Consider the following 223,283-nt stretch of genomic DNA (forward strand, 5'->3'; position numbering starts at 1 on the left):
CTGGTGTTGCACTCTTTATATCCCTTAGAGTATGACTCTATAAGATTGTATTTCACACACGCGTGTTGTACTCTTTATATCCCTTAGAGTACGACTCTATAAGATTGTATTTCACACACGCGTTCTGCACTCTTTATATCCCTTAGAGTATGACTCTATAAGATTGTATTTCACACACGCGTGTTGTACACTTTATATCCCCTAGAGTATGACTCTATATGATTGTATTTCACACACGCGTGTTGCACTCTTTATATCCCTTAGAGTATGACTCTATAAGATTGTATTTCACAAACGCGTGTCGTACTCTTTATATCCCCTTGAGTACGACTCTATAAGATTGTATTTCACACACGCGTTCTGCACTCTTTATATCCCTTAGAGTATGACTCTATAAGATTGTATTTCACACACGCGTTCTGCAGTCTTTATATCCCTTAGAGTATGACTCTATAAGATTGTATTTCACACACGCGTGTTGTACTCTTTATATCGCTTAGAGTACGACTCTATAAGATTGTATTTCACACACGCCTTCTGCACTCTTTATATCCCTTAGAGTACGACTCTATAAGATTGTATTTCACACACGTGTGTTGTACTCTTTATATCCCTTAGAGTATGACTCTATAAGATTGTATCACGCGTGTTGTACTCTTTATATCCCTTAGAGTATGACTCTATAAGATTGTATTTCACACACGCGTTCTGCACTCTTTATATCCCTTAGAGTACGACTCTATAAGATTGTATTTCACACACGCGTGTTGCACTCTTTATATCCCTTAGAGTATGACTCTATAAGATTTTATTTCACACACGCGTGTTGTACTCTTTATATCCCTTAGAGTATGACTCTATAAGATTGTATTTCACACACGCGTGGTGTACTCTTTATATCCCTTAGAGTATGACTCTATAAGATTGTATTTCACACACGCTTATTGGCACAACAACTGGAGCATAATTGCCTTTTTCGAGGGACAGAACTCTGATGAGCAACAACTTTATTAGGGTTACCAGACATCTGCATGCCCATAGGAGGACAAAAAAAAAAGACAAGTAAACTGGACATATTTATCTGCTTGAAAAAATCGTTGGCTGTATTGCAGCTTTATTACATCTCATATTTATCAGAAGAAAAGATTCTTCCCAGTAGTTCATCACTCGCGCTGCGTGGAAATCCATGCAGGATATTTTCTTCAATGTACCTACACAAACTGACAGAAGCCTTTCAGCGCCTCCGTACAAGATAAATAGAACAATTGTTTAACACCATAGCTTCAGCATGTACTGTTAATGTCTCCAAACATTTCCTCCCCCGCAAAGAACAATCTACAATTTTCCAACTAAGAACAGGACACACACTTCTATTCAATTACCATCTAAACAAAATGAACTCCACACAACTCTCCCACCCTGCGCCCACCCTTATGAAACCGTAAACCATATCCTCTTTGAATGCCCCTTCCTAATCCACCTTAGGCAGACCCTACTTCCACTACAGCCCAACATAACCAACACCCAGTACGGCAGTGCTGAACAACTGAAGAAAACAGCACACTATTTTTCCTTAGCACAGTCTGCAAAAGAGCTCACAGCTCAGCAGCAATAAAGCTGGCTAGAAGAAGAAGAAGAATGTCTCCAAACTTCAAACATTTTCTCCTCTATTTCCCAGGAACACAGCACAACACACTTGGGGGGATTAAACATAAGCATGACAAAAAGGGAATTGGTTGAAGCTGTGTATTATTATTGCATTTAGTTGATTTATCATGCCACTCATTATTTTTTGTATAGAGGTTATGCAAATCAACACAGTGAACACGCATCTTACGGCGAAGCTTTACATCTTTGGATCTTTCTTTGTATATTAAGGGAGTGTTTCTATTCAAACCTGATAATATTAAGTTTTATAACATCGATTAACAGATTGTATGCCATTCTAGTAAACAGGAGTAAAAAAAGCCAGACATTTTGACACTTTAGGCTAATGCCAGCCGGACGGAGGACGCGACCCCAAAAAAGGAGGACATGGCCTCCTTTGCCGGACATCTGGTAACCCTAAACTTTATGTACGGTTAGTTTATTGCAAGTACCGTCACGGTTTTAAGGGTATCTATAAAGGTGAAGGTTGTACCTACAATTTTGTTTGTTCTTATTTTGTAATTTGTGCGAAAATACGCAGTGTGCGGGCCTATATGGTTATATATCATATATATATATATCATGGGCGTAGCCAGGATTTTTTTTCGGGGGGGGGGTTTGAGGGGGATTTTTTTTTCTCCCCCCCCCCCCGATACCTTCACTCTTTCGGAAGACGTTTATTGTGCACTAGAATAGGTTCTTCCTGTAGTTAGTGGAAAAATTGTAGATTCCCTGCCATTGTTAGCAAGGGGGTCTGGAGCTCCCCCATCGCGGGGCGGAGCCCCGCCGCAAAGCACTATTTCTGGTATTGAAAGCCAACAAAATGCATATTCTGAGGTATCTAAAGTGCATTTTCCTGCTATTAAAAAGTTTATTTTCAAAAACCTAATGTGCTATTCTTACTGACTTAGACCCTCCCGCGCATTCGGCGCATTTGCTGGCAAGCTGTTTCCATAAAAATCTGTCACTGGTAATGTCTGAAGCCACTTCCCACCTGCTCTGAGGACCTCCATGAATGTGTGGCGCTAAGTTGTACTAAGATGTCATCGCAACTCTTCTTATGCGTACTTTATTTTAACGTAGAACATGCCCAGCAAACCTCATGCGACGCTCTGTCACAATCTTACTAAGGGGTCGACTCCAAGTCCGGCATAGGATTTCCTTGATTTAGACCCGATCTCTATAACTGACTCCTAAAATCTGTCTTAGTCATGTTTGTTGAGACACATTTAGTGTTTTTCAATTTCGGCAGATGACTATTGACTTCACTTTATTAATGGAGCTCCGCCACTGGTAGAAATGTGTAACATATCTTGAATACGCTCTTGGAATTAAGTGACTGTAGTTTGCTTTAGATTTTATATCGAAAAGGGAAGGTTTATCGTCAAAATCATCTGTTGGGGATTTTAAACTAAAAAATCTCTGGAGTTGTTATTTTTTTAATTCAAAACCCCATTTAGCTACTGTAATAGAACTTAATAACTGTAGTTTGCTTTAGAATAATATTGAAGATAGAGGTTTTCCACCTCAAAACACTCTAAAGGGGAATTATAAACTCAAAACCATCTGGAGGGGTTTTAAAGTTTTAAAAAAGCCATCTGTATAAGAGGGGTTTAAACTCAAAAACCCCAGTAGGATTGGCTACGCTCAAATAATTTAATTTTGGTGTGTACTTTGCTTTTTTTTATATTGAAGAGGTATTTTTTTTTTAGCATCAAACCCTGTGAAGGGGGGTTTAAACTCAAAACCCCTTTTAGCAACGCTTATAGCATCTTGAGTGCGTAATTTGCTTTTTTTCTTACACTGAAGATGTATTTTTTAGCTTTAAACCCCGCTGGAAAACCAGTTTTAGCAACGCTCATAGCATTTTGAGTGTACAATTTGCTTTGTTTTTATAATTAAAGAGGTATTTTTTACCTTCCATCCCCGCTGAAGGGGGGTTTAAACTTAAACTCAAAACTGAGTCAAAACCCATTTATCTACGCTCATAACATTTTGAGTGCGTAATTAGCTTCTTTATATATTGAAGGGGTATTTTTTAGCTTCAAGCCCTACCGAAGAGAGACGGGGGTAAACTCAAAACTCCTTTGGCTACTCTCATAGAATTTTGAGTGTATAATTTGCTCTTTTTGATATTGAAGAGGGGGTTTATTGTAAATTTTGGAAGGGGTTTTAAAATCAAAATCTTCCTTAACTGTGCTCTTGGAATTTTGGGATTGTCGTTTGCATTTTTTTTTTGTTTTGTTTTTTTGAAGATTGGGATTCGACTGTAAAAAACCCTGGTAGGGGGTTTTAAATTCAAACCCCCCCAGGTAGAAGGTTTTAAACTCGAACCCCCCTGGTAGAGGGTTTTAAACTCGACCCCCTCTGTTAGAGGGTTTTAAACTCAAAACCCCCTGTAGGGGGTTTTAAACTAAAAACCGCTTTGGTTGTACTGGCACAAGTGATGGTTTAGTATTAAAATCTCACCTAAAATAAACAAAATCAAAGCAAAAAATCAGTCAGTAAATTCCGATCCCCCCCTCGGGGGGGGGGGTTCATTTCGGGGGGGGGGGGGGGGGTTGAACCCCCAACCCCCCCCCCCCGGCTACGCCCATGATATATATATCAGCACTTGCAATACTCAAAACAATATGGAAAGACAAAGGCAAAGCCCTCGACACTAAAATCAGATTGATGCGCTTCCTGGTCATGGCCACATTGCAATGCAAGTCTTGGACTCTGACTGCAGAGAAGGGGCGGACTGTGTGTCAAAATCGGCCCTGGTATTTGATGCGGCCTTCAACTTGCATGCATGCGATATGCATAAAACTGAACTCGTGTATGCAAAAGTGAGCTTCAATAACGTATTGTATTTCTACCTGTAATAGACTTAGGGGCTATAGAAATCTCAGTTTAAAAAAATGTACTTGTGCAATCACAATCTTATATCTTAGTCTATATTACATTATTTTGATATAACTAAAAGAGTAAAGCGTAACACTTGATGGCTGCATAGCCTATTCGTGTGTTATGCACTCCACATGCAGTGTCTTCTCGATGGTCCCGGGTTCGAACTCTGCCTGCCGCTCAATCCATTCCTCCCCACCATCCTATGGTCTATTTTGAAGTAGCAACCAAAACATGTAAAAGCAAACCAAAAATGTGAAAAGGAAGTAGCGTGAAACGTAGGCTACTTGCAACAAAGAAATGTCTCTACAATCAAGTGATAATTATATAGCCTATTCGTAGCCTATTCTTTACAGGCAGAACACCTTATTTATTTATTAACTACATCACAGCATCAAGAACTACTTCCTAATTTCCTACTTCCTAATTTTTAGGTTCATGGTCCCATTTTAGATTCACAAGAGTATGTTTAGCCCCAATGCCCGCCCACTTGCCCATTTAGGCACCGGCCCACCGGGCATTTGCCCGAATGCCCATATAGCCTGTCCGCCCCTGCTCCATAGCTAGATAGGAGGATCCTAGCAATATGGAACAATACCAGGAAAAAGAAGAAGATTCGAGGCAGACAGAAAACGTTTGGAAGACAAAATAAAAAAAATTGAAGTGCCTAGGCTGCCATTGAAAAAGAGGTTCTATCCAAGAATAAAGACAGAGAGGAATAGAGAAAGACGGTCTTTTTATGTGTTGTGCCCCGACTGTCAAACAGTTGAAAGTGAAGGATAGTTTCTATACATTTTTAATAGTTGATTGCGTATGTCTCTATGTTAAGAAGCAACAAAGTGTTTATTATATGATGGGCTCAGAATTGTGTAAATGCGATCGTGTTTGCAATATTAGCACAGACTTTTATTTTAAAATTTGATTGATTGTATATATCTCTATTATAAGGCAACCCTGTTGTAAGAATATTGTAAACAAAGGTCTCACTTTTTTAGATTGCTTGATGAACATTATAAACAGTAGATATATACCAGACAATCAAAATTATAAAGTTAAATGGCCAATCACCTATATCACATAACATAGCCATAGTTACACAGCATCAACACAACCTCTGACCCGGAAGAACTGTTTGTAAGGCATTCCACAATCACAAACACAGAAAGTTTACAAAATAAATGATTTTACTGCGTGCTTTTTATTAGATATATTACAGATCTAGATCTAGATTCTAACTCCTTTTTGCTCAAAAATGGTATGTCTAAACTATGTATTACATTTTACATATTAAATGTAGATCGTTTTTAAGGCTTATAAAAAAAAAACCCGTAGGCGTAGCCGTACATTTAGAGATGATAGAAATCATACTAACTAATTATCTAATAGATCTACTAATTTAACTAATCACTAATCAATTTAAGGCTTAAGGTCTCTAGTTCTATACGACTACTATTGACTATATTAGTCTATACAGTCTAAATTGAATTCTAAATCCAGCAGACTAACTCAACTGGATTGAATCAGCGGCCAGTGGCTGATGAGCACTCTTGTAAAGTCCAAACCTCCAGCAGGACGACGGGGAATGGGAGCGGGCAGGATTTGAACCCTCGACGGTAATTCTGCAGGAGTTCAAGGGGCAGCCATCTTTGTTACTATTTTGTTATTGTTTATGTTCCAAAGAAATCCCAAGATAGTGTCTTAAAAATACCAAGAATTAACATTACTTCTGTGTTTTCAAAGTAATGCTATTTTTTAAATTTTGACTTGGTGTCAATACAATACGTTTCTTATTGTTCTGTCTTCTTTTTAATTGTTAAATATTGTCTATATATCTATTCTGAATTATTCTGATATAGAGAATCTAAATTTAACTAGGCCTACAATATATATCAGCACAGTTATTACCAAAAATTAATTGACTATTGACCTTTATTGCCTTTAAGAACCTTGTCATATTAATATAGTAATTAGTCTAGTTCTATCTGTTAGATTATGAGTCTAATTAATAGACTTATTAGGACTAGATGATACCGGTATCAGCATATTTTTTAGCTTCAAAAATAAAAACAAACAAAAACCCAAATCTGAGAGAAAACCCAACATACAAGATTACAATCTAAACAATAACAAAGATGGCTGCCCCTTGAAATTCTGCAGAATTACCCCCTCGACCATTGATAAATCCGAACGACAGTCCAGCGAGCAAACCGCACGACCAGGCAGCCATCCTCTTGTCTCTATGTGTGACTCTCAAATCTCACTCTCGGTAGTCTCTGTAGACTGAGTGGGACTGTGAGTCAGTAGATCTAGATTCTAGATCTATAAATTATTCATTCTTCACTACTACTAGATCTGCTATACAGCAATGCAGTGACAAAAACACCCTTCTGGTCTTCTGCAGATTGAAATAGATCTAACTTGATTAAAGTTGATTACATGTCAGGCTCTATCCACCCTTAAGTGAAGGCAAGGGATCCAATACCAACTTTTTTTTTGAAAATGAGATGGGGACAAACATTACTGCCTTTTTTAGCCCTTTCAAATTTATCTTAGCCACTCTACAGACTCCTGATATTTCCTTCTCTTCTACTAGTATTAGTTCTACACCAACAGACTTAAATTCATTTCTTTTCAGCCTTGATAGCCAACAACAACATAGGACAGAAAAGTTAACTAAAAGCTTATTTTATGTTGATTCTTTGTCTTTTTTTTTTCTTACAAAAAAGCTTTAATATCAACTCACTCTGTTTGTATGGCCAAAAGCTGGTACACATATTTCTCCCACAGTCTCGGATTAAGCTGAACTTTTTGCACCAATTATTTCTTTTACTTGACAAGACAAGAATCAGTCTAAAAAAAACAAAACAATTAGTTTATTAACTAATGGTAATTGTTTATTTTGTTTGGTATCTTGAACAGAGGAAAGAAATTGTACTTGACAGATGTGTGGTATAAAGTTAAATTTGTCCCCTTGAGGACTCTTGAACCTTTAGTGAACAATTTTTTTTATACATTTTAAAAAAAACAACATCATGTAAACATTCACCAAGATACCCTTTTCCTACCTTTTCCCAACTGGTCCAGACAAGTTATAGTTTAATAATGCATCGAGAAAGCTAAAAGCTAAACAAAAACAATTGGTAAAACTATTTCTAATGACATAGATTTATTATGTCCTAGTCAGTTGTAAGTATAATTGCATGACTGACACAAACTTTTACATTTTTATGTTTTTCTTGTTTGTTTGTTTGTTTGTAATGATGAAGGTCTTGTTGCCCATGTTTGTTTGTAATAATGGAGGTCTTGTTGCCCAAACGTCCTGTGTTTTTACTTTGGTCCAGCAGAGTTTCCTAAATGTGCCTAGTTTGTATTTTTCTATACCATTATTCACTTCTGTAGCAGTAAATCCTTTTACTTTTCAGTCTTTAGATTTGATTTAGAGTCTAATACTGTAAATCTAATAACCATTATTAGAAACAGTTTTAGATTTAGTAATATTAGATCTATTTTTTTTCTTTAATATTAATATTATGGTATATTACAATTATATTTAATCCATATTTTGTGTACTAATTGATTGTGATTGTGTTGTTGTAGTCTTAATCTTAAAAAAAAAATATTTGACTCTGCATGGTTGTTGATTCAGGTGGCCCAACTCATTCTCAAAAGTCACTTGTAAAGATACAGTTTATATGACATAGTCCTAGCACAAAAAGTTCCCAATAAAAGATAGCACATTTTTTAAGTCAACATTTTTTATGTTATGTTTCTTTTGTTTGCAGATGTTATCAAGAACCAAACCTGCCTTAGGGCCAGGTTCTGTGGCAACTGGGAAGGAAACAAAGAAAAAGAAGAAAATGCCAACAGTGGAGGAATTTCTGGATATGAGAGATTATACAGGAGCCATAACTCTTTTAGAAGTAAATGCATTTAATAAATGTGCTCAATTTGTTCATAGACTTTAATGTTTTGTATTGTACAATGAGTAAAAATGAACTAATGAAAATATTTATCTAACATAACAGACAACTTGTTTTCTATTAGTCTGTTTGTAATTGTAACACCTACTAGGATATCTCAATTGAAAGACCTACTAGAATATCTCAATAGTTGTCATCTTGCAACAAATAGCAAGGTCTGAACTTCTCAGTGAATTCTACTTCATAATGGTTACAACTATCTGGTCAACAGAAGCAAAACTTATAACACACCACAAAATTTTATCTTCAATCAGCTTTCATTCGTCTGTTTAATCTTAATCTTAACAATCATCTAATCATGTATCTCATATCTAAATAGGAAAAATGTAGTTTAATTATCAGCATTTATCTTTGATGAGCAGTTTTCCAAAGCAAAAAATGACTTTCTTTAATAAATTTCAGAGAAAAGTGCATGGAAAGTTCAGAGCTTTTCGGTTAATTTCTCCTTTTAGCAAATCCTTTAGAAAAAGTAAGGCTAGTTGGTCCATTTAAATTTTTATTTTATATTTGTATGTAAATACACTTTATATGAACAATGGAAAAACACAATATATTTTGGTGTTGATAACATCATGTTTTAGTGAAGAAAATGTTTGCTAATAGCAGTATATACATTTTAATATTTAATAACTATTGGTTTTGTTGAAGGTATATTATGGGACTTAGTTTTAAATTTAACCTCATGAAACCCTTGTAACTCATAAAACAAAATTCTTAATTGAGATATTTTGTTTTTCAATGAATGAAATAGGACTTAAATAGATTTTAAATTATGATGAAAATGTAAAACATTCCTATTTTAGTATTACTAAGAATTTGTGTTGCTCTCAGTTTAGCAGAAATGCAGGTAAAGGCAATGAAGAAACAGATCTGTGGATAGCTTACTGTGCATTTCACTTGGGTGATTACAAGCGTGCCATGGAGGTAACAGTTGTAATGCTTTAAACACAATTAGTATCTTTATATTAAATATCTTGCTTATGTTTTTAAAACCTTTCTTTATTTATAAATGAAGCGCTAATGTTTTTTGTTTTTTAATACTTTTTTTTTACCAGGAGTATGAAAGATTAACAAAACGAGAAGGTGCAAATCCAGATGTTTGGTTGTATTTAGCTTGCTGTCAGTTCTTCCTTGGCATGTACCCAGAAGCTGATGAAAGCTGCACAAAATGTAACTTCAAGTTTTTTTTATAACTAATCTTTTTAGAATTTGAGTAAAAAATTAAAAACATTTTCAATGAATAATGATCATATTGTATCTATCTTTTTGCAATGTAAAGATGATTTGGAATAAAAATTAAATCATTTTCCAGATGAATTACTCTTACAAGAGATATTGGTAATATAGGCTTACATTTAAAATATGTTAAGTTCATTTTTGCAAAATCAGTTATTTTACTACAAAGCAAGTTTGTTTTTTAATTATGCTTGTGATATAATACATAAAATATGTGCTGATTTCATGAAATACATACAATTATAATATGCTGAACATGATCAAAGTTAAGATTTCTTAAACTGAGAAAAAAATAGTGTTGTAATATTCTGATTATTTTTGATAAATGTTATCTAAGCTAGATTTATTTTTTAATAGATACTGAGTGCGCCTATTTTTATAAATGTTTCTCAAAAGTAATTTACAAGTCATAGCTATTTTAAAAGAGTGTCTCATATTTGTCAAATATTTAAGAATTTTTCAAAGAAAATCTTAGTAAATATTTTGCTGATAAGTCTCACTATTCAAAAACATGTAACCAAATGAAGTTTGTGATTCTCCTAAATTTTGTTCTGTACAAATCCTCATTCAGGTTCCAAAAGTAGACTTCAGAATAGAGTTCAGTTTCATCTGTCCCACAAATTTGGTGATGAACGTCGTCTAATGAGTTTTCATCAAAATCTGCAAGACATCATAGAAGATCAGTTATCTCTAGCATCTATTCATTACTTGCGGAGTCATTACCAGGAAGCCATTGATATTTATAAAAGAATTTTACTAGATAACAGGTAGACCAATGTCTCAAAAGAAATATTGTATATATTTAATGATCATCACATTTAATAATAATAAAAAGGCTTTTCTTCAAGTCCGAATATTAGTGAAATGTCAAAAGTCTATCTATTCCTATTTCTAAATCATTGCAATACAAAATCTGCATTGTTTTATATCACTCCACATAAGTTTAAGAGGCATAAAGTCTTGCTTATGAATCTTACATCACATTTCAAAACATCTATTAAATTCTGCACTTTGAATCTTACAATTGTGCTTACTTATATAACAATTCCTGAAGAAGTGTTTAATGAACCTTTTTCCAGAGATTATCTTGCTCTCAATGTTTATGTTGCATTGTGCTACTACAAACTGGACTATTATGATGTGTCACAGGTAAAAGATTTAGACATTACATCTTAGTAAGAAATATAGACATCACCAATTAGTAACAGATATAGACTTTAGTAAGAGATATGACATTACATTTTTGTAAGAACATTGCTTTATCATTTATCATTGCATTGATTGTTAGCCAGATATCATTACAGGATTATTAGCCAGATAGTCAAAAGTATACTTTAGTGCCTACATTTTTAAAATTTAATTTGTGTGTTTTGACCTTAACTAAGTGACACTGACCAGAAGTCTATCTATCCCCTTTTTATTTGTTTAGCCCTTCATATTGAGTTGATACATATGTGACCAAGTTAAGTCCTTACTAGTGGGGGTGTAAGGTGTTTAGAGTTGTGTGATGCTTTTGATTATTTGTTGAGAATTATTCAAAGCAATATAACCAATGGTTACTTGTAACACCTACATAGAATAATAAGTAAAAGTTAAGTTCCCCTTTCAGACCTTGTGGTCTATAGGGCAGATAATGTAAAGGTTGTGTTTCTGTGGCCTACGGTTTACGAGGGTGTCATGTGGCCAGCACAATGACCAACCCCCTTTACTTTTCCCCAACTAAAGTCTAGTACTGATTAGAGCTGGGTAGACTCATAGGCGCGTAAAGATCCCAACATTTAAAATCACAGTTTTCACCAGGATTAAAACCAGATTCCCTCGGTTTGGAAGCCAAGTTCTTTACCACTCAGCCACCACACCTCTGTTGTATTATATATGTGATTTAAAAAAAGGAAAAAAAATCTTTTAATAAAAATAAAATTCTTTAAATCTTTTCTCTCTCTGCAAAGGAAGTACTTGCTGTTTATTTACAACAATATCAAGACAGTGCTGTAGCTCTCAATTTGAAAGCTTGCAACCACTTCAGGTTATATAATGGGAAAGCTGCTGAGGTAACAGCAATTCTAAACATTTAAAATTGTCTTTATATTGTAGGTTCAGACCTTTTTTTTTAAACATGTAATCCTAAATAAACTTTAATACAAAGGTAATTACAAACAAAGCTTATATCCAATCCCTCAGTCTGTCTAGCTGGGTTTGGAATCCTGTCCATGTTATTTCTCTCACTTCCCATTCTTGTTCAAGCTGAAACTTTGCACAATTATTTATGACAACACAGGAATCAATAAAAAAAACAAGCTCTAAGCTAAGGGGAGATAAGCCTTGTGTAGAGAATAAGGCAGTTCACTAAAATTTGTAAACTAACAATAGACTAAAAAACCTTCTACTTTTATAACTACTTGGATAGCTCAGTTGCTAACAAGTTGGGCTTCCATTTGGAAATTGGAGTTTGAATTCAAACTCGAGTAACTTTAAAAAAAAATTGTTTCTGAAAAGGCAGCACAGAAACCTTCTCCCACATACTTCTCCCGACATTCTCCTCCCACAAGTGTACAACAAAAGTGATTGGACCATAGTGCTCTGAGTATGCTATAAGCATAAAAGTTGTGTTAAACAAAAAAAATTAATACAAATATTTCCATTGCACTGAGTTATTGTTGTTAGTCTAGATCAACTAAAAATTAATTATCTGACTAATTCAAAATAATTTATATAATTTCACTCAATATAAGCTTTGAAAAGCATTTTTTTTTTTATTTTACTAGTTTTAAAAATTCTAATATTTCAATAACCTGGTTGAAAATGAATTTAATAATTACAAAGTATATTTTTTACCCTTTCTACTCTGTACTTTACAATATAATATCATCTTTCACTATTCAAGAATTCATGCTAATGTATTTTCATTTATTAGATGTGTGTGATATAATTTATACAATCTAAGCTCTTCAAGGCTCTCAAAAACTATTTGTTAAAGCTTCAGGTGGCAAACAGATCTTGATGGCTCATTCATTATAAAGAAATGAATTATGTTCTGTACGTGTTACTGCATTACAAATGTACAGACTAATTTCTTGTATTTACTTTACTTTAGGCTGAACTGAAAGCACTTCAGGAGATGGCATCACCCTCATTTCAATTTGCACAGGATTTAATCAAACACAATCAAGTAATTATATTTGATTCATTCTGTGTTGTAAAGATATGTTGGAAATTTTATTTATTAATAACTGTGTTTGATTTAATTTGAAAAGCTACAAAGATAAGAGGCTAATGATTGTTTGATTTGTGCAAAGGTTGTTTTCAGAAGTGGTGAAGGGTCGCTCCAAGTGTTACCTCCCTTGATTGATGTCATCCCTGAAGCAAGACTTAATTTAGTCATTTATTATCTGAAACAAGGTCAGACTTCATTCACTAAATTTGGATATCTATTTACCCCCAAGCTTTTCAAATAATTATGAAAATAGTTTATTTCTTGTAGTTCTCTTAAATATGATTCTTCTCTCAGCTCTTGTTGAGGAACTAACTACTCTTGTGATGTTCATGCAGTTTAGTCAACAACTATAAACCATTACTAATGAAATTTAATTTTGATCTGAACATAAAAATTTATGTCTGTAACATTGACTTTATGTCTGTAACATTGACTTTATGTTTGTAACATCAACTTCATGTTTATGTCTTTACAGATGATGTGCCTGATGCTTATAATCTGATCAAAGATTTGGAACCTACCACTCCACAAGAATACATTCTGAAAGGTGTTGTCAATGCTGCACTAGGACAAGAGCAAGGATCTGTTCGTTTTTTTTTTTGGTCTCTTTTTTAAATTTAAGTTACTAAATATAAACTCGTCACATTGCAATTTGCATAACAAATTATTGAAGATAATAAATAGCATAATTAGTAAAATAAAATTGCTAGCACTAATATATCACCTAATTCAAATTAATTATTTGTTGTCTAGAGAGAACACATGAAGATTGCTCAGCAGTATTTCCAGTTAGTTGGAGGATCTGCCAGTGAATGTGGTGAGTATGACCTTGAGAAAAAAACATAGTTACAATACAAAACTAAGGTAATTAGTTTCGAGCATTAGGCTCTTTATTTAACTTTAAAAAAAAACTACAAACTCTTTTTATACCCATCCAACAAGTAGTTTACCCAAATGTAGTTGCATTATAAATTAGAATGTTTTGCATCACAACATATTAATGTTTAATCAAATTTGTTAATATGTTAGTTAACAGACTGGCCAGTTAATAAAAACTATTCAAACTTTACTGTTCACAGACACAATACCTGGACGTCAGTGTATGGCTTCATGTTTTTTCCTGTTGAAACAGTTTGAAGATGTTTTAATCTACCTTAATTCGATTAAGGTATTAGCATTTTTTTTTAAGACAAAAAATTATTTATTTAACAGAAGCTTTTTTTTTTGTTTTAATTCAACGACATTTAGACTGCTTGTTATTTTATTGACAGAGTTACTTCTACAATGATGACACATTCAATTTCAATTATGCTCAAGCCAAAGCTGCTGTTGGGAATTTCAAAGAAGCTGAAGAAGTGAGTAACTTGATTGTTTTCTTATTTAGCTTTACAAAATAAAAAAATTGGTCTAATTAGTAAAAAATAATAATTAATAATAAAAAGAAATCATCTTGTGTTGGAAGATTAAGGATAAATACTTTATTTTATGTGGCTACAAATAGATAACTGTGACAAGACAATAGAAACAATGCTTTATTTCCATATTAAGGAATAATGCTAAATACTGTTGATTGAAGATATCCATAAAAAGAATGCATAAAGCAATTATTTACAAAGGTGATAGGATCATCATCAGGTGAAAATCTCTAGTTTTATGTGTGTGACATTTGAGTTTAGGAAGGTTTAGTAAAGAGGCTATATAGGCTTGCTATTTGGATTGGTTGAAGGTGCTTGGAAAGCTGGCAGCATGGCAGGGAGATGTGCTTAGATCGAAAAGAAGATTATGTCAACAAATACAAATGAATTGAAAGAAAAGTACATGTTTGATTGTCAGGTATACCACCTGTGTATATATTTTCCTTTTCTATAATGTCATTATCTTATAAATTACAGATGTTACTTGATAAGAGAAGATAATTACATCCTAGACATTTCATGAGTCAACTTGTCATGCATGTTAAACTCTGTTAAGTCACTGGTTTTCCTGACTGATTCAGGCAACACATTCCATGCATTATTTCAAAATTGCCTGTTGCTCTCTCCACTCTGATGCTCATTTGCAAATTAAAATATTTTTAAATGAAAATTACTAATAGCCTCCATGTTGTTCTATTTTTACACATTTATGACCTATTTGTATTATGTGTTGTAAGCCTAAATGAAAGTAGTCAGAATCAAATTTAACAGTTCAGTGTTGTTTAAGTTTGTGGTTAATGCTTATACTTAGTTTAGCTTAATAAATTGTTAGTCTCATTAAATCTACATTAAAACATCTTTGCTATTGTGATGTTTATATTTCATCAGTATTTTCCATCCCTGATAAAATCTAATTTGAATACAAGTTTAGAATAAACTTTCACAGCAGTTAACATTTTGTTTTTCACAAACACTGGTGATGAGAAATAGGGTTCAATGTATTCTTTACTAGGAATTGGTCTTGTTCTTCTTTTCACTTTAACATGTGATATAGTCAATCTTCTCCACCAAGCACCATAATAGTAGATTCCTTTTCACTTTGCAGTTTAGAAGTCTGTTTGCATAGATTTAATGAATATTTTTTCTGTAACAGATTTTTTTACTGATTCAAAATGAGAAAACAAAAAATGACTACACATATTTAAGTTGGCTGGCACGGACATGTAAGTTCATACTTTTAATATGTGCATTTTCTGAGTGTTAAATTTTGTGCTAAGTATTTTTAAATGCCCTTTTTTTTTTAAATTTAAGAAATGCTAAAATTTCAGTTAATGTTTAAATATGTGTTTACATGCTTATGATTATATATCTATTTTGTATATGTATTTATAAAATGTTACCTATGATCCCAGTAGGTTTAACAATGGACTATATTTTCTTTAGACATTATGAACAGAAAAGCTCGCAATGCATGGGAACTGTATCTGAAGATGGAAACGTCTGGTGAATCTTTCAGTCTGCTTCAGCTCATTGCTAATGATTGTTACAAGGTTTGCTTTCTATTTGGTCATTCTTTAACTTCATCCTTTGAGATCTTAGTTCAGAAAAACATCTCATCAAACTTCATGTGTTTCAACTCTGTGCACAGATGGGACAGTTTTATTATGCAGCTAAAGCTTTTGATGTTCTGGAACGTTTGGATCCAAACCCTGAATACTGGGAGGGTAAGAGAGGGGCTTGTGTTGGTGTCTTCCAATTGATTATTGCTGGAAGTGAGCAAAGGTAAGACATTCTTTACATACTAGTTACACAACTCTCTATTTTACAATTGAAATCCAGTTGATAACACTTCCATTCAGCTCATCTAGAATAATAATTTAGAAAACAGAAAGCCTGCAAAAATTGAGTCAAGTCATAACTTTTTTTCTTTAAAAGGATGAGAGCAATTTAGTTTATGAATTACAAGAAGGTTTTGTTCCCATATCTTTCTTGTAGTCTATTATTTACATCTTAATACAAAAAATGTTTCTAATAAATATTTTGGATGGTACATTTTTTATTGACATGATTTTAAAGAAGATAATCACAAAAGAAAAGTTTAAACAAGGTTAGCAATTAGTTTAGCATGGTTAAAATAAAAAGTTAAACTTGATTGGTTTGAGTTTGATGGAACAAATTAACTAGTAAGAATCCCCAACTGTTTGCAGGGAAAAGCTTCTTGAAGTAATACAAATATTGTTAAATAGCCGCTATGCCCAGGTGGAAGAAATGATCTGTGCTTTCAGAAAGTGGGGCTGTGAGAACACAGTAATGCTGTGAAGTCAGTGACAAGATTGTTGCATTCTTTGTTCACTTTCCAAACCAATTGGTTCTTTATAAAGCTGCAAAATTTATTGGAAATTTTTGTTTGTTTTCTTTTTTTACAAAAATATTTCATTTGTAAATTTCTGATTTTCATTTCTAGTTCAGTTTTTATTCAGGGCAGAGCTAGAATTATAAGGCTTGAAATGTATGGATCTAGTGTTGAAAGGGAATGTAAACAGTGTCTGTTTCACAATTGGTTAATTAGCAACAAGTGCAAAAAGGGCAGTTGACTAATAGAAATAGTATTAGTGGGTGCATATCTTTTTAAAAAGAAAAATAGTCATATTTCCTTTTATCAAGAATGAGTTAATCAAAATTATATATATATATATATATGATATGAAAGATGTGCTTTATTTGTTCAATTCTAAGCACTTGTATGGCATATATACAAATTGAAATAGTAGTTTCACTATTACTTTAAGGTATACTGTATTCAGTATTCCTTTCAAAACACTTCCTTTAGTATGCCATGCATGTAGATATGAAATTAAAGGAACTATAATAACTGACAATCAATAAACTGTCTTCTGTGCTGTTAGGTATTTTATTTTTTACATCTATTTTTTTCTGCCAACATATTTAAAAATCATAATTCATAAGTGGATGTTGCCTAAGAACAGACATAAAAATATGTAGGTCATTTCATGGAATATAAATTTGCAGCCAATTAAAAAAAATCAATTAGGGGGGGGGGGGGGGGCGGGGTGTTAAAAAAATTGAAACTTGGCTATCTGGAATAATCATGTGAACAATTTGTAAAAATTAACTTTCAGAAAAGATTACCAATAACAACAATTATGTTTACATTTCAGAGAAACTTTGAGAGATGTCATCAATATGTTGAGAAACACCAGCAATCCACAAGTAGAATATATCATTAGGACAATGAAGAAATGGGCCAAGGAGAATATGGTGCCTGTTCCTTAAAAATTCTGTTGCATGTTGAATACTGTTTATATTTATAGATCTGAACAGACCATTCATTGATTTATCATCTGTATTCTTTGTGAATATCTGAACATTATCATTTCATGTCAATGACATTTAATGTGAAAATCTTAATCCTTATCAATTCTATTTTAGCTTGTATATGTTTATTGATAGTTATCTTGCTTTTCACTAGATAAAAATAATTTAGTCACACTTATCTTCTTTACTCAAAAAGAAATCATTATTGATGGTACATTGCACTGCTAGGAAAAAAATTATCAGTTTCAAACAAAAACATTTGTGTCTGTGGCTAAGTTCTGAATCATTGACCTAATCTTTTTGTTCTGTTATATCAATAGAAAGACTTGCATTCACTTCAAATGACACTTTCATTTATTTGGCCACAAGTCATGTTTAGTTGTTTCAATGTACATAACTCTTACAAATGATACTTCAGACTAGAAGTATGTTGATTGCAATGATTCTATTCTATTCTTTAAATAAATAAAGTATAAATTCTATGACATGATTGTGTTTTCTTTATAATGAAACTGCCACTGCAACATTTTTATAAAAATTGTTCAAAAGTTAAAAACAAAAGAAAACAAACTTTTCTTGACTTAAAATTTATTTTGCTTTAAAATCTCTCATTAACTTACAGCTGTACAATATTAACACCATAGAATAAATTACAATAATATATCCAAGGAATACTTATATACAGCATAAGACATCTTCAAAAAGAAAACATTTGACATTGACATGTTGTGCTCATTTTAAAATGGTGAGTTCATTCCCAGCTTAGTATCAAAATCAAGACGTGCTCGTCTCTGTCGTCGTACAGCAAGCCTGAAATGAAATAATAAACATTGTGAGGATTTGAGAGACTTCTGTTGACATTTTTGTAGCTTTTAAAGATGTGCATAACTTTATCTTGAGAAAAGGGAAAGAGTTGCAAGAAACTTTCAAGAAACCATTCTGTAACTTACCAATGTTGATAACACCATATTTAATAAACTCATTGATATTTTTTTTCTGGAATCACATCTTATTTTATATTAAAATTACCTAACAGTTTATTATAGTTCCTATAATAGAAAATCGAAACATTATAAATGAAAAAGAAGTTCCACATATTAGCTAACCGTACTTTGTAAATAGCTATATACTTCCTTTATAAATCTAATATTCACTACATGTAATCAAGTATAGTCTGGGTTCATGAGAATGAAATGAGTGTTGGGAAATATGTTTATAAAGTTATATTAATCAAGCTATAATAGACATGTTTGACCCTAGAAACATTGACATAAGATCTAATTCACATTAGTTTAGGTGTTTTGAAAAAATTTAACATAAAAGGATAAGTTATCTTTCAAATCGTATTTGCTAAATAAACTTACATTAACAGATACACTAATATTGAAAGAATACAAAGTTATTAGCATTCAAGTTTTAAATAGTTTTGTGAATGTAAAGACATTTACTTAATTTCCCTCTTTTTGGCCAGCTCATTGATGGCCACGATGAAGAGAGGCCAAATACATCCTAAAACCCAGACAGCTGGCACAACATCAGAGAGTGGCAGCGAGGAACCAAACATTGTGTGTCTGACATAGACGTCAGCTAGACAGAACAGCACTTGGGAAAACAGTCTGAAACATTTATAATGTTCAATGAGATGCTGCTTCACATTAGAGCAAATGAGTTGGGGATTGGATTAGAAAGTGGCAAACTAATAGGACTTGATGTAGGGCTTTATTTAAAGGCTGAAATATTTAAATGAAGACTCAGAAAAGATGTGCTTGATTTTCTCAAGTTTTATACTCTACTCTAGGAAATATGTTTTGTTTATTATTTGCTTTTCATACATAATAAGAATAACATTTAGAGTGGATATTAAATATAATGAAAAAGGCAGTTCAAAAACAACAAAATATCTATAGGCCTCTATAAATATATATTTTCACCAGAATTATTTTCTTTTTCAATATGCCACAATTTTCTTTTGAATCGATGTATCAAAACCTTGTAGTCCTGTGAAGAGTAACTTCGTTTCATTTAGCATGACTAAAACCCAGTCTTAATATTTCATATGTGAAACAAAATAGTCTTTCAATCTATAGAGTTTAGCTCCATATTTCCAGGCCACACCAGGCTTAGTGTTGTAATGTGTCATGTATACAAACAGAAATACAAATATACAGGTACTACAACACTCACATAATTCCAGCTGTGATGGACCAGATGACATTTTTAAAAGGTAACCTCTGCCACAGATGATCCTGCCAGTGGACCAAGCTCATAGAAATAACAACTGGGGAATGACACAATAAACGCAATGACAATGTTGCATAAAAAAACAACAACACAAAATGTAAGTAGATGTAAGGATGACACAAATATTTAGGAAACAGATATTTGTGTCTAAATAAATTATGTACATTTGATTTGATATAAAAAGAAACATGTTTCATAAACATATTTTAATTTTTAAAAAAGATAATTAAAAAAAATATTTGCATGACCAGCAATGTTCAAGGCATCATCACAGACATCCTACTGTAAGGGGAGAAACTAGAAAGTGGCAAAAACCTCAAGGACTTAAAAACTCTCATTGCAGATAAAGAAATCAACTGCAAACTAGCAATGAACTACAGTTGTTTGTTATTTTTATAGTCAAATCAATCAAAATTAACAACTTCATATTTCTAAGACTCTTTAGAATTAATATAGAAGATATAGAAGAAGATGGGTAAAAACCTCCATTATATTTATAAAGCTACATAAAGGAAGTGTCCTACTGCTGTTACCTAGGAATATCACAAAGTAAAGGTGAAAGATATTCTGGGCCAACACAATACCCCCTTGAAATTTTTCACTCCAAGATCCGTAAACAGATGTCCCATTATTAACAAGATATGTACTGGAATGAAAGTTATGAGTGAAGATTAATTAGTGGTAGAAACATTATAGCAACTTAATCATGCATATAAATTTTGACAACTAAATCTCTAAAACTATTCTATTAAGTCTTCAATTATAAAGAGAAAAAAATAAAACAAACTTTATCATACAGATCATAACACTTTTCATTGGCTAATCAGCTTTGTGATAACCAGGGTTTTAAAATTTAGCCATCATTTAATAAACCAGCTGATTAAAAAAAACAAAAAAAGAACTTCTCCCTAGTGAATAGATCTAATGTCTTAAGAGATGTCTGAAATGAAGATCTTACCTTTGATCATACAATGAACATTGAGTATGGAGGGAATTTTTACAGAAGGAGAAGAGAACCAAACCAAAACTAACAACTGCTACAATAATTGATGGAAGGAATCGTATACAGAACTGAACTATAAATTCAAGCACCATCTGGAAAAAAATAAATTTAAAATCCTACAGTCAGATAGTGTTAAATTAATTGTATGTGTTATATATAGTATTAAATTAATTGTATGTGTTATATTACTTTATTAACGTCATGATAATTGTATAAATTGATTCAAATTTAAATGAATAAATATAGTTGACTGTCAATACAAACAATACTATGATGCCAAACAAACACAATTAAAATTAGACTTATAAAAGGTAAATGAAACATGTACAAATATACTATGATAACATTGTGGTAATGATTAAATCACCTGTTTATTTATATGATCTATATTTTTTTGTGTGGCTGAAGTCATAGTTCTGGCCTCATTGGGATTGCCCAGAAGTGAAAGACTCAAGGAAGGAATGACAAAAAGCACCACCCAGAGTATCTGTTGGACAGCCATAATGGGAGGTAAGAGGGCCAGACTGCCCACAAGCTGAGCAAGTGACACAGCTAACATACAAGACAGCATCAGGTAGAAACAATTTCTCAAGGCGAATACATAGTGTCTGGACTGAAAGAGTTTATGGAAAATTAATTTTCTTCAGAGAGTGATTTTAAAATTATTTTTAAACATATATAAGAAACATATAATTTTTTAAATTATAATATTAAATAATGTCTCTAATTAATAAACTAATATTGCTGTACACTAGAAGTATAGGGCCAGTCAAGATACAAGACTAAAGTCATGAGTGTAATCAAATTTCTATTTAATTTTATACCAATTTGTAATACAAGCTTAAATAAGATATTAACTACAATATTTCTGCTCACACATTTAATTAGATTGATTAAACTGTCAAGCTGCAACGAAATAAACTAAAAAACATTCTAATTTTACTACTTCACGACAGTAAGTAAATGTAGCTATTTTTAAATTGTACCTCCATAATGAGCTGTATTAGTTTAATATTATCTTCTCTGTGAAAGAACAGATGACAGGGGAGGGACAGGAGCCTTGAAGCTAGTTCAACTGGAGAGTACCCACCATCGTTCCATGGGTTAGAGGTTACAGGCTGTCTGGCACAAAGTTGTGGAAATAGTGGTTCTATAGCGATACTGTAAATAAATTAGGAAAAATATTTTGTGTGTATAACGAGTGCAATACTAAACATAACTTAATCTTTTGGTAATGATCCTGATTAAAAAAAAATGTTAGTGTGACTCACCTACAATCTGCTTGTCTAAATACTGCAGTGTTGACTATATTGAGAGAGCTTCCTAAGACCAAGGCCACTTCCCCATTTTCTTGCATGATTTGAATCATCTCACAAGTAGCTGAAAGAATAAAAATAAGTAAAAGCAAGTAAAAATTATATGTGTCAGGTGCGAATAGCCCAAATTTTTTGTAAAAGAAATTACAAAAGTTATTTCTCTACAAAAGAAGTTTGAAAGTTATATAATATAAAACCACAGGCATATAAATACTAGAATACAAATAGGTATTTGATTTCTATTTACGATTTATTTAGGTAGGAGGTGTTTTACTATTACACACACCAAGTACCAGATTTGTTTCTTCTGTAATGCTATTTGTTAACAGTGTATAGATATAAATTATATCTCTATTTTAGTATATTTAGATCTATATATAAAAATCTAATACAATAGATATAGCCAGTATAAATGTGTTGGTAATATTACATATCTAGAGCTACAAAAATAATCTAACATACAAATCCATAACATTAAAGAAGATTACCCATCACAAATGGAAGTTCTCAATCAGACACAGCAGAAATAAATACCTATTACTGTTAATATTAATAGCAGGAGATGTAGAATCAAATCCAGGGCCTAGATCTAAAGAAAGATGCAACATCTGCAAAAAAGTATGCACCATGAAACAGAAAGCCATTCAATGTGACACCTGCGATGAATGGTACCATGCATCGTGTCTCCATATGAATACACCTGTATATTATGCCTTAAGCAACAAAGACGCATCATGGCACTGTGTACCGTGTGGGTTACCTCAGTTTACATCAGGACTGTTTGATTCCTTTGATGCGGACAGTTCTAACCCATACAACATCCTAAAAACCATCCCAAACCAAACTCACCAACCACTAGCCAGATCCACGCCTGTTAAACCCAAATCTACTAAAATTAATACAACAGCCTCACTAAACAAACCTACTAAAGAAGCAATACCAAAATACCTAAAAACCTTAGTAATAAATTTTCAAAGCATTAGGAACAAAACAGCAGACTTAGAAATTTTATTAGAATGTGAGAAACCAGACATAATTGCAGGAACAGAAACTTGGCTACACCCAGAAATTTATAATGCAGAAATTTTCAATAGTAATTATGAAATTTTTAGAAAAGATAGGGCTGATAATCATGGAGGAGTTCTTTTAGCAATAAAAAAAACACTCTTATAGCAGAAGAAATTACCTTACCTAACTCAAAAAATATAGAATCAACATTTTGTAAAATTAATACCACCTCAACATCCCTAATAATAGGCAGTATTTACAGACCACCAAATTCTAGTTTAGAATACATGCAGGAACTATGTAATCAGTTTACTACACTTAAAGAGACAAATAAAAATGCAGTTTTTTGGATTATGGGTGATTTCAACCTACCTGATATAAATTGGAAAACACTAACCATAGATAAACACCAAAACCTTAAGAACATAAATGAGCTTTTCATAGAAACTTTACACAACCTAAGTTTAGATCAAATCATTAAAAAGCCAACTAGATTAAACAACACATTAGATCTCTTCTTAACCAACAGACCTGGATTAGTAGTTGATTATGATATTATCCCTGGTCTATCAGACCATGAGATCATAAAAATACACAGTCAGATAAAAGCAGTAGCCAATACAAAACCCAAAAGAAAAATCTTACTCAGGCATCGCTTAACCAGGGCAGAGTACCAAAGGACTGGAAAGAAGCTAATATCACCCCCCTATTTAAAAAAGGAGAAAAATCTGACCCAGGAAACTACAGACCAGTATCACTTACCAGCATCACATGTAAAATCCTAGAATACATAATATGTAGCAACATCATAAACCACTTAGACAAACATAATGTCCTCACCCCATACCAACATGGCTTTAGGAAATATAGATCATGTGAAACACAACTAATAGGACTAATTGATGACTTTTCAAAAGGTTTAGATAATAGTGAACAAATAGATGCTATCTTACTAGATTTTTCCAAGGCTTTTGACAAAGTTCACCACCATAGTTTGCTTAAAAAATTAAAATATTTTGGCATTAATGGTCCATTGCATCAGTGGATTAAAGATTTTCTGATAGGGAGAGAACAAACTGTAATAATAAATGGCTCTAAATCAACACCGATAACAGTAAACTCAGGTGTACCTCAAGGAACTTGTCTTAGGTCCACTAAAATTCTTAATTTACATAAATGATTTACCAAATTGCATTACCTCAGGAACTCAAGTCAGATTATTTGCAGACAATTGCATTATATATAGAACAATAAAAACAACACAAGGCACAGATATTTTACAAAGAGAATTAGATGAATCACCTAGAAAAATGTCAGTTGTTAAGAGTAACAAAAAAACTAAAACAAATTAATTCCAATTATCTTATTCATGGCAAACCAGTAACACAGACTAAAAACGCAAAATACCTAGGTGTTATAATAAATGAAAAACTGTCATGGAATCCACATATTGATGAAACTAAAAAAAAAATCAAACAAAGCATTAGGATTTATTAAAAGAAATTTCTATAAAACAAATAAGAACATAAAACTAAAATGTTATTTAACCTTGGTTAGGGCAATAATGGAATATGCATCCTCTGTTTGGGACCACTCAACTCAAGATAACATTAAGAAACTAGAACAGACACAAAATAGAGCAGTGAGATTCATAACAAACGAATATTCACACTTAACTAGAGTAACACCTTTAGTAAAATCACTAAATTTAGAAAGCCTTCAGGACAGAAGACTCAAAAGTAAAGTAGCAACTATACATAAAACACTGAACTATAATCTTCAAATACAAAAACAAAATTTAATAAAATACTCTGAAAGACACAAAGATAAAGGCACATTCCTAGTCCCATATGATAGGACAAATTTGTACAAATATTCCTTCTTCCCTAGTGCTATTAGAGCATGGAATGGGTTGCCTGAGCTAGCCAGGAAAAACAAGTGACTTGGCAGAATTTAAGTCATTGGTTAATATGCATGACTAAATGCATAACGCGTAGGATGTAATCATCTTCTTTTTTGAAGTAACGTCTGTATTATATAAGATAAGATACATATTATAGATGAGAGTAGTAGATTTATGTTAATAAATTAAGTGGAATAGATCTATTGTTCTAGAATTTTAGAATATTTTTTTCCACATCTTGTACAGCACTGCAGACAAACTTACAAAAGGTTTTGCATACACCGTAGTCATGTCACATGTGATTAGTGAAACATTATCTTATCTTATATATTACATTCAAATAAATAGTAAACACATCATTAATCTTCCGAATTTGGCTGCACAATGGATGTGGTTTCAGAATGAAAAAAAAGACTTTGGAAAACTAGGAAAGAAGTTTGAATAGAAACTAATAGTAAGAAACTAAAATAGGAAGGATCTCACTGCCACAAAGTTGTATGATAAGACAATCAGTTCAGCCATGATTGCTGTGTGTAGGAAAATTCTTTCCTTGGACACTTTCTTTATTGACACACTTTCAGCATTAATGCATTTCCTAACTTAAACCTGTTGGCCCATAATTATTATTCTAGCTTTTATATAGCGCTACTTTGTAGCATGCTCAGAGCGCTATAGTCCAATCTCTTTTGTGGACCAGTGAGGTGGAGAGGGGGTATCTGGGAAAAGGTTTTTCCGTGCTGCCTTTAGGTGCTCAGTAAACAAAACTCTGCTAGAGTCAGGTGTCGAACCTCGAGCCCCTTTCATAGGTAGCCAAGACATGCCAAGTTCAAGCGTACTTAACCTCTCGACCACGCTTCCCACTACATGATGGCCATAATGCATATCTACATAGGCCATGTTTCTCTTACCTTCTGGCACACAATCAGTGAAGAGATTCACCAACAAAGGAACATTGTCAACATTCTTGAGATGTGGCCGTATGTTCTCTATACCTCTTGGGAGGTGAGCCTACAGTAAATTCAAAGTTGTTAATTGAAACAAATAATATATTTAACTAGAACATAGAACATTTACAATGAAGTAATATTAGTAACAAATAGAAACGCCAATCTTTTGTTGTAATGAATGAAGAAATGTAGAAATAACAGATTGAAATACAATAGAACAGATTGTAAGCTGCATAGAGAAAGTCTTCCACAAACCATTGTTTAAAGTGATAGATCCATTCCACTAACATGTGAAGTGACAAATTGTAACATTACATTAAAAACTTTATGTATCAATTATTTAATTGATGTCCATAAATAAATACATTACTTGAAAGAAAATATTTTAATATTTTTACAGCATTAAATTTCAATAACAATAATAATACTATGAGTATATTGGTCAATGCACTTTTAAATTAAATATCCTAGTCTAATACTCTGTCAATTATATTAAGTTTAAAGAGGTTATAAATGCATAACAAATGAAGTTGTCATGTTTAATTTAATTAAAAGGGAGACAAAACTTGATTAGAATATAGATCTCATCATTGATTAGGCATGAGGGGAGACAAACTTAGGACATAGGGCTATAAAGTGTTAGCTAATGGTGTTAAAAAAACACTTTGTTAAAAGTATTAAGATGTCCTATTTCAACTATAGCATAAAAGGGAACAAACTTAGGAACATGCAGTTTTTCAATGGCATTAAGGTATATGATAGAGTTGTTTCAGTGTTACACAATGGATATGTTAGTAGATGAACTACAGAAGCCTGCATGCTAGTATTAAAGAAGCAATAGAGTTACATGTTAGACCTAGCCATGTATTTATATATAAGCATTTGAATAAATTAAAGGCTTTGTCAGACAGGAAAAACTCAAAGTTGTAATGTTTAAGATTGGGAAATGTAATGATGTTGTGGAATTCTATTGCATAATAAATAACGCACTTAAGCAATACTTAAAAATGTTTATTTTTTTAAATCTATAAATGTGAGGGATAAACAACTCTTTAGAAAACCTTTTGTTTAAACAGTTACCATAAAACAATCAATTCAATTGTGCAGCTATCTTAGTAGAGTTATGTTTTGCTACACCATTCATTATACAGAACTGAATGTATTACATTAAAAGAAAATAATTTAAGTTTATGTTTTCATTAACTCTTTCTCTCCTAACTGACGATACCATCGTTGATTTGACCTCATTAAATTAAATTAATGTTTAATTTTATAAACTTTACTTTGTGTTCTAAAAAAAGAGCATGCAGTCCCCTTTAATTCTAGACCAACTAAAACATTTCTGATAACAAATGAAAATGTTGTTGAAGCTTAATCATAACAGGGTAGTGAAATAGTAATTAGCAAAATGAAGAATTCCGTCAAAACGTGGAAAAATAATTACAGAGAGAAAGAGTTTATCTAATCTACACTACAGTATCTATTTTACCATTCCACTCATGTACATTATACACATCTCTTGAATAACACAGTTTTGGGGAATTTTTAAAACTACTCTATCAGTAGCTGGAATGTCACAAATTTATTCTCTATTTTTAAAGACTTAATTTCTCAGTAATGGTGGATAGTGAAGAAGCTACTTCGGAATATATTAATGGTAAGGGGAAATTGTTATGGAAATATCTTCTCATAGATATACTGGGTCAATAAAAGGTAGAAATCTCCTGTTGGAGACAAATAAATAAAACTAGTTTTTAACTTTATCACTTATCTAAATAGAAAATTAGAATGATTGATGAGCTAGTATTCTTTATATTTTCTAAATGAGAATAAAACAACTGTCTTAGGACTGAAGCTTAAGATCACACTCTAAACTCAAGTTGTGAATGATAAAACGAATCCATCTTGGATATAGCCAGATGTTAGTCTTTGATCTTCTGCTGAAGAGTTCATGAAAATATCAAGTGTAAGGGAACCAAGGAAATGGTAAGAAATGAAAAACTTGAAATGATCTTTGGCATTCAGGAGGGGGGGGGGGGGGGGGGGGGGGGCAAGTCAATTCTTGATTCAGTTTCTAAATACAACATTCTAATTGGATTGAAATGTTAGATAGTTCCAACAAATGCTAGAATCCCTTCTGTCCTTACTCAAAAGATTTCTAGAATTTGTTTACAGAACATCGAAAACTTAAAAAAGCTTTTAAGGAAAATAACACTAACTGGTAAATTGAAAACAAAATGAAAGCCATGCAAAACAATTGTTTCCCTGAATCCATAACAATGCGTGAAATACCTCTCCTTTAAACTCAGCCCTCCAGTGGCAACTTGGAGCTGCTTCATTCAGTGCTGCAAAATGTTTGGGCTAGGTCACAAAGTAAACAAGATGGAGGCTTAAAACAGTTGTATGGAATAAAGAATAGGAAGAGATTGCATCAGAGATGTTCACTCTTTTACAAAGCCAAACTTAAGTTATCATCTGAAATAAAATTGACTAAGTGTAGGATGTTGTGGCACATCCAATTACTGTTTCAATTGTTTGCAACAATAAACTTTCTGAAACATTCAAAGACAATTGAAGCACAAATTCAACACTTCAAGTCCATTTGTTTTTTGTACTAATGAAAATAAGAAATAAAAGAAAGCAACAACAGCAATTGTCTACAATTAAAAATGTCACTAGCCTGTTAATGCTAAACATTAGAGCAACTAAAATTTCAATTTAAAAAAAAAAAGGTAACATATTGCTAAATAACCAAATTCCATGACTGCTTAACTGCACTTCCTCAAAAGCTTGCCATTAACAACCAAAAAGGTTAGAATATTTGTAATCTGGCATAACTGATTAGGCCCCTAGATTGCTTTTTTTTCTTCTAATTTTGATCCTTTCTATTACAACCCTCACTTGAATAAAATGGAGTTATTGAGTTCAAGTGGTCACCTTTGCAACAACATACACTTATGTGTAGGAAGTATAAATAATCTAGAATGGTTTTCTTTTAGTTTCCGCATGCAATATTAAAAACAATACTAAATATGGGGAAGCTAGATAAACAGAAAAACATAAAGAATAAGAGATGGATCATGCACCTCTGTGAGATGAAAACAAAACACTGCCATTGAATTTAGAGGTTGGAAAAAAAGCACATACAACATGAAGTACATAAAGAGAATGCAATACACAATAACTTCAAATAAGCAGCTCTGCAGGGCGTTACAAATCATTTCCATCATTTTCATATTATAACCATCAAGATTGTGAATGGAATTAGTTGAAGATGTTAATCATGTATTATTGTGTATTGTGTACAGAATGCATATAGTTTAATGTATACAATATAAGTTGATCCAAAGTTTTATTTCAGAAAAAAAGACTACATAAAGAGTGAAGATGTGGTGCTGGTGGTTACCCTATTGTCCAGTGCTCCTGTCAGACTGTCCTCAGTAAACTCTGTAACATAACTGGATGTGTAGCGACTGTCTGACTGAACATCAAAATCTTCATCCTCATCATCATCCTCCAAATCTGACTCTGCCCATGTCCTCTGGCCTTTGCGTGAAACCAGGGGGTGCTTTTCACCATCATCACTATCACTCTCATAATGCTTGTCAGACCTGTTCTGATTGAGACAATCAGGGAGTGTTGATTCTGCATTGTTGTATATAGACATTCCCACATCAGTTAATAATATGCTGTCTTCTTTCACAGAGTCATCTAACACGATGGGGAGAGTGTCTTTGGCAAACTTCACCTGTATTGAATAGAAAATATTCTGAAATCAAACTGCATAAGAAAGCTTACTTTACAACAAATGGTGCAAAATTGTTTCATCAGTATGACATGTTATATCTGATTCTATGCAGTGTGGTATACATCTTGGACTGTTGTTATCATCTTGATGGTCCTTAATTTGAGCATGGCCAGCCATCCTATCACCATGCTAGGTTTTGGGCCTAGTAAGTAATATTTCTAATATCTGAAAGAGCACCTTAAATTTTCAAGTCAAACTACTAACTTATTAGTAAAGGAAAGGACTGCTTGATAAGTAAAATATGAATATATATATATAAGACCTTGCTGACCTCAGACGCAGATGTCAAAAGAGAACTTAAGCTGACAATGGCTTTGACTGCATATCAAATGTGGCAAAATATGAAGGTCGCAATTCAGTACTGCACACATCTTCAATTTTCAAAATCAAAGACAATACTTTATTATTATACCACTAAAGTCTATACTGTGTATGTTTACATAAGAAAACTTGTGTATTTACCTGAACTTCCTGAGTATTGACAAAGCTGGGTGCACTCCAAGTACGAGAAACACTGTTATAGTTAGTGAGTATAGAAGCTGCCTCTTTGGCTCTAACTAAACTAGTAGAGTTACTTCCCAGTGTCTGCCCCACTTTGTCTCCATCTCCACCCCCTGAAGGCTGGCTATTGCCCAGGCAAGACAAATTTCTGCTAGAAGAATTCTGAGAGGCTAGTGACTCAGTAGCCATTAGGGATACATGACAGTTCCATCCTGCTTCTAAGCCCATTTTTTCAGCAAAAACCTGTGGACAAAAATGTATTGGTACATTACTGATTGATTGATATATTGTTCAGTATCCTAATTTTTAAGAAATGTTTGCAGGAATGATTTCTTGAGAGTATTTGTTTTGACTTGTACAGTTAAATCCACAAACAGCAAGAATATCACAAAGTTTGAAAATGAATGACTGAGCCATATTTTCATATATTTAATTCACAATGGAAGATCATTCCAAGTCCTGTCCTCATTGCATTATGAAGGTTCAATGCCAACTTTCTTCTGTGTTACTTAATATTTTCTATCATGTTACTTACTATCTAGACCTTACTCTGAAATTATGTTACATTTTATGTTGTCTTTATTTGGTGCACTAAACTACTCCTAATGTCTTACATAGTACTCACTCGACTTCGAACTTCATTTTCCTTAGAGAAATGCACAAATCTAATGCAAGCAGACTCCAATTTATCTATTAATTGAACAAAGTCCTGAAACATGAAATATTGTTTTAAGAAACAAGAGCTCCAGTTGCTGTTTTTTTCCACATTTAGGGCTAACAATGTACAAACTTAAAGAGCACATAATTAACTTTCTCAGCTAAATGATTTTCTCTGAAAAACCTTTACCTGCCTAGCTTGATACTGTAAAGAGACCATGCCAATGAATGTTTGATGAGACTGAATCATCTGACCAATGCCAAGTTCTTCCATTGAGGAGCTGGGGCTAATATCCAGAAGGGAGTCTACACTATGTGACCTCTGGTGTCCAGTGACCTCATCCTCCCCATCCATGAAAACTCTGAGACATTGACAGATAAATAGAAGCATACAATACAGTGCTGCTCCTATTGCAGAGAAAAGTATGTATATGTAGGTCTGAGTGCTGTTTTGCATATAGAATGTCTTATGCAGTGATTCCCAAACTTTTTCCTTAACAGAACACTTTCTGAGTTAGGGGACACTTTGCTTAGTTTTTTAGAGGTTAATTCACATGGCAGCCTAATAGTTAATTATTGGAAAACCTATTCAGGGCTTCCGGAACACTAGGGTTCTGAGGCACACAGTTTGGGAAACACTGGCCTAATGTATGGTTCTTCTAAGGCTTTTGTGAGCAAGGAAAACAGTTGCTAATAAGAGTCAAGTGAAGAATAAAACATTCTTTGATCTCAACAGAGACAAAAATATAAATGTCAGATTAGGAAGGCAAAGTGAAATATTCTTTGCTGAGTTATTTTCCACAGGGAGAAAGGCTGGAAAATGTACTACAAACTAAACGCTGACAAAAACAAAATATCAATGATGTCAATATAATTCTCAATGTTTTAGTGGACTAAATTGATAAGGTCAAGGCTACATAGCCAAGGTTTTATATTCAAATCCTGATGGATTCTGGATTTCTTTTCTTAAAGAATTAAAAGTATTGCTATAGATTACAATAGACATTGAGTAGATCTTATAAGACTTCACTATGAAAACTCTCATTCAGAATGGCTCACAATCTGCCTGACAGTCAGGGCCTTACATTTTAAACACTTGTCAAGCATTGAACTGTTACAGCTAATTGAAACATACTAGATCTAGTACACACACAAGAGAATGGACCATTGTACTCCCTTATTTTATCACAAGCAGCAATGTGACAAGACCCAACACAGTTTTTATAGCACTACTGTTACTAACACTACTCTCTCCCATCAATTGAAGAGACACTGTTTTTTATACTAGAATTCCAAGTCGAACTTATTTAGCTCATAACTCTAACAAGTGTTATCAGATCAAAACAAGCCTTTCAATAAAACTGTGTAACCTCTAGAACCAAGGCTAGGTTATTAGAACTAGTAAATTAATTGCCGATCAGTCAAAACCACCAAGTTTTAAAGTGGATACCTACCCAGCATCTTCACCGTGAGCTACTTTGGTTGTGCTTGGACTCTCCATAAGCTCAGTGTACACATCACTTGACCAGTGGTCAATTGACTTAGGCAAAGGTTTATATGCAAAAGCTGTACAGTAAGCAATCATAGAGTTGCGATGATAGAAATCCAAAACTTTTTTCCTGGAAAGAAAAAGTGCATAGCAGGGTAATACAACTCTAAGTAACAAAAGAAAATGTCAATAAATAGATGTTTAAATAGTAAAGGCTGTTTTTACAACATGATTTATAAAGAACATAAATAAATAAATAAATATAGAGAACTTTAGAAAAGTAACATAAATGCTTTAAGGGTTTAAAGTTTTAAGCTTATAGTTTAAAAGAAATCTTTCCTTTTTTTTCAATGGTAAATGACATTTACTGGGATATTATTCAATTTTCACTTCAAAGAATAGTACCAAATATCTGAAGTGTTAAATCTGGCAATGGTGGCAGACTTCAGGACAGATCATATTGGTTGTGTCATTTATGTAAGTCATGCTGGAGTGGGGTTAGAAGAGCATGTTTAGTTTAGCTGTTTTGTTCCTTATGTTCTAAAATATGTTGTATATTTTATATGTATATATTTTACATGTGATCTTGGCTTGTAAAATGTTTTACATGTTTTGGATGTTCCTTTAGAGTTGAAGATAATCTACATCCTAGCTCAAACCTCCCGCAGGATGACAGGGGAAGGCAGCGGGCATGGTATGAACTTGGGACCATTGAGACAACCAAACCACAGTCCAGCATGCATACTACAAGAAAAGACGGCCATATTGTCAAAAATGTATTGGGTCTTTTACCGGTCTATTTCTGTTAATGTTTGCAGATCAGTTCCATTCCAGGCATCAGTACAGCAGTCTAAAACTAAATCTCCTGTACCCTGGGTCATCAGCTGGCACATACCTAGATAAAAATGTTTCAACACTTATGTAGTCTGATAAAACACACAAACCATAAACTATAGGTCACTTTGTATGACATGGAAGTGAAAGATAAATATGGGGTTTCCTTATGAGGTCTTTTCAGTTCCAGAATCCATGGTTTCTACGAGGAGTTGCATTATCAAGACTGCAAGAAGAACAACTAGTTTCAAGGTGTCATTCATCTTTTCTGTTCACACAGAAAGAAGACACTTTCTTTAATCTGATTAGAATTGTCAAAGATGTCAGGAGGCATAGCCCATTATTGCATGAAAGGAATTTCAGACTTGTTTCAATGCTCAATACTGAGCACATTATGACAGTCAATGTTTAACTGTCTATGACAGTCAATGTCTAACTGTCTATGACATACAATTAGTCTAACAGATTATATATGACATACAAATAGTCTAACAGTCTATGACACATAATCAGTGTAACAGATTATGACATTTGTTTGCAAAATTTTTTGCATGTTTCAGATGTTCCTTCAGAGTTGAAGATAGTTTACTTCCTAGTCCAAACCTCCAGCAGAATGTCAGGGGATGGGAGTGGGGAGGGTATGAACCCGAACAACAGACCAGCCTGCATACAGCACGACCAGGCTGCCATCCATACAAGTCTAACAGTCTATGATATGCAATCAGTCTCAAGATTATGTGTGTCATACAATTAATATTATACTTGCATACTTGTAGGCTTACAAGTGACTGACTTACCTGTGAGCTTGTCTTTAACAACCACTGACACTTGATTAGGCATGGGAATTTTATGTTGGATAAAAGAACGAGCTCTATTTTGTTTTTCTCTTTCAGCTTCTTCATGAGGCTGTCAACAGTGGGACATTAGATCAGTGTAAACATTATCACCATTATTTCTTTTTAACTCATTAAAGAAAACCTTAACAATAAATCTCATTATTCTATAGCTTTTCTAATTCTGTCCGTAGTATAAAGACAATGCTTATGTTTTAACAGATGTGGTGGGTGTACCAATTATCCTATACTTAGGACAACCAGATGTTAAAAAAATTTGTTTAAAATGACGATTGTGCAACAAAAACACTCCTCAGAAGCAATCAAAGATTTACTGCTATAGTGGATAATACTTGACAACAAACTGGCATTCAAAATAGACAACAGAAAACACAACTGGGTTTTTCTAGCTACATAAGACTATGTTATATTCTTTAATCTTCACATGCAATAAACTATTTAATATCAAAGAAAAAAGTAGGACAGTACACAGCATTAAAGATTTTAAACATGTAATTCTAAAATAAAAATCTCTAAATGTTTCCATTTTTTTAAAATGCTTACCACTTGACGGTAAACACCTAAGGTTGCCTCATGTGTAAAAATATTTACAGCGTCATACATAAAGCCGATTTCCCGAGGCAGGAGGCAAAGACATCTGCCATGGAAATAAAAAGAGAGTTATTTACCTTTCATAAGTCTGCATAAAGTCTTACATTCACATACATCACCATATTATTTAGTTGTATTTTTTTGAAAGTATGAAACAACTAGCCACCTTCTGTTAACAACAGCCACTGTGTCTTTCTTTTCTCTGGCTGCACAAGAAACATGATCAGTGAATTGAGTATACCATTCTGTTGTTTTGGGACTGCACGTGTTCAGTAAAATACTCAAACCCTTAAAATGAAAATTGTATGTAAAAAGGTTTTTAGTATATTATATAAATGAAATTCCTCAGGGAAGTATAAAAATTTTATCATAAATACTTTTTTTTCAATCCCTTTCCATCGAAATAAAACCTTTTAATTGAATGCAATATAAAATTGAAATTATCAATATAAATTAAAATGAGTACTTAAATTTGATTTTAAAACTAAAATTTCTATAAACTTAAACTATACCGGTATGCTTAAAAAATAATATATAAAATCACCAGAGGTTTCAAAGCTGGGAGATGGTCCTTCCAATTGGGGTCATCAAAAGAAACACCAAAAGCATCCTAGTGAAACATTTAAATGCGTTGAGTTGAACTAAATTTATTTTGACATTTACAATGGATGTGCACACCATAATTTTATAAGTAACTAAAAAGGCATTAAGACATAACATCACAATCATTAGTGTTGAGAGGAGGAGTGGCTCGGAGGATATTCCAGCTACCGTCGCCTCAGCGTGGCGCCTCCGTGGATACGTCCGCCAGGGGATGCGGATAGGCTAAGAATGGTAGCGCACATAGCTCTCAGTGAGCTACCACTAGTACGGTCGAGAGACTGTACACTGCACGTGGTAGGGATGTAACAAAGGCTTGCTAACCCGTCCAACCCCCCACTGATTCGTTCCCCAACGGGGGCCATACGCGCTGTGATGGACCCTCGCACGGGTTCGGTGGGACATTATAGGCATACGAAAGGCCCCCATGCGGCTCGGCCTCCGGCCTCGCATAAGAGGGGGATACTCGTGTGGGGCTCAAGGGGGTCGTGTCCAGCGACATACCGGATGAGAGTACATGATCGTTTCGGATAAGCGGGATTTCGGACAGAGGGATTGGTGAAGAGCCGATGCCTCATCCTGGCCATGGATAAAAGCCTTTCCTTGGTCAAGAGGTCCATAAAAGGGAACCGGAGGTTCTCGGACCTTCAGGACATCTGTCTCAGGAGGAGTGGCTCGACCAATGGGCATCAGGAAGCACAGGCAGAGCTATGTACAAAGAATTGACCATGTCAAACCACCTGGACAGTATCAATTTCCTCCTCTTCCAAGAGCAATCTACAATCTTCCACCTAAAAACAGGACACATCCCTAAAAATTATTATCCTAACAAAATAATGTCCACTCTTCCCACAACAGACACTGCACCCACCCTAACAAAACTGTGAATCATTTCCTCTTTGAATGTCCCATTTTAATCCACTTTAGGCAGACTATCACTACAGCCCATTATAACCAACACTCTGAATTGCAGTACAGACTAGAAAAGAGCCTATAGCTGGCTAGAAGAAGAAAAAAACAGGAGGAAAGAGAAATAAAAAAGTTACCCTTAATTTGGCTGTATCATGTGTCATATCTAGAACTTCAATATTAGATGAAGGATCACTATCTGTAAACATTCAATTTTCAACATTTACAATTTCGTCTACATTAGAACCATTAAGCATTCATATACTGAGCATAAAGCATAACCTAGATCAATCAACCGTTACATTAAGATACTGCTAAAAGGATATGTTCAAATCAACAGTTCCCATCACCTGAGTTGAGCTTGTGTCGACCTTTACGTTTCTTTGTCTTTTTGTCAATCTTTCCAGTTTTGTCTTCATCCTCATCTTCCAGGGGTTTTTGTTTTGTGGCTGAAGAGAAAAAGAAAACTTTCTCTGCTGACGGATTTGGCCAGGAAAGGATTCCCTTCTTGTCCACACAGCACAGAGCCTGTGAATGGCATTTTGTTGATCAAATATTTAATATAATAACAGCATTTGCTCTTTGGTTAACTAATGTAGACACCTAATGAAATATAATCATAACTTACATTTGAAATAAACAATAACACAATGTTAATGGAAAACTGCAATCAAGTTTGTGGATAATTCAGAAATGTTTTAGAACATGAGGATTGGATTATTTTTTTTAGAATTGTAACACTTTTTATTAATTATATTTACATATACAAAAGATTACTAGAACTTTAAATAAAAACTTGTTTTATAGTTAATATTATTTTAAAGACTTGCTTTATATCAGTTTAAAAAAATGTACAAAGTGCAATATTTACATAAATCTTAATGTACCTACTACAGTTATATTCTGAAGGAGACTATTTTCTGTACCAAACATAAAAGCAACCATTAGATACACTCACCGTGACATTGCCCAAAGCATGAAGCATTTCAAAATTTGGACATATATTGGGTTTATTTCCCCAGAACATCTTCCAAGATCTTTTGAAAATTTCAAGTCGGTTAATATTAATGTCAGCATTCTTGACTGTAATGTTGCTGCAGCTACCTAAACTTTCTGAAGAATCTTTGAAGTCCTGGTCATCAAAAAAAAAAAAACAGAGATATATTGAAATAAATCTTAGTTACACCATTTAAAACTCTACTCATCAAACACATCAATGTATCTTAAAGATCTAACATACTATCATAAACAGAGGCACCTTTATTTCCTGGTATTTTCTTTGAAGGCTTATAAGACAATGTAAAGGCTGTTAACCAGAGAGATTATTGCATTTGGCATAAAACAAACAAACTGATAAAATGCTGTGTTGTGTTAGACAGCATAATTTTTTGCAAATAGTTTATAATTTTTATATAAGTAAACAAATAATAAAATCAAACAGTTTTTCATCTTTTTAACAGCAATTTAACTTAGTATATTACAGTAATACAGCCTACCTTAAGTGAACGATAAATGTCATGTACAGCAAAGATGTGAGATTGACCAATTGTATTGACAACAGTCCAAAAAAAGGGTAATAAAATTGGCAAAAGTGGAAAGCTTCCATGTATCTATACAAAAGACATAGCAGAAAAATAAGAATGACATATAATGCTTATTAGATGTTGCATTTGTTTAGTTGACTTAAGTCAATAGACTAACTAATAACATGACTGAAGAGTGTAACTCTATGGACTCTACCTGTAGTATCAATAACATCTCTGTCCAATGGCCACCATGTCTGTCAATGTAAATATGTCTGAATATGTTGATCACTAAAAAAAGTATCTGACAAGAAAAAGCAATGATGTATGTTAACCCAAAAACAGATCTGGTTGTTTCATGAAGAGCACAACCATAATAATAAAGATAAATTAGAATAGAATGACCAAAAAAAAACAATTTCTAGAATTATTAAAAGATTGAGAGGTACATTTCAAATGACATTCTTTGCTATAATGTTCACACAGTATTTCTTATTGAGTGCTTGTTTTATAAGATTTAAAGTATTATATATTGTATGAATGTATATTTATACATTAATTGATGAATAATATTCTTATGTATATTGTTATAAACCTGGTGGAGGCACACATGGGGGTAGTGGTGTGTGTATGTGTAGTCAGCCGACGCTAATCGCCCCAGGCCAGCGCTAGACGAGCGGTCAACCGTGACTAGTTATGACGGTCGGCCAAGACGAGTGTCAACACGATGGTTCTGGAAGGATCAACATCGTGAACAGAGCTCAGGAGAGTCACGAGGGTTGTAGTCATCTGACCACCCAGAATGGTCCAGTGATGTTCTGCATGGTTCTAGAAGGCCAGCAGGGAGTACGGAGCATTACGACGGTTCAGTGCGGAGTACTATGAAGTACAGTTGAGACGAACGGCGTCTTGATCTTGGTCTGTGATCAACCACCCAGAATGGTCCAGTGACGTTCTGCACAGTTCTAGAAGGCCAGCAGGGACCCTATATAAAGAGTGGAGGTGACACAGTCAAGACGGTTAAGAGCCCGGTTCACTGTAGTCCGGTCGACTACAGCACAGTTCAGTGTGGTTCAGCACGGAGCATTACGACGGTTCAGTATGGAGTACTATGAATTACAGTTGAGACGAACGGCGTCTTGATCTTGGTCTGTAATCGAGTCCGACACAACAAGCCTAGTGTGTGAAGTCAGTCTTGAACTGTTGGAATGAGACGGAGAGGCCAGTGCAAGAGTTGACACGTCGGTACGGTGTTGGAGAAATAATTGTACAGCCGGTGTTACGTGTTGCCAATTGTTCAGTATTGACTGTTATTTATTGGACATTAAACTGATACGTTACTTTGGAGCCCTGAGTTGTCAAGTTCTTTAAGTTGGTGGTGTATTGTGCAGTTTGCAGAGAGCCTGGATAGTGAGATTCGTAACAATATAATAAATTTTGATAAATTTTTTATTTTCTTATTTGAATTTATAAAATATACCTATTAAAGCTGGGCGGACTCAGAGGTGCTCTAAAGATCCCGAAATTAAAAAATCCCCGGTTTGAAAACCAAGCACTTTACTACTTAGCCACCACACCTACTAATAGGTATTCTGAAAGAAACTGAGTCAACTCACCAAAGTCAGAGGCAAAATTCTTCTCTCTAACCAGACAGTGCAAATAGTATAGCGCTCATTTTCTAAAAAACTTAACTGTTTGCTGAAATTTTCTTGTAACATACATCTGCAGATAGAAAGAATTTTTTATTATGGAATAAAACAATGAAAAACTTAAATCTTTAACATTAAAAATATGAGAGAGAGCGAGACGACACACAAACACACATACAGATGAATAACTAAATACAGATAAATAGATATAATAAGAAGCTGATCTATAAAAATATCTTTAGTCTATGTTTGTGGACTCTTACAAATGTAAATCAGACAGTGAATGTTTGATGATGATATTTTTTAAATATGGCCCTTCAAACCACAACCTACAATCCTTGAAAAATTATATGAATAAAAAAAACTTTTTTTTTTATACTTCATTGGCCTCCTTCAGTCGTAGAATGACTATAGTTCATCTCAGAGCACACTTCCTCATGTGGCTGCGGAGCCCTATTTTGGAGTCCACAGATAGCGCAGGTTAAGGTGGCTTTTACTTCGGTGGTAGAGAAGCTGGCCGTTTTTCGCATTCTACGTTTTTCTTCCTGAGCTGAGACCCATGTACTTTCACTGTCCATAGCTTTCTTGGTCACTGTCTCTCTCCATCTGTTGCGGTCTAGAGCTATGTCTTCCCAATCGTCAGTATTGATGTTCACTGATTTGAGGCCATGTTTTATTACATCTATGTAACGGAGGTGGGGGCGACCAGTTTTTCTTGTGCCAGTCGCGAGTTGACCATAGAGGATGACTTTTGGGATGCGCTTGTCCTCCATCCGGCGAACATGTCCAAGCCAGCGCAAGCGGCATTGTCTGAAAGCTGTAAAGATGCTGGGAATATGTGATCGTGCAAGGATCTCAGTATTGCACACTTTTTCTTTCCATGTGACATTCAAGATCCTACGGAGACATCTCATATGGAATGAGTTCACTGCTGTATGGCAGTGAATCATGGACCACCTACGCAAAGCAGATGAGAAAACTGAACTCATTCTATTTATTATACTAAGATACTTTTAATGCTGACAACATATTTTTGTTAATTGCCAGCCTCAGCAACAGATAAATCTTAGCAAATTACTACATAAAATCTCACCAAAGAAAAGATTGATTAATTCTTCCCAAGTAATAGATCAATAATGCCATAAGAGATAAAGAAAAAAAAAAGCTTGTCTAGGAAAATGCTTATAAGTTATATAAAATACAAGGTTTGAGTGTAATAAAATTCTTTACAAAGAAAAGCTACAGATAATAATAATATACAGAAATAATGACCAGAATAACAAAAACCTGAAGTTGTTCGTGATTGGTGTTTCCTTTAACACAAATTTCTTAGTGCTGAGAGGTTTTCGGGGTTGTGGTCCTTCTCCTTTCTCTGGCTGCGGATCAGTAAAATAGATTTCTCCCTCTTGTAAAACTATGTCATCCTAAAGAGCAAACATGAAAAAGAAGCTACTAAGTTTGTGTGTGTGTAAGTGAATATAGTGGGTCTCTTCAATGAGCATAAATTTCAAGTCTTTCACTGTTGATAAATTTACCTCTAAAGATTGACAGTGCCCTGGAGCTGGATGTCCTGGTCTCATGACAATCACGTCACCAGAGACAAGCAGGGGATTGGGTAGATTGACAAGTTTGTTATCACGACAGCACCATTGTAAGGATATGCACGGGGACATCGGAGTGTGGAGATGTGGGTAACAGTCATCATCAAAGTTGTGTTGGATGATTGCCTCTTAAAAACAATGGCGACAAGAAAAATTTCATTCAGTTTACTTTAGACCACTACTAAATAACTTATTGATTACAACACATGCTGTATGTTACTTACCTTGTAGAACTGATAAAAATTTCCTTTTTAGCCCAATCTCATTTGCATCTTGTCGTTTGATTCTGAGTCCAATGAGTAACATGTTGAACATGAATGACAGTATTAGAAACAGAGCCTCTACAACAAGCCAAGTTCTACTTCCTGATGAAAACCTAAAACAAAAGATGTTAATATTGAGTATCAATGGACAACACTGTATAGCTCATTTTAACATTATATGTCAAGGAAACTAAGTGACAAGCCAACTAGATTTGTTACTACACTAAAGTTTTTAAACAGAAAACCCATCATAAAGTTATCCACCAGGTGAGATCATAGAGTGAGTGTGTTATCCAAAGCTATTTCTTTTTAACAACTCAGTCCTGACATTATATATTATATAGTTCCTCCATCTTGATAAAAGATGAGCACAATATCATATCCTACGAGTTGTTGAGTGTCTCTTTATAGCTCTTGTGTTGACCCTTGTGAACACTTTCCAGCGCACAGTTTTTTAAAAAAAGGGATTTGGTGAATCAATTTTCACAAATACAGACTACATGTCCATCGCAAGATGGTTTTGACATTATACAAAACATTAATATTTTTGTGTATCTTTGTTACTATGGATATAAAAAAAATTAAGATGGTTGAAAACCTAATGAGAAAGTTTAAAAAAAATAAATTTACATGTTTTCATCCTGAAAATATTACAAGTATCGTTATGGATTTTTTTTTACCACTGCAACGATTTCCATAATAATTGGATACGTTTTTATTGACTGAATATATTTACTGACCTATCCCATTGCCACAAAAGGTTGTATATGAGAAAACTAGATATAGATAAGTAACAAGTTTATTAGGAGTTTTCCTCTAAGCCCTAAATAGTGAATAATCAAGATGTTGTTAAAATACTATTGTAATTAATTATTTTTCATCTGATAAATTAACCCTTACCAGAGTTAAAAGTAATAAATGGCTACTAATATAGGCCATTTAAATGAACCTGATGGTTAATTTTTTTAATTTTTTTTATTCTTTTAAGGGGAAAAGGGGTGGTGGAACAGATGTGTTTCCATCGGATATTCAGATGTTACAATATCTTAATATAAAAGAGAAACTAACTAGCTAAAATTTAATAATTACTTGTCAACATCTTCCATAGAAGCAGCCACAAGACAAGCCACAGCCATAGACAGAATAACCATGGCTGAGACTGGTGTGTACAATGATGACCGGCTCACAAGCAGCGACATAAACCTCTGCCATCTCCGGCTTGCTAATATTTTCTCTTGCTCTAACAAAAGTTCATCAATTTCATCCTTTAGCTTTTGAAGAGCGAAAACTGTACTTAAGCCAGTCATTATTTCTTTTCACTCTTCTATGTTCTGCAGAAGGAAAGAAGACATGGAACAAATTAGCACACATTTGCACACAGAATTCAAATGGTCAAACTAGCTATGGAATATTTCACTGTTGCTTAAAAGTTACTAAGGAAACACTGAAAAATGTATGCATCAATAAAAGTTTTTAAATGCACAGCAAAAGACATTGGATAATGTTTATATTAGATAATGAATTAGATGTTTAACAATTTAAAAAGTTAAATTGTATAATTTTTTTATAAGTTTCTAATGTTCATTTTGTAAACTTTCATATAACAAGAGCTCATCATGTCTCATCCAGAACAGGAACAATAGCACATGAATGAAGGCAGATGAGTATAGGTATGTTATTAATTTTTAAAATTTATTAAATGAAAATTCTGAATATGTTTATTTTGCTAAAGATTTTCATAGTTATCGTTCTTTGTTAGGAAATAGACGCTCTTCGTTTAATACATTCTAGCTCAAGCTTCCTGCAAGAAGACAAGGATGAAACACATAAGTAAGATGAAACACATAAGTAAGATGAAACACATAAGTAAGATGAAACACATAAGTAAGATGAAACACATAAGTAAGATGAAACACATAAGTAAGATGAAACACATAAGTAAGATGAAACACATAAGTAAGATGAAACACATAAGTAAGATGAAACACATAAGTAAGATGAAACACATAAGTAAGATGAAACACATAAGTAAGATGAAACACATAAGTAAGATGAAACACATAAGTATTAAAAATAACTCATGAACTTGGTGACAACAGTCAAAAGTGCATAATTAATGGCTGAATAACCATCCATTTCTTTATCATTAAAACAAAATATACATATACAGGGGTGCAAAAAAACATTGCTGTGCAGTTAAGAATGTTTTAGTTAGTTTGTTTTTTTTTTAGAGTGATTGTTCTTTGTTTTGATAGTAAATTTTATGCAGAAACAACAGTTGTTTTTTTTTTTTAAAAGACAACATTGTGTTAGTGGTTCCTCTTTTAGAGTTTAATTTGCTGGACCCGAAATAATATAAATTACACTATTTCTTAGTGCATTTGTTAATCTTTTATGACATTTGATATGACAAAATGTGTGTAGTTTTGTGACTTTTAAATATTTATGGATTAAATGTATAATTAAAGGGTTAAAATTTCAGTACATTGTTTCTTTATGAATTTTTATATATTTTCTTTTTCCTTACTCAGTTTAAACTTATTAAAAACAACATTTTCTCAGTAATTTCTTTATATTATTAGCCAATTCATATTTCTTTAAAACAAAGTAAAATTAGTTAGATTATAAAATGAAATGTTCAAGCCAAAACAATTTACACTGAAATACTTGAAACCTGTACTTATACATAGGATTAAAATGAAAGTACATCATAATTTTTTTTTCAGTCATTGGACAGCAACTTTTCAGACACCTGGTATATTATATAAAGTTAAAAGGTAAAAAAATGTTTAAAGAAATATATATAAATATATATAATAATAATATTACCTTAGAAAACTATGTGTTATAACATTGGGCATACTAGATCTAGAAACAACGTCAGATATAGATCTATTAAATGTTGTCATCATAAATGTCTGAACATGAAAAAGAAAGAATAATTAATTTGTTTCAAAGCTCATTTATTAATGAAATGGTAACAAGCAAAAACAAAAAATTAAAAACGAAGTTTATCTTTCCCTTTATAAATCTAAGCTAGTGTTTCCAAACTTATGGCATACATGCACCCTTTTTATAATTTTTGTAACGCTGAGTACCCTCCCCCAGGCATGGATGTGTTAATGTTAAATGTTATCCATTTATTACTATAGACTAACTAAGACTAAGACTGCTTTATTGATCCTTATGGAAATTTGTTGTGATTACAAGGGCTCTTTTCTCATATAAAGACAACACAACAGAAAAATACACATAAATACAACAGACAACATAAAGAGTTCATTCAGCGACTACACACAGGTATCTTGATGCATTTCATGTTCCCTGATCAATGAGTGGCGGTGATAGAGTCTGACCGAGTGAGGTACGAACGAGTTTTTGTACCGCTCCGTTCTTGTTTTGATTGACAGCAGTCGCCCACTTCGCGACAACCTGACGTAGTTCTGATGGAGAGGGTGGCCGTTGTCTTCCATGATTTTTTCGATTTTTCGTAGGCACTATTGTTCAAAAAGTTCCTTTAAATGTGGTAATGTTGTGAGTGTAATTTTTTATGCTTTTTTAATGATGTTTTCTAGACGTCGCAACAGTTTAGATGAGGCATTGCCTTGCCAACAAGTTAGTATGTTAGCAGATTTTGTATTGTCACGCCGTAAAAAGTCTCAAGGATCTTCTTGTTTAGTTTAAAGCTATTGAGTTTGTATAGAAAAAAGAGTCGCTGGGCTGTTTTCTTTGTCAGAGTTCCAAGGTGGTCTTCCCATGAAAGCTTGTTGTTGATGATAACGCCTAGATATTTATATGCGTTTACTTGTTCTATAGATGTAGTGTTTATTTGCAGTTCACGTATAGTTTGTTTTTTCTTTCTAAAATCTATTATAAGTTCTTTAGTTTTTGTGACATTCAGTTCTAGAAAGTTGTTGGTGCACCAGTTTGTAAACTCTACTATCTACTCTACTATATGTTTAAGCTAGGAAAATAGTTCAATAATCAAAGTTCAAATAATGGATATAGAAATTTTCCATGAGATGGCTAATGAACATCGGTGTATGAAAAAAACAACTGGTCATGACTACTTCCTATTTCTAACATATTTGCAAAAAAATTGAACATTCAAAGGAATGTTTTTAATGTGGTTAACTATTTTCATGCAGAACTTTCTCTAGATCAGTGGGATTCGACATGTTGCCAAAGCCTCGATATGTACACAACAATGTGTGGATAAGACATTTAAGGCAACATTTTGAATTCTTGCAACAAATTTTAAAATTCTGACCATAATTTTTGCTGAATCTGTTCCTTTTCCAACATATATTTTCCAATCAATGTTATCCTCTTTAATATTGTTTTATAATAGGGCCTGGTAAAATAAAAAATTGTCATGAATTTTAATTTTTAAATCTAAGAAACGCCATAGGTTTGTAAAATTCACAATGTCAACATTGACTTGTCCTCACTGTAATTTAGATACCTCCTCCTCCCAAAAAGTGCTCTACAATACTAGAGTTAAAATATGTGGTTTTCGGAACCTTTTGAAACCACACATTGGGAAATGAAATGTACATATCTCTAAGTCTCAATATAACATTAAGATGTGTAATGAATGACCTTCCACTCCACAAGACAGAGAGTTTTAAAATAACTCTCTATTGCCATTTAATTTGACAATTTTTATGATGTAGTATTCAATAACTGGACTCATTTTATGCAAAGCACTAGAGTACCACATTCCATCTTTTTTGACATTGAAAAATATCTAAATTCATTTCCTAATCTAGACTAGATGTATAATTTATTTTTAAGATGTAAAATAATAACACAATTTATAACATTGTACAAATATAAAATAAAATAATATAAAAGAATGTTAATTAAAAGTCATTAATAATTTACTTCAATTTATTAACTGAAAATAATAAATGGGTATTGAATGAATCAACTATCAAACTCTAACTCTAAGCTCTAGATATCTATAGCCTACTCTGACTCTAGCTCACTAGATCTAGACTAGATGATTATATGATATATGATATTATGATACTAAAAGTCTATATAATATATATTAATAAATAGATCTAGATTATATATAGAAAAATAGATCTATTTTTCTAGATAGATCTACTTATTCAAGTCCAAGTTATTGTCTTATATTATTAGTGACGGTGTACTATCATCTATATCATAATATATAATATATGTAGTCGACTTAGAACAACTAGTATATCTATAGACTATAGACATAGAGTAGACTATACTCTATAATTATATAGTAGTTATACTAAGTTATAGTCTATACTCTATTCTATACTAATAATACTATTACTATACTGTAACTATACTTAATACTACTAGCTAGATCTAGTTAAATCTAGAATCTAGTAATCTAGTCTAGAATACTGAATTTACTGAATAGTCTCTCTAAACTAAAGATAATAAAAGTCGGGTAATTTCCAAACGAAAGTCGATTCTACATCTGATCTATTTAGACTATTAAATAATATTAATAATAACAAGACTATTATAATTATTAGTAGATCTATTATCTCTAGACTGATCTAAGTTATTCTTAATCTAAGACTAATAATAGAGTGACTATCTATATAGATTATAGAGTCTAGATCTACTTGAGTTAACTGGACTTGATCTAAGACTCAGACTGACGTCCTCAACCCAAGTCAACATAAGATCATGATAACATAACTTGTTTAGACTCTTCCGCAAATTTTGCAGTTCTTATTTTTAGGAAATTCCGACTAGACTAGATATAAAGTATAAGAGTCACTATTACGGACAGGGCCCCCGCGAGGGTTGTGGCCGCTTGCGTGCGAAATTTAAAAAAATGCCGCCCCCCCCCTTTTTTTTTTTCTACAAAAAGAAATGTATTACGACGTACGAAGCTGGACACTGTACCAAAAGCGGCAGTTAATTTAAATCCATTTTTATAGATCATTCCTTTTTTTCCCTTTCATATTCGCACCGTTGTGTTATCCCCCATACACTTAGGAGTTTTATTTCCAATTTAACTTTGCATTTATTCTATTACTAGTACGAGGTTACAAGTCCTTCTCCAGTTGTAGGCCCTATCAGTAATTGGGCGAAACGGTTAAACTTTTTTTTAACGTTCAGTAAACTTTGATAATGATTATCACGATTGTATTTTGGAGAGATGTGAATTGTGTTCACAATCATCTGACATTCGCGGATTTGTAAAATGTTTGACATGTTTCGGATGTTCCTTCAGAGTTGAAGATAATTACTTCCTAGTCCAAACCTCCCGCAGGACGACGGGGGATGGGAGCGGGCAGGGTTTGAACCCGGGACCATCGATAAATCTGAACGACAGTCCAGCGCGCAAACACAAATTTATCCAACTAGGGCAAAATGTAGCAACTCAACGGTGAATATTTTCTTGAATTGATCCTAAGCACAAGTCTTTTAGACAGTGATTCGAAATAAAACACATTAATTTTAAGGCAGTGTTTCATAAACATTTACGGGGGATCAAAACTCCACTAGAGTGAGGGCTTAAGATTTAGGCCTACGGGGGATAGAATTTTCATTCGAGCCCCCCCCTTAAATTAGAACCTATAGAGACCTAGAGGAGCGATGCAATACGATTCTTTTTTTTTTCTTTTTTTGTGTGTGTTTATTATTATTATTATTTATTTTTTTTTTTGAAAGATGTACGTTGCCCACATAGGTTCTTTCTGGAGATAGAATTGAACATTCGGCGGTTTTCCACTCAAGTCGGCAAGGGGTCTGATTTTGGCCCTGGCCCAAGCGCTGAGCGTATTCTGGTGTTTTCAGCTTTAGAAATTCTTTCTCCTAGCGTCTACAGCGCCTTTTTCTCGTAACAAGAAGAAAGAATATAAAAAAGGCCAACAATAATGAGTTTTCTTTATTCATTCTAGGAAAAAAAAACTAATACGAGGCAGCCCTGGTCAATATTATTCGAATGACATTCTAGGTATATATAGCGAACGGACATCTGTAATGGGCGTGATCTTTTTTAAGATCATCTTCGTGCTAAGTAAGACGTTTCACACAAAAATCGTCACTATTGTGAAGTGCAATAGTCGGAAGAAATTCGACTAATCTCAGATAAGAAAATTCAGAAGAATCACACTAGCGGAGACGTTTTGAAATGTTTAAAAGATGAAACGACGTCTCTTACTTAAGATATTATAATTTGTAAACATTGATAATATCCAGCTACATATTAATAACCATGGGCGTAGCCAGGGGGGGGGGTTGGGGTTCACCCCCCCCCAAATGAACTTGGGGGGGGATCGAAATTTAGTGACTGATTTTTTGCTTTGATTTTGTTTATTTTAGGTGAGATTTTAATACTAAACCATCACTTGCCCCAGCACAACCAATGGGGTTTTGAGTTTAAAACCCCCTACCAGGGGGTTTTGATTTTAAAACCCCCTACCAGGGGGGCTCGAGTTTAAAAACCCCTACCAGGGGTTTTGAGTTTAAAACCCCCTACTTGGGGTTTTGAGTTTTAAACCCCCTACTTGGGGTTTTTGCAGTTAACTCCCCCTCTTCTATAAAACAAAACAAAACAAAATGCAAACAAAAATCCCCTAATTCCAAGAGCACAGTTAATGGAGATTTTGATTTTAAACCCCCCTCCAAAATTTACGATATACCCCCTCTTCAATATAAAAAAACAAGCTATATATAATTACTCACTCAAAATGTTATGAGCGTAGCTAAATGGGTTTTGACTTAGTTTTGAGTTTAAACCTCACTTCAGCGGGGTTTGAATGTACAAAATATCTCTTTAATAATAAAATAAAAACAAAGCAAATTATAAACTCAAAATGTTATGAGTGTAGTCAAAGGGGTTTTGAGTTTAAACTCCCCTCCAGTGGAGTTTGAAGCTAAAAAGTACCTCTTCAATATAAATAAAAGCAAATTACTCACTCTAAAATCTATGAGCGTAGCCAAAGGGGTTTTGAGTTTAAACCCCCCGCCAGGGGGTTTGAGGCTAAAAATACATCTTCAGTGTAAGAAAAAAAGCAAATTACGCACTCAAAATGCTATGAGCGTTGAAAAAAGGGGTTTTGAGTTTAAACCCCCATTCAGAGGGGTTTGATGCTAAAAAATACCTTTTCAATATAAAAAAAAAAGCTAAAATTATTTGAGCGCAGCCAATCCAATCGGGGATTTTGAGTTTAAACCCCTCTTCTACAGTTGGCGTTTTTTTAAAGTTTAAAACCCCTGCAGATGGTTTTGAGTTTAAGATCCCCCTACAGAGCATTTTGAGGTCGAAAACCCCCAACAGATGATTTTGACGATAAAACTTCTCTTTTCGATATAAAATCTGAAGCAAAACTACAGTCACTTAATTCCAAGAGCGTATTCAAGAGAGGTTACACATTTTTACCAGTGGCAGGGCTCCCTTAATAAACTGCAGTGAATAGTCATTTGTCGAAATTGAAAAACACTAAATGTGGCTCAACAAAGATGGCTAAATCAAAGATCGGGTCTAAATCAAGGAAATCCTATGCCGAACTGGGAGTCGACCCTTTAGTAAAATTGTGAGAGAGCGACGCATGAGGTTTGCGGGACATGTTCTCCGACAAAATGAATTACGCATAAGAAGAGTTGCAATGATATCCTAGTACAACTTGACGCCACTCATTCATTGAGGTCCTCATGGCAGGTGGGAAGAGGCTACAGACATTACCAGTGACAGATTTTTATGGAAACAGCTTGACGGCTAATGCGCCAAACGGCGTGGGAGGGTCTAAGTCAGTAAGAATAGAACATTAGGTTTTTGAAATAAAACTTTTTAATAGCAGGAAAATGCTCTGTAGATAGCCTACCTCAGAATATGCATTTTGTTGGATTTCAATATCAGAAATAGTGTTTGGCTTGGCGGCGGGGCTTCGCCCCGCGCTGGGGGAGCTCCTAGCACTCCCCCAGACCCCCTTGCTAGTATTGGCGGGGAATCTACAATTTTTTCACTAACTCATGGAAGAACTTATTTTAGGGCACAATAAACGTCTTCCGAAAGAATGAAGGGTCAGAATGCAATAAAGATTATGTAAACACATAAATATATATAAAAAAAAATTCGCGGGGGGGGGAGAAAAAAAATCCACCCCAAACCCCCCCCCCCCCGAAAAAAAATCCTGGCTACGCCCATGTTAATAACTATAATGAAAATAAAACATTTGTTACGCCGCCCCCTCCCCTTGTTGAGGGTCGGTCGTTGGCTTGTTGCTCCAAACAGCTAGCAGCCTACAACGTAATGTAGATCTACATCTATAATGACCCAAGAATATTCTACGCTTAACTAACAGCCATTTAACGTAAAAGTGAAAATACTTTTAACAATGAGTTTTTAATTACTAGATATAGGCTACTCACAATGCGGGGTATTTACTATACAACAATATTTATATGTAGTAAGCAGATACTAAGAAGAAAAAAATGTTTTTACTGATCTGCTTCTGTAAGCGTCATTCAAAACAAATATTACAGACAACCCAAGAAAATTCAAGGTCAGAAATATGTAGGCCCCTATGGAAAAACCCTTGGGAATCCCTCGCGCGCCGCTCCATTTTTTCTTATTTTTAAGTTTCCAAAATAGTCTCTTATGTACGAATTTGTTGTTTTTTTTTAAATAGTTTTCAAAGGATAATGGAATAATCAGAATTTATATAAAATATTAAAATATTTGAGTAATTTTTTTATGAAACTAAAAATAAAAAAAAATAAAGGTTTTAACCTTGGAATAATGATTTGACCCCCCCCCCTACATTCGGCCGCCTGCGTGCAATGCACACATTGCACAATAGGTAGCGGCGGCCCTGGTTACGGAATAAATCGTCGATCACCGCCACTCAGCCGACTTCCCCCCCCCCCCTCTCGAATTTTAGTAAAGAAATCACACTATTTGTATACGAATTTATTACTTATGTTAATAATATATAATAATTATTTATATTTCAACCTATTTTTAGATTGTTTCGCCCCCCCCCACTCTAGTATGTTGACCGATTTGGTGGGGTGGGGAGGGGGCGATGGCATCATTCCCGCCCCACCATAAACTTTTGAGTGGAGGGCGGTCCAATTTATTTGTAGAAATCAAGGCTTGTTAACAGAATCAATTAAATATCTATATGATTAAAACTTGTTATTGATATTTTAGCCGATCTTTATATTATATCTTTTCCCTGTTCGCTGATGGGGGGGGGGGGAGCGAATGCATCTATTGCCCTTCCCACCTAAACCCTTTAAGTGTGTGTAGGGGGGGGGATCCAATTTTTATGGAGAAATCATATTTTATGAACAATCTATATAATATAAGGTAGGCCTACTTATTGATATTTAAACCCATTTGTATATTTTGTCGCACCACACTCTTATCTCAAATTTTATCATTAGTAAATATAAAATGAAAAAGGGTTGCACCTCCTATTTTAAACGAAAACATAACGTTTTAAAACAGAATAGACAAATATGGCGAGTCAAGAGCTCCTTCAAGGAAAGCGATATCGACATTGACAGTTGGGAAGCACTAGCTCTCGATCGCTCCTTATGGCGAGAAGCTGTGAGTCTCAGAGTTTCAAGATATGAAGCAAGAAGAGTGGCCAGGGTGAAAGAGCGCCGAACCAACCAAAAGCTGAGAGAAGAAGCAGGCCTATCTGCAACTGACATAGCCCTTCCAAGCGGCCGGCTTTTTAAAGCGAGGATTGGACTTTACAGTCATCTTCGAGTCCATACGAAATGAGTAATGTGCTCATCTTTGATCACGAAGGAGGAGCTATATTAACTATAATTATGTGCAAATGAAACAAATCGTCACAACTTGCTATAGAATATTGAATTGCAAGCCTATAATAAAGCGCACATGGTCGGACATGAACCACAGATGAGCCTATTCTAGTTTATTACAATAACAGCTTATCTTTATTAACTTTATTTCAGTGGAAGCACAACAAGTTGCTTCTTAGCAGGAGTTTATTGATTTGAAGGTGTAAAAAAACAAGCTAAAATGTGGCTACTCAGAATTCAGAAGGGTGCACGTACATGGTCAGCCACCAATTCCTGATAATCCTAGGCTAGTCTACAAAAACTGTACTTCAGTCACCAGTGGAAGTACTACTTGTTCATAGTTGCTACTTAGATTTTAATCGATCTAATTGTGCAAAGAAAAAATGGTTAGAATTTAGCTTCTCAGAATCAAGGGTGTGCACGTGCACCCTCTTGCAACCCCCTGCCATGCGGGCACCTATGACATTTAGGGTTATTGAGGATGGTTAGATATATTGCAGTAAAAATGTTGATTTTGGTGTATAGAATAAAGGAAGCTATATATTTCAAAAGGTAAGCCTATATGAAAAATCTTCCTCTTTGGGTCACATTCTATATCCCCAACACATGTTTCCTAATCACTTTCTCTTCTTTATTACATGTTACTGTACTTTATTGCTTGCCTTAAAGAATGGTAACTGGATCTCAAAAACAAGAAAAACAAAAACAAAAAATACTTAAAAAACAAAGCTTATATTAAGCGTACTTGTATTAATTAGTTTGTATATGTCATGTAATAAAAATAAAAATAGATCTAGACTAACAATAACAAGATTACAAAGAGGTGGCCCCCGTCGGAGTCGAATCCCTGTCGGATCCGCATATTCGCAAGGAATATTCAAGACGATATTTAATTTTGATTGTCGATAATGTTTCAAAGATTCATTTGCCTTTATAATTATTTTTTTTCTGTTTAACATGTTTCGGATGTTTGGATTTAAAAATAATTAACTTCTCGCTGGACAACGGAGGATGGCGGCGAGCAGGGTATAACCCTGCCTGGTCGTGCAGTTTTCGCGCTGGACTGTCGTTCGGATTTATCGATAATCCCTGGTTCAAACCCTGCCCGCTCCCCCCCCCCTCGTCCTGTGGTTTGGACTAGGAAGTAAATATCTTCAACTCTGAAGGAACATCCGAAACATTAAAACAAACAAACAACCCGGGACCGTGGAGATAATCAGTTCAGCACGCTAAACGCTCGACTGAATTGTTCTTAACTTAATAACAAACTGGTTACAAACTTATAGCCTATTATTGATAAAGAGATTTATTATACATTACGGAATGTCATCTATACCGGATATGTACAATATGTCAGACAAGCGATTTTAGATAATCTTTCAGCAGTGATATATCGTGCTTGTAGGCCTACTTCGATGTCTCAGCACGGCTATCAACAGATTCGAGCTATTGGCATTTTCATTTAAACGGAACTAGAATAAGGATGTAGAGCTACATAAACTAATATTATTAAACTTCTGATTTAGATCTATAATATAAATTTGGAGTAATTTAGATAAGATTTATGAAAAAAAATCCTAGATAATCTATCAATAGACTGAATGCAACATTAAATTTAAAAATAGTAGATTAGTTTCAGTAGACCTGTATTAGGCCTATAGCAATGCTATATTGATCTAGACGTTTGGAAATCAAAATCTACACTTTAAGTCTAGAAATTGAAATTCTATATCTTGATCTAGTCTATATCAGTCTAAACTAGATCTAGACTCAACAACGATTTTAATTAGAATATAAATCCAGATATAGTTAAAAAAAATCTAGATATACTGTAACAAAAAATCTAGATCTAGTTTAAAAAATTAAGATTAGATCTAAATCTAGCTATCATGTCTTTTTAAAAATACGAGTCACATAACGAGGTATACTATACCGAATAGTTTTAAAATGAGCATTTTATTTGATGAATACATTCCATATGATGTCAAAGGAAAAAAATCCACTACATCATTAAATAGAGTAAGAATGTTTTTCAAAAAAAATCCAGAACAACCGATATTCGTAAATGAGAAGAAGATTATTTGTTTTATTTAATAGAATAGGGATTTCAAACAGTTATTTGTGTTAGTAGATTTTTCATATAAAATTCGGAACAATTTTGGCGACGATTTGTAAGAAATTCAAGTAATGTAGGTTGTTTTCTTTTTCATAACCAAATCCGGAACATTCTTTACAGATAAAAAATCCTGTTATGTTTCAGCAAGAAAATTCAATGTTAAGTAAGTCTAAAAAGTGTTTTTCAATAATGGTTTCTAGTAAATTACTTTCTTATTTTAAAATTCTGAACAACATATTGTCAATATTTTTGAAAAAAAAAAGTCATTTGACATAAATTGGTTTTAAGTTGAAAATATAGGCTTGTTGAAAAATAGCGTTTATTGTTTTTTTTTAATATAAACGTGACGGACAGACCGACCAACAAACAAAACGCAAAAAAATAAGCGGCTTTTATCCTGATGGGGGGCACTAAACAATAAATAAATAAATAAATAAGATCTGATTATTTTAAAAAAGTTAAGATTAGCACCATATCATGCCGTGGCGTTACGCTACTGCACGAAAGTCGCTGCATAAAAAGTCCATTTTCAAAAATGTACGTGATATTTACACACAAAGTGCATTCTTAGCCTTTATAAACAAACATAAAAAAATTATTTTAATTTTAGCAGCTAGTTGTATAGATAAACGCCTTTAACTAATATTTATTGTAATAACTTAAGTGAGGCAACTCAACGAGGTACATCGATATTTATTGACAAGACATCACAGGTACACAAACAACATCTATCTTAGGCACAATCTCTCCATATTGGCTCTCTCCTTGGGCGGCAATCGTTAGTCTCTTCATGTCAACATCCTGTTCTAGTTTGGTTACTAGAAGTGCGCATCTCTGCACTAGCCTGGATGGTGGTGCGCATGGAAAAGTCATAACATTGCCCCCGTCTTAGCACTTTTCGTCCCGAAAAGAAACACTGCAGTGGAGCTTTGACAGTTCAGGTGGAGGTCGATCGGTGGGAACCACAGACGTTAGGGTGTCTGTTGCCCACAAAGCCATCTACACAGTTTCTCATGGTCGTCGCTTCCTCTTCTTCCAGTTGGCAAGTCTACGCTTGAGGCGATATCGTGGTCGCTGCTTCGACCTCATGACGATAGTCGCTGATGCCAGCCAGCTGACACATGGAGAGTTAGTGGAGGTCAGGGTTGCCAGCCACGTAACACAAATGGATGTTGTGGTTATCACCGTAGATTCTAGGTTTGTTGTTCTAAGACGCTGAGTCAGCGGACCTTTTCCATGGACGTGTCGTGACACAGTTGTAGGCCCACAGCTAGCCATGGTTTCAAGCACATAGTCTTTCTCAGCTTCATCTGTAAGGTATGCCCATGAAGCATCCTTGTAATGTTCATCCACCTCTACATGAGGTTTTGCTAGGATTAATTCACCACCGTTCAAGTCACTTTCACTGATGTGGGCAGAAGTACACATTTCTGTCAAGTTCAGGTCTTGTAGCTGGGGTTCTTGGCATGGGCATTGTCCCCGCAGGACGCCGCATATACAGTTCTTGTCAATCGCCTGAATGCAGTTGCCAAGTATGGAGTTCTCTCTTATGCCACTGCCAAAGTCAAATTCGTTGTGTCTGCCTCGGCCATTGTTGGGGACCGTATTCGCTATTTCACCCGACGACATCCAAGGCAAGAAATCAGAAACGGTCTTCAGGCTTTCATGGTTTGAGTTCTTATCAAAGGTACTGACAGATAAATAGAGGTCTTTAAGGTCCACAGCAGCCATCTTGGACGCAGACCCAACGTTGTCTTGATCTGTCCGGCTCGTTGCAGGTATACCAGGAACAAAAGTTTCAGGCTCATAACAGACTTCTCTAGTTTCTTCATTTGTTTCTTTTCTTTCAATTCTGCATATCCCATTGAGATCGTCGCAGCAATCGTTGTCACGTTTCTCGCCCTGAAAGTCATCCTCGCCAGACTTGCCCACAAAACAGTCACAGACAGCGCTCTAATCCCCAACGCCTCCATCACCACTGTTTGTGCAGCCACAGTCCTGACCAGGCAACTGCTCCTTCCCTAACGAGTTAATTCCTCCTTTTGCTTGCGACACAATTTTATCACTTTGGTTTATTTGGCCTTCTACTTGCAATACACTTTCATCAACTTTGTTCAACATTATGTTCCTGCTCCTGTTCAGTTGTTCATCAAAATGCATCCAAAAAGTCATGGATCTTGCCAATGAACTCAACAATTCCAAGTTCAATTTCAAATGTGTAGGTCTCCGGATCTTCTTCTTCGTTGATCAGTGCTTGCCTCAGACGAGCCGTGAGAGTTTCCCTGCTACCGAGGGATTTTAAACCTCGGTCCCGAAGCTCTTGTCTTATCTCTTTAATTGAGAGCTGATGTAATAGCTTCAAATATGTCATTGTAATCAAAGCCTACCTCCTCTCGTTGACTTGCCTAAAATCCCACTCCTGACACCAATTGTAATAACTTAAGTGAGGCAACTCAACGAGGTACATCGATATTTATTGACAAGACATCACAGGTACACAAACAACATCTATCTTAGGCACAATCTCTCCATATTGGCTCTCTCCTTGGGGGCAATCGTTAGTCTCTTCATGTCAACATCCTGTTCTAGTTTGGTTACTAGAAGTGCGCATCTCTGCACTAGCCTGGATGGTGGTGCGCATGGAAAAGTCATAACATTATATTTGTTGTAAACATTTCTTGTACATTTTATAAATAAATTTGAGTTAGTGATACCGAAAATACTCTGACCTGTGTATGTCTTTGTTACATATTTTAACATTGCCTCCATTACATTTACGTAATTGTTTTAGAATTGGTGTATTTTTATGAAAAAATTGCTTAATTAATTTTATAAATTAAACGGTTTGCTTTTAGAAAACCAAAAGTAGCCGTTACACCTAAACTTTTCAAGCCACATCGCATGGTGAAATAATATTTTTGATATCTCTTCTAATTTTCGAGATCTGAGTGTGACAGACGGACAGACGGACATTTTGCATAAACCTAATAGCGGCTTTTCTCCTTACGGGGGCTGCTAAAAAAAAGCATTTATAAAACTAAAAGAAAATGGAGGGAACGACCTGAAATCCAACTCATGGCTCAAGCCTTCTCATGCCAACACGGTAACCACTCTGCTAGTGGAGAACCTATGAATAGGATGATTGTACAGTTATCTATTGTTTCTATAGTCTCGTTCTATTTTTATGTTGTGTTCACTAAGACTCAGACGACGACGTATAAAGGGGACTAATTCAGCTTATACCACCACTTCTTTCAAGTACAAATTCTTTCCCTTGTTTGAAATACCAAACAAAAAAACTAAATACCAATGTAATTTTTAAATAAAGATTCTTGTGTTGTCAGATAAAAGAAATAATTGTGACAAATTTCAGCTTGTTCCGAGATTGGGTGTGAAAGAAATTACTTTTACAAACTTTTGACCAGATAGACAGTGTGAGTTGATATAAGCTTTGTAATCAAACTAAAGCAAAGATAAAGCAAAGATAAATGTAATTTTATAACGTACATTTCCAATAGTACTTTAGTAGATTAGCATTGAAAACTTGGGTCTAGACTCTAGACCACAATACCTGCAAACATCTATAGTCCTGTCCATTCTGGTCACTCATTGTAAACATGTGACCATTCGGTGCTGTGTGGTTGCAAAGCAAATGGATTTTCTGAATATTGGTATTGAACTGAACATTGATGTTCTGAATATTGGTATTGAACTGGACATTGATGTTCTGAATATTGGTATTGAACTGGACATTGATGTTCAATTTTCTCTATTAAAAAGAAATACATCTATTATCATTAGTCTTGGATTAGCCTGTCCATAGTTGCTCTATTATGAAGGATGATTTATAGCCAGCATGAGTGGAAACTCTTGTGTTGCAATCATCGTAAAAACACTTGTGCGTTGAAAGTTAAGGGACGTAATCAATTGAAAAAAAAAAAGGTCAAACTCAATGAAAAAGTATGGCCACCTAAGGAGAATAGTAACTAACAAAAAAAAAAAAAAACAGCCACTTTCTCAGTATGCAGCACAAATATAAAAGCTAGAAAAAGACATCTCTAATTTAGCAAACCCACTTTAGGTTTAATAAGTCTTAGTTCCTAGGATTCACACCCAGCATCAGGCTGCTACATTCACTAGTGACCAAAGAAAATGAGAGTGCTGAGACAGTAAGACTTTTACTGTCTTTAATTGAGGAGGAAGATGCGATCCGTGTTCAATTCATTAGGCAGACTTTCATCTCAATGAAACATACGAAAATAAAAACAAACTTTAAAAAAAATAAAGCTTACACTGACTGAAATTGCATCAATTATTTTGGATCAACCATGTAATTAATTTTGAATAGATCTAGTTATTAAGATATATCACAGACATTAAATAAATGTCTGCGATTGGAAGTATTGTTTCGTATTAATTGTTTTGTTTCGCGCACCTTTTACGCGCATATTGTTTCCGTGCTGCTATTTTTTAAAAGCTGTCTAGTCTGAAATTGAACTCGAGGCCTCGAAGGACGACATTATAACCATGAACTATTCATGTACTAATAAAAACAGAAGGTTTTATAGTCTAAAAAAGTCTCTAGTTTAATATTTTTAGTGAAAACCTAATTCCCTACACAAGTAGTACATATTCTATACACCAAAAATTGAAGACTAATTGACTAACTAATCGGTAATTTTTTTTTGATTGATTCCTGTGTTGTCATCGATCTAAATAATTGCTCCAAGTTTTCACTTGATCAGAGGAGGTGATCTAAGAATTAAAAGGTAACTTTGTACGACATTTCACGTGAATCCGTACGGCAGTTGCTAAACATACATTACATACATAAATGAATGAAACATGAATCAGCAAGCGGTATTTTAGTAATAGACTAATCTATTTCTTTCTACATTAATCTATTTAGTTTAAAAATACCTCTATTCAATTCAAAACTTCGTCGTACTTCCGAAACCTGGGTAGGTGGACATGGATCTCAAAAAACAGCTCTAACGATTGCTCCATTGTTTTTTAATCTAACATTCATTAGTTATTAAGAGAAAAACAATCACTCTATAAGCTGTATAAAGGAGTCATTGTTTTTTTTTAAAGTATTTTAAATGTTTTTCTTATTACATTAATAATTTCTACATTAAATAATTATTTTTGTGTCTACTTTTCGTATTAACATATTTCTACATTTGTAACCTATTTCCTTACAGCTCTATACCACTGCACGTAAATGTACGTGTTGACATGTTTCTATTCTCTCGAATTACTTGTAGACTTGTACCACAAAAGGAACATTAATATGTGTACAACACCGTTCACGAACTATGTATGTAACCTTTGATTTACTTGAATGTATCTGATATGGGGAAAAAAAGGGAGAAATAAACATTTGTATAATAAATAAAATTTTGAAAGCTAAAAAAGAGTATTTCTTCCAATTTTGTATTGTTTCGAAGAATTCCATCGATGTTGAATAACTAGAAATAAATAACGTTTGGGTGTATCCGGTGAACATAGAATCGGAAGTGTTGATAAGAACTGTATCTCAAAAGGTAAACAATAATTGTGTGCGTTTATCTACATTGTAAAGTTCCATGACTATTTAGTCGCCAACAGCCATCTTTCACTATCTCCTCCTTCTTAGGCTATTTAGTTCACCATCTCTCCTGAATTCATCTCTTCATTTTGTTACGTTATTCTTTAGGTTACCTTGTACTACCCCAACATTTCTCCAATTCCCTTTCTCGTCTACAGCAGTAGTCTCATCATAGAATGTTAACCGGATCGTAAAAATTCAAATGTAAACGAAGAGTAGATTACTGTGTTTCAAACTGTATCATGCAAATCCTTAATAAAAATGTTCTTACTAGTAGCAAGTGACTGTGATCAGATTACATTTAATTGCTAAGTCCACTCTTCATAGCAACTGCACTTACTACAACAACAAAGGGAGAGCACATGTTAAGGAAGGTAATTACCAAACAAATCGATCTAACTTGCTGACAGGTGAAAAGATCAGCTAGAGATGTGATAAGATTTATTTCAGAAATAAATAAAACTTTTCTCTTACTTAAGTACATGGGCTAAAGATTATCTTCTCAACAAGAGAGGATCCAGATCATATGAATAGGGGCAAAACCTAACCTCAGTAAACCATACATAGCCGTGTACCAGTAGAGTGTTATCAAAAAGAGAGGGAAAATCGAGGCAAATAGGATATGAAAAAAATAGGAAGAACGAAGGTAATAGAGAAGAAAGGAAAAATAGAGAAATTAAAAATGATTAAGACTTAGAAAAGATGCTGACAAAGAAAGGAAGTGAGAGACAGAAGTGCTGACAAAGAAAGGAAGTGAGAGACAGAAGTGCTGACAAAGAAATTAAGTGAGAGACAGAAGTGTTGACAAAGAAAGGAAGTGAGAGACAGAAGTGCTGACAAAGAAAGGAAGTGAGAGACAGAAGTGCTGACAAAGAAATTAAGTGAGAGACAGAAGTGCTGACAAAGAAAGGAAGTGAGAGACAGAAGTGCTGACAAAGAAAGGAAGTGAGAGACAGAAGTGTTGACAAAGAAAGGAAGTGAGAGACAGAAGTGTTGACAAAGAAATTAAGTGAGAGACAAAAGTGCTGACAAAGAAATTAAGTGAGAGACAGAAGTGCTGACAAAGAAATTAAGTGAGAGACAGAAGTGTTGACAAAGAAATTAAGTGAGAGACAGAAGGTCTGACAAAGAAACGAAGTGAGAGACAGAAGTGCTGACAAAGAAAGGAAGTGAGAGACAGAAGTGCTGACAAAGAAAGGAAGTGAGAGACAGAAGTGCTGACAAAGAAAGGAAGTGAGAGACAGAAGTGCTGACAAAGAAAGGAAGTGAGAGACAGAAGGGCTGACAAAGAAAGGAAGTGAGAGACAGAAGTGCTGACAAAGAAAGGAAGTGAGAGACAGAAGTGCTGAAAAAGAAAGGAAGTGAGAGACAGAAGTGCTGACAGAGAAAGGAAGTGAGAGACAGAAGTGCTGACAAAGAAAGGAAGTGAGAGACAGAAGTGCTGACAAAGAAAGGAAGTGAGAGACAGAAGTGCTGACAAAGAATGGAATTGAGAGACAGAGGTGCTGACAAAGAAAGGAAGTGAGAGACAGTGAGCAAGAGAGAGACACAGTTGGATGGACAAAGACAGAAAGAGTAAATGAAGAAATTGGCTTATTGATGAAAACTTGAAACCTTGCCTAAAATTAAAATCAAAATTTAAAAAAATCTGACTTAACCTTACTTCAGTTAACCAAGTATGGTCTTTTTTCCCCTACATTAGTGAAAAATTTGTAATTTTTAGGTTTTTCAATAATAACTGCGTGCGGTCTTTACAAAAGTGCGCTACTCAGTTTAATAAAATGTGAAGTTAGTTAAACTTAGACTTTAAAGCTTTAAATCCTAAATATTTCTATACAAAAGTATCTGTTATCGCTAAAGCCGTGAACCCTAGATGTAAACATTTTTCTTAGCTCATCTGCAAATTACCTGATTTGTTTCGTTAATGTGCGCATTTATGAATTGTTCGCATATTGTACCTACTTTATATGCACAATAACGGATTCCGTACCGTAGTAAGTTTAAGGTTAGGGTTTAGGTTTAGGGATAAAATTAAGAGATAGGGGCTAAAGTTAATGTTGAGGTTATTTTTGTAACTTCGACATAAATCCTGTTTCTTTTCTCTTTAATAAGTGCTTAGTTAGTAGTTAATGTTCAATTTATCTAGGTAATTTGCATTTTAACTAGGTGATGTAGAAATGAAACCAATTTCCGCACATTAACTGTTTACCCTAGTTAATCTGCACAATATCTAGATAATCTGTAGAATGACAGATTCCTGACTTTTTGAAGTAACGTCTGAATTTTATAAGATAAGATATAGTAATCTATAATCATGCAAAGCTTAAGTTTAGAAAAATGGCTTTTTAAATAATCTTCAACTTTGTTTTATTTATATTTGGCTCTTTTCGGGGTCGTGTTAATTCTGTGTGTCCTAGATCGTCTTGGTCAAGACAAGCATAGACCATTTGTAATTTAATTTTGTAATTTACAAGTATATACCATTTTAAAATTGAAAAGATTTATTTTAAAGCATTTTGTTTTAATACGCGAGGAAGTGATAACTCAAAACGGCCACACTATAATTTTAAATGTTATCAGGCTGTTATGATGGTGAGTAATTGTTTCAGCACAAAGCATGCCTTTTACATTTCACAAGAAATAGAACGAACTGATCTTCTATCAATGACCAAAGGTTTTTTAATTCCCCCCCCCCCTTCCACGGACACACACTGACTCCTGACCCCTCAAGGCCGGTAATCTAAGAATCATTTTACACATTAGGTTTTTGTTTTTATTGGGATTTAAATCATTGTCTATGCTGGTGTCTTCGTTGGTGATTTTATTGATTGTCTTTGTTATTGATTTAAGTCAGTGTCTTTAAATAACGGTAATTTGAATCATAGACTTTGTTTGTGATTTAACTATTTAACTCAGTATCTTTGTTTGTTATTCGAATCATTGACTTTTTGTGTCTTTGTTAGTAATTTGAATCATTGACATTGAAACCTAATAGTTCTCACTAATTTCTCGTCTTCATCGTTTGATATTCAAAATATTCTCCCCCTCTTTCCAGATTAATACACCTAATAGTAAAATATTCCTCTCTTTCAAGAAAAGCGAAACGCAGTCGTCCCACTGTCAAACGCATTGGCACAATTGAGCCCCGTCACTCGCTTTCGTATTACTGTTATGCTTTGTTTACTCAATTCATTCTTTCTTAGACATTGTAGCTGGAAGATTCTGTTTGCTAGTAGCTTTGTGAGCCTTTATCTCCATTACTTATATTCTCTTTAGAAAGTTGATCGTTATTGGTTTGCATTATAGATTATGTGGCGATTATAGAGATAGCATATTTGTCTTATTTTAGGGACTCAGGTTGTGGAACCTCTGTTGAAGTCAAGTTTGATCTGAGTGTAGACAGTTAAACCCGTGTGTAGAGTAGCTCGTAAGTCTTTGTATGGGCCCTAATTGGCCTGTGGCATTGTGAGCAAGTATTGTATCTCAGTTTTTGTGACCAAGGTGCGCCTTTATGTCATGCTAGTACCTTTATCAATAAAAAAAGTTATTATGTGTCGAAAACTATTATGAATCATATCATCTCATTAAACGTTTTAGAATTTAGAATAGTAATTTTGAAATAAATTTGAAGAGAAGGTTTTATCGTGTGTGTAGCTCTAGTATCTATAACAGACATACATAAGAGAGACAAACCCAATTAATAACAAACAAATATTATATAAAGCTGAACACCATAACATTGCTTTTTGTGACATTTTAGCATTCTTTCGCTAGATTGTTAGTATAAGTCCTCGATACATTGATGACAATTTTAATTCCTTGGTACCGTAGAGTCCCTGATTCTGCAAATAGCTTTGCTTGCAATGCTGGCTGGTCTTGTCTTTTGTCATGCTCACAAGAAAACAAGATTTTGTATAGAATGTTCTTAGATCCACGCTGAGAACTTTCTCGAAAAATCTCCTGAGTGGAAGTATGTGGGTTTGAGACTTTTGCCAACTAGTGTAGAAATCCTCTACTATGTGGTGAATGTAGTCTGGCCGTGGCAGAGTTTCATTCTTGGACTTAGACTGCATAGATTCCTCTAAGCAACGATATAGTTTTAAAAAGTCTGAGTTAATATAATAATGGTAATTTTGACTATGTTATATCCTAGTTACAATAAAGTACAAATAAATTTAAACCACATTATCATCCACATTGGTTTATGTATCGAAAGATCAAAGGAGATCATCTAAAAAATGACTGTTTTACATTATTTTAAATGTCCATGAATTTATTAAAATCATTGAGTGAATTTTGATCATAAGAAAATAAAACTAAGATAGAATTTAATGTAAATATAAGCAAAGTTGGCAAATCAACCATTCATTACCGTAACAAATACAGACTTAGTCTTGATTTTACTATAACCACAGAAAACAATTGATTTTGAACGTTTTGGATAAAAAAAAACTTGCAATCGGTTACGACATCCAATAGTGGAATGTGAATCTAAGGAAGCATATACTCTATCTTCTCATATCTTCATCTCTACAAGTCAATGAGTTTTGATTCTTGAACTCTTCATGAGTACATATAGAGCTAGGTTTAACATAGAAAATCAGCCCTTAGTGCTAACAGATATATAAAGCAGGCCTTTGAGGTTGTGACCTTAAAGACATACATCTACAGAAAGAAAGAGAGAGAGAGAGAGAGAGATCCTAGATTAAACCACCATGCATGCTACAGTTAATGTGGGTTGGAAGGGTGCCTGTTTATTATTTTCCAAGTCTAAGTATTTGTTTATACTCTGAGAAGGCTATGAAATAATAACCAGAGCGTTATTTTTCACTTGCTGCCTACTTATGTGGTATGCGCATCGGGCTGTCGTCACGTGATCCTGGGATGCAGCCATCGCCCATATTCCTTACCACCAACCATCAGTCCTCAGCAGAAAGTGTTCGATGCCATGGTAATAACATCTCGTATTAATGACCATGTCTATCCACTAACCCTTTCAATTGTACCATCCAATGTTTCGTCCTATCCTCAAAGTAGCTGCCGAGGGACGTGAGATCTTATTCCAAGAGTTTGATCTTTAAGTAAAACACTCAAGCGAAAACCAAAAAACAACAACATGGACATACTTAAAGTACCCAACCAACTCACCAGTGGGCAGCTGAGAGTAATAGTAGATATCGACATACTTAACGTATCCAACCAACTCACCAGTGGGCAGTTGAGAGTAATAGTAGATATGGACATACTTAACGTATCCAACCAACTCACCAGTGGGCAGTTGAGAGTAATAGTAGATATGGACATACTTAACGTATCCAACCAACTCACCAGTGGGCAGTTGAGAGTAATAGTAAATATGGACATACTAAACGTATCCAACCAACTCACCAGTGGGCAGTTGAGAGTAATAGTAGATATGGACATACTTAACGTATCCAACCAACTCACCAGTGGGCAGCTGAGAGTAATAGTAGATATGGACATACTTAAAGTATCCAACCAACTCACCAGTGGGCAGTTGAGAGTAATAGTAGATATGGACATACTTAACGTATCCAACCACTCACCAGTGGGCAGTTGAGAGTAATAGTAGATATGGACATACTTAACGTATCCAACCAACTCACCAGTGGGCAGTTGAGAGTAATAGTAAATATGGACATACTTAAAGTATCCAACGAACTCACCAGTGGGCAGTTGAGAGTAATAGTAGATATGGACATACTTAACGTATCCAACCAACTCACCAGTGGGCAGTTGAGAGTAATAGTAAATATGGACATACTTAACGTATCCAACCAACTCACCAGTGGGCAGTTGAGAGTAATAGTAGATATGGACATACTTAACGTATCCAACCAACTCACCAGTGGGCAGTTAAGAGTAATAGTAAATATGGACATACTTAACGTATCCAACCAACTCACCAGTGGGCAGTTGAGAGTAATAGTAGATATGGACATACTTAACGTATCCAACCAACTCACCAGTGGGCAGTTGAGAGTAATAGTAAATATGGACATACTAAACGTATCCAACCAACTCACCAGTGGGCAGTTGAGAGTAATAGTAGATATGGACATACTAAACGTATTCAACCAACTCACCAGTGGGCAGTTGAGAGTAATAGTAGATATGGACATACTTAACGTATCCAACCAACTCACCAGTGGGCAGTTAAGAGTAATAGTAAATATGGACATACTTAACGTATCCAACCAACTCACCAGTGGGCAGTTGAGAGTAATAGTAGATATGGACATACTTAACGTATCCAACCAACTCACCAGTGGGCAGTTGAGAGTAATAGTAAATATGGACATACTAAACGTATCCAACCAACTCACCAGTGGGCAGTTGAGAGTAATAGTAGATATGGACATACTAAACGTATTCAACCAACTCACCAGTGGGCAGTTGAGAGTAATAGTAGATATGGACATACTTAACGTATCCAACCAACTCACCAGTGGGCAGTTGAGAGTAATAGTAGATATGGACATACTTAACGTATCCAACCAACTCACCAGTGGGCAGTTGAGAGTAATAGTAGATATGGACATACTTAACGTATCCAACTAACTCACCAGTGGGCAGTTGAGAGTAATAGTAGATAACAGGGTGCAAGAAGTTGGATAAAGAGGCGTAAATGGCTCCCCCAACTGCTCGGTCTAATCTAAACACATCATTGTTTGGTCCAGAGAAGTTATGTCCGTATTCCAACACTATGACAATGTAAGCTGACCCGTTGTGACCGGTACGTTGAGGCAGTTCGTGTAAGAGATGTATGGGGAACTCTTCAATCACTCTAATGCTTTCTTTATCTCTGAAAGAAACGAAAAGGAGGCTACTTTAGTGTTCTTGGAACACAAATGTGTTCTGATACTGAAAGAAAGAAATGAGCGATTAAAAAAGAACTAGTCGACAAAAGAAAATACAACATCTGATGTTCACATTTCTTGCTGTTCTTAATATTATGTGCAATGTTGTCTGAAACCTAAAATACTAAGAACGTGGAAACTTAAGGCCACTATCGGTGTCCCTGGATCCATAGCTACCATATATACGGGAAGCTATACAAAATTAACTAACGGTGTCCCTGGATCAATAGCTACTATATATACGGGAAGTTATACAAAATTATTGCGAATTTTTTTACACTAACTCACTGTCGGATTGTGACGTTTTGGAGCAGAGGACGTTCTGGCTTAAGGTGTTGTTACGATAATTTAAAAACACGTAGCTTTTATAATAAATTTATTTCACGACATTATTATATGTATAAACACTTTCTGTTTTGACACATTTTTTGAATGTATTTATAACTTATTCAGTAAACTTCGTTGGAAACTAAACATTTCAATAAGTGCTCGCAACATGAGACATTGCTAGAGAGGCCTAGTGTTTAGAGACAATATTGACAAGAAAAAAATAAATTATCCTTGTGAACATGATATCCTACTAAACAAAAGGCACTTAATGTCAAAAGTAAACTTACTCAGACACAATGAGGACGTCTCCAAGCACCTACATTCAATAGAAAGTAAATTTATTAAAATTGTTATTAAAATACTATTTAATGATCTCGGGGCATCTTGTTTATTAGCAAAATAAATTAGTAAAAGAATAAAAAAAAATGTTTTCAATTGAAGCACTGCTTCTTAAAATAAAATTGATTTGTATTATAAAACAAGGTTACAAAGTTTATGTGGAGATACAACTCAAAATAGGATCCGAAGTGGTCCGCTCAGACAGATAAAATGGCAGGTTTCAATATTTTCAGAAAGAGTATCAGAAAAGATGAACTACAAACAACTGCAACCCTAACTCCATCGATACAAAAAGAAGAGAAGTGTTTGTGTCGAAAGTGTTGCGCTACTGTTGTAGTGTTAGTTCGACAAACGACTTGATACCACGGGATAGTATTAATGTTATTATTATTATATTTTTAATATTCATATGTATTCAATGAACTGATAGTTATGAAGATATAGTTTAATATGAATCTTGCCTGACTGATGTTATTGAATGATTATGTAATTTATTTAATTGTTTTATAAAGGGACACAATCTCAAAGCCTCAACAACGAAACTTTTCCATTTCGTTACGTGTTACAGTGAGGTTACTAGGTACGTACAACATGTACCATTGTTTATTAATTGTTGTTTTACATTACATTCTACTTACATGCAGACTAAAAAAAGATTCTTTCTTTTTTAAAACAAAAGTAAACATTTTGTTTAAAATGTAAGTGGCTAGTATGACAGAAAATACTTAATTTAGTAATACAAATGTTCTTGAAACATTTTTTGACCAAAGAAAATACAGAAAACAGTTTGCATAAATGGGGTTAAAAGTATGCTTAAAGGGTAACATCACTTACTAAATAGTCTCCCGTGTTTTTACTATTAATAGTAAAAAGCTATAAAAATGGTGTACTTTTAAAATGAAAAAAAACTACTTGCATAGTTGATTGAAGCTTTCAGAGAAGAAAAAAAGTAACCGTAGCATCAGAACTTTGAAAGATCTAAAATATGATATCTGATTTTCCATATCTTTTCTAGTTTTTGAGATCTAAACGTGACGGACGGACGGATAGACTACACAAAAACTAATAGCGGCTATTCCCATTTCGGGGGCCGCTAAAAATAGACGGATTTTGTGCATTAACGCAGTGACTGAGAAAACAGTATAAATTTATAAATATAATTATACATATTTATTAGTAGACTATAGGACAGTAATAGAAGTACGCAATAAATCAAACATTATTTTACTATATTACAATTATTAAAAATACTTTTTAAGGCAAGAAAAAAAGAGGTTATATTGCAGTGAAATAATACAAAAGTAACCAGCGGGCCTAAATTGTATTATCATGCCAATTACTAAACCATAAATTTGTTTATTAAGATGAAGAAACAATGGCATCATGCACTACTATCCCATATCGTTAAAAAATATATAGAAAAAAATATACCCCAAAGAAATTGGTCGTGATGAAACGTACTGTTTTACCCTTACCTCATTGTTGATTTTTTAAAAAGATTTTTAGAAAGGGATTCTAGAAATTGTGTACATATTGTGTACATATTCTCTTTCGATCTATAATAGGAAATTTGCGATTTTCATTCATAGTTTCAAAATATTTCGTTCACAAGTTTTCAGCAAAAAAACAAAAACAAAAGTAAAATGATATTGAAATAGAAGAAGCTATATCTTTAGAACATTCTCTGAATATTAGCTTGTAATCTAGTTTGTAGTTTGTACTGCTTTCTTTTGAGGAACGATAACATTTTGTAATTAGAAATAGGTTGTGTCTAGTCTCTCTCTCTCTGCTTCCGTCTGTCTTTCTCTCCAATGGAGGCGCGGTAGCTGTGAGGCAAATCACTTGGCTTCCGAACCGGGGTTCCGGGTTCGAATCCTGGTGATGACTGGGATTTTTAATTTCGGGACCTTTAGGGCACCTCTGACTCCACCCAGCTCAAATGGTTACCTGGCACTAGTTGGGGAAAAGTAAAGGCGGTTGGTCATGGTGCTGGCCACATGACACCCCCGTTAGCCGTGAGACACAGAAACAGGGGAACTTAACTCTGCTTACTATGTATGCCACTAATTGATTGAAGTGACGTCAGGCGTGCCCAGACGTACCTGAAACATTTGATACGTTCCAGAAACTTCGTTCATTCGTTTGATAACATAGTTCATCAGCTGGGGTAAGTGGAGATCGATGTACGGCCAAGGGACTCCTTCATAGCGCCATTCCATCAGTCTGTGTAGCGCTCGAGCTGCATGCAAATCAAGACAGAAGAATATTTTTTAATGATTTCATTAATTCATTGGTACCCTTAACTTGTGTACTATTGAGATAAATGGAAACGTGATTGTTTTGTTTCCAATTCTCACAGTCTACTCGTGTTTCTAATTCTCACAGTCTACTCGTGTTTCCAATTCTCACAGTCTACTCGTGTTTCTAATTCTCACAGTCTACTCGTGTTTCTAATTCTCACAGTCTACTCGTGTTTCTAATTCTCACAGTCTACTCGTGTTTCTAATTCTCACAGTCTACTCGTGTTTCTAATTCTCACAGTCTACTCGTGTTTCTAATTCTCACAGTCTACTCGTGTTTCTAATTCTCACAGTCTACTCGTGTTTCTAATTCTCACAGTCTACTCGTGTTTCCAATTCTCACAGTCTACTCGTGTTTCCAATTCTCACAGTCTACTCGTGTTTCTAATTCTCACAGTCTACTCGTGTTTCTAATTCTCACAGTCTACTCGTGTTTCTAATTCTCACAGTCTACTCGTGTTTCTAATTCTCACAGTCTACTCGTGTTTCTAATTCTCACAGTCTACTCGTGTTTCTAATTCTCACAGTCTACTCGTATTTCTAATTCTCACAGTCTACTCGTGTTTCTAATTCTCACAGTCTACTCGTGTTTCTAATTCTCACAGTCTACTCGTGTTTCTAATTCTCACAGTCTACTCGTGTTTCTAATTCTCACAGTCTACTCGTGTTTCTAATTCTCACAGTCTACTCGTGTTTCTAATTCTCACAGTCTACTCGTGTTTCTAATTCTCACAGTCTACTCGTGTTTCTAATTCTCACAGTCTACTCGTGTTTCTAATTCTCACAGTCTACTCGTGTTTCTAATTCTCACAGTCTACTCGTCTTTCTAATTCTCACAGTCTACTCGTCTTTCTAATTCTCACAGTCTACTCGTGTTTCTAATTCTCACAGTCTACTCGTGTTTCTAATTCTCACAGTCTACTCGTGTTTCTAATTCTCACAGTCTACTCGTGTTTCTAATTCTCACAGTCTACTCGTATTTCTAATTCTCACAGTCTACTCGTGTTTCTAATTCTCACAGTCTACTCGTATTTCTAATTCTCACAGTCTACTCGTATTTCTAATTCTCACCGTCTATTCGTCTTTCTAATTCTCACAGTCTACTTGTGTTTCTAATTCTCACAGTCTACTCGTGTTTCTAATTCTCACAGTCTACTCGTGTTTCTAATTCTCACAGTCTACTCGTGTTTCTAATTCTCACAGTCTACTCGTATTTCTAATTCTCACAGTCTACTCGTGTTTCTAATTCTCACAGTCTACTCGTGTTTCTAATTCTCACAGTCTACTCGTGTTTCTAATTCTCACAGTCTACTCGTGTTTCTAATTCTCACAGTCTACTCGTGTTTCTAATTCTCACAGTCTACTCGTATTTCTAATTCTCACAGTCTACTCGTGTTTCTAATTCTCACAGTCTACTCGTATTTCTAATTCTCACAGTCTACTCGTGTTTCTAATTCTCACAGTCTACTCGTGTTTCTAATTCTCACAGTCTACTCGTGTTTCTAATTCTCACAGTCTACTCGTATTTCTAATTCTCACAGTCTACTCGTATTTCTAATTCTCACAGTCTACTCGTGTTTCTAATTCTCACAGTCTACTCGTGTTTCTAATTCTCACAGTCTACTCGTATTTCTAATTCTCACAGTCTACTCGTGTTTCTAATTCTCACAGTCTACTCGTATTTCTAATTCTCACAGTCTACTCGTGTTTCTAATTCTCACAGTCTACTCGTGTTTCTAATTCTCACAGTCTACTCGTGTTTCTAATTCTCACAGTCTACTCGTATTTCTAATTCTCACAGTCTACTCGTGTTTCCAATAGATATCATGCAGTTATTAACCTATGTTATAGTCGATTTAAGTTTTAGTTTGTCGTTCTACTGGTAACTAAACACGCTTGAGTTAGCTCGATACACAAGAAAGCAAGCTATACTACTTTTGTCATTAGCCCTTTCTGGGCTTTTGTAAGTTCACGAAACTTTGGGGCTGCAAGTTTGTTGGAGACATCTTCAGTTTAATCTGGGATTTGCGGTTCAAGTTCCAATCTCCGATAGAGACAAATAATTTCAATATTGATTTCACAAGAGGTGCATGGAAGCAGCCTTCCATTTTATTTTATCTAGACTCAGCTTCCGTGTAAGAACGAAAGTCCACCACAGTGATGAGCTTGGGAACCTATTGACGGTCTTTTGAGATACAGAAAAATGATATCTCCCGGCGTGTACATCGCATACTCTTTCTACTAGCCAAACGAGTGCAGCTCAGATCAAGTCAAAGTTGAGGAGGAAAGGTAAAAGGTTGATACTGGACTATGAGGGAAATTCCAGGCTCTTGTAGCGCTCTTGCATCTTGATTAAGTCACGAGAACATCAAAACTTTTGGTATGGTGCTGGTAAAAAAATAAGTTTGATGTTTAACTAGTTCACTATGTTTATAACCAATTAATGGAAATTCATTAAAAAATCCTACACTCTTACCTGTTCATCTAAATATGTACTCTTATAGGTATATCTAAATGTATACTCTTACCCCGTATATCTAAATCTATACTCTACTCTTACCAGTATATACTCTACTCTTACCCGTATATCTACATCTATACACTCTTATCCATTTATTTAAACTCTAAATCTATACTCTTACCTGTATATCCAAATCTTTACCTGTATATCTAAATCCATGAATGAATCCTCCGGATGATTTCCTGAAATCCAGGGAATGACTAGCTGTACCTGCATAGAACAATCCCGTGTAATCCACTGACTCATAGTTGTGCGTGATTGCTGGATATTTTTTCAACTTTCCAGCGCCTAGGGTTAAAGACTTGTTACTGTCAAGACAAACTATTGTTATTAGAAATGGATTTTATAAGGTTTCTATGTTTTAAGTCATTATATACATAGAGATCTGATAGTTTTGATAAACTAATGATACTATTTTATTTCTTTTCCAGAACGATAGGTGACTCAAGAAGCAATCTTAGATGCAAAAAGAACCCTAAAAACAGGGAGACAAAAGGGAAGGGCCGGTCCAGTCTTTCAAGTAACACTTCGGGCTCTCTAGTGAGCTATAAATCTTTCCCAAGCCTGGCGCTCACAAGTAGTTAGTGCCAACGATGTAAGCATTAGTAATACTCCAGAGATAACTATATGTATTCTATTTCAATTCAGATGTCATAGTAACTAGTCGAAGTCACCAAGAGGCTGAAAACGTTCACTTCTTTTACTTGTGTATCTGTGTTGTGATATTTTAGTCTGGCGATTGTCTTAAGCCTCTTCCTTTTCAGGTAAATCGAGATCGGAGATTATCTCATAGCGATATTAGGGTAAAGCAAATTTTAGAAATGACTTATATGTATACACATCCAAAATGCATACATTATTTTAAGAGGAAATCGAAATTTTGGACCTAAAAATCGATTTTTAGATTTAAACTTATTTAGATAGCTTATCCATTTATTTATTTAATAAGTACTTTCATTTTTCGAAAATAATGCTCTTAAAATATATTTTAAATTGACATTAATAAAATTGAAAAATTGCTTTCTCCTCTTCTGTGTCCTTATTGTAATACTAATGGTCTAACTTTGCAATCAGAAGACATCAGTCATTTTGACCTAGTGTCAAAACTAAATCTTTACTGTGATAAATGTGGCACTGTGGTAAATGATGTTTTTACATCTGAACGCTCATTAAATGATAAAACATTTGCCATCAACATATCTGCAGTTGTTGCCGCCTCGTGATGTGGACTAGGACGATTAACTTTCAACACTTTCTGTGAACATCTAGACCTACCAGGTTATCACCAACAAGTTTCTACAAAAGAACAAAGTCCATTTGTAAGGATGCTGAAGAAGTTCGCCAAGCTTTGCACAGTAAAACTCATCTTGTTAGAAAGAAGCATGCAAATAATAATTATTCTAAGTGAGAATGACATACTGGACATGATACTGGACATTACCGTTTCATTTGATGGCACTTGGATGACCAGAGGACACAAATCAATGTGTGTCATAGATTATGTCATTGATTTTGAAGTACTACCAAACTTTTGCCAGACTTGTAGCACAACTGGTACCAGACTGAAATCACAGTCTCCTACACTGTACAAAGAATGGTTTGAATCCCATAAACCTGATTGTGATATCAACTAGACAGGTGAGGTAATTTTTTCTTGTTTTAAAACTTTTTAGATTTTAAAAAATCTAGAATCATTTTTCTACTGACAATTTTTTTTTAAATTATTTAAAAACAGCATACAGTTGTCTTTTTATATTTCAGGATCCTCTGGAATGATGGAAACGCATACAGCCGAGATCTTGTGGAGGAGATCCATTGAGAAGCTCAAATTGCGATACACCACAATGTTATCAGATAGAGAGTCTAAAATTAAATTTTTAACAAAGTATTTGACATAAAACCCTGTGGAGATGTACCTATAACTAAAGAAGAGTGTGTCATGTTGGAAAAAGGGTTGGGCAATACATTCCGTAATTTGGTAACAGATTGCAGCAGGAATAGGACAAAAGGATGCACTGATCGAAAGAAGTTATTGCAACTATTACAAGCGCAAGGATGCAATGTTAAAATCAGACTTATAAAGCACTTTTAGTTTTTGTGATAGAAACATTACAGAGACAGACAATAAGACAACAGAAACCAAGTCACGTCTTTTTCCAACTGGGGTGGCTAGACTTATGTTTATAAAATAAAAAGGTCAAGACATAGCCTATATACAAATCAACGAAATCATCATAAGCACTGTTAGGCTTATTTACATTTACCAACATGGAATGCGATTAAGAAAAAGATTTTTTTTAATGTTTTAAAGTATTTTAGCTTGGAATGAGCACAAACTAGACAAAGAGCACTCACTAAAATGGTGACGTGTCAAAAATGAATCCCAAAGCTCGTATTACTACGTCGTATGGTTCTAGAATGGTTCTTTCAAATGGTGCAGTGATAAGTTCATCGTCTACTTCGGGCAGGTAAATCTTGCCTCCCTTCTGGATGAGTTTCATCTCAGTATCAACGTGCATTTCAAAAAGACCGTCCAGAGATTTTAACTGGTACGTGTCTAAAACAGCATTGTTGACAGCCCTACAACAAACAGTCGGTCAATGGAGCGATAGAAGCAGATATTAAATAACAAAGTCTAAAAATTGAATTAATTCAAATTCAAATCAAAATGTTTAGGAAAAACTTTGCTAACCAAGAAGAGAACAAATGCATTGTTGGTTTCTTTTTGGTAAACAGAGATGCTATAGGAAATACAATTGGCTGATATAGAGACGATGTTTTACCAAGCTCTGTCTTGGTGGACTCTGGTGCACGTAATAACTTCCTATCCAAATCTCGGATCTAGTTGAATCTTTGCACAATTATTCAGTGTCGATGACAACACATTTATCAATCGAAATAGCGACGACTTCTTATTTTATAAATTAGTCGTAATTAATTAATCTTGTATTATATATGAACAGTAAGGCGACAGTAAGGCCTACTAAGCTAAAGGTAATAGGTCGTTAGCTAAAAATTTAAAACTAATGCGACGTGGTTAACACGTTCGCCTTCTATCATGGAGGCTCGAGTACTCGAGTTCAAATTCAGCTCAAGCAACTTTTGTTTTTAAATGTTGCTTTTGAAAACCTTCTTCCAGATACCTGGTCCAAACAAGTGATTGGACTTATTAGACGCTATGAGCAATCTAAAAGCATGAAAATTGTGCTAAACGGCTAAACTAAAACAATTGATCAAAATATTTCCAACCGCACAAATTTATTGTTGTTAGTCTAGATCTATAAAAACTATTGACATGAATGATTTAAATGATTGATACAACTTCACTCAAGATAAGCTTCTTTTAATAGGTATTGTTATATTTCATTTATTATTCGTTCATGATTTTTTTTCTGAATCGAATTGTACAAAATTGACAGTAAGAGAACAATTTGTGATAATCCGTTTTAAGAATCTAAATGCAACACGATTCCCAATACTCCAGATGTGTACTTCAAAAAGAAGCTCCGAAATGCTCAATTGGTAAAATATAAGCCTTGTCTTGTCTCTCTCTCTCTCTCTCTCTCTTTCTTTCTTTCTTTCTCATTATATCTCAATGCAAAATACTTGCAAACAAGTTATTACTTCACATGGAAAATCTATGAAAGTCTAAAGTGCTGATGTGGACTGTGCAATTCGGGCCAGTATTTCGGGTTTGGTTCCTTAATCTGATGGGACAGCTCCAAGGTATTTAAATCTAGTGACACTTGTCAGTATAATAAATGGATTCTAAATGATGTTTGCTGAAAAATAAAGATTTTTTGTTCTATTGCATGTCCTTGTCTCGTAGCTGACAAAAGGCCGCGAGTTAGATAATCATACATACAATGTTTATAACTAGCTCATAGTCACTTGTAATATCGTTTGGATGTCGGTTATTAAAATCAAAAGATTCAAACTCTTACCTTAGATCGCCTACATAGTGAGTTGCCCAAGCCAAACGAATTCGAGAGCGTCCTAAAAGGTGTATAAAGTTGGCATAACCATATATACTGTCAGCTATCTCAAAAGCAGAGTTGCCTCGACCTTAGAGAATTGATACATACATTTGATAAGTCTTGAAATCTACCTCACTGACATATATATCTTGACATGTATCTAGATAAAGAAAAGTTAATCATTGACAGAAAGGGTGTTGCACGGCCTTGGGTACACTTTGAACCTCAAATGATATGAGAACATATGAGCAAGCATAAAGACGTCAATGGAATGGCTTGCAATGAAAAGTTTTTTCTTTTGAATTAAGTGCCCATAAGAGGAATCAACATACACATAAGAAGAGAAATCAACAACAATATGAGAGAAATCAAGAACAATATGAGAGAAATCAAGAACAATATGAGAGAAATCAAGAACAATATGAGAGAAATCAAGAACAATATGAGAGAAATCAAGAACAATATGAGAGAAATCAAGAACAATATGAGAGAAATCAAGAACAATATGAGAGAAATCAACAACAATATGAGAGAAATCAACAACAATATGAGAGAAATTAAGAACAATATGAGAGAAATCAACAACAATATGAGAGAAATCAACAACAACATAAAGGAAGCAAACAAAACATCAAAAGAAATAAAAACAACAGCCACAGTGACGAGGAAGAAAATATTTGTATGAAGAGAGCGAGACATTTAAAGACTAGAACAAGCAAAGAAACTCTGCGCATCATAAAACTCTTATAGTAATTAAATCATAAGATATTTCATTTTTGAAACAAATGAAATGGCTAATAAATATAAGTTAACATAATTTTTATTGGTTTAATAAAGCCACTTTATGTAATATTTGCAGTGATTGAAAACGAGTTGTTTGTATATTATGTTTTTATTTTATTTGCTTTGAATATAATTGTTAAAATAAAGTTATAAATAAAGTTATTGGACTAAAATGCATAAGCAGGAGTTTCTAACCACATAAAAAGTTATAATAAGAAAAATTGAAAGCTTTTATAAAAAAATATATAAATTGTGAACTGATATTTCATGTTGAACTATATGAAACAGATTTCTCACTTTTGGATTGTTAGATCTATAATCTAGATTCTTTAAATATTTGTTCCAGCCCATAGTGTTCGTTTATGTTTAGGTTTTATCATAGAATTCCAAATTGTGCACTCACCTAATATCAGCACAGATTTTCCTTCATAGTCTTCAGGATTTAAAGACATCGACTCGTAGCCTACTGTTAAATTGATTCCATCTCCGTTTGGAATGTTTGGAGTTGAGACTCCCGTGGCCATGATTAGTGTTCTAAGAAGACATTAATAAGTGTATTTTTTAAATTTATAATTCTTAACTTTTATTTTCATAATTTGCATTAGCGTAAAAAAGATAACAAAAGCAATTTTTGGCACTCACAACAGAGACCTGAACTTAACCAATTTGAGCCAATTATTCTCATTAACAGACTATTTGATATGAGGATTTCTGAGGACTGTTTTGAATATTTCTGGACTTATAGATAATCTATATCTTGCACATCTACGTTTTGACATAGACTGCATTACATTTTTTGTTTCAAAAATGTTCTATCTTCATACAATATACGTACTTAATTTCAGGAAAACAATACCCTCACTTTGCAAAGACCATACATGTCACATAGTCTGAACATTGTTTAGAAACAGGTATTAAAAACAACTAAAGTTATTGTGGAATCTTCTGTACCGTGTGACCATGTCCACAGTGCATCAGTAAGAGACAATACTGCATCACACGAAATGCTATCTAGTGTTTAGTAAAAAGAAATGAGATGAACGTGAAGAAAATATGCATTTTTGACTTCGTCTTCTCGAAAACATACACATTTTCATGAATGTTTGTAGATTAAAACTTCACAATCCTCTGGGGCTTTTCATAATGAACTTTATTTAGATATAATAGACTATTTTTTTATGTATAAAACTCGTAATATATAAATAATAAAATAAATTAGGAAAGGAAAGAAGAAAAATTGTGATGTAGAAATGTGATGGTGATGTAGAAATGTGATGGTGTCAAGGACGCTCTTTTAACTAAATAATAAATGTTAATTTGTGATCAAGCGGAGGAAATTAGAAATTGTATAGGTCAGTTCTAAAAAGGTACACAAACATTGTTTTATCTTTTAGAAGGCCTAGCTTATCAATAGGCCTCTCTCTCTCGTAGTTTTTCTCTCCGGCTACAACAAAACACAACAATATAACAATATATAGAGTCACAACTATTTATGAAATTAAAGCGCTTGGATTTCAGTTCTGACATTTACAACTTCAATTCAACTCCTATATTAAAAGCATGGTTTTTATTTGGCATCTCTGATATTTGTCTCCCTTACAGGTTTTAACACTATGATAACGAGAAATAAATAACACTTTGTCCGAAGAACCAATAACTTGTTAAAATGAAAAATAGGTTTTTAACTAGACTTTAGAATGTGTTAATGTGTTTTTAACACAAGGATTAAAATATCGAATTCAGGGGAATCTAAAAGATTATCGTGTTCCAGGAGGATAGTATAATAAAAGGAGGAAAATAAGATAAATGGATTTCATATTGAATCTCTTTTTTCTTATTTTATTTGTTAAACGTGAAACTAGAACAGGTTAAGCTTCAGACATTGGATTAAATTGTCATTTTATGGAAGTTTTTGTCATTGTTTATTGTCGTTAGAAAGTTTAGATTTAGAAGCCAAAATGAATAACCTGCAAACGTATGATTGCCCTGTTTGGTCTTGCATTGTAAAAACCTGGCCATCAGGAGAAGATTGGTTTTTCTCAGTTCGAATGTTGTAAATGTTGGCGTTGAACTTGACATTAATGTCAAGTTTTTTCTGGAGGAGAAAACAAAAAATAAAACAAGTGAATCATTTTGAACTTTGACGAGCAAAGTGTGATCGTTGAAGTGCATGTAGATATATTGTGTGTGTGTATTCTAAATACAAGTCTTCAAGGAACTCAAAACTAAACTTAAGGCAATGAGAGCTATCGTATAGGTGGAGCAGATGTGGGGAATGGATGCAAATAATAATTAACAAACATGACGAATGTTACTCTGAATGGCAAAAACGCTCGAAATCAGTAGTTTGTTATAAAATAAATAATTACTTGAGAAGTATATAAGGAGATCATTAAAATGTGATTACAAAGCTTATATCAACCCAGTCTGTCAGGTAAAAAGTTTAAACACGTTAGTTCTCCCACACCTAAGTTGAATTTTAGCACAATTATTTTTACCGCGCAAAACAAGAATCACAGTGGTGTACCTAGGAATTTGCCTTCATTTGGAGGCCCAGGTATCTTGACCTCTTTGGGGCCCCTGCACTTCATGTTATATTTAATGTAAAAAAAACCCCACTCATTTGGGGGCCCCTCTTAAGTTGGGGCACATGGGGATTTTCCGATTCTCCCCTCACCCTAACTACTCCTCTGAACAATCAATAAAAAAACAACAATTAGTTAATTAACCATTTGTAATTAATTTTTTTGTCTTGGTATCGAACAAGGGTCAGAAATTGTAATTGACCGATGTGGTGGTTTAAGTTGAATTAGTCTCCTTTATACTTTGTAGAGAGAAATATTCCACCGCTTTAAAGTTGAAGGTAACAATAAAATATATTACAAATTTAATTACAATGACTGATCCAAACTAATTGATATAATTACACTTAGTATAAGCTTTGTTTTGTTTTTTAAAGTTTTTAAAATGTTGTTTTTGCTTTATTTTCTGATTTTCTTAACATGCTTTTATATGTTTTATATGTTTTAACTGACCTGGTAATCGTCCAAATATTTAACCAGGACATCTGCATTTGGGAAAATTTCTCTAGAATATTTAGTGACGAGAAGATCTGGGTCATGTGACAGAAGCGAGTTCCAGTCGTGACGTAGATTAAACTCTTTGTTGACCTTACCCGTATTTCTTTTGTTCAGGCTAATAAGTTTTCTGTGACGTGGGTACTGCTGGAAAAAACTGCCTGTTAGATATAAAACATAGATTTGGATTCTAGATCTAGAGGCCTACGAATTAAACACTGTCTGCAATTAAAAGATATAGGAAGTAATGAAAAGCGATTTTTTTTATTTCGATCAAGTTTCTTGTTTGTTTGTTATGTGTTTATTAGGGTTAGTGGATAGACATTGGTCTGTTGTTTATTGTAAGTTATATTCTTGAAACGAAACGAATATGTCGTACTTATGTCCAGTAACAAAAATCAGTTGGTCTTTAAAATCCTATAATTTCTGATCGAAAATGTAGTAGAAATAACATGAATATCAAAATTGGGAAGACTCTTAGTAAAAATATTTCCTTCTGTAATTCATTTCGAGAGCATATTAGGCCTCAACTTTGATTGGTCAATATACGTAGTAGTGAACATTACTGTGACCTAATGGCGACATCTCTCTACATATTAGAACATTTTTGTTAAATGCCAATGCTAATGGTATGTGTAATTATGAAAGATCCAACTACAGGTAAGTGACGGCTTGAGAGGCTCAAAACCTCTCTTCCGAAAGCCATGGACAAGAACCCTGCAGTTGTAGGCAGTGCTCGTATGCCACCATACAAGTCAGAGCATGTGGCTTGCCAGCGGTATTCAACAAGTGTCTTAGACAGTCAATAAGCACACCATGAGTCGAAATTTGTCTTGAAGCATGCAACACAAACCAACGTGAAAATTATGCGTTGAGCTAAAATCATAAAAGAGTCATTTAGCCAGGGTAGCCTTTAAAAAGGGCATCAGTATTGGAGATGAAAAGCTGACTAGTGTCATTAGCTTCAAATACTCGGAGCTATTGTCTCAGATGAGGGAACGAAACTTGAACTACTGGCTTGAATTGCACAGTCCACAGCAGCTCTTTCAAAACTTAAAATAATATGGAAAGACAAAGGCATAGCCCTCGGCACCAAAATCAGACTGATCCCTGGTCATGGCCACATTTTCATATGCTTGTGAGTCTTGGACGTTGACTTCAGAATTATAGAGGAGGATCCTAGCAATGGAGTTGAGATGCTACAAAAGGATCCTAGGTATCACATTTCAAGACCGCATCACAAACCAAGAGATTAGAGACAGGGTTACTGCATCGATTGGACCACATGATGACCTGCTAAGTATCGTAAAAAAGCTAAAATCTATGACCATATTACAATGTCTTTGGGTCTCGCAAAGACCTTCCTTCAGGGAACAGTACCAGGAAAAAGAAGAAGAGGCAGACAGAGAAAGCGATGGAAAGACAACATAAAAGAATGGACGGACCTGTCCTTGAAAGAGGTTCTAATTAAAGGAAAAGACAGAGGATTGGAGAAAGACGGTAGACAAATCTTGCATGGTGCCCCAACGGTTTAACAGACTAAGGGATTAGTAAAGGTAAAAGGTAAAAAGCCTGTACCACGGGGAAAACCTCCAGCCCCGTGTGTTCCTAGCTCTGTTGATTTTTGGGGAATTTATCCTAATGGAAATAAGAAGTAGATTTTGTGCAGACAGAAACCTTGTGTAGACATTCTATTGACCCCATCTCTTTTTCTCTTTTCTCTTTTTCTATTCTGGATTCACGATTAATTATAAAGTTGTTTCATTAATTAATTATTAATCTTAGTATATTTTAGTAAATATTTTAAAAAGTATTTTCATATTGGTATGATCATTACTTACCAGATATGTTACTTCTTTCAAAGACAATGTAATCTCTTGAAGCTGTCTTCAGAAAGTATCCCAGCTGAAGTCCACTCGGTCCACCTCCAACAATACAGTAGTCATGGTAAACACTAGCCAATGCAAGACTCAACAACAAGGAACACAACAGCAATATAAGAACTGTTGGCCACATGTCCAGGACTCTAGAGATATGAATGAACGCGCACTTTGAGTTGGCTATTACAAAGATGTAACAGTATTAGTTCTTGATGTAACAGTATTAGTTCGTTTCTTTTCTAAGAAGATTCATAAATAACAAAAAATGAAAAACTTTTAAAAATACTTTTGTAAAATGACAAAACCGAGACCAATCGTTAGAGAAGGCCTCACCTGCAACGTCACAACCAATGGGAAGTTTTGACCAATAGCTCGTTGCTCGTTACGTCACAGGTCTGTACGACGTGGTAACGAGCTATTGGTCTAAACTGCCCACAGGTTGTGACAGTGTGGAGGCCTTCTCTAACGACTGGTCTCGCCTAAACGCAGTAAGAAAGGTGGGCGTGGTCATACAATCAGGAAGCCGAATTGAGACATCATTTTTTTTCCTTGATCTGAGCGAGACTATTCGTTCTAGTATGCCTCAACACAGACCCTGCGAAGTTGTTGGTAGTGGAGCCCACTAGCTCGTCACACCATACAGTGATCAGGCCTTCTCTGACGACTACTCTCGGTCTGTTTTTTTTTTTTTTGTCAGAGATAACACTATATTGCTGCAGGCATAACGTGCCAAATAAAATAAATAAAAGAATTGGAATAAAATGTGTATTAACATATTTCTGGTCTATTAAAACACTGAATGGGTGTGGCACTCTTCCCCGTACTAATTTTTCTATCAGGCCTGACACTGACCTTAAAGAAAGAAATTATGACGATATCCAAATGGACGGAAAAGATTCTAGAAATGTCTTTCCCCCTCAAAACTCAACATTGAACTCCCTGGTGTAATTAGTTGCAACACTGACTCAGTCAAATAAATCTTACCTCTAGCAAGTCATAATGAAATAGTAGGCTGTTATCTTTCCAAGTTATCACATTTATTTCCTAAAAGATATTGTTAAGTACAAGAGTCGTTCCTAATTCTGTGAATGCGTACAGTATACATTTATTATATCTGCCGCTATATTCTAATGTGCGTTTTGTAAGCACGCATTTTAGTGTTATCATTTCTATCATGTGTTAGGCTACGTTCATTCCCGCATTTATTTACTTCAAGTTTTTATTGTTCCACTTTGCATTAGATCGATAATTCTGATTTCTTTTTATTTACATCTTCGTATGTCTGACAGATATCTGATCAATTTCATAGATTTTTTTTAGAATTTATTTGTATAAATTATTAAATTAAACCATTTTATAACTTATAACAGATTTCCCGCGGCCTCTTGTCGATTTAACAGGAGGTCCTGGAAATCTCCTGAAATTGCAAAATATACGAAAAAGTCCTGGAAATATTCGGAAATTATTAAAATCTTTTGAAAACTCATACAAATCTCCTAAAATATATAGACGAAAATGTTCATTCAATATGGACAACGCCAATCCACGCGTGATAAACAACAAAACAAACAAAAAACGATAGTTACTACAGAGTAGATTACCTTCCCCCCCCCCCCCCTTTTTTTTTTAACGTGAGGTAGAAATAAAAAAAAAAGTGATATTTCTTGGTTACAACGGTCCGGCCCTGCTATTTTGTGACTACGTGTTCTCCCCCCCCCCTCTCTTGTTTTCTCGTGGACTATCCGCAGTAATAAGAGAGTGATCTTTCTTTTACTTCTTCTTCTCATTTAAACTGTTGAGGGAAGAAGACAATTATATATATAGATTGTTATGAAAATTCTATGCTGTATCGGTTGTCGTTCTTATGTTTACATGTGCTTGTAACTCGTCCGTAAGAATGTGTTCACGAAATGTGTGTTGTGTGGTCATTCAGTGTATTAAAGCCATACTAAGCGGACATGGTTCTCGGCTCTCTTATCTTTATGTTCATAACATTTATCTATTACATTACCTACACTACTCTACTTAACAGTAAGTTGTTTACATTGTGACATTGGAATGCCCCTTTTTTTTTCTTAAAAAGCTTATATCAACTCATTCTGTCAGTCTGTCTGGTAAAAAGTTTGTACACGTTATTTCTCCCACACCTATTCTCAGATCAAGTTGAAACTTTGCACAATTATTCATTGGCATATACAAGAAATGAATCAATAAAACAATTAGTCAATTAATTACTCGTAATTGATTTCTTGTTTAATACCAACAAGGGAAATTAATCCTTCAGTATTCACAGATACGGCTAAATATTTAGAGTTTCGTTCCCTTAGATAATTGAACACGTTATTTCTCTCACAACTACAACAACAAAGTATGAATTATCGAAAAAAATACCAATTAGTCAATTTATTATTGGTAATTAATTATTTTAGTTTAATATGTAATAAGGGAAAATAATTCTGCATTATTGAGATATATAATTGTGAGTGCGGGGTTCTTTCCCTTAGATAAGCTTTTTTTTTTTTTTAAATATTTTTTATTTTTCTTGTTGTTAATGTAATGCTACTCCAAAGATGAACTCGGGTTTTTGTTCTTTTCAAACTACGTACTGGGGAGTCACTGGGGAGTCACTGGGGACCCACCACATTATTCTTGAACCCGAACGCACGGGTAACTTGCTAAGCCACATTCTAAGGATAAACGTGGCTTATGGGTGACAGGATGTCTCCGTAAAGAATAAGTCTTGGACCTTGTGATGTTCGATAAAGATGACCAAACCATCTAAGACTCTCTACTATGACATCTAACCAGTCATCATCATCCTAGAAAGCACACTACTATTTCAATGAACAAGTTCCGCATACAACCAATTGCTTCATGTCTTATTGAAACTCAATAGATTTACAACAACTGCTTCATTCTACTCAAACATTGGAAGGGTAAGTAACCAGGGCTATGTAATCAATGTGGGAGAGAATACCTATAAAAGTATCTATAGTCACAAGAAGAAATGTTCTAAAATCCATAGTAATTTTACGACTGAAGGCAAACAAATATTTGTAGACAGGACATTTTTCAGGACTTAACTACAGTTAACCTTATATATTTTATTGTTCGTGTTTTAGTGGCCCACGAAAAAGGAAAAGCCGCAATTAGTTTTGCGTTTTCTGTCCGTCCTTTTCGTTGGGAAAAAAAAAACAACTAATAAAATATTGAAAATCCGATTTCATTCCATTGGAGATGTTGACAATTCAACAATGTCACGGAAGCAAAATTAAACTTCGTTGTTTTTTTTTTTTTTGGTGAACTAAATAAAATAGAATTGAACTATAATGTTAACTACACAAATGTATGTCATTCGATCTTGTTGAGCATTTATTTTTTTGTAAAGTTTTAATTTATAATGGAAGCCTTTGAAAGTCTAATGCTTCCTTCATATAGATACTATAAATTCAACAAAGAGAGCTTAGAATATTGAAGTACACAGTGCTAGAGATAAAACAAAACCTCATCACTTCCTCTTTACACCGGATACACCAACAGGAGAGCTATTTCTAGTTTGTAGACCATGTATAAACCTCTCCAATATTTCTAGTTTGTAGACCATGTATAAACCTCTCCAATATTTCTAGTTTGTAGACCATGTATAAACCTCTCCAATATTTCTAGTTTGTAGACCATGTATAAACCTCTCCAATATTTCTAGTTTGTAGACCATGTATAAACCTCTCCAATATTTCTAGTTTGTAGACCATGTATAAACCTCTCCAATATTTCTAGTTTGTAGACCATGTATAAACCTCTCCAATATTTCTAGTTTGTAGACCATGTATAAACCTCTCCAATATTTCTAGTTTGTAGACCATGTATAAACCTCTCCAATATTTCTAGTTTGTAGACCATGTATAAACCTCTCCAATATTTCTAGTTTGTAGACCATGTATAAACCTCTCCAATATTTCTAGTTTGTAGACCATGTATAAACCTCTCCAATATTTCTAGTTTGTAGACCATGTATAAACCTCTCCAATATTTCTAGTTTGTAGACCATGTATAAACCTCTCCAATATTTCTAGTTTGTAGACCATGTATAAACCTCTCCAATATTTCTAGTTTGTAGACCATGTATAAACCGCTCCAATATTTCTAGTTTGTAGACCATGTATAAACCTCTCCAATATTTCTAGTTTGTAGACCATGTATAAACCTCTCCAATATTTCTAGTTTGTAGACCATGTATAAACCTCTCCAATATTTCTAGTTTGTAGACCATGTATAAACCGCTCCAATATTTCTAGTTTGTAGACCATGTATAAACCTCTCCAATATTTCTAGTTTGTAGACCATGTATAAACCTCTCCAATATTTCTAGTTTGTAGACCATGTATAAACCTCTCCAATATTTCTAGTTTGTAGACCATGTATAAACCTCTCCAATATTTCTAGTTTGTAGACCATGTATAAACCTCTGCAATATTTCTAGTTTGTAGACCATGTATCAACCTCTCCAATATTTCTAGTTTGTAGACCATGTATAAACCTCTCCAATATTTCTAGTTTGTAGACCATGTATAAACCTCTCCAATATTTCTAGTTTGTAGACCATGTATAAACCTCTCCAATATTTCTAGTTTGTAGACCATGTATAAACCTCTCCAATATTTCTAGTTTGTAGACCATGTATAAACCTCTCCAATATTTCTAGTTTGTAGACCATGTATAAACCTCTCCAATATTTCTAGTTTGTAGACCATGTATAAACCTCTCCAATATTTCTAGTTTGTAGACCATGTATAAACCTCTCCAATATTTCTAGTTTGTAGACCATGTATCAACCTCTCCAATATTTCTAGACTTCAGATTGCTACCTTCTAGTGCTATACCTACTTTAAATCGTACAAAGGCGAATCTCTTTGTTCTAAAAATAAATATTTAATCTGCTAGTAACTTGTGTATTTACTGTGACTTCAGCTGCTCATAATTTATCGATTACATTCACTTTGTTTGATAAAAAAAATAACTGCATTAAGACTATGACTTAGACAAACACATTTCACAAATAAGATTGAATAAGCAGCCTTCATCATGATTTAAGATGACAAACTCTACTTCCCCTCTAGTGGCCACGAGCCATTTGGACAGTTGACCTAAAGCCGGCTTAGGAAAAGAGCCCTTGTTTTCGTAGGACTACCTTCAATTAGATGATCATTTACTCAGGCTGAGCCCATGGGCGTAGCCAGGATTTTTTGTTTGTGGGGGGGGGGGGGGTTGGGGGGGATTTTTACTCCCCCCCCCCCCGCAAAAATATGTGTGTGTGTACACACACAAAATTAATCTTTATTACATTCTGACCCTTCATTCGTTAGAAAGACGTTTATTGTTCCCTACACCAAGTTCTTCCTGGAGTTAGTGGAAAAATTATAGACTCCCCGCCCTTGCCAGCAAGGAGTCTGGGGGAGTGCTATGAGCCGCGCGCCAATCACTATTTCCGCTATTGAAAGCAAACAAAATGCATATTCTGAGGAATCATATCTCTTCACGTCGTGCTTTCTGTGCAGCAAAGGCATCTATAACATCATCTAGATCAGTGGTCTTCAACATTTTTGGGCCTACCGCCACCTTTTTGTATTTTTTTCTTTTAAAAAATCCTCCTCAGTCTTAGTCTCAGTTTTAGTCTCAGTCTTAGTCTCAGTCTTAGTCTCAGTCTCAGTCTCAGTCTTTGTCTCAGTCTCAGTCTCAGTCTTAGTCTCAGTCTTAGTCTCAGTCTTAGTCTCAGTCTCAGTCTCAGTCTCAGTCTCAGTCTTAGTCTCAATCTTAGTCTCAGTCTTAGTCTCAGTCTTAGTCTCAGTCTCAGTCTTAGTCTCAGTCTTAGTCTCAGTCTCAGTCTCAGTCTTAGTCTCAGTCTCAGTCTCAGTCTCAGTCTCAGTCTTTGTCTCAGTCTCAGTCTCAGTCTTAGTCTCAGTCTTAGTCTCAGTCTTATTCTCAGTCTTAGTCTCAGTCTTAGTCTCAGTCTTATTCTCAGTTTTAGTCTCAGTCTTAGTCTCAGTCTCAGTCTCAGTCTTAGTCTCAGTCTCAGTCTCAGTCTTAGTCTCAGTCTCAGTCTCAGTCTCAGTCTTTGTCTCAGTCTCAGTCTTTGTCTTAGTCTCAGTCTTTGTCTCAGTCTTATTCTCAGTCTCAGTCTTAGTCTCAGTCTCAGTCTTATTCTCAGTCTCAGTCTCAGTCTTATTCTCAGTCTCAGTCTTTGTCTCAGTCTCAGTCTCAGTCTTAGTCTCAGTCTTAGTCTCAGTCTTATTCTCAGTCTTAGTCTCAGTCTTATTCTCAGTCTTAGTCTCAGTCTTAGTCTCAGTCTCAGTCTCAGTCTCAGTCTCAGTCTTAGTCTCAGCCTCAGCCTCAGCCTCAGCCTCAGTCTCAGTCTTAATCTTAGTCTTAGTCTTATCTCAGTCTTTAGTGGGGATTTTCATGAGTACTATGAGATGACCTTCACTGTTGTAAGATGTCATCATAGTAACAGTCTACGTTACCATTAAATAGACAATAACAATCCTTGTGTTCACGCAATTAAGGGGTCAGTGTTCTTCAGGTGAACAAACTTGACCAGTGAACGGACATTGGGGAAATGATTGCTGTGAACAAAAAGCTAGTAAGATGACCTTTTGACCTTCTCTTATGTAAACCAAATATGTATATAGCAGAGTTAAGTTATAAAGCTTAGTATAGAACAGTAATTATTCTGTCACTGGTATGGTGATACCATTTTACACTGTTAATTTATCTAGTCATTAATAAAGTAGCACGCAGTATGAATTTTTCTTGTCAATTTCAAGTTGTAGCCTTTGGTCTGCAAGTCATTCTGTCATGGAATAGAGAAAAACGTCAATAAAGAGAAAACTGAACAAAAATGTACCTTACCTTTTACAACACCGAATGCTCGCTTCACCCAAGCTGTGTTTCTCTGGCCTATTTCAAGGCAGGGATAGCACCTAGCAACAGATGGCAGCTCACTAAATTATTGTCATTGGCGTTTAAAAAAAAAAGGTAACTTGAAATAAGTTAAATACAGACAACGAAGAGTAGATAGTAAAACATATACATACAAAACATTTTATGCAGACATGTCTACACCTGTTTTCTTGTGTGCGGTGAGCGTGAGGAATATTATATACATTTTTTTAAAGCTTAGAATCTGCCGATAACATTAAACAAACATAAAGACAACACGATGAAAAAAGTCAGTGACAATGAGAGAAAGTATCAAGGCAATTTTTACCTTACATATACCTTAGTCTGTTGGACCGTTGGGGCACCATGCAAGATTTGTCGACCGTGTCTCTCCATTCCAATTTAATAGTGTCAAATCTGAATTAAAAATTGCTGTTCCTCAGAGGTATTCAAGCTCAAAGCCCCTCGGCTAGTGAGGGAACAATATCTAGTAATATCTACAACTATATCTATTCGACAACTCAGATTGTCCAGTGCTGGTCATTCCCTTGTGCTTCCTTTATCTTGATCAATGCAATGAAAATAGATGGTCATCTTAGCTGCACCGTACTTTCGTTCTTATGGTCTAGCACATGTGTGGCCATCATCTTTACATCTATGTCATCTTTTACTTCGTTGCTTCTATCACTTATTAGATTTCTCTATCATTAGACCAAACGTAGCAATCCAATGTTGTTGTATGGTCTCCATGGGGGCTACGAGGCATTGCGTCAGTTTCTTCAGAGCACTACGGGAGGGTTCACGCCTGTCCGAGGCATTGAGTCAGTTGTCAAAGGATTCATGGGACACTTTGCCCTTCCAAAACGGACTTTTTCGAAGGTATACATTCCTAATTATGTATGTACTCTATTCTCTTAAATCCAATGTGAGGCGGAGTGTCATTAACCTCTTGACTACCCAAGGGGGGACTGGAGTTGGAATACCTTTGCAGAATAGCAATTTTTAATTCAGATATAACTCAGATGCAACAAACACTCCAGAGAGTTGAACAAATCTATTTATGTGATTTCAGTGTTGCCATTCTAAGTAGTGCGAGCATTCCTGAGAGTAGATTTATTAATTAGGAGACTTATATCTGCACGAATATTCATTTCTTTTGTTGTGTCAAGGGAAAAACAAATGATCCACTGACATCTTTTATCTATTTATCTATTTATCTATCTATCTATCTATCTATCTATCTATCTATCTATCTATCTATCTATCTATCTATCTATCTATCTATCTATCTATCTATCTATCTATCTATCTATCTATCTATATCTCTCTCTATATATATATAAATGTCTTCGGTGATTGCGATATTACAATTTGCATATTTATCTAAAGCAAACAAAGCCCTTGTCCCTTTAAGTTTCTTTTCGCCTGTCTTCTTCAAGGTTTCTTTGAGGGTGTCCTAGTAAATATCTTGTGAGCTCTCCGGCTTTCTCTATCAGAGGACGTTTGCTGATATCTGCTTTACTCTATGACAGTGAAAGAAAATGGCACCTGATTTGATTATAGGGCACCTCTTTACGCTGTCCACCTTTAAGTTTGTCGAAAAAAAAATAGATTCTCATTTGAGATCAACATCCATAAAAACATAATCAAAGTTATCCAGAACCTCTACAAGGATGCCACCAGTGCGGTGTACTTCAACAATAATATTGGGGACTGGTTTAAAACCACAGTTGGAGTCATTCAAGGCTGCCTACTGTCACCAACACTCTTCAATATCTTCCTTGAAAGGATAATGGAAGATGCTCTCGAGGGCTATGATGGTGTTAGCATTGGAGGAAGAAGAATCACTAACTTGCGCTTCGCAGATGACATTGATGGCCTAGCAGGGACAGAAGAAGAACTAGCTGATCTGGTGATGCGCATTGACAAGACTTCTGTAGCATACGGCATTAATGCCGAAAAAAAAACAAATTATGACCAATAGCCAACAGGGCTTTAAAAGAGGCATCAGTATTGGAGGTGAAAATCTGACTAGTGTTAACAGCTTCAAATACCTCGGAGCTATTGTCTCAGATGAGGGAACAAAACCCGAACTATTGGCCCGAATAGCACAGTCCACAGCAGCTCTTTCAAAACTGAAAATAATTTGGAAAGACAAGGGCCCTCGGCACCAAATTCAGACTGATGCGCTCCCTGGTCATGGCCACATTTTTAAATGCTAGCGAGTCTTGGACGCTGATTGCAGAGCTAGAGAGGGGGATCCTAGCAATGAAATTGAGATGCCACAGAAGGATCCTAGGCATCACTTTCAAAGACCGCATCACAAACCAAGAGATTAGAGACAGGGTTACTGCAGCGATCGGACCCAATGATGACCTGCTAATTATTGTAAAGAGACGCAAGCTTAAAAATATATGGCCATATTACAAGATCCACGGGGCTCGCAAAGACCTTCCTTCAGGAAACAGTACCAGGAAAAAGAAGAGGCAGACAGAGAAAGCGATGGGAGGACAACATAAAAGAATGGACGGTGGACGGGCCTACCATAGATAGAGGTTTTAAACAAGGCAAAAGACAGGGAGGAATGGAGAAAGACGTCGACAAATCTGCTTGGTGCCCCAACAGTCCAACAGACTAAGGGATAGCTGGTAGCTGGTGTGACCCAGGGAGGCCGACGAATGGTAGGTAGTGCTTCGTCTTAATCAATTTATTAATCAAATATAGACACAATGTTTAAACTTGATACGTGAAGCGCTTTTTTGTTTCCGCCTAGGAAGCTGTGAACATCATCTCACTATGTTTGAAGCAGCTGTAAACAGTATCTAACATTATTTTAAACCAGTGGCGTCACTACGGGAAAGTAGGGTGCGGGTCGCACAGAGTGACACAAGTGAGAAAAGAATGCTTTTAGAAAAAAAAAGCACACAACTTTAAAAAATATGTGACTAGTTAGATACTTGAACATGCTTATGCACATTTACTATATGGATACAGATCTCATTAGTGTATTATATTTTCTTTTTTTTTCTTTGTTTATTTTTAGAAAATTTATATCCATTCACTCTGTCTGTCTGTCTGTCAGGTAAAAGTTGAAACACGTTTTTTCTCCTACACATTCTCTGATTTAGCTGATGATGGAACATCATTCATTGTCGAAGACAGTTCATGAATGTATTAAAAAATTAACTAGTTAGTCAATTCAATACTGGTAATTAATTATTCTTTGGATACTGATAAGGAAAAATAATTCTAAATTGATCAGATATATGGCTAAATATTTGGGGGTTTGTTCCCTTTAATAATTGTATTCCTGCCACACTTATTATCCGATCAAGTTGAGACTTTTTACAATTACTATAGTACCTAACAAAGCATGAATCAATTAATAAATTAACAAATTAGTCAAGTAACTATAGGTAATTAATTATTTTTTCAATATCTTTTTACAGATTTGATACATTTTTACTATATTTTTATTATTATATATCCAGATACCCCCTAGTAGAGCTGTATAAAAGTTCTAATTATTATTATATTAAAAAAGGGAAATAACCTCTACATTACTAAGAGCTTTAGTTTTAAACCTGGATTTTTTCCGCATAGATAAGCTTTGTTTGTTTTTTTTAAAGTATTTTTATATTTTGCTTTCTTGGTAATAATGTCCATTTAGGTGCTGACAAAAAAAATTGGGGGCCGTCTTTCCTTTAAGGAAAAAAAAAAGCGGCATTACAATGTAGTTGTTCCATAGTTAATATTCAGAAAGAATGACATTATTGGCAAAGTTTAACAGATTCAATTATCAAAGGAGACCTTTGCACGTCTTCAATGTACATATGTCAATGTGATTCTAGAGTCTTTGACTATTTGACATCAGAACGGCCAAATGGTTCCCTTTATTTACCGACGTGCTGTTGACAACGTTTTATGAAACGGAACAGGCTTGTTACAAGACGTCTTACTAAACGTTTTATGAAACTGAACAGGCTTGTTACAAGACGTCTTACTTCTTTTCTCTGCTGCCTCGAAAGTCTCTTACACTTCTCTTTTGGTGCCACAACATAATTTAGTTTTGATTTGACCTGCAGTGCATCGTAGAAGCCATGAATGTGTGTTTCTGAAGCTCATGCTAGAAAACTCATGGTCCCGGACACCACTGGAAGACAGCGCACCCCAGACTCTTTTAGGAGGTTCAAAAAGCGAGACGGAAGTCACTAGTTTAATTTTGAAAAACATTGGCATAATGTAAAACCATTACCGTAAATTGTAGAAGACTTAAAGTCTAACAATTTTTCAATCGAAGCTTAATCTGTTTGATTTTCATAAACTTACATTTTAATATATCGGCCTATAATATATTTAGCTATTGATTAAGTTTCATAAACAAAGAAATTTGAAGATAGCATTAACAATTGTGTTGTAATCAATAAATGTAGGTTCAACAAAAGAACAAATTAATGGTAGTTTTATTGGGAAATGTTTGGGGTAAAATTGTTAAAGGGGGTTGACACCGACCCTAGTGACTCCACTGTTTCAAACAGCTGTAAACAGTATCTGACAATGTTTTAAGCAGGTGTGAACAGTATCTGACAATGTTTTAAGCAGGTGTAAACAGTATCTACTATCTAACAATGTTTTAAGCAGCTGTAAACAATATCTGACAATGTTTTAAACAGCTGTGAACAGTATCTGACAATGTTTTAAGCAGCTGATTACCGTTTTTTTTAGTTCAAGCCTTCAGCTTTAGCACTATTTGTCATTGTTGGCTACAGAAACCGACTATACCCCCTAAGTGAAGCGATAAAACATAATTAAAACAAACAGGAACTAATAATGAAAACATTGAAGGATGTACGTGGATACAAAACAAGAATTGTTGTAACATAAAAATGTACATGCCCGATAACATCAGGACAGCAATAATGACGTCAGAAAACATAATGACAACAATATAGTGATGTCAGAAAACATAATGACAACAATATAATGACGTCAGAAAACATAATGACAACAATATAGTGATGTCAGAAAACATAATGACAACAATATAGTGATGTCAGAAAAAGAAAACAGTAGAGGAAGACATTTACAGTGTCCAGAAAAAGTTTGGAAATTAAAATGAGAAAACATCGAAAGAAGATTTACGAAAAAAAAAAGATAAAACAAACATCAGTGACGTGTGCTAGAATGTAATGTACAGAAAACAGAACTAAATACAAAAAGTCATTTACAATTTATGTATTGAAGAGACACATTACATTACTTAGTTGTTGTTTTTTACTGACAGAATAAGAGCAACGCCAATAACAGCTGATAGTAATATTTTATTTTATTCAGTTTATTGTCATAATTGAATGAGATGAAGCGAAACTAACCTATACAAACATTTCTACATCTATTACATGACATTGACAGACGCATTTTTTATTTTATGTTTTAAACTCTCATTTATGAGATAAAGGACAATCTTCTAAAGCCAAACAGAATACACGTTAAGTATTGAGAACCCAATACTAGCACACAGAAGTTCAATGTAATGCTTAGTTCATGTGTAATTGCACACAGCCGGATACACAGACAACACAAATGTTTAGCCTAATGATAAACTAAACACATCCACAGCGACAGGTGTGATCTAGAGTTCTTTTTTAAGTCGTGACCAGTTGATAAACATCAGAGGGCTGCATCCCTAAACAATTAAACGTCTGTTGCAGAGTTAACTAGTCACTGGGTCAACGATTTATGACCTAGGTGTGAAGGTGTCAAAGCTACTAACAAGTTCCCGTTCACCGGAACTAGGTGAATGAAACAACAAGGTCGCTCAGTTGGATGGTTGTACTCTAATAGTCTTTTTCAGATAATTTGACACCTCAAGTTTGTGAGCAGACTCTTCCTATTCTGTTGAATCCCTCACTAAACTATATTTACACCATAAGACAGTATTGAAAGGCACTACCACATGGAATATGTACATAAGAACTAGATGCAACACACAGAGAGAGAGAACAAAAATAGGGCAATTGGATGTTAGCATAGTATGTGTGAGAAAGAAAACAACATTAGACAGAATCTAGAACTTTTTTTGACAGGGCCTAGAACTTTGTTTGACAGGGCCTAGAACTTTGTTAGACAGGGCCCAAAACTTTGTTTGACAGGGTCTAGAACTTTGTTTGACAGGGCCTAGAACTTTGTTTGATAGGGTCTAGAACTTTGTTTGACAGTGTCTAGAACTTTGTTAGGACCTAGAACTTTGTTTGACAGGGTCTAGAACTTTGTTTGACAGGGTCTAGAACTTTGTTTGACAGTGTCTAGAACTTTGTTAGACAGGGCCCAAAACTTTGTTTGACAGGGTCTAGAACTTTGTTTGACAGGGCCTAGAACTTTGTTTGATAGGGTCTAGAACTTTGTTAGGACCTAGAACTTTGTTTGACAGGGTCTAGAACTTTGTTTGACAGGGTCTAGAACTTTGTTTGACAGGGTCTAGAACTTTTGTTTGACAGTGTCTAGAACTTTGTTAGACAGGGCCTAGAACTTTGTTAGACAGGGTCTAGAACTTTGTTAGACAGAGTCTAGAACTTTATTAGACAGGGCCTAGAACTTTATTTGACGAGGTCTAGAATTTTCAGACACACATAATACGTAGACACCTAGAATTCTTCATTACAGACATTTCATCTGAGCTCGTGTTGTTGTATGTTCCTAAAACTATTGTAGAACAAGTTCTCAAACATTGATCTTGTTCTTTAGAGTTAGCATTGATTTCGGTTTTACTAGCAGACATATCGACAGGAGCGTTTATTGAAAACTTCAGAATCAGCTGCAAGCGGTCATGGTCGTAGCCAAGAGTTTTTTTCAGGGAGGGTTTGGGGGGGGATTCCCCCCTTTTTCTTAAGGGGGGGGGGAGACCATATATATATATATATATATATATATATATATATATATATATATATATATATATATATATATATATATATATATATATATATATATATATATATATATATATATATATATATATATATATATATATTAGTGAGTGTACATAATTAATCTTTAATCTTTATTACATTCTGACCCTTCATTCTTTCGAAAGCTTATTGTACCCTAAATAGGTTCTTCCTGGAGTTAGTAAAAAACTGTAGACACCCCGCCCTTGCCAGCAATGGGGTTAGGGGGGCGCTGTGAGCTCCCACAGTGGGGTTCGTGGCGTAGCCCCGAAGCCAGGCACTATATCCCGTATTTAAAAAAAATGCATATTCTGAGGTATTTACAGTGCATTATACAGGTATTTAAAAAAAAATTCAGTTCAAAAACCTAATCTTCTTTTCTTGCTTAGGACCTAGATGTCATCGCAACTCTTGGTGTGCGTAAACCTCATGCGACACTCTGTCACAACCTCACTAAGTGGTTGACTCCCAGTTCGGCATAGGATTTCCTTGATTGAGACCCGATCTCTATAACTGACTCTTAAAATTCGTCTTAGCCATCTTTATTGAGCCACATTTAGTATTTTTTTCAATTTCGGCAGATGACTTCTATGCTATTCATTGCACTTTATTAATGGAGCCCAGCGACTGATAGAAATGTGTAATCTCTCTTGGCTACGAACCTGACTATAGTTTGCTTTAGATTTTATATCGAAAGGGAATTTTCATAGTCAAAACCATCTGTTGGGGGATTTAAGCTAAAAAATCTCTGGATTTGTTTTTAAACAAACTCAAAACCCATTATCTACGCTCATAGAATTTGGTAACTATTGTTTACTTTAGAATAATATTGATGAGGGGTTTTTCAATCTTAAAACTATCTGTAGGGGGATTTTAACTCAAAACCATCTGGAGGGGTTTTAAGCTCAAAACAATTTGAAGGAGGGGGCTTAAACTCAAAACCCCCCCATGCCAACGCTCATAGAAATTTGAATGTGTAGTTTGCTTTTTTATATTGAAGAGGTGGTTTGTAGCTTTAAACTTTAAACCCCGCTGGAGGTTTTTTTTTAACACAAAACCACTATTGGCTACGCTCAAAGAATCTGGTGACATGTATGCGTTAGTCTTACTTTGAAGAGGAGGTTTTATCGTAAAAAAAATTTCGGAGGGGGTTTTGAACTTAAAATCTCCCTTGATATGCTCATGGAATTTGGGAATTGTCGTTTGCATTAATTTTTTTGTTTTATAGAAGAGGGGTGTTTAAACCGCAAAACCCCTGGAAGGGGATTTTAACTCAAAACCTTAGCTGCGCTGGGGCAAGTGATTATTTAATATTAAAATCTCACCAAAAATAAAAAAAAATAAAAGCAAAAATCAGTCACAAAGTTCCAACCCCTGCAGGGGGGGTTTCATTTCGGGGGGAGGGGTTTGAGCCCCAAAAGCCCTCCCCTGGCTACGCCATTGCAAGCGTTGGTCTATATTTTCTAATTACTTAAAATCTTTCTGGTTGAATGGACGTTTCTCAAGAAATAGGCATGCTTGGTTAGATGCAATTCTAGTTAATTTGGAAATTGAAAAAAAAAATAAGGACATAAAAACAGTTTAACTTTTTTTTTAAATTTGGGAATCTTAAAAAACAAATCTATGCATTTAAAATGCTTTTATTTATTTATAGTTTTTGTTTCCGCCATGTATAAAAGTCTCCTATGGAGAACTCATTACTTACTTCATAACTTACATCAATAAGACTTTTTTCAATAATTTGTAATTTTTTTTAAATTGTTGGTTTTAGTTGAGTTTTTAAACTAGAGAAAACTCTCTTCCAGGGAAACTTATTCTATACCGCAAATGCTTTTCGTCTAAATCATTACATGTATTCATGTACAAATGTGTACATCCAGCAAAGACATCTGTCCAGCAGAAAGAATTTATGAATTCCAAGATTTAGATTAGAGTCAATGACGTGATAGGAATCTCTTTGTTTAAAATCGAAATAATAATCTGCAAGTGTGAATTGAGAAAAACTGACGCATCAAATTATGTTTCATGACTATTTTTAGGATAACGTCTGAAAGATTTTTTACAAGTTAAATGGCTTTTTTTCTTCCAATTACCGTTTTGTTAGGAATAGCTGAAAATAAGTATAAGTCATAACTACTAATAGTGCATTGGGTCACTATACTTTTGTTTCAGTTAACATTTCTAGTTTTAAATATTTAGGAATATATTTCACAAATGATCCTAGTTTTTAGTTTCTATTGCTAGTCGAGGCCATCGAGTAGGACGTTATCATATTCTTGTTTGAAGTAACGTCTCTATTCTATAAGAGTGCTGGCTGTGTTTAACTATCAATAGTTCATATTTACATGCTCAATGCAATAACACAAAAAATAAATTTTATATGTGCTGCTATTCTTATACTTTCTTTTTCTTTATCTCTTTCTTTCTTTCTCTCTCTTTGTTTCCTTCTCTATATTATATATGCATACCTAAGCCTGCATACAAACGTACACAAAGAGAGAGAGAGAGAGAGAGAGAGAGAGGGGAGAGAGTGTTGTCATACAAACATTTCTATTTTCACAAGTGTTGGTTGTTGTTGTTTTTTCCAATCTTTGTAGCCATTTCTTTTTACAAATATTTATTTATGCAACTATTTGTTTTAAAAAAATCGTACTTCTGAAAGGATTGTTTTTGTTTAGATCAAAGTCATTAGTCCACGTGATATGGACGACATTACTAATTGGCTCGTTCCAAACAGCCCCGCCCCCTGTAAGTAGTTAGAGTCACAGAAATCGGGAAGACGGTCTCGAGTCATGGAGAGAAGGAAACAGGACTCTGAATAAAAAGTTCTTAAGTCCGTGTCCAGAACGTGTTCTAGAAATCTCCTGAGTGGAAGTAAGTGGCTGTGACTGCGGTCCCACTCTGTGTAGAAATCTTCAACGACGTGATGAATAAAGTCTGGGCGTGGCAGGATCTCGGCATCCGATTTAGAGTTCATCATTGACTCTGGAAAGAAGAAACAAATAGAGGTCGTGACTAAAGGCTATTGGTCTTAAGTAGGTATTAAAGAATCAAGGCAACGACTGTCAATGTTGGCCGAACACTTTTATTCATTCATCACTGGACGCCATCTGGTGCCTCGTGGATTTACATAATGTGTTACCCTATAGCTAAACAAAACATATCAAATGTATACAACTAATACAAATCATTATAAATCAATACAAAACAATAAAAATCAAAATAGTACAAAAAGGTTTATAAATCACTGAAACTAGACAACTTTCTTCTTATTTTTTTTTTAGTCTCCCCCCCCCCCACCCGGGAACTTTATTTGCAAGGGTAAAACCATTTCAATACATTATAAGACAAAAATTTTTTTAGACGCTCGATTCCCAATAAAATTTTTGGGGGAATTTAAACTCGAGCCCTCTTGTTAGCTTCTGTCATTTAGCTGCACACTTTTATACGTTTGTACTTCTAAAACAATGCCTTGGTTATGACTTGGTTATACCCAGCAAGATTATTTGTGAGTGTCTGTGTACAGGGTCTATTACCTTTTGCAGCGCGTGTGTGTGTGTGTACGGGGGGGTTATTACCTGTGGGAAAAGAGAGTGTGCGTGTGTACCGGGGGGTTAATACCTGTGGGCAGAGAGGATGTGTTTATACCTGGGGGGGGGGGGTATTACCTGTGGGCAGAGAGAGTCTGCGTGTGTTCCGGGGGGTTATTACCTGTGGGCAGAGAGGGTGTGTTTGTACCGGGTGGGTATTACCTGTGGGCAGAGAGGGTGTGTGTACGTTTTTTTTTACCTGTGGGCAGAGAGAGTGTGTGTTTGTACGGGGTGAAGGTATTACTTCTGGGCAGAGAGAGAGTGTGTGTGTACCAGGGGGGTATTACCTCTGGGCAGAGAGAGTGTGTTTGTACCAAGGGGGTTATTAACTCTTGGCAGAGAAAGTGTGTGTGTGTGTACAGGGGGTTATTACCTGTGGGCAGAGAGAGTGTGTATTTGTACATGGGGGGTATTACCTGTGGACAGACAGAGTGTGTGTGTGCAAAGGGGACGGGGTCTATTACCTGTTTGCAGAGAGTACGTGTCTACATGGAAGGGGGGTTTATTACCTGTGGGCAGCGAGCTGTAGAAATAGAACACAGGATGAAGAAAGTTTGATGTGTGGGCTTCGGACGGCTCTAAAGTTGCGCGGCTCTCCCGGAAGACATCATTGCCTGGGCCGGAGAAGTTGTGCCCATACTCCATGAGCATGACGAGATAGGCCGCGCCCTTGTGTCCAGTGTGCTCGGGCAGCTGAGGCAAGAGGCGAACGGGAAATTCTTCAATGTATTTGATGCTGTAACCATCTCTGTAACAAAGTAGAGGTTCTAAATCTAAGTAAACAAAAGTTAAGATCACCTTATTATTTTATATTTAGCTGGAATAAAAACTTGGACACGAAAACAAAAAATAATTCTTAATTATTTAGCCAATCAAAATCAGAACATGGCTTGAAAATTCCTTGCACATGGGTGCACTCAGTACGTTACATTACTGTTTCCCAAAAGGGGACTCTTATTTCTTGTCTAGATAGGTCGACACGTTTGTGGTCAATATTTTGTTTTACTCAACTCCGTCTGTCTAGTAAAAAGCTTGTACACGTTATTTCTACCACACCCAATCTCGGATCAAGCTGAAAATTTGCACTATTATTTCTTTTACCTGACAAAACAAAAATCAATAAATACAATCAACCAATTACCCTGTAGTTAAGTAACTATTGGTCATTAATTACTTTGTTTGGTATCGAACTAGGGGGAAAATGTTGACTTGACAAATGTAGTGGTTGGCTATACGTTGAATTAGTACACATTGTAAAGTGAAAAGTTTGAAACTAACAAAAAGATAATAAAACCTTCTATTTTCATAAGCACTTGCCTGGCAAAGTATTTGGTATATTGGTTGGAGGAGGCTTTAGCCCCCGAGTTCGAATTCAGCTCGTTCAACTTTTTTTTTGACAAAAATTAGCGATCACTGCAATATTCACACGTTACCCTCTTGTTTATCTCCCCCTCCCTCTTTTTCCCAACTGGTCCTGACAAGTGATAGGATCATAGCTTAGTGAGAAAGCTGAAAGCATAAATTGCGCTAAACAAAAACAAGTGGTAAAAATATTTGCAATCGCACCGATTTATTATTGTTAATCTAGATCTATTACAAATTTAATTGCATGATTGATCCAAACTAATGGATACAACTGCACTCAATATAATGGAGTTAAATCTGATCCTCGTCTTAATTGTCACTCTTTTAGTATTACAACTTACAACGTAGTGCACTCTTGAAGTAAACACACCAACAGTACGAATGTTTACCAAATGATACTTACTCCGAAAATATGATCACATCGCCAAGCATCTAATGAAGAGAGAAAATGTATTTATTGTATAGAGATAAAAATTATTATATATTTCTATTAATTAATTAATATACATTAGTAATCAATACATAACTATATGCACTTTCTTTCTAAAATCTTCACATACTGAGAAGATTATTTCAGTTTGTTTAACCCTAAACCTGATAGAAAAATGATTAGACTAATTAGAGAATACATGCTTAGCTGTAATCGTTCAGAACAAAATAATCACTCATACAACAATTCTATTTCATTTACAAGAAAACCTCCAATTCTTGAATGTAAGATAATTACTTATATAGCTAGAATTAGCTGGTCTACAAACTACACTTACATATATAATACTGCCGATCTAGAAGCTACACTTACCTATATAATATTGCTTGTCTACGGACTGCACAATAATATATTAGCTTTAACATAGTGTGTAATTGGCAATTAACATTTTTACAGTTTTTTGAAAAAAAAAATCTTTTATAACTTTTATGACGTGCTTTTAAAAATGATAAAAATACCAACCTGAAACATTTGATAAGGGCCGGCGGCTTCATTGATTCGCTTGACTAAAAGTTTCACTAGTTGTGTTAATGGAACATCTCGTGACGGCCATGGAACGCCTTCATATCTATGTTCTAGCAGTCTGTGAAGTGCTCGGACTAGGAAGATGGAGAAAAAATATACGATAGACTAAAAGATTTATTTCTATTACAAAGGAAAGTAATCCTTCAATATTTACAGATATGGCTAAATATGTAGAGTTTGTTCTCCTTACATAATTTTATACATTATTTCTCCCACACCCAGACTCGGAACAACTTAAAACTTTAAACTATTGTTCATTGTAACTAACAAAACGTGAATGAGTTAAAAAATGACCAATTATTTGAATTAATTATTGGTAATTAAATATTTTGTCTTATATCGAATAAACGAACTAACATCTACACTACTGAGAGATAGAGTTGTAAACACAGAGCTCTTCACCTTAGGTGAGCGTTGTTGTTTTTTTTAAAGTATTTCTATATATATAATTCTCTTCATGGCTCAAATGTTTGGACAAGAAGTAAAAGAAAAATCACTCTTTTATTTCTGCAAGTCGGACGGACTAGAGTTACCCTACGAAATAAAAAAGGGGGGGGGATAACAAGTAGTATTCACCCGTCACAAAATAGCAGGGCCGGACGTAACCGTTGTGACCAAGAAGTCATGGAAAGATCACTCTTTTTTATTTCTACCCCACGTAGTTTTAGCGGCGAAAAAAAGAGGTGGGGGGGGGGGAGGAAAACAAGTAATCTATTCTGTATTCACCCGTCAATAAATAGCAGGGCCGAACTCAACTGTTGTGGGGCCCTATGCGAAACGGATTTCGCGGGGCCAAGTTTGGGTAGGGATATTGATAATAAGTGAAATTTAAGAGTTTGTATTAGAAAATAAATTCGTCTTTGCATTTAATTAATTCTTTTCTACGTACAGAACTACTTTACGAGCCTTGCGTGTAGCGAAGTCATACAGTATATCATAAGAATTTTATTTACTACATAGATCACGCTCAATAGCAAGAATTACCAAATGTTTCAATCTATCTACCAGAATTGTTGATTTTAAGTAATTCTTCATTAGTTTGAATCGCGAGAAGCTTTTTTCCCCAGATTCCACATTTCATCGCGCGTAAGATTGGCGTTTTCCATTTTGAATGACACCCCAATATGACAATTTTTTTTTATATATTTCAGGAGATTTTTTTTTTTGAGTTTTCAAAAGATTTTAATAATTTATGGAGATTTCTATGACTTTTTCGTATATTTTGCAATTTCAGGAGATTTCAAGGAGCTCCTGGTAAATCAGCAGGATGCGGGAATTCTGTTATATGTTATAAATTGTTTAATTTAATAATTTACACCTAGAATTAGCGCGGGTCCTTTGAAAGTACGGGGCCCACTGCGGTCGTATAGGTTGCATTGGCCTAAGGCCGGCCCTGCATAAATAACGGCGTATTCTACACCGTGGGTCGACTAGTTTTTTTTAAATATTTTGCTTCTTAAGATTTATAACGTAAATCGCATACTCTGATCGCGCAGTTCACTAGGAGAATGTTTCAGTACTGCCTTATACTCTGAGCGCGCAGTTCACTAGGAGAATGTTTCAGTACTGCCTTATACTCTGAGCGCGCAGTTCACTAGGAGAATGTTTCAGTAAATCCTTATACTCTGAGTGTGCAGTTCACTAGGAGAATGTTTCAGTACTGCCTTATACTCTGAGCGCGCAGTTCACTAGGAGAATGTTTCAGTACTGCCTTATACTCTGAGCGCGCAGTTCACTAGGAGAATGTTTCAGTACTGCCTTATACTCTGAGCGCGCAGTTCACTAGGAGAATGTTTCAGTACTACCTTATACTCTGAGTGCGCAGTTCACTAGGAGAATGTTTCAGTACTGCCTTATACTCTGAGTGCGCAGTTCACTAGGAGAATGTTTCAGTACTGCCTTATACTCTGAGTGCGCAGTTCACTAGGAGAATGTTTCAGTACTGCCTTATACTCTGAGCGCGCAGTTCACTAGGAGAATGTTTCAGTACTGCCTTATACTCTGAGCGCGCAGTTCACTAGGAGAATGTTTCAGTACTGCCTTATACTCTGAGTGCGCAGTTCACTAGGAGAATGTTTCAGTACTGCCTTATACTCTGAGTGCGCAGTTCACTAGGAGAATGTTCAGTACTGCCTTATACTCTGAGCGCGCAGTTCACTAAGAGAATGTTTCAGTACTGCCTTATACTCTGAGCGCGCAGCTCACTAGGAGAATGTTTCAGTACTGCCTTATACTCTGAGTGCGCAGTTCACTAGGAGAATGTTTCAGTAGTGCCTTATACTCTGAGAGCGCAGTTCACTAAGAGAATGTTTCAGTACTGCCTTATACTCTGAGCGCGCAGCTCACTAGGAGAATGTTTCAGTACTGCCTTATACTCTGAGTGCGCAGTTCACTAGGAGAATGTTTCAGTAGTGCCTTATACTCTGAGAGCGCAGTTCACTAAGAGAATGTTTCAGTACTGCCTTATACTCTGAGCGCGCAGCTCACTAGGAGAATGTTTCAGTACTGCCTTATACTCTGAGTGCAAAATTCTCTAGGAGAGTGTTTCAGTACTGCCTTAAAGTGCTCAGGAAACACAACTCTGCATGAATCAATCTGAAACATATCTTACATTTAAATTAATTATCAATGTGTCATCTTTGTCTTGTGTCTCTGAGCCCCACATCCAATGGTATAACGCCATGGTATACTAAAGCTATATACAACAAGATTACAAAGAGAGTTTTCACACATGTTGAAGACTTTTGCTTATCTATGATCTCACCAGTGTATCTAAATCCATGTATAAATCCACCAGAAGATTTTTTAAAGTCCAGAGAATGGGAAGCAGTGCCGGCATAGAACAAACCTTTGAGATCCTTGGACTCGTAGTTGTTAAAGATGGCTGGGAATTTTTGTGCTCGTCCCTTGCCTCGAGTTATGGAAGTATTTCTGAGAACACAGCCAAAAAATGATTTTAGCCAATCTGACAATACATAAAGTACTCTGTTTGAAGTATCTTTATACATGCCATTTCTTTATATCTTTTATAACCAACAATTTTTCTGTGTTTGTGTCAGTTGAGGATATGTGTGATTGTCTGTGTTTGTGTCATCTGGGTGCTGTGGTTGTCTGTGTTAGCTAGATGTTGTGATTGTCTGTTTTTGACAGCTGGGTGTGTGTTTGCGTCTGTGTTAGTGTACGTTGAGGGCACGTGTCATTGTCTGTGTTTGTGTGAGTTAATGTTCAAATGTTTGGCTTTTTTCCCCCCTGAACCCAAATAGACTGGAAGCTAGAAACAAATAGGTCATGACGACACGTGTAAAGGACTCACAAAAATGGCGACGTGTCAAATTTAAAGCCGAGTGCCCGGATGACGACATCGTATCCCGCGCGCAAGTCCGAGTTGTCTTCTCTTTCGTTGGTGAAGTATGTCGTGTGCAAGTGAATCTTCTGGCCCTGTTTCGACAGTGTGATAGCTTCCAAGGGTGTCTCGAACAGGCCGTCCAATGATTTCAGCTGATAGGTGTCCAGCAAAGCATTGTTGACCGCCCTGAGCACAATATTGGAATAATTTCAAAGAAAGAATGAACTAAAGACTAAGTAGAGATAGGTTTTAGAAATAATTGAGCACATCCGTCAAGCTAGTTTGGGATAAACCTAAGCTGGGAAGTAACTACAATGACATAGGCACGGGATCTGCTCTGGAGCAGTTCAAGATGCAAGCAATGGGACACAGGAAATGGTGGATACGAACGTAAGAGAACATTCATGCTGACAATGACATATTGAGGAAGTCAATATCTTCATTTTGGGTTGTGGAAAAGACCAAAGCCAGTAAATCAGTAGATCGCCTCCTTTATCCTATAGAAACTATTAAACATGCATGGACACACAGTGAATCTAAAATGCACCAGCATATTTTGATTTCGAAACCAATTATACTACACAAAAAGAATTGATATATTCACTATCTATAAACCAAATAAAAGGGCACAGGTACAAATACATATAATTTAATTTAATTATCTAAAATGTTGTGTGATTTATCTAAAAGTATACCAGTTTCTCTATGAGTAAAATAGTTTATACCTTTTTTTTTACTTCTATTATAAAATGTAGAAGGAACAGGGTGCATGGTTTAAATGGGTCACAAAGTCAAAACTAATGCCACAAAAAACCAACTCCTTTAGAACAAAATGTTCACTTAGTTACTGCTCTTGAAAGGGGGAATAACCAAGTTTACACAATTGTCTGACCTCACATCGCCAACATAGTGGGTAGACCAAGCAAGCCGGACACGAGATCTCCCCAACATGTGTATTAAGTTGGTATGACCATAAATACTGTCCGCTATCTCAAATGCTGAGTTTCCTCGACCTTCAAAAGCAAAAGACATGTTAATTGTTATAAGTTATTTTATAACATTTGACATTTTAAGGAAATCAAAGAAAAGGAAACAGCTCAAATGCGGGAAAATGGATATATATTATATTTTTCATATTGTGCACATTTCGTTTAGCCACAAAATGTTAGAGATTTTCATAAAATGGAGGCAAATCCATTATTAGCAAGCTTCTGATACACAATACAGATTACTTTAAATATACTTTAGTACGCAAGTCCCCCATACATAAATCAACTCATAATATACTCTTCAAAATACCAATAATAATGTATAACCTGTACAATGAAAGGAATGTTCTTTCCTTTCCCTCAACTTAGTAGAAAACAAAAATGCTTACAGAAAGTTTTGGAAGTTGAAACAAATACAATCGACAACCTTACAACAGAAATACTGTAATTTTATAACACAGTTGTATACATTAAGAGTAAAGATATTGTACAAAATTTAACCCTGGAAAAACTAGTAGCCTACTAACCTAAGATAAGTACTGTCTTGCCTTCGTAGTTTTCTGGGTCTACAGACATGGACTCGTAACCTATTGTATAGTCGATACCTGATATTTGTGGAATGTTAGGAGTCGATACTCCGGTGGCCATGATAAGCGTCCTGAAAACAAAAAGTAGAGAAGAATATGTCAGAATGTCAGAGCAGTTGCCAATGTCAGAATGTCAGAGCAGTTGCCAATGTCAAAATGTCAGAGCAGTTGTCAATGTAAGAATGTCAGAGCAGTTGCCAATGTCAGAATGTCAGAGCAGTTGCCAATGTCAGAATGTCAGAGCAGTGGCCAATGTCAGAATATCAGAGCAGTTGCCAATGTCAGAATGTCAGAGCAGTTGCCAATGTCAGAATGTCAGAGCAGTTGCCAATGTCAGAATGTCAGAGCAGTTGCCAAAGACAGAATGTCAGAGCAGTTGCCAATGTCAGAATGTCAGAGCAGTTGCCAATGTCAGAATGTCAGAGCAGTTGCCAATGTCAGAATGTCAGAGCAGTTGCCAATGTCAGAATGTCAGAGCAGTAGCCAATGTCAGAATGTCAGAGCAGTTGCCAATGTCAGAATGTCAGAGCAGTTGCCAATGTCAGAATGTCAGAGCAGTTGCCAATGTCAGAATGTCAGAGCAGTTGCCAAAGACAGAATGTCAGAGCAGTTGCCACTGAGGTCTAATGCAAATCTCCAACACGCTAACCAACTTTGTTTGAGAAGCTTACTTTCTTTTCCAAGTGGTCATTGAAATGTTGTGTGTATATTTGTGATATTTAGTCGATGTGACAGTCTAGAAGATGTGACAGTCTAGAAGATGTGACAGTCTAGAAGATGTGTCAGTCTAGAAGATGTGACAGTCTAGAAGATGTGACAGTCTAGAAGATGTGACAGACTAGAAGATGTGACAGTCTCGAAGATGTGGCAGTCTAGAAGATGTGACAGTCTAGAAGATGTGACAGTCAAGAAGATGTGACAGTCTAGAAGATGTGACAGTCTAGAAGATGTGACAGTCTAGAAGATATGACAGTCTAGAAGATGTGACAGTCTAGAAGATGTGACAGTCTCAAAGATGTGACAGTCTAGAAGATGTGACAGACTAGAAGATGTGACAGTCTAGAAGATGTGACAGTCTAGAAGATGTGACAGTCTAGAAGATATGACAGTCTCGAAGATGCGACAGTCTCGAAGATGTGACAGTCTAGAAGATTTTTATATTTTATTTATTTTATATTTTTATTTTTATTGGTTTAAATTTAAATTTTATCAATAAAAAAGTAAAAGCTCTCTTACTTCAAATGTAGCTTTAAATTACTTTGACTCACTTTAGTTAGAAATTAGTTTATAAAATGGAATAGGTAAATTTGCAAAAAATGCAATATAAGTTAAGCGGGGGGGGGGGGGGGTCTACCGTAGCTCAGAAAACATGGTAAGGGGGTCTACGACACAAAAAAGTTTGGGAACCACTGGTCTAGAAGATTTGATTATTAATGTAATGAGAATGTTTAATGCGTTCGAGAACAAGCTTAAATTAACATCGGAACAATAAAGCAAGCTAAGTAGGGTTATTGAGACTGTTTAGGGACAGTTAGGGTTATGGAGGCTGTTTAGGGACAGTTAGGGTTATTGAGGCTGTTTAGGGACAGTTAGGGTTATTGAGGCTGTTTAGGGACAGTTAGGGATATTAAGAAAGGTTAGGGCAAGTTATGGTCATTGGAGATATTCATCTATGGCGGATAACTATAAATAGCTAGCTATTTTGTTGATCCTGACGTAGATAATCTATCATGCATTTAAAAAAAAGTTTTTTTTTAGCTCTGCAGAATCAAATGTTGAATTCGTAGATGGCAACAGCAGTATTTACTTTTTTTTAAAAAAGCTTTTATCAACTCACTCTGTCTAGTAAAACGTGTGTACACGTTATTTCTTCCACACCCATTCTCGTATCAAGTTGAAACTTCGCAAAAAGCAAGACATGAATCATTTTTGAAAAAGTAGCGTGTTAGTCAATTAATTATTGGTTAGCAATTATTTTATTTGTTACTGTTGAGGCAGAAGACTCTTCAAAACTAAGCACACTCAGGTGCTATTTTATAAACACTTTAATATTCTTATAAAAAATGTAATCATAATATTGGAAATTCTGTTTAATGCCCATATCTTTCGGCTTCTTAGTTTGAACTTACCATCCATTTAATAACCACATTCGCACCATTTGTCATTCACACGACCGTAACACCCTCCATGTCGGACAAATTCGATATATATCACATACCATTTTAATCTACCATGTCACATAGGACGATATCTCAAATAAATTGCATTCCCTTATAATGGACAACCAAATCAGATCCACCACTTACAAACGTATAATTTCTCAAGCATCAGTATAAAACACTTTCATTAATGTTTGTATTCTTTCATTTTCCTGCGCTATCAATAATTTTAACAATTTTTATAAGATACGCTAGTACAATTCATTACTATGAATGACATTATAAACATACAACAAAATGTTTGTTTAAAAATAGTCATAATCTCAACTGACGATTCACAATTAAAATTTATAATTGAAAAACATAAACCATGATAACTATTTAGATTTCAATCAATGATATGATGATTGTACCCCTATCCTATTTCACTTGTTCCTTTTATCCGAATTAGTACATGCACCTTCTGCATTAACCCTTAATAATAAAGCATCACTCAAACCATTGATTACTTATCTAATCCCCTATGGTTCATCTATAATAATAAAGCCTCATTTAAAACTATTGATTACGGTTAGGGCTAGGGTTTCAACAGTTTTATAATTTTATGTTCTCAATATTGTAATCCGAATGTTTCTTTCTCTATCACTTCAAATTGTATTATTTCCCTACAAACCCACTACCACACAACTTATCAATGTATTCCTTGTCTAACCACACAACTTATCAATGTATTCCTTGTCTAACCACACAACTTATCAATGTATTCCTTGTCTAACCACACAACTTATCAATGTATTCCTTGTCTAACCACACAACTTATCAATGTATTCCTTGTCTAACCACACAACTCTTTCTCTAGCGCTAACATTATTTGTACCACCTCCTTTTTCCTGTTCCCTACTTTGTACAGATCTCCCAGTTCTGCACATTATGTTGTATTGTTCTTCAGTTCCGCCTTCCTTAGTCTCTTGGTTTTCAGTTTCCATTTCTTGCAACCCCCCCCCCTCCACCACTGCCATGTAAATCATAACCTCTGATCAGCTGACGACATTGTCTACCAATATGTCCCATTCATCCCACAATTTAAAAACAAAGAATGTAAGGATTCTTAGGCCTGTGATGATCTTTACGTCGTGTTCCCCAGGTCTCAGGCGGTCACGGAGGTCAAGTCTCAGGTCGCCTTACTTCCCCTTGTCCAATGAATGTTTTTGTTCACTTTTCTTCCCTTATAGTGTCTGGTTCATTGTTCTCATGATCTCATTGTAGCAATTAAGTAATAGTACTAATACTGCGACTGTCAGTAGACAGGAGTTTAGTACTCATAAAAGGTAGATCTTGCCTTTTTCGTTGGGTGACTCTTCAAAACTAAGTAGACACTCATAGGCTCTATTTTATAAACACTTTAATATTCTTATAAAAATTGTAATCGTAATATTTGAAACTCTATGTTCATATTTTCTGGCTTCCTATTATTTAACATCCATTCCATTCAATAACCACATTCGCACCATTTGTCATTCACACCATGCTGCGCTACGACTGTAACAGAAACTAATAAGGAAAACTACTCCTGCAGTATGCGCAAATATGGCTAAATTTACCAGGTTTAGTCCACATTAAATAATTTTTAACGCTATTTCTCCCTCACGCATTCTCCGATCAAGTTGACACTTTAAACAATTGTTTATTGTACCTAGCAAAACATGAATCAATGTAAAAAAAACAAACAAAACAAACAACAACAATTAGTCAATTAATTATTGATAATTAAATATTTTGTTTGATATCGAATAAGGGAAATAACTTGTACATTATTGCTAAATATAGTTTTAAGAGCGGAGTCCTTTAGATATGCTTTTTTTAAAGGATTTAATTAATATTTTGCTTGGTTTTTAAATCTCTTCCAAGTTTCCTCTTTGATCTACTTACGTTTTCCTTGGGGCTCCCTTATACCACCACCACCCCCCACTTTCACTTTCACTATGCTCATGTATTTTATTGCTTGCCTTAAAAACTGTCAACCGGATCTCAAGATAAAGTGTTACATTCAAAACTGTGATTCCCATTTATGACGTATATAACAGATAGAATACAAGCATTTGAAGAGTCTACCTGCAAACATAGTCCTGCCCATTCTGGTCATTCATTGTAAACACGTGACCATCCGGTGCTGTGTGATTGCTAACAGAATGGATGTTCTGAATATTGGTATTGAACTGGACTTTGATGTTCAGTTTTCTCTGTTAAAGAAGAATAAAAACAACAAACTGTTTGTATGAGAGCATTGCCCTGCTATTATTATTCAACGTGGGTATGATTTCTTGCCGGGATGGCTGGAACGCAAACATCGTAAAAACATTTGGCCATTGGAAGTACAAAAAGAAAACCTAGAAACAAGAAAAAGGTTTGAAATACTTTTTACAATACCTCTATTCAAGTCAGAACTTCATGGAACCTGGAACCTGGACGCGTCGCAAATCTCAAAAAAAACGGCTCTAACGATTTTCTTAGAGATTTAACTGTTGATATCACCGAGGAAAGAATTACTAGCTCGTTGGCCACTTGGGGAAAACTGTTTTGACCATTATAATTTTTCAAAGTAAAAAATAAATAATTGAAAATTTGGCTTGAGAAATAGACTAAACTTAGAATCTTATGCACAATTTTCCTGAACATTAATTTATGAAATTCTTGAATCAATGATGTCTTACATTCGGAAATTCCCGAACGCGATAGTCCCTTCAAGAACGCGATAGGACTTAGAAAACCGATGTTAGATCTAGATCTAGACCAAGTTCTCCATCCAAAATAAAATTAATTTCTTTTTTCTTTTTATAACAGTCAAACTAGAGTTTTCCCTATGTGGACAACGAGCTAGCAATTCTTTTCTTAGCGATATACATCAACTATAAAATGTATAGGGAAATCCTTAAAGCCGTTTTTTGATATCCGTAGCCAGGTTCCTCCATAAAGCTGTGCCTTAAATAGAGGTATTGTAAAAACAATTTGATAGAGCGAAAGTTGTGACATTTGACGTCTCAAGATACAGTATTTTCCCTTTGAAGCATCTCAGGTGACTAATGAGTTAAATCCTTGACACACACGCACTTTCTTAGGTTGTGCATTTAAAAACACCACAGGCTACATTCTGCACTCTTTTGACAAAGCTTCTATCTGACTCTTGTCAGCCTGTCTGGTAAAAGTTTTGAACACCTTATTGCTCCCACACCCATTCTTGGATCAAGTTGAAACTTTGTACAATTATTTATTTGCGAAGGCAATAAACGAATCAATAAAAAATAGCATATTAGTCAATTAATTACTGGTAAATAATTATTTTTCATACCAAAAAAGGAAAATTAATCCTTCAGTATGGGTAAAGGGAAATACATTCTACATCATTGAAAGATATAATTGTAATTTTTTTTTTCAAACAAAAAAGCCTTTTTAGATTTTGCTTGTCTTCTGGTGTGTGCCCCATCTTCGATCCTTTATGGTTGCCTTACATGCTGCAAGTGTACCTATCGAGTGTTGTTTTTTTCTGTTACACTTACCTACACCAGCATATCTTATTAAACGGAGAATCTACCGCTTCCTTTTCTTACAGAGGAGAGTCTTACGTTTAATCGGGCTTCATTTGCAACAGAAGACCTGCGACTGTCTCCAGTGACACAGGTAAGTACAGTGAGTCCCGCTGTGTCATATGTTAGTATTGGTTTTATAAGTTGCCGAAGTTTCTTCTTTAAAAAAAAAGAGATTATTAAGTCATCCTAAATCAAACCAACTGCAGAATGACTGGAGATTGAAGCGGTCATGTTTGAACTTGAGAACATTGTGACGCCCAGGCGGTCGGAAAGAACAGTAGGAAAATACTAATACATTCTTAGAGTACAATTAAATTACTGAACATAACGGAATGTCTAAAAGTTCTGAAAAAAAAATTGTCAGAAGAGTATTGAAAAAAATAATATGATGCTATTTTTAACAGATTATTTAATTCTATGTTTGATGCAATCTGAAAAAAATCCCAATCAGTAGCTCACCTGATAATCATTCATATATTGAAGCAGTAGGTCTGCGTGTGGGAAAATTTCTCTGGAATATTTGGTAAACAACAGGTCGTCATCGTCTGACAGAAGAGAGTTCCAGTCGTGACGGAGAGAAAATTCTTTGTTGACTTTCCCGGTGTTGCGTTTGTTCAAACTAATTAATTTCCGGTGTCGTGGATAGAGCTCGAAAAAGCTGCCTTAAAAACAGTAAATACGTAAGAGTTAATTTTATTGAGTACTAAATTATTGTTTAGTCATAGTCACAGACCTAATTTATTGAGTGGTCAAACTCATACCAAGTTAGCTAGCACAGGTAATGAGTTAACGGTATAGGGAAGAAGTTATCCGACATCTTTAGCTTGGACTAGCCTTCCTAAAAGATCTCTGGATCTAGATCTCTGATTCTAAGAAGTTAGACTTTTTGAATTCAATCATTCGACATGTATTTACATCATCATCTCATCATCATCTGTCCATTGACGTACGTCGTAGGGGTTTCTGTGACAGCGTAACCAAATCTCTCTACTTTTCCCGGTCAGCAGTTGTTCTTAGCAGGATGTCACGGGCGAGGCCGGTCCATTCTTTTACGTTGTTCAGCTTTTCTTTGGAGGACTCTTTCTTTCTTTGGAGGACTCTTTCTTTGGAGGACTCTTTGTTTGGAGGACTCTTTCTTTGTGCTTCCCCCAGTCTACCTTTGGACGGGGATTCATGTCTTAGAATATAAACACAATAATCTCATCTTTGTCTCTTTACCGAATTGAGGAGTTTCTTCTTTTTGCCAACCAGAGTGTTGATTTGTAAAAGTACAAACTCATTTATTTTATTTTCCTGGTATCTGATACCCGTATCTTCACCATGGTGGACATAACATCCACTTCTGAAGCTCATAGATATCTAAGAATGGAATTCAAAACTTTTGGTTTACTAGTCCAGCGCTATCTATTATCAAGCAGTGATACGTTGTTAAAATAACTGAACTAAGCATATTTTTATGTTAGTTTAACATTTCTGATTAGCTCTCTGTAGTCAAGCTGATTGGTGTTTTTGGTGGTAAGTGATAAAACATTTGTACAATAATTTTTATTTGTCTCAATATATTTTTACAGTGATATGACAAGCGACACTGGTGTCGATGATTAAAATGGGTCGCAAGTCAAATTAAATTGGGCATCACTGAACTATGTAATTAGCAATGTTCGACAAAGGGCTTACTTACATATTCATACTACGTACCAGATATGTTACTTCTTTCAAAGACAATGTAATCTCTTGAAGTTGTCTTCAGAAAGTATCCCAGCTGAAGTCCACTAGGTCCACCTCCTACAATACAGTAGTCATGGTAAACACTGGCTAACGTCAGACTCCACACCAGGAGACATGATAAGAAAGTCAGGTAACAGGTGGTCATCTTGTCATAACATCTAAGACGTGGGTTCGAATCTGGTTTGGTACAATAGAAAATATGTTCTTAAAATTAGTATACAGGTTTAAATAAAAAATATTGTGTTGTCTATGTGCTATATACCAAGGAGCGTACTCAAATGCTGTTTAATCAGGTAGCGAGGTGCTAGATAAATGAATATTCACCTTAACATTATCATAATAAAGAAACGGTTTCTGAGTTGCCATTTAGTGATCTGTGGTAATAACTGTTTCGAGAAAAGGTATTGACCTGGTCTGTTATCCTGTTCTAGTCCGTACGTCTGATAGTGTAGCAAGTGTCAACAGGTAGTGTAGCAAGTGTCAACAGGTAGTGTAGCAAGTGTCAACAGGTAGTGTAGCAAGTGTCAACAGGTAGTGTAGCATGTGTCAACAGGTAGTGTAGCAAGTGTCAACAGGTAGTGTAGCAAGTGTCAACAGGTAGTGTAGCAAGTGTCAACAGGTAGTGTAGCAAGTGTCAACAGGTAGTGTAGCAAGTGTCAACAGGTAGTGTAGCATGTGTCAACAGGTAGTGTAGCATGTGTCAACAGGTAGTGTAGCAAGTGTCAACAGGTAGTGTAGCAAGTGTCAACAGGTAGTGTAGCAAGTGTCAACAGGTAGTGTAGCAAGTGTCAACAGGTAGTGTAGCAAGTGTCAACAGGTAGTGTAGCAAGTGTCAACAGGTAGTGTAGCAAGTGTCAACAGGTAGTGTAGCAAGTGTCAACAGGTAGTGTAGCAAGTGTCAACAGGTAGTGTAGCAAGTGTCAACAGGTAGTGTAGCAAGTGTCAACAGGTAGTGTAGCAAGTGTCAACAGGTAGTGTAGCAAGTGTCAACAGGTAGTGTAGCAAGTGTCAACAGGTAGTGTAGCATGTGTCAACAGGTAGTGTAGCATGTGTCAACAGGTAGTGTAGCAAGTGTCAACAGGTAGTGTAGAAGACAAAGAGACATTTTAGACTAGAACGGACATTACCTCCAGGTCAGGTATTAGGAGGTCAGGTATTAGGAGCTCAGGTATTAGGAGGTCAGGTATTAGGATACTAAAGAGGGGATAATCAATAGCAATGGCTTGCTGTGGCTCAATTGAATAGGAATTTAATCTGCAAAGAAATCTGGCAAATTTTCATCAACTAATTTCTTTGCAAAATGAAAAGTTGACTGATTTCTTTGCAAACTGAAAATTGTTCTTATAAACTAAAAAGATGATTATGTTTTTACAAAGTTTATATCAATTCACCCTGCCTGTCTGGTAGAAAGTTTGTAGGCCTATATTTTATTTATCAAATATATACAATCTGCACAATTATTTCTTTATCTGACAAACAAGAATCAATACAAAAAAATTAACCATTTAGTTTAACTTGGCTTGACTACCTATGAAGGGGGCTCGAGGCTCGACACCCGACTCGAGTTGAGCTGTGTTTACTGAGCACCTAAAGGCAGCACGGAAACAAACGTGAATGGGCCATAGCGCTCTGAGAATTCTATACGCATGAAAGTATTGCTATATAAAAGCTATAATAATAATTACAAACAATTAAACAAAATAATAATGTTATAAGTAAAGCGAATAAAATAGCTAAACGACCTAAATCCATGTTTGTTACAAAAAGATTTGTTTGCATATATATTGAGATCTAGATCTAGAGTCTAGTATAGTTTTTGACCTATATTAAACTTAGATTCATTTGTTTAAATTAAGTAAAATACATCTACTTTCACTAAACAGTCTTAATCTATCAGTTTAAAGTTGAATTTAAGGTTCAATAAGCTTGTTATTTTATGTTAGTATATTTAATATCACCCATATAGAGCCTCATTTGCCTATCCAATCACAGTGTGTTTTCACTGCGCATGTAAGGTTTGCGCGACACATGAATGGAAATATTACATGGAAATGCAGCTATAGCAAACGAATGTATGAAAAATGCTTTAGAAAAACAAATTAGAATGTTAATTTGATTAAAATATGAAATGAATGAACTATAATTAGTATGTTTATGTGTTAAAGTATAAAACTATCTTTGCGAAGAGAAGTTCTATCATCTTAGCGTTGAATTAGAGTTTTAGACCTAGGAATAGAGAGATGTGTAATAGTTCGGTCTTGTCTAATGAAAGAATTTACATCGGGTATAATTTTTGTAAAAATGTTTTTGAAAGACAAATTTGAAACTTAATTTTTATTATATAATGAAATCAATAGACTATATTTTGTAATTTTCATGTGTCATGCGCAAAAGTGTAGTTCTTAAAATTAGATCTAGATCCTTTCGATCTTTTCTCATGTAAACATGGCCTAGATCGATGAAGTCATAATGCTTTCATAGAGTTGGTCAACTTTTATTTTGAGGGTCTTAACTAAGTTTGTTTTAGGGCTACAATACATACACTACGGTTTAAGTTAGTACCCAAGGAACATTTCTGCCAAGTTGAATCAAGATCGGTGAAACGGTTTTGATTTCTTTTCGGCACATACATACGCCTTACTTTCTACTTTATAATATAGTTTGGTACTTAATTATTTTGTTTGGCAAACTTGTCTGAGGTGGTGGTATAAGCTGAATTAGTCCCATTAATATATCGTCTATTTAAAGTAAGTTTGAAACAAACAATAGATAACTATACAATTTTCTGTTTTCATACACACCTTACTAGCAGAGTGGTTAGAATATCGGCTTCATGAGGCTTGATTTCGAATTCAGGTCGTTCCCCCCTTTTTATTTATAAATGCTTTTAGAAAACGATTGCGGTAACATTCACCCAGATCTCCCTTTCTTTCTCTACCACGCCATTTTCCCAACTGGTCCAAACAAGTGATAGGATCATAGCGTAGTGAGAAAGCTAACAGAACGAAATTAGTCTAAACAAAACAAAAATGGTACAAATAATTCTAATCGCACGGATTTATTAATGTTGATCTAGATTTATTGCACACTTAATTACATGACTGATTCAAACTAATTGATACAACTACATTTCGTATAAGGTTGTTTTATTTATAAAAGCATTTTTTAATTTATTTTTCATGTTGAATAAACTGAAACATTTATTGATTCTTTGTAATCTGAATAGGAGACTATTTGTAAAACTGACAAATGTGGTGTATGTCCCACTGAACATTGACAATAATATTTTGTAGACTGGGCAAATGGTGATGAAATGAATATTGAAATTAATTTCTAATAATTCAACTCCTGTTAGTATTTTTTGTTCTTTGACTAAAACGTAGTTTGATCCTTATTTATTGATGCTGTTCTTGAGTTTAGGTGGCAAGCGTGGTTGAGAGGCTATGAAGTGGCTCCAATTTCGACACCCGACTCGCGCAGACTTGTGTTTACTGAGTGCCTAAAGGCAGCACGGAAAACCTTCTCCCAGATACACCTCCCTTCCCAACTGGTCCACAAATGGGATTGGACCATAGCACTCTGAGCAATGCTATAAGCATGAAAGTAGCGCTATATAAAAAGCTATAATTTATTTATTTATTGATGTGATCAGAATATTGATATGGCTTCTAAGAGAAAGTATCAAGCACAAATCAAAACAATAACCTGAATTAAGTACATAGATTATTTCATACTCTCAAACTCGCAGATTTAAAAACAAATCTATTACAAAGTATTGTATTAGAAACTCTTTTTTTTTTCCCTTAAAAATTATTGTGAGAAACAAAGTATCAACACAGATTTGTTCCATTTTTCTCCCCAAAATCCAGACTTTTCTCTCTCCCTCTCCCGAGACATGTAAATGAGATTCTGGCAAAAGCTGCAAGCACTCCTGGACCATGTTATCTTCACCAGCACGGCTTTTGTGCCTGGCAACTTGGAGCCGCTGGCCGTTGGTCGAGATTTCCGCTCGGTTCAAGGATACACAGCTATGTGTTGTTATGAAACTGTTCGCTATCAGCGACATATGGTAACTTAAGAACACGTGGCTTGCTGTTTCCACTCATGTGATGGATGAATTGCTGTTTTTCTAAGTAGAACTACAATAATAACGTTTAGAAATTTATTTTTTTAAAAATTGTTTGGCTAACTTTAACATAGAATAAAATAATAGCAAATTTATACATTGAACTTCTGCTTTTTTTTTAAACAGTGACGTAGCAGCCATGGCGTAAACGTGTTCATTGCGCCCTTGCCTTTAGCTAATGGGAATCCCCATAAAAGTCGGTTACTAACCTATTATAGATTGTCATGATTGTATTACTTCCAGGAAGTCGTTACCGAAACGTAATGACACTATTTAGCCCTATGTGGTTCATACATTATCATTTTTTTTTGTAAACACATACAGGATGTCTTGATTTTTTTTACAAAGCTTATATCAACTCACTCTGTCTGTGTATATCTGCCTGGCCAAATGTTTGTACAGGTTATTTCTCCGACACCCAATCTTGGATCAAGCTGAAATTTGGCACAATTATTTCGTGTACCTGACAAAACAAGAATTAATTTTAAAAAAAACACAAACAAAATGTCTGTCTTTTGTGTGTGTGTGTGTTAACACTTACAGAATTATTTTTTTTTTGTTAACACAAACAGAATGTCTTATTTTTTTTTACACACATACACAATTTTTTTTTGTTTTAACACATACAGAATTCTTTTTTTTTTTATATAGTAAACACATAAAGAATGTCTTAGAAATTTTTTGTCACATTTATACTTCGGGTTTGTTTGGAATTGAGGATTGGGGGGGGGGGTATTAGAACCATATTCTTTAAACCAGAGTACCTTAATACCTCTTCGATTCTCAGCTTCGCATCTTAACAATAATTAGTTATTAGTTTCTTTGGAGAATAAAAAAGGTATCGACAAATGTCTTCACTACATAATGATTAGATATTAATATAAGCTCTAAAATAGGAAACTCCGACTAGTTGAGATCATTGAGGGAATGAAAGTTACTACAAAAAAGAGCAAACAACAAACACTATAAACAAAGAGAGCGGGTGGATGAAGTTTGTTAATGAAAAGTTGTAGGTAGGGCTAGACCTGCATGAAGTTTGTTAATGAAAAGTTGTATGTAGGGGTAGACCTGCATGAGCTGAATAAAATGAGACGCTTGCGTGCACAGGACATTGCAGTAAGAAATTCAAAGATTTTTTTTTTACATCACCCGAGCCTACATTATAACGAACTAAGGGCCATAAACCAGAATAAAAACTACCAATGATAGAGGAGGTAATCAGTAAATAATGCATGCATTATGTCTCGCCTTGGTTACTATGCTCCAGGACACCCACGCTATTGATTGCCAAAGTTATAAGAGCAATAAACTTAGCCACGTCAGCTCTCTCTACTTTGATTGGTCAACGGATCCATAGTTTGGTCTTTGTTTCCAACGAACTGAACAAGACTTGAAAATGGTTTCTACGGATTTAGGTTTTAAAAAGAAAATGTACATAGGTGACAGTCTAGTACAATATAGCACAATGAACATCGTTAGCAGTTAATGACTTTTGTTCAATAGAGAGGCACATTAAAACCCTCTCGCTTGTGTACAGATAGAGAGAAAAAAGTAAAACTCTCTCTCTCTCTCTCTCTCTCTCTCTCTCTCAGATGTGTACATATATATAGTCGAAAAGTAATACTATCACTCTTACTTGTGTACAGATAAAAGAAAAGTAATACAGCTATAGAGGGAGATTAAAACCATGTTATTTGTGTACAAATATAGCAACAAATAAGAAGTCTCACGATAACTAGTCTACAGATATGCCCAGACCATGTTACACTCGGGGATATTATCACAGCACTCTCGACAATTAACATAATTCACGAGATATCAACATTGATTTCCACAAAGTCAAGCCACTACCAAAGCAATGAAATTGAAACTCCACCAGTCTCCGCTGACCAGCTGGACCTAAATCAACAGTCAACCCACTTGCTTTTACCGTCCTCTGTTCTCTATGACTGGTCCCTGTTGTTAGTGAATGGGCAGGCACCTGGTGCTTGCTATGGCTAAAACTATCAAGCAATCAGTCAGTAAAAACTCTTTTACTCAACTTGGTTCGACTCATTATTTACTTATGCTCTCTTCATTAGGGCTCCTAGGAATTGTCTTTGGGAATGAGGAGAAAGAAATAATCAGCTTGTTTCCTTTTCGTGTCCAGATATTTCTGCATATCTCTGTACACATATATTTCTGCATATCTCTGTACACGTGTATTTCTGCATATCTCTGTACACATGTATTTCTGCATATCTCTGTACACATATATTTCTGCATATCTCTGTACACATGTATTTCTGCATATCTCTGTACACATGTATTTCTGCATATCTCTGTACACATGTGTTTCTGCATATCTCTGTACACATGTATTTCTGCATATCTCTGTACACATGTGTTTCTGCATATCTCTGTACACATGTGTTTCTGCATATCTCTGTACACATGTATTTCTGCATATCTCTGTACACATGTATTTCTGCATATCTCTGTACACATGTATTTCTGCATATCTCTGTACACATGTATTTCTGCATATCTCTGTACACATGTATTTCTGCATATCTCTGTACACATGTATTTCTGCATATCTCTGTACACATGTATTTCTGCATATCTCTGTACACATGTATTTCTGCATATCTCTGTACACATGTATTTCTGCATATCTCTGTACACATGTATTTCTGCATATCTCTGTACACATGTATTTCTGCATATCTCTGTACACATGTATTTCTGCATATCTCTGTACACATGTATTTCTGCATATCTCTGTACACATGTATTTCTGCATATCTCTGTACACATGTATTTCTGCATATCTCTGTACACATGTATTTCTGCATATCTCTGTACACATGTATTTCTGCATATCTCTGTACACATGTATTTCTGCATATCTCTGTACACATGTATTTCTGCATATCTCTGTACACATGTATTTCTGCATATCTCTGTACACATGTGTTTCTGCATATCTCTGTACACATGTATTTCTGCATATCTCTGTACACATGTATTTCTGCATATCTCTGTACACATGTATTTCTACAAACTCAATATATTTCTGCCACTCTCTATATAGGCCTATTATACATAGTTTTTACAAAGCTTATATCAACTCATCTTGTCTGTCTGTCTGGTAAAAAGTGTGTACACGTTATTTCTCTCACACCCATTCTCGGATCAAGTTGAAACTTCGCACAATTATTCATTGACATAGACAAGACATGAATCAATAAAGAAATAGTAACCAATTCGGCAATTAATTACTGGTATTTAATTGTTTTATTTAATAGTGTCAGCTTGTGCTCCCAGAGCTATATTTTTATGTGTATTTTCATAGGCTATAGCTGTTCTGTATATTCTTTTTTTTAGGTTAGAGGTATTTTTATGTATTCTATTTTTTTATAGGCTAGCGCCAGAATTAATATTTGCACTTCCGCTTTTTGTTATATTGGTTAGTGCGGGATAGTATAAAAGTTGAGTGTACAATTGACCAGCGGTCAGTAAAGTATATCATTGTCTGTGTGACAGTTGATGATCTTAGTGATCTGGTGTATGATAATTTAATCATTGTTATATTTCTGTACCTGCTGAATTTTAGGTGCTGAAATACATGCTGCTGATTATAACTGCTGTGTTATTGCTGCTGTATTTTGTTTCTGTAGTGACTAGTGTAGTGTTGCCTTAGTGGCTTAGTTATAGTCTGTTTCTGTTCTTAGTGAATACTAATAGTAAGGTACTAAGGCTAAGGTGTTCTTGTTTTAGTGTTAGTGTTATGGGTTGGTTGTAGTAGTAGGATATTGTAGATCTAGACTAGTTTATTGTAGTGTGTTTGAGTAGATCAGGTCTAGTGTGGTAGTTGTAGTGATTTAGTTTGATCCGTTTGTGCTTGTTAGATAATTGGTTTGGTTAGTGTTTGTAGTGGCGTAGATTTAGAGGGTTTTAGTTAGTTGCTGGGGTCAGTTGTAGTGGTTAGTGTATATATTTTATTATTGATTTTTTGTATGTAAATAAAGTTTCATTTTGTCTTATTTAATTTCAATTAAAGTTTGTTCTTGCTTTCGTTTAGTATAGTCTAGTATGTCTGGTTACTTAGGTGACTCTAGCCCCTTGGTCATAGACTGAGGTGTCACAGATGAAACCCACCCAGTGGCGCTAACATCTGCCTACTGTATAAAATTTAATGTTGAGCAGAGAAAAAGGTATCTCTCCCTCTTGAGCCTCCTGACCTGCTCACAATAGCAACAAGGAAAACTAATACTTCAGTATTCACATACATCGCTAAATGTGTTGGGTTTGATCCCCTTCAATAATTGTTAACGCCATTTCTGCCTCACACATTCTCCGACCAAGTTGATACTTTAAAGAATAATTTATTGTACGTAGCAAAACATGAATCAATCTAAAAACAAACAAACAAGGTTACAAAGACAATTTGTGTGGAAACACAAACTCAATATCAGCCCCCGAAGTGGTCCACCCAGGCAGGTCAAAAGAGAGGTTTCAATATTTTCAGAAAGAACATCAGAATGGAATTCTATCAAAGACAAATGACAGAAAAAAAAAGGTTGACAGATCTTGTGTGATGCCCAGCGGTCCAGCAGACCAAAGGATAGGTGAAAGTGAACGTAGAGTTAGATGTAAACCTGGCCTAACTGATGTCTTATAATGAATATCTAATTGTTTTGTAAAGGGTCAATCTCTCATTCAAATCCTCAAGAAAAAAAATTTTCCGTAAAAAAAATTAGCTCAGAGTATTGTATGGTGAAGTCTACATTGCAGTTCACGCGATAATATGAAAATCTACATATTAATTGCTGTTTTAATTTATGCCCAACTTATATACATACAAAATAGATTTTTTCTCTTTAAAAAAGTAAACATTATTTTTGAGTAAATGTAGTAGCTAGCAGAACAGAACTTACATAATTTAGCAATACAAATGTAATAAAATAATTTTTTTGATAAAAAAAATCTAAAACCATTTGCATAAATATGTTAAAAATATGGTAAATTGTCATTTCCCCTTCTGAAGAGCTTCCCATGTTTGTTACTATTAATAGTGAATAGTTGTAAAAGTGGTGTATTTTTATGAAAAAAAAAATGTTTTCATGAGTGATTTAAAAAATTAGATTTTTCCATTTCAGAAAAGAAAAAAGTAGCCGTTGTGATGTCAGATTTTCATTATCTTCTCTAGTTTACGGGACGTACGGACAGACGGACAGACATTCCACATTAAACCAATAGCGTTTTTTCCCCTTTCGGGAGCCGCTAAAAACAATTAGCCAATTGATTATTGGTAATTAATTATTTTGTTTGATATCGAATAAGGGAAATAGCTTGTCAATTATTGATAGATCTAGTTTTAAGGACGGAGTTCTTCCCCAAAAGATAAGCTTTGTTATTTTTTTATATTTTGCTGTTAAATATTTCGGACCACCACCGTACCAAAAAAAGAAAATCAACATACACGAACTATATGTACACAACAATTTACACACACTGTGTACGCATATGATTTACTTTGATTTATCTGGTATTGCGGGCAAACGAAAAGTTTATAAAAGAAATATAATTCAAAAAGCAAAAAGAAGTCCTTCCTATTTTGTAAAACCACATGTCTAATCTCTTTCGCGTGTAACGAAAGTAAATTGTTCGAATTACCTTACAGGCTTATCATCCCTTTAAATCTCGACATAGCTTTCTCTTCTTTGACTATTGACTATTGACTCCATAGTATTGCTCAAAGAAATGTTTACAGGATCTTAATAATTCAAATGTAAACAAAGAGTAGTGGTAAAAAAAAGTATCATGCAAATCCTTAATAAAAATGTTCTTACTAGTAGCAAGTGAACTGCGATCAGATTACATTCAATTGCAAAGTCCACTCTTCATATCAACTGCACTTACTAGAACAACAATGAGTGAGCACATGTTAAGCAAGTTAATTAAAAAACAAATCGATCTGATTTTCTGACAGTTGAAAAGATCAGAGTTTAAGAGAGTCTTTTAAATAGATAACTAAGGATAGGATGTGATCTACTTGTGAAATGTTTAAGAATTTTCCTGTCTTTATACATGACTTCAAAAGTATTCTCTACAAGAGCAAATACAGAACCTTTTAATGGGAGAAGAGATTTCTTTTTAAAACCCTACCACCAGTAAACCCAATAGATATATATACAGGGCTTTTTAGTGACGGTACGCACCGGTGTGGGGTACGCACCGGTGTGGCGTACCGGCACCTTTTTGAAAAAAATTATTACTATTCTTGTATTTTAACGTATATTATTAATTTTTAGTAATTAAAAGTTAGGCAATCAACTACTCAGTACCGGCACCTAACCACTGAGTACCGGCACCTAATCACTGAGTACCGGCACCTATATTTCTTTACAAAAAACAGCACTGTATATCTATATCTATATATTATATAAAGGTAATAAACGAGAAAAGAAAAAAGAGAAATAAAAATTTTCCAGAAAAAAAAGCTTTTATAAGCTAAAAAAACTGTACATTTATAGCCATATCTATCATTACTGTAGTATTTATCTCCATTAATCAATATCAAACTAAATTAATTAATTACCTTTAATTAATTGAATATTGATTTTTTTTTTTGTTGATTCATGTTTTGTTATGGAAAATGATTAATTGTGCAAAGTATCAACTCGATCCCAGAATGAGAAGTGGGAGAAATAGCGTGTACACAAATTCAGACCGAGTGAGTTGATAGAAACTTTGTAATAAAACTGTGAAGCCTTAGGAAATTAACAAAGAAAGAAAAAGAGTGAGAGAAAGAATGAGAGTGAGAGAGAGAGTGAGAGAGAGAGAGAGTGAGAGAGAGTGAGAGAGAGAGAGAGAGAGAGAGTGAGAGAGAGTGAGAGAGAGAGTGAGAGAGTGAGAGAGAGAGTGGGATGGACAAAGAGAAGGAGGGAGATAGAAGCAGGAGGATCCAGAGAGGAGCTAGTCTAGTCAACGCTGTTGTCACCCAGTCCATGACATGTCCTATTGCACTGTTACAACAGCAACTGCCATAGTGTCATCAAAGACTGGCTGTATGAAAAGGGTTCATTTTTAGATGAACAAACAATGTGCGCGACAAAAAAAAAATATTTCTAAAATAATTAACAGACTTTAAAAATAACAACAAAACAAAAAAGCTGTGCAATATGAACTCTGGCCATAATTATTATTTTACAAACTAATAAAAAACATTCATCTGATTCTAATGGGATAAAAACACCGTTCTTTTACCATTATTTTGTGCAATTCCCTAAAACCAAACTCAACACTGACCTATTTTAATCTCTTGATCTCAGGTGTTGGTCTAGTCTTTTTTTCTACATCAGCATGTCCGTAAACCTGATATTGAATTGATGTACAGTAGTAGTGTAGTAGTGATACTTGCCAGTGTCTTCTCTTCTTGTCGTACACATTTTGACACTGGAAGTTTCTAGTTAGCCTCTATCTCTTTTCGGCTCCATTAAATTTCTAGTTAGCCTCTATCTCTTTTCGGCTCCATTAAATTTCTAGTTAGCCTCTATCTCTTTTCGGCTTCATTGATTTTCTAGTTAGCCTCTATCTCTTTTCGGCTCCATTAAATTTCTAGTTAGCCTCTATCTCTTTTCGGCTCCACTAAATTTCTAGTTAACCTCTATCTCTTTTCGGCTCCATTAAATTTCTAGTTAGCCTCTATCTCTTTTCGGCTCCATTAAATTTCTAGTTAGCCTCTATCTCTTTTCGGCTTCATTGATTTTCTAGTTAGCCTCTATCTCTTTTCGGCTCCATTAAATTTCTAGTTAGCCTCTATCTCTTTTCGGCTCCATTGATTTTCTAGTTAGCCTCTATCTCTTTTCGGCTCCATTAAATTTCTAATTAGCCTCTATCTCTTTTCGGCTCCATTAAATTTCTAGTTAGCCTCTATCTCTTTTCGGCTCCATTAAATTTCTAGTTAGCCTCTATCTCTTTTCGGCTCCATTAAATTTCTAGTTAACCTCTATCTCTTTTCGGCTCCATTAAATTTCTAGTTAGCCTCTATCTCTTTTCGGCTTCATTGATTTTCTAGTTAGCCTCTATCTCTTTTCGGCTCCATTAAATTTCTAGTTAGCCTCTATCACTTTTCGGCTCCATTGATTTTCTAGTTAGCCTCTATCTCTTTTCGGCTCCATTAAATTTCTAATTAGCCTCTATCTCTTTTCGGCTCCATTAAATTTCTAGTTAGCCTCTATCTCTTTTCGGCTCCATTAAATTTCTAGTTAGCCTCTATCTCTTTTCGGCTCCATTAAATTTCTAGTTAGCCTCTATCTCTTTTCGGCTCCATTGATTTTCTAGTTAGCCTCTATCTCTTTTCGGCTCCATTAAATTTGTAGTTAGCCTCTATCTCTTTTCGGCTCCATTAATTTTCTAGTTAGCCTCTATCTCTTTTCGGCTCCATTAATTTTTAGCGGCTCCCGAACGGAAATAGACGTTATTAGTTTTGTGTGGTCTATCTGTCTGTCCGTTCGTCCCGTTTAGATCTCGTAAATAGAAAAGATAAACTAGAAAACTAGAAAACATATTGAAAACCCGACATAATGATATTTTAGACCTTTCAAAGTTCTGATGCAACGGCTCCTTTTTCTTTTCTGAAAGCGAAAAATGTAATTTTTAAAATCAGCTATGCAAGCAGTTTTTTTTAAATAAAAATACACTATTTTTACAACTATTCACTATTAATACTAACAAACACGGGAGGCTATTTATTTTTATGCAAACAAATCTAGACTTTTTATAAATTTTTTATTTTTTTTACAAATGTATCGCTAAGTTAAGTAAGTATTCCATGACACATATTACATATACAAAAAAAAAATGTTCACTTTTTTTAAGACAAAAAAATCTATCTAGTATGAATATAAGTGGAACATAATTTAAAACAACAATTAATAAACAGAAGCGCAGCTCAGCGGATATAGAAGACTGAACTAAAGACATTTTTTGTTAAGGAATATGTATTTATTTTTTTTTTGCTATGAATAAAAGAATTTACAAAAGAATTAGATCGATTAGATAGGGCCTATTCATTCTATGAAATCAGTGAGGCCAGGTTCACATCTCACTTCACCTTCACTTTCACCTATCCCTTGGTCTGCTGGACAGTTGGGGCACCACATTCGTGTGATTTAGTACAAATCTACATGTACCTTAGTTCACAATCTTTTTCTCGCTATTTTAGCGCCGGGCATTTTGTCTCTTGGCTGGGTTGGCATTCAAAGGTGGTTCCTGAACATTCTGACTCATTAATATATTAGAATATTATTATATTATTAATATATATATATTAGAGCATGGAATGGGTTGCCTGAGCTAGCCAGGAAAACCAGTAACTTGGCAGAATTTAAGTCATTGGTTAATATGCATGACTAAATGCATGACGCGTAGGACGTAATCATCTTCTTTTTTGAAGTAACTTCTGTATTATATAAGATAAGATAAGATATCTTTGTAAAATATGTGTCCTAATTAAAATTATTTTTTACAGCATAAAATAGTTAATGAAACATTTACTTCAGTTTCTGCCAATTCACACTAGACCGCCTCGGTTAAGGCAAGCTTTGATCTTTACAGTCTTTACTTATTGTAATTTAATTGTGTAATTTATAACGCCTAGACACGGATAGTTATGTAACAGAAAAATAAAACACCATTTTAAATGTAGGTCAGTGAGAATGTTTTCAACAAGAAATATAAAGAAATGACGAGATAGATCTTTCATCAATAACCTGCGATCTTTAACTTCCCCAACAGAATATTTACATTGTTCACTGTACACTAAGTTATCATGTGCACTAGAGATAACTCTTTCATTAACAATAGCCTCCCCTGTTCTTCCTTTTGTTGTCACCATGATCCCTAGTTCCAACCCCTGTCCGCTTTTCTCCCCTTTCGTCCTGCAGAAGATCTGGGCTAGTACCTAGGGAAAATAATATTTTTTATTTAGCCATCTTGTAGGTAAGGTTAAATTAAACTCAGATCATTCAAGTGATTACAATAGCATAAAGGGGGAATAATAATAATAATATCACAATCACATCATCAATAAAGGAAAATAGCATAACCACACACTCATAAGCAAACACATTGGTGGCAGTCAATTGAGCGGCCAGTGTTCTTGTTTGCTTAGCTTGCCTCGGAGACGCCATTCTAACGCTTCTTGTCATTAGAATTGCTCTATTAAGACACAAAAGTTCCAACAAACTGAAGTCAAGAAACAAGCGACAGTGTTTTCAATGAAAGTTGAACGTCAGTCAATTAACTATAATTATATTGGGACGAAAACGCGTTCAACACTGTACGCTTAGATAATTATGTCGTTAGTATGCCAGTGAGAATTCTTCTCATTAAGATGTAAAGTTAATTACTGTCAACGTAAATTTCAAGGGAGAGAGAAATGGTAGCGACCAACAAGCGATTGAAGTATCTGAAGTTGAGCCCTTGCTCCCTAGTGGCACCTAGGGTCGTTGAAAAGCTGACAGCCTAGTCATAATGACGAAACTTTCAAGTTAGACTCTAGAGGTGACGCAGGGTGTACGCGATTATTGGCGACTGAATAATTTATAGATGACATTAGGACAGCATCCTTTGTGTTAGACAATGATAAAAGGACAGAAATAATTAGATGAATTCAATCGTGTTAGTTGTCTAAGTGTCTTTATGATGGCATGCAACAAAGCCACTGCTACATCACGAAGTGGCGAGGTTCACATGAAGACCAACTGGCGGAGAAGAAGAAGAAGGCTACTTTTGTTGAGTACAACATGGATGACGATGCGACAACGACATCGATGCAACCAGATGAAGGCTAACTGGAGGAGAAGAAGAAAACGTTTTCTGAATTCAACGTGGGTGGCGATGAAAGCACGACGTCCATGCAACCAGGTGAAGGCCAATTGGAGGAGAAGAAGGAAGCGACCATTGCTGACTGCAACATTGATGGCTCCATTAAGCTCAAGAGGCAAGCCAACTGCCACTGATCGACCCCCGCCTGCAGCGATGAAACTTTACAGCCAATGTCATGATGTTGATTCTGTCCGGGGCGGACAGATCTAAGGAGGGGGCAGTGTTATAAACCTGGTGGTGGCACAGATGGGGGTAGTGGTGTGTGTGTAGTCAGCCGACGCAAATCGCCCCAGGCCAGCGCTAGACGAGCGGTCAACCGTGACGAGTTACGACGGTCAGCCGAGACGAGTGTCAACACGGCGGTTCGGGAAGGATCGACGGCGGTTCGGGAAGGATCGACGTCGTGAACAGAGCTCAGGAGAGTCACGAGAGTTGTAGTCATCTGACCACCTGGAAACGTCGAGCGGCGTCCTGTCCGGTTCGAGAAGGCCAGTAGGGACCCTATATAAGAGCGGAGGTGTCGCAGTCAAGACGGTCGAGAAAAGGGGCTCATTACAGCAAGGTTCACGGCAGGGGTTCAGAGCCCGGTTCACTACAGTCCGGTTGACTACAGCACAGTTCAGCGGTGTGGTTCTGTACGGAGCATTACGACGGTTTAGTGCGGAGTACTATCAAGTACAGTTGAGGCGAACGGCGTCTTGATCTTGGTCTGTGATCGAGTCCGACACAACGAGCCTAGTGTGTGAAGTCAGTCCCGAACTGTTGAACCCAGTGCAAGCCCGGAACAAGACGGAGAGGCCAGTGAAAGAGTTGATACAGCGGAACGGTGTTATCGGAGAGATATTTGTACAGTGTACGTGTTGCCAATTGTACAGTATTGGCTGTTATTTATTCAACTATTAAAGTGTTACGTTACTTTGGAGCCCTGAGTTGTCAAGTTCTTTAAGTTGGTGGTGTATGGTGCAGTTTGCAGAGAGCCTTGATAGTGAGATTCGTAACAATATATATATATACTAGCCGGATATGACCCGCGGCCTGCGGCCTTAGTTTTGGTATTACTGATCTATTTCTTTGAATTTAGATTTATGTCAAACATGGAGATAGTTCCATTCACATTTTTTTTTATTTTGCCACGAAAATAAAAGTATAGTGTGATAATGGGTTTACCCGTTCAGCTGACATATTCATATCAAATATAAATACTGTGAAAACGGGTTTACCCGATTTGCTAAAAAGTTTCGTTTTCTCAATAAAGATACAATTAGGCAATTTTTATCTATATTTAGGGCCCTCCTATAGTTTTGTAGTTGCAGGAACATTTATGCCAATTTATATCAAGATTGGTCAAAAGGCTTTGATTTGCGGGACAAATATATATGGTGGGTCTGTGTAATACAAGTATGCCAGTTTATAAAGGCAAGGTGATTTACCAGAGTTCCTGGCAATTTTAACATATTTTTCTTTATATGTTCTTTACGCAGTTCAGCATAATGAAATCTTTGGTTTGTGTTCGTTGACAAAAAAGTTAGTAGTTACATGAGAGGATTAGGCCTATTTAAAAAAAATGAAAATTCTAAAAGATATATTTTTTTTATAAAAGTATAACTTATATAAAGTGTAATTAATTCAATTAGTTTGGACCAATCATGCAATTAAATTTGTAATAGATCTAGGCTAACAATAATAAATTTGTGTGATAAGAACTATTTTTACCAATTGTTTTGTCTAGCGCAATTTCGTTTTAGCTTTCTCAATGCGCTATGATCCTATCACTTCTCTGGACCATTTGGGTAGTGGAGGGGGGGGTTACCTTGATAGCTTTTGTGAAATGCATTCTAGATAAAAAAAAATGTTTACGACTTGAATTCGAAATGGAGGGCTCCAGCCTCCTCAAGCCAATACACTAACCACCGTGCCAGCAAAGTTCTTATGAAAATAGAAGGACGGAAAAAAACATCACAAAAACCCAATACCGACTTTTTCCCCTATTGGGACCTGCTAAAAATACAAGCTGATACAAATAACTAAAAACTTAAAACGTTGTAACAAATTGTAACTTATTTGATATTGATGTCTGCACACGTCAACCTTATCAATAAGACAGTATATTTTTGCTACGGATCCGCGGCGATATTGTTTGAGACTCGCTGCTTTAGCTCCTACTTTACAAGTCTGTTTTCTCAGACCATTTTCAATTGGGACCTTTGACACTTGTTGTCAAAACAGTCTCACATAATATGCTGCTGACAAATCTTTGTGCTTGAAGTAGACTGTGAAGTGTGAGAGGCCTAGAACTAGTCAATGCATCGATTGCGTGACATCCGGAAACAAAGTCCTAGATTCTTACGTTGAAGGACATAGTCTAGCCCTAAGCATACTTTAAGGTGTCTCTTGTCTACGTAGTACTATTTCGTTTTAGAATGTGTGTATTCTAGACGTCATGCTATAGTGATACTTATGAAAACATTTATCAGGCTCTTGAAATACTCACTGACACACAAAACAATTTCACAAACACGAATGGCCACTAACGTAATAACGAATGACCACTAACGTAATAATGAATGACCACTAACGTAATAATGAATGACCACTAACGTAATAACGAATGACCACTAACGTAATAACGAATGACCACTAACGTAATAATGAATGACCACTAACGTAATAATGAATGACCACTAACGTAATAATGAATCTTATAATGTGCACGATTAACAACCAAACTGATGTCAGGGTCGTCGGATGGAAACTTGAACACGAAAATGAGCCTACTTGTCTGAATGGCGTGGGAAAAAACAACAACAGAAATTGATAGAATGATTGATTAGCTTGTAAAATAAGTACATTTGATATTCATGCTCGAAATAAAATTCTATCACGTGACTGTTATCATCATTGTTGTTTATCCAAGCTGCGTCACAAATAGTCATAAAATAGTTCTTAATAAACATATTAAACAGTAGTGAGGGCCCAGTTGATTATTATTCAAATTATCCGATCGGATGAAACTGACTTTTAAACTGACTTTTAAACTGACTTTTAAACTGACTTTTAAACTGACTTTTAAACTTTTAGCGAAGAAGTAATTAGAATATTTTACAATTTTCATCTTTCTGTTGACCTCCAACGGTCTTCTCGGGACCCCTGGGAGTCCGAGGATCACAGCTTGAGAACCATTGATTTATAGATACAAAATGACAGACAGACAGACTGATAGATAGATAGATAGATAGATAGATAGATAGATAGATAGATAGATAGATAGATAGACAGATAGATAGATAAAACACATTTTTTTTGATGTATTGACTTTAAAAAAATATTGTTCTATTATTATGAGTAATGAAAACTCTGCACTAGGTTCTTGTGTAGACATAGTTCGCCTTTGTTGTCTTTTGTTCTCGAGTTCAAAGAGGTTTTTAGCACAACTTGAACTTCTGCCTCTTCAAGGGCTTGAAGATTTTATCTTCACGCTTGTCCATTGCTAATTGGTTCGTTTGTGTTTTTATTGAATAATTTATGATGATTGTATTTTTTGATGTTCTTTTTATGCGTTTATCCCCATTTCAAGAAATTTCTTTTTTTTTTTAAATCTCTCTGATTGACAATGTGGTCTACTTTGAGGTGATTTTTTTTGTTAAGTGGCTGTTTTCTAGATTCTGACAAGATAAATTTTTCTTAGATGTAATTAGGAAACAAGAGAATTGAAAAACTAAATAGAAGTTCTATGTATTTAGAAAATATTTCGAGAATCTTTCAAAGCTAAGCAAATGTCAAATAACATAACCCAAAGAAACAAAAAAAAATTTAATTGATCTCCTGTTCTTAGATTTGTTTTCTCTCTCTCTCTCTTTTTTTTTCTTTCTCTCTCACTCTTTTTTTTTCGTCCGTTTTTATAAAGCTGCACACAAAACTCTGTAATAAATCTGCGTCTCTATATTGATTGTTTAACCAAATTGTGCCAATTACAATACAATTTAGTAATCCTCTTAAACATTTAATTAAATTATGCAATTGGATGTCCAAGAGTTAACTTCAGGGATACATCGATTCGACTACACTCTTAGTTGTATAGTTTTTTGCTTAAATGACGCAGTATGTGGTAATAAACAATGGCTGGTAGTCTAGCACGTCTAATAGGCACAGTGCACACAACTTCATCCTGGCTGGCAAACAGTGTTCTTAAGACTTCTAATTCGGAGGTAAACTTTGTCCTCAAGACGTCTATTGAGAGGCAACCAATGTCCTGAAGACGTCTATTGAGAGGCAAACTTTGTCCTGAAGACGTCTATTGAGAGGCAAACAATGTCCTTAAGACGTCTATTGAGAGGCAAACTTTGTCCTTAAGACGTCTATTGAGAGGCAAACTTTGTCCTCAAGACGTCTATTGAGAGGCAAGCATTGTCCTCAACACGTCTATTGAGAGGCGAACAATGTCCTCAAAATGTCTATTGAGAGGCAAACAATGTCCTCAAGATGTCTATTGAGAGGCAAACTTTGTCCTCAAGACGTCTATTGAGAGGAAAACTTTGTCCTCAAGACGTCTATTGAGAGGCAAACATAGTCCTCAAGACGTCTATTGAGAGGCAAAAAATGTCCTCAAGATATCTATTGAGAGGCAAACGTTGTCCTGAAGACGTCTATTGAGAGGCAAACTTTGTCCTCAAGACGTCTATTGAGAGACAAACATTGTCCTCATCACGTCTATTGAGAGGCAAGCAATGTCCTCAAGATGTCTATTGAGAGGCAAACAATGTCCTCAAGACGTCTATTGAGAGGCAAACAATGTCCTCAGGATGTCTATTGAGAGGCAAACTTTGTCCTCAAGACGTCTATTGAGAGGAAAACTTTGTCCTCAAGACGTCTATTGAGAGGCAAACATTGTCCTCAAGACGTCTATTGAGAGGCAAACAATGTCCTCAAGATATCTATTGAGAGGCAAACTTTGTCCTGAAGATATCTATTGAGAGGCAAACTTTGTCCTCAAGACGTCTATTGAGAGACAAACATTGTCCTCATCACGTCTATTGAGAGGCAAGCAATGTCCTCAAGATGTCTTTTGAGAGGCAAACATTGTCCTCAACACGTCTATTGAGAGGCAAACTTTGTCCTCAACACGTCTATTGAGAGGCAAGCAATGTCCTCAAGATGTCTATTGAGAGGCAAACATTGTCCTCAACACGTCTATTGAGAGGCAAACATTGTCCTCAACACGTCTATTGAGAGGCAAACATTGTCCTCAACACGTCTATTGAGAGGCAAACAATGTCCTCAAGATGTCTATTGAGAGGCAAACTTTGTCCTCAAGACGTCTATTGAGAGGCAAACAATGTCCTCAAGACGTCATACAACGAGTCCAACAACTGTATTGAACGCAATAAGTACATAGAAGAGAATCGTTCGTTTAGTTGACCTGGCCACACGACACCCTTGTCAACAGCTGGCAGCTAGGTCTAGAAAATAAATCTGTATTTGTATAGTTCTCTCCTAACAGCACTGGTCGAAGCAGTTTGGTTTCAACTTCTGTGTTACTCTCAGACGTGTTTGAAGTACCTTAACTCTCGGGCCCAGTGTGAAATCAAACTGCAGTTCAGTCCACACGAAGATACTAGATACTCGAGATCAATACGAGGCTTCACATCTGCTGTTCACGCTCAGTCTCACCATTACAACGATGATGCCCTGGGCGTGACCAGCTTTTGTGACCCACGGGCCTCGCGAAAGAGGAAATTAATTAAAGGCAGAGTTAAGAAAAAGAAAAGAATATTTTTGAAGATATTGGTAAAATAATAAAAAAATATATACATTTTAAAATATGCACTAATCTATCCATGAGAGCAATTTAGTACAAAACAAGAACACCCCAAACTGTCATTATATGTACGCATATATTACTGTACATGTACATAAAGATTAGGCTACTACTGACGTAATCTGTCGTTATTATCTTATTAACATAGATACTTACATACATAGGCTTCAATATATATATATATATATATATCATGGGCATAGCCAGGGGGGGGGGGTTCTTGGGGTTCAAACCCCCCCCCCCGAAATGAAACGGAATTAAGTGAATGATTTTTGCTTTCATTTTGTTTATTTTAGGTGAGATTTTAATACTAAATCATCACTTACCACAGCGCAGCCGAGGCAGTTTTTAGTTAAAAACCCTCTACCAGGGGGTTTTGAGTTTAAATCCCCCTACCAGGGGGTTTTGAGATTTAAAAAAACCCTATCAGGGGGTTTTGAGATACAAATCCCTCTACCAGGGGGCTTTGAGTTTAAAACTAGATAGATAGATGGATAGATAGATAGATAGATAGATAGATAGATAGATAGATAGATAGATAGATAGATAGTTAGTTAGATAGATAGATAGATAGATAGATAGATAGATAGATAGATAGATAGATAGATAGTTAGTTAGATAGATAGATAGATAGATAGATAGATAGATAGATAGATAGATAGATAGATAGAAAGATAGATAGATAGATAGATAGATAGATAGATACATAGATAGATAGATAGTTAGTTAGATAGATAGATAGATAGATAGATAGATAGATAGATAGATAGATAGATAGATAGATAGATAGATAGATAGATAGATAGATAGTTAGTTAGTTAGATAGATAGATAGATAGATAGATAGATAGATAGATAGATAGATAGATAGAAAGATAGATAGATAGATAGATAGATAGATAGATAGATAGATAGATCAGTACTTAAATAATTATGCATTACGTCATGACAAATGTTTCTCCATTCAAGCTAACAGCGAAAGGTCATGACCCCCATGGGGAAGTTAGTTTTCCCGTCCAGATTTCCTAATCAATATTGTTGTAACAGCCGGACTTATAAACACTTATTTATAGCCCCCACAATGTGGGCTCTAGTAAGGACCGGGGGGGGGGGTGGATTGAAAACAAGCTCCCCACCATAAGAGGTGCATCTAGATGAAGTCTCTGGCACTCCCAAGAGGTTTCTATAAATACGCCAGCTCCGTAACTTGACGATGGGGGATACAAGAGAAACAGATGAGGGGTGGGCAGCGGCGAGAGAGTGAGGTGGGGGAGTGCGCCCGAGAGGGGCGTGATTAGCTGCGTGGGAGTGGGATGCAGACTTCACTACCAGACTTGTCTATCAAAACTCCGTCCCCCACCCCTGCTCTTCAACTTCTATTCCCCCCCCCCCCACCTTTTTACCCTCTTCTATTTAAGGATATCAGAAATCGCCTTTTTTTTTTTCTATGGAGGAGGCCGAGGGAAAAGGGAAGCTAGTAAGAATCGGTCAATACTGATAAAAGATAAAGACTGCGGTTGTTATCTCCCTCTACCCTAATTGTTGAAATTGTTTTGTGTTCTTACATTACAGAGTCACGTCAGAGTTACCTTTTCTTTTTAGTTCACTGTACATTTACATCATGTAAGATACATGGAAAATCTCTTGTAGAAACACATAGTATCACTGATTGTCTCTGTTATTTTCAATGTTTGTCTCAATTACTGAAGCTCATATAACCGCGGGTTATACACATTTGTATACACGGATGACAGATGCATACAAAGGTGAAGGGTATACAAAATGTATTTTACTCATACACATAGTATAATGTAAAACTCTAGACCTACTGATGGGTCTCTATACTTCCTAGAGTTCGCTGTGTGGCTGTGAAATGTAAAGTGGAAAGCTTTATGAACATCTCATTATAAGCCTCATTAAAACAAATAGTACGATGCGCCAGAGAATCTTCAATATACCAGCAAGTAACTAAACTAATTGGCCTATACCATTAATGTCGAAACGTATTGACTACAATGCATGCAATACATCCGCACTACTGTCACTGTCCTCGTTGTAGTTAGGGAAGCCACCGAAATTTGTATCATATTCATTGTCTTCTTCCAACAAGGGAAGCCTGTTGGTAGCAGCAGTTGGTAGCAGCAGTTGGTAGCAGCAGTTGGTAGCAGCAGTTGGTAGCAGCAGTTGGGCCATAGATCGACTATTCACATACGGGGTATATACGGGCGTAGGCTGTACGATTTTGTTTTTACTTATTTTGTCGTTTGTGCGGGGTATACGCGTGTGCGGGGGTATATGAGCGAAAAAAAGGAATATGTTTGTTTCACTTTCTGCTTATGTTGGCCTCAGTTGGTCTCAATGAAAGTCTACATTCAAATAAATAATCAAATTCGTCATCGACGTGCTTACATTACCATGGCAACTGTAGAAGCGCCGCCATACGACAATTTATTTGAACAGACAACGACTGTAAGACATCTCATTTAAGTAGACTGACCTTGACCTCGTAATTGAAAACGCTCTACAAGTTTCTCTTAATCAAACTCCCGCTGAGAAGAAAATGTCTGAACAGACACTCGACTTTCCAGTAAGACAAAGATCTGAACGGAAGCTACAAAGAATCAAAACACGAAAACTTCATTCGATCTTCAGAGACACATTCAGAGAAACAGTTTATTTCATTCATCTACAATCAGTGGTCTTCAACGGGGCCGATATCGCCCCCTAGGGGGCGTTTTCGAGATTTTGGGGGGCGCTGAGAGCCAAAGGGGCGGTAGGGGGGCGCTGGGCACAAAATGGGGCGGTAAGGGGGCGCTGGGCATAAAGGCGGAAAGAAGAAACTAAAGGTGCTCTGAAACAAAACAAATTTTAAAATTCTTCAACATTAAACTAAATATAGACAAATTATAGTTAACTTGCTTCTAATTTATGAATAGGAACAGCGTTAGAAATTGAGTTCGGGAATCCCATTTTCTATTTTTTAAATTCTTACAGTTTTGCTATGATTGAAGAGTATTTATTGTCCATGGATCTCGCGCATATAAACGTTTAACATTTGATAAACAAAGTAGGTAATACGCCTTTTAGATTAAAATTTATTTTATCAACATATGTTGATATATTAATATGTTAATGTTAATTGCAAAAAACATTACAGGTAGCATTTAATAGAATAATTTAACTTTTTAAAAACAATAAAAACATTGATAAAATGTTACGAAAACTCACTGGTATGTCATGTAATATTTCCTTGAGATTTAGGAAATGGCCACTAGAAAAATAGTAAGTTCTACTTTGATGGTATTTTCAGATGAGGTTATGAAACCAAGTCGGCTTCACGAACACATAGCGATATCCAAAAAAAAATTTAAGAATACTCATGAACAATTATAAAAATCTACAATCAAAACAATATTAAAAACAAAAAAAAAAAAGCAAAGCAGGATATGTTTTAGTGGCTTCTTAGAAAAATGCATAGCTTTTTAAAAATTCTCATGATATTGTTGAAAAATTGACTAAAACTAAATTTATTTTAAAACATGTGTAACACAAAAAGACTTTTTTTCTGTTAGAGATGAAATATTATTTCAAAATTGTCTAGTTATGTAGCTATGACTTCACAGGTAATGTAGAATAAAGAACAAATTTATTCACTATTCACATTGTGAGTTATGATACACAAGAAAAGTTTAGCCAGCAATTTCATTTCTATTTGAATCTAATTATAAAACTGTAAATAAAATACAAAACCATGCAGAAAATAAGCGCATCTTTCAACATTTTTTTGAAACAAATGATGAAAAAGGTGTTAGACTCTTGTTGTAAACTGAAGTTCGATGGATTTCGAAAGGGGTTTGTTAATGGTTATGGCTCGTTTTTTAAGTTCTTAAATAATTTTTTTTTTTTGAGAAACGGGAAGATTCAACGATTGACGATGACTTAAAGCAGGCTAAAAAATTGTTTTACATGGTAGGCATCTAACGTAAATGAATGAAACGAACCTCCGACTGCTAGGAAAGAGATTGACTTTTATTGATAATATCATTTTCTCTTTTATCGAGATATTAAATCTATTTTAAAGAGTTTTACAATCTCACATAACTTGTTTGTTGACAAATGAATTACTGCCCAAGGACACCGATATCTATGCAATTCACATAACAATGCTCTATGAAGAAATTAAGATTCACTTCTAAAATAAAAAAAATATATATATAAATGACAATTATTAAACATCTGTTACTGACGTTCAAATTGAGTTGCATGAAAAAATAAATTTACAAAATCATGTCTTCAGTAAAAAGAATGTAAACACAGGAGGCACACAGTGGCGTAGCTAGGGTGGGGGGAAATTTGAAAATACCCCGGGCCCCCATTTAAGAGGGGGCAAATTATTGCTTTTTTAATTAATTAAATTAAATATTACGCAAAATGCATCGGCCTCCAAAGATGTCAAGCCCCCTGGCCCCCAAACGTTGGAAATTCCTAGCTACGCCCCTAGAGGCACAACAGAGATGTGGCTGCATTGAAATGTTTCAGTAAAATTCCAAAACTTTGGTCGAAAATGGAATTATGTTTTAGCTATTCCATCAACATACATGGTTAACCTAGATTTAGTGCGTAACAAAGTTAATGAATAAGCAAAGAAATAGAGTGGATGTAGCAAATAGAGGAGACCTTCGCCTTGCTTTTGCTAATTTAAAGCTTGAAATTTCTAATATTGTCAGACTACGAGGCACAAGGTTACCATTAGCTTAATTTCATTTTGTAGTGAATTCAGCAATAATAATATTTATATTAAAAATTAAAACTAAATTTACAATTAAACCTAAAAACAGTAGGCCCTAGTATTGAAAACTTCAAACGGAGACTATTCTTAGGATTTGAAAGAAAGTCTTTACAATTAATTTTTGTGCGTAATCGCTGCAAATTATTTGACATAATTTTTGCATAATGATAATATTGGCTGTTTTTGCCTTTAATTCCGAAAATTACGGCTGAGTCCAGTGTTTCACATAACTACAGAAACCCAACTGCGACCTACATATTTTCTCGAATTTTGTGCAGACAAAGCCGTTGTATGCTGGCTTTTCTTTGAGTATCAAATGTTTGTCCCGCAGTTTTTGTAAGAGCTCTCGAACTGTTTCTGTAAGAGGCTATCTGCTGCCAGAGAATGCTGCCAGGTACTTTCCTCTATGCCAGTGAGAGCGAAATGGCGCCTGAATAAATCTTTATAGCGCTCACGGGGGAGAGGGGCACCTCAAAGCTCGTCAGTCATAGGCCAAGCAGTTCACAACAATCGCCTTTTGTATGTGGTCGTCTCCCAAGCGGGATATTGACAGCATACAAATTAATAGATAGATGATATTTTTTCAACTTTGCCTTCTCACGCTTCTTTATAACTGTTTTTCTTAGAGGGGGGCGCTGGCGGATTTTTTTAAAGATAAAATTCGAAAAGGGGGCGGTAGGCCAAAAAAGGTTGAAGACCACTGATCTACATGAACGAAAAGATAACCAAAAAACATGAAATAAATGTATTTTTATCTAGAAAAGGTAGCCAAAAACATTGATAGAAACCCTTTTGAGTGAGATGGATTTCACTTGGTGCTGTAGCTATTGTATCAAAACGTTAAATAGTGTTCTTGAACTTTAGTACATCTAGAAAGATTGCTATCAATGGAAATTAATCTAGAAATCAGATTCCTATCAATTGAAATTTATCTAGAAAGCAGATTCCTGTCAAATGAAATTAATCTAGAAAGTGGATTCCTGTCTATTGAAATTTATCTAGAAAGCAGATTCCTGTTACTTGGATGGCTACTTTAGTTTAAGCATAAAACGACTCTCTATAGCTCTCGTAATGCCCTAGTTTTCTAACGTCTGTTTAATAATGTCGTCTTTTCCAGATTCCGAGTAAAATAAGAAGCCGACAAAACGACCCGTCGGGCCACTTCTTGAGTTGTGAATTTGTAATGAATGTTATTTACATTCCAGCAACCGCATTGACTTTGTTTTGGTGACTTTGTTAGTGAAATACAATAGTCGAACAGTCGACTTTAGTTTCACTGTAAGTGGATAAAATGGAAGGAAAGAAGTTGTCACCCAACAATCATTCAGCAGACGATAGAATAATTTGTGACAGTTGAAGAGAGCTATGAATGATTTATTAATGGCCACTTATGTGCTTTGAAGCAAGTAGCCCTATATATTTATGTAGCAATTGTTTATGACTTTGATAAAAGTATGCATACATTCGACTTGAATAATAACACGCAAACACATACACCCAAAAGATAGATACAATAAAGGGAGTTTAGTGTTAAACAAAAACTCATGGACTGTTCTTCCGGATCAATCTTACTTATATATATATTACTTTCACTTCAACATAGGCATGCATCATACAAAGACAGTGACTTCATACAAATCGCATAGAATCAAAATGAGTATAAATATGTGCATTCAATATTTACATCATAGTACTTTTTTTTTTTCAACAACACATAAGACACTAGCATGAGTTTACAGTGTACACAACAGTTCACGTGAATTTACGAACATATTTGACAAGTTTCTTATAATAAACCAGTTTGATCAGTTTTGAATAATTTCCAATTTTCTAGTGTGCCTGTGTCCCCCTGTAGCTAGGGCTGAAAGGTGACATCAGTCATTAGCTCTTTGTAGTTGTAGTCTTTGAGATACAAACGTAACAGACAGGAAACAGACAGGAAACAAACAGACAGGAAACAGACAGGAAACAAACAGACAGGAAACAAACAGACAGGAAACAAACAACCAACTTGATCGCTAAACAAAACAGGACCAAACGTATCACCGCAGTACAAGAAGGAATCATTTTAGACTCGAAGCAGGAAGTTTTGACGCAGCCGTTTTGGCACCGGAGACGTTTTGGCGCGAAATGTTTCTTTAAAGAAGAATACATGTCTCTGTTTTGTTTGTGTCTAACGTAGTATTCGTGTATAGAACAAGAGATATTTGATCCATTATGTTGGTCTTTTTTTTTTTTTGTAATTATTCCTAAATCACATTATAACACCAGTATGGGTTTTATTATTGTTCAAATCAAAAGACAAAAAGTGTTGCTGTTTTAAGAGGAAACGAAAACGATGTATTTAATTTCTAGTGACCTTCCCCCCCCCCACCTCACATATAGCTTATAGGAGTAGGGGGGAGCAAATTAATATCATGGTCCCAGGTAGAAATCTTACCTTTCCTAACTTTTTATATTAAAAATTAAAACATCCAAACAAGTCTTCCACAGGATGGAAGGGATATCGCTGCGGCGGGAGGGGTTTGATTCCAGGACATTCGAGACTATATGGCAATATTACACGACCGAAACCTAGCCGGTGCGTAGTATAGTTAAATTATGTATTACATGTATATACGTATTTGTAATTGATCTTTGTTGGCTTGTGCATGTTTGTTTATTAAGTGGAACATTTATTCTCAAAAATATTTGTTTTTAAGTAATTAAGTAACAAAAAACAATTGAAACAATGATTAGGGTATAAAAATCTATGCGAATTTTCGTTCACACAAAATATAAAGTTCATTTAATTTAATTAATTCATGGTGTCTCCAGCTCTACCTTCAAACTAGGTTCGGTGATTGAAGTCATGTCTTCAGTTGCTTCCCCTTTATCTGTACATATTGAAAATCTGTCACCCAATCACACTTACCCAAAATAATTTTTCAATAAAAAAACAATCTTTTAAAAGTTTGTTAGCTTTTAAGGACATTTAACTAATTCAATACTTTTTTAAAAAAATTAGTTTTGGAAATAGAAATCAATGGTTATAATCTTGTGCATTTAGCAGAACTCGCATATAACAATTCGGTGGATGGTGGTTGAATTCATACTATACATACACTAATATAGTTTTGTGAAATAAACTTTATTGTAAAAGCTACGTGTTTCTTAAAATTATAGTGAAAATATATCGAGACAAAACGTATCCTGCGCCAAAACGGCTCGCGCCAAAACATCTCACGCCCAAACGGCTGCGGTCACGCCAAAATGGCTGCGCCAAAACGTCACGTACCGTTTTAGACTAGCTTACCAATTTTTTTGTCTATTCGACAATATATTCCATCTCAATACATTGTTGAAGTAAACAAATAAAGGAAACTAAAAACCAAATCTACAAGTGGACTCTGCCTCTCTAAACAGCTATTACAATGAAAACATCATGATAGCGTATCAATATTATTTTATCTTTGCTTCAAAATTATGATCTAGTTAGATTATCAACGTTAACCTACAAATCAATAGATATTTGTTCCCCCCCCCCCAATCAAAAACTAGAAAAGCATTAGACACTTCATTTCATGATATTTTGTTGCTTGGTCGCAAAAACAAATGTAATTCCATTTATAGGAACTGTTTAATTGAAAAACTTTAAAACCTAAGATTACAGAATCATACAGAATCATTCGGTATCCTTTTTCTTGTACACTATTCAATGTGTAGTGAACGCACAATGTGTACAATAAAATTGGCTTTATGTCCCCTATATATTATATTCAATATATATATATATATATTATATTGAGGTCCGTGGTCAGAAATTTTTTTTTTGAAAAGGGAAAAACTAGAAATGTGCTTTGATTTTTTGACCAAATATTTTGGACGATAGAAACCTCATGGTGAGAGAAAACTAAATGTCAAAACATGAACTAGAAATGATAATGTGTACACCAAGAACTTAGAAATGATAATGTGTACACCAAGAACTTAGAAATGATGTACGAAACACTACTTCTGAATAAAAGAAAGACTAAACGAGCTCGCTGTTATGACCATTCATTGCGTACACTTGGACTATTTACTTCCCTGTAACGGCCGCTTACCAATCAAGTACCCACTTCGATGATCATCATTATTTATGGAACGCCTCTGCTAATTAAGGATTATATTAATGAGTACCAGATCTAGAAACTGTTGACCTGGGATGAAAGAGAGAAAAAAAAAAGTCCAAAAAGAAAGAGAATAAAAAAAAAAACAGGTTGACGGCGCCCCGGGGCAATTCAGGGGCGAATAAGAATGATGAATTCATTAGTCGCATACAAATGCCTTGGCCTGGGGTAATGTTTGGATCAATTTGAAGTGCGCCGTAACTCTGGCTCCGTAACCTCCCGTTTTAGTAGTGGGCTAGTGAGACATTATTGGGTGGACATTTTAGTGTCAGAATTTGCGCTATTCAATTTTAGCTTTATCGTCATAGGAATCCTTGGGCCTTAGTCTTTGCCTTTCTTTTAAAGTTATATTATTTTACTTTTATTCACTTTCCAAAAGATACATTGCATAAAATAACTAATTTTATGGTATCACAAGAAATGTAAGAAATTTGTTCAGAATTGTTCAAAGTTCAGGTTTCCTTTGCAATATACAAAGAAATTTTGCCTGTCATACATGAAACATGAAGAATATTAAGTAAATATGAAGAGAAAGCAGGTTGTAAAATCGGTCGAGAGATTTATTAGTAAAAATTCGCATGAGATTAAAATATTCCAATATAATGTTCCGAGAAACATATATCTAGAGCAGGGGTGGGCAAATTACGGACGCGGGCCACATGCGGCCCGCCGAAGTGTTTTATGCGGCCCGCCGACGCTTAAAGAAATCAGATGTTCCCACACATTACACATATAAAAATGCAAATATATTTATATAAATAATTGTAAATATATATAGAACTAGAAATAATTGAAACTTCTGATTCTTATCACTTTTCATGAAGAGACTAAAGAAACATTGTCTTTAAACGTCATTCTTAAAAGTAAACGAAGATTATTCTTAATGGCAATATTTCGAAACATTCAGTCAAAGACAAACACAAGCCAGAATTTATTCAATTCTATCAAAAACTGTGTTGAAAGTGTTGGGTCAGCTTGTACAAGATGGCAAGTGTTACAACTAATGGAGCTCGTGCTTTGACTAAGAAAAACAGGCTTTTTAATAAAATAAGGCATTGAATATCAAATATATTGTTGGAATTGATTTCTCAATGATCTTATTATTGGCACAGGGCCAGCCTAGGCCTAAGGCAAAGACAAAGTGCTTAGGGTCACCAATTGGTGAGGGCCTTGCACTGACTTTATCCTTACTATTTTAGAGAAGAAATAGCGAAACTTGTCCTCAATGTTATTGTTGAAGTACAATAGGTTTTTGATAAATTGAATAATTTTACTGTTGTCGCTTTTTTATTTTATTTGATTTGAGGCCACCAAATTCACTTTGCCAAGGGCCTCCAATTATCTGCCGGCCATGACTGGCATTTCCGAGAAGTACTTGAAGATTTAGAAACAAAACATTCCGATATTCGGTAACACAGTAGTATCCGCTGGCCTAGAATATGGAATCGCAAGGAAGAAATAGTTAGGTTCATTGAAGGACATTGACTGTGACTTTGTTACTAATATTTCTAATGAAGACAGACTTCGTGTTTATCATTCAATACATTGCAATGTTATTTTTGCAAATGAAATGTATCTGCATCTTAAATCTTTTCAAACAAAGTTATTCCATTTCTTGAAGCAGCGATTGATATCGGGTCTTAACATTTTCCTTAGCTGAATGGTGAAACTATTTCTAGTGGAATGGATTAAATTACAAGACTTATTTGGATTCCTTGATTGTGGAATTAAAAAGCAAATTTTAAGACGTCAAGATCTTGGAACTAGTTTTCAATACCATCAGCTCACTATTTAATGCAGAAGCTGATTTAGCTCCAGATGACATACCTCCAAGCAAATTATGACCTGAAATAGTAATTCCGGTGAGTTCTTCCACAGAAGTTTCATACTGCCAGAAGCATACTTAAGAAAACTTTGCTGCGAAGCTGTCACATTATTCGGAACGAAATTCGTCTGTGAACACGCTTTATTCCGTTTGTTTGTATATTATGAAGTGTTAGAACAGGTCGATGCTCACTGACTGTAATTTGACAGCAGTCGCAAGAACAAAACAACTAGTAAGCTAGTTCTACAGTTACAGAACATTATGCACGGATGTAAACAGTTAAATGCTTCACATTAAGTACAATTGTATATTTGTGGTGAAATGTTGTGATGTAAAAAGACAATGACAAAATTAAAAAAAATATTCGTAAAATTAATTCAAGAAATTGCTAACTGTTGTTGTAATTCCTCAATTGGGAGTAAAAAAAAAATAATGTATGCGGCCTGCCAGTCCCCAAATTTTTTTAATGAGGCCCTCGGTAGAAAAAGGTTGCCCACCCCTGATCTAGAGCAACAGAGAAAACCAGATACAACCAGAAATGTGAGAAAACATGGTTGCAAAACACAATATAAGACATACAGTTAGTAAGAGGGGAATTTTGAATTGGCATGTAGAATAGAATAGAATAGAATAGAATAGATAGATAGATAGATAGATAGATAGATAGATAGATAGATAGATAGATAGATAGATAGATAGATAGATAGAGAGTGCTTATTTTATGACGGTACGCACCGGTACGGCGTACCGGCACCTTTTTCAATGTGGGGAAAAATAAATACTTTTCTTGTATTTTGACGTTTATTATTAATTTATTAGTAGTTGAAAGTTAAGCGATCCATCGCCGAGTACCGAAACCTATTTTTTTTTTTTACAAAAAAAAAGCACTGGATAGATAGATAGATAGATAGATAGATAGATAGATAGATAGATAGATAGATAGATAGATAGATAGATAGATAGATAAATAAATTTTAAATAAAAACTGCTATATCTGCATGTAGCTTCATGAAAGTGAGGACATTTATCATAACATGTTTGTTATCCGATGCAGTCGCTCAATCTGGACAGTCCATACATTTCTCCCTGGCTTGCTCTCTGTTAAGCTGGGCATGACAGGACAGTAATTGGTTGTCAGATTTCACAGTAACCCACACTGACATGAGTGCCCTATATGTTCCCAGACTCCTCTAAGCCACCGATAAGAAAAGAGTCATGTCGAAATGTATTATTAGAATTATCAACCATTTCTTATGTTGAGTTTTTCTGTTTTGTTGTAGGCCTATAAGTAAGAAGCTGCATACTACATATAGATCTGTGTGCTGGAGTCTCAGACTACATATAGATCTGTGTGCTGGACTCTCAGACTACATATAGATCTGTGTGCTGGACTCTCAGACTACATATAGATCTGTGTGCTGGAGTCTCAGACTACATATAGATCTGTGTGCTGGACTCTCAGACTACATATAGATCTGGTGTGTGTTGGACTCTCAGACTACATATAGATCAGGTGTGTGCTGGAGTCTCAGACTACATATAGATCTAGTGTGTGCTGGACTCTCACACTACATATAGATCTAGTGTGTGCTGGAGTCTCAGACTACATATAGATCTAGTGTGTGCTGGACTCTCAGACTACATATAGATCTAGTGTGTGCTGGACTCTCTGACTACATATAGATCTAGTGTGTGCTGGACTCTCAGACTACATATAGATCTAGTGTGTGCTGGACTCTCAGACTAACGGATACAAATTTTGCATTTTGTCTGAGCTTTTAGAAAGTACTGTAGTCCAGTAGATTTGTTTGTGGGCACATTGCCAAATACAAAATCGAATTTTCTCGAAGCCAGAAATTCTTCTGCACTATTTTGTGTGCAGAAGTGATAAGTGTGCGTGTGTGTCGGCATGTAATGTTTCTGCTTGATTGTTTGTGTCTTGTGTGTGTGTGTGTCAGCATGTAATGTTTCTGCTTGATTGTTTGTGTCTTGTGTGTGTGTGTGTCAGCATGTAATGTTTCTGCTTGATTGTTTGTGTCTTGTGTGTGTGTGTGTCAGCATGTAATGTTTCTGCTTGATTGTTTGTGTCTTGTGTGTGTGTGTGTTTGTGTGCGAGAGAGAGACTGAGTGTGTGTGTGTACTCATCTAAAGACTATGGATGTTACCAAGAAAAAAAATAAATCATATAAGTTCGGCTTCTAGTTATTTTTTTTTTTATTTCCTATTCCAAATGCAGCGAATCACATTTAATAGGTGTCCTAGAAGCTGTGCCTATTAAACGGAATAAGCAAATATGCACAACGTCTGTTGCAAAAGAATATGAGCATTATAGAGCAGCATAGATTGTGTTTTTTTTTAATTGAAATAAAAAGGGAATTAAGTCAGTGATTCGATTCTGTGTTCTGTTAGTAAACAATTATCACTGTAATACAACACGAAAAAAAAATTTAATAAAAGCCCTTCTTCAAATCTTGGTAAAATTAAATACGTTTCTAAACTATCACTTTAGTGAAATCTAATGCAATTTGTGGCTATACATTTTTTTTTTTATTAAATATATTTTTTTTTCTTGCGGGAACTGAGCACGTGGTTTTTTTTTTTTTTTTGTTGTTGTCTGAAAGATAGAAATGTTCCCATAATTCCCAGCTGAATCCCGTCAACTTCTAATTCGCTCCCCAGAAAGTTTCCTTTGATCATTGGAAGCTGCTACTTTCCTTAGAAGATCACAACTATGTTTTTACGCGACTTTCTTGACCAGGTTTCTTCATCTTGTTACAATATTTTCTTTTTTTTTATTACAATACATTGTGACAAATAAAAAAAAAAAAAAGTGAGGAAAAAAGCCAAAAAAAACAAAAAAAAATCTGTTTTTTTTTCCTTTCAATTGTCTCGAATAGAGAATGATGAACTCAAACTATACGTTCCATTTTAGAATACACTTTGATGTCCATTTAATTTGGTAAATGCGTGAAGTGGGCGGAACCAACAGTACAACTCTGCTAAGGAAAAGACAACCTGTTCTAGTCTGTAGTGTAAAAATCTTTGTGACAATTTTTTAGCTCCCAAAACCGACATCTAGATCTAGAAGCAAGCTCTAGACCATCTGTCAATACAACCAAGTGAATGTTCTATCATGTAATAATTTACTTTCCAACTGTAGTACATTTTTTTTAAGTTTCTTTTTTTTTTCATGTACTTTAATGATTGTATTATTATTTTTATCAAATAAAAAAAAAAATAATTTTAAAAAGTCAAAGATGAAAGCAAATTTCTTATTCCATATGCTAGGACAAATTCGTACAAGTGTGGCAGTGGCCCTTCTTCCCTAGAACTATTAGAGCATGGAACAAGCTGCCATAATCAGCCAGGAAAACCAATGAATTTCAAGTCACTAGATTAACACATGGAAACGCGTAAGACGTAATTATTTCCTTATTTGAAGGAACGTCTGCAATGTATTAGATAAGATAAGATCCTGGCGTAGCCAGGATTTTTTTTCGGGGAGGGTTTTGGGGGGGGGGGATCCCGGACCTCCCCCCCCCCGCGAAAAAAAATTAAATTATATATATATATATATATATATATATATATATAATTATATGTGTGTGTGTGTGTACATAATTAATCTTTATTACATTCTGACCCTTTCGGAAGACGTTTATTGTTTATTGTAGACTCCCCGCCCTTGCTAGCAAGGGGGTCTGGGGGAGTTCGCAGCGCTCCCCCAGCGCGGGGCGAAGCCCCGCCGCCGAGCACTATTTCTGGTATTGAAAGCCAACAAAATGCATATTCTGAGGTATCTACAGTGCATTATCTGGCTATTAAAAAGTTTTATTTCAAAAACCTAATGTGCTATTCTTACTGAATTTGACCCTCTCGCGCCGTTCGGCGCATTTTCCGGCAAGCTGTTTCCGCAACTCTTATTTTGCGTAATTCATTTTGTCGGAAAACATGTCCCGCAAAACCTCATGCGACGCTCTGTCACAACCTTATTAAGGATTCCACTCCCAGTTCGGCATAATTTTTCTTTGATTAAGACCCGATCTCTATGACTGACTCCTAAAATCTGTCTTTGCCATCTTTGTTGAGCTACATTTAGTGTTTTTCAATTTCGGCAGAAGACTATTCACTCTTAATTAATGGAGCCCAAGCCACTGGTAGAAATTTGTAACCTTTCTTGACTACGCTCTTGGAATTACATGCCTGTATTTCGCTTTAGATTTTATATCGAAAAGGAAAGTTTTTTCGTCAAATCATCTGTTGAGGGGTTTTAAACTAAAAAATCTCTGGGTTTTTTTTTTGTTTTGTTTTTAATTCAAAACCCCATTTAGCTACGATCATAGAATTTGGTGACTGTAGTTTGCTTTAAAATAATATTGAAGAGAGAGGTTTTCAACTCTAAACGCTCTGTAGGGGAATTTTAAACTCAAAACCATCTGGAGGGGTTTTAAACTTTAAAGAAAAAGCCATCTGGAGGAGGGGGATTTAAACTTAAAACCCCTTTGGCTACGCTCATAGATTTTATAGTGTGTAATTTGCTTTTTTTTATATTGAAGAGGTACTTTTTAGCTTCAAACCCCAACTGGAAGAGGGAGGGGGGTTAAACTCAAAACCCCTTTGGCTACGCTCATAGAATTTTGAGTGTGTAATTTGCTTTTTTGATATTGAAGATGGGGTTATCGTAAATTTTGGATGGGGTTTTAAAATCAAAATCTTCCTCAACTGTGCTGTTGGAATTTGGGATTGTTGTTTGCATTTTTTTTGTTTTGTTTTATAGAAGAGGGGGATTTAACTGCAAAAACCTCTGGTAGGGGGTTTAAAATTCAAAACCCCCTGTAGGGGGTTTTAAACTCAAAGTCCCCTGGTAGAGGGATTTGTATCTCAAAACCCCCTGATAGGGTTTTTAAAATCTCAAAACCCCCTGATAGGGGTTTTTAAAATCTCAAAACCCCCTGGTAGAGGGTTTTTAACTCAAAACTGCCTCGGCTGTGCTGTGGTAAGTGATGATTTAGAATTAAAATCTCACCTAAAATAAACAAAATGAAAGCAAAAATCAGTCACTTAATTCCGCCTCCCCCCCCCCGGGGGGGATTTCATTTCGGGGGGGGGGGGGTTTGAACGCCAAGAACCCCCCCTGGCTACGCCCATGTTTTCTACAATACCTTTATTCAAGTCATTCCATCACGGAGGAACCTGGGTGGGTAGGGGGACAGCTGATCTCAAAAACGGCTCTAACGATTTTTCTAGAAATTTAACAGTTGATGTATAGCGCTGAGAAAAGAATTACAAGTTCGTTGGCCACATGGAGAAAACCGTTATATTTTTTCAAAGAATAAATACATGTAAATTTGGCTGGAGACTATATCTAGGTCTAGAGCCAACATGGCGTAGTCAGCCTTATTACCGTAATTATGCGATAATTCAGTAAATTTAAAGTTGCTTCAATTTTATTGAAGTTTATAAGCGTTGCTTATATTTTTACGTAAATCTAGTAGGTATAGATTACATTTAGATTCTAGATCTAGACTGATCTTTAGAGTTCTCAATCAGAACGTTAGGTCTAGTGTTAGATCTAGATGTCCATGTAATGAACAGACCAATAAATCATGGCACAAGTATGCCTTCCTCGCTGGCCGTGTTCAGCAGCTGACGGTGTGAATGTGAACAAGTGTGTGTGTGTGTGTGTTATTATGAGTGACGCAATAATTAGGTAAGACACAGAAAATAATATTCTTAAAATTGCACACACTGCTCAGCAGTTCAGACATAGCGTTAATAACAAGATCCCACATGAGTCCAATGAATGGTAGGATATTATTTGGCCTTTCAAATCCTATTCAACAAATAGTATATATATTGATAAATCTGTTCTATTAATTGTGTGGTGTAACATACGTTTGGTAATTTCAAATACTATTTTAAAATATTTTAATAGTGTTCAAAAAAATGGTTGTCCTCCCATCGCGAGGACACCATCAAAGAATGGAGCGGGCCTACCATTGATAGAGGTTTTAAACAACTTCAATAACAAGGCAACAGACAAGGAGGAATGGGGAAAGACGGTCGACAAGTCTTGCTTGGTGCCCCAACAATCCAACAGACTAAGGGATAGGTATAGGTAAAAGGGGTAAAAAAAAATGGTACATAGGTTTGTAAAATCCGTTTGCGTATTTATTTTTTAGAACATAAGGATTTGTTTTCAGTAGACTGAAAGTTGCCGTCACAAATTGTTTGTAACATGCAATGGTCAATTGAGTTGGATTCCCAATAACGTTTTTACTTTTTGTTATCTAAAGTTGGAGGACAGACGGACAGTAAAAAAATCAATATCTATTTTTTTATGGGAAAAGTGAGGGGGGATGCTAAGAAGTAAAAACACGTGAGTAGGACAGGGCTCCTGCTAAATGGAATTATACCCCTTCGGATAACAATGCTTAAATCCGCCCATGAGGTCCAACTGCTTTTTTATTAGCCGAGGTAAAGGTGTAATTAACTAGCGTGATTGTGAACGTATGGTCAGTTCAGCTGTGTCCACAATAATTCTGGAGGCATGGCTAGCTCTTAAAGCTGAGGCACAGAAAAATATTTTGAATCCAGGCCATTTTGTGTGTGTGTGTGTGTGTGTGTGCGTGTGTTCGTGCTGGGCTTCGAATCGTAACCCATTGCTAACTAAGATGTGGTTTACGAGCTATAATCCCTAGCAAGCGTTTGTTAAATTATATCTTCATAAATATTTGGAGGACTTTAAAAAAAAATTATGCTACTATAGACAAGAAAACATTTTTTTTTTAAATTCATCTTTTAAAAAGACATTACCTTCATTAATATTCATTATACAGCTTAAAATATAATAAAATAAAACATAAAATAATTTTACAAATATTTGGTTCAAACCTGGTACCGAACCCGTGATTTTAACACCGTCCGATGCCTGAAAGTATTGACCACTTCAGACAACATGACTTCGTACGTTTGCATTTATTTATTGATACATTCTATGGACATCTAGATACACTGGCGGATCCAGAACTTTGGAGTGGGGGGGGGCGATTTTTTTCCAAACCCTAACCCTAACGCCCAGTAAACCCTAACCCTATGCATAAACGTGCGTACAGCATATATAAATATATATATATTCGAAATATGAGAATAAAATAAGACTGTTTCTCAATCTTCGGCGAAAAAAAAAAACAGAAAAAAAAAACAGTCATGTTGAAGCCTTTCTCTTGCAAGCTTGGGGATCTGGGAAAGCGCTGCACGTATCCTCAGTGGGGTTCGGGGCAATGCCCGACACCCAAAAGCGTTTTCTTGCATTCTTTACTGCAGAAACGCATTCTCCTGACATCTACAGCTTATTATTCATCAGTGAGGTTCGTGGCGAAGCCTCAACGCTAAAAGCGTTTTTTGGCATTCTTCACTGCAGTAACGCATTCTCCTGACCTACAGCTCATTATTCATTCTATTATAAAGGACCTTTTGAATAATGTGGAAAAATATTCTAATATGAATTTATAGTCCCTTAAATACATTGCAAATACAACCGATTTGTTCTTTGAAAAGATAAGATACCCACCATATTTAGATTAAGGCTTTGAGGATCGCCGCCGAAAAAAAAAATATCCGATTAATAATATTCAAGAAAATGTAAGTGTAAATTGTGAGTTATAGTCCTAAATTTATTTCACTCGAAAATATGAGATAGAGTAAAGGTTGGAAAAAGTCGACTAGGAAAAGATTATCTGGCTTTTGAACTCATCTCAACCGTGACTGTTTTATTGAAAAATTTTGTTTGAATTATAACTTTTCCAAAGCAAAGTCTTTCTTAAAATAGTTATGATAAATTCACGTAAAATTACACAAACTCTGTCTGGAAAGGGGAAGGGCGGTAAAATAAAAACGATTAATCCTCGCTCGTTTTTATAATTTCTGCTAATGATTGCATTTTGCATTAAAGAATAGGGGTTGGGCGACTCGATATTAGAATTTACTTTACAGCATATATAAATTATATTAGTGACAGATTTTTTTAATTTTGTAATAACTTACAATAATACAAAAAGAAAAAGTATTGGTTGTCCGATGGGGGGAAGGTGATTGCATGTATCGCACTTCCACCTGTTTATATTATATAGATATTCGACTAATTTTGATCACATACTATGATTTCTCCATAAAAGTAGGACCCCCCCCCCCACTAAGGGTTTAGATGGGACGGGCAGTAGAGGTATTCGATCCTCCCCTTCCAATCGGCCAAAGATGAACGACATAATATAAAGACCGGTTGAAATAACAATAACAAGTTTTAATCATATAGATATTTAATTGATTCTGTTACCAAGCTGTGATTTCCGCAAATAAATAGGACCGCCCCCCCCACTAGAAAGTTTATGGTGGGGGGGGGGGGCGGATTGATGCCATCGCCCCCTCCCGACCCTACGAAATCGGCCAAAATACTAGAAAGGGGGGGGGCGAAATAATCTAAAAATAGGTTGAAATATAAATAATTAGTATATATTATTAACACAAGTAATAAATTCGTATACAAATTGTGTGAATTCTATACTAAAATTCGTCCGCCCCATCGGGGGGGGGGGGTCGACCGAGTGGGGGGGGGGGCGATCGCCCCTACCGCCCCCCCCCCCCTGGATCCGCCTGTGTCTAGATATAATATTTGATCCAGACTTCTGATCTAGAACTCTTAAATGAATAATTGTAAAAGTTTAACTTGATTGGAGAATGGGTGTGGGAAAAACAACGTGTAAATACTATTGACCAGATAGACATACAGATAGACAGACACTGAGTTGATAAAAGTTTTATAATTTTAAAAAAGCTGTCAAACTAGTTATTTACGTATCAATACCACAGCCTAAAAACAGAAGTATAAAACATGTTCATATCATAGTACGGACTAGTACAGGTGCTCAATGACTACAAGAAGTACCGTCCTACGTTTAAAACATTTTGTTCTATTTTATTATACCGCGTGCAACTCTGTTGGATAGAATGCCCTGTATCTACGTGCTAACTAAACTAATGAGACGATAGCGAGTCTTTTAGTAACATATCTTTAGTTCATAATTATTTCTCCTATCACGTCTTTTTACAATACCTCTATTCAGGTCACAACTTCATGGAGGAAGCTGGAAGCTGATCTCTAAAACGGATCTAACGATTTTCTTATAAATGTTTGAGTGGGTGTATATCACTGAGAAAAGAATGACCAGCTCTTTGGCCACACGGGAAACAACTCTAGTTTGACCGTTATCATTTTTCAAGTAATGAACACAATTTAAAGTTGGCTATAAATTGAAGTGTGAGGCGCGTCGGGGATCGGAAATACTTTTGGCTTCCGAAACCGGGGATCCCAGATTCGAATCTTGGTGAAGACTGGGATTTTTAATTTCGGGATCTTTGGGCGCCTATGAGTCCACCCAGCTCTAATGGGTACCTGACATTAGTTGGGTAAAAGTGCTGGCCACATGACACCCTTATTAACCGTAGGCCACAGAAACAGATACCATTAGCACCCTATAAAGCACAAAGTCTGAAAGGAGAACTATACATTGGAGTACGTGTAGATTCTAGATAGAGAAGTAGATCCAGATCTAGACTAAATCTTAAGGGTTCTAAATCAGAGGAGCAGACGGTGACTCAATCAAGGGTTCTAAATCAGAGGAGCAGACGGTGACACAATCACGGGTTCGATACCCGGTTATATACCCGGTTTCTTTTTTCTTTAATATTTTATATAATTATAAATTACATAATGGGGGAATTGTCTTTTAAAAAAATATTTTCAAAAAGTTTTTCTTGTTATTGCTTTGTACCACTACTGAGAACTAGCCACTCTTATATTTTTCTAATCATATTGCTTTGTTTTCTGCTAAGATTTTATATAGCTTAAACCAACCAAGATAAAAAAAAAATATGTAAGCCTATGTATGAAGACTTCTCAGCTATGTCTAAATTTAAAGCCTATGACGTAGTTAACGGCCTTGTGCGTCAACGTTTTCCCTCGCCTTGTGCATAACCAACACACACACACACACACACACACACACACACACACAAACAAACACACACACACACACACACACACACAATGCTAATTGTCCTTATTCGATCCAATATTTGAGTCAGAAATCCCAACATTTTGTTATGTAACTACAAGCACGGGGATACTTCATTGTAACGCTAGTTTGTTATTAGGCTATCTTTTGTGTTGCCATTATTTCTTTGTTTCCTTCTGACATGCGAAATGTTACAGAAATATCATGTAACAGCCATAGCCATAAAACTTTATTATCATTTGTAATGAGTGAAATCGATATTTTGAGATTGTTTTGGGGGAAAAAAATCAATTGAATTGATGTGAATATAACCTGAATTGCACAGACTTCAATGTCCAACAAGAGAACAAACACTCAGTAACTCTAACAGGGGCATGGAGCATATGCAGGAGAAACCAAATGATTATTTCTGGATTCATAACCTTTAAAAGACGTGTTAAAAAAGAATATAGTAGCAGATATAGAGCAAGGTTGTCCCAGAGGTCAATGAGCTGAGCTTAAATGGGATGATTTTTGTAATGTTTTCATTTCTAAAGTCATGCAAGAAATAGACATGAGTTTTTGTACAAATAGTGGAGGATATGTTTACACTTTGTGGTCAATTCTCAAAATATTTGGTTTACAATCTCCAAACTATGGCTCGCGGACCATACGCTGTGCTATCCAGCCCCACCTGCCCACAGAGCCTCAAGGTTTTATGACCATGCGTCCGGTGACAAAAAGTGTCGGAAGTGCCCCAAAATGTTTTGTTTGTATTTTGTTTGTTTATTTTTTTTAATGTGTTTGGTTTGTGATAAGTTTGTGTTTAATCTGGGTTTGGTTTGTGTTTGATCTGTGCTTGGTTTGTGTTTGGTTTATACAAAATGTTAAAATTAATAAGTTGACATTCATCTTTGTTTAAAAAAAATAATTTATTACTTACAACTATATCTCACACATCCCAATAATGTAGAAGTTATTTCCCTTATTTGACGTCAAACAAAGTAATTAATAATCGAGAAGGGTGTTGGAGAAATAACTATTCCAAAAGAAAAAAACAACTAAATATTTACGATATATGTGAATATTGAAGGATTGAGTTCCGTTGTTGATATAAAAAATATTAGCAGTAAATATTTGACTGATTGGCTATTTTTTTTTATTGATTCATTTATTGGCTACAAACTTTTTAGCAGACAGTCAGACGGACAGAGTGAATTGGCATAAGCTTTGTAAAAAGGAATCACGTTAAAAATGAAAGTCTTACTTTACGAAACTAAACTGGTGCCGTCTAGTCAGACTCTAGTGGACAGAACTTACAGTCTCTATATACAGGATCTCACAGTTCACATAGCGAAAGTAACATTCAAAGTAAGTGGATTGTTTGTTGTTATTGTTTTTTTTTTCATTCTTTGAGTACCAACTCTTCCAACATCATTAAGGTCTTCAAGAAGGACAATTTGTATCACATGTTGGCGTGGTAAAAAAAAAGGCTAACAAAATAAAGACATTAAATTCCTTACCTTTAGACAAGACTTATTCCAACACTATTAGAGCAGGTCTGTTTTCAGGGCTTTTGCTTTTTGCTTTACGAGGCCATAATAAATCCCTATAAAGATACATGTTCATATAATTGTTAGAGATGTCACGTGATAATAACACGTATAACAGACTAAGAAGCTGAGTTTATTATTATTGTCTCGTTCCTATCAAGACGTGTGTTTGGTGTAGGCCTATACAGTTTGACAGTGGGACTTCTGTTCATCATAGAGAATACAATATACATATAAGTATATATATATATCAGGGCTTTTTGTGACGGTACGCACCGTACTGGCACCTTTTTCAATGTGAGAAAAAAATTATTACTTTTCTTGTATTTTAACGATTATTATTAGTAGTTAAAAGTTAGGGCATTCATCACTGAGTACCGATAAACTTAACAATTGTAGCAATATTTTGTTGCTGTCAGATTTCAACAAAGATTCTTGTTGTAATGCTGTGCCTACCAAAATGTTATTGTCATATGTCTATAAACATTGTCTTGCCCACCAACGTTATTTTGATGTATGCCGACCAATATTCTTCTGGTGCATGCACCTCACAGACTTTCCCACAATGTCAATATACTCGCTTTGTTGAACGTTTCTCTTCGCCATGGGTTTCTAGTTGTTTTGTTAACTTCTAACAGAAGGGGATTCGAAGTCTTCACATTTAGTTACGACAGGCCCAAACACATTACCACGACGCACTCATGCAACTATCTAATGACTAAATGTGACTAACGCAAAAAATATTTCAAACTACCAATACACACTCTCACACATTTTCCACCCTCTCTCTCCACACACACATAAATATATAATATAAATATATATATAAATATATAAATATCTATCTATCTATCTATCTATCTATCTATCTCTCTCTCTCTCTCTCTCTCTCTATATATATATATATATATATATATATATATATATACATACATATTTAAGAAATTTGTCTGGTTCTGGGCGCATCCATTGTCTTTTGAGGCAAAAGTAGCCACATCTATATCTACATAATTATATACAAATGCACGCACGCACACATATATAGAGACCCTATCATATTGAGACTAGAACGATACAGCGAAATAGCCAGCAGAATCTCTTTCACGCGTACCTTACTAGCGCACACATACACACATTACTAACCTTGTCCAAAGGTTGGGAGCTCCTCCAAATTAACCGGCGCCCCCTATTTATACATTTGTCCACAAGTGTCCACCAGGGAAATGGTGGGAGGCACAGACACAATGGCGAGTCAGAGAATGGAACATAAAGACTGTAGGACTGGTGTGGTGGCCTCTCGTGACCAAGGCGTTCCAGACCAAACATCGTCCATCTCTTGTCGTCCCGCGACGTAATTGAAACGTGGAGGAGTTACCCTCTTACTCTTGTTTATTTCCCTTGTCTTCGCTCTAGAACTTTGCATTAATTATGAAAGGAAGGAAACCAATGGTATTTAATTTTTAAAAAAAGTCTCAATATTTTTATTATTTGAGTTATTAGGTTTAGCACTTCAAAATAGCAATACCAAATTGTTTGAATTATGTTTGTACTTTAGACACATCACAGAACTGTCTTCTTGGCTCTTTGTTAGACTGTAGAGGATAACTTACTTCCGGTAGCAAAAAATTTTCTTTCAAAACAATTTTTGTCTAGATTAAAATTATTTTAAAGTTTTCTCATTTATGTAGACCAAGACTAAATTAGCTCTGTTCAGGTTATTTCCGAGACATGTTAAATATCTATCAACATTTTACTTTGTAGATCAAGGCCAAAATGTTGTGATTTCCAGTTATTATGTTTTATATCCAAGTAACCCGGATTTACTAAAAAATATTTCTTTTTTTTTCATTCGAATGGGATATGATATCTATAGACTTTATTTATATCTCTGCACAGTAAGTCACGACCAAGTATTGAAGTATTTGTTGTAATATTTTCTTGCTTTCTACTTCTGAGAGGCATCTTCTCCTATGTTTCTAGGTCTGGTTGCTTTTCAAGATGTTTTGGAAGTGCAGATTTTGACCCTCGGTTATTAACTAAGAACTAAGAGAGTCCCATTAGGGTCTTGCCTATGTAGCTCGGGGCGATAGGGTGCCCATGTAGACTCCACCAATAAACACATAGAGTGTCTAGGAAATGGATTAAAAACTACAAATGGTAACACTTCCTATGACTCCTAAAAGAATGCTCTCTTTCCCAAGAAGTATTCAGGCATCGAAATAGTCATTTAAAAAACTTCTTAGTGCATTTTAAAATCTCACACGAATATATATATCACACACACACACACACACACACACACGCGTTAATTTGGGCGTAGGGTATAAACATTTTGGTAAGATAATCTAACGTTTTGATTGTTTCAACAACTTTATGCAAGGATATTGTTTGGTCATAACACTCACAGTCAATGCTGGGGTTTGAAACATTATGGATATTGTTTGGTCATAACACTCACAGTCAATGCTGGGGTTTGAAACATTATGGATATTGTTTGCTCATAACACTCACAGTCAATGCTGGGGTTTAAAACATTATGGATATTGTTTGGTCATAACACACACAGTCAATACTGGGGTTTGAAACATTATGGATATTGTTTGGTCATAACACACACAGTCAATGCTGGGGTTTGAAACATTATGGATATTGTTTGGTCATAACACACACAGTCAATACTGCGGTTTAAAACATTATGGATATTGTTTGGTCATAACACACACAGTCAATACTGGGGTTTGAAACATTATGGATATTGTTTGGTCATAACACTCAGTCAATGCTGGGGTTTGAATCATGAAAGACGATCCTATTTCTATCGATCTAATGCCACTCGTAGATCAAGGCGTCGTTTGGTGAAACATGGGAGTAGTCCTTTGTTCAGAATATGATTTAAGAATCACTAGGGGAAAAAAATCCATTCAGAGAGCTAATTATTAAAAAAAAAGAGCTGCGTTATAGATTTCTATGAGTGTCTGGTCATGGATGTGACATACTGATGACAGTACGTTACAGTGTACATCTAGTACCCAGGCCTCTTGACTTTACTAATCAGATTACGTATGCTATGTCAGGATGTAGAGCTCCGCACACCAGTTGAGATAGATTGAGAAAATACAAGACTGGCAGAAATCAATATATGAGAAAAAAAAAAGAAAGAAAGCATCAATACGAAAAGAGAAAAGAAAATGGACCGAGATACATAAAGTTTAGAGAAACAGAGACAACACGTGCAATTGGAAACAGAAATATAACATTAGAGAAACAGAGACAACACGTGCAATTGGAAAGAGAAATATAACATTAGAGAAACAGAGACAACACGTGCAATTGGAAAGAGAAATATAACATTAGAGAAACAGAGACAACACGTGCAATTGGAAAGAGAAATATAACATTAGAGAAACAGAGACAACACGTGCAATTGGAAAGAGAAATATAACATTAGAGAAACAGAGACAACACGTGCAATTGGAAAGAGAAATATAACATTAGAGAAACAGAGACAACACGTGCAATTGGAAAGAGAAATATAACATTAGAGAAAGAGAGACAACACGTGCAATTGGAAAGATAAATATAACATTAGAGAAACAGAGACAACACGTGCATTTGAAAAGAGAAATATAACATTAGAGAAACAGAGACAACACGTGCAATTGGAAAGAGAAATATAACATTAGAGAAACAGAGACAACACGTGCAATTGGAAAGAGAAATATAACATTAGAGAAACAGAGACAACACGTGCAATTGGAAAGAGAAATATAACATTAGAGAAACAGAGACAACACGTGCAATTGGAAAGAGAAATATAACATTAGAGAAACAGAGACAACACATGCATTTGAAAAGAGAAATATAACATTAGAGAAACAGAGACAACACGTGCAATTGGAAAGAGAAATATAACATTAGAGAAAGAGAGACAACACGTGCAATTGGAAAGATAAATATAACATTAGAGAAACAGAGACAACACGTGCATTTGGAAAGAGAAATATAACATTAGAGAAACAGAGACAACACGTGCAATTGGAAAGAGAAATATAACATTAGAGAAACAGAGACAACACATGCATTTGGAAAGAGAAATATAACATTAGAGAAACAGAGACAACACATGCATTTGGAAAGAGAAATATAACATTAGAGAAACAAAGACAACACATGCATTTGGAAAGAGAAATATAACAGAGTATATTATAAAACAAATCTGAGACAGAGGCAGACTGACAGATAGTAGGTGGGTAGATTTATAAATAGGAAGATATGCAGAAAGAAAAAAGAGAAAAAAAAAGAAAGAAATATAGATAGATAGATAGATAGATAGATAGATAGATAGATAGATAGATAGATAGATAGATAGATCATGGGCGTAGCCAGGGGGGGGGGGTTTGGGGTTCAAACCCCCCCCGAAATGAAATCCCCCCCCCCCAGGGGGGGGGGGAGACGGACTTTAGTGACTGATTTTTTGCTTTGATTTTGTTAATTTTAGGTGAGATTTTAATACTAAACCATCACTTGCCCCAGCACAGCTAAAGGGGTTTTGAGTTTAAACCACTACCAGGGGGTTTAGAGTTTGAAACCCCTACCAGGGGGTTTTCAGTTTAAAACCCCTAACAGGGGGGTTGGAGTTTGAAACCCCCCTACCAGGGGTTTTTGCAGTTAAATCCCCCTCTTCTATAAAACAAAACACACACAAAATGCAAACGATAATCCCCAAATTCCAAGTGCACAGTTAAGGAAGATTTTGATTTTAAAACCCCTCCAAAATTTATGATTTTCAATATGGAAAAAAAGCAAATTATGCACTCAAAATGTTATGAACGTAGCAGTTTTAAGTTTAAACTCCCCTCCAGTGGAGTTTGAAGCTAAAAAATACAATAAAAAAAAAAGCAAATTACACACTCTAAAATCTAAGAGCGTAGCCATATGGGTTTTGAGTTTAAACCCCCCGCCAGCGGGGTTTGAAGTTAAAAAAACATCATCAATGTAAAAAAAAAAAAAAAGGAAATTACGCACTCAAAATGCTATGAGCGTTGCCAAAAGGGGTTTTGAGTTCATATCCCCCTTCACAACGGTTTGATGCTAAAAAATACCTCTTCAATATAAAAAAAAGCAAATTACACACTAAAATTATTTGAGCGTAGCCAAGCGAATTGGTGGTTTTGAGTTTAAACTCCTTTCCTCCAGATGGTTTTGAGTTTAAAATCCCCCTACAGAGCGTTTTGAGGTGGAAAACCTCTATCTTCAATATTACTCTAAAGCAAACTACAGTTACCAAATTCTATGATCGTAGCTAAATTGGGGTTTTGAATTTAAAAAAAAACCCAAAGTCCTGAGATTTTTAGTTTAAAACCTTTAACAGATGATTTTGACGATAAAACTTCCATTTTCGATATAAAATCTAATGCAAACTACAGTCACCCAATTCCAAGAGCGTATCCAAGAGAGGTTACATTTCTACCAGTTGCGGGGCTTCGTTAATAAAGTGCAGTGAATAGTCATCTGCCGAAATTGAAAAACACTAAATGTGGCTCAACAAAGATGGCTAAGACAGATTTTAGGAGTTAGTTATTGAGATCGGGTCTAAATCAAGGAAATCCTATGCCAAACTGGGAGTCGACCCCTTAGTAAAATTGTGACAGAGCGTCGCATGAGGTTTGCGGGACATGTTCTCCGACAAAATAAATTACGCATAATAAGAGTTGCGATGACATCCTAGTACAACTTGGCGCCACACATTCATGGAGGTCGTCGGAGCAGGTGGGAAGAGGCTTCAGAAATTACCAGTGACAGATTTTTGTGGAAACAGCTTGACGGCAAATGCGCCGAACGGCGCGGGAGGGTCTTAGTCAGTAAAAATAGCACATACATTTTTGAAATAAGACTTTTTAATAGCAGGAAAATGCACTGCAGATACCTCAGAATATGCATTTTGTTGACATTCTATGCCAGAAATAGTGCTTGGCGGCGGGGCTCCGCCCCGCTCTAGGGTGAGCTCCTATAGCTCCCCCAGAGCCCCTTGCTGGCAATGGAGGGGAGTCAACAATTTTTCCACTTACTCCAGGAAGAACCTATTCTAGGGCACAATAAACGTGTTCCAAAAGAATGAAGGGTCAGAATGTAATAAAGATTATGAACACACACACACACATACATATATACAAATATTTTTTTTCGCGAGGCGGGGGGGGGGGAGAAAAAATCCCCCCCCTAAACCCCCCCCCGAAAAAAAATCCTGGCTACGCCCATGAGATAGATAGATAGATAGATAGATAGATAGATAGATAGATAGATAGATAGATAGATAGATAGATAGATAGATGGAGATAGATAGATAGATAGATAGATAGATAGATAGATAGATAGATAGATAGATAGATAGATAGGGATTAGAGGTTGGCTCTTCACTGACCCTTTGGTCCGAAGGTCCTTAATCAAATGATGATCAAATAATGTTATCTGTTTATGATGGGGTCACGACCCCTGGTTCCCTTTGACCTTTAGGCCGATCCCCATTAGACTCCTTCATGTTGCTGCAATGTACTAGTGTACCGCCATTAATAGTAAGATAGCCACTTTCACAGTTCATCATTGAAGCAAGGCGACATGGATGGGATAGAGATCTTTCTTCCTCACTACGTGCAATGAACTTGGTACTATAGAATGAACGTTTCTACCACTTTACCTAGCAAGGGCAACGATGCGTCTCGCATAGGCGAACGGCGCTTTTGGCCGCTTTAGACTGAGAGTATAGCGGAATAGGTCTCCTCACCTAGCAACAAAAATCTAATGTTTATAAAGCAGTGGTTCTCATCACACTTGTGTATGGCTGTGAGACCCGGGTGCTCTATAGAAAGCATTTAAGGCTCCTGGAACGCTTCCATCGAAGGTGGCTTCGCTTCACGATGGACACACGCTGGCAAGACTGCATTACAAATAACTATGTTCTGCTGGAGGCCCGTGTGGACAGTATAAAAGCTCTAATTACCGTTTGACAGCTGCGCTAGGTTGGAAACCTATCCCGCATGGGAGACGACCTCATGGCAAAGGATATCTTCATTGACGTGCTTTAAAGAGGATGGCGTAAGCGCTATAAAGATCAACTCAGGCGCCATTTCATCTTCATTTTCATACAGGAAAGTAGTGGGCAGGGCAGCAGATGGCCTCTGAAAGAGACAGTTAGAGAGCTCTCACAAAGGCTGCGGAACAAACATTTGAGGCTCAATAAAAGCCATTATTGAAGACTGTTCGTAGTCCCAGGCGCAATGAATCCTAACCTGTATGTATGTATGTATGTATGTATGTATGTATGTTTGTATGTTTGTATGTATGTATGTATGTGTGTATGTATGTGTGTATGTATGTATGTATGTAAATATGTATGTATGTATGTATGTGTGTATGTATGTATGTGTGTATGTGTGTATGTATGTATGTATGTATGTATGTGTGTATGTATGTATGTGTGTATGTGTGTATGTGTGTATGTATGTATGTATGTATGTATGTATGTATGTATGTATGTATGTATTTTTGTATTTTTGTATACATATAAAGATGTAGCATCTATATCATTCAATATGAAAGATAATTAATATACCTTAGATATTTGACGATCAAAACCACTTTCTTGTTGACTACTTACAACAAAACGATGCAATGCAGAGCGCTATCAACACAGTGCCCGAGCTCTTCTGTACCTGATAAAACTAAGGCCTATCGTCCTTTACTCCGTCACTAGTTGATTTGGTTGAAAAAGAAAGGGAGGTAAGCAGGAAATAGAATTTAACTCCGGTAATTGGTGTGTTAAGGTCGGAGTCTATTGATTGCACTCACAATACAGGAATAGCAATAACAGCTGGACAATGTCATTACACAAGATAGGTTACAGTATATACAATCATAAATACGTGATTTACAGGAAACCTGGTTGGGTACTTCTTGTTATCTTTATATGTTGCAGTCTTCTCAGTGTTGTATTGTTTAAGAATTAATATATCTTTAATGTGACAGCATATTTGATGTGTATCCACCGTAATTTTTTTTTATGGAGTGAACCTATAGTATTGTTATTATTTAGTTGGCCTCACTATGTTAAAAAAAAAATTACAGATCTATAGTTTATGCGTATAAGATTTGTTTCAGATTTTTAGCGGTCCCCAAAAGGGGAAATGATGCTATTAGTTTTGTGTGAAATGTCTGTCCGTCTGTCCATTTGTCCGTTCCGTTTAGATCTTGTAAACTAGAAAAGATAGTAAAAATCCGACATCATAATATTTTAGTCCATTCAAAGTTCTGATGCAACGGCTACTTTTTTCTTTTCTAAAAGCGAAAAATCTTAACTTTTTAAATCACTAATGCAAGTATTTTTTTTTATAAAAATACACCACTTTTACAACTATACACTATTAATAGTAACAAACATTTGAAGTTCTTTAGTAGGGGAGAAAACCATCTGCCTTATTTCTAACACTTTCATGCAAATGGTTTTAGATTTTTTGTCAGAATTTTTTTTTTTACATTTGTATTACTACGTTATGTAAGTTCTGTCCTACTAGCTACTACATTTACTAAAAAATAATGTTTACTTTTTTAAGAAAAAAAATCTATTAAGTATGCATATAAGTTGGGCATAATTTAAAACAACAATTAATAAGTAGGTTTTCATATTATCACGTGAGCTGCACTGCAGTGCCACGGACATGGAACACACAAGTAAAGGATTTTTGGTTTAACGGAAAAGTTTTTTTTCTGTATTTGAGGATTTGAATAAGAGATTGACCCTTTACAAACAATTAGATCAATTAGATATTCATTATAAGACATCAGTTACGCCAGGTTCACATCTAACTTCACATTCACTTTCACATATCCTTTTGGTTTGCTGGAACGCAGGGGCACCACACAAGATCTGTCAACCTTTTTTCTCCATTCTTCTCTGTCATTTGTCTTTGATCAAATTTAATTATAATGTTCTTTCTAAAAATATTGATACCTTTTTACCAGCCTGGGTGGACCACTTCGGGGGCCGATTTTGAGTTTATGTTTCCACACAAACTGTCTTTGTAACCTTGTTTAGTTCAGAGTCTGTTTAATCCTTGATATAGAATATAGACTTTGGGTGTTATTAAAAAAAACTTGAGAACTTTGCTATATATTTTTGAAACAATATAAACAAAACTGGATGCCCTAAAATGTCACATTGTGAATGAAATAATTAGCATGATTGTGCCGCCTCTCACGTGCATAAATTACCTCTAGACAAGGGCTTTTACTTTAGCAAATGCATGGAATAAAATATAATTCATAACTATCTAATTAAAATTCACGATTCCATCCACCCATTCATCTATAAAACAAAGTTTTATTATCTTGGCTTAGTGAGTCACTCGGTGAGACTATAACGCTAGTGTAGTACAAAGTTTTATTATCTTGGCTTAGTGAGTCACTCGGTGAGACTATAACGTTAGTTTAGTACAAAGTTTTATTATCTTGGCTTAGTGAGTCACTCGGTGAGACTATAACGTTAGTGTAGTACAAAGTTTTATTATCTTGGCTTAGTGAGTCACTCGGTGAGACTATAACGTTAGTGTAGTACAAAGTTTTATTATCTTGGCTTAGTGAGTCACTCGGTGAGACTATAACGTTAGTTTAGTACAAAGTTTTATTATCTTGGCTTAGTGAGTCACTCGGTGAGACTATAACGCTAGTGTAGTACAAAGTTTTATTATCTTGGCTTAGTGAGTCACTCGGTGAGACTATAACGCTAGTGTAGTACAAAGTTTTATTATCTTGGCTTAGTGAGTCACTCGGTGAGACTATAACGCTAGTGTAGTACAAAGTTTTATTATCTTGGCTTAGTGAGTCACTCGGTGAGACTATAACGCTAGTGTAGTACAAAGTTTTATTATCTTGGCTTAGTGAGTCACTCGGTGAGACTATAACGTTAGTTTAGTACAAAGTTTTATTATCTTGGCTTAGTGAGTCACTCGGTGAGACTATAACGTTAGTGTAGTACAAAGTTTTATTATCTTGGCTTAGTGAGTCACTCGGTGAGACTATAACGTTAGTGTAGTACAAAGTTTTATTATCTTGGCTTAGTGAGTCACTCGGTGAGACTATAACGTTAGTTTAGTACAAAGTTTTATTATCTTGGCTTAGTGAGTCACTCGGTGAGACTATAACGCTAGTGTAGTACAAAGTTTTATTATCTTGGCTTAGTGAGTCACTCGGTGAGACTATAACGCTAGTGTAGTACAAAGTTTTATTATCTTGGCTTAGTGAGTCACTCGGTGAGACTATAACGCTAGTGTAGTACAAAGTTTTATTATCTTGGCTTAGTGAGTCACTCGGTGAGACTATAACGCTAGTGTAGTACAAAGTTTTATTATCTTGGCTTAGTGAGTCACTCGGTGAGACTATAACGTTAGTTTAGTACAAAGTTTTATTATCTTGGCTTAGTGAGTCACTCGGTGAGACTATAACGTTAGTTTAGTACAAAGTTTTATTATCTTGGCTTAGTGAGTCACTCGGTGAGACTATAACGTTAGTTTAGTACAAAGTTTTATTATCTTGGCTTAGTGAGTCACTCGGTGAGACTATAACGCTAGTGTAGTACAAAGTTTTATTATCTTGGCTTAGTGAGTCACTCGGTGAGACTATAACGTTAGTTTAGTACAAAGTTTTATTATCTTGGCTTAGTGAGTCACTCGGTGAGACTATAACGCTAGTGTAGTACAAAGTTTTATTATCTTGGCTTAGTGAGTCACTCGGTGAGACTATAACGCTAGTGTAGTACAAAGTTTTATTATCTTGGCTTAGTGAGTCACTCGGTGAGACTATAACGCTAGTGTAGTACAAAGTTTTATTATCTTGGCTTAGTGAGTCACTCGGTGAGACTATAACGCTAGTGTAGTACAAAGTTTTATTATCTTGGCTTAGTGAGTCACTCGGTGAGACTATAACGTTAGTTTAGTACAAAGTTTTATTATCTTGGCTTAGTGAGTCACTCGGTGAGACTATAACGTTAGTTTAGTACAAAGTTTTATTATCTTGGCTTAGTGAGTCACTCGGTGAGACTATAACGCTAGTGTAGTACAAAGTTTTATTATCTTGGCTTAGTGAGTCACTCGGTGAGACTATAACGCTAGTGTAGTACAAAGTTTTATTATCTTGGCTTAGTGAGTCACTCGGTGAGACTATAACGTTAGTGTAGTACAAAGTTTTATTATCTTGGCTTAGTGAGTCACTCGGTGAGACTATAACGCTAGTGTAGTACAAAGTTTTATTATCTTGGCTTAGTGAGTCACTCGGTGAGACTATAACGCTAGTGTAGTACAAAGTTTTATTATCTTGGCTTAGTGAGTCACTCGGTGAGACTATAACGCTAGTGTAGTACAAAGTTTTATTATCTTGGCTTAGTGAGTCACTCGGTGAGACTATAACGCTAGTGTAGTACAAAGTTTTATTATCTTGGCTTAGTGAGTCACTCGGTGAGACTATAACGTTAGTTTAGTACAAAGTTTTATTATCTTGGCTTAGTGAGTCACTCGGTGAGACTATAACGCTAGTGTAGTACAAAGTTTTATTATCTTGGCTTAGTGAGTCACTCGGTGAGACTATAACGCTAGTGTAGTACAAAGTTTTATTATCTTGGCTTAGTGAGTCACTCGGTGAGACTATAACGCTAGTGTAGTACAAAGTTTTATTATCTTGGCTTAGTGAGTCACTCGGTGAGACTATAACGCTAGTGTAGTACAAAGTTTTATTATCTTGGCTTAGTGAGTCACTCGGTGAGACTATAACGTTAGTTTAGTACAAAGTTTTATTATCTTGGCTTAGTGAGTCACTCGGTGAGACTATAACGTTAGTTTAGTACAAAGTTTTATTATCTTGGCTTAGTGAGTCACTCGGTGAGACTATAACGCTAGTGTAGTACAAAGTTTTATTATCTTGGCTTAGTGAGTCACTCGGTGAGACTATAACGCTAGTGTAGTACAAAGTTTTATTATCTTGGCTTAGTGAGTCACTCGGTGAGACTATAACGTTAGTTTAGTACAAAGTTTTATTATCTTGGCTTAGTGAGTCACTCGGTGAGACTATAACGTTAGTTTAGTACAAAGTTTTATTATCTTGGCTTAGTGAGTCACTCGGTGAGACTATAACGTTAGTGTAGTACAAAGTTTTATTATCTTGGCTTAGTGAGTCACTCGGTGAGACTATAACGTTAGTTTAGTACATAAGAAAATAGTCGGCGTAGACTTAGTGCATTGTTTGAACATTTCAAGAAAAAGTGTATTTGAGTGTTGTAACGGTGGTGGTGGGGCGGATAAAAGTGGTAGTGTGTGTGTATGTGTGTAGTCAGCCATCGCCCCAGGCCAGAGCTAGATGAGCGGTCAACCGTGACGTTCATATATATATATATATATATATATATATATATATATATATATGTGAAACAGAAAGTAAGGCGTATGTATGTATGTTTATATGTATGTCTGTATGTCCCGCATAGAAATCAAAACCGTTAGACCAATCTTGATAAAAGTTGGCATTAATGTTCCTTGGATCATAGCGGATACCGTAGTGTATGTTTAATGTTACTCCCTAAAAATAGAAAAAAAGTACCTAATTGTATCTCTATTAAAGAACGAAGTTTTTAACAAATCGGGTGAGCCAGTTTTGACAGTATGTTATATTTGACTAGCCAGATATTACCCGCGGGTCTTAATTTGTATGTCATTGATATAGTCACTGATAAAGTGTATTAGAAACAATTTTAAAAATTAATAATGTTATAAGTAAAGCGAATGCTTGAATATAAAAAAAGTTATGGATGGAGCTAAAAAAATAGCTAATCGACCTAATTACGAATTTGAAAGTTTTCAGTTCGGCGCATGCGTGACCTTTGTAGTTTAATAAGCGCGCGACATCGCACTATTGGGCTAAGTCGCAGCTATAGCAAACGAATGTATGTAAAAATGCTTTAAAAAAACAAATTTGAAGGTTAATTTGATTAAAATATGAAATGAATGGACTCTATTTAGTAAGTTTATGTGTTAAAGTATAAAATATCTTTACGAAGAGTAGGTTATCATCTTAGACTTGAATTAGATGTAGTAGATCTAGGGTTCGAGAGATTTTTAGTAAACCTTTGGTAGCGCAATGAATGGGATATATAAATTCGGAGATATAAAGAACGAATGTATGTATGTAGAAATGCTTTTGAAACACAAATTTTAAGGTTCATTTTATTATATAATGAAATAAACATACTATATTTTGTATTTTCATGTGTCAATGTAAAAAAGTGTAGTTCTTAAAATTAGATCTAGATCCTTTCGATTTTATCTCATGTTAACATGGAAATATGACCTAGATCCATAAAATAGTAGGCCCCTAATACTTTCATAGAGTTGGGCAACTTTTTTTTTGTGGGTCTTAAGCTTTTTAGGGCTACTTTACATACGTTACTGTTCCAGTTAGTACCCAAGGAACATTTATTCCAAGTTTTATCAAGATTGGTCAAACGGTTTTGATTTCTATAAGGGACAAACATACATAAATACACACATAAATACGCCTTACTTTCTACTTTATAAATAGAAGATATGAATATGTTGGCTGAACGGGTAAACCAATTATCACACTCTACTTTTATTGTCGTCGCCAAAAAAATACAATGGGAAAGGAACATTCTCCATGTTTAACATAGAACTAAATTCAAATAAGTGGATCAATATACTAAAACTAAGGTCAGCAGGCCGGCTAGTATATATATATATGAAACAAGGAACAAAGACTTCTTGCATATTCAACTGTTTTTATTTTTCTCCGACAATTTGTTTAGCTTTGAAACATTCTTGAACTATTTTTATAAATACATACAGCTTCTAGTTTTTCTATTCTCTAGGAAAAATTATAGAGAAAGTAATTCTTCTCGGCAGGGGCTCAACTAGGGATTTGGGGGCCCGGGGGGATTGACCTCTTAGGGGGCCCCTTGCATTTTGACATTCGACATATGACATGAGATAATGTACGCAAAAATATATACGCCCCAAATCAAATTGGTTCAGTATATCAGTAAACTTAACAAAAAACAATCATTAAGACTCTTTTATTAATAATACCGTTGTTTATTAGTTAAATAATGCACAAGTGACAAATCTCAATTGATATCGCTTCACGTCGTGCATTATGTGCAGCAAAGACTTCTATAACATCATCTACATCGATACTTTCTAGTATTTGTGACTTCACTGACATAAGAGCCTTGATAAGCCTTTCTTGCGTCATTGTGCTCCTGAGATAGTTTTTGATGAACTTGAGCTTTGAGGGGGACGTTGCAAGGTTTGAGCACACGTAATTACCATATGAAGCCTGTTTCCTCAATATGTCTATTGGTGATTGTATTACTGGTTTGTTGATGAAAAGTGTTCGTGCATCAATGACATCATTGAAAAAGCGATTTGCCAGTTATTTCATCATACAAACAGGAAAAGTAGCACAGTTTGTCATAAGCGTGTCTTCATCTAACAGGTGTCTTGGTTCAAGAAGAAACCCAAAGGTATCCATTTTCTTTCCAGCCTTTGGAATCTGACCCTCATCTTCATATGAAATCTGTCCAACACTTCTGTCACAACACGTTTGAATTGCAGTTCTATTGACAGTCCTACATTAGAACTCAACTTCCCATCAAGTCTTTTCTTTCTTCTGGTTGTTTTGATTACAGGGAATCCATAGTATTCACTACCTTCTTTTGCTTTTTCGATGGATTGGGTTTTTGTCAGTTTCTCTTCATTTTACAGAAAGCATGAAAAGGTACTAATTTCTTTAGCAGCTTCCCGAATATGCAGTCCAGACTTTTGTAGTTTCTTCTGAACTATATTAATTGGGCGCAGGAGCTCTGACCAGAATTCCAGATAGGCTAAAAATTCTTAATTTTCCACTGCAGGAAGAAGATTCTGTGCTAACATTGTTGGTTGTTTATGTTTTGTGCGAAAGCAAATGTATTCAAAGCATACAAAAGTGGGAAAGATCCATATCTCGTTATGCTCGAGCATAGAAATACTCCGATAAGCGGACTGCCGTATTCACCATCACAACTGCTGACAAGTAGAAGACTCAGAGACATCATTCCAACTGATCCCTAACTATTGAAACCATCGGTAGTGAAAATGCAGAGACATAACTCAACGAAAAGCAAAGTGAAATACGATGCAAAAGCAAGACTATCTGTCGGAGAGTTCGTCTAGGTCAAACATGGCAGAAAGCAGTTGTCATAAAAAACATTTAGCACCCAGATTTTACATCATAAAGACACACGATGGAAAAACATGCAGAAGAAATCAACGCTTTTTGAATAAGAGTTTCGATGAAGACATCTCTGGGTACTATGATACCGATAAAGACAATGAACTGCAAACTGTTGGAACAAACGAAACAGACAGTTATAGACCAACGTCTAGAGAACTTGTTGTGCCAGTCAAGACAACCAGAAGTGGACGAATTGTTAAAGTTCCTAGTAGATATCACTGTTAAGAACTTTAAAAGGAAAGGTGTGATAATAACTTCAAAAGGAATGATGTGCTAATATTATATGATATTACGTCATTGTTTGTTGTTTATGTTTTGTGCGAAAGCAAAAGGATTAGATGGAAATAAAAGAGAGTTTCCATTGGATTGAAGAAAGATGAATAGAGGGGTAATAACTCGAGTGTGAAGTTTAATTCTGAAATTATAGACGCCAAACCCGAATAATGGACTATTCTAGCATTATTAAGAATAACTTTTGGATCTGTTATACTCGATTCTGTAAATTTTGCTTTAAGGTTAATTAGTGTAGCCATAAAATACTCGCCATTTAGATCAATTATTAGTAAAGGTAACAAGATACCTGGAATTTGCTGTATATCATGCAGTTTTATTCGTGGCAACAAAGTTTAAAATGTAAAACTAACTTTAAAAAAACACTTTGATCTCTGTGGTAAAAAATATTTTAAAAATGTCAACAAAGTCAACGTACTGATATATTTTATAAATTTAATCCATAAATGTTGAAAAAAAAGACACCCGTTGACACTATTTGTCAATCAAATATATTAATTTATGTATTTACAAATAAATTACGGACACCCATTTGGGCCCCCCCCGGGTGGGGTCCCGGGGGATCTTAAAATTCTTCCCCTCCCTCCCCCCCCCCTTAGGTACGCCACTGCTTCTCGGAATCAAGAACGTAAAACTAAAAAATTACCACAATTGTCAATCAGAGAGACAAAAAAATAAAAGAAATCTCTTGAAATGGGGCCAAACCCATAAACCAGAAAGATAATACAGAAATCATAAATATTCAATTAAACAGCGATAAACCAATTAACATTTGACAGGCTAGAAGATTATATCATGACGTCCTTGAGAACGCTGGTGTCCAAGCTGTGCTAAAAAAAACATTCAACTCGAGAACAAAAGACAACAAAGGCGAGCTATGTCTACACTAGAACATTGTGCAGAGACCTTTTTATTTCTGGCAAGAATTCTTTTAACAAATAAAATAAAGTGTGATAGTTCTATCTCCCAATCTCTCTCTATTAATATCTATCTATCTATCTATCAATCATCTATCTATCTATCTAGATCAGTGGTTCCCAAACTTTTTTGTCTCGTAGACCCCTTGCCATGTTTTCTGGTTTTCGGTAGACCCCCTGCTTAACAAATTTCAAATTTTTGCAAATTCAACATTTTTTAAAACTAATTTCTATCTGTACAAAAAGTAAAGTTCCCCTCAGACCTTGTGCTCTATAGAGTGGATGATGTAAAGGTCATCTGTTTCTGTGGCCTACGATTATCGAGGGTGTCATGTGGCAAGCACAACGACCAACAGCCTTTACTTTCCCCAACTAATGTCAGGTACCCATTAGAGCTGGGTGGCCTCAGAGGCGCCCAAAAGATCCCGAAATTAAAAATTCAAGTCTTCAACAGGATTCAAACTCAGGACCCCCGGTTCAGAAGCCAAGCTCTCTCTTTACCGCTCAGCCAAAACGCCTCCTAATTTCTATCTGTAGAAAGTTGAAAAGTGAAAAAGTAATTTAAAGCTACATATTAGAGATTTTAGAAATCTCTCTTTTTTATTGATAAAATTCAAAACCAATTAAAATAGCAATATGTATTGCTGGAATCTCCAAACACAATGGCCTTAAGTATCATTGTAAGAGTTTTCTCAAAGAGCAGTTTCTCGTGTATTTGTTGACGTTTAACGAGTTGCTCAAATATTGAGTCCGCTCGAAGATGTTATCACTATCGGGAGAAAGAGCGAAGGCGAGTGACTGTCGCCTAAACCAGTAAGCTTCGAGCATGAAGGGCTCATTAGTCTTGGCTGGCTACCCACCTAGCAGAAGTAAAACTGAATTCAAAACTCTCCTGTCTTGCAACTCAAACATGGGAAAGGTTTTGTGGGTTAACCTGAGGAAAAATAAGGAGCCGGCGACCATAATGCAGTTTGCAGCACACACCACTACATCCTGTCAGAACCTGTGACGCTGCTGAGCCCAAACTTATATATGTCGTTTGCAAAGAATTACATATGAAGCCTTTAATTTTATAACTCATGCCACCGAAGCAACCTTGAACTCTATTATTGCTTAAAGAAATTCTTTTAATAATATCAGGTGTGGGTTTGTGTAAAACAGTTTTTAAAACTACGACGGCTGGTAAAAATCAATGTTTCACCTAATTTCCCCTTTCAGACATTGTGATGATGTTATGGTCATCTGTTTCTTTGGCCAACGCTTAACGAGCAGGGTGTCATGTGGGCAGAACAACGACCAACCGCCTTTACTTTTACTAACATAATTCAGGTACCCATTAGAGATGGGTGGACTCAGGGGAGCCCTGAAAATCCTGAAATTCAAAATTCACAGAGATTCGAACTCAGGACCCCAATTACGGAAGCCAAGTGCTTAACCACTACAACCACACCATTATTTTGCTATAAGTGAACAGATATTGTAAGACTCATTAACCAACATCTTCTCTACATGATTTTGAATAGAGATTTTGTGGGTCTATTCTGAACTTTATTTTTGAATGTTCAAAAGTTTTTCAAATCTATATCTTTTTATCAGGGTGATATTGTTGCAGATGATCCTCAAGCGTAATTAGTTTCAAAAAGGCAATCGGTAACCGCTTGGTTGACAAGGAAAGAATGAACAGTTTTATATAATCAACGCTAAACAGTCTACATTTCTTTTTGTTAAACATTATTTACATGAAGACAAAATTAAGTTATTTTAATAAGTATTGAAATTAAATACAACAATTTTTCGTTTGAATAGCAGGATAAATATTTAAATGATTAACTAAGTTACAAATTATATATAGTGGGAAGAATTACATTAATGGGATGTAAAAATTAAAGTCACGACCTGCTTATATGAAATCTATTATCATAGACCCCCTTGGACATCTCATGGACCCCCAATTAGTTTTTTCACTTTCGTAGACCCCTTGGAAGTCTTCGTAGACCCCTGGGGGTCTATATAGACCACTTTGGGAATCACTGATCTAGATCAATAAATTTTGATATCTCTTTTAAACTCCCGATTTATTACAATTGATGGGGCTAGGTGGCTGAGTGGTAAGGCGCTTGGCGTTTAACCGAGATGGATTTGACAGGGATTGTGAGCTTCGGGATTTTCTAAAAAAAAATATATATAAATTTCAGTTATTGAGAGACAATGTTTCAAGTGTCACAAGACGCTAGCAGTGTGCTGGCGCCTGCTTGAACTGGTCGTGGTGAATTTAGGAAATTTAGGCACCGGATATTTAGGCACCGCGTATTTACGGATATTTAGGCACCGGATATTTAGGCACCCGGAAATTTAGGCACCCGGATATTTAGGCACCCGGAAATTAAGGCACCCGGATAATTAGGCTCCCGGAAATTTAGGCAGCGGATAATTAGGCACTTTTTGACAAGGCGGAAAATTAGGCACCGGATAATTAGGCACTCTTTAATTAGCGACCTTAATTTTGAAAGTAGTTTTAAAATGTTAACGTATATGTTATCCTTAGGCTATGGGCTATCGGTGACGTTATCAAAAAATAGCAACCATAACGATTCTAACTAAAGAAAAGCTGACAAAATGGGGAAAATGACAATCATGAGAATGTGTGGAAACAAATGACTCCTGAGTCATTATATAATTTTATAATATAGACATCACAGCATTCAGGGGAGGGGAGGTAGAGATGATTCTCCGCTCATTGCTTCCTCCATCACCAACCCCTAAGGTTGACTGGTAAGTTTTTTTTAATTGATGATTATGCAAATTGTGTAAATATTTAGTTACTAATGTAAATACTTAGGATTAAAAAGTATTGTAAAATATTTTTATTATGTCGGGGAGTGTTGGTGATAAATATAATCGCAATCGCCCTCTGCTTGTGGAAAAAGGAGGGGTCGTACTCTTAAAATGGGATGGGCGGGGCGGGGGGGGGGTGGCGCACACACTCTCACTTAAATGAGAGGATTTCTCGCAGGTAGATGTAAACTTAGTCGTAAAAGTAACGTAGTGAATCTGAAGGCTACACACTGGACTAAATGGTATGGAAACACAAAGGTGTTCAAATGGAAGTCTGGGGATTATATTTTAGAGGTCTTCCAAAAACTTTGGTAGACACATTTCTGTTAAAACCATCATAATAATAAGAACAGTAATAAAAATAATAATATACATAAGGGAAATGAAGATAGTTAAATTTGATTGGCAGTTTTGAAAGTTAGGGAAACGAGTGTTTTATTTTGTTGTTTTTTTAATATGTGTGTGTGTGTGTTTAATAATGTGTGTATAAAACCTTTTTTGTCGTTTTTTTTTTTTCATTCAGAAGAAAAAAATAATTGTATAAGGTAGGCCTACTGAACACAAAAGGAATGGAGGAATCATACCTTCTCGAAAATTGTGGTAAATATATTTGGTTTACGATAGAGAAGGTGGGGTTAAATTGGAACATCAACAATCTTCTATAAGCAGAATAAGTATTAATAAGAGACCAATATTCCAAAAAAAAATGATATTTACATTTTTAACTCATCTGTCTTCTCCATAAACTTTTTTTTCAATTTTCAAAATAGTATATTTTATCGTAATTTCTAGCCGATTTGAGATTTCCATTGCTAATTATATAAATATTATATTACATAAATCTACTTATTAATTCAATAAAAGTTAATGACCACATTTGAAGGACGTAACACACCTATACACTCCCACAATAGATCTTCCTAAAGGGGTTACCCATTAACAATATAAAAGAAGGAGTGTTGATAATAGATATTAATGCTATTATAAAATATGTATACTACTTTAGTTTATCAACATATTTAATTCATATAAGTAACGCGCGCAAATCCACCCTGCTCATTTCCATTCCCACTATAAGAAGACAATTTTCTCCAGACTTCCATTTTAGCAGTTATGTTCAATACTGTACCCTGCCCTGTACTCCAGTGTGTAGCCTTGAGACTCATTGCGTCATTTTCACGACCTAGTTCAACATCTACCCACCACAAATCCTCTCCTTTAGGGCTAAGGTCAGGAAGCAATGAGAAGAGAATCAACTCTACCTACCCTTCCCTGAATCCTGTGAGGTCTATATTTTATAATGACTATTAATCCGCAGTCATTTTTTCCACACATTCTCACGATTGTCATTTTTTTTCCTCGTTTTGTCAGTTTTTCTTTTATATCATGAAAATTCAGTTAGAATCGTAATGGTTGCTATTTTTTTGATAACGTCACCAATAGCCCATAGCCTAAGGATAAAATATACGTTAACATTTTAAAACTACTTTCAAAATTAAGGTCGCTAATAAAAGAGTGCCTAATTATCCGGTGCCTAATTTTCCGCCTTGTCAAAAAGTGCCTAATTATCCGGTGCCTAAATTTCCGGGTGCCTAAATTTCCGGTGCCTAAATATCCGGTGCCTAATTATCCGGTGCCTAAATTTCCAGATACCGGTCGTGGTCTAGGGTGATTCTGGAGGCCCGACTGTTGACGTTGGAACTTTGGTGGCTTTAGCCCTGTTTTGGTGTTTGTCTATATAATTAAGATATAAAACTAAACACCTGAATATAGTTAGAAACCCGTAGGCGTATAACTTTATTTACATCCAGGATAGAATCTTCCAAATCAAACGTTTACATACAGGTACATCAACAAAACTGGCCAAGACTAAACCAAGATCTCTAATGACTATGAACGTTAGATTTTACTATAAGTTTCTCGTACAAGATTAGGAAACAAGCCGAAGTGGGAAATACGACCGTCCGCTCTACAAAAACCACGCCAACTGTACGTTCGTTTCCAGCGCAAAAAACCTCCCACGTGGACTACACCGCAACACAGTGGTTACGTCCCCTTGCATCATCAGTGACGCATAACCTCAGTGGTTACGTCTACATGCATCATCGGTATCTGACCAGTGATGACGTAGGCCGCGCCAACTGCCCCTTTCCCCAAATTTCCCAGGTCACCCCGACTTCGTTATAGCCTAGGTCCCCTGGTCACGTGACAACAAAATAAACATTAAAGCACAAACAAAATACTTATTTCCCCTTCCAATAATAAAATAAATCTAATTCAACTAATTAAAATATATTAAAAACATAAATAATTGCATTAGATCTAAAATATAAATAACAGTAGACAAACTTAAAACTTTCCACAATAACTAAGGCCATGTTAGTGGACTGCGGTTGTTCTGCTACACACACACAAACGGGTGTGGGCTCACAGCGGTTTGTGACATCAAGCATCACCTAAACATATTCGTAATGTGGATGACAAACTTAGTAATGAAAATTAATAGGATCCACCAGTTACGAAGATTAATTAACTATCTACTTACAAAAGTAATGGATGAAGCTCAATGAGAAATTATTCGCGAATACGTTGTGGTGTTAAACAAAGAAACAGCAGTTCAACACTAAGAAAGACAAACATAATTTCACTTTGTGGAGTGCGTTTACATTAAAATCATTTTAAGCACAATCACCGTTGTTGTTATTATTATTATTATCAGTATTTGTATTAGTATTAATAGTAGTATTTAAAGCCTAACAGTCGTTAACTCTCAACTCGGCGAGGTATGTTTGAGGGCAACACATATTGTTGTGGTCACTAATTCAATATCTGCAAAGCCTTGGACCATGGCCCCCAATATCGACACTGTCATCATGGCTTCACACAACATAAAGCAACGTAATAATGCAGTGGGTACCGAGTCACATTGGTGTGACTGGCAACACTATTGCAGACTCCTTGGCCTACCAGGGAGAGCCAATTCCACCCACTGAACAGGCTGTAAGTTTTCTAATGCTCTGGCTATAATTCAAAAAACATTAATGGAAAAGGGGTTTGAGTGCTGGGACAAGTCCCGAAAAGCCCGTGGAGTCTGGGAGCGCATGAGGAGCCCTGACCTCACTTCCCCGTGGTGGAGGCTGTCCAATGCATGAGCAAGCTATAATAGCACAGTGCAGGACAGGCCCATATCTCTCACGGCTATGGCCAAATTTCGATTCACGGTGCCCCCGCTGCGGGGAAGAAGAAGAAACCGTGCCTCATATTCTGTTTGACTGCCCCAGAGATCTCCGTCTCGACAGGTCTGGGAAACCAAAAATTCTCGACCTGTATGGTGACATGTATGCACTAAGCAAGACAGCAGGGTTTCTGTCCAGGGCTTTTGCAAGAGAGGATTTGAGCCTGTCAAGCCCTCACTCCAATGGAGTTTGTTGATGATGATGAGAGTCTAACACGTTAGTTATTAATAAAATGATGTCATGACATTTTTAGAGTTACCTTTCTTTAATAGCTAACATACTACAGAAATCAAGTTTACATCCATTTGTTATTTCATTTTTTGAAACATATACCACAAATAAAATTCAAAAGCAAAAATATGCAATGTTTTTAAGTTAAATTATGTTTCAGACATTACAAATGTTACAGTTTCGGCCCCTATTTTGTATTCGTGTGCCAGGGTGCAATTAACTCCATCGTGCCATGGTTTGTACGTCACAGTGTTTAGTGTAGTCAAGTTAGTGTAGTGTGTTTGTTTAGTTTATTATAGCGGTAGTCTGGTAGATAGAGTAGAGCTTGGTTAGTAAATTGGGTTCAGTGATTAGTGTACTTATATTTTATTATTCATTTACTTTCGCTCGTAAATAAAGTACTGTAACGTTTCTCACTATTCAGGCTCTCGGCAATCTGCACCACACGACACCACCAACCTAAAGAACTTGACAACTCAGGGCTCCAAAATAAAGTAATGGTTTAATGTCCAATCAATCAAAGCCAATACTGTACCATTGGTAGCACGTAACACGAGACTGTACAAATATCTCTCCGTTCACAACCGCACCTCCGTATTAACTCTTGCACTGGCCTCTCTGCCTCGTCCCGGACTTGTTCAGGTTTCAACAGTTCAGGACTGAATTCACACACTGGGCTCGTTGTGTCGGACTCGATCACAGATCAAGATCATGACGCCGTCTCGTACTAGCGATGTGTCTTGACTGTACTTGACACCGAACCACCGTGATGCGCCGTACAGAGCTACACCGCTGAACCAAGTCGTCTGTAGTGAACCAGACTGTAGTGTACCCGGACTGTATTGAGGCGACTTGACTGTGACACCTCCGCTCTTTATTTAGGGTCCCTAATGGCCTTCTAGAACTGGACTGTAGTGTACCCGGACTGTATTGAGGCGACTTGACTGTGACACCTCCGCTCTTTATTTAGGGTCCCTGCTGGCCTTCTAGAACTGGACTGTAGTGTACCCGGACTGTATTGAGGCGACTTGACTGTGACACCTCCGCTCTTTATTTAGGGTCCCTGCTGGCCTTCTAGAACTGGACTGTAGTGTACCCGGACTGTATTGAGGCGACTTGACTGTGACACCTCCGCTCTTTATTTAGGGTCCCTAATGGCCTTCTAGAACTGGACTGTAGTGTACCCGGACTGTATTGAGGCGACTTGACTGTGACACCTCCGCTCTTTCTATAGGGTCCCTAATGGCCTTCTAGAACTGGACTGTAGTGTACCCGGACTGTATTGAGGCGACTTAACTGTGACACCTCCGCTCTTTATTTAGGGTCCCTAATGGCCTTCTAGAACTGGACTGTAGTGTACCCGGACTGTATTGAGGCGACTTGACTGTGACACCTCCGCTCTTTCTATAGGGTCCCTGCTGGCCTTCTAGAACTGGACTGTAGTGTACCCGGACTGTATTGAGGCGACTTGACTGTGACACCTCCGCTCTTTCTATAGGGTCCCTAATGGCCTTCTAGAACTGGACTGTAGTGTACCCGGACTGTATTGAGGCGACTTGACTGTGACACCTCCGCTCTTTCTATAGGGTCCCTAATGGCCTTCTAGAACTGGACTGTAGTGTACCCGGACTGTATTGAGGCGACTTGACTGTGACACCTCCGCTCTTTCTATAGGGTCCCTAATGGCCTTCTAGAACTGGACTGTAGTGTACCCGGACTGTATTGAGGCGACTTGACTGTGACACCTCCGCTCTTTATTTAGGGTCCCTAATGGCCTTCTAGAACTGGACTGTAGTGTACCCGGACTGTATTGAGGCGACTTGACTGTGACACCTCCGCTCTTTATTTAGGGTCCCTGCTGGCCTTCTAGAACTGGACTGTAGTGTACCCGGACTGTATTGAGGCGACTTGACTGTGACACCTCCGCTCTTTATTTAGGGTCCCTGCTGGCCTTCTAGAACTGGACTGTAGTGTACCCGGACTGTATTGAGGCGACTTGACTGTGACACCTCCGCTCTTTCTATAGGGTCCCTAATGGCCTTCTAGAACTGGACTGTAGTGTACCCGGACTGTATTGAGGCGACTTGACTGTGACACCTCCGCTCTTTCTATAGGGTCCCTGCTGGCCTTCTAGAACTGGACTGTAGTGTACCCGGACTGTATTGAGGCGACTTGACTGTGACACCTCCGCTCTTTATTTAGGGTCCCTGCTGGCCTTCTAGAACTGGACTGTAGTGTACCCGGACTGTATTGAGGCGACTTGACTGTGACACCTCCGCTCTTTATTTAGGGTCCCTGCTGGCCTTCTAGAACTGGACTGTAGTGTACCCGGACTGTATTGAGGCGACTTGACTGTGACACCTCCGCTCTTTCTATAGGGTCCCTGCTGGCCTTCTAGAACTGGACTGTAGTGTACCCGGACTGTATTGAGGCGACTTGACTGTGACACCTCCGCTCTTTCTATAGGGTCCCTGCTGGCCTTCTAGAACTGGACTGTAGTGTACCCGGACTGTATTGAGGCGACTTGACTGTGACACCTCCGCTCTTTATTTAGGGTCCCTGCTGGCCTTCTAGAACTGGACTGTAGTGTACCCGGACTGTATTGAGGCGACTTGACTGTGACACCTCCGCTCTTTATTTAGGGTCCCTGCTGGCCTTCTAGAACTGGACTGTAGTGTACCCGGACTGTATTGAGGCGACTTGACTGTGACACCTCCGCTCTTTATATAGGGTCCCTGCTGGCCTTCTAGAACTGGACTGTAGTGTACCCGGACTGTATTGAGGCGACTTGACTGTGACACCTCCGCTCTTTATATAGGGTCCCTGCTGGCCTTCTAGAACTGGACTGTAGTGTACCCGGACTGTATTGAGGCCACTTGACTGTGACACCTCCGCTCTTTCTATAGGGTCCCTGCTGGCCTTCTAGAACTGGACTGTAGTGTACCCGGACTGTATTGAGGCGACTTGACTGTGACACCTCCGCTCGGGTCCCTGCTGGCCTTCTAGAACGGAATGTCGCTCGACAATTTTGGTTGATCACATGACTACATCCCTCGTGACGCTCCTGAGCGCTGTTCACAACACAGATCCTTCCCGAACTTTCGTGGATGACCGTCGCAACTCGTCACAGTTGACCGCTCGTCGAGTGCTGGCCTGTGGCGATTTGCATCGGCTGTCTACGTACATCACTACCCGCATCTGTGTCCTAACTAGGTTTATTACATAATCGTTTTTGTATTTATTCTCAATTAAATTTGTTATACTGCTGTTTGACATTCATTAGGTTAGTTAGTTGAGATAGGTGTAGTCAGGTTGCGTAGGCGACTCTAGCCCTTTGACTGAGGTGCACACTTAGAAGCATTAACATCTGGCTACTGCGTACTTCTTGTTAGCCCAGGCTAGACAAATGTAAAGCTCATGAGAATCAATTTCTATTTCAAAATTATCCTCAACAAATAACCAACTTACTATTAATAAGTAATCCAGCGGTAACAATATAGATGCACATTGCACAATAAAGAATAATATAGATGCACATACGAACGATATTCACACACGAAAAACACATACACACTTATAACCAGCACTTTATAAATAGACTTCTATGTACTTCTCGATGACGACAGAATGTTAATTTTTAATGATGGTCATTCAGGGTCTATTATTACTGAATGTTTTAATTTTCTTCTATGGTACAATCATGTTTTCACAGAACTGGATGTACGAATAAACAGTTGTGGTAAGTTCATCTGTCTGGGCAGTTGTTTACAAACATGCCCCAATCTGTTTGCTGCAGACAACTTTGTAGCTGTAAAACAGCGTCGTCAGACCATGACCTGTATGACCTAATTGATACCTAAAGCATACAATCTGAATGTAAGAATGAAGTAATATTGTACATTTTATTTTCAACTTTTTAAAAATACAATTCACTCAAGAAATGTTGAAGTGTTATAATAAGTAATTCTACAGTACCATTTTTGACCGACACTTTCTTTTATTATTGACTAGCCCATTTCTAAAATTTAGTGTATGTGTGTTTGTATGTCTTTGATTTAGAGTCGCTCCGTCAATTTGATTTCACTCTAAACTTCAAAGTGTCTCGTAGGTCCTAGGTGATTTCTTTTTGGTCATGGTTTATCTCAAGGGACGTGACTGTGGTAGAGTTGACCCGTCCAGTTCTATTTTGTTCTCAATTATCTCCCTGCGTATAACTTGAAGTTAGGACAGTTTCTCCGTGGCATCCTCCAACATTGTACTAGTCAAAGATCTAATTGATTTTGTAATTACATTTTTCTAGTTAGAAAGTTTTTGTAACCCAACACAAACTTGAGTGTTTCAGTTGAAGTTACCATCATGACTTGAACATGACAGCGCAGGCAGGAAGGGACCATCCCATATTTAGTCTATTGAAGGGACCATCCCATATTTAGTCTACTGAAGGGACCATCCCATATTTAGTCTATTGAAGGGACCATCCCATATTTAGTCTACTGAAGGGACCATCCCATATTTAGTCTATTGAAGGGACCATCCCATATTTAGTCTACTGAAGAGACCATCCCATATTTAGTCTACTGAAGGGACCATCCCATATTTAGTCTACTGAAGGGACCATCCCATATTTAGTCTACTGAAGGGACCATCCCATATTTAGTCTACTGAAGGGACCATCCCATATTTAGTCTACTGAAGGGACCATCCCATATTTAGTCTATTGAAGGGACCATCCCATATTTAGTCTACTGAAGGGACCATCCCATATTTAGTCTACTGAAGGGACCATCCCATATTTAGTCTACTGAAGGGACCATCCCATATTTAGTCTACTGAAGGGACCATCCCATATTTAGTCTATTGAAGGAACCATCCCATATTTAGTCTACTGAAGGGACCATCCCATATTTAGTCTACTGAAGGGACCATCCCATATTTAGTCTATTGAAGGGACCATCCCATATTTAGTCTATTGAAGGAACCATCCCATATTTAGTCTACTGAAGAGACCATCCCATATTTAGTCTACTGAAGGGACCATCCCATATTTAGTCTACTGAAGGAACCATCCCATATTTAGTCTACTGAAGAGACCATCCCATATTTAGTCTACTGAAGAGACCATCCCATATTTAGTCTATTGAAGGGACCATCCCATATTTAGTCTATTGAAGGAACCATCCCATATTTAGTCTATTGAAGGGACCATCCCATATTTAGTCTACTGAAGGGACCATCCCATATTTAGTCTACTGAAGGGACCATCCCATATTTAGTCTACTGAAGGAACCATCCCATATTTAGTCTACTGAAGGGACCATCCCATATTTAGTCTATTGAAGGAACCATCCCATATTTAGTCTACTGAAGAGACCATCCCATATTTAGTCTACTGAAGGGACCATCCCATATTTAGTCTACTGAAGGGACCATCCCATATTTAGTCTACTGAAGGGACCATCCCATATTTAGTCTATTGAAGGAACCATCCCATATTTAGTCTACTGAAGAGACCATCCCATATTTAGTCTACTGAAGGGACCATCCCATATTTAGTCTACTGAAGGAACCATCCCATATTTAGTCTACTGAAGAGACCATCCCATATTTAGTCTACTGAAGAGACCATCCCATATTTAGTCTATTGAAGGGACCATCCCTTATTTAGTCTATTGAAGGAACCATCCCATATTTAGTCTACTGAAGGAACCATCCCATATTTAGTCTACTGAAGAGACCATCCTATATTTAGTCTACTGAAGAGACCATCCCATATTTAGTCTATTGAAGGAACCATCCCATTTTTAGTCTACTGAAGGAACCATCCTATATTTAGTCTACTGAAGGAACCATCCCATATTTAGTCTACTGCAGAGACCATCCCATATTTAGTCTACTGATATCTTTTCAAATTAAAGATGTATGTAAAACGTGATGGTTCTATAACAGTGAATTTAAACAGTTGAAAGTTTTCTTCAAACACAAAACATACGAAGTCACGTGGCTCATTTTATTTTCCCACGTCAAATCAAAAAGTTTAACTTAAGAGTCTAGAGGTCAACAGCTAGAGGTCAACATTTAGAGGTTAACATCTAGAGATCAACATCTAGAAGTAAACATCTAGAGGTCAACATCTAGAAGTAAACATTTAGATATCAACATCTAAAAGTAAACATTTAGAAGTCAACATCTTAAAGTAAACATTTAGAGGTTAACATCTAGAAGAAAACATCTAGAGGTCAACATCTAGAAGTAAACATTTAAAGATCAACATCTAAAAGTAAATATCTAGAGGTCGGTATCTAGGGGATAAAAGAGTTCAACGTCTAGAAGTAAACATTTACATATCAACATCTAAAATAAACATTTAGAGGTTAACATCTAGAAGTAAACATTTAGAGGTTAACATCTAGAAGTAAACATTTAGATATCAACATCTAAAAGTAAACATTTAGAGTTCAACATCTAAAAGTAAACATTTAGAGGTTAACATCTAGAAGTAAACATTTAGATATCAACATCTAAAAGTAAACATTTAGAGGTCAACATCTAGAAGTAAAAATTTAGAGTTCAACATCTAAAAGTAAACATTTAGAGGTTAACATCTAGAAGTAAACATTTAGATATCAACATCTAAAAGTAAACATTTAGAGGTCAACATCTAGAAGTAAACATTTAGAGGTTAACATCTAGAAGTAAACATTTAGATATCAACATCTAAAATAAACATTTAGAGGTTAACATCTAGAAGTAAACATTTAGAGGTTAACATCTAGAAGTAAACATTTAGATATCAACATCTAAAAGTAAACATTTAGAGGTCAACATCTAGAAGTAAACATTTAGAGGTTAACATCTAGAAGTAAACATTTAGATATCAACATCTAAAATAAACATTTAGAGGTTAACATCTAGAAGTAAACATTTAGAGGTTAACATCTAAAAGTAAACATTTAGATATCAACATCTAAAAGTAAACATTTAGAGGTTAACATCTAGCAGAAAACATCTAGAGGTAAACATCTAGAAGTAAACATTTAGAGATCAACATCTAAAAGTAAATATCTAGAGGTCGGTATCTAGGGGTTAAAAGAGTTCAACGTCTAGAAGTAAACATCTAGAGACACAATATTTAGAGGTTAACATTGAAAGTTCAACGTCTAGTGGTCAACATCTAGAGGTCAAGATCCAAAGCTCAAAATCTAGTGGTCATCATCTAGAGTTTAAAATCTATAGTTCAGCGACTACCGCAATACCTAGAGATCAACATCTATCTATCTCCACCCACTAGCGGATCCAGAACTTTGAAGTGGGGGGGGGGGGCAATTTTTTTCCAAACCCTAACCCTAACGCCATGTAAACCCTAACCCTATGCATAAACGTGCGTACAGCACACACACACACACACACACACACACATATATATATATATATATATATATATATATATATATATATATATATATATATATATATATATATATATATATATACATATATATACATATATATATATATATATTTATATATGAGAATAAAAAAGCAGAATTTCTCAACCTTCGGCGAAAAACGGAGGGAAAAACAAAACAACTGGGGCAGCGCTATAAGGTTCCATAGTGGGGTTCGGGGTTCGACAAAAGTGTTTTCTTGCTTTTTTCACTGCTGAAACGCATTCTCCTGACATCTACAGCTCATTATATATCAATGGAGTTCGTGGTGAAGCCCCGACCCAAAAGCGTTTTCTTGCATTCTTCATTGCAGAAACGCATTCTCCTGACAAGTACAGCTCATTATTCATCAGTGGAGTTCGGGGCGAAGCCCCGACGCCAAAAGCGTTTTCTTGCATTCTTCACTGCAGAAGCGCATTTTCTTGACAAGTACAGCTAATTATTTATCATGGAGTTCGGGGCGAAGCCCCGACACCAAAAGCGTTTTCTTGCATTCTTCATTGCAGAAACGCATTCTCCTGACATCTACAGCTCATTATTCATCAATGGAGTTCGGGGTGAAGCCCCGACGCCAAAAGCGTTTTCTTGCGTTCTTCAAAACAGAAACGCATTCTCCTGACCTAAAGCTCATTATTCATACTATTAAAAAAGGACCTTTTGAATAATGTTGTACTTGAAAAATATTCTAATATGAATTTATACGCCCTAAATACATTGCAAATAAAACCGATTTGTTCCTTGAAAAGATAAGATACCCTACATATTTAGATTTTGGCTTTGAGGATCGCCGCCGAAAAAAAAAAGTATTCGATAAATAGTATAAATTTTAAGTTATTGTCCCAAATTTATTTTACTAGAAAAATATCAGATTGAGTAAAGTTTGGGAAAAGGCGACTATGAAGATATTATTTGAGTTTAGAACTCATCTCAATCATGACTCTTATACTGAAAAATTTCATTTGAATTCTAACTTTTCCAATGTAAAGTCTTTCTTAAAATAATTATGATAAATTCATGTGAAATTACACAAACTATGTCTGGAAATGGGAGGGGTGGTAGAGTGAAAACGATTAATCCTCGCTCCTTTAATAATTTCTGTTAAAGATTGCATTTAGCATTAGAGAATAGGGGTGGGGCGACTCCATAAAAGAATTTAATTTATAGTTTATATAAATTATATTAGTGACAGATTTTTTTAATTTTGTAATTTCTTAACTATGGTACAAAAACAAAAAGTATTGATTTGTCCGATGGGGTAAATGCGATTGCATGTATCGCCCCTCCCACCTGGTACAACCCTTTTTCATTTAAATTTACTAATCATACAATTTGAGATTAGAGTGTGATACGACCTAATATACAATGGGTCACATATCAATACGTAGTTTATATTATATATATATATATTTAACTAATTTTGTTCACAAACTATGATTCTCCACAAAAATAAGACCGCCCCCAACCCCAGCACTCAGAGAGCTAGAGTGGGGAGGGCAGTACATGCAATCGCCTCCCCCCAACCCCACCGAATCGGCCAAAATACCAGAAAGGGAGCGACATAATATAAAATTTATATATTAATTCAACTAATTTTGTTCACAAACTATGATTTCTCCATAAAAACGGACCACCCCCACCCACTCAAAGGGTTTAGGTGGGAAGGGCAGTAGAGGTATTCGCCCGCCGCCCCCCCCCCGCCCCCCCCCCCATCAATCGGCAAACAGGGAACGATATAATATAAAGAACGGTTACAATATCAATAACAAGTTTTAGTCATATAGATATTTAATTGATTCTGTTAGCAAGCTGTGATTTCTACAAATAAATTGGACCGCCCCCCACCACTTGAAAGTGTATGGGGGGAGGCGGCAATGATACCATAGCCCCCTCCCGACCCCACCAAATCGGCCAACATACTAGAGGGGGGGCGAAATAATCTAAAAATAGGTTGAAATATAAATAATTAGTATATAATTTTAACATAAGTAATAAATTCGTATACAAATTGTGTGAATTCTATATTAAAATTCGCCCGCACCCCACGGGGGGGTCGGCCGAGTGGGGGGGGGGGGCGATCGCCCCTACCGCCCCCCCCCATGGATCCGCCAGTGTGACTCCACCTAGCATGGTCCACCATTTATATATCTGTACCTAAAATAGACTGGGTCCATCTATCTCCTCTTAAAATAGATTGAGTCCATCAATCTACCTCCACCTAACATAGATTGGGTTCATCTATCTATCCCCACCTAGCATAGATTAAGTCCATCTATACATCTCCACCAATTATAGACTGGGCCCAACTATCTACTTCATATAACATAGACTGAGTCCATCTATCTATCTTCACCTATCATAAAATGGATCCACTTGCTTGCTATACATATTGACTGTGTGTGGTTATATGTATTTTTTTTTCTGCTTTTATACTAAGTAAATAACAATAACGTATAATCTAAAACAAAGTCTCTCACTAAAGCATGTCACATGATATCAGCAAGTACTGTAAAGGCTTCTGTCATGTTAGCTCAGTTCAGATCAATAACTAGTGTCATTTAGTGACTATTCCCATTAAAAAATTCTTCTTTGAAGTCTTCTATACGAAACGGACTTTACAAAGACTGACTTATAGTTTAACCATTTAAAGAATTCAAACATACATAGTCAGCTTCTAAAAAAACTGTTGATAGGTTTTTTAGCACCAGGTGATAGATTGAAAAGCAAAAAAAAAAAGGAAGACTTAAGTGTGACAGTTACTGGCTCTAATATATTGATCAACAGTCACGTTGCTGTCACCAGCGTCATGTCACATATATACTCATAAAATCAAGAGAAGTAACTCTCGTCTAGACATCTGATAAAACACTAATTGGAAAGACAGAGACAAAGTTGAGTTCTTCCAATTATTTTTAGGACGTAGTAAACAACAGAACAACAACAACAACAATAACAACAACACTTAAAGTCTCAAATATTTGCTTAGAAATTTGTTTCAGTTTTATTAATAGTCTAAAGCCTTGTCTGTTCTCAATCTGAGTTCAATGCATAATTAATTTAGATGCATGTTAGACGAGATATAATGAGACTTTCCATTGGCTATATGCCACAACCCTGACCGCTGCACAACTATTATCAATATAATAATGAATGTTTCAAAAAATGTCCACTTAGGATGGCGGTGGGCATCGAGACGACAGTCCAGAGAGCATACCAAATTTCTCAATTTAAATTGAGTACCTGTACATCATGTCAGTGATCTAAAATATCTACAACATGTCAATGTTCTAAATTCTAAAGTATCCAACCTAATTCGACCTGCGGGCCATTTTAATTTCCGACACTTGTGTCGCGGGCCACATGACCGAAAAAGTAACAAAAATAAAAACAGAAATGAAATAAACTTTAAACTAATTTTATGAGAAACCCATGGATGTAGTACTTACATTAACTCATGGGATATTTGAATTTTTTTTTTCACGCGTCGGAAAATGGGTTCATTTCTCTACTTCAAATGTGAGCAACATTTTAGCAGGTTTTACCATCGACTCGTTTTCTGGTCTCTTTGTGTTCAATATTCCCATCAATACCGCTATCTTTGTTTCATAATGCTGTTCATATGATGGGTTTGTTTGGTTAAACAGCCACACTTTCTTTATAAAACAAATATGTTGGCTTATTATCATGTTCCACAACAAAAAAAGTAAAGATCCGTTCACTTTTTCTGTTACATTTTACATTAAAGTGTTAAATGTCGTGGTACCAATCCATTATAAACAAGAGAGAGCTCTAACGTAGGTAAAGTTACATTTTTCAACCTTTTTTTTTTTAGGCAGGAGGTGTGGGTGATTTTCTTAATTTTATTTTGGCGTTTCGGCGGGCCGGATAGAACCACGTCGCGGGCCGTACTTTTTAGCATCACTGATCTAAAGTATCCGTACATTATATAAGTTAAAGTATCTGTAAATATTGTTAGCGTTTTAAAGTATCAGTACATCACATCTGTGTTTTAAAGTATCAGTACTTCATATCTGTGTTTTAAAGTATCAGTACATCACATCTGTGTTTTAAAGTATTAGTACATCACATCTGTGTTTTAAAGTATCAGTACATCACATCTGTGTTTTAAAGTATCAGTACATCACATCTGTGTTTTAAAGTATTAGTACATCACATCTGTGTTTTAAAGTATCAGTACATCACATCTGTGTTTTAAAATATCAGTACATCACATCTGTGTTTTAAAGTATCAGTACATCATATCTGTGTTTTAAAGTATTAGTACATCACATGTGTCTTTTAAAGTATCAGTACATCACATGTGTGTTTTAAAGTATCAGTACATCACATCTGTGTTTTAAAGTATCAGTACATCACATCTGTGTTTTAAAGTATCAGTACTTCATATCTGTGTTTTAAAGTATCAGTACATACATCTGTGTTTTAAAGTATCAGTACATCATATCTGTGTTTTAAAGTATTAGTACATCACATGTGTGTTTTAAAGTATTAGTACATCACATCTGTGTTTTAAAGTATTAGTACATTGTCAGGTTCTTGTGTTCTTGTATTTATCAAACTAGTATTAGGTATTTCAAATGTAAATATTTATTAATATTAATATTAATTCAATTTGTGTTATTGTTATTATTTTCTGAACTTATAATATTTTGGCTCAAGTTCAGCCTGACAAGCACACCATACACATATAGTTGTAGATAAACTAATAAACTACGTGTATGATGTTAAATAACAATAAAATTTATTCTTGTGATATATTTACAAATGACTGATCCATGATGAATGATAATAATAGTATGAAATATCAATATGTAATAATATGTAATCTAAAATGACCCAGTTAGTCTCTTTAGATAAATAACATTCAAATAATTATCAAATACATAATATATTACCTTAACTATAATAGCTAGTTCAATGGATCACATAGACCTTCAATCTCAAAAACAACAACTGGTAATATATGTAGATCTAGCCTCTAGATCAGGCACTATCCACTGACGACAATTCCAAAAAGTAGAAGTTCATAGTTGATACTACACCATCAGGTCTGACCAATGCAACCCGCAGTCCGGAATCTTGAACCTCAGACTCATGTAAAAACCAAATTGCACACCAGATGACCAACTGAGAGAAAGACCTCAGTCCAGTAGACTGTAGACCTAAAGTTCTACTCTCAATATATAACTGAGACTGGATAAACAAGTCTTGACACTGAGACTTGACACAGAGTCTAACACATAGACTTGACACCAAGCTAAGATCACTACTTAGACTTGACGCTAATACTTGAAATAGAGTCCTGGACTGAGACTACGACTAAAACTTAGTCTTGACGCTAAAACCCCTAAATAGGGGTCAAGATAATCCAACAAGAAAATGTCCAAGGCAAATGCTAAGGCTATCCAGTAACAAAAAACCAAGGAGAAATTCAAGAGCTCTCAAAACACGTCTATCTGTACCAACGTACAAAACAATGGAGAGACTGTACTAGACGATAAATGACGCAAATCACACACACACTAAATTTACGTCACTAGAAGTTGTGACAAGCAACAAAAACTCAGCCTCTAGTCTACACAGAAAATATTAATAGTGTAATGACGTCATCAATATAGTGATCAACGCCGAACTATCAATTAGAGAAATAATTACATAGATAACTGCGACATACATCACATGTGTGTTTTAAAGTATCAGTACATCACATCTGTGTTTTAAAATATCAGTACATCACATCTGTGTTTTAAAGTATCAGTACATCACATCTGTGTTTTAAAGTATCAGTACATCACATGTGTGTTTTAAAGTATCAGTACTTCACATGTGTGTTTTAAAGTATCAGTACATCACATCTGTGTTTTAAAGTATTAGTACATCACATGTGTGTTTTAAAGTATTAGTGCATCACATGTGTGTTTTAAAATATCAGTACATCACATGTGTGTTTTAAAGTATCAGTACATCACATCTGTGTTTTAAAGTATCAGTACATCACATGTGTGTTTTAAAGTATCAGTACATCACATGTGTGTTTTAAAGTATTAGTACATCACATGTGTGTTTTAAAATATCAGTACATCACATGTGTGTTTTAAAGTATCAGTACATCACATGTGTGTTTTAAAGTATCAGTACATCACATGTGTGTTTTTAAGTATCAGTACATCACATGTGTGTTTTAAAGTATTAGTACATCACATGTGTGTTTTAAAGTATTAGTACATCACATCTGTGTTTTAAAGTATCAGTACATCACATCTGCGTTTTAAAGTATTAGTACATCACATGTGTGTTTTAAAGTATTAGTACATCACATGCGTGTTTTAAAGTATCAGTACACCACATCTGTGTTTTAAAGTATCAGTACTTCATATCTGTGTTTTAAAATATCAGTACATCACATCTGTGTTTTAAAGTATTATTACATCACATGTGTGTTTTAAAGTATTAGTACATCACATCTGTGTTTTAAAGTATCAGTACATCACATCTGTGTTTTAAAATATCAGTACATCACATCTGTGTTTTAAAGTATCAGTACATCACATGTGTGTTTTAAAGTATCAGTACATCACATGTGTGTTTTAAAGTATCAGTACATCACATGTGTGTTTTAAAGTATTAGTACATCACATGTGTGTTTTAAAGTATCAGTACATCAGGTCAGTGTTTTAAAATACATTGAATTCGAAATGGAACGAATTTTTTTTAGCCTTTTTAAAGTTATTTTGTAAGTCAGTTGTCTCAATGATGGCCAGGTCTTAATGTGGTCAATTGTTATCTACTATTATCTAATTGCCTCAAAGTTTGACTAAAGAATGTGTTTGTTAGTAGCCAAGATTATGTTCAATGATGGTCAATGGTCTTCATCTATAAACAACAGTATAACAAGATGCCCATTCATTAACAATTCTTTATGAGTTTCATTGCTCCATAAGTTATACATTGAATTACAAGAGGCTAGACATAACACCATTAGGAAAGTGAAAACTTTCATGAACAACTGCCTACGAAGAATCGTTCAGACACCATCAGCAACAGTGACCTCTTGCAAACAATCAATCCAACTCCTGTAGAAGAAGGAATCAGAAAGAAAGGATGGGGCTGGATAGGGCACACTTTGGACAAAGTACCAACTAGTATGACAAGGCAGGCATTGAAGTGGAACCCACAAGACAAGGGAAAGAGATGGCGTCCAAGGAGTACCTGGCCACGCGAACTAGAGGCAGACTCATTCAAATTTGGTTACACCTGGAACTAGATGGAAAGAATGGCCCAGGACAGGGAACTATGGAAATCTATTGTTGGCGGCCCATACTCTAAGAAGAGTGACGGGCTGTAAGTAAGTAAGACATAGCAAAATTAAACACGTATGACGTGAGATTTCAAATTGGATGGAAGATGTAAATCTAGAAAGATCTTTTCACCTTTTAATTTCATGTATTTATACTTACCCAGCCTAGTTAAACATTTGATTCATCCTTATAACAGCCTTTGAGTAAAACTAAATATGATGTCAACCTTACATCTATGAATTTTTTGAATTTTTTTTTTATGTTTCAAAAGAGACGTTATTTTGTAGATCAAATAGCTGAATGGCCTACGTTTAAGGTGCATAGAATTATATTTGTTTATAATTGTGAAGACTTGTACAAAATATAGATGAAATGGTTTCAATAAGTGTGGGTAATTATGAATCATAAAATGAAATTAAACATAAAGTTCATTACACTTATCTCTTCATTGTTCGGACAATACTTTCGGATTAAATAAACAAAAATACAACACTTGTAGGTATAAGCCCTAATAAATAGATGCAGAAATCAATGTATGAAATAAGAGGAATCGTGAGAAAAAAAATTGTTTTGTTTCATCTTTCTATCTAATTTTTATGACAAAGTGTAAATCAACTCTGTGTGTCTGGTAAAAAAATTGACCACATTTTTTCTGCCAATTCCAATTCTCAGATCAAGTTGAAACTTTGCGCAACTAGTTATTGTACCTGTCAAAACATGAATCAATCAAAATATTAACTGATTAACTAATTATTGGCAATGAATTTTTTTCTCTGATATCGAAATAAGGGAAATAAATGCTACTTCTTGAAAGATGTGGATGTATATACGGATTTATTCCCCTAAATACGCTTTCTCGCGTTTTTTTCTCATACTTCCCATATTCTCAGATCAAATAGAAATTTGCATAATTATTTTTAGTCAATGACAATACAAGAATCAATCCAAAAAATTAATCAATTAGTTAATCAATTAGTAGTAATTAATTAATTTCGTTTTATAAATCAGAAAGGGGGCTAAACCTTGCCATCTTGAGATAAATGGCATTAACAAGCGGTTCTTTACCTTATATAAGCTTTGTTTTTAATGCTGGAGCCATTTAGTATTATTATTGTTATGTCTTCTTAAGCGGTTCGTAAAATGGATTTTGTTGTTGTTGTTGTTGTTATTGTTTTTTTTTTAATACATTCATACTAAATTAATTGTACAGTGAATCTACATTTTCATTGCGTATGTAACATATAGGTATAAATCTGACCACGGAGGTCTGGGATTACGATCTTCATCGACATAAATCTTATCTAGTCAGTATCAAGGAACTGATCACTAGGCTATCTTTCACACAGTTATCAGCCTTTGTCGTTGACACTGGTAACGCCCTTGTTTTTTTTTTGTAAGTTACATTCTAAAAGCTTTCTTTCTAATAGACGAGAGATTCATCAAACACTGTCACGTGACCTTCTCCCTCTTTTTTTTTCTGTCTCGTCATTATTTCAATATTACTGAGCTTCTTTGTTTAGCTTTGATTATTCTCTCTCTCTCTCTCTCTCTCTCACTCTCACACTCACTCGCGTCAATACACAAAAATTGGTCTTTTTAAAAGCATGCTGTCTCCAATCTCTCTTTCCTTTTTCAGCTTTTATTCTCTCTCTCTCTCTCTCTCTCTCTCGCTCTCTGTCTCTCTCTCTGTATCTGCGTCTTTCCCTCGTTCTCTCTAGTTCTAATTGTTCAAACATTTCGCTAATGAGCTTTTAATTGGTGGCATTGTTTTCTCCTTTCAAAAGTGTGTCCCGAATTGGTACGGTTGTGACTTTAAATAGTAATACGCACTTTTGGGGTTTTTATTTTCAACATATATTTGGTATGGGTCCCGGATCAGAATAGTTCTAACTTTAAATCGTAAAAGTACTTTAAGATGTTTTTTTTCATCACATTTTTCGTATTAAAGGTTCTACTCAGCAAATTATCTTTGTGTCTGTGTGTGTGTGTAAACAAACGAATATTCACATTTGACTAGAGTAACACCTTTAGTAAAATCACTAAATTTAGAAAGCCTTCAGGACAGAAGGCTCAAAAGTAAAGTAGCAATTATACATAAAACACTGAACCATAATCTTCAAATACAAAAACAAAATTTAATAAAATACTCAGAAAGACACAAAGATAAAGGCACATTCCTCGTCCCATATGCTTGGACAAATTTGTACAAATGCTCCTTCTTCCCTAGTGCTATTAGAGCATGGAATGGCTTGCCTGAGCTAGCCAGGAAAACCAGTGACTTGGCAGAATTTAAGTCATTGGTTAATATGCATGACTAAATGCATGACGCGTAGGACGTAATCATCTTCTTTTTTGAAGTAACGTCTGTATTATATAAGATAAGATAAGAAAGAGAGATAATGTGTATGTCAGTGTGCGTCGTACATTAGAACATGAAATGTAAAAAGTTGACCTTGTTTTCTAATGATTATAAAAAAAAAAGAGAAATAAAGAAGGAAGATGAAAGATGTGAGAAAGAAGGATGTGTGGGGGGGGGGAGAGAACGGAAAGTTATAAAGAGAGAGATGGTGAAAGAGAGATGTATGGAGAGACGAGACAAAATAACTGGAAGAGAGGGGGAAAAGATGTTTGTGGAAGAGAGTGGAAGGATCGAGAAAGGGGGGGGGAAAGAATTGAAAGAATATATACGAAGAGAAGAAAGAGATTTATAAGGAGCCAAAAAGTAAAGAAATATGTGCGGAGAGGAAAAAAAAAGAAAAAAAATTGTGAGGAGAGAAAGGAGGAAAGATAAGTGGGGGAGAGAGAAGGAAAGGGATCTATAGGAGAAGAAAGGGAGGGGAGTGATGTGGGGGAGAGAGAGGAGAAGGAAAGTAATGTGTGTGAGAGAGAAAGAAGAGGAATGTGATGTGTGTGAGAGAGAAAGAAGAGGAATGTGATGTGTGTGAGAGAGAAAGAAGAGGAATGTGATGAGTGGGAGAGAAGGAACATGAAAATGATGTGTCAGAGAGAAGGAAGAGGAATGTGATGAGTGGGAGAGAAGGAACATGAAAGTGATGTGTGAGAGAGAAGGAAGAGGAATGTGATGTGTGTGAAAGAAGAAACATGAAAGTGATGTGTGAGAGAGAAGGAAGAGGAATGTGATGAGTGGGAGAGAAGGAAGAGGAATGTGATGTGTGAGAGGATTGTGATGTGTTGAAAGAAGGAAGAGGAATGTGATGTGTGGGAGAGAAGGAAGAGGAAAGTAATGTGTGAGAGAGAAGGAAGAGGAATGTGATGTTTTTAGAGAGAGAAGGAAGAGGAATGTGATATGTGGGAGAGAAGGAAGAGGAAAGTGATGTGTGAGAGAGAAGGAAGAGGAATGTGATGTTTTTAGAGAGAGAAGGAAGAGGAATGTGATGTGTGAGAGAGAAGGAAGAGGAAAGTGATGTGTGAGAGAGAAGGAAGAGGAATGTGATGTTTTTAGAGAGAGAAGGAAGAGGAATGTGATGTGTGAGAGAGAAGGAAGAGGAATGTGATGTTTTTAGAGAGAGAAGGAAGAGGAATGTGATGTGTGAGAGAGAAGGAAGAGGAATGTGATGTTTTTAGAGAGAGAAGGAAGAGGAATGTGATGTGTGAGAGAGAAGGAAGAGGAAAGTGATGTGTGAGAGAGAAGGAAGAGGAAAGTGATGTGCGAGAGAGAAGGAAGAGGAATGTGATGTTTTTAGAGAGAGAAGGAAGAGGAAAGTGATGTGTGAGAGAGAAGGAAGAGGAATGTGATGTTTTTAGAGAGAGAAGGAAGAGGAATATGATGTGTGGGAGAGAAGGAAGAGGAAAGTGATGTGTGAGAGAGAAGGAAGAGGAATGTGATATTTTTGAGAGAGAAGGAAGAGGAATGTGATGTGTGAGAGAGAAGGAAGAGGAATGTGATGAGTGGGAGAGAAGGAACAGGAAAGTGATGTGTAGGAGAGAAGGAACAGGAAAGTGATGTGTGGGAGAGAAGGAACAGGAAAGTGATGTGTGAGAGAGAAGGAACAGGAAAGTGATGTGTGGGAGAGAAGGAAAATGAATGTGATGTGTGTGAGAGAAAAAGAAGAGAAATGTGATGTGTGGGAAAGAAGGAATAGGAAAGTGATGTGTGGTAGAGAGAAGAAAGAGTAAAGTGATGTGTGGGAGAGAGAAGGAAGAAAAAAATGATGTGTGGGAGAGAAGGAAGAGGAATGTGATGTTTTTAGAGAGAGAAGGAAGAGGAATGTGATGTGTGGGAGAGAAGGAAGAGGAAAGTGATGTGTGAGAGAGAAGGAAGAGGAATGTGATATTTTTTGAGAGAGAAGGAAGAGTAATGTGATGTGTGAGAGAGAAGGAAGAAGAATGTGATGAGTGGGAGAGAAGGAACAGGAAGAGAGAAGGAAGAGGAGTGTGATGTGTATAAGAGGGATGGAAGAGGAATGTGATGTGTGGGAGAAGGAAGAGGAAAGTGATGTGTGAGAGAGGGATGGAAGAGGAATGTGATGTGTGAAAGAGAGAGAGAAAAGAAATGAGATTGTATGAGAGAGAAGGTAGAGGAATGTGATGTGTGTGAGAGAAGGTAGAGGAATGTGATGTGTGTGAGACACTAATATTCCAATATTTAAACTACATGCTTGCATATTACTTTCTAATGTGTATTAAAACGAATAGATATAAATTAATAATATCGTTGTATCCCATGCTTTCAAGAATGTGCGCTTATAAAACTGTCTCTAATTCAGTCACAAAAAGCACTTTATTTCCAACTTCTATTTGGTCCAAGACCAAATCATGTTTATGCCATCTCCCATTTAGCTCGAGCCTGTCACATAAGTCCTGAGTTGGATCCCCATACTAAATGAAATATAGATGCCAAATGTTTTCTTGGAGGTTCAGCGAGTGACAATTTAAATTATTCCGATCGCGGATTCCAGCGGTTGGTTGATTTTGAAACCAATACGATGCCAATGCCCATACTTTCTCATCGTATGACCTCAAAACCATCCATTCGAAGTTTGTTTGTTGCTTTGTCTTCTTGCGGTGGTTGATTTTGAAACCAATACGATGCCAATGCCCACTCATTTTCATCGTATGACCTCAAAAGCATTCATTTGAAGTTAGTTTGTTTGTTTGTTTCTTTTTTTTGCGACGGTTGATTTTGAAACCAATAGCCAATGCCCACTCATTCACATCATATTACCTCAAAACCATCCATTCAATGTGTTTTGTCATGTTTGAAAGCCTAACCTACAAGATTAAAAAAGAGATTTTGTGTTTTCTATCAAGAAATGGATATTAGATCTTGATGGCTAGAGTGGTTCTCACTACTTCAAAAAAAAATACTAATGTATATTTAATATAGCACGTGGGTAACGTCCAATGTGCAAAAGTTCATCAGCTGCTGCATCACGTCTTACTGGTTTCCTCTGACCACCTTCAGGGCTTCTCTCGCTGTTATATTCTCTGGACAAGCGCCTGTTGGGTCAAGACCTTGTTGGCAGGTCTTCTGGTACTTGCCCTCTCACTGCAAACTTACGTCAGCACAGACCTCGTAGAAAGCCTGGGTGTAGGCAGCAGAAATCACGTGGATATGATCAGGTCTGTGCTCATTGTTGTGATATTCGCAGTAATCGTCAGGCTTCTTGTCCTGAGAGTCACGCTTGCACAACTCGTTATCACAGTCATTGACAGCGCTGCCATTATCAGCGTCTCCGAGGAGTAACGGATCATTTATTCTTCTCGAAATAATAGTCATCTGTTCGTCTGTCTTGTTCAGCAGATCATATATCGGTTCATCAGTCTTGCCGAGCATGGTACATCTCGATTCACCTGTCTTGCTCGTAATGGTATTCAAAACAGGCACAGCTATAGCTTCAACCACAAAGCAGACTTCTTCTGTTTCTTCCACTGCGTCGACCCTCTGATTCCTCTGTTCGTCAATGTTGGTGATTCTGTAGATCCACAGCATGTATGCGTTGGTCCATAGCTAATAACTCGATTTTGATTATCGATTTCATAACATCTATCTTGGTGTTTATGGCATCTATCTTGTCATTGGCGTTTCCTAGACCTGAGTTTAACTGTTCACGCATGGACCCAATATTTTCGAGCACAGTTCCCATCTGTTGTTGCTGAGAACCCATCTTTTCAAGTACAGCTACCATCTGTTGTTGCATATTTTTCCATATCTGGTTCGACTTCAGGCAGGTAGGTCTCGGGATCCTCCCCTTCATCAACCAGGTTTAGTCTAAGACTGGCTCTCATCTTTTCTTTGGCACAGAAAATCCTCAGCTCCCTGGCTCAAAGCTCCTCTTTTAACTGTTTACAGCTAAGTTCATCTAGCTTCCTAAGCGTTGTCATTCTTTCTTTCATTGACGCCTAAATCCCACTTCGACACCAATTGTTGTAAATTCTAAGGTAGGCACTCAACTAAAGGCAGTAGGTAACAATAAACTAGGTATTTATTTACACTACAAACACTAACAGGCATGGACTTCAGCCATCAAGTCCCAGAAATGTCCTATCTCAAGTGACACCAGTCCTTTTCTACCTTACTACCAATACAGACCACTGACACACTTTCCAGTGCCGTCCCAGGTCCTCAACACAGTTCATAGATAGCACAAAGGACGTTCCCTCGTGTCAAGACAGCCCAGACTCCAGTAACTTGCAGATCACTGCAGCCGGATCCACAACAGTCCTTCTTTCTGTCTAAACATGTCTTCTACTGCTTGTGTTGAATTGCGCCCTGATGCGCACCATCAGTGTGGCTCGGGAGCGGAGTTACAACAATATGTAAAAAAAAATAGTAATACTAATATATATTATAAAGTGTTTTCTATAACCTATGTTTTTTTTTAGAACTAGAAAATAGTAATTATTTAGACATTAATACTTGGCTGCGATAGATTTTCTCTGTCTATTCTCTCCTGTACGAATCCTGGAGCACAACATCACAGTCTGCGCAGTAGCCAACTAGTGTGATACCGATATTTACTTGTGTAGCAGGCAGTGGTTACGCCCTATAGATCAACCGTCTTTGGACGTCACCTAAATTAAAATTTAACATAACACTAATATTCCAATATTGAAACTACATGCTTGCATATTACTTTCTAATGTGTATTAAAACGAATAGATATAAATTAATAATATCGTTGTATCCCATGCTTTCAAGAATGTGCGCTTATAAAACTGTCTCTAATTCAGTCACAAAAAGCAATGGCACTTTATTTCCAACTTCAATTCGGTCCAAGACCAAACCATGTTTATGCCATCTCCAATTTAGCTCGAGCCTGTCACACAAGTCCTGAGTTGGATCCCCATACTAAATGAAATATAGATGCTAAATGTTTTCTTGGAGGTTCAGATAGTGCCAATCTAAATTATTCCGGAAAAAAAAAGAAGAGGAATGGAGAGAATGTGATGTGTGGGAGAGAGAAGGAAGAGGAATGTGATGTGTATGAAAGAGAAGGAAGAGGAAAGTGTATGGGAGAGAGAAGAAAGAGGAAAGTGTATGGGAGAGAGAAGGAAGAGGAAAGTGTATGGGAGAGAGAAGGAAGAGGAAAGTGTATGGGAGAGAGAAGGAAGAGGAAAGTGTATGGGAGAGAGAAGGAAGAGGAAAGTGTATGGGAGAGAGAAGGAAGAGGAAAGTGTATGGGAGAGAGAAGGAAGAGGAAAGTGTATGGGAGAGAGAAGGAAGAGGAAAGTGTATGGGAGAGAGAAGGAAGAGGAAAGAGAGAAGGAAGAGGAAAGTGTATGGGAGAAGGAAGAGGAATGTGATGTGTATGAAAGAGAAGGAAGAGGAAAGTGTATTGGAGAGAGAAGGAAGAGGAAAGTGTATGGGAGAGAGAAGGAAGAGGAAAGTGTATGGGAGAAGGAAGAGGCAGCCGGTTTAACAAAACAATCCTAATGGCAACGCCATTTACCTTCATACGTTTAGTTTTTGTCTTACGTTTTCTTTTCTTCATCGTTCTCACTTTAAATGTCGTTCAGATTCAGTCATCCTAGATCTAAGATTAACCGCGCAGTGGTTTCCAGATCCGTATAGTTTTTCTTCTATACGAGGATTTTGGGGACAAAGTCTTGTTCGGGCCTCTTGATATGGTATGCAGCTTTGAAGGACATGCTTAGCCTTCTCTGGTGATGTTCCACAAGTGCAAGTTTTGTTAGTCCAGACTTTTAGCTTCCGGAACATATTGTTGTATCTCTCTAAGACAGGCACTCAACGAAAGACAGGTTGACAAGAGTAAACGATGTATTTATCTATGATAAATGCAAATGAAGCATCGACAAATGGTACGGGTAATAGTAACTAGTTAGACTTGGACTTCTGCTATAAAGTCACAGGGAGTAATATGTCTAAGTTCTAAGAGTCCTACTTTATACCAGAACACAGAACAGACCACCGACACACTTCCCAGTGTCGCTCCAGGTCTCCCAAACAGTTTCCTAGTATCACACAGGACAGCACTCAGCACCAGACTGTTCAGACTCCCATGACTTCTAGCCGGCTTCCCAACAGTCATTCTTGTTTACGTTCACCTCAAGCACTGGTGCACGGTTGGGTTACAACAATATGTTCTCTCATTCTGTGTTTCCACACAACTCTCATTGTAAACTTGTTATATCATTTAAGTTAGTTTCCATAGTAATTTGACGTTCTCTCCAGACTAAAAACAATGAACATAGAGCCAAGCTTGGCTTCTGTTTTGATGTCAAGCAATGTCCTTAAAATGTTGCCACCTTCACAGACGTCACGTGTGTCAATTAACATCTTAATATCTGACACTCTAGTCAGTGTACTGCTTTCACTTCCTTTTGTTAGTGAGTGTGAGTCTAATGACCCTAGTCCAGAGTGAGTCATTAGCATGATTGGCTCTAGCGGTAACAAGTGTCAGGAAGAGCTCACCGAAAAGACTTGAACTTAATACCGTCTGCTTCCTTCCTAATGAGCACAGGTTGTGTGTCTTATTTGTTTAGCCCCCCCCCCCCAGACTGTACCAGTACCCATCGGTAAAAAATCTCTATAAAATATGTCTTCTTTCTTGTCCGGATCTTATAGAACTAGCGAAATAAAAGATATAAGGAACAAAGGAGATATGAATTCGTACGCGCACTTGCGGGTCATATGCACTGGCACATTAGGTCAGACACGTAGGCTACTTATTTTAATGCATTTAGTTTACATAATAGACATATATATGGCCTCCTTCAGTTGAGAAGCGACTATGGATCGTTTCAGAGAAATGATATGAAAGTATGGGCAATAGGGCTGGCCATGGTAGGGCGATGTAGCCCACACAGCATAACATTTGTTCGTGCAACTGATGTGTCCTAAAGAAAGGCAAGTGTCAATTAAAAAAAAATTACCTATTAGTTAATAAATTATTGATAATTAATTATTTTGTTTCAGATCGAAATAAGGGAAATAACTGCTACTCAATGGTGTATACATTTAATACCCTTGTTACGTTTTGATACGATTTTTCTCCCACTTCCCATTCTTGGATTCACAGTTTTCCTTCTCTCGGGACCAAGGAAGGTGGCCAGTCAAGTCTAACGTCAATCCTCTACTACCCGTAACGTACTAGACCACGAATTGAAAGAGACCATGCTATAATAAATCTAATAGAGGTAAGTCAACGAATACATGACATCACAAACACAGATCATAACATTGTCTTTGGCGTAGCTTCTCCATCAGCTACAGACTTGGGCGGAACTCCGTTGTTTCTTCTCTTCTGTCAACATTCATCTCAAGACATCTCTTGCGTCTAACAGCGCGCTGGTGACCAACCATATGAGCTCGTGTATAAGCAGAGTTATAACAACACCATTATATTAGGATTTGAAACCAAATATTACATTTGTTAAATAAATAAATTATATATATATATATATATATATATATATATATATATATATATATATATATATATATATATATATATATATATATATTGTTGTAACTGTTCCTCCCTGACTAACCATTTTTTTTGCACGTGCAAAGTTGGGTGATTTTTTGTTTATGCAGTTGGGCGTAATTGACCTTGACTAATGTGTAAATGTGTTAAGAAACTATAGATGATTTTTTGGATTTCTTGACTGAGGATTGAGGATTGTTTTCTATTGTGTTAGTGAATCGGGATATGTACATTTGATTTGGAGATTGTGACATTATTTCTTTATATCGGGGATATTGATTGATCATAGTTGGATTGTGCTTCTACAATCGAAGAGATACAAGCGATCTGAGAATCGGTGAGTTATTTTCTTTAGTTCAATCCCACGTCATAACAATATATATATATATATATATATATATATATATATATATATATATATATATATATATATATATATATATATATATATATTCATGTATATATATATTCATGTATATATATATTCATGCATATATATATATATATATATATATATATATATATATATATATATATATGCACTCCTTGATACTAGATATATTTATATGTATAGGGTGGCAAATAGAAAAGAGACCTGATATAATTACAGGGGCAGACGTTCGTGGATATTTTACGTGAACCTTTTATTTACTGTTACATTTTGACCAAGCTTCTATCAACTCACTCTGTCTGGTAAAAAGTTTGTACACGTTATTTCTCCCAAACCCAATCTCAGAATAAGCTGAAATTTTGCTGAAATTATTTCTTTTACCTGGCGACACAAGAATCAACAAAAAAAATTCGTAAGTAATTATTTTGTTTGGTATCTTGAACAAGGAAAAGAAATTGTTCTTGACAGATGTGGTGTTGTAAGTTTAATTAGTCCCCTTGAGGAATCCTAAGCCCTGAGTGAACATTTTTAGGCATATTAACATTCACCTAGTTGGTAAAAATTATTTCTCATCGCACATATTTATTATTTCTTCGTCACTCATACGCATAACTACTTGACTGATCCAAACTAATTGATACAATTACACTTAGTATAAGCTTTTTTTTAATATATAAATTTTTATATATTTTTCTTGTTTAAAAAGTTTCAAGAATAAATACCCTTTATTTGAATGAAAACTTTATGGAGAGCACTATTCATGACCACTATTAACAACGCTACAATGACAAACAAAACATAAGATGAACGCTTGACCCCGCTATTTAAATATCACGTGCAGCATAACTTCAACACTCCTTGGCCACGCTGTATGTACATCCTGCATCAAGGAGTGCTGCCTTGTGTTTTGAAATCTATAGATTTGTCTACGTTAAATCGTAAAGAAACTGGTTACCACTCAAATCAAATTCACGAATATACTTCAATAATGTTTTATTTCTATGAAAGACATTTTTAACATAATGTAGCTCTATAAACGACACTTATTTGTCAAGATAAAATGTTTGTGTAATAAAAATGAACATCCTGAAAAGATCCAATCAAAACGTCATTTCCTCCAGCCAATTGAAGTAGATTATAGAGTGTTGGTCTAAGACGAAAATAAATTGGCTTTTAGCGTTATTCGGTTCCTTGCTGTTAGTGATCAACTTCTGTTCACTCCTACTTCCTGTTTATAAAGATGTCTCAGTGAAGCTGCTTACTCTGAAGATTTAAGAAGGGAGTTTCTCAGATTTATTAAGTTGTATGTGAATTTTTTTTTATTTGGTTTATGGATAGATTTATGTCTTTCAAAAGCGTGCACAAACTAATAAGATGAAGGCATTTGACGTAAATTAGGTTCTTATCAAATAATGTAACAATCTCGCCCGAAATAAAATGAGAATAATAATTCTTGTGAAAAATGGATGCGCGCAGATGAAATAGTGTTGATTGTTTCTTCTTGAATATTGACAGGACCCTGCTGTGACAAAGACATTTTGAAGAAAAAAACAACAACTCTGCTATTAAATAGCACAGCTTTCTTCCTCTTTCTCCTGTCTGAGGCTTCTTTTATCCAATGCTCTCTTTGGCGAACTTAGAAGCACGCACACTCTTAATGCTTCTGATTTTGAACTATATCCTTCAACATACATCCATTGATAACCGTAGTCCTTACGTTTTAATTCCAGATGTTTATGTATAAAAAGTAGAAAGATAATATATAATATTGAAATAGTTACTCTTAGATTGTGTCAATGTTCCCGACTTATAATAACACATTATTAATCTTACATGTACCTGGTAAGTAAAGTTTGATTGCAAGGAAGTAAATATTTTCAATATTACATTTTTGTAAGATGGTTGTCATAGTTTCAAATAAAGCATAAATAGGAAAGACCTGGTCATGGTCCTTTTCATAATTCTACAAAACGTAGCGCCCAATCAGACAAAAAGTGTAGTACAATATTTAAGTTACATTTGTACATGTAAAAAAACAACATCAATGTTTTGAAGGAATAAACTTCCCATTGGTTTAGCAATGTCAGCTTCAGATATTATGTTAGTTCAACTTTTATTGAAGTTAAACTTCATTATTCTGTATAACTTTGTCTCTGGTCAAATCATTGTCAACCTGTTCTACCCAACTATTTGTTGTTGTTGTTTAAACTAAAACTGAGTGCAATAAGAATAGAATTGTATTTCTTTAATAATTAATTAATTAATTAATTATGAAATAATAACAGGGAAACACTATACTACATCTAGCCCATCAAACTGGGCTAAATAACAGGGAAACACTATACTACATCTAGTCCATCAAACTGGGATAAATAACAGGGAAACACTATACTACATCTAGTCAATCAAACTGGGATAAATAACAGGGAAACACTATACTACATCTAGTCAATCAAACTGGGATAAATAAAAAGGGAAACACTATACTACATATAGTCAATCAAACTGGGATAAATAACAGGGAAACACTATACTACATCTAGTCCATCAAACTGGGATAAATAACAGGGAAACACTATACTACATCTAGTCAATCAAACTGGGATAAATAACAGGGAAACACTATACTACATCTAGCCCATCAAACTGGGATAAATAACAGGGAAACACTATACTACATCTAGTCAATCAAACTGGGATAAATAACAGGGAAACACTATACTACATCTAGTCAATCAAACTGGGCTAAATAACAGGGAAACACTATACTACATCTAGTCAATCAAACTGGGATAAATAACAGGGAAACACTATACTACATCTAGTCAATCAAACTGGGATAAATAACAGGGAAACACTATACTACATCTAGTCAATCAAACTGGGATAAATAACAGGGAAACACTATACTACATCTAGTCCATCAAACTGGGATAAATAAAAAGGGAAACACTATACTACATATAGTCCATCAAACTGGGATAAATAACAGGGAAACACTATACTACATCTAGTCAATCAAACTGGGATAAATAACAGGGAAACACTATACTACATCTAGTCAATCAAACTGGGATAAATAACAGGGAAACACTATACTACATCTAGTCAATCAAACTGGGATAAATAAAAAGGGAAACACTATACTACATATAGTCAATCAAACTGGGATAAATAACAGGGAAACACTATACTACATCTAGTCAATCAAACTGGGATAAATAACAGGGAAACACTATACTACATCTAGTCAATCAAACTAAGCTAAATAACAGGGAAACACTATACTACATCTAGTCAATCAAACTGGGATAAATAACAGGGAAACACTATACTAAATCTAGTCAATCAAACTGGGATAAATAACAGGGAAACACTATACTACATCTAGTCAATCAAACTGGGCTAAATAACAGGGAAACACTATACTACATCTAGTCAATCAAACTGGGATAAATAACAGGGAAACACTATACTACATCTAGTCAATCAAACTGGGATAAATAACAGGGAAACACTATACTACATCTAGTCAATCAAACTGGGATAAATAACAGGGAAACACTATACTACATCTAGTCAATCAAACTGGGATAAATAACAGGGAAACACTATACTACATCTAGTCAATCAAACTGGGATAAATAACATAGAAACACTGTACTACATCTAGTCAATCAAACTGGGCTAAAAAACAGGGAAACACTATACTACATCTAGTCAATCAAACTGGGCTAAATAACAGGGAAACACTATACTACATCTAGTCAATCAAACTGGGCTAAATAACAGGGAAACACTATACTACATCTAGTCAATCAAACTGGGCTAAATAACAGGGAAACACTATACTACATCTAGTCAATCAAACTGGGATAAATAACAGGGAAACACTATACTACATCTAGTCAATCAAACTGGGATAAATAACAGGGAAACACTATACTACATCTAGTCAATCAAACTGGGATAAATAACAGGGAAACACTATACTACATCTAGTCAATCAAACTGGGCTAAATAACAGGGAAACACTATACTACATCTAGTCAATCAAACTGGGCTAAATAACAGGGAAACACTATACTACATCTAGTCAATCAAACTGGGATAAATAACAGGGAAACACTATACTACATCTAGTCCATCAAACTGGGATAAATAACAGGGAAACACTATACTACATCTATTCAATCAAACTGGGATAAATAACAGGGAAACACTATACTACATCTAGTCAATCAAACTGGGCTAAATAACAGGGAAACACTATACTACATCTAGTCAATCAAACTGGGATAAATAACAGGGAAACACTATACTACATCTAGTCAATCAAACTGGGATAAATAACAGGGAAACACTATACTACATCTAGTCAATCAAACTGGGCTAAATAACAGGGAAACACTATACTACATCTAGTCAATCAAACTGGGATAAATAACAGGGAAACACTATACTACATCTAGTCAATCAAACTGGGATAAATAACAGGGAAACACTATACTACATCTAGTCAATCAAACTGGGATAAATAAAAGGGAAACACTATACTACATCTAGTCAATCAAACTGGGATAAATAACAGGGAAACACTATACTACATCTAGTCAATCAAACTGGGATAAATAACAGGGAAACACTATACTACATCTAGTCAATCAAACTGGGATAAATAACAGGGAAACACTATACTACATCTAGTCAATCAAACTGGGATAAATAACAGGGAAACACTATACTACATCTATTCAATCAAACTGGGATAAATAACAGGGAAACACTATACTACATCTAGTCAATCAAACTGGGATAAATAACAGGGAAACACTATACTACATCTAGTCAATCAAACTGGGATAAATAACAGGGAAACACTATACTACATCTAGTCAATCAAACTGGGATAAATAACAGGGAAACACTATACTACATCTAGTCAATCAAACTGGGCTAAATAACAGGGAAACACTATATTACATCTAGTCAATCAAACTGGGCTAAATAACAGGGAAACACTATACTACATCTAGTCCATCAAACTGGGCTAAATAACAGGGAAACACTATACTACATCTAGTCAATCAAACTGGGATAAATAACAGGGAAACACTATACTACATCTAGTCCATCAAACTGGGATAAATAACAGGGAAACACTATACTACATCTAGTCCATCAAACTGGGATAAATAACAGGGAAACACTATACTACATCTAGTCAATCAAACTGGGATAAATAACAGGGAAACACTATACTACATCTAGTCAATCAAACTGGGATAAATAACAGGGAAACACTATACTACATCTAGTCAATCAAACTGGGATAAATAACAGGGAAACACTATACTACATCTAGTCAATCAAACTGGGATAAATAACAGGGAAACACTATACTACATCTAGTCAATCAAACTGGGATAAATAACAGGGAAACACTATACTACATCTAGTCCATCAAACTGGGATAAAAAAAAAGGGAAACACTATACTACATATAGTCCATCAAACTGGGATAAATAACAGGGAAACACTATACTACATCTAGTCCATCAAACTGGGATAAATAACAGGGAAACACTATACTACATCTAGTCAATCAAACTGGGATAAATAACAGGGAAACACTATACTACATCTAGTCAATCAAACTGGGATAAATAAAAAGGGAAACACTATACTACATATAGTCAATCAAACTGGGATAAATAACAGGGAGACACTATACTACATCTAGTCAATCAAACTGGGCTAAATAACAGGGAAACACTATACTACATCTAGTCAATCAAACTAAGCTAAATAACAGGGAAACACTATACTACATCTAGTCAATCAAACTGGGATAAATAACAGGGAAACACTATACTACATCTAGTCAATCAAACTGGGATAAATAACAGGGAAACACTATACTACATCTAGTCAATCAAACTGGGCTAAATAACAGGGAAACACTATACTACATCTAGTCAATCAAACTGGGATAAATAACAGGGAAACACTATACTACATCTAGTCAATCAAACTGGGATAAATAACAGGGAAACACTATACTACATCTAGTCAATCAAACTGGGATAAATAACAGGGAAACACTATACTACATCTAGTCAATCAAACTGGGATAAATAACAGGGAAACACTATACTACATCTAGTCAATCAAACTGGGATAAATAACAGGGAAACACTATACTACATCTAGTCAATCAAACTGGGCTAAATAACAGGGAAACACTATACTACATCTAGTCAATCAAACTGGGCTAAATAACAGGGAAACACTATACTACATCTAGTCAATCAAACTGGGATAAATAACAGGGAAACACTATAATACATCTAGTCAATCAAACTGGGATAAATAACAGGGAAATACTATACTACATCTAGTCAATCAAACTGGGATAAATAATAGGGAAACACTATACTACATCTAGTCAATCAAACTGGGATAAATAACAGGGAAACACTATACTACATCTAGTCAATCAAACTGGGATAAATAACATAGAAACACTATACTACATCTAGTCAATCAAACTGGGATAAATAACAGGGAAACACTATACTACATCTAGTCAATCAAACTGGGCTAAATAACAGGGAAACACTATACTACATCTAGTCAATCAAACTGGGCTAAATAACAGGGAAACACTATACTACATCTAGTCAATCAAACTGGGCTAAATAACAGGGAAACACTATACTACATCTAGTCAATCAAACTGGGATAAATAACAGGGAAACACTATACTACATCTAGTCAATCAAACTGGGATAAATAACAGGGAAACACTATACTACATCTAGTCAATCAAACTGGGATAAATAACAGGGAAACACTATACTACATCTAGTCAATCAAACTGGGATAAATAACAGGGAAACACTATACTACATCTAGTCAATCAAACTGGGATAAATAACAGGGAAACACTATACTACATCTAGTCAATCAAACTGGGATAAATAACAGGGAAACACTATACTACATCTAGTCAATCAAACTGGGATAAATAACAGGGAAACACTATACTACATCTAGTCAATCAAACTGGGCTAAATAACAGGGAAACACTATACTACATCTAGTCAATCAAACTGGGATAAATAACAGGGAAACACTATACTACATCTAGTCAATCAAACTGGGATAAATAACAGGGAAACACTATACTACATCTAGTCAATCAAACTGGGATAAATAACAGGGAAACACTATACTACATCTAGTCAATCAAACTGGGCTAAATAACAGGGAAACACTATACTACATCTAGTCAATCAAACTGGGATAAATAACAGGGAAACACTATACTACATCTAGTCAATCAAACTGGGCTAAATAACAGGGAAACACTATACTACATATAGTCAATCAAACCTTGATAAATAACAGGGAAACACTATACTACATCTAGTCAATCAAACTGGGATAAATAACAGGGAAACACTATACTACATCTAGTCAATCAAACTGGGATAAATAACAGGGAAACACTATACTACATCTAGTCAATCAAACTGGGATAAATAACAGGGAAACACTATACTACATCTAGTCAATCAAACTGGGATAAATAACAGGGAAACACTATACTACATCTAGTCAATCAAACTGGGATAAATAAAAAGGGAAACACTATACTACATATAGTCAATCAAACTGGGATAAATAACAGGGAAACACTATACTACATCTAGTCAATCAAACTGGGCTAAATAACAGGGAAACACTATACTACATCTAGTCAATCAAACTAAGCTAAATAACAGGGAAACACTATACTACATCTAGTCAATCAAACTGGGATAAATAACAGGGAAACACTATACTACATCTAGTCAATCAAACTGGGATAAATAACAGGGAAACACTATACTACATCTAGTCAATCAAACTGGGCTAAATAACAGGGAAACACTATACTACATCTAGTCAATCAAACTGGGCTAAATAACAGGGAAACACTATACTACATCTAGTCAATCAAACTGGGATAAATAACAGGGAAACACTATACTACATCTAGTCAATCAAACTGGGCTAAATAACAGGGAAACACTATACTACATCTAGTCAATCAAACTGGGCTAAATAACAGGGAAACACTATACTACATCTAGTCAATCAAACTGGGCTAAATAACAGGGAAACACTATACTACATCTAGTCAATCAAACTGGGATAAATAACAGGGAAACACTATAATACATCTAGTCAATCAAACTGGGATAAATAACAGGGAAATACTATACTACATCTAGTCAATCAAACTGGGATAAATAACAGGGAAACACTATACTACATCTAGTCAATCAAACTGGGATAAATAACAGGGAAACACTATACTACATCTAGTCAATCAAACTGGGATAAATAACAGGGAAACACTATACTACATCTAGTCAATCAAACTGGGATAAATAACAGGGAAACACTATACTACATCTAGTCAATCAAACTGGGATAAATAACAGGGAAACACTATACTACATCTAGTCAATCAAACTGGGATAAATAACAGGGAAACACTATACTACATATAGTCAATCAAACTGGGATAAATAACAGGGAAACACTATACTACATCTAGTCAATCAAACTGGGCTAAATAACAGGGAAACACTATACTACATCTAGTCAATCAAACTGGGATAAATAACAGGGAAACACTATACTACATCTAGTCAATCAAACTGGGATAAATAACAGGGAAACACTATACTACATCTAGTCAATCAAACTGGGATAAATAACAGGGAAACACTATACTACATCTAGTCAATCAAACTGGGCTAAATAACAGGGAAACACTATACTACATCTAGACAATCAAACTGGGATAAATAGCAGGGAAACACTATACTACATCTAGTCAATCAAACTGGGCTAAATAACAGGGAAACACTATACTACATCTAGTCAATCAAACTGGGCTAAATAACAGGGAAACACTATACTACATCTAGTCAATCAAACTGGGATAAATAACAGGGAAACACTATACTACATCTAGTCAATCAAACTGGGATAAATAACAGGGAAACACTATACTACATCTAGTCAATCAAACTGGGATAAATAACAGGGAAACACTATACTACATCTAGTCAATCAAACTGGGCTAAAGAAAGGACCCTGGAGATCAGTAGAGCCCCCCCCCCCCCCCCCTCGCAGCTGTACGAGCGCGAAGAAAAAAAAATGGGAAGACAATCTACCAAAGACAGAAATTCAAGGATGTTTTGATGCGATGCAGGCGGATATTTCTGGCTTTTTAAAATTATTATTTTAATCTTTAAAAAATAAAATTGAACATCACAAATGTTTAAAAATGTTTCTTGGGAGTTTGTAATCTTTTGGTACGCTCTTTAGAAAAAAACATTTTCTGCCTTCATATCGTAACCTACCATATGGGAATTCTTAGCCCACCTTGAAATTACGATTGACTAGTGTTATTCTAAGGAAGTCATTGCGAACTAAATGAAGAAGGTAATAATGAGCCGTGTTAATAGTTTTATTCATTTTACGAAAACCAGAATACAACTTTGAGGACTACAAAGACTGGAGGAATAAATATTATTTTCACAATGCAAATTAAACAAAAGATTGTTGCGTTCTCACATCTCAAAAGTCTCCATTTTTAACGCACCCTAATGGGGAACTGCGACTATTATGTGCTGTCTATCTGTCTTATGTCTGTTTGTTTAAGTTTAGAAAAGGTGAAAATATATTGAAAATCCTATATCGTGAATTTTTAGCTCTTACAAAGTTGTGGTGCAACCAGGGCCGCCGCGAGGGTTGTGGCCGCCTGCGTGCGAAAATAAAAATGCCGCCCACATTTTTTTTCCTCTAGAAAAAAAAATTCCTTTCAGACTGAGATGGACACTGTTCTAAAAGTTCCATTTGATATAAATCCATTTTTTTGTAGACCATTCCATTTTTTCTTTTCATATACGCACCGTTGTTGTATCCCTCAAGTACAACCATGAACCATGCACTAGGAACAATGTCGGAAATGTTGACATCTTGGTTGTTTGTGATAAACAGTAATTACTGTCGTTCTGACTACTCGCTTATTCCTCTGTATTTGCGACCATTATAATTGATGAGCTGCGGCGGGTACCTATATTACAATTAAATGTGTAAATGATCATGATCTCTATACAATTTCTTGATAACTTCGACTGTTCAACATTGTGACATGGTATGTACGTGGATATGTTAACTTGTCTGTTATTGTATGTTAAAGTACAATCATAAAAAAAAGCTCGAAATACAAAAGCCATTGACAGTGTAACTTTTTCAACGTTCCATAAACTTTCATAATAGTTATCACGATTGTATTTTGGAGAGATGTGTATTGTATCCACTATCATCTGGCATACATGGATTCAGAGTTGCCTACAAATTTATCCAACAGACGAAGTAACTCAGCGCTGAATATTTTTCTTGAGTTTAAAATTCAAAATACAAGTCACTTAGACAATGACCTGAAATAAAACATAGTAATGCAATGTTTCTCACATTCCCTGGTGTCGACTCCCTAGATTACAATTTTGTTCGAGCCCCCATTCGAAGTTGGAGCCCAGAGGAGCAATGTAGGCTTATACAGTCAGGTCCGTGAGTTTGTTTTTAAATTTCAAATGATAGTAATAAAAAAGAAAAAAACTTAGTCACAACTTTTAGGTTTTATTTTTCATTTAGCCTCTATTAATTGAAAACTGTATATAGAAACCAAATTAACGTCATGACACGTCACTAAAACGTTGTTGTTGTTGTTTGGGGGGGGGGAATAGTATTGTCTACGTCATTTTTAAGCGTAGTAAAAAGTTCTTCCTGGAGGTAGAATTGAAGATACGGCAGGCTTCCGCTCAAGTCGCAAGGGGTCTGAACATTTTTTTCGCCGCCTCCCCCCTGTTGTTGGTCGGTTGTTGGCTTGTAGCTCAAAACAACTAGTACAACTGAACTGATATAAGCGTTTTATATTGTTTAATAAATAAATAAACTTTAAATTGCTTGAACTAAATTCTTTGTGAACAAAAACTCAATAGAATTGTTAGTATTCACGATTGAACTTGAGATCTAGATCTAAGAGTCATGAAATAAACTGATATATAACAAAATCTAGCTCAAAAATAAAATCTTTACTCTTTCATGTTTTAAGATCGTCTCACATTTGCACTAGGCACGCTAATTTCAGAATCCTCACTGCATAACCCCCAATCAATCGCTTATCCTCTTCTTACCTCCGCCTAGGAAATACACTATCCATAACACTCCTTTTTGTCAGTACGTTGCGCTCTTCCCCCTCCACGTGAGAGGAACTAACACGAATATCGTTTATATTTTCAAAGGATAATGGAGTAATTAGAATATGTATAAAATAGTTCAGTAATTTTTTTATTTAACTAATTTTTTAAAAAGTAACCTTGAAATAATGATTTGGCCGCCCCCTAAAGTCGGCCGCCTGCGTGCAATGCACACATTACACAATAGGTAGCGGCGCCCTAGGTGCAACGGCTACGTTTTTGATTTCTGAAAGCGAAGCTTTTAATTTTTAAATGAAATATGCACGCATTTTTGTTTATAACAAGGTTACAAATACAGTTTGTGTAAAACACAAACTCAAAATCTGCCCCCGAAGTGGTCCACCCAGGCAGGTAAAAAGGCAGGTTCAATATTCTCAGAAAGGACATCAGAATGAAATTTTAACAAAGACAAATGAGAGAGAAGAATGGAGAAAGAAGGTTGACAGATCTTGTGTAATGTCCCAGCGGTCCAGCGGACCAAAGGATAGGGGGAAGTGAATGTGAAGTTAGATGTGAACCTGGCCTAACTGATGTCTTATAATGAATATCTAATTAATTAATTGTTTTGTAAAGGGTCAATCTCTTATTCAAATCCTCAAGAAAAAAAACATTTACGGAAAAAAAAATTCCTATATTTAAGTGTTCTATTACCGTCGTGATCATCTGCAGTTCACGCGATAATATGAAAAACTACTTATTAATTGTTTTTTTTTTATATTATGTCCAACTTATATGCATACTAAATAGATGTTTTCTCTTTTAAAAAAAGTAAACTTTTTTGTGCAAATGTAGTAATTAGTATGACAGAACTTACGTAACTTAGCAATACAAATGTAAAAAAAATATTTTTTTACACAAATCTAAAACCATTTGCATAAATGTGTTAAAAATATGGTGAGTAGTCTTCTCCCCTTCTAAAGAGCCTTCGGTGTTTGTTACTATTAATAGTGAATAGTTGTAAAAGTGGTGTATTTTTAAGAAAAAAAATCTGCTTGCATAAATGATTTGATGTGTTTGTGGATAGTTTGTAGTTCTTAGCTTCTGATGTTCATGCTGAAACTATTGAAACCTGCCGTTTAACCTGCCTGTGTTGGTCACTTCGGGGGCCGGTTCTGAGTTTGTGTTTCCAAACACAAACTATCTTTGTAACCTTATTTAAAATTAATATACATTAAATAGGCAGATATTTCTTTATTGTATAAAAAAAACAATGAGATGTAATAAATAACCGACATAATAAAAAAAAAAATGACACAAAATCTTAATCTTACAAATAATAGTTTAAAAGTAGGCGTATTGGGGTGCTAGCTTAAATGCGAATGCTTCTTACAAATTCGAAGTTGGCATCCATTAGTCTCGATTAATTGGGTCTTAGAAGTTCAGTGTTTTAAATAAGCTCAGCTAACACGCGATGTCTAAATAACGCTTTGTATTTTTAAATAAATAATAATCCTAACAGAATAAAACAAAGGCTAAGGAACAAAATAAACAAAAAACATCTACAAGGACTGGCTATGTAATGTTGAGGTCCTGTACAAATTGGCCATGGAGACTTCTACTTTACGAAACGATCAGGCCTCGTTGGAGTCTCGCTCTCTCAGTTAGGTGCTACCAAGCAGCAGTGGCGTAACAAGGGGAGGCTGGTCCTATGAAACTTTTTTTTCGAAAAATGTTATATTGCTCTTTTGCTCTTTTTCTGGAAAACTTATTTGAAATTAATAGTCATTGAAACATGGTTAATTCATTTTTTCCTAGATTTGTCAGATACAGTTCTTTAACTAATGTTTGCAGTAATTAATCACTCAAACATTTCTGTATACAAAACATGTGTCATTCCAGAACATTCTATTTGTACAAAGCTTATATCAACTTACTCTGTCTGTCTGTCTGGTAACGAGTTTTTGAACGTTATTTCTCCGACAACCAAACTCGGATCAAGATGATATTTCGCACAATATATAGCACGCATTAAATTGTTAAAGGTTTTATAAAACCTTTTTAAAAATCCCTCTGAGCGTTGTGTTTAAAAAAGATATTTCACAGACTCTACAGTTTAATACTATTTTAATCTAACACATTTTCTGAAATACTGTGATAGCCTACATCTGTAGATAGTGCTAGTAGTACGCTTCATCCTTTTAGGGCCTACACATTGAGTGATTAAAAAGCAACATAAAGCGTATATTGCTATAAAGATTTAGAGTATGCATGCATATCGATACATTATCAAACTTAACATAATGACTTTGTGGACAGGTAGACCTAGATTTGGATGCATATCATATGATATACAAGTCATGGACCCTATTGTATAGAAATACCTGGACCGATTTCGACCCCCAGTCCGCCACTGCTCACTAGTTGAGTGGTTAGCGTGAGACACGAATTCAGGTCGTTTCCTTTTCTTTTTAAATGCTTTAAAAAAAAAACAATTACGGTAAACTCCACCCAGAGATCCCTTTCAATAAGCTTTGGTTTTTTTTTTTAATTATTTATTATGTTTTTCTTGTTTTTAAAATTAACCACGTGCACAAGGCATAATGTTTCCTTTTCTTCAACGTTGACAATGAATACTTTACAGTATGGTCTTTCAACTTAGGTCATGCAGCGAAATGACAACTCGTTTCTTCCCGCCTTTCTCACCTCAAAACAGACTATGTTTTTACAAAGTTTATTTTAACCAAGTTAAATTATTTAAAATATGCGTAATGAAGAGACATAAAATAAATCCATTTAACTTTCCCATGAACTATAAATAAGAAGAACCTTTATACAGCTACAAACGAACCTTCGCAAAACGAGTATCAAGCCCACACTTATTGAACAAATATTTTAGTCACATCCGAAATTTCTCACCCACCATCTCTCTGACCTTTCTTCCTGTAAGTTGGAAGTCTTTTAAATGAAAGCCTTTTAACTGAAAGCCTTTCTGTGTGTGATTTTTTAAAATCCGCCCCAGTACTCGTTCAACTTCTGAAACAGCCTATATATATATATATATATATATATATATATATATATATATATCGGAGGGTGGGGCGCCAAAAAATATCTTGTACAGGGAACCAGTTACACTCACTACGCCTCTGTTCCACAGTAGCTTTTATTATCCTATACGAAAAATGACATCTGCATATCCATTGTTTGTATGCCTCAGGCCATGGCAGTCAAGATAAACAAAACTACTGGAGCCATAGAAAAGGGAAGTTAATAACTCATTTGAACTGTAGGACAAGAAGAGACAAACACATTATTGTACAACTAGTGAATACATAGAAAACAAATTAAACCATGAATAGTAATTGTATTTTTTAAATTAAGAAATTAATGAAACTCTCTACGCTATAGAGCTTTCCCTAATACAATTGTTTAATAACTTTTTATCTTACAGAAAAATGTTAAAGGCTCAGAAGCAAAATTTAATACATAAGACTATTTCGTATTGGAGTGGCATATAAACTGAGAGATTGACAACGCTTTATTAGAATATAACTTAAGTTTATCAACTACGACGCAACATTGCATGTTTCGCTATTTTTTCTCTAAAACTATTTTGAGTCCTTGAGAAGCCCAAATCAATCGGAGGACCTACGCAGCTGTCTAGTTAGTCTCTGCTTAAGGCCGCCCCCCTAACATGGAATAGCACTGTTCCGATTGAATGCTTGTTTGTGGGATGGGGATAGTCTAATCGTCTGGAAAGGGACAATTTTAAAGTGTTTGGTCAGTAAAAGTAGTACTGAGAAACAAAAGCACACAAAAAATATATTAAAAAATTGTCTATTAAAGTGTAGGAAATAGGGGAGGGGGGGGGGCTCTGAAAGAGGTTCACATTAAGGAGACGACAGGAAACAAAGCATAACATTTTATAAGTTTCATTATGCGTCTAAGATTTCCATTGGAGACATAAACGAAAGGATTTAATTATTAAGAGTTACAATGAAATTTTGGAGTGTAAACAAAATATAAAAAAATCCTTTAAAAAACAAGGTTACAAAGACAGTTTGTGTGGGAATACAAACTCATAATCGAAGGTTGCCTGATCTTGTGTAATGCCCCAACGGTAAAGCAGACAGAAAATCCAAAACTGTTTGCAAAAATTTGTTAAGAATGTGGTAAATAGTCATCATCCTTACTAAATAGCCTACCGTGTTTGTTACTATTAATAGTGAATGGTTGCATCACAACTTTGAATGATCTAAAATATCATGATGTCGGATTTTTAAAATATCTTTTCTAGTTTACGAGATCTTTACCAGACGGGGCGGACAGACAGACCACACAAAACTAATAGCGTCTATTCCCCTTTCGGCGGTCGCTAAAAACAAAGGTTATCTGAAGGAGAAGAACTCCGTCCTTAAAACTTTATCTACCAATAATGCACAAGTTATTTCCCTTATTCGATATCAAACAAAATATTTAATTACCAATAATTAATTGACTAATTTAGTATCTTTATTTATTGATTCATGTTTTGTTAGGTATAAAAAAAAAAAAATTTAAGTATCAACTTAATAGGATGGGGAGGGGGGAGAAATAGCGTTAACAATTATTTAAGGGGACTACTATAAATATATATATATATATATATATATATATATATATATATATATATATATATATATATATATATATATATATATATATATATATATATATATATAAGTGATTGATTGATTCATGTCATATGTCAACTTGATCAGAAAATGGGTGTAGTAGGAAATAACGCGTACAAAAATTGTACCAGACAGAGGGAGGGAGGGGCTAATTAAAAAAAAAAAAAAAAAAAAACTTTAAAACCATCAAATATTCTTCTAAAAATTGGGAGAAAAAAATTCGCTGTGCCCCCCTTCCCTTTTTTTTTTTTCCAACGTAGCGAGGGATTTAACTAGTGAAAATAGAAACACGGTCGTATGATAATATGAAAAGAAATTGTTGTTGAGCCTAATGTGTAACAGAGCTCACAAAACGTATGATTGGCTGATCACGGGACTTGAACGAATTCTCAGCTCAGTAATATTAATGTTAATGTCTTCTGGTTGCAGACTATGGATAGCATCCAAATGACGGCATTAGCATTTATGAATTTTAGCAACGATTTTTGAAACATTAATAAAAAGAAAATGGTAAATTGCGATGGATATTTATTTTTCCATTAGAATGTTCTGTAGATAAGCTTGTATTGGCTGGACCATTTGTCCGAGTTGTCGTGATATATAGAATGCTCTAGAGACTACTAACCAATGAATCTGTATAAGATAGTCTTCGCTATTTGACTAGAGACCCCAATACAATCTTGTAGAAACTTGTGGAAACTACATGAACAACAAAAAAATAGCTTCCCGTCACAGTTTACTGTCGACAGGGACATAGTTTTGTTGAGTCTCTAAAATTCAAGATTTTTGTTTAAAGGGCGGAAACCCGTTTGGTCAATTCATCGAGGCTTCCATTCTAATGTTTGCTGTAAAATGTTTGACATGTTTCGGATGTTCCTTTAGAATCAAAGATAATTTAGGCCTACTTCCTAGTCCAAAGCTCCCGCAGGACGACGGGGAACGGCAGCGGGCAGGGTATGAACTCGGAACCATCGAAACGACAAAACGACAGTCCAGTGCGCATACCGCACGACCAGCAAGCCATCCTAGTAACTGTCGTCACCTCACATTTGTGATATATACTACTTTAAAATCAAATAAAAAATAAGACTACAAAGAACCCTGTTTTAGAATTATAATAATCAGTGATTGGAAGTGAAATTATAAAGTGGTGAAAATACATTTTAGTGAAAATAAATAAATTATATTTTACAATAGGCTATACGTGATATCAGTTTTAGAAATCTACATCTTTTAAAATTTACTTCACACAAATAAAAGTAGTCAGACAGCAATGAGCTATGTTATATTTAGAAATTTTTCTAATGACCAGTAATTCAAATTATATTAAAACAGCTAATTATTTTATTAAGCAAGTTACAACATAATTCAATTATTTCCCTTAGTATTGAATGAAATTATAGAAGCAAAAGGACATGAAATCAAATGTTAAATGTCAACTATGATGTATATAATCAAAATCATTCAATAGAAACTATCTGATATAATCTTTTCGCGTGTAAATTATGAGTGAGTCTGGTGTGAATGTATACTTTAGTGTTCTATAGTTATGTTTTGTCTGGTGTAATGCACACATTTCCTTAAGGATAATAAAGAGTAGTATTATTATTAACGTCCATTCATTGCCCTAGAGAGATCACATTATAACAGACATTTGGAAAACAATGCCAATTTAATTCGACCAAAAATTTAGTCTAGGACAAATTAGTACAAATACTCCTTCTTCCCTAGTGCTATTAGAGCATGGAATGGGTTGCCTGAACCGGCCAGGAAAACCAGTGACTTGGCAGAATTTAGGTCATTGGTTAACATGCATGACGTAATCATCTTCTTTTTTGAAGTAACGTCTGTATTATATAAGTGTCACATTTAATGGCTTACTGTAAAAAAAAAACATTTGCCTAATTCTCACATTGTCTACTTGTGGGAATGTTTATAAGTATTTGCGTTGATATGATTTTTTGATATCTATATGAAAGGCCATAAAAAGCTGATTGCTAATCTGAGGCAATATCT

The 223,283-nt window shown here is 35.5% G+C and overlaps 5 protein-coding genes across 17 annotated transcripts; 1 reads left to right on the forward strand and 4 right to left on the reverse strand.

Annotated features, from left to right (window-relative positions):
• The first annotated feature begins 5,651 nt into the window (after nucleotides 1–5,651).
• LOC106069837 (intraflagellar transport protein 56-like) lies at nucleotides 5,652–18,202 on the forward strand. Of its 2 annotated transcripts, XM_056019887.1 has the most exons (18): nucleotides 5,652–5,791; nucleotides 8,319–8,456; nucleotides 9,348–9,440; nucleotides 9,572–9,686; nucleotides 10,324–10,519; nucleotides 10,832–10,901; nucleotides 11,702–11,803; nucleotides 12,847–12,921; nucleotides 13,049–13,151; nucleotides 13,442–13,551; nucleotides 13,720–13,783; nucleotides 14,046–14,134; nucleotides 14,238–14,321; nucleotides 15,535–15,604; nucleotides 15,825–15,931; nucleotides 16,030–16,163; nucleotides 16,589–16,701; nucleotides 17,561–17,694. In XM_056019887.1, the coding sequence occupies exons 1-17, from the start codon at nucleotides 5,789–5,791 to the stop codon at nucleotides 16,698–16,700; spliced, it is 1,665 nt and encodes a 554-aa protein (XP_055875862.1). In that variant the 5' UTR covers nucleotides 5,652–5,788; the 3' UTR covers nucleotide 16,701; nucleotides 17,561–17,694. The 2 variants fall into 2 exon arrangements, with proteins under 2 accessions (XP_055875862.1, XP_055875861.1); XM_056019886.1 differs by lacking the exon at nucleotides 16,589–16,701 and having other exon boundaries at nucleotides 17,561–18,202.
• Nucleotides 18,203–18,299: 97 nt separating this feature from the next.
• Nucleotides 18,300–47,156, reverse strand: LOC106069838 (transmembrane protein 94-like). Of its 4 annotated transcripts, XM_056019883.1 has the most exons (33): nucleotides 47,033–47,108; nucleotides 45,685–45,768; nucleotides 44,244–44,332; nucleotides 42,504–42,745; nucleotides 41,376–41,527; nucleotides 41,086–41,279; nucleotides 40,838–40,974; nucleotides 39,518–39,623; nucleotides 38,119–38,205; nucleotides 37,875–37,988; nucleotides 37,337–37,510; nucleotides 36,729–36,906; nucleotides 36,516–36,577; nucleotides 35,414–35,479; nucleotides 35,036–35,157; nucleotides 34,822–34,915; nucleotides 34,222–34,330; nucleotides 33,383–33,485; nucleotides 32,556–32,720; nucleotides 31,292–31,463; nucleotides 31,070–31,153; nucleotides 30,406–30,687; nucleotides 29,542–29,883; nucleotides 28,428–28,496; nucleotides 26,097–26,196; nucleotides 22,233–22,341; nucleotides 21,948–22,122; nucleotides 21,329–21,574; nucleotides 20,917–21,053; nucleotides 20,492–20,604; nucleotides 19,902–19,995; nucleotides 19,166–19,333; nucleotides 18,302–18,527 (listed from the first exon to the last, which is right to left on the reverse strand). In XM_056019883.1, exons 4-33 carry the CDS (start codon nucleotides 42,719–42,721, stop codon nucleotides 18,455–18,457), a joined length of 4,245 nt encoding a protein of 1,414 aa, XP_055875858.1. In that variant the 5' UTR covers nucleotides 42,722–42,745; nucleotides 44,244–44,332; nucleotides 45,685–45,768; nucleotides 47,033–47,108; the 3' UTR covers nucleotides 18,302–18,454. The 4 variants fall into 4 exon arrangements, with proteins under 4 accessions (XP_055875860.1, XP_055875858.1, XP_055875857.1 ...); XM_056019882.1 differs by lacking the exon at nucleotides 45,685–45,768 and having other exon boundaries at nucleotides 47,033–47,156; XM_056019885.1 differs by lacking the exons at nucleotides 19,166–19,333; nucleotides 45,685–45,768 and having other exon boundaries at nucleotides 18,300–18,527; nucleotides 47,033–47,156.
• A 16,491-nt stretch (nucleotides 47,157–63,647) lies between these two features.
• LOC106078228 (FAD-dependent oxidoreductase domain-containing protein 2-like) lies at nucleotides 63,648–89,017 on the reverse strand. Of its 3 annotated transcripts, none has more exons than XM_056019888.1 (12): nucleotides 88,903–89,017; nucleotides 81,958–82,142; nucleotides 80,075–80,277; nucleotides 79,007–79,134; nucleotides 77,443–77,573; nucleotides 76,224–76,344; nucleotides 74,635–74,859; nucleotides 72,421–72,587; nucleotides 69,561–69,697; nucleotides 67,407–67,435; nucleotides 66,496–66,734; nucleotides 63,648–63,989 (listed from the first exon to the last, which is right to left on the reverse strand). In XM_056019888.1, the coding sequence occupies exons 2-12, from the start codon at nucleotides 82,130–82,132 to the stop codon at nucleotides 63,679–63,681; spliced, it is 1,866 nt and encodes a 621-aa protein (XP_055875863.1). In that variant the 5' UTR covers nucleotides 82,133–82,142; nucleotides 88,903–89,017; the 3' UTR covers nucleotides 63,648–63,678. The 3 variants fall into 3 exon arrangements, with proteins under 3 accessions (XP_055875863.1, XP_055875865.1, XP_055875864.1); XM_056019890.1 differs by having other exon boundaries at nucleotides 81,958–82,176; nucleotides 88,903–88,999; XM_056019889.1 differs by having other exon boundaries at nucleotides 81,958–82,235; nucleotides 88,903–88,981.
• Nucleotides 89,018–94,235: 5,218 nt separating this feature from the next.
• On the reverse strand, nucleotides 94,236–158,700 carry LOC106075536 (FAD-dependent oxidoreductase domain-containing protein 2-like). Of its 7 annotated transcripts, XR_008776526.1 has the most exons (14): nucleotides 124,206–124,357; nucleotides 114,213–114,419; nucleotides 112,974–113,176; nucleotides 111,043–111,170; nucleotides 106,712–106,842; nucleotides 106,088–106,208; nucleotides 105,163–105,381; nucleotides 104,614–104,780; nucleotides 101,787–101,923; nucleotides 101,238–101,266; nucleotides 99,979–100,217; nucleotides 95,417–98,864; nucleotides 95,344–95,371; nucleotides 94,236–95,303 (listed from the first exon to the last, which is right to left on the reverse strand). XR_008776526.1 is itself a non-coding variant. In XM_056019892.1 (13 exons), the coding sequence occupies exons 3-13, from the start codon at nucleotides 114,385–114,387 to the stop codon at nucleotides 98,554–98,556; spliced, it is 1,860 nt and encodes a 619-aa protein (XP_055875867.1). In that variant the 5' UTR covers nucleotides 114,388–114,419; nucleotides 157,401–157,486; nucleotides 158,574–158,700; the 3' UTR covers nucleotides 94,236–98,553. The 7 variants fall into 7 exon arrangements, 3 of the variants coding, with proteins under 3 accessions (XP_055875867.1, XP_055875866.1, XP_055875868.1); XR_008776524.1 differs by lacking the exon at nucleotides 95,344–95,371 and having other exon boundaries at nucleotides 94,236–95,331; XR_008776525.1 differs by having other exon boundaries at nucleotides 94,236–95,371.
• LOC129924672 (uncharacterized) lies at nucleotides 120,492–121,361 on the reverse strand. Its single transcript, XM_056021155.1, has one exon. The coding sequence runs from the start codon at nucleotides 121,359–121,361 to the stop codon at nucleotides 120,492–120,494; it is 870 nt and encodes a 289-aa protein (XP_055877130.1).
• Nucleotides 158,701–223,283: the final 64,583 nt, after the last annotated feature.

This window comes from Biomphalaria glabrata, chromosome 2 (assembly GCF_947242115.1).
Source record: "Biomphalaria glabrata chromosome 2, xgBioGlab47.1, whole genome shotgun sequence".
Lineage (NCBI taxonomy): Eukaryota > Metazoa > Mollusca > Gastropoda > Planorbidae > Biomphalaria > Biomphalaria glabrata.

Excerpts from the sequence above, each read along its gene's own strand:
- LOC106078228 (XM_056019888.1), bottom strand. The coding sequence starts at position 82,132 with ATGTGGCCAACAGTTCTTATATTGCTGTTGTGTTCCTTGTTGTTGAGT. Across the intron at positions 79,135-80,074 it reads AATATTTGGACGATTACCAG|AAAAAACTTGACATTAATGT; the intron begins GTCAGTTAAAAC and ends TTTCTCCTCCAG. Across the intron at positions 66,735-67,406 it reads GACGTCCTCATTGTGTCTGA|AGATAAAGAAAGCATTAGAG; the intron begins GTAAGTTTACTT and ends CGTTTCTTTCAG.
- LOC106075536 (XM_056019892.1), bottom strand. The coding sequence starts at position 114,387 with ATGACCACCTGTTACCTGACTTTCTTATCATGTCTCCTGGTGTGGAGT. Across the intron at positions 106,843-111,042 it reads GGGCAGGACTATGTTTGCAG|GACGCTTATCATGGCCACCG; the intron begins GTAGACTCTTCA and ends TTTTGTTTTCAG. Across the intron at positions 98,865-99,978 it reads CTACAGCTCGCTGCCCACAG|AGTCAATGATGAACTCTAAA; the intron begins GTAATAAACCCC and ends TCTTCTTTCCAG.
- LOC106069838 (XM_056019882.1), bottom strand. The coding sequence starts at position 42,721 with ATGACTGGCTTAAGTACAGTTTTCGCTCTTCAAAAGCTAAAGGATGAA. Across the intron at positions 33,486-34,221 it reads TGTTAAAGACAAGCTCACAG|GTATGTGCCAGCTGATGACC; the intron begins GTAAGTCAGTCA and ends ATTTTTATCTAG. Across the intron at positions 29,884-30,405 it reads TCAATACTCAGGAAGTTCAG|GTGAAGTTTGCCAAAGACAC; the intron begins GTAAATACACAA and ends TATTCAATACAG.
- LOC106069837 (XM_056019886.1), top strand. Across the intron at positions 13,152-13,441 it reads CATTTATTATCTGAAACAAG|ATGATGTGCCTGATGCTTAT; the intron begins GTCAGACTTCAT and ends ATGTCTTTACAG. Across the intron at positions 14,135-14,237 it reads TCTACCTTAATTCGATTAAG|AGTTACTTCTACAATGATGA; the intron begins GTATTAGCATTT and ends TTTTATTGACAG.
- LOC129924672 (XM_056021155.1), bottom strand. The coding sequence starts at position 121,361 with ATGCAGAAATACATGTGTACAGAGATATGCAGAAACACATGTGTACAG.